The sequence below is a fragment of the Coregonus clupeaformis genome, chromosome 17 (genome assembly GCF_020615455.1).
Source record: "Coregonus clupeaformis isolate EN_2021a chromosome 17, ASM2061545v1, whole genome shotgun sequence".
NCBI lineage: Eukaryota > Metazoa > Chordata > Actinopteri > Salmoniformes > Salmonidae > Coregonus > Coregonus clupeaformis.
The window spans coordinates 23637434-23922532 of NC_059208.1; the positions used below are offsets into that span (position 1 = coordinate 23637434).

Here is a 285099-nt window from a genome sequence, read left to right on the forward strand (position 1 = left end):
ATAATTGAATAAATTATACTCTATTGTACAGTTTGAACAACAGTTCAACTGTTCCAGCATAACATCAACATTAGGGTAGACTAGTTGAACATACATACATGTGCACAGGCACAGAGATTACATTTAGAACATTATCTAGCCTAACATAAATAAATATGGCATAACCCTCAACCTTTGCACAGTGACCAGACCATACAAATTAGGTAGGCAGACAGCCATGTCTATCAGGCAGGCTTAGGCAAATATTTTTATAGTAAAACCAGCTTCAGTTTCTGAGATTTACTACAGTAAATTGTTGCATTATTGTTTCTCCTCACTGTTAGCTAGTACACTTAGCTAGCTAGCTAGCTGGATAGCCAATAATTGTTATTTACATCTGTTTGGAATCCTATCTTGCACCATGCCTATCATTTTGTGAGATTAAAATGCATCCATGGTCATAATCATAACCAATGTCAACCCTAGTCAATTATGTTACATAGCTAGTAAAATTATTTACAGTTGCAGATGTTACACGTTTGCTAACAAGTTACAAATGCGAAGCGTGGTACATAATAAGTTAGCAGGTCCTAGGCTAACTAGCTAACCAACTCCAGTCATGTGCTAACGTTTGCTGGTAAACCTAGCTTTAGGTGGCTGGTTGTAGCATTGTAGCTTGTTGTTTAGTAGCAATATCTACGACTAAAAAGAGAAAAGGTTTTACAATCGAGATACAATAGTACTCCGAGTCCAATTGTAAAACCTATTCTATTTTTTGTCATAGATATGGCTACCGGTAATTGTTTAGCTAACTTAGCTAGCCTATCTAATTATTTGATTTCCCCCCACTGTAACACAGTAGAATGTTAGGCAGCAATACACAATATGGGTTTCAGTAGATAAACTAAAGTTACTTAGATAGCTAGGTGGCTTGCAGGAAAAATAACTTACTTAGCCACCGTATTTGTCATCTGCCCTCTTGATGCTAGCATCGGCTGTAGCTGAGCTTCTAACTAAATCCAACTCTTTGTTTCGAATCCTCTTTGCAATATTCCGGTTGAAACATTTATGGTTGAATGTCACCATGTAGCTAATAGAACATAAAGAAAATGCTCCATCGTCGAATTCGTGTTGATGAGAGGAATCAGTTGAAGCCATTGCGGTCTGGTAAGTTCTTTCAATTTTTCCCAAAGGATTGTGTCGTTAGTGTCCGCCTCCCTTTCAAAAAAGCCCTCCTTAGGGATGGACAGTGCCAGAGCACGAAGCACCAGCCCACACCAGTTGTAGTCTTTCAGAGACTGAAAAAAAGGTGTCAGCTTGTATATTTAGCAATGAATCTGCCATTAGGAACATCGCTGAAAGACATCCAATGGCTTTATCAAACAAGGACAACCATATCTATATGCACAAAAACGTATAGTGCGATCAGTATAACACAGAGCCTTCGCGAAATGCCGCAAAGGAGGACTACATTTTTTTCCAGATTTTGTCCCCTCATCAATACACTGGAAGCCATCAAAGGGAAGCCCAAACCTGCCTTCCACCTGCGAAATTATGTGTGGAACACATCTCACTGACCTAGAAATGCCTCAGACATGATGAAAACAACCCCGGATTCCCCCAGGGTGAAATTGCCCTTTAAGCAACGGTGCCTCCTCAGATCAAATAAAATCTCTAGCTGGCAGGACAGACAGGGCCATACATCTTGACTGTCAGGCGGATCAGTAATTAGCCTCACTTTCTGTTAACTAGTGGTGGTGACTAAAATAATAAAACTCTGGATATGGACACATATGTTGTTGCCAGACCGCCTGTAGTGGGACAGATCAAAGTAGAGTCAGCTTAAGTCACTAGCAGGTGATGGCTCAGAAGCCAACCGCTCAGACAGTTTCAGCGAGCCGTTTTTACATGGGCCTTCAAGACTGATTCTGACCTGCTATAGATGTGATGTTGACGTACCCCGAAGAGGAGTTTGTGTGTCACCACGAGGCCTTACACACTTCTCTCATCTAAGAGACTACTACAAGCCCTGCACCAGGCCTCCTCAGTGGCCACACCCTCTCCAGTTGGGAGCAGCTGAGAGAATATGAGGAGCTGCTCTATGAGAGGGAACAGTTCACAAGGGTGTACTCTAGGCCCTCCTGGCCTGAGTCACCTCCACGGGAGCACCAATACCGCCGCTACTCTCCTGACCCCTCCCCCCCTCCCCCCAGGCCCACATTGTATCTACCAGAGTGTCGGGAGCACCACCTCCCCCCGAGGTGGTACAGCTGCTCTCCCGACCCAGTTCCCTTCCTTCCCGGTAGGGTCAGAGTTCCTTTCCTTCACGGTAGGGTTAGAGTCAGAGTCAGAATGGATTAAATTGATTTTTTTTCTCACCTATCTACACATAATACCCCATAATGACAAAGTGAAAACCTGTTTTTAACAATTTTAGCAAATGTATTGAAATATCTAATTTACATAAGCATACACCCCTGAGTCAATACACGTTAGAATCACCTTTGGCAACGACTAAAGCTGTGAGTCTTTCTGGGTTAGTCTCTAAGACCTTTGCACACCTTGATTTTACAATATTTGCACATTATTCTTTAAATAATTATTCAATTAGACAGCCATTTTCAAGTCTTCAAAACTGTAACTAGGCCACTCAGGAACATTCAATGTAATTTTGGTAAGAAACTCCAGTGTATATTTGGCCTTGTGTTTTAGGTTATTGTCCTGCTGAAAGGTGAATTTGACTTCCAGTGTCTGTTGGAAAGAAGACTGAACCAGGTTTTCCTCTAGGATTCCGTTTCTTTTTATCAACAAAAAAACCTCTGACAAGCATACCCATAACAAGAATGCAGCCACCCCCATGCTTGAAAATATGAAGAGTGGTACTCTGTGTTGTGTTGTGTTGGATTTGCCCCAAACAACGCTTTATATTCAGGACATAAAGTACATTTCTTTGCCACATTTTTTGCAGATTTACTTTAGTGCCTTATTGCAAACAAGACGCATGTTTTGGAATATTTTTATTCTGTACAAGCTTCCGTTTTTTTTACTCTGTCAATTAGGTTGACAGAGTAAAACGTTAACGTTAGGTAGCATGTGGCTACTGTGCTTGAAATATTAGCTAGCTTGTTGCTACCTGGATAGCTACTAGTAAACAATAGCTGGAACGACCGTGTGAACAGACGCGAACTGGCTGAGTCAATTCAGTGGCTAGCTTTGCACTTGGCTAGCTAACAGTAGCTGCTAGGGGTAAGTCATAACTTACATTTGTTTTATTTTTTTACATATTGATAGCCCGAGTCGTTCAAGGAATTTGGGACATGGGTGACTAGTTAACGTTAGTTTGGCTCTCTCTGTGTGTTCGTGCCGTGAAAGGAGGGGTTCTTCTTTGTCTGAAAGCAATGGCTAGCTAGTTTGCTAACTATTCTAGCTAACTAACTGGCTGAATAAGTTGACGACGGACTCGCTCAAGCTGTCGGGACTAACCCACAACGTTAGACACGGACACGAACGATCTGCTTGCGTGTTGATACACTGGTGGTTTGTTGTGGCAGAGTATTGGCGCTAAACCGTGTTGCTGGAGTCCGGCATGCTAGCTGGCTGTGGCGTCATATGACTTGATGCCCGGACGATTTTCACGGAATAATACTGCACCTAGTTAGCTAGCTGAATAAACTGAGTTAGTCTATTCCTAGAAACATTGAACCGCTGTAGTTTACAACAATTATAGTTTCTGAGGTGGAAGTTGGGAGAGTTATATTTGGGAGTTGTGCTGAGGGAGGCCCCGCTCTCTCCTTTCCCAGATGTTTAGTTCATTTCATTCCGATCTCCTCTGCATTATTGTAGCCATTTGCTGCAGCCTGTCAACTATGCCTCTGCCTATCCCTGTTCTCTCCTCTCCGCACAGGCTACACAAACGCCTCACACCGCGTGGCTGCTGCCTCTCTAACCTGGTGGTCCCTGCACGCACCACCCACCTGGAGTTCCAGGTCTCAGACAGCCTCTGGAACTGCCGTTCTGCTGCCAACAAGGCAGACTTCATCCCAGCCTATGCTACCCTCCAGTCCCTCGACTTCTTGGCGCTGACGGAAACATGGATTACCACTGAAAACACTGCTACTCCTACTGCTCTCTCCTCGTCTGACCATGTGTTCTCGCATACCCCGAGAGCATCTGGTCAGCGGGGTGGTGGCACAGGAATCCTCATCTCTCCCAAGTGGACATTCTCAATTTTTCCCCTAACCCATCTGTCTATCTCCTCATTTGAATTCCATGCTGTCACAGTCACTAGCCCATTTAAGCTTAATATCCTTGTCATCTATCGCCCTCCAGGTTCCCTTGGAGAGTTCATCAATGAGCTTGACGCCTTGATAAGTTCCTTTCCTGAGGATGGCTCACCCCTCACAGTTCTGGGGGATTTCAACCTCCCTACGTCTACATTTGACTCATTTCTCTCTGCCTCCTTCTTTCTCTCCTCTCCTCTTTTGACCTCACCCTCTCACCGTCCCCCCCTACTCACAAGGCAGGCAATACGCTTGACCTCATCTTTACTAGATGCTGCTCTTCTACTAATCTCACTGCAACTCCCCTCCATGTCTCCGACCACTACTTTGTATCCTTTTCTCTCTCGCTCTCCTCCAACACTACTCACTCTGCCCCTACACAGATGGTAATGCGCCGTCGCAACCTTCGCTCTCTCTCTCTCCCGCTACTCTCTCCTCTTCCATCCTATCATCTCTTCCCTCTGCTCAATCCTTCTCCCTCCAATCTCCTGATTCTGCCTCCTCAACCCTTCTCTCCTCCCTTTCTGCATCCTTTGACTCTCTATGTCCCCTATCCTCCCGGCCGGCTCGGTCCTCCCCTCCAGCTCCGTGGCTTGATGACTCATTGCGAGCTCACAGAACAGAGCTCCAGGCAGCTGAGCGGAAATGGAAGAAAACTAGACTCCCTGCGGACCTGGCATCTTTTCACTCCCTCCTCTCTACATTTTCTTCATCTGTTTCTGCTGCTAAGGCCACTTTCTACCACGCTAAATTCCAAGCATCTGCCTCTAACCCTAGGAAGCTCTTTGCCACATCCCCCCCTCCCTCTCTGTGGATGACTTCGTCAACCACTTTGAAAAGAAGATTGACGACATCCGATTCTCGTTTGTTAAGTCAAATGACACTGCTGGTCCTGCTCACACTGCCCTACCCTATGCTTTGACTTCTTTCTCCCCTCTCTCTCCAGATAAAATCTTGCGACTTGTGACTGCAGGCCGCCCAACAACCTGCCCGCTTGACCCTATCCCCTCCTCTCTTCTCCAGACCATCTCCGGTGACCTTCTCCCCTACCTCACCTCGCTGATCAACTCATCCTTGACCGCTGGCTATGTCCCTTCCGTCTTCAAGAGAGCGAGAGTTGCACCCCTTCTCAAAAAACCAACACTCGATCCCTCTGATGTCAACAACTACAGACCAGTACCCCTTCTTTATTTTCTCTCCAAAACTATTGAGCGTGCCATCTTTAGCCAACTCTCTTGCTATCTCTCTCAGAATGACCTTCTTGATCCAAACCAGTCAGGTTTCAAGACTGGTCATTCAACTGAGACTGCTCTTCTCTGTGTCACGGAGGCTCTCCGCACTGCTAAAGCTAACTCTCTCTCCTCTGCTCTTGTCCTTCTAGACCTGTCTGCTGCCTTTGATACTGTGAACCATCAGATCCTCCTCTCCACCCTCTCCGAGCTGGGCATCTCCGGCGCGGCTCACTCTTGGATTGCGTCCTACCTGACCGGTCGCTCCTACCAAGTGGCGTGACGAGAAGCTGTCTCCGCACCACGTGCTCTCACCACTGGTGTCCCCCAGGGCTCAGTTCTAGGCCCTCTCCTATTCTCGCTATACACCAAGTCACTTGGCTCTGTCATATCCTCACATGGCCTCTCCTATCATTGCTACGCTGACGACACATAACTAATCTTCTCCTTTCCCCCTTCTGATAACCAGGTGGCGAATCGCATCTCTGCATGTCTGGCAGACATATCAGTATGGATGACGGATCACCACCTCAAGCTGAACCTTGGCAAGACGGAGCTGCTCTTCCTCTCTGGGAAGGACTGCCTGTTCCATGATCTCGCCATCACGGTTGACAACTCCGTTGTGTCCTCCTCCCAGAGTGCGAAGAGCCTTTGCGTGACCCTGGACAACACCCTGTCGTTCTCCGCTAACATCAAGGCGGTGACCCGATCCTGTAGGTTCATGCTCTACAACATTCGGAGAGTACGACCCTGCCTTACACAGGAAGCGGCACAGGTCCTAATCCAGGCACTTGTCATCTCCCGTCTGGATTACTGCAACTCGCTGTTGGCTGGGCTCCCTGCCTGTGCCATTAAACCCCTACAACTCATCCAGAATGCCGCAGCCCGTCTGGTGTTCAGACGGTTCTCTCACGTCACCCCCCTCCTCCGCACACTCCACTGGCTTCCAGTTGAAGCTCGCATCTGTTACAAGACCATGGTGCTTGCCTATGGAGCTGTGAGGGGAACGGCACCTCCGTACCTTCAGGCTCTGATCAGTCCCTACACCCAAACGAGGGCATTGCGTTCATCCACCTCTGGCCTGCTGGCTCCCCTTCCTCTGCGGAAGCATAGTTCCCGCTCAGCCCAGTCAAAACTGTTCACTGCTCTGGCACCCCAATGGTGGAACAAGCTCCCTCACGACGCCAGGACAGCGGAGTCACTCACCACCTTCCGGAGACATTTGAAACCCCACCTCTTTAAGGAATACCTGGGATAGGATAAAGTAATCCTTCTACCCCTCCCTATATAACCAAACCATTTGACATGGAAACACTGGATTTTCTGCACACAAAAAAATAATGTTTATGCATTATTGAATTATGAAAAATATTAATAACATTCCACCCATGAGGCCACTAGGTTATTTGACTGCAGGAAAGTTCTACACTCTGAAGCTGTTTCAAAGTCACCATTTGCCTCATGGTGAAATCCCTGAGAGGTTTCATTCCTCTCCGGCATCTGAGTTAGGAAGGACGCCTGTATCTTTGTAGTGACTGGGTGTAATGATACACCATCCAAAGTGCAAATAATAACTTCACCATGCTCAAAAGGATATGCAATGTCTTTTTTTTTACTCATCTACCAATAGGTGCCCTTCTTTGTGAGCCATTGGAAACATCCCTGGTCTTTGTGGTTGAATCTGTGTTTGAAATTCACTGCACGACTGAGGGACCTTACAGATAATTGAATGTGTTGGGTACAGAGATGTGAGTCCATGCAACTTATTATGTGACTTGTTAAGCACATTTTTACACATTAACTTATTTAGGCTTGCCAAAACAAAGGGCTTGAATACTTATTGACTCTAGATATTTCAGCTTTTCATTTTTAATTAATTTGTAAACATTTCTAAAAACATAATTCCACTTTGACATTATGCGGTATTGTGTGTAAGCCAGTGACATAAATTCTCAATTTAATCTATTTTAAATTCAGGCTGTAACACAACAAAATGTGGAAAAAGTCAAGGGGTATGAATACTTTCTGAAGGCACTGTAGGTCCACTGTATCCTACCCCTGCGGTAGGTCTAGAGTTCCCTGCCTTCCTGGAAAGTATAGTCTATCCTGCGCCCCCGGTAGGCTCTCAGTTTCCAGCCGTTACCCGGCCCTCAGTCTCTGGACCTAGTTGCATGCTCACACTGTTCTGGCTTAGGTCCCTGGACTGCTGCATTAGTCCTAGGGCCCCAGTCCTCTACTGTTCTAAGTCCACAGTCCCCTGTACTAGTAGCGGTTAAGTTTGCTGCTCAGTTTAGGTATCCTACCCAGCTAGGCCCCACTTTTGCTTCGCCGGCAGGTTTCCAGACTTAGAGCCTCCTGCCCTACAAGGCCCTAAGTCATCTGTCCCTTTTGCAGGTCTGCAGTCTCCTGCCCTGCTTAGATCGCAGCCCCCTAGACCATCAGGTTTAGGGCCTCCTGCCTTACTAGGCCCAGAGTTCGTTGCACTAGGCTTGCTGTCTCCAAACATAGTCAGCCCACAGCTCCATAGCCCACCAGGCATAGAGCCTCCTGCCCTGCTAGGCCACAAGTTACCTGTGCTGGGTTCTCAGTCCTCAGACCCAGTCGGCCCTCAGTCCCTAGCACTAGGTCCTCAGTCTGTTTCCCTGTCAGGTCCAGAGTCCGTTTCCCGGTCAGGTCCAGAGTCAGTTTCCCTGTCAGGTCCAGAGTCAGTTTCCATGGCAGGTCCAGAGTCAGTTTCCCTGTCAGACCCAACGTTATCAGCACTAGGCTCCCAGCCATCCGCCGTTATAGTTTTGCAGTCTTCAGCTGTAGTGTGCGCTCAGTCATCTGCTCCGCCAGGCTATAGGTTCTCTGTCCCACTAGGTGTGCAGCCTCTGCCCTTAGTTGGTCCCCAGCCCCCAGCCTCAGTCGGCAAGCAGTTAGCTCCCTCAGTGCTAAACTACCTGCCCTAGTTCTAGGCCCTGGGTCTCCCGTCCCGCTATGCTCTGAGTTATCAGCTTTTCTTGGTGTTCAGACCCTGTCCCTAACCAGTTCGCAGCCCCCAGCCTCAGACGGCGCTCAGTCGCCTATACTAGCACTAGGCTACAATTTCCTTGCTCAGCTAGATTCGCAGCCTCCTGACACACCTGGCCTGCAGTCCTCAGCCATAGCTTTAGGTTATATGTCCCCTGCCCTGTCATGCCCTGAGTTTCCTGCCCTGTTAGGCCTTCAGCCCCTTGACCTAGGGGACACACCGTGCCCTGACATGGGGGGCTTGCTGTCTCCAGTTCTGGGTGGCCACCCGCCTCCTGCACTGGAAGACCCTCTGGCCCTCACACCTAGGTAACCACCTGACCTCATCTCTGGGGCCCAGCTGGCCCCTGCCTTCGGATACTTGATGAGCCTCGCCCATGCAGGGACCCCACCTGCTCCACCCATGGGAGTCATTGTCTTTAGCAGTGGTGAACGAGTCATCAACTGCCAAAGACAGTTGTTGCCGGCGTGCCACATTCCTCCACCGCAGTAGGCTAGCCACCTCCTTCAGCCGTGGCCAGCCTCCGGCATTGTTCTCCCACGGATGGGCCCCACCGGCCCTGCACCAGCTGAGTTGGAAGATCCTCCGCCACCCCGGTGGCATCCCATGGGGTGGCCAGACACTGTTCCCGCAACGTTGTGCACTCTCCTCACGGGGCGGCCCCTAAGCCCCTTAAGTGCACCAGAGCCGGCACCCTCCTGGCCCCCATGGTTCTCTAAAGTGACACCGGCTATCAGCTGGCCCTCTAGTATGGCCAGACGCACACGAGGACTGGACTCGATCCTGTCTGGTCCGTTAGCTGCTCTGCCCCTCTGCCCTGCCGAATAGGACATGGCACTTAAGGACTAAGCCCCCCATGTGTGGATTTCCATAAGAAATCCAGGGGTGCTGAGGGTGCTGAGAGTGCTGCAGCACCCCCTGATGAATCTTTCTTTTTTATATAAAAACTTTTCCCCCACAAAAGTAGTGCACTGGGCCTTTACTAGTCCTGTATGAGCGGACCTAAATATCTGTTAGCAGAGCGGGGAGAAACATTTCTCAATAGCAGTAATTTAGCAACAGTGCCTCCTAAGATCAGACAATATCTCTAGCTGGCAGGAGAGACAGGGCCATAAATCCTAACTGTCAGCCTCATCAGTGATTAGCCTCACTCTCTGTTGAGATGTTTACATCCGTAGGACTAGTCTGTGTGAATATCTCTGATGTGTTATGTTGTAATGCCATGCTATTTATTGGGCTATGTAAAGATCCAATTGTGTAGATTGCAGTACTATTGTTAATATGCGTATTTATTTATATTCTTCTATAGAAACCACAAAAATCCCTTCTGATGCAAATGTTTGTGTGTGTGCAACTGTGTGGTGGTGACTAAGGCTCAACTACTCCGCTGTGAACCGAACCTGTGCACATGTGCAGATACTGTGTGACTGTGTGAGCGAAGTCTTGCATCTCACTCATCTCAATATCTGCAGTGTTGCTCATGGCAGTCATTTTCTCTGTCTACCTTTAATTATACTACAATGATGGCATAGCCTAAACAAAAAACTCAGATAATATTTTATTTCCCTTTTGACCCACATTTGAATCACATAGACAATCAGGGGAAATCCAGAATATTAGAAAGTGTCACTTAAACACAAGCAGGAACCAATGGGACGCTCGAGGGGGTGCGGTCCTGCAGATGCAGGAATGTCCACATGCAGGAACACCCCGAATTGCGGCCTGCAATCACACACTATTGCCTCTACAACACACTATCACAGATTATTGTGAAATAGACTCAAATTACTTATTCGAAATTCATGATAGCACACAAAAAAGTATACTGCCTTCATCTTTGATTGAAATGCACTGAATACAAAATTGTGTGGTGGACACACGTTATTAAAAGAAATCGGTGTATTTCAAAATAATTTGTGATAGTGGGTTGATATTTCCCAAGTACATTCACATTCAAGAAAGCAATCTAATCTAATGAGATTGACCATATGACTGGAAACTGATCACTGAATATAATAATTGACTGTTAAATGTTACCTTTCAGGTATTTTAAATGTTTTTGTAATGTCTCTAATGTGTTTTTCGTATGTGTCGGACCCCTAATGTGGATCCTAATAAAATAAAATAAAATCAACATACTTACATACTGTGCCTCAAGGCATCATAGATCAGGGGTTCCCAAACATTTTCACTCGGGGCCCCCCTTCCAGCATTGGGGAACATCCCGCGTCCCCCCTGCACATCTATTTCTATGGGCACAAGCACTGTTCATGACACAAACTGTTCACACCCCTCTTGTTAGTGTAGAGAATTTTGCAGGTTTAAGCTTATTTCCTGCAATTTTACACATTTTGTCATGAGGTGCAAAGAAAATGAAGCAGTTTCAAAGCTAATTTTCTTGCAATTCTATACATTTTGCTAATGTGTATTCATGTGATATTTGAGTGACTCAAAATTACAACAATATCTATGGGCTAAAAAACATAAATAAATAAAAGTTAGCTGACATGGGCTAGTTGATCTGGACATTTCTGACAAGTTCTAAATAGCTCCTTAAGGGCAGTTGTGAATATACTGTAGGTGATTCTGTTGGAACTTGCAGCCCTATTGACAGAGCTGAGTCATATTTACTCACCTAAGGCATCATTTCATCAGACCTTTCAGTTTTCTGGATCTTTGCATTCTGTGTAGGCCAATGGCACCTTGTGTCCCTAGTAGGCCTTGACCTGGGTAGGGCACAACGGATGTGTGTGTGGGGTTAGACAAGAACAGGGATATACAGTCACAATGTTAGAGATAGGGCCAATTGCAACCACTATTGACCGCCGTATTACAGCTCAGAGGAGACCCCGGAGACGGCCCTGACTGGCCTGCTGTGGGGGCATCTTGGAGGTGGGATGATCATTTTTATTATAATTTTCTATTACAGCATATTGGATGACCGTCATTCATATTCCATTCACCCAGCTCAATGTAACATCGATAGGTTTAGGCTACTACATGATAATCAAATTTTCCCTGTACCCATCATGAGGTTGCTACAACCTAGTCTATGAATGTAAGTTTACAACATAGGTGCACAGGTCAAGAGAAGTTTGAGTGACAGTGCCACATTCAATACCGTCTTGCACACTCTTGCCTGCATCTAGCTGATCTAGGGTGTAATCATTAGTAAAACAGTTGCAAATGAGAGTTTGTATTAGACAAATTCAGGTATATTTATTCCCGTTTTGTTTGCTTCCGTTTAAGAAATGTTTTTCAACAGAATCGGCGGAATGAATACATCCCTGATCACACGCAAACACAGTTCACTTTCATAGCCACAGAAACAGCAGGATCACTTTGCTCGTTGTATATATACTTCCTTCTCGCAACTATGTACATGCTCACCTCCTCTCACCTTTTCCCTTCGCTTGTGGACTTCAGCGCACAACACATCAGCTGTCTGTGACCATGCAAAAAAAACGTTCCAAGCCAAACCTTCATATCATGACCGCTAATCACTACACACAGACTACATCGTTGTCACGTCATAGTCAACATACTTCAACTAAGGCGTTAGTAAACCCACTACAATCATGCAGTACAGTGTACAGTAAGAAAGTAGTTTAGCAGTTACACCGGCGGACCTCAGTGGCAATAAATTAATAAAACCAAAAGCTTACCTTGACTTAGAAGAGTTCCAGTGTTGGATAGCCATAGCCAGCTAGCTAACATAGCGTCACTCTCTGTTTGAGCCGGGTGTTTGAGTAGGCTAAACTAGCTAGCTGCATTCACTAGCTAAGTGAAAGATACAACTATTTTTTTTTAAATACAACCAAATATCTCTCTCTCTCGCTTCTCCTTAATTTTGGAAGAAATTAATTTGTTCAAAACTGTTCAACTATTTTCTTTCTCTCTCTTTGAGTCAACTACTCATGACATTTTATGCACTGCAGTGCTAGCTAGCTGTAGCTTATGCTTTCAGTACTAGATTCATTCTCTGATCCTTTGATTTGGTGAACAACATGTCAGTTCATGCTGCATGAGCTCTGATAGATTGGAGGATGTCCTCTGGAAGTTGTCATAATTACTGTGTAAGTCTAGGGGGTGAGAACCATGAGCCTCTTAGGTTTTGAATTGAAGTCAATGTACCCAGAGGAGGACAGAAGCTAGCTGTCCTCTAGCTACACCATGGTGCTACCCTACAGAGTGCTGCTGAGGCTACCGTAGTCCTTCATTGCAAAACAGTGTGTTTTAATCAATTATTTGGTGACATGAATATAGTTAGTATAGTTTTATCTTAACAGGATAACTTTTTTAATGTTTCATTATTTTTATTTTTATGAAATTCACTGAGGAGTATGGTCTTCCCCTTCCTCCTTTGAGGAGCCTCCACTGGTTGGTGTGTAATTTGACACCTGTGACCTTGTCCTCAGGAACCAATGTCCACGCCACCACCACAACGGAAGAAACAGCGCTGACGATGCTTGTTAGAACGAACACCCAGACGTGGCTGACATGCTGCTGCAGAGGGGGCCTGACCTGGTGAGACCACTCCCTAATCCTCTGGCCTCGCCACAACTTTGGGAAACACAGTTCATGTCAATACACAGCATTTTTGTATTAGTTGTTCACATGTTTGCGTAATTGTTGGTGTGCTTCAATATTCCCTTTATAACAGCACTACTTTTTACCAGGGCCCACAGGGTGCATTTAGGATGCAGCCTGGGTATTGTTTAAACTTTAGATGCTGAATACATGACTACTTGAATAGGCTCTGCTCCTAAGTCTCCCATATTTCTGTTTGTCTGTTTGCAGGAACATGAATCGGAGAGGGCCATTAAAGCAGTCAGAGCAGGACCCTGTGTACTGTACAGTTCCTAATCAGCAAAGGTGTACCTCTGCTCCCTTCCTGTATAACATCACACAAAACCACACAGCAGACAACTGACACATTGCAACTTGAGTCACAGACACATTGCTCATCAGATAAAGCCACAATGAAACAGTAGTCTTAACACAATCCACCGTTGTTACTCTTTTCAGCCCTCTCCTTGCTCTCTCTCTCCCTCACCACTCTCTCATTACTTTCTCTCTCTCTCTCTCTCTCGCTCTCTCTCTCTCTCTCTCTCTCTCTCTCTCTCTCTCTCTCTCTCTCTCTCTCTCTCTCTCTCTCTCTCTCTCTCTCTCTCTCTCTCTCTCTCTCTCTCTCTCAATTCAATTCAATTCAATTCAATTCAATTTCCATTTTTCAATTCAATTTAAGGGATTTACTGGCATGGGAAATGTATGTTAAGATAGTAAACAAAAGTGAAATAAACAATAAATATTAACAGTAAACATTACAATCAGAAGTTCCAAAAGAATGAAGACATTTCAAATGTCATATTATGTATATATACAGTGTTGTAACAATGTGCAAGTAGTTAAAGTACAAATGGGAAAATAAATAAACATAAATATGGGATGTATTTACAATGGTGTTTGTTCTTCACTGGTTGCCCTTTTCTTGTGGCAACAGGTCATAAATATTGCTGCTGTGATGGCACACTGTGGTATTTCACCCAGTAGATAAGGGAGTTTATCAAAATTGAGTTTGTTTTCGAATTCTTTGTGGATCGCTGTAATCTGAGGGAAATATGTGTCTCTAATATGGTCATACATTTGGTAGGAGGTTAGGAAGTGCAGCTCAGTTTCCACCTCATTTTGTGGGCAGTGTGCACATAGCCTGTCTTCTCTTGAGAGCCAGGTCTGCCAACGGCGGCCTTTCTCAATAGCAAGGCTATGCTCACTGAGTCTGTACATAGTCAAAGCTTTCCTTAAGTTTGGGTCAGTCACAGTGGTCAGGTATTCTGCCACTGTGTACTCTCTGTTTAGGGCCAAATAGCATTCTAGTTTGCTCTGTTTTTTTGTTAATTCTTTCCAATGTGTCAAGTAATTATCTTTTTGTTTTCTCATGATTTGGTTGGGTCTAATTGTGTGGTTGTTGTTGTCCTGGGGCTCTGTGGGGTCTGTTTGTGTTTGTGAGCCCCAGGACCAGCTTACTTAGGGGACTCTTCTCCAAGTTCATCTCTCTGTAGGTGATGGCTTTGTTATGGAAGGTTTGGGAATCGCTTCCTTTTAAGTGATTATAGAATTTGACAGCTCTTTTCAGGACTTTGATAATTAGAGGGTATCGGCCTAATTCTGCTCTGCATGCATTATTTTGTGTTTTTTGTTGTACACTGAGGATATTTTTGCAGAATTCTGCATGCAGAGTCTCAATTTGGTGTTTGTCCCATTTTGTGAATTCTTGGTTGCTGAGCGGACCCAAGACCTCACAACCATAAAGGGCAATGGGTTCTATAACTGATTCAAGTATTTTTAGCCAGATCCTAATTGGGATGTCGAATTTTATGTTCCTTTAAATGGCATAGAAGGCCTTTCTTGCCTCTCAGATCGTTCACAGCTTTGTGGAAGTTACCTATGGCGTTGATGTTTAGGCCGAGGTATGTATTGTTTTTTGTGTGCTCTACGGCGACGGTGTCTAGATGGAATTTGTATTTGTGGTCCTAGCAACTGGATAGTTTTTGGAACACCATTATTTTTGTCTTACTGAGATTTACTGTCAGGGCCCAGGTCTGACAGAATTTGTGCTGAAGATCTAGGTGCTGCTGTATGCCCTCCTTGGTTGGTGACAGAAGCACCAGATCATCAGCAAACAGTAGACATTTGACTTCAGATTCTAGTAGGGTGAGGCCGGGTGCTGCAGACTATTCTAGTGCCCTTACCAATTTGTTTATATATATGTTGAAGAGGGTGGGGCTTAAGCTGCATCCCTGTCTCACCCCACGGCCGTGTGGAAAGAAATGTGTGTGTTTTTTGACAATTTTAACCACACACTTGTTGTTTGTGTACATGGATTTTATAATGTCATATGTTTTTCCCCCAACCCCACTTTCCATCAATTTGTATAGCAGACCCTCATGCCAAATTGAGTCAAAAGCTTTTTTGAAATCAACAAAGCATGAGAAGACTTTGCCTTTGTTTTGGTTTGTTTGTTTGTCAATTAGGGTGTGCAGGGTGAATACACGGTCTGTCGTATGGTAATTTGGTAAAAAGACAATTTGACATTTGCTCAGTACATTGTTTTAACTGAGGAAATTAACTAGTCTGCTGTTAATGATAATGCAGAGGATTTTCCCAAGGTTGCTGTTGACGCATATCCCACAGTAGTTATTGGGGTCAAATTTGTCTCCACCTTTGTGGATTGTGGTGATCAGTCCTTGGTTCCAAATATTGGGGAAGATGCCAGAGCTAAGGATGATGTTAAAGAGTTTAAGTATAGCCAATGGAATTTGTGGTCTGTATATTTTATCATTTCATTGAGGATACCATCAACACCACATGCCTTTTTGGGTTGGAGGGTTTGCATTTGTCCTGTAGTTCATTCAATGTAATTGGAGAATCCAGTGGGTTCTGGTAGTCTTTAATAGCTGATTCTAAGATTTGTAATTGATCATGTATATGTTTTTGCTCTTTGTTCTTTGTTATAGAGCGAAAAAGATTGGAGAAGTGGTTTATCCACACATCTCTGTTTTGGATAGATAATGTTGTTTGTTTAGTGTGTTCCAATTTTCCCAGAAGTGGTTAGATTCTATGGATTCTTCAATTACATTGAGCTTATTTCTAATGTGCTGTTCCTTCTTTTTCCGTATTTCTGTATTGTTTTAGTGATTCACCATAGTGAAGGCATAGACTCTGGTTTTCTGGGTCTCTATGTTTTTGGTTGGATAGGTTTCTCAATTTCTTTCTTAGGTTTTTGCATTCTTCATCAAACAATTTGTCATTGTTAATTTTCTTATGCTGTCTGCTTGACATTTTTTTATTTGATAGGGAAGCTGAAAGGTCAAATATACTGTTTAGGCTTTCTACTGCCAAGTTTACACCTTCACTGTTACAGTGAAATATTTTGTCCAGGAAGTTGTCTAAAAGCGATTGAATTTGTTGTTGCCTAATTGTTTTTTTGGTAGGTTTCTACACTACTTTCCTTCCATCTATAGCATTTCTGAATATTTTGCAGTTCCTTTGGCTTTGATACCTCATGATTTAGTATTTCTCTCTCTCTCTCTCTATCTGTCTGTTTCTCTTTCTCTCTCTCACTCTCTGTTTCTCTGTCTGTCTGTTGTGAAACTGAAAGCAAATCAACAATAATCCTTCTTGGCTTTGGGTCCTATGTGATTCTTCTTTGTAACTTTAATTTTTTATTATTCTTTCTGTCTATGTCATATCGCCACCTGCAATGATGACCTGACAGTCAAGAAGGACCAATGTTTCGGGAGGTGATTAGCATACTCCAAATTGTAAGCATTATGCATCCTACTTTTGTGTCATATTGTTACACTACATGACCAAAAGTATGTGGATACCTGCTCGTCGAACATCTCATTCCAAAATCATGTTTATTAATATGGAGTTGGTCCCCCCTTATCTGCTATAACAGCCTCCACTCTTCTGGGAAGGCTTTCCACTAGATTTTGGAACATTGCTGCGGGGACTTGCTTCCATTCAGCCACAACAGCATTAGTGACGTCGGGCACTGATGTTGGGCGATTAGGCCTGGCTCACAGTCGGAGTTCTAATTCATCCTAAAGGTGTTCGATGGGGTTGAGGTCAGGGCTCTGTGCAGGCCAGTCAAGTTCTTCCACACCGATCTCAACAAACAATTTCTGTATGGACCTCGCTTTGTGCACAGGGGCATTGCCATGCTGGAACTGGAAAGGGCCTTCCCCAAACTGTTGCCACAAAGTTGGAAGCAAAGAATCGTCTAGAATGTCATTGTATGCTGTAGCGTTAAGATTTCCCTTCACTGGAACTAAGGGGCCTAGAACGAACCATGAAAAACAGCCCCAGACCATTATTCCTCCTCCACCAAACTTTACAGTTGGAACTTTGTATTGGGCCAGGTAGCATTCTCCTGGCGTCCGCCAAACCCAGATTCGTCTGTCAGACTGCCAGATAGTGAAGCATGATTCATCACTCCAGAGAATGGTGATCTTAGGCCTGTGTGCGGCTGCTCGGCCATGGAAACCCATTTCATGAAGCTCCCGACGAACAGTTCTTGTGCTGACATTGCTTCCAGAGGCAATTTGGAACTCAGTGAGTGTTGCAACCGAGGACAGACGATTTTTTACACGCTAATCGCTTCAGCACTCGGCGGTCCCGTTCTGTGAGCTTGTGTGCCTATATGGATGATTTTCTAGTACATATGTTGTAGAATGAAACGCCTATATGCCTTAAATGTTTATGGATTAAGAACCAATTAAAGGGTTAAAACAGAGCAGAGACATTTCTTTAGTGCAAATGCTGTGCTTCTGATAAAGAATGGTTCCCTCTAACTCCCTGCAGCTGGTTTGGGTATGTCAATGACATGTGATGGAGATAAAACGTCTCGTTGTGGCTGTGTGGAGATTGGAGTAACAATGGAACTAGTGTTATCACTTGTTTGTGCTTATGACCTGACACGCATAGCCACATGCACATAGTCACAAGGAAAAACCATAGTGGCTCAGGGTCCTTGGAGGATGGCTGTTGGGAAAGGCTTAAATGTATGTTATGGACATGACATGTGTAAACCATGTTTAAGTATTAATTGATATGTTTTATAATGTGTTATGAAATGATAAGGGCAAAACAGAATGAACATGATTGATACTTTGTACTCCAGATGCATGCCTGGATAGTGAGTATAGTCAATACAGAGTGTGATTGTTCTTTAATGTACATATGTATATAATTTTTTGAGTCATGCCACCAATATAATGAGATAAGTGACAGAGGCCCCATTTAGAGAAGCACACGTAGCCCTCGTGAGTAAACCACATGTGACACCGAAGGTTGTTAATCATGTACATATAATGGAGTAACTGTTTAGGTTGTATAAGCATGACTATGCATTTGTGTCTGTATAAAAGGAGCTCTCCGGGTCAGGGCAAGCAGTTGCTCCATGGACCAGCTCGGCTATGTTACGCTTTAACAAAGTCTATTCTGAATTCACAAGTGATAGAAGAATTTGGTAATAATAATAATAATAATAATAATATGCCATTTAGCAGACGCTTTTATCCAAAGCGACTTACAGTCATGCGTGCAGCAGGTTTTAAGTTGAACACTGGGGAAATTGAGAGAGCCGTCAGACAGATGGTGGGAAAGGACTGGGCTGCCGTTAGAGGCCAGTGGGTTCCAGGGGATGCCCAAAGGGCACTTTTGCCGTGGGCTGATCACGGAGAGTATGTTGGGAAAATAACTGAATTGTGTAATAGCCTCAGGGAACATTACCATCGTCACGCAGACTTCTCTAAAGTACATGAGTGTAAACAAGAGGATAGTGAGACTGTCAGCCAATACTTAGAGAGGCTTAAGGATGTGTTCAACGCAAACAGTGGCATACCCGAGCCAGACCAGGCACAGGGGAATGATACGCCCTACCATCAGCAATTAAAAATAGCGTTCCTCAGTGGAATGAGACCAGAGATAAGCAGGACCATTAAAAAGATTTTGATGGGGTGGGGAACGGCATCGCTAGCTGAGGTTAAAAGGTATCCAATCCATGATGAGCAGAATAACAAACAGGACCGAGCCAAGAAAGAGCAGAAGGGAGCAGAGTACCTAATTGCCACTCTGGGAGAGAAGGCGGGTAGGAGTAGAAACCTAGGAGAGAGAGGATATAGGGAATAAGTGCTTTAACTGTAGCCAGGAAGGGCATTTTGCCAAAGAGTGAATTGGCTACTATGGACCTAACACTTCAACAGGAACAAAAACCTTATTTGACATTGACAGTAATGGGTAAGAAAAGTAAATTCCTATGTGAAACAGGGGCCTGCAGGACAGCAATCTGTGCAGCAGACAAACCAGAGGGAGTGAGGATTGATGGGGAGAAAATCTGCCTCTGGTCATCAATTTGTTGAAAGGTTATCAGCCCCAATAACCCTAAAACATGACCAATCAGGAGGAGAGGCAACCATACCCATCCTGATATCTAAGATGTGTCCGGTAAAGTTACTAGGACGTAATGACTCAATTGAATGTGGCCGTCACTCCCACTGAGAGGGGAATGAAAGCATACATAGTCAGAGACAATATGGTGGTCTGTGGGGAAGGGGAACCATGTTATTGGTATAGTCAAGACTTGCTAAGGGGGGGATAACTGATATTCCCCGAACCTTAATGGAACTTGCAGATTATGTAGTACCAGGCCCCACTAAAATGTCCCCCGATGACCTACACTGTACTCTCTGGTATAACCAACACCCAGGTCCAGATTTAAACTATGAGGAAGCATTATTTAAAACCACAGAAAGAACTGTAGCATTGAAATGGTTCCACTATGACAACACCCACGCAGCAGTGGAAGTGGAACTAGGGCCCCAAAGTCAGAGACTGTTTAAGGAAAGATGGAGTCCACATGTGTCCCTAGCAAAGGAGCCAGCAGAGGACTGGAAAGACATGGGCCAGTGGGTATCAAAGGGTAAGTGAATCACTGATTGGGTCAACATTGTGGATGGAGATCAGCACAGCCCATCCACGGATAGGTATCGTTGGAAATTCAATTGGAGAGCCAATTCAATTCCCAGGGTACATTTGGATGAGGGTAGCAGATACTGAGGAGAGGTATACCTGTTGACAGAGCAACAGGAGTCAGACTTAAAAGAAGTTCCAGAGCATTTGAAGGTCCAGCAGACATAGGATTAATCAAAGGGGTAATTCCAGTACAGGTAATACCCAAATCTAATCATAGGCCATATCAGAAACAATATCCTATGAAACGAGAAGCAATAAAAGGTATTACTCCAACTTTTGAACGGTTGAGGGAAGGAGGGGTTATCGTTCCGGGAGATGAGGCATTTTGTAATTCTCCCCTGTTCCCAGTTAAAAAGGCAGCTCCATGTACAGATTGGAGAATTGTGATGGATTTGCAAGGGGTAAACAATAGTGTAATGCAAAGGGCACCTTGTGTGCCTGACCCACATACTCTGTTGAACCAATTGAAACCAGAGAATGCTTATTTTACAGTGATAGATTTAGCTAATGCATTTTTTAGCATACCAGTACACCCTGATAGTCAAGGATGGTTTGGCTTTACCTTTCAAGGTCAGAAATTGAAATATTCTAGACTTCCCCACAGATACTCGGAAAGTCCCACGATCTTTAGCCAGGCCATCACCAGGAATTTAGGCCAATTTGACCCTCAGGAAGGCAGCCAAATGTTGGTATATATGGATGACATATTAATTGCGAACCCCACCCAGGAAGGTTGCAGGACAGATACAATAGCACTGCTACTGTTCTTGGCAGAGCAGGGCCACAAAGTCAGTAAGAAAAAGTTACAACTGTGGCAGGCGGAAGTAATTTATCTGGGACATACACTAACTCAGGAGGGAAGAACTTTGAACGCCTCTAGGAAGGTGGCCATCTTAGAAGCTCCAAAACTAATAAACAAGAAACAAATTATGAGCTTTTTGGGAATGATAAACGACTACAGGGCTTGGGTACCACACTTTGCCTTACATACAGGGAAGCTAAGTGAATTAATCTATGGGAGAGCAATGGCTGCTAAAGATAAGATTGAGCGGACAGAGGAGGCCGAGGCACAGTTTACCGACATAAAGAAATTATTAACATCAAATACAGTTCTGGCTTTCCCTAGATATGACCGCCCTTTTACCCAGACTGTGGACTGTAGGCAGGGTTACATGACATCGGTACTCACACAGAAACATGGGGGGAAAAATAAGCTGATTGCTTATTACTCCTCCAGATTGCAAGTAGCTCAGGCAATGCCTTTATGTTTACAGTCTGTAGTGGCAGCAGCTCAAGCAGTGGAGGATTCGGCTTCAGTAGTACTTTATTATTGGAGCATAAAATGGCCTATATGTCACCAGCTAGACATTTATCTTGTATGATAATCCTGTTGAATATGCCCAATTTGACAATAGAACGATGTACAACTCTAAACCCCTCCACTCTGGTTCATATTGCAATAGATGGCAGCCCACATGATTGTGTAACTGAAACTGAGAAGCTTGTGTTGCCAAGACCGGACTTAACAGACCTAGCCTTGCCCGATGGAGAAATAACTATGTTTGTAGATGGCTCATCAAGAAAGAACCCTGATGGCACTAATGCCACAGGATATGCGGTTGTAACAGAGATAGACATTCTAGAAGCTGAATTTTTACCTATAAATTATTCTGCACAACAGGCAGAAATAGTGGCTCTCACTCACGCATGTCATTTAGTTAAAGGAAAACAAGTTACCATTTACACAGATAGTGCTTATGCATTTAATACAGTCCATATATTCGCAGCACAATGGAGAAATAGGGGAATGGTAACCACTTCTGGTAAACCTATAACACATGCTCAGTTGATTTTAAATTTGTTAGACGCTGTCCTTTTGCCAGAAAAGTTAGCTATTTGCAAGTGTGAGGCTCACACTAAAGGGACAGACAGCATTAGCAACGGTTACAGGAAGGCAGATGAGGTAGCAAAGAAGGCGAACCTCAAACCACAGACACATACTCAGCTACATCTGAAAGAGGAAGTGAGCATTGACACAGACTTATTGAGAGAGAGTCAGATGAGAGCACCAATGAAAGAGGTCACCAAATGGGAGAAGCTAGGAGCAGTCAATAAGGGGGGGATTTGGCATCAAGGTAACTTACCCATATTACCAAAGTCTATGTTTAGATATGCAGCAATTTTGATTCATGGGCAAAGCCATGTATCAACAGGGGGGATGGTGGAAATAATTAGAAAACACTTTGTAGCCTATGGGATAACAAATTACTTTTAAAAAAGTGTTGAAGGTGTGTTATATGTTCACAAAGTAATCATCAAGGAAGACAGAGAGCACCAAAAGGGGAATATCCCGAGGCAAGATATCCATTCCAACAGTTGGAAATTGACTTTATAGAACTTACAAGAAGTGAAGGAAAGAAATGGTGTTTGACTATAATAGACAAGTATACCAAATGGGTAGAAGCATTTCCAATCTCCTCCGCAGATGCATTAACAGTAGCTAAAGCCTTGTGTCAATAAATAATCCCTAGATTTGGATTGCCGGAAACAATCTACTCCGACAATGGGTCCCATTTCGCCAATCAAGTAATAGAAAATATTGGACAGAAGTTAAAAATAAACATGAAGAAACATTGTTCGTATCATCCGCAATGATTTAACTCTACGATTAAAGCACATCTGAGAAAGACGCACATGAGTACAGGGAGAAATTGGGTACAATGTCTACCGATAGTATTAATGACAATTAGGATAACTCCAGATAGAGAAGGATTATCCCCCTTTGAAAAGGTATTTGGGAGACCATACAGAATGCCTGAGTTAGGCAGACTGGAACAAGCAGACATAGAGACAGAAGATACATTAGCAGAACACATGAGGAGATTGTTCATTAACCAAACACGTATGTCAAAGATTTTGTGCCCTACAGGAGAACTAAAGAAGGTAACCCACTCTATCCAACCAGGTGACTGGGTGTGGATCCAAACCTTAAAGAAGAAAGACTGGAAGCAGGCCCATTGGGAAGGTCCATATCAGGTCCTGTTGGTGACGGCCTTCGCTGTAAGAATTGCGGAAAGATCCACCTGGGTGCATGTCACACACTGCAAAAAGGTAAACCCAGCCACACCTGACGAACAAACACAGAGTTAGGAGAAAGAACCGATCACCACTAGGGCTCGGGGGTTGGCTCCTTAACGAAGATTCCCTTACCCTGTCTGATCATCCCTGTGTGAGTTCGATAGAAGGTAAAGCAATGGGTTGGCCTCTGGCGTCTGACATGTTCGCAGGACGAGGGTAGGGATTTACATGTTTCCTGATGGTAGGTGGCTGTCTGATTGTGGGAGCCATACTCCTAGCACACCCAAACCCGCCGACCAGCCAGAAGTAGTAGTTAACCTAACTCAAGTCAGTAAGGACATGCCCGGGGAAGACAAAAGCAGGCAGAAAAGACAGCTTGACGTAGGGAAAGGGGAAATACTAGTGACTGTAGGATAGGACATCACCTTTGAGGTCTTCGCGGACCAGTTGGGGACTCTCGAGCCAAGGCTGGCTGGTAGTGTTATAAAGGACGGGAGATATATATGCAGTGGCGGCTCCTGAAAAAATTCTCAGGGGGGGGCAATTTTTCTGATGATTTAGGTGACCTACACACATTTAAAAAAAGATATGTCCAGCAACAACATGAAGACAGGGGCAACATATAAGTCAATGCCAGAAGCATTTATTGACTGATCTCAAAAGTGTTGGCTTACAAAAGCAAAATAAGTTATCACAGTAAAAATAATCAAGGGTGTTCTTTCACATTCCTCAACACTGCATAAACAATATGCATTTCCATAAACAAATGAAATATCAGCTGAAAATACAGCATCTTGGTATTTGTTCAGATTGCAGGATCAACAAGAGCTTTTACCACATTTTTTGCCTCATGGTTGAATTGGAAATATGTGCACCTGAGCATAATTCACAACAAGCAAGCAGGAGCTTTTGATAGAGGCTACTGAAAACATTGATGCAAGTTATTGGTAATAAGAAATTTTTATAGACTTCCATATTCTGCCCTCTTGTATAGATTTGTGAAAATGAACAGTGATAGACATTTTGCCTGAAAACAGAATTTGAAAATAATTTATAGAAAAGGTAAACACAGCTATCTGTATGGCTTTGTAAAAATGAACAACCATGTTCTGGCCAATTGTATAGATTTGTAAATATGAACATGAACAGATTATTTTTTTTTTTTTACTTTTTTAAAAATGAAAAATAACTATTTTAAACAACATCAACTGTTAACTGATTTGGGCGTGTGTGTGTTAAAGAGACAGACAGGGAGGGACAAAGAGAGAGAGAGGCTACATTACTTGTACTGAAACTGTTCTCTTCTCTCTTTCAATGCAGCAAAGCGGTCAATGACTTTCTCATTGAAATCAGGCATGCTGAGGACTAGTTCCCTCTCCATGGAAAGCATGGCCAGTGCATTCAGATGTTCCTGGCCCATTGAATTTCGCAGGAATGTCTTAACTCGTGTCAAAGTTGAGAAACATCTCTCAGCTTCAGCTGTTGTCATGGGAGTAGTTATGAGGATGTTCAACAGAGTCACAGTCTCAGAGAACGTCTCCTGGAGGTTGTAGCTCATGAGAACCTGGTACAGTGCCAGTGCACCACAGTTTGACTTTCTCGTCGCCGGCAAAAGACCGTTCAGTCTCTCCAAAATCACACTGGCGATTGAGACTGAGGTTGATTCCGAGATGGGAAGGAACTCAAAAAAGCGCTCCTGCACTTTGTGGTTGCTATCTATGTACCTCAGCACAAGCACCAGCTGTGTCTGTGTAGAAACGTCCGTGGTCTCGTCAGCTTGGATAGCTACGAAGTTCGCCGACTTCACCTCCTCCACAATATGTTCCCTCATGACCGCTAGCATACACTCCAGTAGCTCGTTTTGAATGGTCTTTGATGTGAACTTCTTTCAAAGAGACAATCGAGTTGCACTGAACGCTAGCCATCTTTTGATAGTAGTACGTGAATTGATTGACGCTGCTACCCGCTCTTTTCTTAGTTACGTTCATGGTTATGTTACGTATGACGAAAGCGCGTAAGTGCAAGCCCTCAGAAACCCATAGAGATTGTATTGAAAGCTCTGATATTTGAAAAAAAATGATTTTACATGAGAGGCTATGACAGACTTCTGGGGTGATTTTCAACCTGACTGAAATCGCCCCAAAAGGGGCGGGGCCATTTGAAGCACGACTTTAGCCTGATTGGACATTTAGTGGCAGATCAGACGCCTAGATTAGAACACTGATAACTACTGTTGCCGTGATATAATTGATTAGAAAAAAAATCCCTTCCTTTTCCCGTTTGGCAGTGCGTCGCCCATATCGCCCTAATGAACACACCGCCCCTGTATATATGTATATCACCATGTACATCCTGGGACCATGTAGTTACTCATACCGAGAGGGGGGGATATGTGAATCTCCATACGCAGGTCAAGGACAGGTGGAGTATCGTGAAAGTAGGGAATTACCAGAAATGGCAGTGCGACCGATATAAGAGAAAGTACTGTCTAAAAGTGAATTACGCTAAAACAGGTAAAAGCTACAGATGTGGGCTTGTGGTATATTGGATTTGACAGCAAATGTTGTGAAAATCCATTAGTGACTTTCTGGGTAGGGATCAACCAAGCGGATGTTACAGTCCCGACAAGTGAAATATCCTCTTCAACTGGGGCACCCTGTAGAATAAACATTTCTGAGGGAGAGAGTGAGACCGGGGCCTTGTGAAGATAGTGCAAACTATAAACCTGAAAGAGGTATTACAGGTGGAGACTGGTTATAAGGACCCAAATCTATGGTTGGAATGGATACAGTATACGGCAAGAACTATGTCCAAGGAGGACTGTTACGCCTGTGGAACAGCTAAACCTAGGTTAACCACTACTCCGTTCCCTTTGACGGGATTTAACTCTCCGTCAGGTTTATCCTGCATGGTTAAATTGTTCAAGCCACTTGGGAATGTGGTGAAAGAGTCTTGTGTTAACTTGCACTATCTGTATCCCCCGGTATCGAAGTCTCCCCGACCTAGATTACCCCTGTTTGAAGTCTCAGGGTAGTCTTATTATTGTTTTTCTAGAACAAACAAAACAGGGTATGAGGTAGGATACCTCAATGTTACATCTAAGTAGTCTATGACTAATCTCTCTTCTGCATTGCAGCCCGAGGATTTTAGGGATCAAAACCAGGCCCGCGCTGACATCTGGTGGTTGTGTGGTGGTAACAGACTGTGGCCCAAGCTCCATGCGAATTGGACTGGAACCAGTGCGTTAGGCAATGCCTTTCACTCTCATCAAACAATCTCACATGTCAAAGACTGGTGGGTTGTCGCGTAGAAAGCGAGACCTCCTCCCGGGATCCTTTGATGAGAGGGTGGATATCGATGGGATAGGAGTACCTCAAGGGGTTCCAGAAGAATTCAAAGCTAGGAATCAGATTGCAGCTGGGTTTGAGTCAAGTATTTTCTGGTGGTCAACAATTAAGAAGAATGTGGATTGGATAAATTACATCTACTACAACCAGCAGAAATGTATTAACCACACTCGTGATGCGATAAAGGGATTGGCTGAGCAGACAGCGGCAACTAGCTTAATGGCATAGCAGAATATGATAGCTTTAGATATGCTCTTGGCTGAGAAGGGTGGGGTTTGTGTGATGTTTGGATCTATGTGCTGTACTTTTTTCTCCAATAATACAGCACCTGATGGGTCAGTGACCAAGGCTCTTCCGGGACTCACCACGCTGGCGAACGAACTGGCTGAGAATTCTGGCATTGACAACTCACTAACTGGTTGGTTTGATAACATGTTTGGAAAATGGAAAACTATTGTAGTGACTGTGTTGGCGGCGGCTCTGGCTGGGATGTTCATGTTGATGTTATGTGGATGTTGCTTAATTCCGTGTGTGAGAGGTCTTGTGTTTAGGTCACTGGAGAAAGCAGTGACCCAACAGATGGTGAGGTATGGACCCGTTCCAGACTCAGACCAATGGAATGATGACCTATATCCTCCCGCTCCGGTGGACGATGCAGAAGATTTCAATCCTGATGAACCGGAATTGGATGAGACAATTATTAATGTTTAGTATACTATCTTTTCAATGAAGATCATAACGAAAATCCTAACAAGAAGTGTTATGATTGGAAGTAAAATTTGGTAGTATGCCAGGCAAATTGTGTTATTATAGTGTGTTTTGTACTAGTGATTCATTTTATATGCAAATCAAGTTATATGCTTCGATGTGTGTGTTTCATTTTATAACAATGTATATTTTGAGTGTATGTGTGTAATTTTTAGTGAAAGGGTGGATTGATAGAAGAATTTGGTAATGACTAATTATTACACCCCAAAACGATGTGAAATGTGTTAGAATCATAACACTATAATCTGATAATGTGTGTAGCTTAGAAGTACAATGAGGCAGTTGTCTTATTTTTGTATCTATGTAAGCAGAGTGCAGTTGTGAAACCAGTAAAGGAGGACTGTGTATGTGTGACCTGATAATCAAGAAAACAGAAGATAACTACATGAGCTAAACCCAGGTGTGAGCTTACAAGATGTGTACAGTGGAAAAATACAGCCCGCCTGAAGCGGGGTGGGATTTTTCCTCTGACGTGTGTGTATAAAAAGACTGTGCGCCCATTTTGGGGCAGAGATCTCATGAATAAAGACTGATCATTGCAGAAAGGGGACTTTGTTTAATTCATTATTTAACTAGAGATTTACAACCTCTGGGAATTATTCAAAGATTTGAGAAGTAGTTGACTTTAACCATTGAGATAACAAAATGCTTGTGACAACAAGCTTGGGACTGGCATTAGGGAGTTCAAAAATACAGGCCATAAACATGAATAAAACGGCGGTAGAAATCCTGAGTGCTAGTGTAGTGTATTAGGATTATGTCTTTGTTAATGGTTTTTAAGTGGAACTGAAAGAATGTTTATTCTAGTTCAAAAGTAGCCATTTGTAGGGTGACGCCCCAGGGGAGACAGGTGATTGGACAGCAGAGGGAGCAACCCATATTTTTGCATTGTTTATAAGTATATGCTGGAGGAAGAAGAGGTTAGAGCAGCCATTGCAATCTGGGACGTTGCTCTCCGGGTGATCTTGACACCTGTAAAACTTATGCTGAAAGCTTGTGATATGAATAAACTTATGATCAAGGTTCAGTATGAGCGGACTCCTTTGTTTATCAGCAATGACTAGCAACTTTTACTCGATACCACACTAGGTATCCCCTACACAAGGGAGAAATAATAGAAACATCTAAAAAATGGGGAAAACGCACCAGGAAGATGGGCACCAAATGGCCAGAAGGAGGAACGTTTGACGTCACAGTGTGTGAGGAAATGGATAAAAAACTATAAAACAAAAGACACAGGAAAGAAGAGAATGGCCAAAAGAGAAAGAGAAAAATAAGTACTCAACATGTTTAAAATAGAGGGAGAAGGACTGCTAAAGAACATACAAGAAGCTAGAAACATGTTGAGAAAGGATGATGAGAAAACAAACAGAAAGAAAGTGGACTGGTCCACGGGACCTCCGCCATACACCGGTGGACAATATCCACAGGTGTCCGGAGTAGTATCAATTAAAGGAGAAATAGAAATAGAAGAAGAAAAAACTCCTTTACATCTTCCCAAAGGAGAGAAAAGGACCCGAAAGAATCAGGAAGAATCAAACAAAGGGCAGAAACAAAGCCAAACAGATTGGACTGCTATGGAGAGCTAAGGGAGGCCTTGGGAAGAATGAAGATGACAAAAGAAGACGATGGGAATCTCCGGATGAAGATATGACAAATATCGAAGCAACAAACGAACTAATAGGAAGAGAAATAGACAAAATGACGAGAAAATTGAGGGAAAAGGAAGAAAGGGAGAGAGAACAGAGCTGGGTTAGACAACAGACTGACAAGGAACTAGAGGAGGAGGAAGAAGGAGCAGCGGCTGAAATATGGGGGGGAGCCTGCGACCAAGAAGTAAGGGAGGAAAGAGTGCGGACTAGGAGAACACTGAAAAAACCTGAAAAATATGAGGGGCAATATCCAATTTTAATAAAAGGTACACAGGCACATTATGTTCCATCGGGGTCGCAGGACCTGGAAGGATTGGTTGCCCGTCTGGCAGATTTGCATGATGGGGCAGGAAAATTAATAAGGACCTTTGAGGAATAAACCATGGGGAAACTGCTGGCTGTGGGGGATCTGAAGGCACTGTTGGCAAGGGTGGTAGGAAAGGCAAAAATTGAGGATATACTGGGGAACAGTGACCTGAGGAGAGAAGTGACAGACCCGCAAGGAGATGGGATGGACTTTGACTCACATCGCCCTGAAGTCTGGCGAGCACTGAGACTGGAATATCCGGCGAGAATTGACCCCTAGAAGTCACTAAAAGGGGGGACACTGGGGAAACTGAGAATCCAGCTGCCTATCTACACGAACAGATGAAACGATTGAGACTGGAAACAGAACGAGACCCAGAAGGGGACCCACTAATGAAACGAAACTCAGTGATAGAGGCCATGCCCCAGCCAGTGAAAAGCAGGCTGGAGGATGTGGTAGGACTAACCTCAAAGTCACACAAATAATTCTGTGACCATGTGATACATGCAGTAGAAAAACACAGAAAAGATTAACAGAGACTCACAGAACAGGGGAGAGACATTCAGAGAAAGCTAACTCAACTCCAACTGGAAGAACTGACAAACAGACGGAAGAAGAAAATCCAGGCTCCAGTAACAGCACCTATGACTGAGACAGGAATGGTGGCTGCAGTCTCCTCCAGAGGGCCACATCTGCTTCCCGTGCCACAGGCTCAAGTGCAACCCACACCACCAGTAGTGAATGTGTATGCACAACAACCCCAGCAATGGAACAATAGACAACAAAAACCTCTGCAAAATAATCAAAAAGGAGGAAACCGGGGCCCATAAGGGCCACCTGGAATCTGCTGGGGATGCCAACAGTCAGGGCATACCAGACAAAACTGCCCCACAAACCGTTGGCAACAACAGGGGAACAGAAACCAAAGTAATTGGAAACAAACTGGCGGCTGGCAACAAAATCAGAAACAATTCCAAGGTCCTGTGAACCCATGGGCGGGGCCCAATCAGGTGTATTAGGGGTGCCCAGAGAATCCTACAGGGGAGGGTCAGTTTCCAGTGTTAACTACGCGAGCTGATCAAGAACCTATGCTGCAGGTTCAAACAGAAAACAGAGGCACACCCATGATGATAGATACTGGAGCCACTTACACTTGTGTAAATCCAAATTATGCCTCTCACCTCCCCATGTCTGGCAAATACGCCAAAACTGTAGGATTCTCGGGACAAACGCAGTTAATTCCAATGACAGCTCCAGTTCGCCTGAAAGCGGATGATAAATCCACAACCCTCCCTATACTCGTATCAGAACACACCCCTGTCAACTTATTAGGAAGAGATGCCCTATGCAAAATGGGTATACAAATTCAGTGTTCCTCTGAAGGGGTAATTATAGATAAAGCAGGGTTAAACTTACAAATGGTAATGACACAGGATACAGAAAATGTATATTGGTTAGGGGGCATTGATACAGAAGTAGATAAGACAGTCAAGAAGTGGGGTAGGTTTATTCAGGCTCAGATACCAGAAGCAGATAGAGGAAAATCAGAATATCATCGCACAATGCAATACGATCCCTATCGTGATGATCTTTTAGAACAGCTATGGTTGTTAAACACAAATGGGAAATCAGTACCAATTATGTCTCAGTACATAGTCATAGGAAAACAGGGAGGAGCAATGGAGGTAACAGACAGGGACGGCTCAGACTTTGTGGCAAAATGGTATAATGTTTATGGTGCTGCCCAACACATTATTTACCAGTAAACAAGGGAATGGAGGCCAAGGATTTGGGCCCCATGATGAAGCGAGCAAAAACAAGTCAATGGAACAAAACAGAAAACCCGCTGATTTATCACTCAAAAGATAAAGCTCTCATTAAGATATTAACTACCACAGTAATGACTGGAGACCCAAGGGAGGTGGAAGTTACAGCCCAACAGCTAATACAGCTAGGGGAAGTAACAGAACCAGAGAACCAGCAAAAACAGGAAATGGAGAGAAACATACCAGATGAGGTATGGTCACAACATACTACAGATGTTGGATTGGTAAAATCAGCAAGTCCTGTATGCGTCAAGACAAAACCAGATGCCAAGCCCCCTTGGAAGGCTCAATACCATATGAAACCTGAGGCAGAAGAGGGTATCAACATGACAATCGAGGGACTAATAAAAGCAGGAGTGCTGATAGAAACACAAAGTTGTTGCAACACAACTCTGTTGTCGGTTCTTAAAGCAGATGGGAAGAAGTGGAGGCTAGTCCATGATTTAAGGGCCATAAATGACAGAGTACAAGACTGGCCTGCTGACGTTCCAAACCCTCACACGCTGCTGACCAACGTTCCCCCAGAAGCCAAGTATTTTACAGTAATTGATCTATGTGGAGCATTTTTTAGTGTGCCCCTGGCGGAAGAATGCAGACATTTGTTTGCATTTACGTACAAAGGTAAACGGTACACATATACCCGCACTCCACAGGGATTTAAGCACTCTCCTCATGTGTTCAATCAAGTGTTAAGAGCAGACCTGGAAGATCTGATACTTGAAGGAACATTGATTCAGTATGTGGATGATCTGTTGATCTGTTCCCCCTCCTTGGAACAATGCCCTGCTGATTCTATGAAGGTTTTAAAGTGATTGGCAGAAGGAGGACACAAGGTGTCAAAAACAAAACTTCAGTACTGCCAATCCCAAGTTGAATACCTAGGATGAACAATTGCGCATGGAACTAAGGCAATAGCGCCAGAACAACTAGAAGGAATTAGCAAAGCGTCGCTTCCTCAAACAGTTGCTCAGATGATGACGTTTTTAGGGATGACTGGATTCAGCTCAGACTGGATTGAGGAGTATGCGGTTAAAACAGCTCCTCTGCGAGAAATCATGAAAGAAGCAGGACAGCTAGACCTTAGAGCAAGTCTTGAATGGAACAGTGATGCCCTAATTGCATTTGAAACAATGAACAAAGAGATGCAATCCGCTCCGGTTCTAGCAGCCCCAGATTATACAAAACCATTCTTGTTGTATGTGGCAAACAGATGTGATAGGTATGCGTCGGCGGTACTTATGCAAGAAACATGCAGTGGAAGACAAAAACAGCCCATTGCATATTATAGTACTAAATTGGACTCTGTTTCCCAGGGATACCCACCCTGCTATCAAGGCTTAGCTGCGTTACAATATGCATATGTGTAACGATCCCGGCAGTCTGAGTCGGGTCCTGTCTGGTGACCAGTGTTTTGGGTTCGTAGTCTCCTGTTTCCGAGGGTTCGGGAACGCTCCGGGGAGCTCTCTGGTTTTCCGCACCTGCATCCCGTCAGCAATCTGCACACCTGGCCCTCATCATCACCCTTTTAGGCTCTGGCCAAACATCCAGTTCCTGCCGGATCGTTAGCCATGAACAGTAGGTGTTCTGTGTATCAGTTTAGAGTTTCTTGCGTGAGTTTTGTTGTTTTGTACTTTGTTGAGTTTTTGTGTCCTTACCTCCGTTTTTGTTCCACCTGCAGTCACACGTCCGGAACCTTCACCCCACCTCTGCCTGATGGTGGCGGCTGCCGAGCCATCACTGGACCTTGTGCTGCACCCCCAACTACTCATCCACGCCGCCCGCTCTGTCCCTGGATTATTCTGCACCTTTGGTTGTATCTAAATAAACCCTCACCTTCGTTCAACTCTCCTTGTCCTGGTCTGCTTCTGGGTTCTGGCTGAGGAACTGTGACAGAACGATCCGGCCAAATATGAACCCAGCGGACCTGGACTCTGTTCGCCATGCCATTACCCAGCAGGAGAAGACGTTGGGCCATCATAGCATGGTACTACAGGAGATCGCGTTGTCAGTTCGGAACCTTTCTACCGCCTGACGGAGGTCCAGAACCAACGCCAGTGTCGGTGGAGGACCCACTACCGGTTTCACCCATCTCGCCTGCCGCTTCTGAAGTTGTGTCCCTCCGTGAGCCCAAGGTTCAGCGCCGGATAAATATGAGGGGAGCTGGGAAGATGCCGTTCCTTCCTTATGCAGTGTGGATTAGTGTTCGACCTACAGCCCTACTCTTATGCCACTGACAAGGCTAGGATAGCCTTTTTGATTGAGTTGCTGCGTGGTCGGCGCTGGAGTGGGCTTCAGCCGTTTGGGAACGACAGGATCCCTGCATGGCTTCATACCAGGGGTTCACGGCCGAGATGAGGAAGCTCTTCGACCATTCCGTCCGAGGGAGGGACGCAGCTAGGCGTCTGTTTTCTCTTCACCAAGGAACTCGCAGCGTGGCCGACTTCGTGATCGAGTTCAAGACGTTGGCTGTGGAGAGTGGATGGAACGAGGAGTCTTTGCAAGCGGCCTTTTACCAGGGCCTGTCGGAGCAGCTCAAGGATGAGTTGATCTCCTATCCGGAGCCCAGTGACCTGGACAGCTTGGTAGCCTTGTCTATTCGGGTGGATAATCGAGTCCGAGAGCGAAGGAGGGAGAAGCAATGGGTTCCGTCCAATCGATCAGCTTCTCAGTTCCCAGTCGGGTCGGGTGGTGGACCAGAACACGTCGATCATTCTCCACCACTAAGGATTAGTGGAGAGGACCCTCTTCCGATTCTGAACCCATGCAAGTGGGGCGGCACGGGTTAACCAAGGAGGAGCGTCAACATAGACGTAAGACCAACTGCTGCCTCTACTGTGGTCGCTCGGGACATTACATCTCCACTTGTTCCCGGCGGTCGTCAAACTGCCCGGCTCGCTAAAGTTGGGAGGACTTTTAGCGAGCCAGTTTCAACCTCTCAGTACCTCTGTCAGACCCCGCTTCCCGGCTACCCTTGTTAACAGGAATCAGAGCTTAGCGCTTAACGCTTTTATCGATTCAGGTGCCGATGGAAGCTTTCTTGATGCCGAGTTGGTGGAACAGCTGGGGCTTTCCAAGGAGCAATTGCCGGAAGCCATTGAAGCGACCCACTCTGAACGGCAGTAGTCTGGCACGTATCACGATGAGGACTGAACCGGTTAAGATGCGGTTGTCGGGGAATCATTCTGAGATGATTTCATTTTTTCATTCTGCCGTCTTCCCATGTTCCTCTGGTCCTTGGATACCCCTGGCTGAAGGAACACAATCCCACGTTCGATTGGGTGACGGGCAAGGTAACGAGTTGGAGCCTTGATTGTCATGCTAACTGTCTCAAGACTGCCTGCCCCTCATTCGGTTCCCAGTCAGGTGATTGAGGCTAAACCCCCAGATTTGTCCCTGGTTCCCGAGACATATCACGATTTGGGGAAGTTTTCAGTAAGCAGAAGGCTCTGTCACTTCCTCCCCACCGACCATATGATTGTGCCATCAACCTGGTTCCTGGAGCTGTCTACCCCAAGGGAAGGTTATACAGTATCTCCCGACCTGAACGTGAGGCGTTGGAGACCTACATCACGGAGTCCCCTAGCTGCTGGTCTCGTCGTCCTCGTCATCACCCCTGGGAGCAGGATTCTTCTTTGTGGGAAAGAAGGATGGCTCTCTCGACCGTGTATTGATTATCGGGGGTTGAATGACATCACGGTCAAGAACAAGTATCCCCTGCCCTTGATGAGTTCTGCCTTCGACTCCTTACAGGGTGCTACGGTGTTCACCAAGCTAGACCTACGCAATGCGTATCACCTGGTCCGGATCAGAGAGGGGGACGAAGTGGTTGACGGGTTTCAATACACCGATGGGTCGCCGGTATCAGGTGATGCCGTTTGGACTGACCAATGCTCCAGCGGTATTCCAGAGTATGGTGAACGACGTCCTGAGAGATATGATCGGTCTCTTCGTGTTTGTTTACCTGGATGACATTCTGATCTTCTCGAAGGAACCTTCCGACCACGTCCAGCATGTCCGGCAGGTTCTGCAGCGATTGTTGGAGAATCGCCTGTTCGTGAAGGCCGAGAAGTGCGAGTTTCACGCCCACACTACATCCTTTCTCGGGTACATCATCTCCAGGGGTGAGATTAGGATGGATCAGGAGAAGGTTAGAGCCGGTTCTGGAATGGGCCCAGCCCGGTACGAGATTGCAACTCCAGAGATTTTTGGGGTTTGCGAATTTCTACCGCAGATTCATCCCGGGATTACAGCCGTGCGTGGCCGCTCCATTAACTGCCTTGACTTCCAGTATCAGGACCTTCAAGTGGAATCCGAGGCGGATCGAGCGTTTCTGGATTTGAAGAGGCGATTCACCAACGCACCGATTCTCTCTCAACCGGACCACGGCCCGTCAGTTCGTCGTTGAAGTGGGCCGCGTCTGATGTGGGAGTTGGCGCCATCCTGTCGCAGCGATGCTCCACGGACAGTGAAACTCCATCCCTGCGCCTACTACTCTCGCCTTCGCCTGCAGAGAGGAATTACGATGTGGGTAACCGGGAGCTTCTCGCGGTGAAACTTGCCTTGGAGGAGTGGCGCCACTGGTTGGAGGGGGCGGAGCAACCGTTATTGTCTGGACTGACCACAAGAATCTTGCTTACGTGCAATCGGCTAAACGCCTCAACTCCCCGTCAGGCCAGGTGGGCGTTGTTTTTGGGCGATTCAAGTTTGCCCTGACGTTCGACCTGGGTCTAAGAACGGCAAGGCGGACGCCTTGTCCCGGATGTTCTCCAAGACGGAGGAGAGTGGGTCCAAGACCGAGACTATTCTCCCCGGAACTGGCGTCGTGGGAGCAGTGATGTGGAAGATTGAGGAGGAGGTGCTGGCGGGCCCTTCGGACTCAGCCCGGTCCCGGTAACGGTCCACCCGGTCGGTTGTTTGTGCCTGAGTCGGTTCGTCCTGCTGTCCTCAAATGGTCCCACGCCAGCAAGATGGCTTGTCACCCCTGGCGTGGCTCGGACAATGGCGTTTCTTCGCAGACGTTTTTGGTGGCCTGCCATGGCCGAGGATACTCGGGGGTTTTGTTGCTGCCTGTCCAGTGTGTGCGCAGAATAAGAGTACCAATCGGCCCAGCTCTGGACTACTTCACCCCCTTCCTATTCCCGGCGTCCATGGTCGCATCTGGCCCTGGACCGTCACAGGGTTGCCCGCTTCTGAGGGGAACACGGTCGTTCTGACTATCGTGGACAGATTCAGCAAGTTCGCCCACTTTGTGCCTATTGCCAAGCTTCCCTCTGCCTCGGAGACGTCCGAGATCCTGGTTAGGGAGGTTTTCAGGGTCCACGGTTTGCCCAGTGATACTCGTTTCCGACCGTGGCCCTCAGTTTACCTCTGCTGTCTGGAAGTCCTTCTGTTTGGCCATTGGAGCTACAGTCAGTCTCACATCTGGTTTTCACCCCAATCCAATGGTCAGGCGGAGAGAGCCAACCAGAAGATGGAATCACGCTACGCTGTCTGGTCTCTTCCAACCCCACCTCCTGGGCCTCTCAGTTGCCGTGGGTTGAGTATGCCCACAATACTCTCCCTACATCTGCCACTGGGATGTCTCCCTTCCAGTGCCTGTATGGCTACCAACCTCCCCTGTTCCCTTCTCAGGAGAGGGAGCTATCAGTGCCTTCTGTTCAGGCTCATATTCGTCGTTGCCACCGGACCTGGCATCGGGCCAGAAAGGCACTCCTTAGAGGTTCGGATCGGTATCAGCTCCAGGCGAATCGTCGCCGGATCCCCGCTCCCACCTATACCATCGGAGATAGGGTTTGGTTGGCCACACGAGATCTTCCGTTACGGACTGAGTCTAGGAAGTTGTCACGAAGTTCATTGGTCCGTTTGTGGTGGAGAAGGTGATCAATCCGGTGGCAGTTCGACTCAAACTACCGAGGGACGCTCAGAGTCCATCCCACCTTTCATGTCTCCTGCCTCAAGCCTGTCTTCCTCAGTCCTCTGTTGCCTCCTCCGCCTCCTCCTCCTCCTCCTCGGATGATCGGAGGTGGTCCTGCCTACACGGTGCGGCGCATCATGGATTCCAGACGGCGGGGCCGGGGTCAGTATCTCGTGGACTGGGAGGGGTATGGTCCTGAAGAGAGGAGTTGGATTCGCGCGACAGGTCCTAGATGCTGACCTCATCAGGGGATTTCTACCGCCTCCATCCTGGCGCTCGGGAGGTCCGCCGGTGGCGTTCGTCGGAGGGGGGTACTGTAACGATCCCGGCAGTCTGAGTCGGGTCCTGTCTGGTGACCAGTGTTTTGGGTTCGTAGTCTCCTGTTTCCCGAGGGTTCGGGAACGCTCCGGGAGCTCTCTGGTTTTCCGCACCTGCATCCCCGTCAGCAATCTGCACACCTGGCCCTCATCATCACCCTTTTAGGCTCTGGCCAAACATCCAGTTCCTGCCGGATCGTTAGCCATGAACAGTAGGTGTTCTGTGTATCAGTTTAGAGTTTCTTGCGTGAGTTTTGTTGTTTTGTACTTTGTTTGAGTTTTTGTGTCCTTACCTCCGTTTTTGTTCCACCTGCAGTCACACGTCCGGAACCTTCACCCCACCTCTGCCTGATGAGTCGGCGGCTGCCGAGCCATCACTGGACCTTTGTGCTGCACCCCCAACTACTCATCCACGCCGCCCGCTCTGTCCCTGGATTATTCTGCACCTTTGGTTGTATCTAAATAAACCCTCACCTTCGTTCAACTCTCCTTGTCCTGGTCTGCTTCTGGGTTCTGGCTGAGGGAACTGTGACATATGACAAGACATCCACCATCACCATGGCATATCCAGTAACAATACACACACACCATAAAATAGTGGAACTGATAGAGAAAGGAACGTTTGTTCTTACCAATGCCAGAACTTTAGAATACATGACTCTACTGACCTATCCAGATGTTTCCATTAAACGGTGCAGTACAGTAAACCCAGCTGAGAGAATTCCTTTGGAATTTGAGGGACAGGCACATGATTGTGTAGCAGACTCCTTGACGTTTACCAGAATTAGACCAGACCTAGAGTCAACCCTGTTGCTTAATGTAGGGGAAGAGTACATAGAATAATATTTTGTGGATGGGTCCTGTTATAAAGATCATATGGGAAATCATGCAGGCTATGCAGTAGTACAAAAACAAGAAAAGGAGTTTAAAGAAGTGATAGCAGAATACTGTCCACAGCCATGCTCAGCCCAATAAGCTGAACTAGGAAAAAGAAAGACAGTTAACATTTATACTGATTCAGCATATGCTCATGGGGTACAACACCACGAGCAGATTGTAAAATTAATGACAGCGTTAATGTACCCCACAAAATTGGCAATAATAAAGTGTCAGGCGCATAAGAAAGGAAATTGACTTATAATCAAAGGAAAAATGTGGCTGATGAACCTGCCAAGAAGGCATCTTAATGCATCATCCCAGTGTTAATGGCACCAATGGTCATTATTGAATCTATACCGCAACCAGATGACATCATTAGGATGCAGGAAAGGGCAGGACTTTATGAACAAACAATGTGGCACCAAAGAGGGGCCACCAAAGATGCGACAGGACTATGGAGGTCTCATGAAGGAACCATAGTAGCACCCACTATGTTGCTCAATCTACTGATAACTGATGCACATGGTTTTGACCACTGCGCAAGGGGGGACGTGAGAAGGAAAATTAAAAAACAGGAAAATTAAAAAACAGGGATACTGGTCACCATACCTACAGGCAATCGTAGATGAAGCACTAACAAAATGTGAGGTGTGTGCACAAAACAATGTACGAAAAGGAATAACCACGCCTGTAGGTCACATACCAGTCCCAGAAGGACCATTTCGACACCTAGTCATGGACTATGTAGATATGATAAAAAAGGTGAATGGCAAAAGATACATGCTAGTGATCATAGATAGATTTAGCAGATGGGTAGAGGTGGTACCATCAGTAGACCTAGGATCAGCGACAGTAATCACATTTCTAACCACATAAGTAATACCCAGATTTGGAATACCGACAGAAATCAGTTCAGACAATGGATCAGCATTTATTCAGAAAACTGTGAAACAAGTACTACAGCAGTTAAAGATTAAGCAAAGACTGGGATGTGTATATCACCCGCAGTCTCAAGGAATGGTTGAGAGAATAAATGGAACCCTCAAGGCTAAACTAAATCAAATCTGTACCAGTGCAAAGCTCAATTGGGTGGATGCACTGCCACTAGCTTTAATGAGCTATCGCATGCAAACTAACAGAAATACGCAGCTAACCCCACATGAAATGCTTACAGGTCAACCCATGCCAGTGCCTGTTCTGAGAGGGCCATACAAAGGACCCTCATTGGAACAGTTATAGATGGAACTTAAAGCATATGTAAGACAACCAACTGCTATACATAAAGTGATCTATCTCCAGGAAAAAAGGCGAGAACCGGAACCCGGACCAGAGGAACCAGGACCGGTGATTCCAGGAGACCAAGTTTACATCCGAGTGTTTCACAGAAAGTGGAACGAGCCCAGGAGAGAAGGACCATACACAGTGATCTGAGCGACGCCCACGGCGATACAGGTGGAAGGAAGTACAACGTGGTACCATCTGAATCCCTCCACCAGGGTCTCGAAGTGAACCGGCCTGCCACCGGCGAGCCATTAGGAAGCTGAGGATGTCGAGGAACCAGGCGGTGTCCAAGAAGAAGAGGAAGCAAGCACGAGCCTTTGCACCAACATCGAAGGCCAGCAAGCACTCCCTACTGAGAATCCGGAGAGTCAGGAGATGGGGCCTGATGAGGTGGGGAATACTGCTGATAGGATACCTGCTATGGCAGATGCCCCAAGCACAAGCAAACGCCCAGGCAATGGAGGGACAACAGGAGATGGAGGGGAGAGTGACTTCCCCGCCATTGAAGAAAGGGACTCCCCTGCCATTGAAGAAGGTGACTTCCCAACAATTGACTTCTCTGCCCTATTATGCACCCCAACAACTGAAGAGCTGTGGAATTGCTCTGACACTAATAGCAGTTAATCTAGGAAAGATGGTAGTGAGTCTGCCCACAACTATACAGTATTCTAGAGCCTTACTGAGCCAGGAAGAGTATCTGTTGTGAACAGAAACCAAATATTGTACACAGGCTGGCCTAGACTAGGTAGATGTCAGATAGAGTATCTGCACTGTTTAAAATAAAATACCTAAAAAATCATTGTGTGGAAGTTAAGCCAGCAATAAATAAAAATGGAAAACGTGTAGGGAATAGGTATGTAAAGATAATGGATATAAAACAAGCCAAACATCTTATGATCTCAACAGTACTTAAGGAAATATAATAAAAATGCAGGTACCATTGGAAACAGCTCGAACTAGTATTTTTATTCCAGCCCAAGAAATTACAGTTACAGAAACTCAAAGAGGATCAAACCTCTGCCAGAACTATCACTTTGTGGGTGGGCTAATCATCAAACAATGGGAGAAGCAATCTGGGATGAATATGGCTGTAAAATAGAAATTGACAAGGGAAACACTACTTGGGAAATTACCTTAGAGGAGTTGACACAAGAGAATGATGCAAAATATTTTTTGGATATAGTCAGCACTAAATGGTCAGAAGGGAACAATATAACAACGATTGATATTACTCCTAATTCCACACGTCAGCCTAGACAGGAAAGAAAAATAGGGACAGATAATGCAACCATGGCAATCACCCAAGGACCGTCAATTATTGTAACAACTAAACCAATAAAGACAGCATTAGAAACAACAGAATCAACTGGGTTCTTTCAAAATGTATGGGAGTCTTTGACTAATTTGTCACGGTTTCGGCCGAGGCTGCTCCTCCTCCTGGTTCGGGCAGGCTTCGGCGTTCGCCGTCCCCGGAATATTAGCTGCCACCGCTCTATGTTTCTGTGTTTGATTGCTTTTGTCTGTCTGTCACACCTGTGTCTGTTTGAGTGTTGATTACGTGTCTTATAAGTTCCTTGTTTTGCTCTATGGTAACTGTGTGTTGTTATTTTCCGTTGCCTATTTTGTATATGATACGTGTTTGTTTTCCGTATCATTTTTCTATGTTTAGTGTTTTACGCGTGTGCGTAATTTTCCCTCGCCTCTTCGTGTTATCGAGGTCGGGGTTTATACCATTGCATTTGAGACTATTAAAAGTCTTGTTGGACTAAACCTCTGCTTCCTGCGCTTGACTCCTCCACCACATCCACAACGGTTTATCACATAATTGGGGAAACCAGGAAAATAAACAATTTTAGCTCAGCCCCAGCAGTAATACTGGAAATAATGAAAGCACCTACAAAACTAAGGAGACTATGGGAGGGAGCATTACAAAATGATTGGTACAGATGGGCACAGTATTCAGCCAAAATAATTAATAAGAACACAGATTGTCTAGTATGCTCCCCCTCCCCATTAAAGGAACTGATGGTAATACCAAGTCCACATAGCCACAGGGACTGTGCTGACTTTAAACGAAAATTCTGTCATCTCAAAAGATCAGAGAGACCCTACTGCCCTGTAGAATGCTTATCCTTCTTAGGAAGTCCTGACCATCACAAATACTATAATCAAACAGGGGGGAGTGGTGCAAGAAATTAGATGTCAGAATAGAACCAAGAAAAATGGAAACACCAGAGAAATATCGAATAGATTATGAGCAGAAGTATGAATGCTACAACAAAACAAACGGGGAACATGATTTGGGGAAATGTATGGGAAAGTGTGAGACCACATGGCATTTAGATAATTATATCTCTTGGAATGCAGACACTCCTCGAAGAGCAATCTATCAGGCGGCAGGGTCAAGCACTGGAGTGATAGTTACTAATGGAGGGCCTGATGACCCTGGGGAATGCGAGAAGCAGACACTATCACTGCCACTGATCTCTCCTTATGAGGAGCAATCGGTGGCAGTGGCAGATTTCTTTTGGGTATGTGGAGAACAAAGAATTAGAGCCACTTTGCCTAGAGGATGGATGGGAATATGTGCTAGAGTACAAATGCTTCAGGAAGTAGTTATATCAGAATGGGAGTTAGTAAAAACAACAAATCGGGACGCACAGAATAATGATAAAAGGGTAAAAAGAGCGAATGAACATGACCCCAATGTATATTTGGATTCAATAGGTCAGCCTAGAGGAATTCCAAATGAATATAAGGCAAGAGATTAAATTAAAGCAGGATTTGAATCAATATTTGTCTGGATATCACCTAACAAAAACCTAGAATGGATCAATTATATTTACTATAATCAACAAATGTTTATTAATTACACAGACTCTGCGTTAACAGCTCTGGGAGAGCAAGTACAGGCTACAAGTAGAATGACATGGCAGAAAAGGCAGGCTTTAAACTGGCTGTTGGCAGAAAAAGGTGGAGTTTGTGTTATGTTTGGGGATGAATGTTGTACCTTCATTCCCAATAATACTGCTCCGGATGGTTCATTCACTGAAGCAATGACTAAGCTCAAAAGACTACGAAAAGAAGTTAAGGACAATGCTGGGCATGATGCTCACACTTGGGATTGGATGGATTTAACTTTGGGAAAGTGGGGAGCAATGTTTACAAAAATGGCAATCATGATAGGAATAGCACTGGTGGTAATGGGAATGGTATTTTGTTGTGTACTGCCTTTGTTGAAATCACTTTTGATCCAAACCACAGTAAAGCAAATGACTGTACAGACAATTGTTAATAAGTCAACCAAAGAAATATACCCTGTTCAGGGAGCTCCAGGACAGTATGTTAATGAATATGGAAAGCCCTGTAATATTAAAGGAGGACCAATGGACTGCCCATTTGGGAATCCTGAATGTCTGTATGGTGTTGTCCCTGGGGGTGGATGGGCCTGTCATGGTTACAAAGCTCAACAGCAACAATTGGAGGTTAGCTTAGAGGGAAACCTTCCGGATTTGTACCCAGTACCTGACTGGGCTCCTCATCCTCATCGTGATGGGTCAGACAATGAGGAAGATACATTGGTCTGAATATATATTCTTATAAAATGAAATCACAAATGGCAAGGCTAAGAATAAGTATATGCACATGCTTACACTCATTTTATGTTAACTTTTGTTTTATTGGTTGAGACTTAGAAAGTCCCAAAGGGGGAATATATGGATGATTTTCTAGTACATATGTTGTAGAATGAAACACCTATATGCCTTAAATGTTTATGGATTAATAACCAATTAAAGGGTTAAAACAGAGCAGATACATTTCTTTAGTGCAAATGCTGTGCTTCTGATAAAGAATGGTTCCCTCTAACTCCCCGCAGCTGGTCTGGGTATGTCAATGACATGTGACAGAGATAAAACTTCTCGTTGTGGCTGTGTGGAGATTGGAGTAACAATGGAACTAGTGTTATCACTTGTTTGTGCTTATGACCTGACACGCATAGCCACATGCACATAATCACAAGGAAAAACCATAGTGGCTCAGGGTCCTTGGAGGATGGCTGTTGGGAAAGGCTTAAATGTATGTTATGGATATGACATGTGTAAACCATGTTTAAGTATTAATTGATATGTTTTATAATGTGTTATGAAATGATAAGGGTAAAACAGAATGAACATGATTGATACTTTGTACTCCAGATGCATGCCTGGATAGTGAATATAGTCAATACAGAGTGTGATTGTTCTTTAACGTATGTACAGTGGGGGAAAAAAGTATTTAGTCAGCCACCAATTGTACAAGTTCTCCCACTTAAAAAGATGAGAGTGGCCTATAATTTTCATCATAGGTACACATCAACTATGACAGACAAATTGAGAAAAAAATTCCAGAAAATCACATTGTAGGATTTTTAATGAATTTATTTGCAAATTATGGTGGAAAATAAGTATTTGGTCACCTACAAACAAGCAAGAGATCTGGCTCTCACAGACCTGTAACTTCTTCTTTAAGAGGCTCGTCTGTCCTCCACTCGTTACCTGTATTAATGGCACCTGTTTGAACTTGTTATCAGTATAAAAGACACCTGTCCACAACCTCAAACAGTCACACTCCAAACTCCACTATGGCCAAGACCAAAGAGCTGTCAAAGGACACCAGAAACAAAATTGTAGACCTGCACCAGGCTGGGAAGACTGAATCTGCAATAGGTAAGCAGCTTGGTTTGAAGAAATCAACTGTGGGAGCAATTATTAGGAAATGGAAGACATACAAGACCACTGATAATCTCCCTCGATCTGGGGCTCCACGCAAGATCTCACCCCGTGTGGTCCCAGAACCACACGGGGGGACCTAGTGAATGACCTGCAGAGAGCTGGGACCAAAGTAACAAAGCCTACCATCAGTAACACACTACGCCGCCAGGGACTCAAATCCTGCAGTGCCAGACGTGTCCCCCTGCTTAAGCCAGTACATGTCCAGGCCCGTCTGAAGTTTGCTAGAGTGCATTTGGATGATCCAGAAGAGGATTGGGAGAATGTCATATGGTCAGATGAAACCAAAATATAACTTTTTGGTAAAAACTCAACTCGTCGTGTTTGGAGGACAAAGAATGCTGAGTTGCATCCAAAGAACACCATACCTACTGTGAAGCATGGGGGTGGAAACATCATGCTTTGGGGCTGTTTTTCTGCAAAGGGACCAGGATGACTGATCCGTGTAAAGGAAAGAATGAATGGGGCCATGTATCGTGAGATTTTGAGTGAAAACCTCCTTCCATCAGCAAGGGCATTGAAGATGAAACGTGGCTGGGTCTTTCAGCATGACAATGATCCCAAACACACCGCCTGGGCAACGAAGGAGTGGCTTCAGTAAGAAGCATTTCAAGGTCCTGGAGTGGCCTAGCCAGTCTCCAGATCTCAACCCCATAGAAAATCTTTGGAGGGAGTTGAAAGTCTGTGTTGCCCAGCGACAGCCCCAAAACATCACTGCTCTAGAGGAGATCTGCATGGAGGAATGGGCCAAAATACCAGCAACAGTGTGTGAAAACCTTGTGAAGACTTACAGAAAACGTTTGACCTGTGTCATTGCCAACAAAGGGTATATAACAAAGTATTGAGAAACTTTTGTTATTGACCAAATACTTATTTTCCACCATAATTTGCAAATAAATTCATTAAAAATCCTACAATGTGATTTTCTGGATTTTTTTTTCTCATTTTGTCTGTCATAGTTGACGTGTACCTATGATGAAAATTACAGGCCTCTCTCATCTTTTTAAGTGGGAGAACTTGCACAACTGGTGGCTGACTAAATACTTTTTTCCCCCACTGTATATAATTTATTTAGTCACGCCACTAATATAATGAGATAAGTGACAGAGGCCCCATTTAGAGAAGCGCACATAGCCCTCGTGAATAAACAACATGTGACACCGAAGGTTGTTAATCATGTACATATAATGGAGTAACTGTGTAGGTTGTATAAGCATGACTATGCATTTGTGTCTGTTTAAAAGGAGTTGCTCCATGGACCAGTTCGGCTTTGTTACGCTTTAATAAATTAAGTATATTCTGAATTCACAAGCTCTGGTTTTTTGAGAGATATTTTTTAGTTAAATATTTCTACCACACCTACCACTTCACGGCTGAGCCGTTGTTGCTCCTAGACATTTCCACTTCACAATAACAGCACTTACAGTTGACCGGGGAAGCTCTACCAGGGCAGAAATTTGACTAACTTACTTGTTGGAAAGGTAGCATCCTATGATGGTGCCACGTTGAAAGTCACTGAGCTCTTTTGTAAGGCCATTCTACTGCCAATGTTTGTCTATGGAGATTGCATGGCTGTGTGCTCGATTTTATACACCTGTCAGCAACGGGTGTGGCTGAAATAGCCGAATCCACTATTTTAAAGGGGTGTCCACATACTTTTGTATATATAGTGTATAAGGATATTCTGGTCCATTTACAAATATTATGTGTAATGGAGGGCTAAAGGACTAAGTATTATTCTTAGGTTTCTGGTTTGGTTTGATTCGCCACTGGGAGTCGTCAAAACACAATGATGGCAAGACACAGCGAACAGTTGGCTAGTAGTTTACTGAAGGAATATGTACAGGGCTATGGCTTGATCACTAGGAAGGCTACTGCCTGTACCACTGATCCATAACTGTGGATGGGGAAAGGTGATAGTGCTTGTGTGTGGTTGTCCTATCAGAAGAAGTAGAATGCAGAGTGCAATTAATATCAGGAATAATATACAGCAATTATACAATGACATTACTTACAATATAAACTATAAAGGGATCACTATAACAGTTTACTACACATAAAGGGTCTAATCTAAAGCACCACTAGGTGGAAGTAGTAACACATTAATGACTTGGGCATTACAACATAACTGAATGGTGGAATCTCACTGAATCCCATATGAAACCGGAAAGGGTGGGGCATAATACTGAAGTAACATGCACTGTCGCCATTTTAGGCTTAACTATCTAATAATCACTTACTCTCATAACAGGCCTAATACACTAAAAAAGCCCACTTCAGTGCTATAATAACCAAAATAGTCTACATAAGCATCCACAAACATAATACGCTGGGTGTACTTTGTTAATTCCCTGACCAAGAAGACAACTAGACACCGGTTCACTGCACAAGGCATCAATGCGTTACAGGTAATGATTACTGTAATATTGTATGGTACAAACTTGTAGCTGACAAACCTGCTGCCCCCCTTCTACCCGTACCAGCCCCTGGAGTGCATCGTGAAAGAGACGGAGGGCAAGCTGAATGAACTGGGCCAGAGGATCTCAGCCATAGAGAAGGCCCAGCAGCAGAATAAGAAGATGATCCTCAATGAGCAGTTCACCAAAGAGTACATTAAGGCCAAAGGCCTGAAGGATGACCCGGGGCAGCACCTGCAGACCAGCTTCATACCTTGGCAACCCAGCAGTCTTTAATATGGCAGACTACCCAGACAGCTCCTGCCCTGACCTGCTGAGGCTGATGGTGAGCCAGCAGGAGATGTTGGGGCAGCAGTTGACAGGCTTGGGACCGGGACATCTCACCCAGGCCCCCGACAAACTCATAGTGGCCTTCTCTGCACAGGACGACATCATGGCATACTCTTAGAAAAAAGGATTCCAAAAGGGTTCTTCGGTTGTCGAGATAGCGCCTTTTTTTTCTAAGAGTGCAGGTATATGAGCAGTTTCGGTAGAAGCTGCTTCTTCACTTTCCTTAATTATTCTAATAACAAAAAATAGGGAAAGTGTTCTGTCCCCCATTCTTTTCCTTAATGCTGAAAATGGTTTCATTACATTTTCAACATAATTCACAAATCTTAAATTCTAATGTAATATGATGTATACTGAACAAAATTATTAACGCAACACATAAAGTGTTGGTCCCATGTTTCATGAGCTGAAATAAAAGATCCCAGAAATTTTCCAAACGCACAAAAAGCATATTTCTCAAAAACTAATTGCACAAATTTGTTTACATCCCTGTTAGAGAGCATTTCTCTTTTGCAAAGATAATCCACCCACCTGATAGGTGTGGCATATCAAGAAGCTGATTCAACAGCATGATCATTACACAGTTGCACCTTGTGCTGGGGACAATAAAAGGCCACTCTAAAATGGGAAGTTTTGTCACACAACACAATGCCACAGACATGCTGACTGCAGAAATGTCCACCAGAGCTGTTGCCAGAGAATTGAATGTTCATTTCTCTACCATAAGCTGCCTCCAACGTTGTTTTAGAGAACTTGTCAGTACGTCCAACCGGCCTCACAACCGCAGATCACTTATGACGACGCTAGCCCAGGACCTCCACATCCGGTTTCTTCACCTACGGGATTGTCTGAGACCAGCCACCCAGACAGCTGATGAAACTGTGGGTTTGCACAACCAAAGAATTCTGCACAAACTGTCAGAAACTGTCTCAGGGAAGCTCATCTGCGTGCTCGTCATCTTCATTTGACCTGGCATCATAACCGACTTCAGTGGGCAAATGCTCACCTTCGATAGCCATTGGCACGCTGGAGAAGTGTGCTCTTCATGGGTAGATGGCAGACAGTGTGTATGGCGTCGTGTGGGCGAGCGGTTTGCTTATGTCAATGTTGTGAACAGAGTGCCCCATGGTAGCAGTGGGGTTATGGTATGGGCAGGCATAAGCAAGGTAATGATTACATTTTCTCGATGGCAATTTGAATGCACAGAGATACCGTGACGAGATCCTGAGGCCCATTGTCATGCCATTCATCCGCCGCCATCACCTCATGTTTCAGCATGATAATGCACAGCCCCATGTCGCAAGGATCTGTATACAATTCCTCGAAGCTGAAAATGTCCCAGTTCTTCCATGGCCTGTATACTCATCAGACACGTCACCCATTGAGCATGTTTGGGATGCTCTAGATAGACGTGTACTACAGCATGTTCCAGCTCCCGCCAATATCCAGCAACTTCGCACAGCCATTGAAGTGGAGAGGGACAACATTCCACAGGCCACAATCAACAGCCTGATCAACTCTATGTGAAGGAGATGTGTCGTGCTGAATGAGGCAAATGGTGGTCACACCAGATACTGACTGTTTTCTACCTCTCTGTGGACATCGATGCATGTATACTGTACGTTACACTGCATAGTTATATTTTTATATGTTCATTTTTCAGGGAACTTCACAATTTATGTGTAGAAGTGAGAGTCTGTATCTGTGTATAATGTAATCTGTCTGTCCCCAGGTTCCATTCCTCTAATCCTGGCTGCTACAGCAGTTCATGTTGAGGTGGAGATCCTGCTGGATAAAGGAGGGGAGTTCGAAGCCCAGTCTGAGAGAACCAAAAACACAATATTGTTGATGCTCTCAGTATCACTGAAGGTCTGTCACGCCCTGGCCTTGAGAGCCCGGGTTTCTTTAGTTGGTTTGGTCAGGGTGTGAATTTCTATGTGTAGATCTAGTTATTGTAGTTCTATGTTGGCCGGGTGTGGTTCCCAATCAGAGGCAACTGTCGATCGTTGTCTCTGATTGGGGATCATACTTAGGCAGCCATGTTGCCTACCTATGTTGTGGGATCTTGTTTCTGTGTGTTTGGCTTGTTTGATGTTTAGCCTGTAGAACTTCACGTTACGTTGCTTTTGTTGTTTTGTCTGTGTTTAATGAATAAACGAACATGTACGCATACCACGCTGCACCTTGGTCCAATCCTGTTCTCAACGAACGTGACAGAAGATCCCACCACCAACGGACCAAGCAGCGTGCCCAGGAGGAGCAAACACCCTGGACACAGCGGGAAGCAACATTGGTAGATGTCCTCCTCGGTTGGGGGAAAATTACCGAGGAGGAATCCGTCCGTTACGGTGAGGTAATGGAGGAGGGCTGGAGTCCGGATCAACGGCGACACCAACGGTGCCGACGACGAATGAAGCCCGAGAGACAGCCCCAAGAAAAAAAAAATCCTCGCACCAGACCAGTGGTGCGTGTTCCCAGCCCGGCGCGGCCCGTGCCTGCTCCTCGCACTAAACCAGTGGTGCGTGTCTCCAGTCCGGCGCGGCCCGTGCCTGCTCCTCGCACCAGACCAGTGGTGCGTGTCCCCAGCCCGGTACGTCTGGTGCCAGAGCAGTCCGCTCCACCGGTGCATGGTCCAGCTCCGGTCAGCTGCTCCACTCCAGTGCCAGAGCAGTCCGCTCCACCGGTGCCTAGTCCAGCTCCGGTCAGCTGCTCCAGTCCAGAGCCAGAGCAGTCCGCTCCACCGAGGTCCAGTTCAGCTCCGGTCAGCGGCTCCACTCCTGTGCCAGAGCAGTCCGCTCCACCGGTGCCCAGTCCAGCTCTGGTCAGCTGCTCCAGTCCAGAGCCAGAGCAGTCCGCTCCACCGAGGTCCAGTTCAGCTCCGGGCAGCGGCTCCACAACAGAACCAGACATCAGTCCCTCTCCAAGGTCGGGGCCTCCCACACCAGCATTACATGTTGACTACATATTTTGTTATCCTTTCCTGATATGATTTAATAAATCCTGACTGCTGTCTCTAGGTTAGTCTCTAGGTTAGTCTCTAGGTTAGTCAACAAAAACACTTGTTGCTGAATACATTGCTAACACTGCCCCTAAAACATCACCATTACCTTGCTATTTCATTATGTGTATCTCATTAATCATTTACATAAACGTCTGGGTGCTGCGTTGTGGTATTTGTTCCTGTGTTGATTGTTGCAAAGGTCAAAATAACAAGCATTACAAATGTACTTATACCTTTTTTTTCCTTTGATTTTGGCTTAGGTGCCAATTCCCACATAAGTTGTGTACTCTGAAGGGTTTTCTCTATATATAATATTACTTTTTGATGAAAAGGAAATCATATGTATATGTAAAATATATCTATGTAGCTGTAGAGGGATACATGTGTTGACCTATGCCACTCCAGGTTTAAACAAGAGCATGGGGAGCTTGCCTATTAATACAGTACAATGCAGGTTCTTAGATCTGGTGGGAGCTCACACTGTTTCACCCAAGGAAGAGGCTGAGACTGGAATAACTTTGTGGAATTTATTTCAGACATTGTCACCTTTAAAAGGTAGAGTCAGCAATATGACATAGATGACATAGATGTGTCCGTTCTGGTCAAAGGCAACTTAACATGAGTTGAGCTAACACAAACAAAGGGGTGGGTTACTAGCATGACATTGTGTATTAATGTTATGTGATTTCCCATTTCAAAATAAGAGTCCCTCGATTTGTCATGCTAAAATAAGTCCTGCAATTTCCTATTTCAAAATAAATCCCTCAGTTTGTCATGCCAAAATAAAAATCCTGCAATTTCCAATTTCAAAATAAGAGTCCCACAATTTGTCATGTATGTTTTTTTATTTCTATTTTATTTCATTTCAAGAGTAATATAAAACCCCAGAGGGGAATGTCATAAAATTAATTGTCAAGGCACAGATATGCCTTGACAATTAATTTTATGACATTCCCCTGCTGCGGCTAGTCTCTGGCTGCATGGAGATTAACCCACGGATACTCTGTGCCACAAAATGAGTGACAAAACGTTACAAAACCTGGCCAGATCATTTCAAGTCATCAGTCTCAAGTCAAAGTTGAGTCCCGAGTCTTGAGGCTCCAAGTCCAAGTCAAGTCATTTTATTTTCTATTAAGTTCAGTCTCAAGTCATCAAATGTGTAACTCCAGTCAGACTTGAGTCCAAGTCATGTGACTCAAGTCCACAACTGTTAATATGCATGTTTATTTATATTATTCTATAGAAACCACAAAAATCATTTCTGATGCAAATGTGTGTGTGTGTGTGTGGAACAGTGTGGTGATGACTAAGTGGATAAAACTCTGGATATGGACACATCTGCCTGGTTCTTGCCAGACCGCCTGTAGTGGGTCAGACCAAAGTAGAATCAGCATTAAGTCACTAGCGGGTGAGGGCTCAGAAGCCAACCAATCAGACGGCTCCAGTTGGCCGTTTTAACACAGGTACACAGCGGGAGCGACACCAGTAGCTAGCTACAGTAGATAGGGCAACAGGAGTGTCCTTCGCCCCAGCCTGCCGAACACTGCTTTCCCGCAGTTCTGTTAACGTTACGGCAAGGGCAGGTGCTCGGCAGGCGGGGGCGAATGACACTGTGAGCTAGCTAGTATTTCGGTAACGTTACACAGGCGTTCTGTTAACGTTATGGGTAGGGCGTCTGTGTCTGTTTATCACAGCTTTTAATCACAGCTGATAAAGAGAGGGGTGGAGTGGCTGGTATATCTGTTACATCTGCTATCCAACGCATCAGCAGATTGCACATTAAAGGTAGACTCAGCAAATAAACAGCATAGTGGGTCAATTTCCGCAACAACTAAGAGCGTTGAAACGCGAGGCTCAATTTCTACGCTGTGAAGCGAACCCGTGCACATGTGCAGATACTGTGTGACTGTGTGAGCGAAGTCTTGCATCTCACTCATCTCAATATCTGCAGTGTTGCTCATGGCAGTCATTTTCTCTGTCTACCTTTAATTATACTACAATGATGGCATAGCCTAAACAAAAAACTCAGATAATATTTTTATTTCCCTTTTGACCCACATTTTAATCACATAGACAATCAGGGGAAATCCAGAATGCAGGAATACCGAAATGCTGGAACACCCCAAATTGCGGGCCGCAATCACACACTATTGACTCTGCAACACACTATCACAGATTATTATGAAATAGACACAAATTACTTATTAAATTGTTTTAACAGTCACACAAAAAAAGTATAGCCTACTGCCTTCATCTGTGATTGAAAGCACTGAATTAAAACATTTAGGTGAACATTGTTTTTTAAAAACTTTTTCCTGTGTATTTCAAAATAATTTGTGATAGTGGGTTGACATTTCCCAAGGGAAAAGTACATTCATATTCAAGAAAACAATATTATCTAATGAGATTGACCATATGACTGGATTCTGATCACTGAATATGATAATTGACTGTTAAATGTTACCTTTCAGATATTTTAAATGTCTGTAATGTCTACTTGTCAATGTTTTTGTAATGTCTGTAAGGTATTTTTCCTTATGTGTCAGACCCCAGGAAGAGTAGCTGTTGTCATGGCGTCAGCTAATGTGGATCCTAATAAAATCAAGTAAAATCAACATACTGACATACTGTGCCTCAAGGCATCACAGACTATGGGAATAACAGCTAAACAGGCTGTACATGCACATCCTCAAACATTTTGTTCAAAAATGCAAGTACTTTCTGTTATGTGTGCCAGCACTATTTAGGGTGGGTACCGCTTTGTGGCACTATGCCACCTAGTGAATAACTGTCAAGACAACCGTTTTGAATAATGAAATACTTATTAAGGGAAGTTGTGAATATACTGTAGGTGATTATGTTGGAACTTGCAACCCTATTGACAGAGCTGAGTCATATTTACTCACCTAAGGCATCATTTCATCAGACCTTTCAGTTTTTTTGATCTTTGCATTCTGTGTAGGCCAATGGCACCTTGTGTCCCTAGTAGGCCCTGACCTGGGTAGGGCACAACGGATGTGTGTGTGGGGTTAGACAAGAACAGGGATATACAGTCACAATGTTAGAGATTGGGCCAATTGCAACCACTATTGACCGGTGTATTACAGTGAGGTGATCCATTAATATGGGCTAAGAGCACCCACACAGCTGATCTCAATGATTCTAAAATGTTCACTGCTCCAAAGCCCCCTTTATAGCTTACCTGATGCTATCATGCGTCCTTTGTCCTGATCTCGTCCATATTCTGATTGTGCCCACATTTTTAGACAGGTGTAAATTATAAAAATACTCATTGTGATCCTAACCACCTCTGGGGGTAGTCAGGCACACATGGTCTGGATATCTTTACAAGTGTAGACCGATCTGGACAGAGAAACCATTTAAATCATAATTATCCCTCCCTCTAAAATCATGGGCAGGTGGCACCATTGACTTATGGCATCAATGTGTGTCTTAAAATAAATAAAAACATTATTATGAAAGAATAGTATTCAAATATTTGGATACAGGGAGGGACCAGGAAAAACTGTGCAGACAGTGGATGGTTGAGACACATTTTAATACCATGCGTAGATACATTTCTGAAAATGTGGACAGGGATAAACCAGGTATAAACAGGGCTCAAAACCTTTTTACCCCCCTTTCTTCCAAATCATTTTCGCTCTAAAACAAACCCTAGTCTAGATGATGGGAATAACAGCTAAACAGGCTGTACATGAACATCCTCAAACTAGAGTAAGAACATCTAGTTCCAAAATCGATCCTTGATACCTCATTGTATGCAAAACTCCCCCTCACATGTCATGACAATGATCTTGGCATGCCAACTCCTTAATCTCCTCCTTGAGGATAATTTCATAGTTTCAATTTAATTAAACATGAACACAAATGAACACAGATCATGATCTGTGATTTTTACTTCCGTGAGGATCATTGTTGAAGACATCATGTGTAGAGAGAGATGTAGGCCGACTGTATGACACATGGCACCAGGACAATGGATATAATGGGGAGTTTTGTTATAAAGCTGATATGACAGCCTATCTTCAACCCTGTAGAATTACCATTACTCTTCAAAAAGGCAAAACAGCATAGCCAATTGAATCAAGAGGAACTACAATGCTACCAGTAACTATGAATGTATGCTGATGTGAAGTGATCCTACTAGATGTTATGAGGAACATAAAAGCCTTACATACAGTGTATGAAAGTTATCTGATAAGAAATCAGACAATGATTAACCATTAACTAATAAAGAATACACTTTCTAAAATGGACTGCTACACACATTCCTAAACTACCCCCTAAAGGAAATAAGGAAGGACATTACTTCTTATTACGGTACCAATAGTATGCTCCATATTGTCACGTAATAAAGCTGAACTAAACCAGAAAACACTATGGACAATAAATAGACTACATTTTGTTTAAAATAACAATTTCTATAGAAAAATATCAGGAACTGGAACAGAATGACTGATGATACATTTATTACAAATTTCTTGGACACATCAATGATGTTCAGCGACAAAAAAACAAAATAATAACAAATCCTCTGATAAACAAACCAAAAACATGTGACAATAACATAGGCCTATAAAACAATTAAAACTGTGGGTCAGCTTGTTTTCTTCATACTGCATTGAGCTGACAGTAGCAACCCATTTTCATTGGTAAAGCAGTCAAACCAAAACCAAAAAGATTGTCTAAAACCGTTCAAACATTACTCAGTTATCAGTGAAAACAGTGACAGTCGGCTTAAATAGCACAATCATTTGTATTGATCATTTAGCGCATCATTCTTACAAACACACAACGCTTTGTCATTACATTAAATTGTATCTAGGCTTACATGGCACCTAAATCATCTGTTTAAAAACACAGATCAGCAAGAGACACTATGCTGGCTGATTCTTGAATTTGATAGGCTTATGGCTGATAATGCACAGCGGAATGTACTGTTGTCCATTGGCATGGCATCCGATGTGTTCCGAGGGTTATAGCTACAGCAAGTGAGCCATTTCAGCATGCTTTGAGAAGCATAATTTTACATTTTAGTCATTTAGCAGACGCTCTTATCCATAGCGGAATCGAACCCACAACCCTGGCATTGCAAATGCCATGCTCTACCAACTGAGCTACACGGGGCCATAATAAATGGACTTATTTACGCTCTTATCCAGAGTGCATACATAATTTTTTATACTGGCCCCCCGTGGGAATCAAACCCACAACCCTGGCGTTGCAAATGCCATGCTCTACCAACTGAGCTACATCCCTGCCGGCCATTCCCTCCCCTACCCTGGACGACGCTGGGCCAATTGTGCGCCGCCCCATGGGTCTCCCGGTCGCGGCCGGCTACGACAGAGCCTGGATTCGAACCAGGATCTCTAGTGGCACAGCTAGCACTATCGCAGTGCCTTAGACCACTGTGCCACTCGGGAGACTTATGCATTATCATAGTAACCATACACCAATGTATTATTGAACCACTGCATATAAAGTTATAGGATATACATTATCTATCTCATTGTCATTTTGGACCACTACAGTTGAAGTAGAAAGACACATAAGCGGCAATATAATCAATTTAATATTAACAATATGACATACCTTTTTTTTCTTAACATTATCAGATCAGCAGGTGCCACTCTGACAGCAGGTAAGTTAAGTGTGATCCTGTAATGATTATGTACACTATACACCAGTGTTGGGTTCGGTTGAATTTCAATTCAGGCAATGCAGGAAGTAAACTGAAATTCCCATTCCAATTAAAAATGTTCTCAATGCTTTTCAATGAGAATAAAATAGTGAATTGGAATCTACTTCCTGAATTGACTGAATTGAAATGGAATTGGCCCCAATCCTGCTACTAAACACCCCGTCTCTTATAATGACCTGTGGTAAGGCAGCAGAATTTGACTTAGGGCTAGTGCTACAGAACAGCGTAAAATAGCTCAGCACAGAGACAATAATCAAAGGATAAATAATATAGAGAAAGATTGTGTAAGAGAGAGCAACAGTTCACATTCCCACCCAGAGAGACACTCAAACACTTAGAAATTGTCATAGGGGACAAGTGGCATTTAAGTCCCCAAAGCCCCATGAGACTTTGGTTCGTTTAAATGCACAGTTCAGTCAAAAACTAGATTTTCCTGTGTTTTATATATATTTCCAGGTTGGAATAATACTGTGAAAATGATGATAATGCTCTTTTAGTGTTTGAAAAGACTGCCTGACATTTCTGCCTGTTTTGGTGGGATGGAGTTTTGGCCTGCCTGGTGACATCACCAGATGGTAAATTAGTTAATAGACGAATAAGAAAGAGTTCCAAACCTCTCTGCCAATAACAGCTAGTTCAGTTTTCCCCACCCCAAAAACCACTCCCAGACAATCCTAGACAATTATTTGCTAAGAAGCTTTTTTTTCTTCTTTTTGACAATTTTGATGAAAACAATCACCCAGAAATGATTTGATATTGAGATTAAAATGGCTGCATTGGTCCTTTAAATCCATGCTTCATTATTAGCCTAGGCCTGGGCCTTCCAGTCTACTGGTCGAAGACAGATCCTACTCACTATAGTATATAGTTTGATGCTCTCTCGCACCTTTTAGTTGTTAGAAACTAATGAGGATTTGTCTTTCCAGCAGTTTCATGAAGCTTTCCATTCCTGGGAAGACTGCCAGACAGACCACACAGACAAACATCCCTCTCGTCATACCTCAGAGGAATCCTCATGTGAAACCCTTTGAGGGTCTGTGCACTCAGAAGTGCAGTGAGCAGGAATATAATGGCCAGTTACAATGGCATTAATGTTGGTGGGACACCATAACTAAAGTTCCCTATTGAGACAGTTCGGCCCATTCTCTCCCCAACTATTGGCCAGTTAGCACATTCTCTCCCCAACCATTGGCCAGCTAGCACATTCTCTCCATGACTATTGGTGAGCTAGTTTTGGGATCTTGGGCTGGGCTGGGCCGTCAGACAGCCACTGGTACCCCATAGGTCAGCTATCACACTAAGACACTAGCATGGTTCAGATCGACCACTCAGGGGCAATGACACTGAAACAATATGGCAACCAACAGAGCGAATATGACATGATGTAGCTAGAAGGCGACAAATTAACAAAAACGACAAAAAGGCAAGAAAAATATAAAAAGTAGTTCCCTTGTCAGGGTTGCTATGGCAACAACACAGCAGGGCCAGTGTCCGTTCATATGCATTCCGTGCAGCGGGGGAACTGTGTTACTGTAGCGGAGTATTGTATCATAAAACCAGACAGTTTACAGCTTATACAGTCAGTCTATGGACAAGGTTAGGGTAGGGATCTTCCCCAGCCCCAGCCCAAACATTGTGCTTAGTGGTGTGGACAGCAGCAGGCCAGTGCAGAGCGAGTGTCTGTGTGCTTCGCAGCACTACATCATACACATGGCCTTTCTCTCACCCCACCCTCACCCTCCTCCTCTTCCTCTTCCTCTTCCTCATGGGTCAGTAATCAGTACAGGCTCCAGGCCCGCTGATGCTGGTTGTACGATGAAGAAGAGAGAGGTGAAGTGGAGGAGGAGAAGTCTGTGGGGCGTAGCTGCTTTCCACACGCACACATTCAGTCCATCTTCTCCTTCTGGACCAGCTTGGGCGCGTCTACGAACTCCCGACCGTTGAAGAGGATGACGCCGGCCGTCACGAAGCTAGCTGTGCCCCAGAACAGCACATAAGCCAGAGTCTCCGTCCAAGTGTCACCTGAGGGGGGACACTGAGGGTCACTATGGGTAATAACTAAGTACCGAAAAAGTACCATTGATATCACATACTTGCCTAGTCAATACCAGTTTAGTACCAGTGGAAACAGTACAAATTAAGTGCTGCAAAATGTCTTTACGGACCAAATCCTAACTTGAGATCGGTGCAGGTGTAACTAGAATTTTCCTACAAATTCGATGCATAATTTACAAGGGAGTCCACTGCTGTCTTACCAGCCATGAGGAGGCAGATGATACACATGGAGAATGCCACAACCATGATAATGGGCAACTAGAGGGGGAGAGGGGAAACAGGAGATTAAATAAGATACAACGGAATCTCAATGTACCGCCTGTGACTGAAACCAACACATAATGTAGCCAATCAATATACATAGCACTGGTCAAGCCTAGCCAATCAGATCTCACCGTGAGGAACTTCCAGTCTTTGGGCTCGTGAAGGGGTGTGGTCATGTCTGCCTCGTCAATGGCATAGTTACCCAGGAACAGATCAATGGAGTCCTGGGGATCAGGAGAGAGGTCTCAATTATCAGTTACCACACACACTTCAAGGATTGTTATTAGTCACATTTACAAAAAACATGACTAATAACTGGCACACATGCACACACCTGTCTGAAGCCGTCTGAGAAGTTGTTCTTGTAGTATCTGATCATGGAGTTCCAGCCGTCCATCACCAGCCCCCATTGTGTCCTCTTCCCTGTTCTGAGACATGAGCACCGCTTCAGTCATCATTGTCATAATCATCTCTCTCTCACACACACTACAAATAATCATCGTCGTCATCCTCCACCCTTTCCTGAGCACGCTCTTGCTCAGAGTTTTCATCCTGGTTATCACAAAGGTCACTAGCAAAACATCCTAATCCTCCATGTTCTAAGATAAGGGCAGCAGTCCATTCAATATGCATCACCAAAACCAGTACAATGTTTTGATGTAGTGCACAGACAATTATGCATGGCCAACTTCACGGTTGTGTGGGGTGTGACTGACAGTGGGATGGGTACCGTGCCAGCAGAAAGACATCTAGTTAATTTCATGGGTGTGTGTGGGGTGTGACTGACAGTGGGATGGGTAATGTGCCAGCAGAAAGACAACTAGTTAACTTCATGGGTGTGTGTGGGGTGTGACTGACAGTGGCATGGGTACTGTGCCAGCAGAAAGACAACTAGTTCTCTGTCATTGTATAATGGACAAGTTCTATTCGAATCCATAATATCCTCCTACAGCCAGATGAACTCAGTGACTTCCTGATGGAATGGAGTGTGTTTCTATGAAGAGAGCCAGTCCTGTGCCCTAGCTGGCTAATCACTAGCAAGAAACACGTGAGCCCCTCTCTCTCACCTTGTGAAGTCTGTCTTCAAGGCCCCTGTGCCGGCGTACTGCTTGGCACACGCATTGGCATTGTCTGCCCACGCTGCAGAGAGCAGGGGTGAGAGAGGGAAAGGGAGAGATGGGGGGGAGGGGGGGGTGGAAGAAAGAGAAAACAGATTTAGTCAGTGGAAAAAGGGGAGGATTTCAATCATGTTAAACCATAGTGTTGGAATAATCTCATAAGGAAGAGAATGATGTGCTCATTCTGGCACAGGGGTAGGAAAGTGTTCAGATTTCAGCTGAGGTTCACCATTTTTGTAGATCTTCTCGAAGTCGGCCTGATCTTCAATCCTCTGGCCCATGTGGAGAACTCCAAGTCGCTGCAGATAAACAAAGAAGTGTGGTGAGATACTGCAGTGGCCTGACCATAGGGGGCAAGGCGGAACCAAGATGGTCGCAATCAGATTCAGGGGAGTGGCTAGGTCTACACCTTTATTGAACAGTAAAACTCCTGATGGTGGGACAGAGAGGTCCACGACATTGCTCATTATGTCAAAGACAGATAGAGTGAGTCTAGATGTGGTGGAAGTGTATAGATCAGGGATGTCAAACTCATTCCATGGAAGGCCTAGTGTTTGCTGGGTTTTGGTTTTTCCTTTCAATTAAGACCTAGACAACCAGATGAGGGGAGTTCATTACTAATTAGTGACCTTAATTCATCAATCAAATACAAGGGAAGAGAAAACCCACTGCCACTTGGCCCTTCATGGAATGAGTTTGACACCAGTGGTCTAGATGGATGTGGTAAGAGTGTCTAGAACTAGTGGGAGTGTCTATATGTAATGGGCGTGTCTAGTCAGTGTGGGCGTGTCTGATTGGTGGTTCCCACCTCCAGCTGTGACTGCAGTGAGCGTCGTGCCAGCAGACTCTGGATGACGTTGGTACGGTCCAGACAGTCCATGCAGTTACTGCGGAACATCCCTTCCTGTTGCACCAGAACGTTCCCATCCACATCAACCAGGAAGTACCTGACCAACCAATCAACTCAACCAATCAAACAATTTGATTCCTAAATATAGCTCTTTTTACAATAACATTTGTCACAAAAACAAAACAAATCAGCAAACCACAGACAGAGATGAACACCCCCCAAAAAACAAAGTACACAAACACAGAATAACATAGACTAAATACTTACCCATACTCATCTTGCATCTCTGTCACCATATCGACTAAGATCTGCAGGCGATGCCACCTCATCCGACTGCATTCCTTGTGGAAGTCAAACGCTATGTACCTAGAGGTGCAAAGTACAGGGAGAAAAGTTATGTAAAATCCAACTAAATAATTTTCTTTAAGGGGTTATATGGAGTTCCATGCCTTTAGACAGAACGTTAACCCCTAAAAAAAGACATGGATGATGTTAGAAGAAGACGTGCATAGTGGGATCAGAATGAACGATGGGGAAAAGCTATAGTCCTTACTTAACCATGCCGTTGCCCAAGCTGGACACCATTTTGTCAAAGGCCTGTTCCAACTGCTTCTCTGAGCCTTTCTGGTCGATCAGATTTAAAATCACTTGCTTTCCATAAATGATGATCTGCGAGTCAAAATGCCTTTGGAAGCCATCCAGCTGTGAAAGCAGGACAGTAAAGGTAAGAAAGAATTTATGACTCAGTATAGTAATACTCAATATCACATACCTCTACTGTAATTAAATTACTACTACTGTGCATTAAAATGTTTTTACATTTGAATATGAAATATCATTTAAAATTATATGAATATTGTAACAGGTAGCTTACATGGTCGATGGTTTTGCTGATCTGAGGTTTTGGTTTGTACTTGAGGTTGGGTCTTTGGGACCAGTAGAAGGGGATGGAGCCTCGGGTCTGTACGAATGAGGCCTTGCCCCCGTTGTACTGGACAATCTGCTCTGTCTCCACAAAGTTAGCTGCATGACCCTCTGAGTCGATGCCTGAGGGACCAAATAGACATTATGTAATCATCCGTCTGAGTGGTCAGAGTGAGGAATGTTTGACAGTAAACATATAAGAAGTGGACAGGCCAATATTATCTGCAAAGGGCTGGTGTGTGTGCAGGGTTTCGTTCCAACCAGCTGTAAAACACCTGATTCCACTAATCAAAATATTGATTGAAGACCCAGCTAGCATATAAGGTTCTGAGAATCATATTTCTTAGAGCTTGATGAGTGTGGTTGTCCTATGGTTATTTTGCAAACAACCTTCCCACAACTTTCTGGGAATGGTGCAGGATAGTCGCTTGGCTTTGGAACATTCTCAGCACATTTAAGGAACTTGACAAAAAAAAAAAACCTTCTTTACTTGGTATTTCATTACTTTAACAGAACATTTCCTAAAAGTTCAAACATGGTTACATTGCATTTTAATGTTTGTAATGTCCTAGGAATGTTCTCCAAGTGGTTTGACATTGCGAATAATATTAATTATAGACTAAAATGAACAGCTCTGTATTTGTAAAAAAATATATGGCACACTAGCTCCATCCTGGTGGCGCAGTGGACTAATTACATGGATCGAGAACGGAACAGCATAGGTTCAAATCTCCCTGACACCATGCCACAATAAAAAAAGAAAAGTGTTTGCATAATTAATGCCTAAGCATATTAATTTCCATGTGTCCTATCTGTGCTAAAAACAGTTAACCCAAACTAAGATCGCAGTGTTAAAAGTCTTATTGAAACATTTGCTCAGAACGTTATTTAATTACCTTCAAATAACCTATAATTTCCATTCTCATCACGTTAATAAAACCTCCCAGGAAAACTTTCAGGGAACCATAGTAAAACGTTTGCAGAACCTCCCTGCAAACAAAAAATGTATCTTCCCATAACAGGCAACATTTTTACTTCCGTTCTCAGAACGTAAAAAAAAAAACGCTCAGTTTTACCGATCAGGAAACGTATGGCTTCGTTCCCAGAACCAATGGGAAACCAAAAACGTATGTTCCCATAACTTCAACAGGAACCAAATGTGCTAGCCGGGGACTGACTAGTTGACTAAGGCTGTGTTTACACAGGCAGCCCAATTCTGATATTTTTTACACTAACTGATCTTTTGACCAATCACATCAGATCTTTTCGCATCAGATCTTTTTCAGAGCTGATGTGATTGGTCAAAAGGCCAATTAGTGACAAAAATAACAGAATTGGGCTGCTTGTGTAAACTGAGCATATTTGACTCAGATGTATGTATTACTGTTTGGCTGGAACAAAAACCTCTGCACCCACACCGGTCCACTGTGGAAAAGATTGTCCATCATCCCTGCTCTAGTCAGAAAGCTCCAGTTAGACATGCTGGTGGATGTGGAGTCAGTCACCTCTGACGTAGTAGCGTACTCCAGCCCTGAAGCAGCTCCGCCTGGAGATGATGTTCCAGTCAAAGATCTTCCCATTGATGCAGCAGGACTTCATAATGATGACTGGACAACACGTGGTTAGGGATAGCACAGTCTTAACCTTTAAAGCCTAACTTTACCTTCTGAATTCAACCTTTCTCTGCCTCCTTTTCAGAAAATGCTTTGGAGTTGGGAGTGTTGTGATGCTTAGAAATGTGGGCTTCATCATATTATGTCAATGGATCCACTTTACATTGTCTGTAAATACAATATCCCTAATTTCCCAATTTTAATACGACCTATATGAATCTCTAGCTCCCCCTTGTGGCTTAAGGAGCAAACCGCAAGTTCACTTCTACTGATATACATGGTCTGTCAAACAGTTTTCCAAGTTTTCCTCAGGGAAAAGAATGACAAGACTAATCCAGTGTAATCAATAGCTGCTTTACATCCAAGCCACTCAGACAGCTAAACCCCAAGGATCAAGGGGAAATATGAATGTGAAAATGACCATGTGATCTAGTGTGTTGTGCACACGTGCAACTGATCACATCAAGGGTAGATTTCCAACCAATTACAGATTACAGGGTTTAAACTGCAATGCTGTTTAACAGTTCAGTCACTCTAAACAACCGCCACGTGAATTACATATCTCACATGGGCAATATTTGTTGTCTTACAAGAAGTGGTAATGAGGTCTTCCTGTTTATGAGAACTGAAGAGCGGGAAAAGTCTTCATCTGGAGTTTGCAACAACAACAAAAACATGAAAGGATACAGCCATGGACAACTGGGTAAGCAAACCTGTGCAGCTGTCAAGAGAAGATCAGAGATAATGCAGTTTAGAAAGATCATAAGACCTGTACTGGAGCGCATTCATTTTATATTTACCAAAAGTGGTTAACATGTGTCATTTTTGTCCTTACCTCTGGCTGTGCCATGAATTCTCTCAACAGGTGACCATTCCACACAAACCGTTGGTCTGCCTAGAAACGAGGGCAAGAAAACAACACATCTTTATAATACCATTCGACATGTTTCCGCATGCCCTGCATAGGAAATGTCTGCATCTGTATAGGACACAAGTACAAACACATTACTCGTGTTTTAATGAGTATCTTCAAATGGAAACAAGTTTTTACACTATTTTCCTCCCTCTATATCTCTCTTTCCATCCACTCATTCTCTCACCCTTTCCAGCAGGCTCATCTCCTGGAACTCAGGGCTGGTGTTGGCCAGTCTCTGCAGAGTGTGGGTCAGGTCGTAGTCTGTGGCAAAGTAGAAGCCGTCTGTGAGCAGAACACTGTTGATCATGGACAAGAAGGCTTTGTTGTCCTGCATCTGATGGGGTCAGAGGTCAAAGATAGGTCAGGAGGCAGATTGAAGAAGGAAAGAAAAGAGGTCGAAGGTGAGTGCTCAGGAGGCAGGTTGAAGAAGGAAAGCAAAACAGAAATTAGGTGGACCCATGGTTAGACAGTATCGGATTACCACTATTTATATAAAATAATATATACAAGGAATCTAAATTGAGAATATATATATATATATATATATATATATATATATATATATAAAATAACATCTCCTCCACCAGTATTGCAACTAGAAGCCAACATAGAGATGCCCACTAATAGAGACACACTTGTCTAGACTTGGGGACAGAACAGAGTGTTCTTGTAACAGCTACATGATGATGACACTGTCTGAAAGCAGTACTTGTTCTGTCTGTGAGAAGGGGTCTCGTTCTCTGACTGACAGACAGCTTTGCCCTTCACATACACTTGACTGTCTACAGACACACTGTCTGTCGTTGACCGGCTCCATAGCCAATTCAACACAGGGCATCTATGTCAGCTCAGATGCCTAGCATTCTCAGTTCATTATGCTTCTTTCGTTTTGGTCACATACAGTAGCGAAGGCAAGTGACTTCAGCAGCTAGCTAATCTTAGAAAAATAACCCAGAGTATCAGGCTAGGGTTTCGACTCGTCAGCATCCACATCAAAACAACCCACTGTCATTAACAAGGAATCATTGTGAAACGCCCTTGGCCTGAAATGCACCCAGGCTCTACATGACTGTGGACTTGTGGGCTGGCACTGGGGCCCCAACTCACACCTCCCTACCTGGTTGTCTGTCAGGTGCAGCACAGTCTTCTTGTAGGAGATAACGTCAAAGTCCATAGCCTTCCACATGGCATGGCCCAACAGGTCACCCACCTTCTTCTTCTTTGTGATAATGATGAGGTACGTGCCTGGGGAGGGTAGGCAGAGGGGCACAGGTGTCACTAAAGTAAACACTCACCCTGTTGAGAACAGTTGTGTGTAACACAGGTAAAGTCTTCTCAATGGACAATTTTACTGGAGAGTCTGAACTGACTCTTGTTGACAGAGTGTAAGACTGAACCTACCTGCCACCAAACGGATAGTTCCCATGATGCCACATATTGGCCTGGTGACCGCATGGGGAGGAATGTCCTTCCTCACTAGAGGGACAAATCATCATCATTTTTTACATTTTAGTCATATAGCAGACACTCTTATCCAGAGCGACTTAGTGAGTGCATACATTTTCATACTGGTCCCCCATGGGAATCAAACCCACAACCCTGCCGTTGCAAGCACCATGCTCTACCAACTGAGCCACATCATTTTTTTATTGCCTTTATGATCACAAACCACCATTGACTTTGGTCAGCATAAGACAGCATCATGCCACGATAACACACACAGTCTAACATAGGCCTACTCAACATACCGGTGAGGATCATTTCTGTGGACACCCTGTCAATGGACAGGACATCATTGGAGCCGTCATCACAAGCCTCAATGTAAAACTTCTCTGGGGTAGTGTGCCTATGGGGGGAGAGTGGGCACAGAGGATGGAGATACAAAATCAGTGACCTTGGTAGACGAACATCTGGCATTGTGAACCGCGCCTTATACATAGGGAAAACATTGGCTTGATTTGGCAAAGCTCAACTTAGTTAGTGGCTAACGTCACCACCAGCTCACACATACTAGCTACTCGCTAGCTGGCTCAGGCTAACTAACGTTAACAGCTAAGCTAACTGTATTTTCTAGCTATTTAGCTGCTTCATCAACCAGATCGATTGCATTCTACCACTCATTCAATCGAAAGGCAGATAGCTCGATAAGTACTGTTACAGACAACACAACTACACATCCTTGACATAACTGTAAGCTAGTTACAGTACTGTAAACTGAAACAAATCCCGCATACGAATGACTGCAGCCAGTAATTGCAGTTGAATGTTAGCTAGCTAGCTTATCATATGCTAGCTAACGCTAGTCTTACACCTACGACAATTTGGCACGACAATATGGCATTTTTTCCAGAAAAGTTGTAGTAGCTAGCTTTTGAAAATAAAAGACTGAAAACGATATATATTTTCAAGACTTACAGGTTGAAGCTCTCGTAGGCGGTCGCCATCTTTAGAGGAGGTCTGACCTAGTGACGTGTCAATGAATGTGCACATCATTGTATATGGCTGGACCGGAGTTCGCGTCCAGGGTTGGACATTTAGATCGTAGTAAATTAGGAAACTATGATAAACTATAGGCAGCAACATATTATGTAGCACACAAAAATACATTATTTGATCAAAGTTACAGTTCATTAATCGTACTATTACTGTACGATTCCTCATATCACAGCATGAAAACTTTATACAACGACAGTCCCCGTGCTGTTTTCAGCGGGCTAGTGGCGCAATGGATAACGCGTCTGACTACGGATCAGAAGATTCTAGGTTCGACTCCTGGCTAGCTCGGCTTGTTTTTCTCTCCGGATCTTCTCGGATTTTTATTTATTTATCCTAAGATTAACACATAGGTTGTTTGTTGTCATGAGAAAGGCATGGTTCTGTTTCGATGGGATCATGAGTTGTTTGATTGAGTTCAACTCTTGGCTGACTCGGTTCCTCTGATTCGGACCTTTTCCTCGTCTAGGGGCTACTGAAAAAAAATCTGCCCTGCCGCGAGTTTGTTGAAAAAACATTGCTGTCTGGCCTAACGTTACTGCACATATTACAGTTGATCAAACTTTTGTATTCTATATGTTTTTGTGTGTCCTAATAGCCTTAAAGGGGCAATCAGCAGTTGCTATATCCATAAACTAATGCTCTGTACCCATTGATTCTTGAATAATATAATTTATAAATGCCTCGTGAACTTAGTTTAACTGTCGGACCCCATCAGAACCCAAAATATAAGCTTGTTTTACTCAATGTTTGTAAACAAAGTAAATGTGAACAAACACTGTATAGCCTCAAAACATGGATAAAACTATCATTTTCCATCCATAGCTATGAATATGAGAGGGATTACATTTCTCCAGCCCAATCCCTCATCTTTTTACTGAAACAGTGGTGAGGAGGCGCTTTGTTATCGTTGTAACTGCTGATTGGCCCTTTAAGGCTACACTTATTTGGATTATCCTAAATACCTATGTAAAGATATACCTACTACAGGTGTGCAAAAGCTTTTGTTGTACATAGGCTACTTGATCATGAAGAAGAGACAGACAATTTGACAATCTATTACAATGAATTTTTTTTGTTTTATATATTTCATTTGGACATCTCTCAAATAATTTTTAAATACAGTAAGCTACTGGAATACTTCACATACTTCATGTACTTTGAACAAGTGATTAATGATCATTGCATTTTTTTTTAAACAAGCATAAATATAATAAAGCATGAAATATGATAGACTAAGCCTACTGAAACTTAATCATTTAGAGTCACTTTTTTTATCACTGCAAACCAAAATGGGTTATCAGGGGTTGTTCATAGATATTTCATTCAGGGGTTTATTGGAATAGAATAAACCTAGCTATCTACCTACTTAGGTGGTAATTGTGTGCAGGGATTTTGGAAACACTGTTGGCTTTGGGTGCAGCACTCAGACATAACATAACTGACATATTTGGGTTAATAATGCAATAGAAAGTATATTCTAGGAGTGGACAGAGGACATTAGGAATATTAACCCAGTATCAGTGTTGGGAACAGAACATCCAGGGTTAATTTAACAATAGAAATGTAATACTAATACAACATGATTCCCACTGACATGGAATGATAAAGGACCCTGTACAGTTTGTGTTTTAAAATGCTAACTTTGACTTTCTAGACACTGCCTGTATATTAACTAAAATGAGGAAGGAAAGTATTTCTAGTATAAAATGTAATGTCATAACCCACACACAGAGACATACAACAAAATTGGGACATTTCTCTATTAAGCTATGCAAACTATTGCTACTGTATCAGTATCTACAAATACATTGATTAAAACTGAGCAACTGAAATTGATGGCACATAAAGGGGAAAATGAAGATCAAGATATTTACACAAGCACATGAAATGTATACTTATTTACACAAAATGCACCTAATTGAGACTATAAATTGTATTGTTATAATTCCATGCTTAATTGTTTTGGTATCAGTCATCAAAATATAACTGTGCTTTGGCATTGGTATTTAAATATATATATTTAGGATAAAAAGTTAGTTATTTCCAGATTATTAACATTCGTGTCAGATGAAAGTTCAACACCTTACAACTAATAAACACTGTCTTCAATAGAGAAATAGATTTTTACATCAAAAATAATAACAGGTCTATCTCAATTACACTCCCACACACGCACACACACAATCAATCAATCAATCAATCAATCAACCAATCGCACAATTAACCCTAACAGAGACCTCACTTACATCAGAGATGTACAGTAAAGGCATACATTATCATTCCAACCATTATAGACAGCTTTTTTTGGCAGATTGGTTGTGGTAGATTATTGGCAGTTAGTTCAGAGGGCCACCTGGTGGCACCATGCACTAGATCCTAGGACTAGAACTGGTGCTGGTAGGAGGCAGCGGTGGGCGAGGCGCAGCCCGGCTCGATGTGCTTCAGGTGGCAGGCGTGGCAGAGGAGGTGGCCGTCTAGCGGGTAGCAGCGGTGCCCCTCCTCGTCATTCAGCTCCATCTGACAGTCCTACAGACCAACACAGGGGGATGAGATGTGAAAAGCCTTTAAATAAATCTAATAACACTTGAACATTACCCCAAAAGGTTTTTGTTTATTTACATAACATTTACATAGAATTACATCTATGTGATTCCATCTACATCTATCCGATTCTATGGGATCTGAACTGCTACATTTGTATTCAAAATGCTGGTTTAAAATACATACAGTACCAGTCAAAAGTTTGGACACACCTACTCATTCCAGGGTTTTTCTTTATTTTTACTATTTTCTACATTGTAGAATAATAGTGAAGACATCAAAACTATGAAATAACATATATGGAATCATGTAGTAACCAAAACTGTGTTAAACAAATCAAAATATATGTTATACAGTGGGGAGAACAAGTATTTGATACACTGCCGATATTGCAGGTTTTCCTACTTACAAAGCATGTAGAGGTCTGTAATTTTTATCATAGGTACACTTCAACTGTTAGAGACGGAATCTAAAACAAAAATCCAGAAAATCACATTGTATGATTTTTTAGTAATTAGTTTGGGGGCTGTCGCTGGGCAATACGGACTTTCAGCTCCCTCCAAAGATTTTCTATTGGGTTCAGGTCTGGAGACTGGCTAGGCCACTCCAGGAACTTGAGATGCTTCTTACGGAGCCGCTCCTTAGTTGCCCTGGCTGTGTGTTTCGCATTGGAGATGGGTCGTGGCTGGGTCTTCCAACATGACAACGACCCATCTCCAATGCTCTTACTGAGGGAAGGAGGTTGCTGGCCAAGATCTCGCGATACATGGCCCCATCCATCCTCCCCTCAATACAGTTTAGTCGTCCTGTCCCCTTTGCAGAAAAGCATCCCCAAAGAATGATGTTTCCACCTCTATGCTTCACGGTTGGGATGGTGTTCTTGGGGTTGTACTCATCCTTCTTCTTCCTCCAAACACGGCGAGTGGAGTTTAGACCAAAAGCTCTATTTTTGTCTCATCAGACCACATGACCTTCTCCCATTCCTCCTCTGGATCATCCAGATGGTCATTGGAAAACTTCAGATGGGCCTGGACATGCGCTGGCTTGAGCAGGGGGACCTTGCGTGCGCTGCAGGATTTTAATCCATGACGGCGTAGTGTGTTACTAATGGTTTTCTTTGAGACTGTGGTCCCAGCTCTCTTCAGGCCATTGACCAGGTCCTACCGTGTAGTTCTGGGCTGATCCCTCACCTTCCTCATGATCATTGATGCCCCACAGGGTGAGATCTTGCTTGGAGCCCCAGACCGAGGGTGATTGAGCGTCATCTTGAACTTCTTCCATTTTCTAATAATTGCGCCAACAGTTGTTGCCTTCTCACCAAGCTGCTTGCCTATTGTCCTGTAGCCCATTCAAGCCTTGTGCAGGTCTACAATTTTATCCCTGATGTCCTTACACAGCTCTCTGGTATTGGACATTGTGGAGAGGTTGGAGTCTGTTTGATTGAGTGTGTGGACAGGTGTCTTTTATACAGGTAACGAGTTCAAACAGGTGCAGTTAATACAGGTAATGAGTGGAGAACAGGAGGGCTTCTTAAAGAAAAACTAACAGGTCTGTGAGAGCCGGAATTCTTACTGGTTGGTAGGTGATCAAATACTTATGTCATGCAATAAAATGTAAATTAATTACTTAAAAATCATACAATGTGATTTTCTGGATTTTTGTTTTAGATTCTGTCTCTCACAGTTGAAGTGTACCTATGATAAAAATTACAGACCTCTACATGCTTTGTAAGTAGGAAAACCTGCAAAATCGGCAGTGTATCAAATACTTGTTCTCCCCACTGTATTTGAGATTCTTCAAATAGCCACCCTTTGCCTTGATGACAGCTTTGCACACTCTTGGCATGCTCTCCACTCTTATTAATTGTTTATCTGGCTTCCACAGTGGAGCTATTCAGAGAGAGAGATCCCTCAAAAGCTCTCGTCTCCACACGGCTCACTGCTGTTTGTTTTCAAGTGCTCTCAGAACTCCATATGCCAATCAAATGCTATTGAGGTGGGAGTCAGGAGAAGAGGCACTTGAGAAGAATCATCAGACAGTATTGAAGAGCGAAGCAAATTAGCATGTGCTTGAGCTCCTCTTTCTAGCTCGCAATTAGTACCAAGACTGTAATTAAGCACTGGGACCACCTTGTCTATGGTCTGTGTGCAGTAAATAGCTTTCCAGAATATGTGACCATGCGAAGTGAGACTATTCTCCCGACACTTTTTCCCTTTTAAATTCTGTTTACTTTATGACAACTAATCTCAGAACCCCGAACCAAATCTCTCTAACATGTATTTTAAAAGACTAAATGATGACTGAAATATGGAGTTCTTGATATGATGAGAAGGCTGACATATGGTATAGGATCTACCCCCTGGTATTTAAGCGCATTCATGTAGAGAAATAATGAGGCGTTTTATAGTGGATATACTTACTAAGATGACAGCTTTAACATTTAGTCTTGTCACCAACAACACAGAACATCCAGTCTCTACAAGGATATAGGAAAACAACAAGCGAATTTGTATCTTAATGTTTACCCACCTCACAGTGATAGCACTCTACGTGGTAGTCTTTATCCATGGATACCACTCGGATGGTTTCATCAGAGCCCTGTGGAGACAAACAGACAGCCTTTTCAGTGTCCACTGAACCCCAGTGTCTATCAGTATAGGCTGGATCGGTTCATTTAAAACAATTAAACATGGCGTGCTTGGCCCGGACAACTCTTAGCAGTCTCTCTTATCCAGAGCCATTTATAGTTAGTGCATCGTAAGATAGCTAGGTGAGACCATAAAGATCCTATTAAATGATTATATGGGTGAGACAAACACATATCACAGTCATAGTAAGTACATTTTTCCTCAGTAGTTGTCAGCAAAGTTTTTTGTATTCTTTTTAATGGACAAAACCGTAAGTCGATTTTGGCAGTAACAGAGTGCATTCAAATCAGTGCACTGTTCATCTTGTGCAGGTGCAGGTGACAGTGGGAAATGTGTCAGACAATCAGAGTCCTGTAACCAAAGAGATCCTATTCAAATGGGATTCTATAGGTTGTTATCAATAAAACGTCACAAGGTGCAGAGCGTTCAATTTGCCTGCTAAAACCATTGACAACTGCATACCGTTTTCAAGGGATTGTTAAATAAATGTTATAACTATTTGGTTTTAATATCACCTCTTGAAGAGCATAGTCAGAACTACACATTTCAGATTATTCCACATGTAGTTCTATCATCAGAGTTATACAGCAAGTAACTGCATGCTTTTCATGATCAGTAAACATCAATTGATCATGTATTTTCAGATACGTAAGGGTAGCCTATCATTTGGCATGTAGCCAGCTGTTGAAGAGGGGATAATGTTAGCTAACTTCACTAGTAGGCCTACATTGGTTGGAGAAAAAATTACATTAATTAATTACCCCTATGTTTCGCCAACTGTACAAAGTTTCTACCGGTAGCTTGCAAAGTAAACATTATCAGTTAACAGTACATCGGCAAATGCACCCTTCTGCTGTTTGACAGGCAGAGCCCACAAAGGACAGAAAATTAACTTAAACCACTCATCCTTGTCAGGTATAATTCACTTTTATTTCAGATCACCCAAATATCCAATTAATGGTGGCCAATATTGAGAGATATCATGAGGCTACCCTCACGTATCTGAAATGACTCCTTGCCCCCCAGCAGACAAATCAAACACTCTACATCTTATTGTGATGTTCTATTGACAACGACCTATATGTAATGCTGTGCCTGTAATAGCATGTATTATGATGTCACAACACCAAAATTATGGAATCCATCAGTGACATAATCATAACAATGACATCAGTCAACACTCAAATGATAGATTGACCACCACTACCTTGAGATCTCCCCCTTCAGAGAGGACTGTTGAGCTCCTTAGATAGCCTACAGTACATTTGTTTTTACATGCTGAGCGTCCATTGATAAAATGATCCCTTTCCGTTATAGGCCTGTCCATTGCTTTGTCATTTAGCCTCATTTTTTTTTGGGGGGGGGGGCTATAGTTAGCTGTGATTGCTAACAGGTACAGTAAGCTAATTACTGCTGATATATCAACCAGCAGGCTAGCTAACTAGGCTTTATCCTGACATCCATTTGTGTCCTTTTACTTCCAACGTTTACAAACTACAGCATTTGAAATAGGCCTACTAATAGGCCAAGATTGGCAAGATGGTAGTTCTGTAGAAACGTGTCCTTTGGCCAACACCAGCATTCTGGACAGTACTGTGAACCTTCACCTGAGAAAACAGCCAGGTGTCAAAGACCAAGGCTAAAGCAACAGTCAGCTTCTGATAGACAGTCTGGGTTCAGCCTGCTACAGCTTCAGAGGGCAGGTACTACAGCTGGAATGTCCAGTATGTATCAGACTTTCACCAATTATTACCATCATCACACAAGCTATTCATCATGGTCATGTGGTTATATATAATTGTTAAGTGATAATAAAGTAAGGCTTGTCAGAATTGACATTATGATAGAATTAACTATTCAGTTAACTGACTTCTTATATTCTATATCAGCCAAAGGATCAGCAGGAGGGTATATGGAAGATGTTCTGCTATCTATCAACTCATTTAAAACTAGTTATACACGTTAAATAAAATATATTCTAAACTCTCCCCCTTGTACTGTACTGTGGTCCCTTCTACAAACCACCAGGAATTTATCTGGCCTTTTTCATGACAACGTACATGCAGGTGTAACACAAACTACCCCCTGCTCTGAATTCTACCCTTCCAGCCTCAGTGAGGAGGGGCAACATTCCTGTAGAGTCAACTCTAATTTTGGAGAAAAACAATTTGAGGGAGGGATAACGTTAAGGGCAAAAGTCATGCACTGAGTGAGGCGTAGGGTGCAGTGCCTGCATCTGAATCACACACCGAAAAATGCAACTAACACCGCTCCCAAAACCACCCCATGTAGGCCTACACACAGAGGTCTCAAATAGAAGCCCAGCCCTGAATCTAGACCTCAGTGGCTGGTGTCATAGTCTGGCCTCTGGTTCAAATAGTGCTCTTTCAGATACGTTGATAGTTTGATTGAGCCTGAATGGAGTGCCAGATCAGCTGAGTTTGCTCTTTTGGGACAATTCCATTGGTTCCATTGCGCCAGCTCAATCAAGCACTAAATAAATAAACATTTTTGGGGGGGGCGGGGGGGGTGTCTGCTGACCTGCGTGTAACTATGGCAGCCATTACAACAAGAGATGTTCCCAGGTCTGCTATCAGGTTGGTTTATTGCTTCAGCCCAGACCTTAGACTGAGTAAATAGCTGTGAAAATTGATGTCTTCCTGAATCGTGACTGCAGCTTGCTTGGCTCAGGAGAGAGCGAGACTTCAGAAATTAGTTCCAAATGTTTAAAGAGGGAAAGCTGATCATCATGCCTGCGATCCCTTTCAAGTCCCTCTACATCCAAACAGTTGCTTAAAGGGATACCTGCTCATGTGCAACATGTTAAAACACAGCACACCCCTTCCCCCTCCTCCTCCTGCACTAGAGCCTGACCTAGGATAGTAGCATACTTGATCGTTTGCTACTGCCTCAGTAGGATACTTGATCGTTTGCTACTGCCTCAGTAGGATACTTGATCGTTTGCTACTGCCTTAGTAGGATACTTGATCGTTTGCTATGCCCGAGAAACTCTCTCCTCACATCTGGCTCCAGTCTCAGTTCAACACTGGGGTTGGTAATCAATCTTTACCCTGAGGGAATCAGGTCAGGGGTTGCAATGTGACTGTCCATATCAGCATTGGACGGGAATGGATGTGTTTGTATCGTAAACCATAATATAGGAAATGCCTGAAGATTTTGATTATCATTCATTACTAGGGACAGGAGTTCTTCCTGTTGAAGTCACTTTGCAGACAGGAACCATTCCAAGCCTTGTTCATTATATTATTAGTCAACCGATCAACTTGGTATTTTTGTCATACATGACATGAAGATGATCAGAAAAACACCTATTTTATGGTTTTAAGTCCTTAGTCTATTACTTGAAGATGCTGTGTTCAAAGAGAGATTACCTCTGAAGGCAGGATGGGCTGGTTACATGCTGCACATTTGGGGGCCAAGACCCTGAGAAAACGAGAGAACAAGATAAATCAATTGATAGAAATAGTAACAGTTTCAGACGGAAAATGTATGTCTGGTTTATATTGGTTCCCCACAGAAAGACTACCATGCTTGATATAGATACAGCACTTGCATCTGTTACTCTTTTCTGGTTAATACTTCTTCCTCTCATTCACCAGCCCCCTTTTCTCTCCTCCTTTCCCCCTCTCTCCCTTCAGTGTGTGTGTGTGTATGACAGCGTTGAGACTGCTAAGGAGAGATGGTGAGTCGCCAGGTCTGCAGATGTGCTGGCTCAGCCTCACACGTGATTCAACCAATCCAGAAAAATACATTCATTCTTTCCCCCCACATACACACAGACCCACACACAGCTGGCAGCTGACTGGCACCTGAATGTCTGAGTCTGTAAAACAAAGGCCCTCTCAGCGTAGTGGGCATGACTAGGTCTGATTAAGAAACCACACACATTTCTTATCCTAGATATATGTTAGCATGTGGAAGCAGTGCCAGGGAAATTAAACCAAAGCATTGATTGATGTCATACCTTGTTCATAGACTGCCTATAGGTTAAGGAAACCAATGTGTCATTTTGTAATTTGGGTGAAGTATCCCTTAACTCAAAGCAACCTACAAATCAAATCCAATTTTATTTGTCACATACACGTGTTTAGCAGATGTTATTGCAGTATGCTAGTGAATGAATGCTAGTGACGATTCACCATGATTAGGTGGGAAAAGACATCTGGTGGCTTCAGTACAGTGAGCTCTGATTGCTCTAACATAAGGCCCATGGCTCATAGTTCCCCCTGGTTCTGTCAGTATACTGGGCTGTTGCCCTGGTCTGGCCTGGCCGGGTGCTGTGGATTCCATTGTGACCAGATTCCTGATTCAGTGTGTTTGTTGTGCTTGGCTGAGGTGACCCCTGCTGCTCCTCCCTTTGCTCTTCCACAGGACACTCATCCCTTCCTACCTAACATCTCCTCTCTCCTCTCTTCCCCTTCCTCTCCAGTGTCAGAAACTCCTCTCCACGTGGCAAAAACCTGATCCTGCTATGTCCAAATGGAACTGCCGCTGACTTCTGTTATAGCAACATGACTTCAATCAGGCCTTATTGCTAGCGCCAGTTAAACTAATATATTTATGTTTTGCAGTGTTCATAATGGTTGTACCCACGTACCTGTGGTAGTCTTTGACACAGTAAATCTTGTTCTCTGTGTCCACAGTGAAGGGCACTCCGTCCAGACTGTCGTTGCAGATGACACAACGGAAACAGCCAGGGTGGTAGGACTTCCCAAGGGCCTGCAGGATCTATAGAGGTGGAAGGAGGGAGAGAGAGAAAGAGAGAGGGGTAGAGAGAGAGAGAGAGAGAGAGAGAGAGAGAGAGAGAGAGAGAGAGAGAGAGAGAGAGAGAGAGAGAGAGAGAGAGAGAGAGAGAGAGAGAGAGAGAGAGAGAGAATTTCAATGCTTTATCATATCTAACAAGTAGTGGATTACTGATCACTCATCCATGGAGCATAGAGTTGAGTTAGTAGCTGAGGGAAGCAGTGTGTTGGAGAGCGAGACAGTGATAATAATAGGAAAACAGATCTGTCCCCCCTGCTACAGCTCTGTATGGTTAACATGTGTAAAGCCATGTCATGGTAAATCCTTCATGTGTTACTACACCTGCTGATGACTACTGGACTTGGGTTTTACATTATCTCTATGTGTCCTGGTTTTACCCTAGTGTGTGTGTGTGAGTGTGTGTGTGTGTCCTGAAACCACCACTTCCTCCTAAGCTTTCTCCAGATGTGCCCACAGGAAGTTCTATGAGGGAGGAGTGACTCCATGTTTCTGCTGCTCAACACACTGATGGAGAGCACACGCACACACACAAACACACACACACACACAGGCAGCAGAAACACTCACCATGTCCATGATCAGATGTCCGCATGCGTTACACTTGTCTGCAGACTGCTGGAATCCAGAATACTGGAACAGACAGAGGAGAGGGGAGAACAGTGAGGTTACTGCTGCTACATCATCTCATAGGAAACTGGTGGCATCTTAGACTGACTCATAGTCTTCTTCTCATATGAGCCCAGTCTACCTCATATGATACATGGGGGAATTCTCCCACATCAATTTAATGTTTAATTAATGATAAATGTCCAGAAATAGCCCTCTAATACCAGGCGAGGTAAGTTAGACTCATTAGCAGCACAGAGACTGTTCGCTGCTCTGGCACCCCAATGGTGGAACAAGCTCCCTCACGACGCCAGGACAGCGGAGTCACTCACCACCTTCCGGAGACATTTGAAACCCCACCTCTTTAAGGAATACCTGGGATAGGATAAAGTAATCCTTCTACCCCCCCCCTTTACTCCACCCCCCAACATTGTAAAGTGGTTATCCCACTGGCTATAAGGTGAATGCACCTATTTGTAAGTCGCTCTGGATAAGAGCGTCTGCTAAATGACGTAAATGTAAAAATGTAAAATGAGACAGTAGGACAACTGATTTAATCGACTAATTACAGACAAACTGTAATGTAATGGAGCGTGTTGTTGTGACAGGGCAGCTGAGGTTAACATGGGGCGTCCTGCTGGTCCTGCTTTATACAAGGTGTCACTGTGCAATGCCCAGGGGCGTATGCCTCTAAAATAAGTACTATCTCCAGTTACCCGACCCCCCCTCCCTAATGCCCCTACGGGAGTAAACTGATCCAGAATCCCTTAGAAACCTGAACTTGGGCCACGAGGTGAAGAAATTAAACTCAAACTATAATCTGGAGTCCAGAGGTCACATATAGTCACGGTAGCACACAGTGGAAGGCACATACATGCTGCCAAACATTTAGAAAAATAGATAATACCCTATTCACATACTGCTAAACTATGTAGGGTTCTAGATACAGTATCCAGATGGACTACTTACCAGAAAGTCCTCTTCACAGAACACCTTCCCACCGACGTAGTAAAATGCTTTCCCCCGTAGCCTTCTGCCTGGGACGAAGAACAGAGAGAAGAGATGGGCTTTTAGAATATTACGTAACTTAACTGAAACAACACTGAACAGGCTGGGCTGGGCCCAACCATGAGACCAAACTGTCTGACCATGATTAGACCAAACATTACTTTTACCAAATTGCAGCAGATCACACGGGAGGCATCTGGGAGTATTCAGAGAGATATGTGAACTCATATGAAAACCTAGTCTAGTGTCAGATCTATTCGACGGCACAAACTGATCTGAACCAGGCTAATGAGCCCTATACATCTCCCCTAAGTCACACCAGAAGAATGCCCAGAAGCACTGTGGTAACTTCTATCAGTTTAAAGGCTCCAGAACGTCAGACAGAATCCATTAGGTCTTGCTAATTCCCAGACACCAACTCAAATAAACACTGAGTCTAATACTGTAGCAGCCTCTTGATTTAATCTGCTTCAGAGAGAGACTGGCCTGGTTGGGCAGCTTTCTGCTGCACTGGGAACTACTGGGAACACATCTGGGGCCTCGCTCAGACAATCACTACCACATGAGGGAAAAATTGTGTGATTGAATACAATGACTAAACAGAGCGTAACTGATTAAAACAGAGTTCTCTAATGGTTTGCTTCACATGGCAAAGAGAGAGAGAGACAGATATAGAGAGAGAGGGAGAGAGACCAAGGCCTCAGACCCAGAGGCAGCACTAGCTCTCCTTCTTTCCCTCTTCTTTCCTGCTTTTTGTCTGTTCTCTCCAAGATCGATCCACACACCGAGAGCACTTCCTGTCTCTGTCTGTCTGTCTGAATCCCCTCTCCTTCATAATATACCCCCTTCTCTCCTCCCCTCCCTCCATTCCTACAGCCCATGTCCCACAGGAAGGGGAAACATTCCACACATTTTCAGGGAGGAGGTGAAGGAGGGAAGAGGGAGAGAGGAGGGAGAGAGAGAGGAGTGGGTTAACACTAGTGAATGGGAGCCTTCTTCATCTCCTGGCTGCAACAGAGCTATTAGCTACACAAGTTAGACTAATCAAAAATGGCGGAAGGTGAGCAGAGCGGTGGTGCTAAAAGAATCACTAACCAATTAGGAACTAATATGTTTTATTCACAGGTCTCATTGTCAGAGAAGCCTGGCTGAGGGAATGGGGTTCTTAATACAACAGGCCTGGGATGGAGAGAAGAGCAGCGCACCGGTTGCAATGATACCAGTGGTGACCTGATCATGGCATTGAGGGGGCAGCAGAGTTCAGACAAACAGCTAGAGCACACTGTAGCAAAACCTTTTGCAATGGAAAACGGACATGTGTGTTCTTATTGGACAGTTCAGGTAGTTTTGTCCAATAAGAACACTGAAGTTCAGGTAGTACCTCCCCGTTTCCCTAAGTTTCAAAATGTTTTCTCCCCTACTGAACATGACCCTAGTGACCCCTCCCCCCAGGGAAAAGAAGGGAAAAATAAGACTTTCCACTGATTCCTCCTCTCTGGTACTTTAACTCTAAATCCGCGATAAACCCAGAACCCACATTATCCTAAAAACATCTAATGCCATGTGGGACCATCTCAGGGGTAACAAAAATAGACATTAAATCACAGTAGAGCTCCTGAAAGCCCACAGCAACCATCTGAAGGGTTTGATCCTCTTATGGACATGAGGAGCCAAACAATGAGACATCCTGTACTGTACTTCTATCAAGGCTTTTAACCTACGCATGCACTAACATTATGAAACTGGCCAAGCTTCCTGACAAAACTCTGAACTAACGGTCTTATCATGTACAACATTTTCCCTTTGTAACATGCCTATCCTGCCGGTACTTCGGTGGGATAACCGACAATATCAAGGTCAGAAAGGCAATGGATACAACAACAAAAAAATACAATAATCTCTGCATCAGGAAAAGGTACAAAACTGGCCCTTAAATAATCATAATTTAATAACCCTATTTTCCCCTTCATTTCCCTCAGGAACTAAGAAAATAATGATGGAGGGAATGGGGGATGAAAGTGAGATATGAACACTTCTTCACATTCCTGTCTTTTTGGAGAGAGAGAGAGAGAGAGAGAGAGAGAGAGAGAGAGAGAGAGAGAGAGAGAGAGAGAGAGAGAGAGAGAGAGAGAGAGAGAGAGAGAGAGAGAGAGAGAGAGAGAGAGAGAGAGAGAGAGAGAGAGAGAGAGAGAGAGAGAGAGAGAGAGAGAGAGAGAGAGAGAGAGAGAGAGAGAGAGAGAGAGAGAGAGAGAGAAGGCAGGGAGCCTTGTGAGAAGATAAGATTAATGAATGTCAGAAGAAGTCTGGGCTGGCAGTAATGAAAGACTTTCAGAAGAATTATGACTATTTCACCCCTCATATAAATAATAAATGCCTAAGAGAAAGAAAGAAAACACAGGTTTGGGCCGTTTTCTAATGAAAATATTATTTAATACCTCAAGGTTGATTCTAAGATCTATCTGTGCACTTCTCCAACACCTTTCATTAATTATTTATGACCCTGTCTATTACTGTACTATAAATACTAGCAATCTAGGAAGAAAATCACAAGAGCTATGTGAGAAAGCACAGATCAGATGCCATCACAGCAAAAGAGAATGGACCACATTTCACATGTGCTGAAAACGTTCATAATACCCATAACCCATTCTTCCTTAGAAAAGCTGTAATGGTTCTCAACAAGTATGTGAATTTAGATTCATTTAGTTTAATCCTATCTAATCCTTATTTCCCCAGCACAATAACATGTGTCCAATAGGGCTTAAGTGTTTATTTGGAAGAAATTGTTACTCACAGCAATGTCCTCCCTTACTCAATCACATTTATCAGATCTAGAGTGTGGACACCGGGACAGGGTAGGGTGTTTTAGCTTCACAAACTATCCACCATCTAAGAGTGCCAGCATTCAAATCACAGCAGTTTTCAGATCACTAACGTCACAGCCAATCCATGTTTGTGTTCTCCAGAGGCAGAAGATTAGTTGGAGAGGCTGATGTTGTAAGGTGGGTTGGGATTGGTTGGGCTGAGGACACAGCAGGGCCTGTTGTATCCTGACCTGATAGGTTCACAACAACAATTACACTTCTGTTCTCACAAAAAACCAACCCACCTCCAGTCTCACCTCAGCCAAATGCTCTAGTCCACACACACTACGCTACTCTCCGCTTGATCAAATCATGCCAAATGAAGTTCCATTGGGAAAAGTTAGGAGATGACTGCCTAACTGTGTGTCGTGAGGGCAGATTTAGACTCTACGTTTGTGAGAACAGGCCCTCTTTATTGAGGGAGACATTGCAAAGACAACACTTTTTTAGACGCAAATATCTCTGCTATTAAAGGTGCTCCATTATCTCTGGTTCAAAGTTCTGAGTATGATGAGCATTTGAATGAGAATGATGGTGCAAAATAAATAAAGGTCTTAAAAGGAAAGTAAAACATTACAATTCATGGTGGCAAAATTATCATAGGCGTCATGGCGACCAAAACCACTTGCTGCCCATGTCATTTCCCGTCCAGGGCGTTTCCCAGCGTCTAGTCTGCTGATCTGCTCTGAGGCTGAGATGTGTAATCCCCCACAATCCTTCCCTCTCATTCCCACCTACTCTAGGCTTTAGCGTCCTGCTGGAGCTTTGCTGTCTCCGCTCACCTTCTGCTTTCGTTGCTCCTTCTAACAGCCCTTTGTCTTGACCAACAGATTATTGTCATAGACTACCTATAAGCCCACTCTATAGCCCACTTGAATAGACCTGTAAGCCCTTCTCCTCTTTTACAAACAAGCCCATATCTCCCCTGGGTGAAGGGGAGTTATAGGGCGTTAAAGGGGGTTGAGTGCTTTGTGGTGGTGTTTTAAAGAGGCATGCTTGTGACCGTTCTAGAAGAGTCAATAATTAGCTGCTCTAACTGGAACCTTCTGTGAGCGATGCGTCTTCTGTCTTCTGTCCTAGACATGCAGCTTGAACTATCCTCCTACCTATCAAAGGATGCACCCACTGCCTCCCCCCTGCCTCCACCCTACCTCCACCCTGCCTGTCTCCCAGGCACCTTGTGGAAGGGGGGAGATATCAAAGGATGCACCCACTGCCTCCCCTCTGCCTCCCCCCTACCTCCACCCTGCCTGTCTCCCAGGCACCTTGTGGAAGGGGGGAGACATTCCCCTTTAAGTATTTTAAGTTCAGGGTCATAAAGATTCTGTCATGCAACAAAAGAACCATGAAGGTGGTAGAGGGGGGTAGAGGGGAGGGAGAATCTGCTTAACAAGACAGTTGCTGTGTGTGTGTATGTTTGTGTGTGTGTTCCGGCGTAGGTGGAACTTGCCAGTGTGTGGCGGGTAGTTCTGAATGGTCCTCCTGTCTTGCCCCGTGCTCCCCTACCTCCCTGTGTCCAGCTGGCATAACACCACTCTGTGTCCTCTCCTCGGACTCCCACCCTGAGGCCCCTTACGCCTGCATTCCTCCCCGGCCCCTCTCCCCGTGGAGCCGGCCGCAGCCTCTGTGCCCTCAGATGGAGAAGGGTATGGGCGGTATGGTGTATCCTCCTAACTCCCCCCAGTTTACACCCCACCAGCTTCCCTAACTCTCTCCATTCCGTGGCTCTTCTTTTTAGTGCCTTCACAGTCACACTCTCTCTCTCTCACACACACGCACAAGCACACACACACAAACGGTTGGGCACATAAACAACAACACAGGGTGTGTTAATCAGCGATGGTAGAGCATGAGCTTTCAGGTCAGGGGTCAGGAGGCCTCACACTGCCCTCTAATTGGCATGGGCAGAGGTCAGAGATCATCTCCACAGGGGGATTTTAATTGGTCGACTCATCTATAGATACTAAAGCAGCAACCATCTAGACAGGATGGCTCTGGAATCCCTCTGAAGTTCTAGTAAGGAGATCACAGTGAAAACACAGGGCCAAGCTCATCTATGGGAGATGCCGAGGTCAGGGGAGGTGAGAAGACAGAGGCCAAGGAAGGGGAAGCAAACTTGTTGCAGCCAGGGAATCATCCCAGCTGAACATCACTAAATCAGTGAGACACTGAACCATAAAGTTGGTGAACTACTGAATCCCTGAGTAACTGAATCACATCGATTGATTTGATGAATCTATGAGCCACTAAACTGCAGCTGAACTATGGTGATCTAGCTTCATGTCCCAGGGTCTGTGTGTTCTGATGTGGCATTCTCTTCTCTTTGTGTGGGCTGTTCATTTAGTAGAACAGGAGCTCAGAAAACAATACAACTCACAGCAACATGATCTGCCATGAGCTGCATGGGGGCCTTCAACACACTGGGTGGAATAAGTCAGGGTTTCCCAAATTCGGTTCTGGGGCCCCTACGCCTGGGTGCACATTGTGGTTTTTGTCCTAGCACTACACAGCTGATTCAAATAACCAACTGATCATCAAGTATTTGAATCAGCTGTGTAGTGCTAGGGCAAAAAACAAAACGTGCACCCAGAGTCACCTAGAACCGAATTTGAGAAATTCTGGAGTAGGTGACTCTGTATGTGTGTGTGTGTGTGTGTGTGTGTGTGTGTGTGTGCGTACATGCGTGTACACAGAGGGTGAGGAAAGAGTGAGTGAGGCAGGTTGGGTTTGTGTATATAGATCAGTAAGTTTGGGGGTGGCTGGCGTGGTAGTGGTCGTGGTAGTGGGCGTGGCCAATGGCGCAGTCTCCTTAAAAATTTTAGAGGCCGAATTTTAGATGCTGTCCTCTTGGCCGCAGAGACAACATGTTGGTGTTTTATAGCTAATTTACTGCAATTATACACATTTTGCCATGGGGCACAGAGAACATTTTTACCGTTTTAAAACTAGTTTCCTGCAATTCTACACATTTTGTCATGGGGCTGAGAGACAAATGTGCAGTTTTAAAGCTAATTTCCTCGCTAAGTTCTTATGCTATCTGAGTAACTAAAACATTATAACAAAATCAATGGGGGCCCCATGCCATGACATTTTTAGAATTTTAGATTCTCCCTGTCTAGTTTATATTTTGGTGATTGTTAGTTCTCAAAAGATGATCTTATTTAAAAATATATAGCTCCATTATATTTTCTACATACTTTATATCTTGTTTAAGTCGTTTAAGTTTACACAGAAATCGCTTCACCATCCATAAAATTTGTTTTTATTATATATATATTAATACAGGGGAAACAGTGGTAGGTTACTTGCTTCAGGTGAAGTAGGTGTCATGTTAGAGGTAAGGAGAGAGTAGGTGAGGTAGACAGGGTTTACTGTATAGAGTGTTTCATTAGTTAGTGTAGTACTTACTGCAGGCGCTGCAGGTGAAGCAGACATCATGATAGAGGCTTCCCATAGCCTGGCAGGCCTGAGTGGCTCCGTACACCGCCTTGTTACACTTCACACAGCTCCCTGGAACACAACACAACAGCCAGGTCAGAGACATGAACACACACACACGCACACACACACACATTGTGCAGAAATAACTATGCTACCGTCATGTACTTGGGCACTACCACTGTCTCAGTCATAAGCAGTTGTCCTGTTAGAATAGAACGTTAGAATTGTACCCATTCCATAACACTAATGAGAACTGGATCCATAACAAGCAGACTGATAAAACCAGACACAAACAATGGAATGAAAAAAGCCTAACAACAGTCAAAGGAAATCAGTTAGCCATGCTGTATCATTGAAGGGGAAATATATTCCAATCTGCTTGTTTGGTTTGGCTCTGGTCTAGAGGAGTCTGTCACATGAACACTGTGATAAAAGACCCAAGTGTTCCTACCAAACACGCACACGCACACACACACACACACACACACACACACACACACACACACACACACACACACACACACACACACACACACACACACAGCTAATCATGCAGTACAGTGTCTTGCAAAAGTATTCATCCCCCTTGGCGTTTTTCCTATTTTGTTGCATTACAACCTGTAATTTAAATTGATTTTTATTTGGAATTCATGTAATGGACATACACAAAATAGTCAAAATTGGTGAAGTGAAATGAAAAGAAATAACTTGTTTCAAAAAATTCTCAAAAATAAATAACGGAAAAGTGGTGCATGCATATGTATTCACCCCCTTTGCTATGAAGCCACTAAATAAGATCTGGTGCAACCAATTACCTTCAGAAGTCACATAATTAGTTAATAAAGTCCACCTGTGTGCAATCTAAGTGTTACATGATCTGTGTCAAATGATCTCAGTATATATACACCTGTTCTGAAAGGCCCCAGAGTCTGCAACACCACTAAGCAAGGGGCACCACCAAGCAAGCGGCACCATGAAGACCAAGGAGCTCTCCGAACAGATCCAAGTTGTGGAGAAATACAGATCAGGGTTGGGTTATAAAAAAATATCCGAAACTTTGAACATCCCACGGAGCACCATTAAATCCATTATTAAAAAATGGAAAGAATATGGCATCACAACAAACCTGCCAAGAGAGGGCCGCCCACCAAAACTCACGGACCAGGCAAGGAGGGCATTAATCAGAGAGGCAACAAAGAGACCAAAGATAACCCTGAAGGAGCTGCAAAGCTCCACAGCAGAGATTGGAGTATCTGTCCATAGGACCACTTTAAGCCATACACTCCACAGAGCTGGGCGTTACGGAATTGAGGGCAGAAAAAAGCCATTGCTTAAAGAAAAAAATAAGCAAAAATGTCAAAAGCCATGTGGGAGACTCCCCAAACATATGGAAGAAGGCACTCTGGTCAGATGAGACTAAAATTGAGCTTTTTGGCCATCAAGGAAAACGCTATGTCTGGCGCTAACCCAACATTTCTCATCACCCCGAGAACACCATCCCCACAGTGAAGCATGGTGGTGGCAGCATCATGCTGTGGGATGTTTTTAATCTGCAGGGACTGGGAAACTGGTCAGAATTGAAGGAATGATGGATGGCGCTTGAGGGAAACCTGTTTCAGTCTTCCAGAGATTTGAGACTGGGCCAGAGGTTCACCTTCCAGCAGGACAATGACCCTAAGCACCCTGCTAAAGCAACACTCGAGTGGTTTAAGGGGAAACATTTAAATGTCTTGGAATGGCATAGTCAAAGCCCAGACCTCAATCCAATTGAGAATCTGTGGTATGACTTAAAGATTGCTGTACACCAGCGGAACCCATTCAACTTGAAGGAGCTGGAGCAGTTTTGCCTAGAAGAATGGGCAAAAATCCCAGTGGCTAGATGTGCCAAGCTTATAGAGACATACCCCAAGAGACTTGCAGCTGTAATTGCTGCAAAAGGTGGCTCTACAAAGTATTGACTTTGGGAAAAATGCCAAGGGGGGTGAATACTTTCGCAAGCCACTGTCTAATCTAGTCAGCTGACAGGCAGTGGAGGTGGAAAGTTCCATGGAGAGAAAGAGAGTGTAAGAGAGCGAGAGAGAAAGAGTGAGAGAAAGCGAAAGAGTGAGAGAAAGAGAAAGAGTGAGAGAAAGAAAGAGAGAGAGAGAGAAAGAGTCCAGTGAAAATAGAAAGAGCTCGTGTCATGTGTCCTGTGAGGTGTTTTGTGTGCTGTGGTCTTCTGACTGAGCTGAGAGGTTAGCAGTGTGCTGAGAGAGATGTGGTAACAGAACAACATGAGCCCACAGCAGCATGGCATGGCACAGTGCTGAAACAACAGTGTGTTACACACACACAACATTCCCCAGGGGGACAAAGACCACGCCAGGGACAGTACCGCCTCGCCTGGCCACTGACAAAGAAGCTTCTGTCTCTGGCCTGCTCTCCTGCAGACAGACATCACAAGGCACTACGTCTGTCTGCGTCTTCCCCTAACACACTGTCAGCGTCCCAAATGCCCCCCTATTTCCTACATTGGGAATAGGGTACCATTTGCAACGCATCCACTGTCAGCCACAGACAAGCGACAACATTAAGTTCACCTCTTCATACTGTAACACAATATAGAAATGAAGGAGCTATACACAGTTTATAAGGTACACCCCCTTGTTCACGAAAATGGTTCACTCCTACAGACAATTAGTCACGTGAACGTGGCTTGCTATATAAAGCAGGCAGACAGGCATCGAGGCATTCAGTTACTGTTCGATTGAACAGGCAAAACGTGTGACCTAAGCGACTTTGAGCGTGGTATGATCGTCGGTGCCAGGCGCGCCGGTTCCAGTATCTCAGAAAGGACCGGCCTCCTGGGCTTTTCACGCATGACGGTGTCTAGGGTTTACCAAGAATGGTGCAACAAACAGTCAGCGACAGTCCTGTGGGAGAAAACAGCTTGTTGATTAGAGGTCGAAGGAGAATGGCAAGAATTGTGCAAGCTAACAGGCGGACCACAAACAGGCAAATAACGGCGCAGTACAACAGTGGTGTGTAGAACGGCATCTCGGAATGCACAACTCGTCTGTCCTTGTCACCGATGGGCTATTGCAGCAGATGACCACACGGGGTTCCACTCCTATCAGCTAAAAACAAGAAAGCCGGCTCCAGTGGGCACACAATCACCAACACTGGACAATTGAGGAGTGGAAAAACTTTGCCTGGTCCGACGAACTCCTGTTGCGTCATACTGGTGGCAGAGTCAGGATTTGGCGTAAGAAGCATGAGTCCATGGCCCCATCCTGTCTGGTGTCAATGGTACAGTGGTGGAATGGTGTGGGGAATGTTTTCCTTGCACACATTAGGTCCCTTGATACCAACTGAGCAATGTTTCCATACCCCCAAGAATTCAGGTTGTTCTGGAGGCAAAGGGTGGTCCACTGAGTATGCAAAACATTAAGAACACCTGCTCTTTCCATGACATAGACTGACCAGGTGAATCCTGGTGAAAGCTATGATCCTTTATTGATGTCACTTTTTAAATCCACTTCAATCAGTGTAGATGAAGGGGAGGAGACAGGTTAAAGAAGGATTTTTAAGCCATGAGACAATTGAGACATGGATTGTGTATGTGTGCCATTCAGAGGGTGAATGGGCAAGACAGAAGATTTAAGTGCCTTTGAACGGGGTATGGTAGTAGGTGCCAGGCGCATCGGTTTGTGTCAATAACTGCAACGCTGCTGGGTTTTTCCACGCTCAAGAATGGTCCACCACCCGAAGGACATCAAGCCAACTTGACACAACTGTGGGAAGCATTTGAGTCAACATTGGTCAGCATCCGTTAGGAATGCTTTCAACACCTTGTAGAGTCCATGCCTCGACGAATTGAGGCTGTTCTGCGGACAAAAAAATGAAGGAGTGGGGGGGGGTTCAACTCATTATTAGGAAGGGGTTCCTAATATTTAGTATACTCAGTGTATATACCGAATTGAATCAACCTCTCCTGTTAACTACAACACAGTCCTCTAGTCTGGCCTTATAACCTGTGACTGGCTTCAAGCCATTTGTCCTGCCTATCATGACTCTACCGCCAATACTGTAACACAATATAGGAATGAGCTATATATACCTGTATGAATCAACCTTTTCTGTTAACTAAACTCAGCAAAAAAAGAAATGTCCCCTTTTCAAAGATAATTCGTAAAAATCAAAATAACTTCACAGATCTTCATTGTAAAGGGTTTAAACACAGTTTCCCATGCTTGTTCAATGAACCATAAACAATTAATGAACATGCACCTGTGGAACGGTCGTTAAGACTAACAGCTTACAGACGGTAGGCGATTAAGGTTACAGTTATGAAAACTTAGGACACTAAAGAGGCCTTTCTACTGACTCTGAAAAACACCAAAAGAAAGAAGCCCAGGGTCCCTGCTCATCTGCGTGAACGTGCCTTAGGCATACTGCAAGGAGGCATGAGGACTGCAGATGTGGCCAGGGCATGTCCGTACTGTAAGATGCCTAAAACAGAGCTACAGGCAGACAGGACGGACAGCTGATCGTCCTCGCAGTGGCAGACCACGTGTAACAACACCTGCACAGGATCGGTACATTCGAACATCACACCTGCGGGACAGGTACAGGATGGCAACAACAACTGCCCGAGTTACACCAGGAACGCACAATCCCTCCATCAGTGCTCAGACTGTCCGCAATAGGCTGAGAGAGGCTGGACTGAGGGCTTGTAGGCCTGTTGTAAGGCAGGTCCTCACCAGACATCACCGGCAACAACGTCGCATATGGGCACAAACCCACCGTCGCTGGACCAGACAGGACTGGCAAAAAGTGCTCTTCACTGACGAGTCGCGGTTTTGTCTCACCAGGGGTGATGGTCGGATTTGCTTTTAACGTCAAAGGAATGAGCGTTACACCGAGGCCTGTACTCTAGAGCGGGATCGATTTGGAGGTGGAGGGTCCGTCATGGTCTGGGGCGGTGTGTCACAGCATCATCGGACTGAGCTTGTTGTCATTGCAGGCAATTTCAACGCAGTGCGTTACAGGGAAGACATCCTCCTCCCTCATGTGGTACCCTTCCTGCAGGCTCATCCTGACATGACCCTCCAGCATGACAATGCCACCAGCCATACTGCTCGTTCTGTGCGTGATTTCCTGCAAGACAGGAATGTCAGTGTTCTGTCATGGCCAACGAAGAGCCCGGATCTCAATCCCATTGAGCACGTCTGGGACCTGTTGGATCGGAGGGTGAGGGCTAGGGCCATTCCCCCCAGAAATGTCCCAGAACTTGCAGGTGCCTTGGTGGAAGAGTGGGGTAACATCTTACAGCAAGAACTGGCAAATCTGGTGCAGTCCATGAGAAGGAGATGCACTGCAGTACTTAATGCAGCTGGTGGCCACACCAGATACTGACTGTTACTTTTGATTTTGACCCCCTTTGTTCAGGGACACATTATTCAATTTCTGTTAGTCACATGTCTGTGGAACTTGTTCAGTTTATGTCTCAGTTGTTGAATCTTGTTATGTTCATACAAATATTTACACGTTAAGTTTGCTGAAAATAAACGCAGTTGACAGTGAGAGGACGTACATTTTTTTGTTGAGTTTACAATAAATGTAGAGCGTCCTCTGGTCTTACAGCACATTAAGTAACGTCTTGTGACTTTCTTCTAACCATTTGTCCTGCCCGTCATGACTTTACCTTACACACTATAACACAATATAGGAATGAGCTATATACACACCTTATTGAATTAACCCTCCGTTCAAAATGACAATAAACCACTGTAGCCTACAGCACAGACACATCTATCTATCCCCTTATATAACAATGTCAGGAGATTAAGGGCCTACTCCTCTCATCATGTGTTCCTCTTCCCCTCCAATCCTCTCCTCCAAACCATCTGGACTCATCACTGGAATTCCAGGTTCAATCCATCTTTAGACAGACAGACAGACAGAGACAGAGACAGAGACAGAGACAGAGACAGAGACAGAGACAGAGACAGAGACAGAGACAGACACACAGACAGACAGTTCTACTGCATGGACTCAACAGGGTTGGGTTTGTTTAGCTCAACTTTAGTTTTCCAAAACTGAGAATGATGAATTTATGATTTTCTACCAGAGTTTAAAGTCACAGTTGTTGTTTGTAATGTACATTCCATTGAAACTGTAAAATACACTGAAAAGTAAGAGGGATACATAAACAACCAAACAAACTGCTTCCTGTTTAGGACAAACATTCTTAGTTAAAGAAGCAACATTTTCCTACCTGATTGAACAGCAGCAAAACTGTGTTCGGCAGAAGTCCCATATTCCAAAACCCCTGTGATTTTATAGAGAGTTCTTTCTTTAACGGTTGCGAGAGCATGGGTGAAGGGGGAAGGGAATCAAAACACAGAGCCAAAACTTCACCCCCCATCCTCCCCCTCACCTCAACCCCCACACACCAGCCCAGCTGTCAAAACTCCCAAAACGTCTGCCTCTACTGCTGCCTAATGGCGCACAACAAGCCTCTTCATATACCTCCACAATCGCTGATAACAATTGACTGACAGGAACTTGATATTATGGCAGTTGACTTGTCATGTTAGAACCCAAACAAGACTATTGCACTTAGTAATAGTTATTATAGTAGTCGTGTAATATTATTTTAAACATTTTTTCTGTGTATCATATGGCAGAATCCAAGGCTAGGACATCATGAAATCACATCAACACTGGTCCCACCCAAAACAGCAGCCTAACATCACAAAAGCATTCTTTCACTACACGAACACACACACATTTACTTAAACAACCAATCAAACACTGAAGCAAGGACCCAGGCCCAGACACAGAGAGAGATAAAGATGGAGGAGAAAGAGGAGAGAGAGAGAAATGCATACACACACACACACACACACACACATACACAAAGGCTTCCTGCAGGACTTGTCAGGGGTCCAGATTGAGTGCCAAAGCAGAAGCCAAGAAACCCTGGGAAGAGTTAAGGTAAACTGTCCAGTCCACAGACAGACTGACAGCCTGATGGGAGAAAGCCATCCTTAATCACAACACAAAACAAAGCACTCAACCTCTACTATCTATGTGTGTGTGTGTGTGTGTGTGTGTGTGTGTGTGTGTGTGTGTGTGTGTGTGTGTGTGTGTGTGTGTGTGTGTGTGTGTGGACAGAGATCCCCTCCACCCTCTGTCCTGTCCCACCACTCGCTCTTCCTCTCTGACCTCCCACCCATAAATCTGCTCTCCGCTCTGCCTCTCTCCCTGCTCTACCTCCCTCCCTCCCTCCCGCTCTCTCTCTCACGGCCAAAGACGTGACAAAACGTTCTATAAATTAACCCTAAGTACCTTCTGCTAATCTAATCATTTATGAAACTAAGTGTGCTCCCCACCCCCTCTTTATATTCCTCAGCCCCGTCCTGTCCTCCAGACATTCCTCTGTGTTCCCCCGGTGCAGCCTTTTGGCACCAAACTCAGTTTCCCAGAACCTCCAGCTATTGCTCTGCCAATCAGAGCAGAGTGTATATGATATGAGAGACCCCAGCCCAAGCTGGCTAGAACTCACTAGGCATGCATCTCAAATGGCACCCTATCCGCTATATAGTGCACTACTATATGGGCCCTGGTCAAAGGTAGTGCACTAAATATGCAATAGGGTATCATTTGGGAGGTGACCATATGAGCCTTTAGTACAGCTACACTAATCTCCCTTTTAAAATAACCTACTAAATCACTAGGTATATGCCCCCAGTGTAAATGTGGCTTACATACTTAATACTCTATAGTCAAATTGGTCAATAATATACTGTATCATACAAATTAGGCAATCCTTTAATAAATGACACCAAATATTGAACTGATAACCCTGGAATAGGTCATCATTCCCATAGTATTATGGTTCTTTACATAGCTATAGAGCTTGGTAGAGAGGAGTAACTCAACACAATCTGGTCTTAACGGCCATGTACTCTTATAATCTTCACCTGACACAGCCACCCCTCGGAGCCTGGTTCCTCTAGGTTTCTTCCTAGGTTCCTGCCTGTCTAGGGAGTTTTTCCAAGCCACTGTGCTTCTGCATCTGCATTGCTTGCTCTTTGAGTAGCCAAGCCTATGGTTCAGGCTAAGAGAATACTCCTCTCCTTTCAGTGGAAAAAGTAGGTCAGGAATGGAGCTTCTCTTTCTGTTCAGTATGTAGAACAGGCCAGGAACTGCACCTGTCCGTCACGCAGGCTATTTTCTGGCATGACAGCATGACGCAGAAAATGAGTGTGTGCTGGGTGTGTGTGCTGTGCGTGTGTCAACATTACAGTATTGTCATACGCAAACTTTATACCATCTTCCACTGCGGCCCCCCACAGCAATCTCTATAACATGTTAACATGTGTGTTTATGAATCTGTGTGTGTGTGTGTTCACCATGACAGTGACATGCCCCAGAACATCTTCCCTTATATACTGAATTAGTGGACTCTGGGGGGCTGGGACGGGGTTTTTGAATTACAATCCTGACTGACGTTCCTTGTTCCTGCAGGAAATTCCTTTTATGAGGCGGCAGAGGGATGCTTTATGAGCGCTCGACAAGTGCACGAGAGATCTCTCCTCTCACGCCATCTCACTCTTCCTTTCTCTCTATCTGTTCCTCTCTCTCGTTGTTCCTCTCTCTCTCTCTCTCGGCTGGACGTTGTTAGGCCTACTGCTGCTAGGTAGCTCTCTCTCTGCTCTCCCCCTCCCCTCTGTCTGTCCTTGATTGCAGGAGTGAAGTCTGGTGTGCGGGAGTCAGGGTTCCAGCTGCAGCTCATTCACCATAATCACCTCAGCCTTTAAGACCCGGTCAAACTTTCCACTCATCGTCAGATCATAGTCAAGACAACCATGTTAGTCTCGCTGCCGACTCAACCTGTCTGTTTTCGCTCTTGTGTTTTTTGGACTGTTTATTTACTTTTTCTCCTGTGCCACAGATATTTGGAACCTGACTCCTGCCTCCGCTTCACTCCTGCCACCACCATCCTGCTCTCCACTATCGGGCCTCTCCTTTGGACTCACCACGGACACTAGGACATTACGGTACCACACCTGCCCTGACCTGGATCTGTACCCTCCCTGTAACCTGGACTTGCTCTTCCCCATTTATTGGAAACCTGGACTATTGAACATTATAATAAACCTGTTAAAACTTCTCTGGCTTGGTGTACTTGTCTGCATTTGGGTTCTATCCAGTTAAATCATAACAGTATGATCTGACCAACATGAACCCAGCAGACAGTAGCTCGGATACCACCCCAGAGTGCACTCAAATTTGGACTGCCATAGCCAATCAGGGCATTCTACTTGGCCAACATGATACCCTGTTTAAGACGATTGCTGAGGACAGTCAGGTGCTGCTTAATCAGGTTCAATTACTCACCAATCAAGTGTCTGCTCTTACTACCCCTTCAGCCCAGATCAGAGAGCCTTTTGTTCCTGCTCCAGAGCGCTATGACGGGAACATGGGAACCTGTGGCGATTTTTTGACACAATGCTCGTTAGTGTTTGAACAACAGCCCCTCACCTACGCCTCAGAAAGAGCCCGTATTGCCTACCTTATCAACTCTACTAGCGGTTCCGCTCGTGCCTGGGGATCCGCGGTCTGGGAGAGTCAGTCGGACATTTGCAACGCTTACGTGGCCTTCACCACGGAGATGAGGAAGGTTTTGACCACCCCGTACGAGGCAAGGAGGCTGCGAAACGGTTGTTTTCTCTTCGGCAGGGGGCTCGTAGTGTGGCGGAGATGGCAGTGGAGTTTCGGACTTTAGCAGCAGTGAGTGGTTGGAATGACGAGGCATTACAAGGAGTGTTCATCAATGCTTTGTCTGAGACTTTAAAAGATGAATTGGTGTCATATGATGAATCGCCTACGCTGGATAATCTTATTTCACTCACTATCAGGTTGGATAATCGGATTCGGGAGCGCCGCCGGGAGAGGAGTGTTAGTTCCAAGCAACCTGTCTGTCATCAACAAACTCCTCCCCTGCATCGTCCCTACGGAGAGAGCCGTGTCTTCCCGAGTCGATACGAGGAGCACTGAACCCGAAGCCATGGAGGTGGGTCGCACGGTTGTCCTCAGAGGAGCGTGCACGTCGTATTCAGGCTCGGGTCTGCCTGTATTGTGGAGAGGCTGGTCATTTCGTTCCTTCCTGCCCAGTTCGTCCGGGAAAAGGGCCGGCTCATCATTTATGGGAGAAGTTTTGGTGAGCCGAGCAGCGGATTCTTCCTCTTCTCCCCGCATTCTGCTCCAGGCATCCCTCCAGTGGCAGTCCCAGAATTTCTCTGTTAGTGCGCTGATTGACTCTGGTGCCGACGAAAGCTTTTTGGATAGAGAGTGGGCTCAACAAATGGATTTGGAGACTGTTCCTATGGACTGTCCGCTGCAGGCTAAGGGTCTAAATGGACAATTGTTGACCCGCATTACCCATCAGACTGTTCCTGTTTGTCTTAGAGTGTCGGGAAATCATCAGGAGAACATTCAATTCCATATTATCGACTGCCCACAGACTCCCCTGGTCCTTGGTATCCCCTGGCTCATAAAACACAATCCACACATTGATTGGGTGACAGGTAGCATTGTTTCATGGAGCACATTTTGTCATGTGAATTGTTTGTGTTCTGCTCAGACTCCTGCCAGTACTGTGCCTCAACCTCCACTGGAGTCCATGGATCTTTCTGCTGTTCCTGACGTGTATCATGACCTGGCATCCGTTTTCTGCAAACACAGAGCTACTTCTCTTCCTCCTCACCGGCCTTACGACTGCGCCATTGACCTCCAGCCAGGAGCCCCGCTCCCCAGCAGTCGCCTGTACAATCTCTCCCGGCCGGAGACGGAGGCTATGGAGAACTACATTCGGGACTCCTTGGCGGCAGGTATTATGCGTCCTTCCTCGTCACCTGTAGGAGCGGGATTCTTTTTTGTTGCTAAGAAGGATAAGACCCTCAGACCCTGTATTGATTACCGTGGACTTAACAACATCACCATTAAGAACAAGTATTCTCTGCCTTTGATTAATTCTGCTTTTCCCCTCCTTCATGGTGCTACCATCTTTACGGAAACTGGATCTACGAAATGCGTATCACCTGGTGCGCATTCGTAAGGGTGATGAATGGAAGACTGCCTTCAACACACCCTTGGGACATTTTGAGTATCGGGTTATGCCTTTTGGGTTGTCTAATGCCCCTGCTGTTTTTCAGGCACTAGTCAATGATGTCCTTCGGGACATGTTGAATCGGTTTGTTTTTGTCTATCTGGATGATATCTTGATTTTCTCAGAGTCCTCCCAGGAACATGAACTGCATGTGCGCCAGGTGTTGCAAAGGTTGTTGGAGAACAAACTGTTTGTGAAGATGGAGAAATGTGAATTTCATGTGTCTGAGACCTCTTTTTTGGGTTACATCATAGCTCAGGGGGAGCTGCGGATGGACCCAGCTAAGATCTCTGCTGTCACGGACTGGCCAGCTCCCTCTACCCGCAAACAACTTCAACGATTCCTGGGGTTTGCGAACTTCTATAGGAGGTTCATCAAGGACTACAGCCGCATTGCGGCGCCACTCACCGCTCTCACCTCCATCTCACGACCGTTCGCTTGGAATGAAGGGGCCGAATCAGCGTTCGAAGAACTGAAACATCGCTTCGCCTCGGCTCCCATTCTGATGCAGCCGGACCCCGACCGCCAGTTTGTCGTGGAGGTGGATGCATCCGACACTGGGGTAGGTGCAGTGTTGTCACAACGTTCTCCTGAAGATAACAAACTGCATCCCTGTGCTTTTCTCTCAAGGAAACTTTCTCAGGCAGAGAGGAATTATGATGTTGGAAATCGTGAACTGCTCGCCGTTAAGCTGGCTCTCGAGGAGTGGCGACATTGGTTGGAGGGGGCGGAACAACCCTTCATCGTTTGGACGGATCATAAGAATCTGGCTTACCTCCAGTCAGCGAAGCAGCTCAACCCCCGTCAAGCCAGGTGGGCACTATTTTTTGGGAGATTCAATTTTTCTCTGTCTTACCGTCCTGGGTCACGCAACGTCAAGCCTGACGCCCTGTCTCGTGTTCATTCGGCTGTTGATACTGGTAGTAACCCTGAACCCATTTTGCCTCCTACCTGCAGTATTGCAGTCATCACATGTGACATCGAGGGGATTGTTAGACAGGCTCAACATCATCAAGCTGACCCTGGGAGGGGTCCTCCTAACCGGATGTTTGTCCCTGAGTCTGCTCGCTCCCAGGTACTTCAGTGGGCTCACTCGTCTCCCCTTACCTGTCACCCTGGAGTTTCGCGGACCCTTGACTTTGTGCGACGGAAGTTCTGGTGGGCCACGATGGAGGCGGACACTCGAGCCTTCATTGCTGCTTGTACGGTATGTGCACGAAGTAAAAACTCCACCCAGGCCAGCGCTGGTCATCTACGACCTCTACCTATACCCAGCCGGCCCTGGTCGCATATCGCTATGGATTTTGTCACTGGACTTCCCCCTCATCTGGTAAGACTGTCATTCTTACGGTGATTGATCGTTTTTCTAAGTTCGCTCATTTTTTGGCCCTACCTAAACTGCCCACTGCCAGAGAGACGGCTGATATTTTGGTTGAACATGTGTTCCGCTCTCATGGTCTACCCACGGATATTGTCTCTGACAGGGGTCCCCAGTTTGTCTCCCAGGTGTGGAAAGCTTTCTGTAAAGCTTTGGGCATTACATCCAGCCTGTCCTCTGGATATCACCCCCAGACCAACGGGCAAGCCGAGAGAGCGAACCAGGAGATGGAGACCGCACTTCGCTGTGTCACTGGGTCTAACCCTGGGTCATGGAGCTCCATGCTCCCCTGGGTGGAATATGCTCATAACACCTTGACTAACGCTTCCTCTGGTTTGTCTCCTTTTCTGTGTGCTCTGGGTTATCAACCTCCCCTGTTCCCTTCCCAAGAGAGGGAACTTGCGGTACCCTCGGTGCAGTCCCACATGCGCCGCTGCTGCAAGGTCTGGAGGAAGGCCAGGGTAGCTCTGTCCCGAGCTTCGGCGTACATGCAGAGGCAAGCCAACCGTCACCGGTCCCAGGCTCCCGGTTACTCTCCTGGTCAAGAGGTATGGCTGAAGTCACGGGACCTTCCATTGAAGGTGGAGTCGAAGAAGATGGCGCCTCGTTTTATAGGACCGTTCAAGATACTGTCTATTGTTAACCCCTGCGCGGTTAAGCTACAGCTTCCTGCCTCCCTACGGGTTCATTCCACCTTTCATGTTTCCCAGATTAAGCCTGTGTCGGTTAGCCCTTTGTGCCCGCCCTCTCGTCCCCTCCTCCGCCCAAGATCGTGGGTGGGGGTCCGGTCTACACTGTCCGGCGACTTCTGGATGTTCGCCGCCGGGGTCGTGGTTTCCAGTACCTGGTGGATTGGGAGGGTTATGGTCCTGAGGAACGTTCCTGGGTGCCCAGGAGCTTCATTGTGGATCCTGCTCTGGTTCGTGAGTTTCATAGGTTACATCCTGATAAACCCTGTCGGCCGCCAGGTGGCGTCCGTAGAGGGGGGTACTGTTAGGCCTACTGCTGCTAGGTAGCTCTCTCTCTGCTCTCCCCTCCCCTCTGTCTGTCCTTGATTGCAGGAGTGAAGTCTGGTGTGCGGGAGTCAGGGTTCCAGCTGCAGCTCATTCACCATAATCACCTCAGCCTTTAAGACCCGGTCAAACTTTCCACTCATCGTCAGATCATAGTCAAGACAACCATGTTAGTCTCGCTGCCGACTCAACCTGTCTGTTTTCGCTCTTGTGTTTTTTGGACTGTTTATTTACTTTTTCTCCTGTGCCACAGATATTTGGAACCTGACTCCTGCCTCCGCTTCACTCCTGCCACCACCATCCTGCTCTCCACTATCGGGCCTCTCCTTTGGACTCACCACGGACACTAGGACATTACGGTACCACACCTGCCCTGACCTGGATCTGTACCCTCCCTGTAACCTGGACTTGCTCTTCCCCATTTATTGGAAACCTGGACTATTGAACATTATAATAAACCTGTTAAAACTTCTCTGGCTTGGTGTACTTGTCTGCATTTGGGTTCTATCCAGTTAAATCATAACAGACGTCCCGTTTTGACGACTGGCCTTGCCTCAACATGCCTAACCCAAGCATGCATGTGAACTAAACTTTCTCCCAAATCAACATTGTCAGTCACACCCAAGTCTTAATAATGACTGTACATAAATGGTAGTGTACATACTTAGGACAAGGAGTTATAACCTTGTCATAACCTATGACTACTACCGTATGTAGTTTTTCCTGAAAGGGTCATCTGGTGAGGAGGAAAAACTCCTGGCCCTACCTATAGGACATATTTTCCATGGGTACCGTGTCAGTGTGAGTAACAGAACTAGACTGGCACTGGGCTCTCAGAGCAGGGTAATAAACACCTTGTCAACTGGTCTATCTGCAGCACACAGAGTACAGGTCTGGTACAGTACAACAGTACAGCAGTATAGCTGGGGGAAAGACAGCCAAGCACTTATTTCCCCCCCTTACCTCCACATAACAATTTCCAGAGAGCGCGCAAACTGGGTGCTGCGTGGCACTAGCTTAATAAAAGGAACAGAAAGCAATGCTCTTGGGCCCTTTACGAATCTGTTTCTGCTGACCAGTTAAATTCCTCCTCCTGCCCTACCTCTTTCTCTCTCACTCTCTCCTTTTCTATTTTTCTCTTCCTTTCTTCCTCTATGGTTGTCTCATCTGTAGATCAGCCCCACCAAACATGTGCTCTTTCACTTCCATGTCTCCTGTTGCACACATTGGGCACAAATGTTGTATTCAATAGTTATTTCTGCATTAATAGAGAGGAAAGTGTCAATTTACTCGTAACCAGTTATATATTCATCTGTACTTAAATTAAACTATACTAGAGACTGATGTCATGTATCCCAGGGCAGCAACAGGCTACATGAAAAAACACTAGCAGGTGTTGTTATTCAGTTGTCATTGTCTGTATTCCCCAGACTGTGGCTGCGTACAAAAGGTGTGTGTGTGCATGCCTATGTGTGTGTGTGCGTGCACATGCACATGGCGGTTTAGAGCAAGAATGTGCAAGCCCAGGTCTGTGCTCTGCAATGTGATGATGTTATTTGGAAAGACTGAGTCAAACAGCCAAACACATGACAAGAGAATGGATGTGATCGGAGAGAGAATGGATGTTTTACAGAAGATGATGAAAGCGCAGTGCTGATCTAAAAGAAAGCAGCCAATATCCTGTTACTAATTAATGATGTTATTGATGTGACCTCCACTTAATCCACCAGCCGTATTACAGCTGAAGGGAGGGGAAAGGAGAAGACAACCTTCTCCTGGTTGGTCCTGGGCCGAGCCTCAGCCGGAACTATTAAAACGTTTGTTAATTATTACTGAGAGGTAGGCGGGCAGGCAGGCAGGCAGTGACATACACAGATGGGAGGATTTAAGGAGAGCGAGAAGAAACAAATTAGACAATTATTCATTCTAGACTAAAAGACGGAGAAGAGAACAGAAGAGAGGACTCTGGCTAAACGCTGTCTGTCTGTCTGTCTGTCTGTAGAGTTCAACACTGAACAACAGCATCAGCCATGATGATCAGAAACATACACAAAGACAGAATGACCGCTAGGACCCCCTCACAACTATGCCACTTGATCTGGCATGAGTGAACCAACACACACACACACACACACACACACACACACACACACAAAGACAAGGTTAAATTAACGTGGTGAAAAGTTTTGAACAGCGGGCCATTTTCGCACTCAGTGACCCACACAGAGAAATAGTACATTTAAATAAAGAGAGATCTGGTCGATCAAAATGTAAAACTAAGCTTACCGAAGTAGTCTGCCTTTGGCTGGGCGTCCATTTCCTTCTCTAGACGCTTGGTCAGGGCTTCTAATTTGATCTCAGCGGCAGACGGCCCCTGCTCCGGTTGGACATGGAGAGTCTGGCAGGGCAGTTTGAGAGCTCTGGGGGGGCTGGGGGCTTCATACTGGGACTGGGGCTGGAGCTGGCAGGCCTCACCACCAGAGGACAGCTGGCTGTCTAGGGCAGAGGGCACATCCACCCCCATGGCCACTTGCCTGCCCTGGGCCTGGCCTACACCTTGACCCTGGCCAAAGCTTCTAGAGACACTGGTTCCAGAGGGAGAGGCAGAGGCAGGAAGGTAAGCCCCAGCGGTGGCTTTGGGCTGGGCTGGGGATGGGACAGCCACAGGACTCTGAGAGAGCCCGTTCTGGCATAGATTTCCCTGGTTGGTGGTTGGTCTTGGGGCCATGGAGTGTGCTGCAGAGTAAGGGCCTGTTGGCGGTGTAACATGGGCAGGTTGGGGAGACAGCTGCTGGTACAGGTCAGCTCCGCCAGTGAAGGCACTCAGAGGGAGCGGTGCTATCAGGTCTGGGTTCCCCAAGCTCCGCATCCAGTCTGCTGCAGCCCCAGCATCAGCCACCGTGGGGGGACTCTGCCGCACTAGTGGGGTGGCAGCCTTGCTCTGGTGCAGTCTAGTGGGGCTTGGAGATGGTAGGCTGTCGGAGAAGGAGGGAGATGGTGAGCGGTGTTGGGGCTGCTGAGATGAGCTGCACATAAGGCCTGATGATCCACCAGGGCTGGAGGATCCTGGGGAGGCCTGGCCACCCCTGGAGGAGTAGGAGGCCCAAGTGCCCGAGGGACTGGCAGGGTGACCAGAGCCATGTGTGTGTGCGTTCCCAGGGCTCAAGGCGTGGTGGTAAGAATGCGGCTCAAAACGCTCCTTGTTATCATAATTGTTTCCGTAGCCGTATGCCTGTTGACTGGGTGAATGGTGTTTCAGAGCGTCACAGGGCGCGTACTGACTCGCGCCACTGACGGTGCCTGGCATAGGGCCAGAGAGTATGGGAGGCTTGGCAGCAGCTTCTCCTGCCTGTCTGTAGCTATTGATAGGCGGCCTGTCTTTGGTGTAAAACGTGCTGTCTGTCGCTCTGTTGTGACCCCCGTTCATTCTCACTGCCAAATTGTTTTTGGCAATTTCCTCTTGCTGTTTCTGTATGTGGATTTTTGTCATTTTGGAGGCAAAAACTCTCCTGGTTTCTTCAAAGTCGGAGTTGTTCCCTGCATCCCTCTTCATTCGGAACAACCCGTCCCTAGATGCCTCATACATATTGAGGTCTTCTAAAAACTTACTTGCCTCAAGATCCAAATCGTCGTATTTATCCATGTTGAAGTGAATTACAAAATGTGTATAAACTATGATCTGATTCAAGGTTCAAGCCACAACTTTCACAAAAAAACGATGTGTCAAAAATAAAAAAAACGTAGGCTAGCCAATTAAAACAACGTTAAACACAATAAACAACTGAAACGAAAGGATTAAAATCCAAACCCTCCTCACTCCCAAAGTAAAAGATTACCACAGATTTTACTGTCCAGTCCAGGCAGCGGAGAGAGAACACTGTCACGGGGTATTCTGACGTGGAGATCCCGAACCGAAGTTGAAGTACAGTTTCTCCCGTAATGTGTCAGCTATCCCGCGGAAGCAATTATGCCTAGGCCTACTCCAGAATGGATAAAGATCCGAATAATAGCGAGAAGAAGCTCCGTCCTCTCCTCGGTGGGCCAGTTGACTCTGCTCGCAACAGGATGCTGTCTGGTTATAAAGTCAGATCAGACAGCCTACGACCCCAGCCTGCGCCCCCTTTCCGAACCTCACTATGGCTCTCAGCGCCGAAGCCTCCATTCAAAAACGTTGTTTGCAACTTTGTAGCATGAGTTCCAAACTTTTGCCGCAAGTTGCTGAACAAATTCCAGCGTGGTCCTCTCACAACGCTAACTTAGTTCGACTATAATTAAACGGTTATTACAAGTGCGTAGGCAAAACATACTGAACGAAAGCAAACCTCTTGATCCGAGTATGGATAGTGTGGAGTCGACCGTGGGACTGGGTAGCGCTGTTTGTTTTTAAAGGCGCAGTGTTCACTTCATTCTGGGGTAGATTTTAAGTCATGATATATGGACCCCCAGATAACTCAAGGCACATAGCATAACAAACATTTACCTTTAGGCTATGTTCTTTTTATCACACATTGTTTATTGATATACTTACTTTATGCCCACAAACTATTTGGCTACTTTGTTGGTGCTGGACAAACTGAATTAAAGTTAATTATGAATCAACAGTGTAATTACTAAGGAATCACGTACATTTACATGTACATTTTCGTCATTTAGCAGACGCTCTTATCCAGAGCGACTTACAAATTGGTGCATTCACCTTATGATAGGATGAAGGATTACTTTATCCTATCCCAGGTATTCCTTAAAAAGGTGGGGTTTCAAGTGTCTCCGGAAGGTGGTGAGTGACTCCGCTGTCCTGGCGTGGTGAGGGAGCTTGTTCCACCATTGGGGTGCCAGAGCAGCGAACAGTTTTGACTGGGCTGAGCGGGAACTGTGCTTCCGCAGAGGTAGGGGGGTCAGCAGGCCAGAGGTGGATGAACGCAATGCCCTCGTTTGGGTGTAGGGACTGATCAGAGCCTGAAGGTACGGAGGTGCTGTTCCCCTCACAGCTCCGTAGGCAAGCACCATGGTCTTGTAGCAGATGCGGGCTTCAACTGGAAGCCAGTGGAGTGTGCAGAGGAGCGGGGTGACGTGAGAGAACTTGGGATGGTTGAACACCAGACGGGCTGCAGCGTTCTGGATGAGTTGTAGGGGTTTAATGGCACAGGCAGGGAGCCCAGCCAACAGCGAGTTGCAGTAATCCAGACGGGAGATGACAAGTGCCTGGATTAGGACCTGTGCCGCTTCCTGTGTAAGGTAGGGTCGTACTCTGCGAATGTTGTAGAGCATGAACCTACAGGATCGGGTCACCGCTTTGATGTTAGCGGAGAACGACAGGGTGTTGTCCAGGGTCACGCCAAGGTTATTTGCACTCTGGGAGGAGGACACAACGGAGTTGTCAACCATGATGGCGAGATCATGGAGCGGGCAGTCCTTCCCCGGGAGGAAGAGCAGCTCCGTCTTGCCGAGGTTCAGCTTGAGGTGGTGATCCGTCACCCACACTGATATGTCTGCCAGACATGCAGAGATGTGATTCGCCACCTGGTTATCAGAAGGGGGAAAGGAGAAGATTAATTGTGTGTCGTCTGCGTAGCAATGATAGGAGAGACCATGTGAGGATATGACAGAACCAAGTGACTTGGTGTATAGAGAGAATAGGAGAGGGCCTAGAATTGAGCCCTGGGGGACACCAGTGGTGAGAGCACGTGGTGCGAAGACAGATTCTCGCCACGCCACCTGGTAGGAGCGACCTGTGAGGTAGGACACAATCCAAGAGTGAGCCGCGCCGGAGATGCCCAACTCGGAGAGGGTGGAGAGGAGGATCTGATGGTTCACAATATCAAAGGCAGCAGATAGGTCTAGAAGGATGAGAGCAGAGGATAGAGAGTTAGCTTTAGCAGTGCGGAAAGCCTCCGTGACACAGAGAAGAGCAGTCTCAGTTGAATGACCAGTCTTGAAACCTGACTGGTTTGGATCAAGAAGGTCATTCTGAGAGAGATAGCAAGAGAGTTGGCTAAAGACGGCACGCTCAAGAGTTTTGGAGAGAAAAGAAAGAAGGGATACTGGTCTGTAGTTGTTGACATCGGCGGGATCGAGCGTAGGGCTACAAAGTGGGATTTGCAGTCTAAATTGTTCCCTATAAAAAAAAATGGGGGAGGAGAGGGAGGGCAGGGGTCGTGCTAAGATCATAGACTGTATGAACCTGATCTATAACCTGGCCTATCAATGGATTCCCATAAGAAATGCACAGTGGTGCTTTGTGGCTGGGAAGTACTGTTGTACTAACTGTGTGTGGAAAAGGAGGGGGGAGGGGGTCTTTCTCAAACTGACAAGTTGGGACACATCTGTATTTTTCTGTGTCCTTGGTGGGGACTTTAAGTACTGTGTATAAATCCCATTGTCTGTGGAGCCGAGCTGTATACATAGAAGCATGGAGACTGTGAGAGGCCCTATAGACTGGTGGCTGGCTATAAACATAATGTTTATAAGGCACAGTCAGTAACCATCTGCACATTAAGGAAACGGACACCACAAACAGCCATCCTCAAAAAGGAGCTTAGTACACTTGTTTATAACATTCTCACGCAAATACCCTCCAACAACAGGCAGGCACTACTTTGAGCTAATTAAGATTGTGATGGAAATCTTGTTGGAGAAAATCATGTGGTTTTACTACTCAGATTAATGAGCTCTAACAATTAGAATATGGATATTTATTAAGGCAGAGCTCTCCCTTCCCAGCAAATGGTACAGTTTCTGGCAATAACCAGCAGCGGTGTGTGGGTAAAATCACTGGGAAGCCAAGCCAGAAGAAAAAGCCATATTACAACCTATGTGTTGTGATAATTGGTTGTTTGATCTATAACCTGTTAGTTCATATGCCTTGACACCGTGATATATATGCCTAAGGCCGAGACAATAAGAAGACACAATGGCAGAATAAATTCAACAATGCATTTGTTTCATCACAGAACTGGAGAGCAACCTCTGTCCGGTGAAGTCCACAAAGCATATTGCGTGTAACAAACAGTTACATGACCTACAGCATGGCTGCCCAACCCTCTTCCTGGAGATCTACTGTCCTGTAGGTTTTCAGTCCAACCCTAATTTAGCATATCTGATTCAGCTAGTTAAGGTCTTGTTGAGCAGCTAATAAGTAGAATCAGGTGTGTTAAATTAGGGTTGGACTGAAAACCCACCGGACGGTAGATCTCCAGGAAGAGGGTTGGGCAGCCCTGACCTACAGCATGGTCAAGCAAATCAATGTTTCCAACATTTTCGGACTACTAAACAACTATTGATTTAGAACCACAGAGAGTTACCGCAAGTCCCAAAGAAAACAGGAGCTGCCGCCATTATTCCAGCACCATTTCAACATTTCAACAACATCAAATCACCTATGCTTAGTCTAATACAGTGACATGTAAAAGATACCAAAAACAATTTAGTCCAATCAATGTAAGCTATATATGATTTGGCTGTCCATGGTTCTGATTTATTTGTGTGTGTGTGTGTGTGTGTGTGTGTGTGTGTGTGTGTGTGTGCGTGCATTCTTGCAAGTAGAAAAAACATGTTGTCTCACCCTACTTGTAGAGAAACGCCAATGCCATCCTCCTCTCTTTCATGTTGACAAAACGGTCTATGACTCTGTCATACAGTACACAGTTTTAGTTTTTGTTGTCCTTGGCTACCTGGCTAAAATGCTTGCTCGCTAGCCTAACTTCCTTTCATGGAGAATGATGAGCCAGCTAGCTAACATTAGCCTACTACATCTAGCTACATATTCAACTTCCATCCTCTCAGGCCAGGGGTACAATGTATGAATTTATGGTTGAATCAGAATCACCGTTACAATCATTGGCCAGTACGGAGAAATAAGTAAAACCTCAAGTCCAAATCCCTATCTCCATCCATGGCTAATTTAGGAAAGGGACAATTTAATCTATAGTAGCTAGCTAGCCATCGGAGGACAACAACACAACGAGATGCAACAATTCAAGTTTTTTCTGTCAATTACATTTTGCTCTCGATGTGATGTGATTGGTGAGAAGCCAAATCCAAACTGGCTTCCCTTGAAACTTTTTTTTGGTGTGCCAGGACCATTCACAGTTGAGCTCACTCAGTTTAGCTCAACTCTGATTGGCTATTATTTTATACTTCTTTATCAAGGGAGGCCAAATGCTCGCTGGCTTCCCTTTCATTCAATGCTACGGGTGGCAACAATGTCATACTCTTTTTGACCAGACAGCATCAGATAGAGGGGCACTGTTTCGCTCGCTCGGATGCTTTCTCCGGTTAGATACAGTCAGCCTCTTGCGAATTTAAGGAAAATAATGAAACACAGAGAGATGAAAGATCAATTATTTTATATGTTTTTTTTCTTGGTCAATGTTTTGGGGAAGCCTGGCTTCCCTTGGCTTCCATGAATAAGAGCCACTGGCAACAACATTGCTGTTAGGTTTTCATTAGGAAAAGGTGAAATTAGCAATAGAACTGAGAGCTTTTTTTCATAATGTATGTACATTTAAAGAATATGAAATACCAATGTACAGTTAAAAACATTACATTGGAATGTAAAAGAACTTGAGCCAACCTCCTCAAAGTGATGTGTTGCTATGGAGAGGTAAACAACAGAATAACTGGCTTAATGTGGTCCTTTACCAGACATACCAGACATATCCCCAAAACAATTAAATATAACAGACAAACCTCATTGTGCAATGGAGGCATAGATAATATATCATGGAATGACCAAATTACCAGATTTAGTACAGTCTCTGAGAAAATTAGCCAGCTCCTGTGTGTTTTTAGCCTTGTACAACCACACTGATTTTGCGAGCTTACATATAAAGCTTGTAAGATCAGTCTGGTTGTACCAGGCTAGTATGTTTTATCTCCTTCGAACAATTAAGCAGGCTGTGAACAGCCTAGTGAAATGGAGAATGCTTGTGTGATTAGCCCTCATACTCCACCCTTGCTCACACATACTCCACCCTTTAGTTTCCACCAAGTCAAGCTCAGGGCGGAGGGAAACTTTCAAACCCATCAAAGACTATGTTAATGTAGGCCTTCTGTAAGTCTTTGGAGAGGCCCTGCTGTGGTCTTGGTCTGGTAGTTGAGTCACAGAGGAATATTGTTGCCTATTTAATGACTTACAGTAGCCATGGAAACAGCCGCGTTTATGAAGGTGTCAAATGTCTCTGGGGCTATTGCTGACACAATTAAAATGTGTGTTCAGGGGAATTTGGGTGTGAACTGTGTCAATACACTGTATGATAACTGGCCAATGAAATGTATTTATGTGAGCATAAAGTAATACCAGTTTTTTTTTATCACTATTGACTGTCACAAGCCTTCCTCTGAGACACTAGCTATGTTTCCATTCAATTGTCCCGTGATTTTTTGTCGACATTTACAAAGTTTGCATAGAAAATAGATGCGACAATTGCCAGCTAGGGTGCTTTCTCATTTAAATATCTTGTGTCGATAAAACCGCTGGACGTAATGACGTCATACCTAAAAAATTAAAACTATCTAGCAAAAACCTATATTGTCGAATAAAATGTAGTGGTTGAAGTGTTTCCATTTCCAATTTAGGCAAATTGCGCATTAATAAATTGGCAACAGCCCATATGTCCTGACACCTGTTTCATGTCTAGGTAGCCCGCGAAAGCCAGCATGAATAGAATGCAATATGTGACTATATTTGCCATATTCTAATTTCTCATGTGCCCACGTATCGCCATGGTCCGTGCCATTGTGAAACGTGCACTCCTGTATATCTGAAATAATTGGATGGTGAAACTTCCCAGCCAACCAGATAAGCAAAGCGTAGCAATTCAGGCAGTCTTGAAACTCAGGACAATCATTGTCCTACAAAGCAAATGTATTTAGCAAGCAGTAGGCTAAGCATTTATAATGAAATGTGGAGTGGAGTTTATAGTTAGGCTACGTGAGGACATCACGTGCCCCGCGTACCTTCAGAAGTATTCGGCAATCATCATTTATTCAAAAAAAACTGCGTTTCCATCATAATTTGTAAAAAAAGAAAAAGAAAAAAAGTTTGACAAAATAAATCCACACCTGTCGAACGGATAAAAATGTTGTCGATCTTTAGAACATTTCTATATCTGCCGTTTCCATGACAGATGTCGCAAAGAGTTATTTTTTTTGACAATGCTTTTGTCGAATAAACCTGGGTCAATGGAAACCTGCTTAGTGTCGCTCTCCTGCACGAAAGCAGTGGGCAGGGAGCTCAAAACACCATGAGAAAACTGCTGAAGTTGGCTAGCAAGTGTGTTCATTTCACTACATTTGTGTGATATTCAGTGTGGATTCCAGGCTAGAACACCTGTGGATCCAGAGAGAGAATGTAACGGTGAAGGAGCAATAACAACACTGTGAGAGAGAAGGGGAGGGAATCAGGTGGCTGATAACGATTCACAACCATCGCCCTCATATCTCCCACACAGCCCTGAGTCATGTCTCAGCAGTGTGAAACAAAACACACCACATGTGCCAAAAGAGAAACACTGATAGGACTGAAGGAGAGTACAGTAGCCATAATGTCTCTTTGTCTCCTTCCCTCTCTCAATGGTGACGGGTCATTCAGGGCAGGTGGGGAAGAGGCCCACATTCTTAGCTTGCCTGTTTTGCATGTTATTTTTGGATTAATACGTGTCAAATATCAGTTTGCAAACAATGTAAAAAAAAAAAAATACAAAAAATAATTGAGTTAATAAAGCCGCATACAAACATGGTCTTTTTTATTTTATTTATTGAGTAAGGCAGCTCCAAAATGCAGGTGTTTCAGCCTAGCTCAGTGCTTTCTGTGGTGGTGGGGCAGCCAACGGAAAAATACAGAGCGTAGGTGTTGGTAATGTTCTCAAGTTGCGCCGTGATTGGCTCAGTGTTCTGTCACTCATGGGCACACTACTTCAGCCAAGTCTAAGGTTAGAGCTCGAAAATTCAAGCCCCTTGGGTGCTGCCATAGAGTTACATTAGAAGTGCCCATCCAAGAAGGCTCAAGGTCATTGACCACAGATAAAATGACGTCAAATCACGTTATATCTACAGTAGCTTTGATTGGACTGATCATGTCAACATCATACTTTCAAAATCTTAGCTAGCAGTCATCATCATGAATCAAGTCGATAATCTACTGGCAAATCATTTTGAATCCTTATATGTAGAGAAATAATGAAGAGAAATGATCGATAAAACGTATCGCTGCTCATCGGCCATTGGACATAAACATTACACAACAAGTTGGAAATCGCAAATTCAACAATGAGTGGTTTGGAAGGAATCAGTGGCTAACTGCAAGCATTGCAAAGCAATCACTAGCCTGCTATTCAGTGGAGTGGCTGTGTGGTCCCAAATCTGGGATTAAGGGTCTCTTTTCCAAGTTTAAAATGATAAACATTCAACATTGGCCATGCTGTCAATGAAGAATGATTTGTGCCGCGCACAAAACAACTATTAACTCGGAACTGCGAAATCTGACTTCAGTGAGTTCAAGACAACTGGGAACTCGGAAAAAACGAGCTCCGACTGGGATAATACATTTGGAACGGTCATCCAACTCGGAATTGTAAATCCGGAACTCTGGCCTCTTTCTAGAGCTACGACCTGAAGAACACTGATGTCATCATGATTCAACCTTGTTTTTTTCCCCCAGAGTTCCCAGTTGTCTTGAAAGCACCATAAATCCAGAGAATGCCAGACTTTGATGACAAAGTTTGATGACAAAATTTGCCCATGAAGGACCGCCGCACCACCATCCTGTTCAAGTGAGCACAGCACAACAAGATGAGTCCAAAAATGTCTTGTATGCTGCTGCATAAATTATGTAATATGCCAGGGAGATACAGTGGGGAAAAAAAGTATTTAGTCAGCCACCAATTGTGCAAGTTCTCCCACTTAAAAAGATGAAAGAGGCCTGTAATTTTCATCATAGGTACACATCAACTATGACAGACAAAATGAGATTTTTTTTCTCCAGAAAATCACATTGTAGGATTTTTTATGAATTTATTTGCAAATTATGGTGGAAAATAAGTATTTGGTCAATAACAAAAGTTTCTCAATACTTTGTTATATACCCTTTGTTGGCAATGACACAGGTCAAACGTTTTCTGTAAGTCTTCACAAGGTTTTCACACACTGTTGCTGGTATTTTGGCCCATTCTGTCACGATCGTTGAACGGAGTAGACCAAGGCGCAGCGTGATGAGCGAACATACTTTATTTTCCAAAGTGAATACACAAACAAAACAATAAACGATGACGTGACGTCCTAGGTTAAACAACCAACACGGAACAAACCAAACGGAACAAGATCCCACAACTACCAGGGGAAAACAGCCTGTATAAATATGGCTCCCAATCAGAGACAACCAGCAACAGCTGACACTCGTTGCCTCTGATTGGGAACCACTCTGGCCAACATAGAAATACAATACATAGAATATACAACACAGAACAAGAACACATAGAATCTACACACCCTGGCTCAACATATAGAGTCCCCAGAGCCAGGGTGTGACAGTACCCCCCCCCAAAGGCGCGGACTGCGACCGCGCCTCAACATAAACCAAACAGGGGAGGGCTGGGTGGGCATTCCTCCTCGGAGGCGGTTCCGGCTCCGGGCTTGCCCACCACCCTCCAATAGTCCCCCCGTAGCGCCCCTGGTCCGATCTGGCCCCGCTGGCTGGAGCTGGACTGGACATCGTAGGAGCGGATTGCTTCAGCTCCGGTATGGAGAAGCTGACCGGTACCTGACCAGGCACCGGTGACCCAGGCACGGGTTGTGCCGGACTGACGACGCACACCCCTGGCTTGGTGCGTGGAGCAGGAACGGGCCGGACCGGGCTGACGATGCGCACCCCTGGCTTGGTGCGTGGAGCAGCAACGGGCCGGACCGGGCTGACGATGCGCACCCCTGGCTTGGTGCGTGGAGCAGGAACGGGCCGGACCGGGATGACGATGCGCACCCCTGGCTTGGTGCGTGGAGCAGCTACGGGCCGGACCGGGCTGACGATGCGCACCCCTGGCTTGGTGCGTGGAGCCGGAACGGGCCGTACCGGGCTGACGATGCGCACCCCTGGCTTGGTGCGTGGAGCAGCTACGGGCCGGACCGGGCTGACGAGCGCACCCTCGGCTTGGTGCGTGGAGCCGGAACGGGCCGTACCGGGCTGACGATGCGCACCCCTGGCTTGGTGCGTGGAGCAGGAACGGGCCGGACCGGGCTGACGACTCGCACCCCTGGCTTGGTGCGTGGAGCAGCTACGGGCGGACCGGGCTGACGATGCGCACCCCTGGCTTGGTGCGTGGAGCAGGAACGGGCCTTACCGGGCTGACGACGCGCACCCCTGGCTTGGTGCGTGGAGCAGGAACGGGCCGGACCGGGCTGACGATGCGCACCCCTGGCTTGGTGCGTGGAGCAGCAACGGGCCGGACCGGGCTGACGATGCGCACCCCTGGCTTGGTGCGTGGAGCAGCAACGGGCCGGACCGGGCTGACGATGCGCACCCCTGGCTTGGTGCGTGGAGCAGGAACGGGCCTTACCGGGCTGACGACGCGCACCGTAGGCTTGGTGCGAGTGGCAGGAACAGGCCGGGCCGGGCTGGCGACGCGCACCGTAGGCTTGGTGCGAGTGGCAGGAACAGGCCGGGCCGGGCTGGCGACGTGCACCGTAGGCTTGGTGCGAGGGGCCGGAACAGGCCGGGCTGGCGACGCGCACCCTTAGCTTGGTGCGGGGAGCAGGAACAGGCCGGGCCGGGCTGGCGACGTGCACCGTAGGCTTGGTGCGAGGGGCCGGAACAGGCCGGGCCGGGCTGGCGACGCGCACCCTTAGCTTGGTGCGGGGAGCAGGAACAGGCCGGGCCGGGCTGGCGACGCGCACCATTAGCTTGGTGCGGGGAGCAGGAACAGGCCGGGACGGGCTGGCGACGCGCACCGTAGGCTTGGTGCGAGGGGCAGGAACAGGCCGGGCCGGGCTGGCGACGCGCACCGTAGGCTTGGTGCGAGGGGCAGGAACAGGCCTCTCTCATCTTTTTAAGTGGGAGAACTTGCATAATTGGTGGCTGACTAAATACTTTTTTCCCCCACTGTATGTATACTGTAGCTAAGAAAGTAATTATAAGTGTTTGTTGTGTAGTAAGCTGTTAGTAGCCCATGTGCCTCAACCTAATAATTTGGTCTATTTTCCCCTCTTAATTTTGCCTACTGTTCTGACTTGGTGGTGCACATGTAGCCTATAACCTATTTTAGAGAAATGTAATTATCGAATATTGTAAAAGCTTTCATTGTCTGCTTATATGCCCCCTTTATTTATCCTACGGTTCTGACTTGGTGTTCAGGGAGAACACTAAGAACGGCCCATGTTCTGAATTCTGTCGCTGTACATTTCAAAAGTGCTGAACAAATAGCTATATTCACTACGTCCGTCCTAGCTCGCTCATTAATGTCTTAATCGAAATTACGGATTGCCTTTTATATGCTTGTCATCCACCAAGATTTACATGCTAAAATCGCCACTGCTCTCTCTCTTTACTTTGTGTTTCTCACTCAAACACCCACATGGGCAGCTACACACAGCCCCCGAGCGCCGCCCCCATTCCAATACAACTGTTGGATTTTCAAATCCAAACAATGAGAGGTTTCAACCCACCAGGTTTGAGAGAACCAATCAAAGCTCAAGCCACCTTCTGTGCGAAAACTGCACTAACGGGCTCCTGTCCTGTCCAGACCAGTGTGTCACAGCTCTCCCTCGCATCAGCCAGACTACATTACTGCAACATTAGGATAACACCTGCTTATTGTTTTCTAAAAGGCCATTGGTCCTTAGCTCCTCCCCTAATTCCTGGTAAATTCCTGGACATTTTTCTAACTTCCTGTTATTCTGTCTCTCCTGTGAGTAATTTCCTGTCCACCTGATGGTCAGAGATACACGATGGAATGTCCAGGGGGTCTGGGTCAAAGGTCAGGGGCTCACTGAGGCAGAAAGGCATCCTTTAGTACACCGCTCAGCCTCTGTTATTCTTTAAAAGCAACCATCTCCCCCTTACCCTATATTAATCTGTCTCCCTTATTCCCTGTAATTTAAATGTTCCACCTGATCACATTTCACACTGTCCAACCGTGTCAAATCTAACACAACAACATCATAATAGAATGACAGACAGGGTTCTCCTCCGAGCTGACCCAGAGTTTCAGGCCATACATTATAAGGTCTGTATATCAATTACATACATACAATGAACATTCACACACTAGGAACCGAAGTCACAAAAAGAGTAACAGCAAAACAGACATAAGGCTATACAATTCATATGAAAGGACCATAGAAGGTCAGGATGGATCAAGAGATGGGCACTGACAGACTGATCTTGAGACTGGCACATCACATAGAGTGCGGAATCAAATGACCACTTCCTGATTACTCAGAATGCATGTCTAATCCTGGTGAAGGGAGGTGTCCATTTGGTGGTGGACCCTTTTAAATGCTACTGGAATAAAACATCCTGCCTGCCAGCAACATGATCTGAGTGACTCACTTAGAACCAGTAATGGGTCTAGCCAGTAGATATTAGACAGAGGACTCTGTGCTCAGTCACTGGGGTATAAATGACAGGGAAGGGAAGAGGAGTTATAAATGTTGTGAAGGAGAGTCCCATTTACAAGCCATGAGGTGGCTCACTGATAGATGATGTTAATGACCGGCAATGAATGGGCTGTGGTAAGGGGTGACTGGATTCAAATATCTCGTGTCCCCTTCACTTCAAGTACCGCTGTCCCATTCCTATGACCTCATCAATCCAACCCAGCCCCAACCTGTGTCCATTGGCCAATACACTGATGACATCATCAGTCAGACCAGAATACCAGCTGTGATTCCAGACACCAGTCAAATTCCTCTATGTTCTCGTAGCGAGTTACAGACTGGACTTCAACACCTTTCAGTCTGTTCTCTGGTCTGGCTGACTCACCCTGTCCTGAATCCTGCTTATCTGTCCTGTCCCTGCTGCTGCTGCAGTCTGTCTCAACAACATACATGAAGTTCTGTGTGGTTATGGAATTGGTGTTCTGAATGGAATGTGATTGTGTTCCCACTGAGGCCGCAGGTCCTGGTTCTGGAATGTTCTGGAATGTTCATCGTCACTTCTGTTGGAACTGGAAGCCACTGATGGAGAGGCCAACATGAGTGGGACCTAATCACATCCCAATATCAGTATTTATCAGTGAACTCCATGTGGCTTAACCCTCACTCACAGGTTGAATAGCTGGGGAGAGATGTTAGAGACACACTGGAGCCATGTCACCTCGTAACCATACATGACAGTATGTTGACATGGTGACTTCAGATTGCAAAACAACCTCTGCACTGGAGTAGGGTCTGGTGTCACCATGGTGACAAGGGGTAAGTGATACACATGTCATCCACTCTGAACACACTTCCAGTCTGTGTATGACTCTTGGTATCACAACTGGCAGACGAATGCCCCATTTCACTCATCAGCTTTTTTAATGATGCTAGTTTCAACACTATGTTCTGTAGGTTCTATAGCCTACACAGTGTGAGCACAAACACCACACTTTCCTCTTCAGCTTTATACTTTTCACACAAGATCAGATCAAATGTAAAATATTTATTTGATTTGTTTTACAAAAATGTCTGTTCATACTAGTTCTTGTTTTCATGTTCAAATAAATAGTCTTAAATAGTCCTTCCGTACATATGATGTCCCCGCCTTCAAGTCTGTGAGTGGCTGCGGTCTTCTGATTGACATGACAGTCCAATCAGCATCCAGGACTGAGTGGTCACTCCTCTATGAGGAAGTTGATGAGGGCGGTCCTAGGGGACAGAATGGCCTTCTTGATGGTCCTGTCTCCTAGGAGACGCTGTCCCAGCTCGCTCCCCAGAACCAGAGCCCGTACCTGCTCCGTATCCTGGGCCACCTGTCGAGGCACCAACACCGTCCCACACACCTTGTTGTTGATCTGAGAGGAAAGGAGAAAGGGAGAGATGGAGCGAGAAATTGAGAAATGGAAGGGAGGAGGAGAGAAGAAAACCCAAAAGGTTAAGAGTAAAAACCTGAATACTTTGACCTCCATCCCATGGCTAAAATACTCTACATTGCTAGTTAGCATTGAGTGACAGCAAACTTAGGTCCAGACATATTAAATAATGTACACTGACTGAGACAACTCTCAGTGGAGGCTGTGGCTGCATCCAAAAGCTCTCTAATTACATCAGGGGCTACAGAACATGCATATGCCATTCCTCCGCTCCTTTCAGTAAACTGTGTGTGTAAACTGAGCTGTCTAAAAACAGCCAGCTTGTGGTGAAAATGGGCTGGGCAGTCAGATCCTCTACAGCTGAGAAGGAGGAACCTTTATTCCTCATTTCCAGTCTTTGTATGTTTGTGTATCAGTGTGTGTGTCTGTGGGTCAAGTCTAAGCTTTCTCCCAATTATAAGTTTGTGTATTATGTGTGTGTGTGTGTATGTATGTACTGTATCTATTTGTGTGTGTTAAGATACGCTCATATTAGTTAGTGCATGTGTGCACGTGTGTGTGTGTGTGCGTGTGTGTGTGTGTTGGCCTGCTCTGTGGGACTAACCCAGGACTCAGTCTGTCATTAGAGTCCCAGTGAGAGTGAGGTTAGCACCGCTAGGCTGTGGAAACACACATCAAGGCCTCAGACCAGAGCCCAACCAACACCAGCATCATCATCATACATCATACAGGTGCCAAAGGGTCAATGGGAGAAATGGTTTATGTGTGTGTTACTGTGTCTGTGTGTGGGGGATGATCGTGTACCGTGGAAAGGCAAACGGTTGTGTTTCCTTAATGTGTGTTAATGTGTTTCCTTAATGTATGGTTGAAAGGATTACAGGTCCCTCATAGGACAGGCCACGAGAGGAGGAAAACATCTACTTCAGATGAGCGCAGTCTTTAGCTGGCTATGATCCATTATCGTAGTCAATGTTTGGAGGTGTGTGTGTGTGGACTCTGATTCCCCCCAGCAGGGATCTCTCAGAGATATTGATATTTGAGCAGCTGACTCTGTGACCCCACCCACCACAGCTGGACTGCCTGCTGAATGCCTAGGCACCCTTGGCTGCGTGCACACACGAGCTAACGCATGCACACACGTGTACACACTTTCCCTCTCAAGCCATATAATCATAGGTTCTGTGTAAAGAGAGTGAGTGCATGAATGGGGCTACAGCTGTTTTGGTTCAAGGGAGTGTGAGTGTGAGTGCAATTTTGAGTATATACAAGAGTATGCCTGTGTGTGTGTGGGAGTGTAATTTTCTTTCAGTCTGTATAATTTTCTGTAGGGGCGTGTGTGCCTTGGCATGTGTATGGGCATGTGTGTGAGTGACAGGGTAGTGAGTGTGTGAGAGGTGTGTGTGTCAAATCAAATCAACGTTTATTTGTTGTGTACACAGATCAGCAGATGTTAAAGCAGGTGCAGTGAAATGCTTGTGTTTCTAGCTCCAGCAGTGCAGTAAGTGTCTAACAGTACAACACTAACACACAAACCCTCCAAAAAGAAGAAAGGAGCAATATCACAACGAGCAATGTCAGAGTCCGGAATATAAATATGTGGTGTGTATAGACAGTTTGAACAATATACAATGTATAAGTAGGAAGGTATGTACAGCAGTAGTTATATAGGATGAGCTATGTGGAGAATACAGTATGTCCCTATAAAGTAAGTAATCAATTAGCTTAATTTCTCAGCGATCAAAATAAATGATTTCAGAACAATAAACATTATATGAACATTATTAAAGTGACCAGTGTTCAATGACTATGCACTGTACATAGGGCAGCAGTCTCTAAGGTGTAGAGTACCGTGAGGTAGTGTGTGTGTGTGACAGCCTCACCCGTACAGCCAGCTCCAGGGTATCAGGGGTCTCCAGGTACTGGGGGTCTGGGGTGGGCCAGGGCTGCTGTAGCACGTCGCCTCCGCGGGAGAGGAGAGGGCTCAGGGGGTTCCTAACTTGGCTCAGCCCTGAATGGAGGAGAAGACAACAAGTCACAAACTAGAAATCAACCAATCACATTTGATTTATATAGCCCTTTATAGTACTTTACAGACACCCAGCCTAGACGATCCAAGCGTCAGCATCAGCCACTACACAACTTCACCACTGCAATCTCTATGGTCATGCCTCATGTGATGGGTGACATTCACACGTTTGAAAACTCTATGGAGCATTACAGGAAAGCTGTCAAGAGCTCAGCACAGATCGAGGATTAACAACAGTCCTTCTGTTTGTCCACCCACCGCCTCCTGATGCTAATGTGGGGGTGACCCACAGGGGGCTTCCAGGAAGGATATTAATTTACTCTAGTCCTTTCTGTCTATGAGGGAGAGATAAAGAGAGAGAAAGCGAGCGAGCGAGAACCACACACACACAGTTTATCCTGTCCATGCTCATCTCTCAGATTCCCTGACTGTGGCTATCAGCTGGAGGATGTTGCCTTTTCCTGCCTGTTTCCAAAAAGCCTCACTCCTCCCTGCCCCTACTCCCGGTCCCAGCCCCCCACTCCTCCCAGCCCCCAGTCCTCCCAACCCCCTAGCCCCTACTCCCAGCCCCTACTCCCAGCCCCCTAGCCCCTACTCCCAGCCCCCAGTCCACTAGCCCCTACTCCCAGCCCCCCAGTCCTCCCAGCCCCCTAGCCCCTACTCCCAGCCCCCAGTCTACTAGCCCCTACTCCCAGCCCCCCAGTCCTCCCAGCCCCCTAGCCCCTACTCCAAGCCCCCAGTCCACTAGCCCCTACTCCCAGCCCACTAGCCCCTACTCCCAGCCCCCAGTCCACTAGCCCCTATTCCCGTCTCCCAGTCCACTAGCCCCTGCTCCTAGCCCCCTAGCCCCTACTCCCAGCCCCCCAGTCCTCCCAGCTCCAGATCACCAGTCCTACTCCCAGCCCCTATTTCCAGCCCCAGCCCCCAGTCCCTCAGGAGAGGCCTTGTTTCTGTGTATTTGACAATAGGGGGATGTTCTACTGGACAGTGCGGGGGCACACTTCCTCTTCTGGCCATTTTTATACCATCAGGTCACATGGTCAACCTTTGTCCTGACTCAGCATCAGTTACATTGTTCATGTGATAGGGCTGGGGATAGGGCTGGGGATTCTCAGTTTGGGTCAGGGGATATTTAGTCACAATCACATTCTGGAGGAGATTTGTGTGAAACTATTGTATACTGAACTCCTAGACCTTGACTCTGCATAGGTTTTCATGTCAATTTTGGTTAATCAACTCAGATTCTTGAAGTATCCACATGGGTACACCACACACAAACAAATGATCTCAATGGACTGTGATGACATCACCAGGGCGTTGCAGAGCGTTTTGTGTGTTAGATAAGAGGCACCATCAACATGACACCGTGAGGTAACTTCCTGTTGGGTTCTTTCCAAACCCACATCATCATTCCAGACAGTCCTCTCATCTCCTCTCCAGTCGGTCTCTGTCTCACTAGGAGTGTAGTAGACTATTCGTTTTCCCACTCTGGGATGGGATCATCATAGCAACACTCACATGACAAAATATCATGTGACACATTAATCTTTTGATAAAAACTAATATCATTCATATTATTGTCCATTATTTATTTATTTATTCATTCATTCCCTTCCTCAATGTGTGTGTGAAGCCCACCTGCCCACAGTTCGGAGGCCAGGTGTGGGGCCATGGGAGCGGTCATCACACACAGAGTGGCCAGAGCTTCCTCAAACTCCACACTGTGCTGCAGCACGCGAGGCGACACGTTCTGAGAGGGACAGAGAAAGATGTCAGAGGTCAGATCGAACGCGCACACGCACACACACACACACACACACACACACACACAAACACAAACACACACACACACACACACACACTGTCCACTCACAGAGAGTGTGTTGGTGAGTCCCATGAGTCGAGAAATTGCTGCATTCAGGAGGAAGTCCTCTGTGAAGTGACCTGTGACCTGGAAACACAAGACAGGTTGGTCACAGTGGCATCATATCCAGCCATACTGTCTCTCTCTGTGTGTGTGTGTCTCTCTCTCTCTCACTGACTGACTGATCAACCGCCTGAATGAACAACCCACTCTTCTACAACGCCTTAACTATCACACACTCTGCTCTCACTCTCCCCCCCCCTCCCTCTCTCCCTCCAATGCTTCAGTAAAACAATGTTTCCCTATGGTAAGGGATAGTATCAGGAAGGACCTCCCAGCTGCCTGTGATGGTTCATGGTGATGAATGAAAACAACAATAGGACCAGAGGATAAAAGCTTGTTCTCCATGTCATCACTATAAATGGTTCTGATAACTGGTTGGCTCACAATGTGTTTAAAAACAAGAAGGCTGTGCATGTGAACATTCCACAGCTAAGTCTTCTGGGAAGGAGAACCCTTTTGGGACGGGCTTTTGGGAGGAGGTCAAAGACAGAGGGCAGATCAAAGGATGGCCGTGGCTTTGGGGGGGGGCTTAGGGTGGGCCGGGCCATACACACGTGAACATGCACAGAGCCCTTTAACAGCACGGACTCTGAAGGGTGAGAAGAGAATCAAACCCCACCGACCGCACTGAGGGAGTCGGAACAGATGCCGGCTATTTATAAAGTGTGAAAACGTCTCTATTGGATTTCAAATCAATTTCCATTCTCCTTATACCCGCTAGGCTGCTCTGGGCTACCAGACCTGACTGTGGTCTCAGGTTACCATATAGATCCCAGGATGAAATGACAACAGCAGCGTCTCCTGTTATGCAACGCTGAGGCTAAAATGCATAGTATGGGTGAAGCCTAGAATTCCTCATGGAATCGTGCTATAGTTAACACAGTGTCATATTCACACTTCAAGTGAAACCTGCAGCACTAATTGAACATTTGATGACAAGCTCTGCAGTGGGAACATAAGAGAGAGACTAATACTGGTATTACAAATACCCATTTCAGATGTCACACGTAAGAAGACTTGGATGATACAAATATTCAATGCATTTACATATTCAGGTATAAGGTCTGAGTATGACAAGGCAGTTTCAGTCATTTACAGTGACTGCAGTTAGTGACACCTACTGGTAAAGGTGGGTAGTACAACCCTAACAAGAGAATAATGAAACCACGACTTCTCTGTGTTTAGGAATGTTCAGTAACATTCTGAGGGTGTTGATATGTAGTATGGACATTCTACCTGTTCCACAGCATAGTTCTTGTTCTCCCAGATTTTCCTGGCCTCTGCCTGCTCCTTCCTCTTCAGCAACAAGGTGTTGGGGACGTCCCCATCCTGCCGAGCCCCCCTCAGCTTGGTCACCAGCCCCCACAGACGAGACTGCCACCGCAGCACCCCGGGCAGAGCGTCCGCTGAGGGAACAACACACATACACTTTACACCACAGACAAGACTGGCAAAACACATGATAAACATCAGTGCTGGACCAATAAAACCTTTTAATTAAACTCCCCCACAACACACAGTAATTTGATTGCAAAATAAATAATGCTACGCCACACAGTCTATTGTTGGTTGGGTAGAGGTGGGGGTTGGGGGTCACAGGGTGTGTGTAACTCACTCTTGACGTCCCAGAGGATGTCCTGTTCAGGGGGAGCAGAGTAGAGGATGTAAAGGCGGACAGTGTCGATGCCATACTGTTGCACCACCTCCTGAGGGTCCAGGCCGTTGTGTTTCGACTTGGACATCTTCTCCCACGTCACCTGCAGCCCGGCCTTGCTACCCACCAGCACCGGCTCCTCACCTGACACAGGGGACAAGGCAATGGTTAGCACAGGACACCTCTATATATCTTGTGACGTCACGAGAGGCTACACAGCTTTCAGCGGGATTGCTCAAGTAGTGCAAGGAGACAAGGTTCAAACAAAACAAGGATTTTATTATAGGTCTTGGGAAATTAACGAAAATATAACAAAATTCTGTTCTCTTGTGGCTCTTTAAGGGTTAACAGTTCAGGGATGTCTCTTCCACATCCAAAATCATAATTCTCACTCGCTCAGATAACTTTTCCCCAGCCTTACTGTAGTCCACGTTGCAGCTAGTGGCCAACCCAGCAAAAAGTCCTTCCAAATGTCTCTCACGTATTTCCACAGGTGCATATATCCAAAGGTGAGTATTTCCCAAAGGTAAGTATCTCCAAATCCTTATATTCCTCATGGAAGTGGACGTGCAGCACTCTTGTCCTCCAGAGAGCCCAGGTTGGAGACTGTGTCTCTTCCCTTCCCAAACCTTCAGCTCATCCGCTCCTCATTTGTTTCAGCTGCGTGGGAAGATTGGCCATAGAGGGGTGGAGTTCCCGACCATACCAGCAGATGGAGCCATAGCTGTCTGGGTTTGCAGCCACCTCAGGGGGATGTAACGTCCCTCCAGGACACAGCCTCTCGTGACATCACACATCCCCTCCTCGGGACCGACGTCCTCGCGGGGTAAAGGCAGCGAAGAAGGCATCACGCCGGGAGAGGGCGTCCGCATTGCCGTGGTGCTTGCCAGACTGCTCTCTCTTCAACTCCTCCAACTCTAGGACCAGGGACTCAGCCTCCTGTTGTCTCTCCTTGAGTTTCTTACTGAACGCATCAGCCTTGGTTTTAGCAGAGTTTAGCTTCTGTTGAGCAGCTTTCAGTTCCTTCTCTCTCTCTGCCTCCACATTCTTCATCTTGTTCTCCAACACCTTGTACTTCTCCTCTGCCTTCTTCTGGACCTCCTTACTACTGCGCAGGGTCTCCTCACACTCCTCGATGGTCCTGCGCCGCCTCTCCAGCTCCTCCTGTTGCTTAGGGAAGGAGCTCTGTTGGAGTTTAGCCTGGAGGATATCTAACTCTTCTGTCTTCATGTCTAACTGTTGCTTTAACAAACGATACCTCTCAGCGGTCCCCTTCAGACCAGACAGTTCTTTGTCCAGATTCTGTAGCTCCGTCTCTGTGTCGGTCTGGGCACCTGCCATCCCTATCAGAGCCCGGGCGGGAGTGAGTAACTCGGAGGATTGCACCGGAGCCTTCCCAGGATGAGTCTTGCCTCTCCGTTTCCGAGGTACTCGGGTTATCCTCTCCTGAGACTCTCTCCAGAGTGGGTAAAAGGCTGGGCAGTCTCGTCCAATTAGGACAGGGACGGGGAGGGAATCAACCACCCCCGCCGTCGTGTGTATGGTTCCCCGTGTGCTGGTCATTGTAAGTTCAGTAATGGGGTATTCTCTGGTGTCCCCATGGACACAGGAAACTGGGAGGACTTTCCCCGGGGTCAGACACGTTGGGCCCACCAAATCCTTACGCACCAGGGTGGCCCGGCTACCAGAATCCAGTAAGGCCTCCACATCATGGTGATTCACAGTTACCGGGCAGGTGGGGGGTCGATCTGGGCCGCCATCTACGACTCCCAAGAGCGAGGCAAAACGGTGTGTGGGTGCTGAGCTGGAGGACTCCGCAGTGGGCATAGGTTCATCGGCTGGTTTCCCACACTGCCAGGAGATATGTCCCATCTCCCCACACCGGTAACACTGTCGAAGTTTCCCCCTCCTGGTGTACTCTTCTTGGACCCGCCTGGTTTCTGGCTCCCCCTGGAGCCGGGATAAGTCCTGACGTGGCTGGGTTCGAGACCTTGGGGTCCTTTGGACGGGTTCTTCCCATTTGTGGTGGGGCCGCACTCCTGGGGTCTTTTCGGGAAGCATTCAGCATCTCCGCTGTGGCCTGGTACTTTTCCACAGCTTCCACGGTCAGATCAGCCGTGGTCAAGGCCTGTTGACTGATGAACCGCTTTTGCCTCATAAGGCAGGGCGCGTAGGTAACGATCCACCACAACGGCCTCCACCACCGCCGCTGCTGTATTCCTCTGCGGATCCAGCCATTTCCTTGCGATTCGGACAAGTTCATGCATCTGCGCCCGAGGAGGTTGGTCTGGTTGGAAGGTCCAGCTGTGAAAGCGCTGGGCCATACCAAACTTTGTGAGTCCATATCTGCTGAGGATCTCAGACTTCAGGGCATCATAGTCAGTAACCTGGTCAGGGCCCAGGTCCCGGACAGCATTCAGTGATTCCCCGGTTAGAAAGGGGGCTAACAGACCAACCCACTGTTGCTTGGGCCAGGCTTCCCTAGTGGCCGTGGCCTCAAATGCATGCAGGTATGCCTCAATGTCATCGGTAGCTCCCATCTTAGATATAAAGTCACTTGCCTTTATTGGGCGGGTATTTTGGACCACCCTCTGTCTCTGCAACTGCAATTCCTCTGCCTTCAGAAGGTTGGCTTTCTTTTGCTCCTCCAAGAGAGCCACGTTTGCTTGCATCTGGGCTTGCTGGCCAGCAACAAGGGCTTTCAATATGTCCTCCATTTCAGTCGGGCGGGGAGCCTACGGCCAACTTGGAAAACTGGGTGATCAAACCTTCGGTATCCTCCTCTGACATGCACTATTAACGCTTGAGCGTGCCCGTATTCTCCACCACCTGTGACGTCACGAGAGGCTACACAGCTTTCAGCGGGATTGCTCAAGTAGTGCAAGGAGACAAGGTTCAAACAAAACAAGGATTTTATTATAGGTCTTGGGAAATTAACGAAAATATAACAAAATTCTGTTCTCTTGTGGCTCTTTAAGGGTTAACAGTTCAGGGATGTCTCTTCCACATCCAAAATCATAATTCTCACTCGCTCAGATAACTTTTCCCCAGCCTTACTGTAGTCCACGTTGCAGCTAGTGGCCAACCCAGCAAAAAGTCCTTCCAAATGTCTCTCACGTATTTCCACAGGTGCATATATCCAAAGGTGAGTATTTCCCAAAGGTAAGTATCTCCAAATCCTTATATTCCTCATGGAAGTGGACGTGCAGCACTCTTGTCCTCCAGAGAGCCCAGGTTGGAGACTGTGTCTCTTCCCTTCCCAAACCTTCAGCTCATCCGCTCCTCATTTGTTTCAGCTGCGTGGGAAGATTGGCCATAGAGGGGTGGAGTTCCCGACCATACCAGCAGATGGAGCCATAGCTGTCTGGGTTTGCAGCCACCTCAGGGGGATGTAACGTCCCTCCAGGACACAGCCTCTCGTGACATCACAATCTCCAGCAGCCTGGTCCTGTCTGAAATGGCACTCTATTACTACTTTTGTAGTGCACAATACAGGGTGCCATTGCAGATTTGCCTGCAGGTATATGTAAAAAGCAAATACTGACAGTAGAAGAAAAATAGTAAAAATAAAAAAACAAAGCCACTTTTAAAAAATAAGGCCTCCTGACAAACAGACAGATAGACAGGAACGATCTTTCAGTAAATTCCTTGATCAGTCTGTTTACTGAGGGCTAGAACTCATTGGTGTGTGTGTGTCCAGTGTGGAAGCCCTCAGACAGAGTGATATAAAGCCTCACCTCTATGAACGGAGCCAGTGTCCGTGTTTACCCAGTTGCCAAGCAACAGGAAGAGAAAAGGCACAGAAAAATCCAGAAAAACAGTCAGAGAAAAATATGGCTTTTAACCCTCTAGAGTTTAAGCCCTGTCTAAGCTTAGACTTTGAATTTTAAGACCCCTTAAGGTATAAAAAATAAAATAATAATAATTTTGATGAAACATTGAATTTGGCATTACTGCTATTAGCCAATAGAAACGCATTGAATAACAGATTCACTACATGGAACAAGAGATAGTCCAAAAAAACAACAAAAGGAAGTTGTTTTGAAGTGTCTGTCCTATATCTGTGACATATAAGAAAGATCAGGAAAGGAAATTATTTTGTTATAATTTTTACATGTATTTATCCCCTTATTTTAGGCACTAAAATATTTCCATATACTGTATACTTCCATACATTTGAGCTGGTACCGGGGACCTTCAGACAAGTCTTGTGAGGCTTGTGAGCGTCTTAGAGCAAAATGAAGAACACCACCGTGTTCCTGAGAGTCTCATCATATAGTGGTCATAATAGTTCTAGCTCTCTACCACCTTCCACTGCAGATGCGGAAGGGCAATTTCAGCAGATGCGGTGGATTGCTATGCAAAAAAACAGAAATCTCTAGCTTAAACAGATGGATTTTGATGGGGATTTGTTTATTATGTTCATTCGATTTCCGCGGGGACGCAGAAACTGTAGGCTAAGGGTTAAGGTGGTCCTCCTCAATTCTTTCTTATAGGACCTGACCAGGAAAAACTTCTGAGCAAACCTCAGGAAGCCATCTGGGAGGGATGTCTACTAACTCTAACCTGTGAATGCTGGCTGTGAAGTCCCCACCCTGCTGTGCCCACCTGTGAAGTCGATATCGTCTCTCTTCAGGTACTGTCCGCTGTCCGCAGCTCTAAACGTCTGGCCCTTGATGAGGCCCTGCACCAGCAGCTTCTTGAAAGGCTCCCTGGAGTGGACATTCAAAGAGCTTACTTCATTTTGCCATTTTTGCCATTTTTCTTTCTGCAGGGGATAATTATACAAACGTTACAAAGACGTTTTGGCAATGGTGCCTTCTTCAGTTTTCAATGTCAATGAGAGACTAAGTGAAAATTCGACTTCATTGGAAGTTAGGATTCACCCCTAAGTGGGTAAAACATTTTGGGACAATAGTTCAATTGATATAGACTAGTGAACAATAGTTGCTGTACCTGTGTTCCACTAAGCCCTGATCCCTACAGAAATGACTGAGGAAGCGTGCGTAGTACAGGTGCATAACAGCATGCTCCTTCCCCCCAATGTACACGTCCACAGGAAGCCAGTGGTCTGCCAGGGAGCGCTCAAAAGGCCTGGGGTGGAGAGAGGGGGGCACAAGTTAGTTTGAGTGAAGTAAACTGTTATCACTCCAATTTATATTTGGTGTTTTCTGTCTACGAACAATTAGTTCTTAAAAAATTAATAAATACAGTATCGTGAGAGAATAATAATCATGGGAAGGAATGCACCAATATAACAAGTAGCTCAACTATTGAAGCTGTTATAGTAAATGTGTGTAAGGTGTCTGGTCTTTGATATTATGTGTAGATATATCCTCTAGGTGGCAGCCTGGGCCTTATGCAGGCTAGCATAGGTAGCTACTATAATAGCATCTATCCCACCAATCAGACCAGGGGCATCCTCCTGAAGGCACACACACACGCATGCATACACACACACGCATGCATACACACACACGCATGCATACACACACACGCATGCATACACACACACGCATGCATACACACACACACACGCATGCATACACACACATGCATACACACACACACGCATGCATGCATACACACACACACACGCATGCATACACACACGTATGCATACACACACACACGCATGCACACACACACACGCATGCATACACACACACGTATGCATACACACACACACGCATGCATACACACACACATGCATACATACATACACAAACAAAAATGTATATGCTGATGATGAGTAATCAGAGCTCAGAGAGGAGAGGAAAGGTGAGGTGAGGTAACCCTCCCTCTCAGATAGATCGTTCAGATAGGAATGGTCTGGTTGTAGATCTGACCAAGTCACCAGACAACAATGAGGAAGAGGATGGAAGACGTTCATTTGGCTGGCTGGGAAAACACTGTACCTCGGCTCAAAACTCCCAATGCTCCTTACATAGTGTTATATCACTGTGTGTGTGTGTCTGTGTGTGTGTGTGTGTGTCACCTTACACAGTACACACAGTCCTCTCTGCCAGTGGATGATGTCTCAGGATAATTGAACTGGCTAAACGAGTTAGACTCACTGGGCAGAAAATGACTTACCCTCTCCCTTTGTGCTGGCGTCAGGCCAAAAACACATGCACACGCACACCCGTGCACACACAAACACAAACACACTAACCTCTCGTTGGCCCCCACCCAACCAAAACCCCAGCCCAGGCCACAGCAAGCCAACAGGATGCTCAAACAGTTTAATTGCTTTTTCAGTTACGGCATAATCTGTCCAGCTAAGAAATAAAAGAGGGAGAGGCCAGCACCCTCTTAAAGCAGCTTTACAGCAGGGTAAATCCATTTGAATTCAATCCCTTTTTGACAGCATCCATTTTGATTTAAACAAATCTTTCCATACCTGTTTGCCCGGCACAGAAGTGGTCAGAAAGTGACTTTTTGGACCTGAATGCCAAAACAGGTGCTCAAAGTTTACCCATTCTGCATACCCCACCATACCATGAGTCATCCATGTCTTCATCACTGGAAAAGATAAATGGTTGAGTTTGATATAATGTAAAAGCTTACAAACTGTTGTCAAACTATTTTATTATTTCTTGAAAAAAATCTGTTTTTTAATTATGTCATTTTTAAACCTTTAAGTAAATTATCTAAAAACATGTAAACTCAGATGTTTTTTCATATTCACATATGTTGTAGCTCAGAGCATATTTCAAATCATCTGAGATTTTTGTGTTGTGCCCACCATCGGTTGAGACACAACATACTCTTGAATACAGGGTGGATTTCATTTCAATCATAGAAATAGAATTCCTAGAATGGACCAATTTCTTCATACCACTGCAATGTAACTGGTACACCATTGAAAATTAAATTGAATTGACATTTTAACTTTAATTACTACCACAAAGATGACCGCCCATTTTAGTACATTTATCAGCCAAAACATGACACCCACCCTGTATTCAAGAGCATGTTGTGTCTCAACCGATGGAGGGCACAACACAACAATTTTAGATGATGTCAAATAAGCTACAACATATGCGAATTTTCCATAAATTATAAAATAGTTTGACAACCCTGTTTCTAAGCTTTTAAATTATATCAATCTCAACCGTTTATCTTACATTTACGTCATTTAGCAGACGCTCTTATCCAGAGCGACTTACAAATTGGTGCATTCACCTTATAGCCAGTGGGATAACCACTTGACAATATATCAATTTTTTTTGTTGGGGGGTAGGGGGTGTAAGGGGGGGGATAGAAGGATTACTTTATCCTATCCCAGGTGTTCCTTAAAGAGGTGGGGTTTCAAATGTCTCCGGAAGGTGGTGAGTGACTCCGCTGTCCTGGCGTCGTGAGGGAGCTTGTTCCACCATTGGGGTGCCAGAGCAGCGAACAGTTTTGACTGGGCTGAGCGGGAACTGTGCTTCAGCAGAGGTAGGGGAGCCAGCAGGCCAGAGGTGGATGAACGCAATGCCCTCGTTTGGGTGTAGGGACTGATCAGAGCCTGAAGGTACGGGGGTGCCGTTCCGCTCACAGCTCCGTAGGCAAGCCAGTGATGAAGACTTGGATGTCTCATGGTATGGTGGGGTATGCAAAACCAGTCAACTTTGAACACAACTTTAATCTCTTGAATGTTTTGGCATTCAGGTCCAAAAAGTCACTGGCTGAGCACTTCTACAAATGGGCAAATATGTACGGAAGGTTTGGTTCGAATCAAAACGTGTGCTGTCAAAAAGTGATTGAATTGAAATGGATTTACCCAGCAAGGTCAGTGGAGGAGGGACAAGTCCTGCCGTTGGGAAATGAATATATTTTGTTAAAGCTCTGGGTATTGCCAGAGCCCCAGCAGGTAACGGCCAGGAGTTTATAATCTCCATCAGCAGGGAATACAAGTTAACGGTGTGTGTGCGTGTTTGCGTGTGTATGAAATGTACTGTTTGAGAGGAAGTGTAAAATGGTGTGCTGATGTGTGAGAGGAAAAAACATTTGTCAGTGATTAAATAGACAATGCATATTACATTTGTAATGTTTGTCTAGATTCTCTTTGTCTACAAAACAGTTGGAACATCACTGGTGGAGAGTAGATTACCTAAGATGACTTTTGTCTCTACTGCTGTTTCATTTTGGAACAGTCCCCCAAAATATAGTCTCTAATCTTTCCTTTTAAATCAATCAGTACAAGGTCCTACAACACTCCCTCTCCCACTCGCTACCCCTCTTTCATGCTGTAGGACCTGGTGCTGACTGATTTAAAAGGAGACATTATATTTTTGGGGGGGATAGGAACATAGATAAGACAAACAGAGAGAGATACTACAGACAGACGAAGAGAAAATCGGTTTTGGCAGTCAGTGAATCTCACCTGTCTTGGTTGTGGGGGTCAGTGTATCTGAAATAGTACCAGGATGAGTCCACGAACGTGTCCATGGTGTCGGTCTCCCTTCTGGCCGGCCCTTTACACCTGACAAGACAACAGGAGAGAGAGGCCAAATAGAATCAGAACAAACTTTATTTAAAGTGCATTTAAACACTGCAACAAATGTAACAGTTAGCGCTTGAACCTAATTTCCACAGGAGGGAGATAGCGCTGGCAGGAGATATGACTCCAAATGTCAATAACAGTATAATGATTGAATATGACACGGCTCAAGTCTTGGTGGATATTTGTCATGTAGCTAGCTATCTGGTTTGAATCACCGTTTCTTATTCATAGTGGCACATGAAATAGGTAAGTGCGCAGTTATTTTAGAAATGAAATGTCTCCCCCATTGTCCTATTGTGAAATGACTTTGTTAGTTTAGTTTTCTTAGTTTAGTTTGTAGGCATAAAGTGTCCAGAGGACTGGCCTGTGTAGTGTGTATCTAATGTGAGCTGGAACCATCTGTCTGTGGAGGTCATGTCCCCTGGAGATGCCACAGTCAGGCTGGAACCACTACACTACACAGCCATCAGAGCCCTGCTCCTGTGCTCTGACTAAATAGCACTGCCAGAGGGACACAAAACCGGCCAGCACCATGTCAGCTTGGTGGGTGAGTGTGTGTGTATGCGCCAGCTTGGTGTGTGTGTGTGTGTGTGTGTGTGCGCGTCTGTTGGAAGTGCCATCCCAGGCCCTTTTCATCCAATCCAAACAGAGCTCTCTGTACACACTGCTCATCTGTCAGCCTCACTGAGAGAGCAACACAGGACACTGGCAAAGGCGAGTGACAAAAAAACAAAACTTTTTTGTACCTGCTTTCAACATGCACACTGGAACTGTTTAATGAGTCTCCATAGAATACAACCACCCAGTCAGAATCACCGTGTCAGGAAGATAAACAGCAACACTAGAGAACAACACTACAGCACCATACCTGGTCCCCTGTAGCATGACGTTTTTATTGTCACACACAAGCATATCCACGCACGTTCACACTTTTATTCTGAAGGTGAAATTACTCCTCTTCACAAACAATCACTCACACACACACACACCCCCTGCCAGTCTATAATAAGGCAGAGGGGTTGCTTAGCAACAAGGCTAAGGTGTAGCAGGTTAATACCCAGGTGCCATTTCATGAGATCAAAACGCACCATCGTACCTTTCATGACAAAATAGCTAAATAAATGGAAAAACCACACAGAACAGAGGAATTATAGTATTCCAAGAATTCCATGCGGCTGTACACCACTCCCCTGTGGTTTTCCCTCTGATCGACCATTCAGGGTCCAGATTGTCATTTCGACAGACGGACAGTTTCAGACACCTGGGGGGCTGTGATTGCCTGGACACGTGCTATCTATGACTATGGTTCTGTCCTGTCCTGCTGTATATAGGCTGATTTTAGAGCTACAATTTCAACCAGATAGCAAAATGAAACTGAAAGTGCATTGCGGGTGTGTGCGTGCCAGAATGGGGCAGAAGCCTCTCAAACAGATGTGGCATCAGAAGCAAGAACAATGAAGTACCTTACTGTAATAGTTTTGCATTCAAATGGTAAAAAATAAACAAAAATGGCTTTTTTAGCAACAAATTATTTCTCAAGCAAGAATCTAGCTACGACTGTTTGGGAGTGAGGGACCGAATTGGAGGGGGCCTAATGGGAGAGATATGTAACCTGATAACTAGCTGTTATTGGCAGAGAGGTTTGGAACTCTCTTTGTTATTGGTCTATTAATTTATATCGCCTGGTGATGTCACCAGGCAAGCCAAAACAGGAATCAAAACCACTATCCTGGCGTTGCAAGCTAGCTGGACTAATCACACACAGGGTTCAACTGAGGGGCCAATTCACAGCAGTAGGCAGACAGGGAGCAGGCCAATTCACAGCAGTAGGCAGACAGGGAGCAGAGACAATATCAGCGGTGGAGGAAATTACTTCTCAAGGACGAGACAGACAGTTAAAACTCCATCTCCCCCACCATCTCCCATCAAACACTTTCTGTACACGGTTAATTGGACATGATCGTTAAGTTAAGAGAGCGAATTTCCTCTGACGCCGTCAACAAGAGATGGAGAGACACGGAAGAGGAGGAGGAGGAGACCGTCTCTGGATCTAGCCGTCAGACCAGACGACCCCATCTCTCTCTCTGTATGACGGTCTGGCTGAGCTGTTGAAACAGCATTTCCTAGTTACTGTACCACAATTCCACTTCCAATCATGGAACTATTATTCTTTTCAAGGAGGAATCTCCCCATGAAGCAATCCTGTGTTGGTAAGGGTCTTCATCATGAGAAGCTGGGTTTGCCCTGTGGCCTTGGTCAAAGTAGTGCACCATATAGGAAATAGGGTGCCATCTGGGATGCAGCCGCCGTTTAACGAGCAGTGTGTGTGTGTGTGTGTGTGTGTGTGTGGTGGAAGCGCAGACATGCCCTGCATGTAGCCCCAGCTGGTTTATATAACCACTGACACTCACTATTACATAACCCTGGCCGCGGCCTCAGTGGTTTATATAACCACTGTGACATCTGTCACTCATTACATAACCCTGGTCCTGGTGTGTGTGTGTGTGGTGGGGGCACAGACATGCCCGGCATGTAGGCCTCAGCTGGTTTATATAACCACTGCGACATCTGTCACTGATTACATAACCCTGGTCCCTGTGTATTAAAACATTTGCCGGTATTCATATCCTCAATACATAGTGGTTGAATGTACTAAAAATCTGGATAAATGAGTCCAAGGCTAGATCAGCTTTGAGTACTGACACCCTCTCTGTGAGTTCAGAGAGTACACAGGATGCATCCGTAATGGCACCCTATTCACTTTATAGTGCACTTCTTTTGACCATGACCCATAGGGCTCTGGTGAAAAGTAGTGCACTATTTAGGGAATAGGGTTGCATTTGGGATTCATCCTGTGTACTCTCCGAACTCACAGAGAGGGTGTCAGTACTCAAAGCTGATCTGGCCTTGGACTCATTTATCCTGACTTTTAGTACAGGCAGAAAGGGAGAACTGATAGAGTAGAAAACTGAAAGCACCAGAAATAATTGCTTGAACCTAAGAGCAAGAGAGAGAGTCGCTGACTAACCATTGAGAAAGATATGCGACCTTGAAAAAAATGATTTGATTTTAATATAAGTGGAATAAAGTGAACTCCATCACTTATGTTTGTGAACTAGCTATGAACTTGCAGTCCAACTTTCAGTACCAGTGTTCACATCCAAACTGGACATTTGATCAGATGGCATTCAATTCTGACCCAGGCCGATGGGCCCTGGTCAAGAGCAGTGCGCTACATAGGGAATAGAGTGCCATTTGGGATGCAACTAAAGTGTTCTCACACCTCACTCAGTATCAGTGTTCTCACCTGGGACAGGTACAGCTGATCCAGTCATCAGCGTGCTCCAGAGGGGATGCCCCCTTCCCCGTAAGAGACAGTAGTTTGGGCAGGGTGACTGGAAGTTGATCCTCAGGGACCGCCACAGGACCACAAGACCCACAATGCACCATGGGGATGGGCGTTCCCCAGTACCGCTGCCGGGAAATAAGCCAATCCCTGAGCTTGGAGCTGGTCAGGTGGCCACCCACTTTTCTCTCTCTGGCCTTCTGGGTAATGGAGTCAAAAGCCTCCTCCCTGCTGAGGCCTGTGAACTACACAGAAGAGGTGGATAGATGGAGAGAGAACAGGACGACAGTTTAGAAGCTCAAACACACATGAATTCAACAAAACTCAGCTACTTGCCAATACTTAATTCAACCATAAATAGGGGTCTTCCATTAATAACCATAAAATCAAATCAAATCACATTTTATTGGTCACATACACATATTTAGCAGATGTTATTGCGGGTGTAGCGAAATGCTTGTGTTCCTAGCTCCAACAGTGCAGCAGTCTCTAACCATTCACAACAATACATACAAATCTAAAAGTAAAAGAATGGAATTAAGAAATATATAAATATTAGGACGAGCAATGTCTGAGTGGCATACAATCTGTATAATGACTGAAAAGCTGGTTTACTGGTAACGTTGTGTAGAGTGACAGTGTGTGTTGCTGTGTGTCCAAACAGACCTCAGCAGAGTTGAGCAGTGTGTGCGTTCCATCCTCCTGGCTCTTCAGGACTGGGCTCCAGCTCAGACCCAGAGCCCTGGCCACAGAAGCATCCTCCACACTGCTGTCAGGGATACCTGCCAGGGACACACACGTGGTACATTTGTCACACACACGTGCACACCAGCATGCACACACACAGTAAACAACTCCACTTTAGGGAGCCTATCTGTTGAGAATTAGGTGTCTCAGGGGCCGTCTTTACCTAGAACAGGGATTGGCAACTTGATTGGGGTGGGGGCCACAAAAACGGAACTCATTATGAAATTGCACCTTGTGTATTGTATAATTCTAACTCTCAACAGTAAGTTGAGACCCCGACTGAGTTGAAATTGGTCCACGGGCCTACAAATGGGGGGCTGCGGGTTGCTGGGATATGGCTAGTTCTTCATGGGTATTGCCTCCTCGTGGACAAACACCCAAAGCACCAAGCAGGGAACTCCTTCTAGAGAGTTAAGGTTACATCATTGTACAACATCAGCCGAACGCCCAGAGTATGACAGAGACACACTGCAGGCTCAAGGACACACTGGCACAGTGACATCTACAAACATGTACAGGACACAGGGACAGGCTGAACGTGATTCATGAAATAGAGAGACGAATAAAAGCTTCAAAGGTCAATAATACACAGTGAGTACATACTGTATGTGCAAGCCATGTGGACGTTCAAACCCACACACACATCCACGTACCTATGACCGTGTCTAGATGACCCTCAAACTCCTGCTTGCTGGAGATGATCAGGGGAAGTTCCTGACCGGTAAATAGGTTGTGGGCGGTGACCTCTGTCAGGCAGTCTGGGGGTTAAAGGTCAGAGTTCAGGAGTCAGCGAGGGAGAGCTTCTCCCCTGGTGCCTCATTATCAACAATCAGAGAGAGAAGAGATAAAGAGAGAGAGGGATAGATAAAGACAGACAGCGTGACAGTGAGAGAGACAGCAAAAAAGAGAGAGAGGATAGAGAGAAAGAGAGAGCATAGATTGAGCGAGACAGAGAGGGAGAGAGGTGGGGGAGTGAGAGAAAGAGAGGGAGAAAGAGAGAGCGAGAAAGTTTGATAAAGATAAAGAGAGAGATTCAGGGGAATCCCAAGTAAAACACACAGAGGCACCGGGAGAAGAGCAGCAGAGAAACACATAACATATCCTGGAGGGTATACCCATGCACAACTGTCTCTCTACACACACACACACACGATAAGTGCTGCTCACACACATATACACCAATACACAGATATCTATTTGACAGAAACATGTATTACATATCTCTGGACATAACCTCCAGAAAAACCAAATGTATGTACCTGTGTTGCACTGTGTTTCATTTTAGCGTGAGCAAGCACTAAACTCAACATCAACATCCAAAATCAACTACTAACAGCCAGTAATTCTCTATAATACACTGAACAAAAATCTAAACGCAACATGTAAAGTGTTGGTCCCATGTTTCATGAGCTGAAATAAAAGATCCCAGAAATGTTCCATCCACACAAAAAGCTTAATTCTCTCAAATGCTGTGCATAAATTTGTTTACATCCCTGTTAGTGAGCATTTCTCCTTTGCCAAGATAATCCATCCACTTGACAGGTGTGGCATATCAAGAAGCTGATTAAACGTCATGATCATTACATAGGTACACCTTTTGCTGGGGACAATAAAAGGCCACTCTAAAATGTGCAGTTTTGTCACACAACACAATGCCACAGATGTCTCAAGTTTTGAGGGTGTGCAATTGGCATGCTGACTGCAGGAATGTCCACCAGAGCTGTTGCCAGAGAATTTAATGATCATTTCTCTACCATAAGCCACCTCAAACGTTGTTTTAGAGAATTTGGCAGTACGTCCAACTGGCCTCACAACCGCAGACCACGTGTATGGCATCCTGTGGGCGAGCGATTTGCTGATGTCATCATTGACCATACGTAAAAATGTATGCACACATGACTATAAGTCGCTTTGGATAAAAGCGTCTGCTAAATGGCATATTATTATATTATTATTGTGAACAGAGTGCCCCATGGTACTGGTGGGGTTTTGGTATGGGCAGGCATAAGCTATGGACAACGAACACAATTGCATTTTATCGATGGCAATTTGAATGCACAGAAATACAGTGACGAGATCCTGAGGCCCATTGTGAGGCCCATTTCTTTTAAGGCATCTGTGACCAACAGATGCATATCTGTATTCCCAGTCATGTGAAATCCATAGATTAGGGCTTAATGAATTGACTGATTTCCTTATATGAACTGTAACTCAGTAAAATCTTTGAAATTGTTGCATTTTGATTTAATATTTTTGTTCAGTATACTTGATCAAAAACGTGGCATTGCTCTGACAGAGTTACAATGGGCCACATATAATACATATTTACTGTAAGCCACTTTGGATAAAAGCACCACTTAAAAAATGACCACAGACTACCAGGTCTGGACAGTGTCTGCAGGGCTCTCTCCAGGGCTGAGCGGACTGGGCTGGTACCATGGAGCAATCTGTGGGAGGGGAGGATGGACAGGTAGGCAGCCCCAAACACTGCCTCTGGGCTGGAGGTGTAGCCTGCTAGAGTCTCCCCCGTCTCCTCCCCATTCACCTGCATGGAGGGAAGGATAGACAGACACACACACGGTTTATGGATAAATACATGACAGGACAGTAACTTTGTTACATTTGTTGTTGAGCAGGGTAAAGCAGGACACAGTTAAAAAACAAAACATAACACTAGTTGGTAAGAAAAAAAGAAAAAAACGTAGTGAGGTGTGTGTGCAATATTTAGCAATTGATCATGTTTTTAACGTTAATGCGTTAACATGCTATCGCCTGACAGAAATCCCATTAAATTGTCACCAAAAATACAGAATCATAATACAGATCTTAAGTAGCTACTCTGGGAGTCATTTAGTACAGAACACCCTTGACAATGTTAAAGATGTAATGGGACTGGTTCCTGCTTCCCATCTACAAAACGACCGCTGGCACTACTTTTAATTACCCACTCTGCCAGGTTCTGACTGATTTATGAGAACCCCCCCTCCTACACACACACACGCGCGCGCACATGCACACACGCACACTCAGAAAGTCATAACCACCCCCTTTCCAGAAATGTGATAACGATTTTAATAAGGAAGGAAGGCATCAACTAGCTGGCCTAATACATTTCCTCCATCTGTTGCAAGGAGAGTTCGATGACTGGGGTGACTGGAGTTCACAGTAGGCTTTAAGCAAAACCATTTTAGAATGTCAATACTCTTTCAACATTCTAAAAGTGCATTTAGATAGTTCAATGCAAATAAACACACAGCCACACAGTCACTATGTTTGAGTAAATTGCTGCTTGCAGAGGGACGACGCGTGCTGCTTGCTGAATGAGAATGATGTAGCCTATCAGCAGGTGAGAATCTCAGTGATAATCCTAGTGATAATCCTAGAATACATTCAAATGTTTATACCTGGAAGACTAAGTAGTCTAAACTAAAGCAGGATGACTGACAAGAGGGAACGGATGAGAGATGTGAGTCTAACCTTGAGGTGGAAGTCGAAGTAGCAGCCGGTGCAGTCTCCAATCCAGTTGGCCTGCATGGCCTTGACCCCGTACCATTCTGGCAGCTCTGCTAGGGCGTCCAGCAGGGGCTGGGAGAGAGAGAAATACATAATAAATAAAAAATCCTGACATAAGATGTTAAATCATATTGTAATGTCAGATGAAGATACTGTATACGTTTGGAGAACACTCACTGGGTTCAAGTCCCAGATCAGCACATCATTGACTCTTCCTCTGTATCCTGAGAGGCTCTTCCAAAGCTCAGCCAATCTCCTGGCACAATAACACAGTCTGCCTCGTGTCACATTATGCAGTCAGAGGGATTTTAGAAATCCTGACCTCCACCCGGCCTACTTTTCCGTTTATCACAAAGCAATCGCTCATGACTCCCTCACTCATTCTCAACAACAGTTTCATAACGAGAGAGAGAGAGACAGATGTAGAGAGAGAGAGAGAGAGAGAGAGAGAGAGAGAGAGAGAGAGAGAGAGAGACAGACAGACAGATGAGAGAGACAGAGAGACAGATGAAGAGAGAGAGACAGATGAAGAGAGAGTGAGAGAGAGACAGATGAAGAGAGAGCGAAGAGAGAGAGAGAGAGAGACAGATGTGAGAGAGAGAGAGAGAGACAGATGTAGAGAGAGAAAGAGAGAGAGAGAGAGAGAGACAGATGTAGAGAGAGAGAGAGACAGATGTAGAGAGAGAGAGAGAGAGAGAGAGAGAGAGAGAGAGAACAGATGTGAGAGAGAGAGAGAGAGACAGATGTAGAGAGAGAGAGAGAGAGAGAGAGAGAGAGAGAGAGAGAGAGAGACAGATGTAGAGAGAAAGAGAGAGAGAAAGACACACACATACTTCTAAAAGGAAGCTATGCATAACAACAAGGGGCAGGCCAGAAAGCCCCAGCTGGGTTCCTCTTCTGTCTGAATGGAGAATATAAAAAGGCAACAGCACCAATTTGATATCCCTCTCCCCCACTGTCACAACCCATTACCTAGCCACCCTCTGAGATCTCTATCCAACACACTGTAATAACACTAATAACATAAATACAACCAATACTAACAACGGAGATAAGGATGATTGTAATTGCAGTGTGTATCACTGTTATTTCACTGTTTCTAAAGCATGGATGGAGAGAGAGAGAGAGAGAGAGGGAGAGAGAGAGACAGAATCTGAGAGAGTGAGAAAGAGATGTCTTGCCATAAATGCTGGTGTCTTTGTGTCAGTCAAGCAGCCTAGCAACAATGCCAGTGTGAGCGTACAGCCTGGCTGCCAGCAGGCTGTGGTGTCTGAGACACCCCGCCTCGAGGTGTCACGGCATTGACACCAAAAACAAACCTGCTGAGGGGAACTGAGGTGAGGTGGTACTCTGCTCAAATCATGAGATGAAGAGAAAAAAATAAAAAATAAAAATAGTGTCTGTCTCCAGAAAAGAAGCGACATCAATGGAGCCACATAAACCTGAGGGTTTAACCAGAGATGTAGGCCTATGGCTGGGCCAATTCCAAGGGTATCCATGGCAACCTAGCAAAGCTATAAAATGCTATATCAATAAAGTGAGGGTGGCTAAGGTTTTTTAGTGTGTGTGTCAATGTCTGTGTGTGTGAGTGTGTGTGTGGGTTTCCCTGCATCTTTTGGAGCATCTCTCCTACATGCGTTCATACATGAAATATTTTATCACCCTAACACATGCATGTGAATATATCTCAGGCTGCCTACGGAACAATCTAGCAAAGCTTAATAGAGTGTGTATGTTTGTATGCCTGTGTAAAATGATGAATGTACTGTATGTGTAAAGTCTGTGTGAGGCTGGTAATTGAAGTGAATGCCACTGTGTTGATTTACATGACACTACAGTGTGATGTGTTCAAATGAGTGAGTCCATGAGTGTGTGATTATGCATGAAATAGAAAACATCTATTGTCAATGTAATTATTAATTGTGTTCATCGTGTGTGTGTGTGTGTGTGTGTGTGTATGTGTGTGGTGTGTGTGTGTGTGAGTGAATCTCAGAGATAAAGTGCAGTTACTGGGTCATACAGTTGAAGCCTGCTGGTTAATGTGTGAGCGACAAGTGTATGTCTTTACCAGGGGCCAGGGGAAGTGGGGGAACTGGAAATGGTACCAGCAGCACGCACACATCAATCAACCCTTATCAATCAAGGCTCTAGCAGCATGAATCTATCAGCATAGGGAACCTGACCTTCTGGCCCACCAATCAGACAGGTTTGGAAGGCTTCCACTCAGAGCCTCTCAGTACCAACCATTCCTCATCTGGAGAGGTTTGAATCAGCGCACCTCCAGTTACTCTCGCTCCATGTGCCCAGGTTCAAGCTGCCTGCCTGTGTGTGTGTGTGTGTGTGTGTGTATGTGTGTGATTGCGTGCGTGCACGCTCTTCAGCCTGTGAGTGCGCTGCCCAACCCATGAGTGGAATAAATCTCCAGAGAGGGTAATTTCAACCCAGAGTGTAGCTGGTAGTGGCTGGTAGTGATTATGAGACCCTGCTGCTGGAGACGTGGAGGTTTCTCATCAGTCTGACTGGCCAGGACCGGCGAGGCCAGCCTGGGAATGACATTCTCAGCAGGCTGCTGATTACACAGCCAGGGCTGGGTTCAGGTAGTAATTTTTTTTTTTTCAAATACTCTGAGCATTTGATTGACCCAGTCTGAAGTTCCAGATGGGTGGGCTTTGCAGTTTGGAACTAGTCCATTGGTTCCATTGTGCCAGGTAAGATCACTCAATCACAGCTAAAGTATTTGAAAGAAAACAAATCCTACTTGAGCCCAGGTTTGTTCCATAGCCAGGGCTAAAGCTGCTGCCATGGTGTCTGCAGTGATTGACATCAGAGGGGTCTCCCCCCCCTTCCATTCTCACACAGCCTCTAATGTAGCCAGCCAATCAGATTATGCCAAATGGCGCAGGTGGCGAGATTGATGTGATAGGAATCCCTTTGACCCTTATTGCTGCTGACGGGCTTATTACCAACACACCCGCAATGTGCACGAGACACACACACACACACACACTTACCTTGGCGTAGTTGGTTGTCTTAATGAACCACTGCCTGAGTAGTTTCTGCTCCACCAGAGCTCCAGACCTCCAGGAGCGCCCGCTCTCATCCACCTGCTCATCAGCCAACACCGTCTGGTCCACGGGGTCCCAGTTCACCACCGCCTGGAACAAACACACACACACATGCCAATTACTACAAATACACACAGACACAAAGACAGACATAAGCCAACATCACAGAAGCTGATCCAATCAAAGAAAGAGACAGATGTTTCCTGATATGAGTGCCAAAATAGCTTGTATCTGATTAAATTACATGACCCCTCCACTACAGCACAGATTTTCCGATGGTCTGTAATCTACTAGACAAAATATGTTTTCCTCACAAAGCCACAGGAGGCTCCATAGTTACTGAAGACTGTTCCCCAGGCCTCTGTGAGCCTCTGTGGCCTGCCTGAGTCATCCTCCTGGGGTGTGTCTCCCTCATCCTGCCTCCCTGGAGCTCTACACAGGCCCATGACAATACCAGGGGCATGACTGCATCACATTAGTCTAAAGTATTGTCATCTCCTCGTCAGCAGAGATGGAAAGGAGATGAAGAGAGGAAACCCACTTTAGACTATTGAGACACAGCCAATGACAAGGATTGGACAGATTCAAGGCCACTGAACCTACCTCTTTCTGATAGGCCAGTCCTGCCTTGAAGAGCTTGACGAACAGCCACTGGGTCCACCTGTAGTAGTCTGGCAGGCAGGTGGTCACCTCCTGGTCAGAGGAGAGGGATCCACAAGATGATTCATACACACGCACAAGAGAAAAGAGAGTAATCCACCCACACAGAGCCTCCCACTAGAAGGTTGGAGGTGGTGCTCAGCTCCTCTCATTACTCACCTTGTCCCAATTAAAGCAGAGCCCTAGGCTGTCGAGCTGCTCCCGCATGGACTGGATATTACTGGGGACGGAGACAGACAAGGGAGAGGAGGACGTTAGGGGGAATGAGAAAGAGAGAGAGAGAGAGAGAGAGAGAGAGAGAGAGAGAGAGAGAGAGAGAGAGAGAGAGAGAGAGAGAGAGAGAGAGAGAGAGAGAGAGAGAGAGAGAGAGAGAGAGAGAGAGAGAGAGAGACTACCAATTAGGATCTGGCTAAAAATACTTGAATCAGTTATAGAACCCATTGCCCTTTATGGTTATAAGGTCTGGGGTCCGCTCACCAACCAAGAATTCACAAAATGGGACAAACACCAAATTGAGACTCTGCATGCAGAATTCTGCAAAAACATCCTCCGTGTACAACGTAAAACACCAAATAATGCATGCAGAGCAGAATTAGGCCAATACCCGCTAATTATCAAAATCCAGAAAAGAGCCGTTAAATTCTATAACCACTTAAAAGGAAGCGATTCCCAAACCTTCCATAACAAAGCCATCACCTACAGAGAGATGGACTTGGAGAAGAGTCCCCTAAGTAAGCTGGTCCTGGGGCTCTGTTCACAAACACAAACAGACCCCACACAGCCCCAGGACAACAACAACAACACAATTAGACCCAACCAAATCATGAGAAAACAAAAAGAGAATTACTTGACACATCGGAAAGAACAAACAAAAAAACTGAGCAAACTAGAATGCTATTTGGCCCTAAACAGAGAGTACAGAGTGGCAGAATACCTGACCACTGTGACTGACCCAAACTTAAGGAAAGCTTTGACTATGTACAGACTCAGTGAGCATAGCCTTGCTATTGAGAAAGGCCGCCGTAGGCAGACCTGGCTCTCAAGAGAAGACAGGCTATGTGCACACTGCCCACAAAATGAGGTGGAAACTGAGCTGCACTTCCTAACCTCCTGCCAAATGTATGACCATATTAGAGACACATATTTCCCTCAGATTACAGCGATCCACAAAGAATTCGAAAACAAACCCAATTTTGATAAACTCCCTTATCTACTGGGTGAAAAACCACAGTGTGCCATCACAGCTGCAAGATTTGTGACCTGTTGCCACAAGAAAAGGGCAACCAGTGAAGAACAAACACCATTGTAAATACAACCCATATTTATGTTTATTTATTTTCCCATTTGTACTTTAACTCTTTGCACATTGTTACAACACTGTATATATACATAATATGACATTTGAAATGTCTTTATTCTTTTGAAACTTCTGAGTGTAATGTTTACTGTTAATATTTTATTTCACTTTTGTTTACTATCTCCTTCACTTGCTTTGGCAATGTTAACATACGTTTCCCATGCCAATAAAGCCCTTAATTTGAGAATTAATTGAGAGAGAGAGAGAGAGAGAGAGAGAGAGAGAAGGGGGGGAGAGGAGAGAGAGAGAGAGAGAGAGAGAGAGAGAGAGAGAGAGAGAGAGAGAGAGAGAGAGAGAGAGAGAGAGAGAGAGAGAGAGAGAGAGAGAGAGAGAGAGAGAGAGAGAGGGAAGTGTTTGTGTCATATCTTGTATTGTACCTCTTAGTCCATTCCTCTGGGTCAAGGCCTCTCTCGATGGCAGCATTCTCTGCTGGGAGTCCAAAAGCATCCCAGCCCATTGGGTTTAGCACCTAAAAACACAGTTATACAGAAATCAGTTACATATCACACCTGGCTGTTACACACAGCCCCCAAGATAACAGTTCAATTCAATGTAAAAATCATTTATTTGTCCCCTTTTAGTCAAGGCAATTACTAATACAGCTATAGCTGTGCTTCAGACACAACAAACCGGCACAGAGACCATACGTGAACATATCACACCTGACTTTTCAGTATATCCCTTTAACACAGGCCTGTTTGAGAGTGCTCAAGCACTCCTCTGTAGCTCAATTGGTAGGGCATGGCGCTTGTAACGCCAGGGTAGTGGGTTCGATCCCCGGGACCACCCATACGTAAAAATGTATGCACACATGACTATAAGTGGCTTTGGATAAAAGCGTCTGCTAAATGCCATATTATTATTATATTATTATCCCTAGTAAAGAACATCAACTACAAGGCCCGAAGGCTGTACAAGAGCATTTGACTGTAATACAGTCTTGCATGCATCTTTAAACATGCACAACAGTGTTTACCTATCCCATCTCATTATCCATAATCTCTGTTCTATGCCAGAAGGCCTGTACTGTACGTACAAGCTGTTAAACACAACCAGAGTGTAAGGCAGAGAGGTGAGGGAACATTTAAACATCTAATGCATGTGTGGCTGTGCACAGGCCCATAAAGGCCTAATGTGAGTTAAACATTAGAATGGGAGGGAACATACTGGCGTTGGTCTGATTGGATGTGTTAAGTGGAGGATGGTAATAGGAATCAAGGCCTCTCTGTTTGGATCATCATCATCTATATTTCATTCACATTCAGTATGGGGATGTTGTGTTGTAAGGCATTGTACTTTTCAGCACTGACCGATGTGATCAGACGTTTACACAGGCTCCCAGCTTTTGCTTGCTTGCAGTCAGTCTCCCCCCCCCAACCCTCTTTTCTATTCAACCCTTACTTGTTTTCACCCCTCTCCTCCTCATAATGTGTTTTCTCACTTATTTCCCTCCTTCCCTCCACTTCTCACAATACTATTAAGAATTGATAACCCCTTCTCCACCCTTCTCTATTCCTTCTTGATCCTTCGCTTTTCTTCCACCCATACACTTACTGAAGAGAAAGAAAACAGAGGAGAGGCAATAAAGGGACAGGAGTGGAGAAGAGAGGAGAATGGAAGAGAAGCAGAGAGAGAGAGAGAGAGAGAGAAAGAGAGAGAGGGGGACAGGAGAGGAGAGGAGTGTGCATCGACTAACGAGTCAGACGAATCGGTATCCTTGGTAACTGCCTGGGTCTAATTTGTAAAGCTGAGTGCTAGATGTTATTAGTCTAAGTGAGCACCTGGTGCCAAGGTAAAATATACAGACATTGACCAGAGAAATTAGTACCTGTAGATCTATAAATATAAATACGTCCCTACGATCATTAAAATAGATGTGCTTGCCGTGTTAATACACCGTTTTTTCGGTTTAAATGTGCCCATTATCTAATGTAGTGAGGAGGACCTTTAGCAGACCTGTTGTAGAGAAGAGAGGAACTCCTGACGGACAGGACAGGCTGTCTGCCTCGGTTCATTTCTCAAAGTTACATCAGCCCAAAGAGACTATGTCAGAGACAAACCATCATCCCTTTTTAACAGTCGATGCTCCACAACAACCCCAGGCCCAAAGTCAAATCTCTAACTCCCCCACTACGACTGTATTGCCTACATTTAACCTATGGATAACCAATGGTTCACCTATGGATAGAGGAGGAGCTAAGAGAGCAACCTGTCTACAGAGTGGAGGACTTAGATGTATTTTAGGGAGTGACTTGTCCATCCAGACCAGCAGGACAGCCTGAAAGACAGGAGTCCCAGGGGAGGTGGCTGATTTTGGGCATGCAACATATTGGCACGGCTATGCTAAAGTGTATGTGTCCACCCACACACAAATCCCAAAAGCTCTGGTTCCATCTGTGAAGAGACGAGTTGTAGGCTGAAAGCAGAACAGAGCCACAGACAGTCTAACCACTAAACATCACACCACAACTAGGCAACAGGGAAGGGATTTTACTAAACATCACACCACAACTAGGCTACAGGGAAGGGATTTTACTAAACATCACACCACAACTAGGCTACAGGGAAGGGATTTTACTAAACATCACACCACAACTAGGCTACAGGGAAGGGATTTTACTAAACATCACACCACAACTAGGCTACAGGGAAGGGATTTTACTAAACATCACACCACAACTTTGAAAAATGTATGCACTCACTAACTGTAAGTCGCTCTGGATAAGAGCGTCTGCTAAATGACTAAAATGTAAAAATGTAAATAACTAGGCACCAGGGAAGGGATTTTACTAAACATCTCACCACAACTAGGCTACAGGGAAGGGATTTGACTAAACATCACACCACAACTATGTCAAGATCGTCAGAGTGAGTGGACCAAGGCGCAGCGTGATGAACGAACATACTTCTTTATTTAATGAATGCACGAACAACAAAACAAACGATACCGTGACGTCCTATGTAAACCAAAAGGAACACACCGAAAGGAACAAGATCCCACAACTAATGTGGGAAAACAGCCTCTATAAGTATGGCTCCCAATCAGAGACAACCAGCAACAGCTGACACTCGTTGCCTCTGATTGGGAACCACTCTGGCCAACACAGAAATACAACACATAGAATCCACACACCCTGGCTCAACATATAGAGTCCCAGAGCCAGGGTGTGACAGTACCCCCCCCCTAAAGGCGCGGACTGCGACTGCGCCTAAACATAAACAAACCAGGGGAGGGCTGGGTGGGCATTCCTCCTCGGTGGTGGTTCCGGCTCCGGGCTTGCCCACCACCCTCCAATAATCCCCCCGTAGCGCCCCTGGTCCGGTCTGGCCCCGCTGGCTGGAGCTGGACTGGACATCGTAGGAGCGGATTGCTTAAGCTCCGGTGTGGAGCAGCTGACCGGTACCTGACCAGGCACCGGTGACCCAGGCACGGTTGTGCCCGGACTGACGACGCGCACCCCCTGGCTTGGTGCATGGAGCAGGAGCGGGCCGGACCGGGCTGACGATGCGCACCCCTGGCTTGGTGCGTGGAGCAGCCACGGGCCGGACGGGGCTGACGATCGCACCCCTGGCTTGGTGCGTGGAGCAGGAACGGACCGGACCGGGCTGACGATGCGCACCCCTGGCCTGGTGCGTGGAGCAGGAACGGGCCGGACCGGGCTGGTGACGCACACCGTAGGCTTGGTGCGAGGAGCAGGAACAGGCCGGGCCGGGCTGGCGACGCACACCGTAGGCTTGGTGCGAGGAGCAGGAACAGGCCGGACCGGCCTGGCGACGCACACCGTAGGCTTGGTGCGAGGAGCAGGAACAGGCCGGGCCGGGCTGGCGACGCACACCGTAGGCTTGGTGCGAGGAGCAGGCACAGGCTGGGCCGGGCTGGCGACGCGCACCGTAGGCTTGGTGCGAGGAGCAGGCACAGGCCGGGCCGGGCTGGCGACGCGCACCGTAGGCTTGGTGCGAGGAGCAGGAACAGGCCGGGCCGGGCTGTGGAGACGGATAGGAGACCTGGAGTGAAGAGCTGCCACAACCCGTCCTGGCTGAATGCCTACCTTCACACACTCTGTGTGAGGCATCAGCACAGGACGTGCAGGGCTGTGTACCCGTACTGGCATAACAGCACGTGACACTGGCGCAGGATATCCGGGACCGAGGAGAGGCACTGGAGGCCACGAGCGCTGAGCCGGCACACTCCGTCCTGGCTGCATGCCCACCTTCGCACGACACGTGCGAGGTGCTTGCACAGGACGTACCGGACTATGCCGGACCACTCGTGGCACAGTGCGCAGCTCCGCATACCCCGGAACCTGCCCAGCCTCATGCTGCCATGCCTGAGTACGGGAGTTGGCTTTGCTCTCCATCCAGGCTCCGCCAACCTGCCTTCTGGCCCCCCAAACCCCGGTGGCCTCCTCTCCTAATCTCCCAAACGCCCTGTGGCAGCCTCCTGCTGCCCCGTCGCCCATGCCGTGTGCCCCCCCCTAAACATGTTCTGGGGTTGCCTCTCGTCCGTCCGACGACGACACTGTTGACGCCGTTGCTCCTCTCTCGCCAGGGCCTTAATCTTTGCCCATGGCCCTTTGCCCCCGAGCATGTCCTCCCAGGACCACAATTTGCCCACCTGGGCCATCGCCAACCTCTCCAGCTCCTTTCCCGGCGCTTCCTCCCATGTCCAGGCCGCCTGCTCCTGGACACGCTGCTTGGTCCTGGAGTGGTGGGATCTTCTGTCATGATCGTCAGAGTGAGTGGACCAAGGCGCAGCGTGATGAACGAACATACTTCTTTATTTAATGAATGCACGAACAACAAAACAATAAACGATACCGTGACGTCCTATGTAAACCAAAAGGAACACACCGAAAGGAACAAGATCCCACAACTAATGTGGGAAAACAGCCTCTATAAGTATGGCTCCCAATCAGAGACAACCAGCAACAGCTGACACTCGTTGCCTCTGATTGGGAACCACTCTGGCCAACACAGAAATACAACACATAGAATATACACACCCTGGCTCAACATATAGAGTCCCAGAGCCAGGGTGTGACAAACTAGGCACAAGGGAAGGGATTTTACTAAACATCACACCACAACTAGGCACAAGGGAAGGGATTTGACTAAACATCACACCACAACTAGGCACAAGGGAAGGGATTTGACTAAACATCTCACCACAACTAGGCTACAGGGAAGGGATTTTACTAAACATCACACCACAACTAGGCACAAGGGAAGGGATTTTACTAAACATCACACCACAACTAGACTACAGGGAAGGGATTTTCCTAAACATCACACCACAACTAGGCTACAGGGAAGGGTTTTTACTAAACATCACACCACAACTAGGCACAAGGGAAGGGATTTTACTAAACATCACACCACAACTAGGCTACAGGGAAGGGATTTTACTAAACATCACACCACAACTAGGCTACAGGGAAGGGATTTTACTAAACATCACACCACAACTAGGCACAAGGGAAGGGATGTTTACTATGTGGTCCTCTGTAGCTCAGCTGGTAGAGCACGGCGCTTGTAACGCCAAGGTAGTGGGTTCGATCCCCGGGACCACCCATACACAAAAATGTATGCACGCATGACTGTAAGTCGCTTTGGATAAAAGCGTCTGCTAAATGGCATATTATATTATTATTATTACTAAACATCACAACTAGGCACCAGGGAAGGGATTTCACTAAACATCTCACCACAACTAGGCTACAGGGAAGGGATTTGACTAAACATCACAACACAACTAGGCACAAGGGAAGGGATTTTATGAAACATCACACCACAACTAGGCTACAGGGAAGGGATTTTACTAAACCTCACACCACAACTAGGCACCAGGGAAGGGATTTTACTAAACATCACACCACAACTAGGCACAAGGAAAGGGATTTTACTAAACATCACACCACAACTAGGCTACAGGGAAGGGATTTTACTAAACATCACACCACAACTAGGCTACAGGGAAGGGATTTGACTAAACATCACACCACAACTAGGCACAAGGGAAGGGATTTTACTAAACATCTCACCACAACTAGGCACCAGGGAAGGGATTTTACTAAACATCACACCACAACTAGGATACAGGGAAAGGGCTTTACTAAACATCACACCACAACTAGGCACCAGGGAAGGGATTTTACTAAACATCTCACCACAACTAGGCTACAGGGAAGGGATTCTACTAAACATCACACCACAACTAGGCACCAGGGAAGGGATTTTACTAAACATCACACCAGAACTAGGATACAGGGAAGGGGCTTTACTAAACATCACACCACAACTAGGCACCAGGGAAGGGATTTTACTAAACATCTCACCACAACTAGGCTACAGGGAAGGGATTCTACTAAACATCACACCACAACTAGGCACCAGGGAAGGGTTTTTACTAAACATCACACCACAACTAGGCACCAGGGAAGGGATTTTACTAAACATCACACCACAACTAGGCTACAGGGAAGGGATTTTACTAAACATCACACCAAAACTAGGCTACAGGGAAGGGATTTTACTAAATATCACACCACAACTAGGCTACATGGAAGGGATTTGTCTAAACATCACACCACAACTAGGCTACAGGGAAGGGATTCTACTAAACATCACACCACAACTAGGCTACAGGGAAGGGATTTTACTAAACATCACACCACACTAGGCTATAGGGAAGGGATTTTACTAAACATCACACCACAACTAGGCACCAGGGAAGGGATTTTACTAAACATCACACCACAACTAGGCACCAGGGAAGGGATTTTACTAAACATCTCACCACAACTAGGCACCAGGGAAGGGATTTTACTAAACATCACACCAAAACTAGGCTACAGGGAAGGGATTTTACTAAACATCTCACCACAACTAGGCACCAGGGAAGGGATTTTACTAAACATCACACCAAAACTAGGCTACAGGGAAGGGATTTTACTAAACATCACACCACAACTAGGCTACAGGGAAGGGATTTTACTAAACATCACACCACAACTAGGCACCAGGGAAGGGATTTTACTAAACATCACACCACAACTAGGCTACAGGGGAGGGATTTTACTAAACATCACACCACAACTAGGCACAAGGGAAGGGATTTTACTAAACATCACACCACAACTAGGCTACAGGGAAGGGAATTGTGTAATCTCCTTGAACGAATGAACTAGTTGAAGACAACTTGTTCTCTCTCTGGTGTGTGTGTGTGCACACGTGTGTGTGGACACAGTAAATGGATTATCTTTCTCTCTAACAGATGCTGACAGAAAAATATCCCCTTGGGCAGTACCGGGTAGCTGTCAATCCACTGAAACAGTGGCTGGTCCATACAACAACTAAAATAATAGTGGTTAGGAAGACAGCATTACAGCCTTACTGCTAGTAGCCCAGATGCAGCCTACTTGCTAAGAAAAAGAAAGAAATGTAGCCAACACTGTGACCCTGTGAGTGGATGAGTGTATTTGCTGAGTAAACAACCAGCAGGGAAAAGCTTTGAGCAGCAAACACACAACAAACACACCTGCAGATATATTCAGTCACAGTCACAGCTGCATGGCATACAGCAGGTTGTTTAGGGATTGCTAAACACTGAGGGCTTATTGACTCAAGTGTGATGGATGAAACATCTGGGTTGTGTTCATTAGGGCACGCAACGGAATACGCTTTACAACGGAAAATGAACATTTCTTATTGGACCAGTCCCTCCCTGCTTCAATCTGTTTTCTTCCGTTAGGTGCCTAATAAAATGAACACGACCCAAGCAATAGTGGTCATAATTACTCAACTCCTCCTCTGTCCCCACTCTGCTTGTCCTGAACCTGTCTCTCTCCAACCTCTATCCATCTCTCTCGGAGTGGGAGGGAACGAAACCCTGCTGCTTACAAAACAATGACAGGCCCGTTTTGCCACACTCATACAACACTGACAGCACTTTGTCAGGCTATATTAAATCATCCCCTGAGGATTCATCCAAAATGTCACCCTATTCCCTATATAGTGCACTTCTTTGGACCAGAGCCCTGGTAAAAAAGCCCTGGTAAAAAAGAATGCACTATAAAGGGAATCTGGTGCTATTTGGGACATAGCCTGAGAGAGGAGGGCCTACAACACAACACACACCAAACGAGGCGCTGCCTGTCTCGCCAAGGGGGGGTGGGGGGGGGTTGTTTTCATGACAAAGAGAAGAATGGATGGAGTAATGGTTTAGAACAGTATACAGAGGGAGGGAGGGAGGGAGAGTAAGAGAGGGGGAACAGAGAGAGGGGGGAGGGGGAGATAGAGAGAGAGTGAAGAAGATAGCCAAAGAGTGACAAAAATAGGTGAGGGTCACAGTGAATGAATTAGTAACCATGTCAAGCTATGGGTGACTGGCTGCATTATGGGACACATAGTGACAGACAGTCCCTGGTCCTGAATGGTGTCTCTGGGGAGTCATTTGTCACCACTGGTTTATAGGACACCAACGGTCTGATCATCATATATCTCCTAAACACATCTCTCACACTTTTCTATGAGGAGGAGAGTCGTCAACACATTAGAATGGATAGGGGGAGCTTGCTTCCCTCCCTGTCTTACCCCTGCAGAAACACTTAAAGGCAGATGTCTTAGAGGGGCTCACCAACTTAAAGAGTAATTGTTTTGACATGAATCCTTTTTATGCCGTAATCATGTCTGGTAATGTGCCATGCGTAGGTAGTCCCATTGAAAAGTGGTCTTGTGGCTAAGAGCACTTAGGTAAGTGCAGTGTAGCGTTGGGCCAGGGACAATGGGAGCACTCTTAAAGCTACAATATGCGATTCCTTTTTCAGCAAAATGGCAGCCCCACCACTTGTTTTTGTATACAACTGAAAGTTGAGGCTGGGGAAATGTCCTTTGAAATGACAATTGAACTCATTCCCAGATCCCAGATTGCACCTTTAAGAGCTGAGTGAGAAGGCAAAGGAAGAGCCGCATCTCTCTTAGTTTAAACAACCTCCACACAAGCCTCCTGCAGAACAGATGCCAACTGTGATTCAGACTAGACAGAAAATCAAGGCCGCAATGACGATGATCAGGGCTTCCACTCCAGAGAAGATGTAAAGAGAGTGAGAACGGACGGTGGCCTTGAGGACTGCACACAAAGTGCTGCACAGCTGTGTGCTTCTACGTGACTAACCTGGAGTCGTGACAGTACAGTTTGTGTGCATGTAGAGAGAGAGAGAGACAAAGCCATAGAGACAGACATGCATAGAGGAGTGGAAAGGAGATGAAGAAATTATAAAAGTTACCAGTATGGGCAGCTTAGCTTTTCACAATGAAAATGTTCACAGTTGAACCTCCAGCTACTATCATGGCCAGTCGCTTTGGATAAAACCGTCTGTTAAATGGTATATGTTATTATTACCTGGTGGCCCCTCATCCTCTGGAAGTGTCCGATGGTATCACTGATGGTGTAGACCCGTACATGGCCCATGTGGAGACGGCCAGAGGGGTACGGGAACATAGACAGGACATAAAACGTATTCCTACGGGAACTCTGGGGAAGACAACAAACAAATGCTCAGGGAAATAGACTTCATGAGGCTGCGAGAGCCTTGCAATCAATAATAATACAAAATGTTTGACAGGAACTAGCCCTACAAATCTGTGTCTGGCAACATGTGATTAGCGCAACTAACATTGTAGGAATACCAGTTTTATAGCTTACTGTACGTTCATGCCAGTGTTATAACAGTGCTATAGTCCTAATAGTTATATAGCCTAGGTCAGTGCTAGACTACACTCCTAGCTCCTGGATTCTTCTGTCTGTATGTCGAAGTGCAGCTGTAGCAGGTTTCCAGAGTGTGTGAGGCAGCAGTTCTTTAATGATTCCCAGTGTCTTTGAGAAAGGCAAGCCAGGCCAGATAGATGGCAGAGTGAGGGGCTCTCTGGACTGCGTCCCAAATGGCACCATATTTCCTACGGGCCCTAGTTAAAAGTAGTGCAATAAATGCAGGTTAACGTTTTTCATCATGAAACTTGTTCTGGAGGCAGCTCTGCAGAGTGGTCCCTAGCTGGCACAGCCACAAAGTCATAGAATCAGATGTTAAACCTAATCCTAACCTTAACCCTAACCCACACTGCTAATGCCTAACCCTAAATTAAGACCAAAAAGCACATTTTTGGTTTTCATAAATTTTTACAAAACAGCCAATTTTGACTTTGCAGCTGGCTTATCTAAGGGGCAATCGCTCAGTTCTGCCTCCATGACAAGACTCATGACAATAAACATCAACCTGCGCAATAAATAGGAAATAGGGTGCCATTTGGGACTTCACTCTGTATGAATCACCCAAGGTCAAGAGATAGCTGAATAACTCAATGAGCTCAGACTGACTAAACAACCTTTATATAGGCAAGAACAACGGCTCAAATTATCTTGGAGCTCATTGATGGACTGAAGACTTTTGTGTGGAAAGCCTGGGCTGAATCATGATGCATTGTGGGTTTGTAACAATGTCGTGACACAAGGTTGGATGTCAGGGCCATCTACAGTGCTATTTGCCTTGGAGGAATGTTGATGGTTGTGACAACAGTAATCAAAAACAGAGACGGACAAACAGGAGACTGTGAATAGGTTACTTCATTACTAAGCATATTACGCCTATGAGTCAAGAATATTAGACAGTAAGTGAATGATTTAGTGAATGTTTTAGAGTTTACGCAAACCAGAAGGCCTCCCAAAGGGAACACTAAACAGGGTTCAACCAGACAGACGCACACATATAAACATAGCAATAGGCCCAGGTACTAATGCCACATGATGAATATGGTTATTCTGAAGGATGCTTAATTACCAGAGTATGGTTTAATATTAGGCTAGATTATAATTGGAAATAAAGCCAGGGGTGTTTTAAAATATTCATCTGACAATCTTTCCCAGAAGTCTCTACTAAGGGCCAACAGAAAGCAAAGAGAGAATTTAAGAATTTCTGCCATCTCACCTCCTCCAGCGTATCCCTCTGCCACTGCTCCATGATACGGGGGTGCCACCACTGCTCCACCCTGCGTCTGGTGTCTGCTTTATAGTCCCTGTCCCAGACCCCTGTCTCGCTGAACAGGGTCCGAGCCCCGGCTCTGGGGCAGGGGGAGAGGAGGTGGGGCAGGGGGGCCATGAGGGCACGGTCAGCCCTGGACCTGGGTCTGCCCAACCCCAACCTGGCAGAGAGCCACTCTGTACGCTGCCATCTGCATGGCTCTGTCACCTAGGCAACACAAGGACACAGTTCTATTAGTCAGGGCTCTGCTCACAAGAAAAGACAGCAGCCAAAGCCTCAGTCAGCTCATCCCCATTCTTAAGGAAAATAGGCTGCTAGGAACAGGATGAAAATATCAGTCTGGAGTTTGATTCTGGTTAACAATAGTTGGTGAGTAATACCTGTTCATTAACACAGTAATAGATGTTCAATAACACCTGAAGACATCAGATCACATAAGGCAAAACTGAAAAAAGGCACACACATACACATCGTACGCACACACACACACAAACACAGTCACCAAGATAACCAAAGACATTATAGGGTAAATCCATTTGAATTCAATCACTTTTTAACAGCACTCCTTTTGATTTACACGAAATCTTCCATACATATTTGCCCATTGTAAAAGTACTCAGAAAGTGACTTTTTGTAACTGAATGCAAAAACATTCCTGAGATAAAGGTGCTCAAAGTTGACCAATTTTGCATACCCCACCATACCATGAGAAATCTATGTCTACATCACTGTAAAAGATCAACGAGATTGATATCATTTAAAAGCTTACAAACAGGGTTGTCAAACTATTTTATAATGTCTGGGATTTATTTAATTTATTTTATTATTTTATATTCGCATATGTTGTAGCTTAGACCCTATTTTACATCATCTTAGGTTTTTTGTTGTGCCCGCCCTCGGTTGAGACAACACTCTCTTGAATACAGGGGTGGGTGTCATGTTTTGGCTGATACATGTGCTAAAATGGGTATAAATCTATTTTAAACGTTCAAATGGTACCACAAAGATGGTTGAAGGTCCACACATCAGAGACCGTTGACTTGAATGGGAATATCAGTTGTTTTATATTATACTGTCAATCCTCCATAGGATTGGGGCCCCGTGTAGCTCAGTTGGTAGAGCATGGCGCTTGCAACGCCAGGGTTGTGGGTTCGTTTCCCACGGGGGGCCAGTATGAAAAAAACAAACATGTATGCACTCACTAACTGTAAGTCGCTCTGGATAAGAGCGTCTGCTAAATGACAAAAAAAACAACAACAACAAAAAACCTATTGAAATCATAGAAATATAGATAACAGAATAGCCATGACCATTTAAGTTGACATTTGACGGTGGGTGGACTGGCAGTCATCTTTGTGGTAGTAATTAGATGTTAACATTTTTATTCTATTTAAAATGTTAATGGTGTACCAGCCAGATTGCAGTGGTCTGAAGGGATAGGTCCATTCTATGAATACTATTTATATGATTGAAATCACACCCACCCTGTATTCTAGAACATGTTGTATCTCAACCGATGGCAAGAAGAACACAAAAATATATATATATTTATTTGCGAGAAAAAAAGAATATATGGGAGATTGGAAGTGATGCAGACAATTACATTGATGGAAGTTACAATCTGCAATATTAAAGCTGATCTACCCCCCAAAAAATATACAAATTAAATTCAAAAGAAGAACACAAAAACCTCAGATGGTGTGAAATAGGGTCTAAGCTTCAACATATGCAATTCAATTTTTTTTACATCTGAGTTTAGGTGTTTTTTTTTATAATTGACGTTAAAAGTTTAAAAAATGACCATTTTTATTCAAACATTATTTTCAAATAATTAATCAAATAGTTTGACAACACAGTCTGTAAGCTTTTACATTATATTAAACCCAACCGTTTATCTTTTCCAGTGATGAAAACACAGATGTCTCATGGTATGGCGGGGTAGGCAAAATGGGTCATTTTGAGCACCTTTATCTCCTGAATGTTTTGGCATTCACATCCTAAAAGTCAAAAGTTTGGACACACCTACTCATTCAAGGGTTTTTCTATATTTTTTATATTTTCTACATTGTAGAATAATAGTGAAGACATCAAAACTATGAAATAACACATATGGAATCATGTAGTAAATAAAAAAGTGTTAAACAAATCAAAATATATTTTATATTTGAGATTCTTCAAATAGCCACCCTTTGCCTTAATGACAGCTTTGCACACTCTTGGCATTCTCTCAACCAGCTTAACCTGGAATGCTTTTCCAACAGTCTTGAAGGAGTTCCCACATATGCTGAGCACTTGTTGGCTGCTTTTCCTTCACTCTGCGGTCCGACTCATCCCAAATCATCCCAATTGGGTTGAGGTCGGGGGATTGTGGAGGCCAGGTCATCTGATGCAGCACTCCATCACTCTCCTTCTTGGTAAAATATCCCTTACACAGCCTGGAGGTGTGTTGGGTCATTGTCCTGTTGAAAAACAAATGATAGTCCCACTAAGCCCAAACCAGATGGGATGACATATCGCTGCAGAATGCTGTGGTAGCCATGCTGGTTAAGTGTGCCTTGAATTCTAAATAAATCCCAGACAGTGTCACCAGCAAAGCAACCCCCACACCATAACACCACCTCCTCCATGCTTTACGGTGGGAACTACACATGCGGAGATCATCTCACAAAGACACGGCGGTTGGAACCAAAAATCTCAAATTTGGACTCCAGACCAAAGGACAACTTTCCACCGGTCTAATGTCCATTGCTCGTGTTTCTTGGCACAGGCAGGTTTCTTCTTATTATTGGTGTCCTTTAGTAATGGTTTCTTTGCAGCAATTCAACCATTAAGGACTGATTCACACAGTCCCCTCTGAACAGTTGATGTTGAGATTTATCTGTGACTTGAACTCTGTGAAGCATTTATTTGGGCTGCAATGTCTGAGGCTGGTAACTCTAATGAACTTATCCTCTGCAGCAGAGGTAACTCTGGGTCTTCCTTTCCTGTGGCGGTCCTCATGAGAGCCAGTTTCATCACAGCGCTTGATGGTTTTTGCGACTGCACTTTAAGAAACTTTCAAAGTGCTTTTTTTCCCCATATTGACTGACCTTCATGTCTTAAAAAGTAATGATGGACTGCTGTTTCTCTTTGCTTATTTGAGCTGTTCTTGCCATAATATGGACTTGGTCTTTTACCAAATAGGGATAGCTTCTGTATACCCCGCCTACCTTGTCACAACACAACTGATTGGCTCAAACGCATTAAGAAGGAAAGAAATTCCACAAATTAACTTTTAAGAAGACACACCTGTTAATTGAAATGCATTCCATTTTTTTGGTTACTATATGATTCCATGTGTTATTTAATAGTTTTGATGTGTTCACTATTATTCTACAATGTAGTAAATTGTAAAAAATAAAGAAAAACCCTGGAATGAGTAGGTGTGTCCAAACTTTTGACTGGTACTGTAAGCAAATGGATATCCCGGGGTGAGAGAAGGACGATATGACAATCTTGATACCGCCCAACCCTACTTTCTATCCACTTCTTCCATGCCGGGCAAACAAGTATAGATAGTTTTGTTTAAATCAAAAGGGAAGCTGTCAAAAAGGGATTGAATTCAAATGGATTTACCCTATATTATTATAATAACATAGCAACCTTGGCAACAGAGGACACACTCACACATAGACACTTGAGTGACACAGATGCTGCTGACATGACACATCATGAAAATATTTCCCAAGAAGTGTTCCATCCCACACAGCATATAAGTCAAGGCCCTTGGTAACACAAGTGGGTCAGACGTGTCAACCTACAATTGCCCCTTGCAATTGTCTCTAGTAAAAAAAAAGGGGTATTTTCCTGGTCACTAAATCATCATTGCAAGACTGCCATCGGTTTTCACTCTATACAGTAGGCTAGGTTGTATCCCTGAGCTGATGAGGTGTGCCTATGGAGGGACTGCCTGGGAACCTCTCTAAAGAGCCTATAGCCTAGTGGTTGTTAGCACGTCCATATCCATACAGAAGGTGACACATTGACACACTCAATGAATTTGTAAGCCTACTGACATGGATAACTTGAAGGAGTTGGTTTTACATAAGCTATCAATCTTTGAGAAATTCAGCTAAATGTTAAGTACCTCCAAATATGACAAACAACTCACAAAAAATCACTACATGCATGAACACTATATGTTAGTATCTTTCATGCACGACCAAGTTAATAATATTGAAACATTTGACATGATGATTGTGTGCAGACTGTAGAGCAAGTGTCACTCGCTCATCAGCCAGCAGCATTTATTCTCCTCAAACACCCACTCAAACCATAGATGGAGACATCTGCTCTGCTGTAGCCTAGCTACTCTATAGTCTCTATGGGACATCAGTGCAATGCCACAAATACACTATCCTCCAGCTAGAGCAGAGAGAGAGATATATAGAGAGAAAGAGAGATAAAGAGACATACACAAGGTTGTGTCTGTGCATATGCGAGTGCGTGTAGGAGAGAGAGATAGAGGATAAGATGTTTATATGGTTACACTGACCCTTGTGAATGCCATATCTTTACCATGGAGAGCCTTGCATGCACCTTGAAAGATTCAGGCGATGCAAATCACGTTGTTCCAAGTTCACAGGGTAAATACATTTACATTTAAGTCATTTAGCAGACGCTCTTATCCAAATACATGAGAATTTGTGTAATATACTAGTTTTATGTGCTTGTTAGTTATTCAACAAATGAATCACGAATACCGTTAATAAGAAAAATAGCTAGCTAGTTAGAACGCGACTCGAGCTATCAATTCTTGAAATGACAGCCACATTAGCTAGCTAGTGACATTTGTAAGCTAGATGTTGCATGTTGAACGTCAGTGAAAAAGTAGCTTTGATCACAGGGTTTGAAGTTACTCACTGTGTTCAATTTCCAAATCCTTACGTTAAGCGATATGGCTTTTATCATGATCCATTATCTATATCCGATTCAAAATGTTATTGTGCACGTAAAGTCGTTGTATTCACCCTGTTGTCATGGCTCACACCTCCTCAATGTGCGCCGCCATGTTTGTTTTTAAAAGCTTTATTGACAGCTTCCTCTTAGAACAGCGTAACAGAGCGTGTGTGTAGCATGTTACATGTCATCTGTGTGGCACACTTTTGCGGGACCCTAGACTTGATTTTATACCCAACAGTCATCCAAAACTGGTCGGGTCTGTTCCACAACTCAGCTGTATAGGCAACCAGGTGAGTTAGGGGATCTATCTTACAGTGTGTGGCTAACTCTCTCTGCAGCTATGCTCATATATTTATTTTGTGTGTGACTGTGTATGTGTGTGTGTGTGTGTGTGTGTGTGTGTGTGTGCATGCAGGCAGGCATGTGAGTTCATCTGAGTTCCTTTGTGTGCCTACCTGACAAGACATCTTGTCATTATCCCCAAAATGAAAACAATTTGTTAACTGAAACCAATCAAACATGACGGATGAATGTAAATGCAAATGTAAGCATTTTGTATACTAAGAAATAGAAAAGTATATTTCAAGCTTCGGATGAAGTTGAATGGGATAGGAGTGAGACTATTTTCTCAAGGTCAGCCTGTCCTAGTTGCACAGTCAGCTCTACTTCTCGTTTGTTCATTGTTGTCACAATGTGCTGTGAATGTCTTTCAAACAGCAAAACTTTTCTCTGTTTCAACGTCATAACAGATACCATACCCACTGATACAAATTCAGTCTAGGCATTCTCAGTGTTGCCTTGATGCAATCTTTCCCATAGTTGTGATCTCAAATGGAAAAGCTTGCAGTTGCATTCTCAAATGACATGGTTTCTGCCCACATTGTCAACCTGTGTTGTTGCATGATGATATCCTCAGGCACTTACTGAAAGAAATACATAATCACATTGACAGTACCAGTCAGCAATGACCAAGATATACTGTGTAGTCAACCCCAACTTCTGTCTTCTAATTCAGTGAGTCTGTATTACATTCAGTGAGTCTGTATTACATAGGTTATGGAGTATTTGGTGTCAATAAATGGAAATTGTTGACTTTAGGCTACACATAAGTTATTGTTCTCATAAATTACTTGGATCTAATAGCTAAATATTGAGCTGTACATGTTAAAAGTTCAAACTTTAGACTACCAGCGTTTGCTTTATTTTATTAATTGCAATGGCTGGCAGGCATGAGACGGTTCTGCTGGTTACCTTAGCAACCCTTTAATCTCCACACCAGATTGTTTTCAGTTAAAGGATTTCGATTTGTGGAACGGGGAGTTAGGCGAACCAACAAACACACACGCACTCACACACACACACACACACACACACACACAAAGGCTCTCCTTAAACTTGTTACAGAGGGAAATATACAAAATCACTAACTACTAAACAAAAACTGAAAGACCTTCTGTTATGTCTTGCAGTAGCACGTGCCTCTTTGATGTCGACTTCCATGGTAATATGATGACTGGACAGAGTACAGACTAGAGTGTTTCCATGCACTCCATCTCCATTACAGAGGAGATAGATCCAATGTGGAGGAGGATGCCTCATCTAATCAGAGGCATTTCTCTATGAGAGATCCCCTGAGCATGCACCTTTGATCTGACTGACTCGCAGACAGAGGGAAGGAACACAGAAAAAGGGAAAAATAAGTAAAAGATGGAGACGGGTGGGTGGGTGGTGGAGGTGTGGTGTGGTGGGGTTGGGGGGATAGTGAACGGCAGAGAAACAACACAGAACCGAAAGGCTCTGTACTATCCATAATCTGACGTCAGTGTGCTAAATTAAACCAGGGGTGCCGTGGCCGCTCTCCTTTCACGTTGTATATCAGAATCAAGCGGACCACGTCCCTTGAAATGGATGGAAGAAGGAAATGGGTTTTTGACAGTATTTAGACAGAGTTTCCTCCTACTGCCCTTTTAAAGAATAATCTTCATTCAGCTGATCACTGATGAATGAATGAACGAACAGGACAGTGGGCACATACGCACAGTACTTACAGTACCTTGCAAAAGTATTCATCCCGCTTGCCATTTTTCCTATTTCGTTGCATTACAACCTGCAATTTTAATAGATTTTTATTTGGATTTCATGAAATTGGACATACACAAAATAGTCCAAATTGGTGAAGTGAAATGAAAAAAAATAACTTGTTTCAAAACAATTCTAAAAAATAAATTACTGAAAAGTGGTGCGTGCATATGTATTCACCCCCTTTGCTATGAAGCCCCTAAATAAGATCTGGTGCAACCAATTACCTTCAGAAGTCACATAATTAGTTAATAAAGTCCACCTGTGTGCAATCTAAGTGTTACATGATCTGTGTCAAATGATCTCAGTATATATACACCTGTTCTGAAAGGCCCCAGAGTCTGCAACACCACTAAGCAAGGGGCACCACCAAGCATGCCGCATCATGAAGACCAAGGAGCTCTCCAAACAGGTCAGGGTCAAAGTTGTGGAGAAGTACAGATCAGGGTTGGGTTATAAAAAAATATCCGAAACTTTGAACATTTACATTTTAGTCATTTAGCAGATTTTTTTTATACTGGCCCCCCGTTGGAAATGAACCCACAACCCTGGTGTTGCAAACACCATGCTCTATCAACTGAGCTGCATCCCTGCCGGCCATTCCCTCCCCTACCCTGGACGACGCTGGGCCAATTGTGTGCCGCCCATGAGTCTCCCGGTCACGGCCGGCTGCGACAGAGCCTGGATTCGAACCAGGATCTCTAGTGGCACAGTTAGCACTGCGATGCAGTGCCTTAGACCACTGCGCCACTCAGGAGCACCATTAAATCCATTATTAAAAAATTGAAAGAATATGGCACCACAACAAACCTGCCAAGAGAGGGCCGCCCACCAAAACTCACAGACCAGGCAAGGAGGGCATTAATCAGAGAGGCAACAAAGAGACTAAAGATAACCCTGAAGGAGCTGCAAATCTCCACAGCGGAGATTGGAGTATCTGTCCATAGGCCCACTTTAAGCCGTACACTCCACAGAGCTGGGCTTTACGGAAGAGTGGCCAGAAAAAAGCCATTGCTTGAAGAAAAAAATAAGCAAACACGTTTGGTGTTCACCAAAAGGCATGTGGGAGACTCCGCAAACATATGGAAGAAGGTACTCTGGTCAGATGAGACTAAAATTGAGCTTTTTGGCCATCAAGGAAAACGCTAGGTCTGGCGCAAACCCAACACCTCTCATCACCCCGAGAACACCATCCCCACAGTGAAGCACGGGCGGCAGGTAGCTTAGTGGGTAAGAGCGTTGTGCCAGTAACCGAAAGGTCGCTGGTTCTAATCCCCGAGCCGACTAGATGAAAAATCTGTCGATGTAAGTTGCTCTGGATAAGAGCGTCTGCTAAATGACTAAAATATAAAATGTAGCATGGTGGTGGCAGCATCATGCTGTGGGGATGTTTTTCATTGGCAGGGACTGGGAAACTGGTCAGAATTGAAGGAATGATGGAAGGCGCTAAATACAGGGAAATTCTTGAGGGAAACCTGTTTCAGTCTTCCAGAGATTTGAGACTGGGATGGAGGTTCACCTTCCAGCAGGACAATGACCCTACGCATACTGCTAAAGCAACACTTGAGTGGTTTAAGGGGAAACAATTAAATCTCTTGGAATGGCATTGTCAAAGCCCAGACCTCAATCCAATTGAGAATCTGTGGTATGACTTAAAGATTGCTGTATACCAGCGGAACAGCTGGAGCAGTTTTGCCTTGAAGATTGGGCAAAAATCCCAGTGGCTAGATGTGCCAAGCTTATGCAGGCTCAAGTTTTCTGTTTTTTTGTATTATTTCTTGTTTGTTTCACAAAAAAAATATTTTGCATATTCAAAGTGGTAGGCATGTTATGTAAATCAAATGATACAAACCCCCCAAAAATCCATTTTAATTCCAGGTTGTAAGGCAACAAAATAGGAAAAATGCCAAGGGGGGTGAATACTTTCGCAAGCCACTGTATGTACTTGATACATTCATGAAGGTCAAAAGTCTCCTGAGGGCTCTTCGATTCAAGGTGGATTGAAAATTATTCTATCATGGGATCTGAAAATAAAATAAACAAGGCCTATTGGAGGATTGTGATGAAACTATAACAGGATTGCCTATGAGTTGTGTAAATAGACAATGGATTGTATTTAGAATATTGAGAATAGGATGGGTTTGTCTGAGGGTCACTAATCCTAAAGTCAATCTCCATTGATGTGCTTTGATGTTTTGGTTCAATACAGCCCCTTAGCTAAAGACACAAGGTGAAACAGCCTGGGAGTTCACATCACAATGTGAAGGAGTTCTCTGTGTGGGCAAGGGATTTATCTTCCTGGACTCTGTACTGTTAAAATAGAAAGACTCAAAACACCATCATTGTGTAGTAAAATCATAAGGAGTAGTGCACTGAGATCTGGTGTTTGGAGGGTGTTTGAATGTAAACCCAATGTAAGTGTTATGATACACTGAATGTATTTCAAAACAGAATGGAAGTACCCTGAAACACCCAAAGTGGTTCTTCAATCTGAATAATTGTGTTTCTAAGAGAATGTTGTGAAAACACTTTTTGGTGTTTCAGTGCATGTAAAAGGCAGCATCAAAACACAACAATAATGTTTTGTTAGACTGTCTCTCATTCAATCAAATGGTTTTACATTTCTAATTGGTTTATAGCATAAATATTGATTGCTAATTTTCAGTCAATATTTTGATTTAACATTTTAAAGACTGGGAAATGAATATTTTTCCTAGGGTAGACTTTGGGACTTATTATAGGCTACAGTTGCCAGGCCCATTGTGAGATTATAAATAATGTTACAATCAAAATGTTTAGGGCTATGTAAATTATAGCAGAGGTAACATGTGTAAAGTGGGCCTTCATCACTGGTATTCATGTGAGAAGGTGGATGTGAAACATCGCCTTAGTTCATTTTAACAGTGTGGGAGGTTATATGAGATCAAAACAGGAGGACTGTGGGTTATTTCAATGGCTGCAATGAACCAGGAATGTCCTTTTATTGTGGTTGTTGGAAGGTTGTTTTTGGTTTGGAGGAGGCACACAGGGTAAGTGACTCAGTGGTTGGGATAAGACTCTCTTTTACCCTTAATTAATTTTTCTCTCATTCTCTCCATCTTAGTTTCACAATTATTACATGATTCCACTTCTTTAATTTGCAATTTAGTAATAGCTCACAAATCAATATTGTAAAATAACACAGCCATCTATTCACCCATAATTACTCTGGGATGAGCTAATGACTGACAGCTTTGATCAGCTCCCTCTTTGCCTTTGAATGTCAGTTCAAACACTTTCTCTGGTGCCTGTTTTCAAACTAATGTAATCTATTCTGCAAGCAGAAGTAAAGTCCACGACCGAAAGGAGGGAGATTACAGTTCACACACATTCACACACATGCACAGAACCAGATGACAAACGATCACACCGCATCGGAGAGAGAACGTTCCTCCTCTGTGTGACTGGGTAGAGGAGAGGATGCGGTGGTGTGGTGGGTGAAAGGTGGTGGTGGGGGGCTGGTCTGTCCCCATCTGTCAAAGGTGACCTTTTGGGGGACGGTCGTGTGATTCACGTCCATGTCAGCCACGGTGAGAAGCAATCTCACACCATCTTGGCTCCCAGGGTCCAATGAGGAAGGGCCTGATCAGCCTCTGCCTGTGATCATTGTTCAGAGGGTCTGATAAGTGTGATGTTATTTCCAGGGCCTATTTCACATTGACGGCCCCTCAGCAGGTGCTGGCCGTGCACTGTCTGTGTCCTTCATTGATATTTTCACAGAGGAGACAAAAAGAGGAACACGGTGGTATGGTGAAGACGAAGGGTTCTGAAAGGCAGAAAGAGTAGAATTGTTAGTTAGAGACCATAGAAACGTCAGGGACACCGACATCCAAACTCATTACCGTGTCAACTGTAACATTTCCCTTGGTTTTCAAGCAAGTGTGACCCTGGTAACTATGACCCTGGTGTTCTTATTCGTCAGGTGGAACAGCAAGATCAGTTCTATTTTGAGAACGATTACTTCTCAGAAGCGTTGTTATACAGTTTCTTACTTTTCACTAACAGTGGTATGCATTCTGACAAGCCATCATAGTACTGTAGGAAGAAACTGCATAACAATAAACTCAGATACAAAACTGAACGAAAAAGTAGTTTGGTACTAGTGCCTATACATCACGTGCCAATACATGAGAAGTTTCTAATCAAATCCATAATTTACCACAAACTATATTGCCCCATAGTAATCCATCTAGCCTTCAACAACCACTGAATCTCCTGAGAGGCCTTATTAAGAAACACACAGACATTATAGTTCGTATCATTCCTCTGATCTTACTCAGTGCCATTATAACAGGTCGACATGGGAGTTCAGATTCACATCGTCTTGTTTTAAATCAGTGTTTTGATGGTGTGTGTCTAATACACTGTGTTGCTTTGCCTCATCAAGGCTGATAGTTCTCCTTCCTGTGAGAGAGATGAGCACTTCCACATACAGTACATAACAACACAACGCTTCCTTCCTTCCTCCGCCCACCATCCCGCCCGGCTCCAAACGGGACTCCTCGGTAATTAACGCTACTAATTAGTGCTCCTCTCTCCTATGGATCCCTCTGCAGTCTCACAGACACTGGGGGTAGGGGGAGGGAAAAATGTGTGTACCCCGAAACATTTTGTTACTCACCACAATCAAGGTATATGTTGGGGGCATTTAAGTCCACCTGTCCAACACTCACTCTATATTGTAATCCATTTGATTTGATTTGTTTATTTGAATCCCCATTAGTTTTCGCAGGGGCAGCAGCTATTGTTCCTGGGGTCCACAAAAAACACAAAAAGTAACAAAACAGTCACACAAATGTAAAATACATTGATATACAAACAATACAACAACAACAACAACAAAATAATGTATGTCTTAGAGTGTCTGTGTGTGTGTGTGTGTTTGTGTGTCCGTCCCTCATTTATATTGTTGTTGTCGTTTTTTAAGGCATGTACAAATGTAGTCATATCAAACCTCTCATTCACTGTATGAGTACACACACAACCACACCAGCCACATTGTCTCACGTCAAATGGCATCACTCCTCCACGACGCTCGTCCCTCAATCGGTGCAGATGGAATCGACATGCTATCTGATGTAAGACAATGCACCAGCCATGCAAGTAGCTATAGAAACTAACATAAACCCTAACCTGAACACACATCCTACCCAGAGGCACTTTTCAAGTTTCTCCTAAAGATGGAATCAGATGGACATTAATAATATTATTCCTCTCTAAATCTCTCCACTTCTAAATTGTCCCTCATCTCAACCAATAAGTAAAGGTCAGCTGGTTACCATGGTGATGGGTCAGGGGACTTGCCATTGTTGGAATGAAAAGGAACAGCGGAAGTAAGAAGAATCAAGGGACTCAGTCACAAGGCTCAGATCCACAAAAGGAGTGAGAGCATGGAGGATGTGGAGACAAATTTGTCCAATAGCCAATATCTAATTAAACAGGTTGTCTGTGTGAACCTATATTACAGAGTAATAGTGCCTGTCTGCTCCTGCACAGTGAGAGTGGATGGAGGACAGACCAGAAGCCACGATCAGGTCTCTTTTTTAGCAAGGTGCCCGGTAAAAAAAGAGATACATTTTGAGAAAATGAATCTTTTATACATTCTCCTTTGGCACAAGAGAGACTTTTATCTCTGTCTATTAGCATTTTTGGCGCTGAAGCAATTTACATTTTTATAGCATAATTAATGAACAAGAAAGTAATTTACATTTTCGCTCCATTCGACGGGCACATTGTCTGTCTGGAGCATATTTGATATTTGGAGGGGGCCAGTACTAGGGAATGTGTGGGCGAGTTTGTGTGTCAGTGTCTCTGTATTTGTTTGTGTCGATCAGTGTGTCAAGCAGTGTGTGTGTGTGTATTGGGGGAGGAGTGTGTGTGTATTGGGGGAGGAGTGTGTGTGGGAGTTTTCGAGGAAAAGACAGAACAGAATAGGCCTTAATAAACAACAGGGGAGGAATAGAGGAGGAGAGGTGTTTTCAGGTGCAAATTGAGTCCAGAGGCGACCTGTCTTTTATTTCAGCTGGTGCTCACATCAAAAGGGTGGAGGCAGTCCTTCACAGCAAATTAAACCATTCTAGCAGCTCAAAGGGAAATATAATTCATACAAGTATCATACATATTCCAGAACAAACATAAAAGAAACTGTGTCATTATTGTTCACCCTTTTTCCCTCTCCAAGTTGATGACCCTTGTGACGGTTAACCCTGTAAGGCCTGGCTCTTATCTTTTAAAAATGGCTCTCACGTTGATAGGGGTTTTCTGGCTTAAACATGAAAGGAAAGTTAGAATAAGGAATATCCCATATGACATTAGTGTATATCACTGAAAGAAAGCGACCTGGCTCTACGTACTTTACTGGTTTGTGACTCACTGACATCGCCCCCGGTTAGAGGGGAATAAAGCAGCCCAAGAGTTAACACACAGGAACTTTATTTAAACACACTGAGGCAGATTAATATGGGGATGCACATGGGAATGTACATGGGGATATAAAGTGGGAAAGATAGTGGAATGGTACACTCTTAGAAAAAAGGGTTCCAAAAGGGTTCTTCGGCTATCCCCATAGGATAACCTTTTTGATTCCAGGTAGAACCCTTTTTGGTTCTAGGTAGAACTGTTTTGGGTTCCATGTAGAACCAAAAATGGTTCTTCAAAGGGTTATCTTGTGGGGATAAGGTTCTAGATAGCAGCTTTTTTTTCAAAGAGTGTAGTAGTTCTGTAATGGACAGAAACAGTGGTAATGAATACACACATACCGAATGAATACACCAGGGCACAAATGCATACACTCTAACAATTAGGGGTTCAACAGGGGTTCTTCTAAGATCCTGAAAGTTCCTTGAAGAATATTAGGGTTCTTGGCACTGAAAATTGCCCCCAAAAGGTTATTCCAAGAACCCCATAGGAGGTGGGGTTAATCGAGGAACCTCCTTAGTTGGTGGGGGTTCTTGCAGGAACTTAACTGCCCAATTGAAACATTTGGATTTGAATTTGAAAGGACAGCAGGTGCAGGCACTTAACTGAAACATTTCAAGATCTCCTCAATTTAAGGAAAGGTTTGTCCCTTGTATGATCTAAATTGATATTGTTTTATGATGATACCATCTATCTTTTCATATTTGTGCAAATCTTGAGGGAGACTGCAAGTATTGTGTGACCTGCAGAGTCAAGAGGATGGGCAGATATCTGGCCCCCTAGTAACCTCCCTAGAAATCTATCAGGGCACAGGTCACACAGGTCGGAGAGAGTTTGAAAGGCAGGTTTATGTTACCCCCTAGACCAGGCCTGGGCAATTCCAGTCCTCGGGGGCCTGATTAGTGTCACACTTTTGCCCCAGCCCCAGCTAACACACCTGACTCCAATAATCAACTAATCATGATCTTCAGTTAAAAATGCAATTAGTTTAAATCAGCTGTGTTTGATAGGGATGGGGCAAAAGTGTTACACCAATCAAGCCCCCGAGGACTGGAGTTGCCCAGGCCTGCCCTAGACTCTCAGGCTCCGGTCGTGGGGGATGGGGGGTGGAGTGTGGAGCTTAGAGTTGTGAGGTGCTGATAACAGTCACCGGCAGGGAATTCGTAACAATCATTTTTAGTTTATTTGACCCTGCAATGAATGTGATTTATGCATACCTGTGGTCTAAATTATAAAGTGTTTTGTGGGGTAAATTATCTCTGTTTTGAAACTGTCATCTGCAACAAGACAAGCCGTCAGGATGTGTTTTCTTCTCTTCAGCCAGGCTTCAAGCCAGACATGGGATATAGACGTCCAGGGGACATTTTCCATTGAACTCTGTGACACAGCTGTGTGTGTGAGCGTAATCTAATCAGGTCTGTACAAAACCAGGAGACACAGAACAGAACAATAGCCTACATCGTGGCAGAGGGGAGGTTTCGGACATTGTCACATGCCAAAATAGAACAGGTGTGCTAGTAAAATAAAAGCCCTGCCAATACTGCAGCCAGCTGTCCCCCCTTAATGTGGCTGTAATTCAATCAGGTTTCCCCACTCACAAAATGGAGGTGTTCCTAACACATTGAGGTTCGGTGTACTTTCCAACATCAAATACACTCAGGGAGCAATCCTATGTGTCACAGAACAGCTGAGTCACACTCACAAGGTGCCCTACCTATGCTTATAGAGAGAGACAGATGTTTACTGATGTGCCTGGCTACCCATAGCTACATGTCCCAGTAGAATGTGCCAGTAATGTGCCTCCATAACAGCTGTCTGTCACAAACTGATCCCAACACTTGGCATTATTGAGTCTGTTGGTGGTGGTGGTGGTAACACATCTAAACATGCACTCTAAGCAGTCTGACTGGGGCTGAAATATAAATAATTAAGACTAAATCTATTATCATAAAGAGAGAGCATCTAACTTGATTAATTCCCATTAAGGCAATTCATTTCCGGCACCTGCTTCGATTTGATACGTCTTGCTCCTGGCATCTTAAGGGAGATTTCACTGCCATCTTATGCTTGTGTAATTACCATCAATTGGTCTGCACACAGACTCACCCTGAAGAGGCATTTGAGGATAATCAATGGATTGACTGATTCTATTGAATGAGCCTACCTTCTCATAGAAAGGAAGAGGTAGCGACAAGCCAGGAATCACTGATGGTGTGGCTGGGATTTAAAACAAACAATGGAGAGGTCTATTTTTGTTTATTTGCAGATGTATTCTCTATTATTTACTATAATATAGGTTTATTGTTTTAAATATGGCTGAACAGTCTAGCATGGGGAGCCTTCCACCTTCAGGCCTTCTTCTTAGTAAGGCCTTCCGATTTGTAGGGCTTCTTGGAGTAGGGCGAAGACAAGTTGGCTCTTGACGCTGATCCTGGGTCAGTTTAGCATTTTTCCCACCAACTGGGTTGGGGAGGGGAAGCTGATCCTAGGTCTGTACCTAGGGGAAACGTCACCCTGGGGTGGAATTCTCCCAGTCCATTGTCCAGCGGTGCTGAACTGTGGAATTCATGGGTTGCTGTCCGCTTCAATGGTGCTGAATCTCGAATCCGAATAGCAAAATTGAACTCTTTTGACAAAGTCAACATTTGAGTCATAAGGAGCCTTTGTGAATTGTATTTTCCCCCATCACAATTCATATTACAGGCCTAGGGACTCAGTTGGCCAAATAGAAAGCAATAAGGGTAATATGTTTTGACACAATCAAACATTACGCAATAACTTATCCATCCCAGGGTTGGAGATTTTCTTCAGGGAGGGAGGAAGAGGAGGGGGAATGCCTTGTATTTGCGCACAGCATCTTCCACCCACCCTGATCCTGAAGCCGCGCACGCATTACGTGAAGAGAGGCGCGAAGGTTGCAGTGCATGTTCCCAGATAGGGCTACTCCTCCTTTCCTTCTTCACACACCTGAGAGAGAGGGAGCATCAGGGTCCTCGCAGCACACCACCGCCAATCTCTTGCAAAGTAGCGCCCAGTAGCAGTTTGGCAAAAAGCCAGATACTTTGGGAACCAACTCGAGGGAGGGGGCGAGCACAGCGCGTGTGACGGGCATCTGACGTTTCCAACTGTCCTCTGGGGCAACGGAAGATGCACACTATGGATGATTGTGTAAGCGCTGGAGACGGCCGTTTTCTGTATTTTATTAACGACGGACACGCCTCATCAGTTTACTTGCATCCCCACTGAACATCATGCGAGTAGGAGCGACGCACCCAATGCCATGCTGAGCAACTCCCCGAGTTTTCTGCTGGCCCTGACCACCGTAGCCGGACTACTCCAGCGGTGCCACGGCTGGAGCGACGAGGACCTCCTGTTACCCCCCATCAACTCCACCAACAGATTCTTGGCCAACTTGGAGGTGGACGTGCGCTACTCGAAGAGATCGGTGGAGGAGAGCGAAGCCTCGTCGTCAGACACTTCGTTACAGCCGTTGCCACAGTGCAACGTCAGCGTGCAGAGACTTTTCCCCACCTCGCTGGTGGCTCGTTGGGACAGCAACTTCGGTTTCCAGTGCGATGTGTTTATATATACCGCCAATAACCATGGAAGGGCTTTTTTCTCTGCTGCTATCAACAGAGCCATCTCACCTGTTCTCATCGAACACCTCGGAGTCACCGGCGGCCAGCAGGAGTTTAGATTGTGTGTTGGATGTGGCATGTCACGATACCGGCGATTCGGCAAGTCAAAGGTTCAGCAGACGGGGGATCCAATCAATTTCTGCTGTGTTGACTTCAGCCTTGACGAACTAAATGGGGACAAAAGTTGGAGATTGAACCGTAAACCCATCGAGTCAACTCTAGTGGCTTGTTTCATGACTCTAGTGATAATAGTGTGGAGTGTTGCTGCCCTCATATGGCCGGTGCCTATCATTGCAGGATTTTTGCCCAACGGAATGGAACAGAGACGGCCGAGATAAAGAATTATCAAATTCTGGAGATAAGCCCCCAAGCCAATAGGCTAAAAATATTGTAGAAGACATATTTCAACTTTTTTTTCACATTCTACCCATATCAAAGAATGTCCGTTTCCAATTTTACTGTTTAGAATGAAAGAGTGTATTTATGGTTTTGGGCTATTTCCTATTTATAAGAAGACCAATAGTTTTAAAGGTAGGCTGTGTTATTGTAAATCTAGCCTATGTATTACATTGGCTATAGAATAGGTGCATATGTAGAGTGTGTTAACAACATTTCACTGTAAACAGTGTTTGTATGGTTTTAAATCTTTGTAGGATTATTGCCTATAGGCCTGTCAGTGGTGTAGTGGTGCCTGAAGAAGTGGGTATACTCTAATTTTGCAAAAAAATTCCCAAACAGCCCACCCGGCGAAGGAAAGGTGCCCTGTGTGAAAAAATATACGAGAAACAGTGACATACACTACCTTTCAAAAGTTTGGGGTCACTTAGAAAAGTCCTTGTTTTACATTTACATTTTAGTCATTTAGCAGACGCTCTTATCCAGAGCGACTTTTTTCATGAAAACATACATGAAATGAGTTTGAATAGGAAATATAGCAACTGCATACGAAATGTGGTCATGACAAGGTTAGAAAGAATGATTTTTAATTGAAATAATAATTGTGTCCTTCAAACTTTGCTTTTGTCAAATAATCCTCAATTTGAAGCAATTACAGCCTTGCAGACCTTTGGCATTCTAGCTGTCAATTTGTTGAGGTAATCTGAAGAGATTTCACCCCATGCTTCCTGAAGCACTTCCCACAAGTTGGATTGGCTTGATGGGCACTTCTAACGTACCATACGGTCAAGCTGCTCCCACAACAGCTCAATAGGGTTGAGATCCGGTGACTGTGCTGGCCATTCCATTATAGACAGAATACCAGCTGACTGCTTCTTCCCTAAATAGTTATTGCATAGTTTGGAGCTGTGCTTTGGGTCATTGTCCTGTTAGAGGAAATTGGCTCCAATCATGCGCTGTCCACAGGGTATGGCATGGTGTTGCAAAATGGAGTGATAGCCTTCCTTCTTCAAGATCCCTTTTACCCTGTACAAATCTCCCACTTTACCACCACCAAAGCACCCCCAGACCGTCACATTGCCTCCACCATGCTTGACAGATGGCATCAAGCACTCCTCCAGCATCTTTTTCATTTGGTCTGCGTCTCACAAATGTTCTTTGTGATCCGAACACCTCAAACTTCGATTCGTCTGTCCATAACACTTTTTTCCAATCTTTCTCTGTCCAGTGTCTGTGTTCTTTTGCCCATTTTAATATTTTATTTTTATTGGCCAGTCTGAGATATGGCTTTTTCTTTGCAACTCTGCCTAGAAGGTCAGCATCCCGGAGTCGCCTCTTCACTGTTGACGTTGAGACTGGTGTTTTGCGGGTAATATTTAATGAAGCTGCCAATTGAGGACCTGTGAGGCGTCTGTTTCTCAAACTAGACACTCTAATGTATTTGTCCTCTTGCTCAGTTGTGCACCAGGGCCTCCCACTCCTCTTTCTATTCTGGTTAGAGCCAGTTTGCGCTGTTCTGTGAAGGGAGTAGTACACAGTGTTGTTCGAGATCTTCAGTTTCTTGGCAATTTCTCGCATGGAATAGCTTTTTTTTCTCAGAACAAGAATAGACTGACGAGTTTCAGAAGAAAGTTATTTGTTTCTGGCCATTTTGAGCCTGTAATCGAACCCACAATTGCTGATGCTCCAGATACTCAACTAGTCTCAAGAAGGGCAGTTTTATTGCTTCTTTAATCAGCACAACAGTTTTCAGCTGTGCTAACATAATTGCAAAAGGGTTTTCTAATGATCAATTAGCTTTTTAAAACGATAAACTTGGATTAGCAAACACAACGTGCCATTGGAACGCAGGACTGATGGTTGCTGATAATGGGCCTCTGTATGCCTACGTAGATATTCCATTAAAAAATCAGCCGTTTCCAGCTACAATAGCCATTTACAACATTAACAATGTCTACCCTGTATTTCTGATCAATTTGATGTTATTTTAATGGACAAAAAAACATTTTAAGTGACCCAAACTTTTGAACGGTAGTGTACATTCTGTATTACCTAAAATTATCAATCCTATATTGGTCTTTCACAGTCAGGCCAACCCAAGCTGTACTGTGCAAGTAGGCTAATAGTAGGTATACTATTGAAACAGATACATTAGGCTGTCAACTGAGTCAGAAAATAAAGGTTATATTTAGTTTTTCTTCAGATTTTCACTCTCAAAGTCACACTTTGTTTTATAGAAAAACAAAAAAATTGGATGTTCTAAGTCCATAACAATGCTTAAACCACATCAGGAGACCACTTTTGAGGTCTGGGAAATATCTAAGATAAAACCATGTTTGTGTATTTACCCTTTAATTTAAGTGTGCAGGCACCTAGCACTGTTGTTTCGTTAGTGGTGTTTCTGTAGCACATGAGATGGAGTTTGCAAGACAAATGGCCACTGGATTAATGCAAATAATCATGATATCATTATGCCATGTAGGCACAGGCTACTTTGTAGCTAGTTAACATTAAATTGAGAAGGTTTCTGGGAAAGCCAGAAGACAGTTAGGCCTATCATTAGCATCGCTATATTTGTCCTGTTCCTTAATTGTTTGAAACCTGGACGGTTTACTTCATATTATGAGGCATGTCTTACCATTGCTTCAAAGTAGCCTATAGCCAATATCCCACCATAGAAACATGGAGGCAATTATTTTATAAAGACTTCCTCATTTGCGTTCTCCTGTTCTACTGGTTTTCTTTAAACTTTGTTTAATTGTCTAGCAGCCAAAGGCATTATCCTACTCATATTAGCAACCAATGATGGTTGTTGCATCTTTAGATCTCCCCGCTATCTACATTTCTAATGGATATTTCAAGTTCTGTCAATGAAACCGCTCACGTGCGGTGTGCATTTTAGAATGGTGTTTTCCTGCTAATTGCATTTTGGAACATTCCTGTGTTGGCCTACCGCCGTGTGCCCATTGCTGCATCTAAAATGTGAACAAATAATAGTTTATCAACATTTTAAGCTAAACATTCTGATCTGTTCCATCAGCCTTATTAATTGATACAGCGTATACCTCCACTACACTACTTTTATAGCCTATGCATTGTGGGGATTAAGAAGTATACGCAATGCCCACAAAAAAATAAGTGGGTATACAGTGTAAACCTGCACATACCCTCCACTACACTCACCACTGAGGCCCGCTATTTGTAGTGTTTATGTAGAGAAATTATAGTTTTTCTCATGAACTTGAATTAAAAAGTGTGCTGTAATAAGTGGTGGGTAGATCTTGTCAATAATAAATGCATAAATGTCATAGGCCTACCTGAATTTATTTTGACGTATAGGCAACCCCTCTGTGATATTGTTTAATATTGTTTATAATGTTAGATTTAACTATATAACACAATTAAAACTAAGCTGATAACCTATTTGTATTCATTTGTATGAGATTACATGAATGAATAAATAAATAAATAAATACATAAATAAAATGTATTTGTTTTACATAATACAGAGGTGAGGAGACCTATTTATTTTGAACTAACTGCTAAGTGATATGGGCCACTGATAGATCAAATAGGATGTTGATAAATATATTAGACTTTCAGCATCCGCAGGGTTTTTCAGCATTTTCATCAGTGAGTTGCCTATACATGCCATAGGACTTAAAGCCTTGGTTGTGAGTCATTTTACCTCCTTGTTTATGTTGTCAGTAATCCAAGTTGGCCCACAACAATGATTAAGGTTGAACCCTAATAGTCAAGAAGAAAATCTACCATAGATAGACTGATTAGTCAAGAAGCTAATTTACTGTAGACAGACAGTCAAGAAGCAAATCTACCATTAAGGTCTACAGACCGATTACGCGAATAGACTAGGTCGGTTAAATGTGCTATGGCCTGTAACTGAAAGAGAAACCACAATGCTCCATTCTCTGTTTGAGAGAGCTTCTGGGAATAGCAGCTGGGAATTTGCATTCATCTTTCAAATGTGAATAGGTGATGAGAATATTTAGGTAAGCAAGTTGATGTGCTTATGTGTTTCTGAGTAACACACAAACCACTGGGCACAAACTGGATGAATCAACGTTGTTTCAACGTAATTTGTCAACATATGGTGACATGGAATCTACAGCTATTGTTTCAATTCAACCCAGGGTTAAACAAAAAATAGACCATACATACAGTATAGGCATAGGGTTTCAAGCTTTGGTTTAGTTCAAATTGAATCTTCAAGTTAATCATTAAAATGTTGGACTCATGTCTCCATCTCAACCAAACATCATGGATAAAGAATAGGACTAAATCAAATTAAACTTTATTTAAAGTGCATTTAAACTTTGATTAGATTATATTTAGTCCTATTCTTTAATTTAGATTTTTGTTTGAGATGGAGACATGAATCCAACATGTAAATTATTAATTTGTATACAAACTGGACATTGAATTGTGTTTGGTTGTCAACGCAACCAAATATCAACATTTGAAGGACATATATATTCTGCTTGGATAGTTCCATCTGTGCTACTGAATTAGTCTGCCTTTAATTCCAGTTTGTCTGCAAATTAATAATTGATATGTTGGATTCAAATCTCCATCTCAACCAAGAATCAAAGGTAAATAATAGGACTAAATCAAATCAAACTTTAAATGCACTTTAAATAAAGTTTTATTTGATTTAGTCCTATTCTTTAACTTTGATTCTTGGTTGAGATAGAGATGGGAATCCAACATATCAATTATTAATTTGTAGACATTTACATTTACATTTACGTCATTTAGCAGACGCTCTTATCCAGAGCGACTTACAAATAGGTGCATTCACCTTATAGCCAGTGGGATAACCACTTTACAATGTTTATTTTTTTTTTTTAATTTTTGGGGGGTTGGGGTAAGGGGGGGTAGAAGGATTACTTTATCCTATCCCAGGTATTCCTTAAAGAGGTGGGGTTTCAAATGTCTCCGGAAGGTGGTGAGTGACTCCGCTGTCCTGGCGTCGTGAGGGAGCTTGTTCCACCATTGGGGTGCCAGAGCAGCGAACAGTTTTGACTGGGCTGAGCGGGAACTATGCTTCCGCAGAGGTAGGGGAGCCAGCAGGCCAGAGGTGGATGAACGCAATGCCCTCGTTTGGGTGTAGGGACTGATCAGAGCCTGAAGGTACGGAGGTGCCGTTCCCCTCACAGCTCCGTAGGCAAGCACCATGGTCTTGTAGCAGATGCGAGCTTCAACCGGAAGCCAGTGGAGTGTGCGGAGGAGCGGGGTGATGTGAGAGAACTTGGGAAGGTTGAACACCAGACGGGCTGCGGCATTCTGGATGAGTTGTAGGGGTTTAATGGCACAGGCAGGGAGCCCAGCCAACAGCGAGTTGCAGTAATCCAGATGGGAGATGACAAGTGCCTGGATTAGGACCTGTGCCGCTTCCTGTGTAAGGCAGGGTCGTACTCTCCGAATGTTGTAGAGCATGAACCTACAGGATCGGGTCACCGCCTTGATGTTAGCGGAGAACGACAGGGTGCTGTCCAGGGTCACGCCAAGGCTCTTCGCACTCTGGGAGGAGGACACAACGGAGTTGTCAACCGTGATGGCGAGATCATGGAACAGGCAGTCCTTCCCCGGGGAGGAAGAGCAGCTCCGTCTTGCCAAGGTTCAGCTTGAGGTGGTGATCCGTCATCCATACTGATATGTCTGCCAGACATGCAGAGATGCGATTCGCCACCTGGTTATCAGAAGGGGGAAAGGAGAAGATTAGTTGTGTGTCGTCAGCGTAGCAATGATAGGAGAGGCCATGTGAGGATATGACAGAGCCAAGTGACTTGGTGTATAGCGAGAATAGGAGAGGGCCTAGAACTGAGCCCTGGGGGACACCAGTGGTGAGAGCACGTGGTGCGGAGACAGCTTCTCGCCACGCCACTTGGTAGGAGCGACCGGTCAGGTAGGACGCAATCCAAGAGTGATTCAGCAGGGAGGAGAATGTGGCAAAGAGCTTCCTAGGGTTAGAGGCAGATGCTTGGAATTTAGAGTGGTAGAAAGTGGCCTTAGCAGCAGAAACAGATGAAGAAAATGTAGAGAGGAGGGAGTGAAAAGATGCCAGGTCCGCAGGGAGTCTAGTTTTCTTCCATTTCCGCTCAGCTGCCCGGAGCTCTGTTCTGTGAGCTCGCAATGAGTCATCAAGCCACGGAGCTGGAGGGGAGGACCGAGCCGGCCGGGAGGGTAGGGGACATAGAGAGTCAAAGGATGCAGAAAGGGTGGAGAGGAGGGTTGAGGAGGCAGAATCAGGAGATTGGAGGGAGAAGGATTGAGCAGAGGGAAGAGATGATAGGATGGAAGAGGAGAGAGTAGCGGGAGAGAGAGAGAGCGAAGGTTGCGACGGCGCATTACCATCTGTGTAGGGGCAGAGTGAGTAGTGTTGGAGGAGAGGGAGAGAGAAAAGGATACAAAGTAGTGGTCGGAGACATGGAGGGGAGTTGCAGTGAGATTAGTAGAAGAACAGCATCTAGTAAAGATGAGGTCAAGCGTATTGCCTGCCTTGTGAGTAGGGGGGACGGTGAGAGGGTGAGGTCAAAAGAGGAGAGGAGTGGAAAGAAGGAGGCAGAGAGAAATGAGTCAAATGTAGACGTAGGGAGGTTGAAATCCCCCAGAACTGTGAGGGGTGAGCCATCCTCAGGAAAGGAACTTATCAAGGCGTCAAGCTCATTGATGAACTCTCCAAGGGAACCTGGAGGGCGATAGATGACAAGGATATTAAGCTTAAATGGGCTAGTGACTGTGACAGCATGGAATTCAAATGAGGAGATAGACAGATGGGTCAGGGGAAACATTGAGAATGTCCACTTGGGAGAGATGAGGATTCATGTGCCACCACCCCGCTGACCAGATGCTCTCGGGGTATGCGAGAACACATGGTCAGACGAGGAGAGAGCAGTAGGAGTAGCAGTGTTTTCAGTGGTAATCCATGTTTCCGTCAGCGCCAAGAAGTCGAGGGACTGGAGGGTAGCATAGGCTGAGATGAACTCTGCCTTGTTGGCAGCAGAACGGCAGTTCCAGAGGCTGCCTGAGACCTGGAACTCCACGTGGGTGGTGCGTGCAGGGACCACCAGGTTAGAGAGGCAGCAGCCACGCGGTGAGGCGTTTGTGTAGCCTGTGCGGAGAGGAGAGAACAGGGATAGGCAGAGGCATAGTTGACAGGCTGCAGCAGATGGCTACAATAATGCAGAGGACAAAATGGAATTAACACCAGACTAAGTCAGTGGCACAAAATATAAATCTCCTTCAAATAGTGATATGTGGTTGCGTTGACAACAAAATACAATTCAATATCACTTTTGCGATACAGTAAATAGCCTATTAACTTGTCTCCAAGTTAACAAATCGTATGTTGGATTCACGTCTCCAATCTCACAATTGCTATAATAGTTTGCTATAATAATCTGTGCAGACTCTCGAACAGCATTGATCACTTGCACTATGTACTTTTCATGTAATCTCAACTGCAATCCAGGTCATTTTGGCTGTGCTATGAGATGAAGCACAATGATAACACATTAAATGTTGTATAAATACAAAATATCTGACATTGTATTCCCATTTGAACTTTGTTGTGCTTTTAAATGGTTGAAAGTGCAGTGATAACACATTTAAATGACAACTAAATCAAAAATCAGACATCGTTTTTTCATTGGAATTTGGTTGTGCTTTTAAGATGGTTGAAAGCACAGTAATACGTTGGGAATTCAAACAAATTCTGGCTGTCTTTTTGAGTGGGTGAATAAAGATTGAAATCTCATTGATCAACATCTCAACCAAATATTACCCACATTTCCACGTTGAAATGACATGGTGTGCCCAGTGGGAAGCATCCTTGTGTTATGTTATGTTTGTGAAAGAAGAGAAGAATCCCTCTCAACAAGCTCATTGCACCCCCTTTTGTTGATCCTCCTTACTGCTCCTGTTCACAGTCATTATCCCCTTCTTCATAGCTTCTCCTTGCATGGAACACTCCTGCATCTCGGGCCCTCACCACCATCTCTCTGGTGAATTCACAGGTGGTCAATCACATTGCCTGTTCAATCTTGTTTCTTTCACTGTCAGTCACAATCCCCTGAACTTTAGCTATTGTAGTGTCGAGATAACGATGCTAATTATGCTGTGATGACAAGGAATCCGCTGACACTGTCCTTGATTATAATGGTTTATTACATCAAAGATTTCAGCGTCAATTTACAGACTCCTGCAGACATCTGGAGAACAACTGACCCAATCTCTAATATGTTATATTCTCCCCGTCCTTTGTTTCAACCATGGTATTTATAATATGTAACATGATATGGGTGGTTCTCCTACAGACCAATCCCAGGCCTTCACATAACAGACTCTCCTCTGTTTTAGGGGGCCCCTATAGTAATGCTTTCCAGATGCTTCCGCAAGCTGAGTCAACTTCCTCTAACACACCATTTGCAAAAGTCAGCAAAGTCATGAACTGTTTAGACACTACACTATTGCATTGTCTAGGTGTGTCAGGTGAATTCAGCACATGGCTCTAATGTAGAGATGTAATGTGTGCTATATTTTCCATGTGTGCTTGGGTGTTAAAGAAAAATGGCTTCTGCTCTGCTGGACAATCTAAGATGGCATTATTATTGAGTTATTACATAATAACAAGTAATTGATTTTGACTTTTGAGCACCAAGTAGTCTAATGATGATCACCCTATTTTCAATCAAGTTTAACTTGTTTGGTAAGAAAACCAACAGTTGATGGTATGGTAAAGTATAAGTGTCATTGGTCCAGTGAAGCTTGTTACCAAGGTCTAAAAAGCCTAGATTTGACTAAATACCTATCAGACCCCAGTCTGTTCATTTTGTATTACAGTAAAGTTTATTTTCCTAGAAACGTATAAAAACGCCACCGAGTTCAAATATGTCGCAATTCTTCAAGCAACAACTCACCTGCAAGGGGAACGCCTTACCTGATAACTGACGTCACACAGCAGGACAGCAAATGTAGGTGTAACCCATTTTACGCAAAGCGAAAGAACTACACATAGGTCCAACGCCATAAAGTCGCGATTTGTGCCAATTTTAGGTCAGTTAGATAGTTTATCGTTTGAGACAGTTTACCGATGCTGAAAATAATCCAGTAAAGGCATGACTTTATCAACGGTCGGCTGTGCTCTGCAGTTTTTGGGGATCGCGTCCGCCGTTTTCGTTCTATTAGGTAAGTCACTACTTAGCCCTTGATCATGACTCTCAGTTCCATTACATTACACATAAAATGGGAGTTTTGTTAAGAGCCGCGATGCTCGGTCTGAACCTTAACAAGCGTCGCTTGCGGTAAGGTTTTGGAAGCATAAGGACCTCATCTTTCATTTCGGCGATTTATTTTATTTTATTTTATATATATATTTTTTAAAAAGGTTAAATTGATACACATCTTTATAGGGTTAGGGTTCCCACACAGTCATACTTCCATGTTATAGATTCAAGACAGAGTGGACTACCTGTGCTAATTAACTATCTGCTTCTCCTAACACCTGTGTGTAGGTGGAAGACAGACGCCACAAACATGTTGTCACTGAAAAATACTGTCTGCTGCAACTGTGTTAAAAACAATTAAAACAGTGAACAGTACAGTCAATTTGTACATTTCACATTCGTGAAATGATTTTAACGTGACATGAAATTAGAGGGATTTATGGTTCTAGAACCGTAACGTAATTGAGATTCGATTCACGTTTAGATGGAGTATTTGGCTGTTTTGGCTTACAGCGCCAACCCATTAAACAGAACATGTAAGGTTCTTGAACTAAGGAGTAACGTTAGGCTCCTTTAGACCAATGTAGGGCTATTTGGTAATAGTTTTAAACATTTAGAAGTAAACCGTAATACATTTGTGATTATTATGATTCTGTAAAAAAAAAAAAAAAAGCTGAAGAATAGGGAAATTATAAATAGTTTATTTTTATTTTATGACTAGGCCATTGCAATTGTCCCTTTACTACAAAGATTGATATGTAGATATGTATACAATTATATGTTCTTTGAAATGTTGCCCGTGATAACACTTACTGATGGACACTAACAGTATTATGAAGTTGCAGGGATATTCTTGAATTGGATGAGGATGTATTCTATAGGTAGACTATACATTAAATCATTGTTGTTGACAGTGGCACAACCACACACAGACCTTTGAAAGGCCAGTCAGTTTCCTAAAACAAAAGTGTGTAGATGGGATGCAGATGACAGACAGACAACATAGATGTTGGAGATAATCAAATGACTGGCCCTTGTTGTGCTTTATGAATAAACATAGGAAAACATAATTCATGCATGAGTCTGTTTCAGTGGATAAATAGGAATGATGGGAGGACTGTTGAATGCATTGGTTCTATCCAAAGGCCAACTAACTAAGGAAATAACTTCCAACTCATCTAATATTTTATTAGGAGTCAGGTGGAAAAATGGCTTATCAGTGTCTTTACATAGACCAGGGCAACTGAGTTTGCATTGAAGATTACAGGGGGGGAGGCAGTATTTGCATAGGTCAGACAATAGGATCAGCATCAGAAAAACAAGGAGGATGAGGACCAGGCACTCTTCATATAATTAAAATGCCTTAGAGTGCCTTGGTCCTCCTTGTTTTTCTGATGACCAAATAACCGCTTTATCAAGAGCACCTTCAATTTACAAATATCTACTATTGTATTCTAGCAGCACTTCCCTTTGTTCTTTTTTCTACAATCTGTAGGAGCAGTTTGGTTTGTAATAATATAGCTAGGTTGGCGGAATAATGTTTAGTCAAGCCCCAGTAAGTTGTGGCTTACACATCTTATCCCAGTGTCAACAGTGACAGCTGGACTGTAATAGCTGTACCTGTAACAGCGAGGGACAAACAGGGCTTCCCAGTAACATCTCCATTGTCAAATAGTAACACAATCAGATTATATCTCGGCTATGTTACTAGGTAAGGTTTCGGGAAAAGCATAAGCAGCTATAAGCATAAGTCAGACATATAGAGGGAGAGAGCGCTTGTGTATGTGTGTGTGCTTCAGAGAGAGAGGGAGGGGCAGAGGAAGAGAGTGATTGTCTAAAGATAAGGACATTTATGGATACAGCATCACAGATATATGGCAGTTTGAATTGTTGAACAGCCAGGCCTATGTTTGTTCAGTAGGCCCTAGCTCACAGATGTGGGGCTGGTTAGCCATACAGGAAGTGGAGCCAAGCTGTTGACATCGATCATCTCCCTACACACTTTCTCAGTCATTTGAGTCTTTTCTAACACGCAGTGGCACATCTCCAAATGCACATCAGGTCAGGCTGAGAAAAACATCAGTTGTGTTTTCTGTCTGCTGAATAGTAGTCCTACATGACAGTCAGAGAAAAAAATGACATTGTTTTGTAGTCTACGACTCTGTTTATGTTTTGTACAAATTTATATAGTTTTGATAGAGGTATGGTTATGTAAAATACCCATGTGGTATAGAACAACCCTGCCTGCCCCAACTGATGCCACTCTTCTACGTAATTAATCAATCCCTTCCCTGGTTGTTGTTCATTCAGAGGGTGTGACACTGACCCTCACCCCTGACCAGGGATCTACTCTCAACATCAGCCAGAGTTCAGAGCGCAGCAGGGGGTCAAAGTGTACGGTATGCACCGGTACAGGCTTGAAAAGGTCATGCTCCAGGGCTGGAAGCGATTATGTGGTGCTGCTGACAGACCCCAAAGCTGCTGTGAACATGGAGTTCACCTGCCCCAAACCAGAGGAAGTCTTCACTGTGGAGGTGGTCAGGGAAATAGGTAAGAACTCTCTATGAAATCTATAATGGTGGTGGTCCCATGGTATTTAGAGTGTCCTTAGAGTGTCTATAGCTTGTCCACATGGTACAGAAATACAGTGTCATTACAGTATAGGCACATTGTACACTGTAGTTATATTGCTATTACATAGTGCTTGCAAGTGGGATACATGTGTGCATTTTCGTAATAAACAGTCCATATGTGACTTTGTGTGAGCATACCTGTGTGTGCGTCTCTGTATTGACTTCCTCTAACTCCTACCCCCGTTCCACCAGATTGTACCACAAAGACCTGTAATGGAGACATCACCCCCATTGAGTCTAGAACCGGAACGCTTCCACTGCAGAACTTCAACCGTACCTTTATCTGGAACCTGAAGGCCCCGGTTCCACGGGCGTTCCATTTGGACTTCACCCAGATGGGGCTGAGACAGATCCTGCCCTCTGAGAGATGTCCAGACCAGCACACATATACCCTGCTATCCCTCCAGAGGACAGGGGAGGCTGCCATCGGGACGTACTGCAGGAACGGCAGCGTCTCTGGGGCTCAGGTCCTGAACCAGGGCAGGCTCTCTCTGGAGGTCACTGGAGGACGGAAACTGAACCCCACCGTGTTCAACGTGTCTGTTGGAGAGGAAATCAAATGTGAGTTGGTCAGACATTGGTTTCAGATAACTGATGTAAAATCACACTGTTTTCATTTCGTTAATATAAATGGATTAGTTATGTTTGTATGTTTTTAGTCATGGCCACAGACATGATTTAATGAACTGGTTAACCTTGTATTTTCTGACACTTCATCAACATATCATTGTCCTTCAGCACTTGCCGTCCTCAAAGTGACTTTACCGGAAGGGACGTCGTCTTCGAAGTTGCTCTCTCCAAACTACCCGAACAGTTTCCCTGATGATGACCTGATGGAGTGGAAGTTTGTGGTCCCTCCCAAACACAACGCTACGGTTGTATTCCTGGCTCAGACCCAGCCGCAGTGCCTGAAGAAGGAGCCGGCCGTGGAGTATCACCACGATAATGGGCGGTTCGCGGTGGTGAAGAAGCTGTCAGACCCCCAGCCGGCCCAACGGCGGGACTCCTTCTCCCTGATCCTAAGGAACTGTGAGATGAACAGGATCGGAGACGGCTCCACTGGTCTCTCCCTCCGCTTCCAGGTTTCAGCCAAGAGGAGAAGTCTTCCAGGTCGGTACAGGACACTGAGTACAAAACACTAGATGGCTTTCGAAAAGCTTTTCCAAAACCCTCCTTGAGAACCCCCAGCAATTTGACTGACTTTATCTTTTCCATTACCAGCATGCCTTTTTCATCTGGTCAACTACATCAAGCTCTTGATTAGTTGAATCAGGTGTGCTAGTACTGGAATAGGGAAGTGGAATGGCTAGGTGTGCTCCAGGAAAGGTTTGGAAAACACAGCTTTAGTAAAAAAGGTAAGAGGATGAATCATGTGTGAGTTTGTGGAAAGCCCTGCTCTTTCCCTCTCAGTTCCTAACATGTATGAACACAGAAGGTAATCACGCAGCTGACGCAAGATTTTACTTCTGGGTTAGGAGAATAGACAAGGTATGACCACAATCCATGATTTGGTTTAGTTTCCCTTGCTCTGTTTTCAAATGCTAACGTTTTAGCATGTGTCACAAATCCCATGCAAGTCATGTAGAGGAGACTGGTGGGAGGAGCGATAGGAGAATGGGCTCATTGTAATGGCTGGAATGGAATAAATGGAACGGTCTAAAACATAAACATATGGAAACCACGTTTGACTTGTTCCATTTTTCTATTCCAGCCATTACATTGAGCCAATCCTCCTATAGCTCCTCCCACTGAGCCTCAACTGAAGTCATGGTATCTACAGTGCATTCGGAAAGTATTCAGACCCCTTCATTTTCCCTACATTTTGTTACAGCCTTATTCTAAAATTGATTAAATAGTTTTTTCTCCTCGTCAATCTATACACAATACCCCATAATGACAAAGCAAAAACAGGTTTTTAGAAATGTTTGCAAATTTATAAAAAACAACAACTGAAATATCACATTTACATAAGTATTTAGACCCTTTACTCAGTACTTTGATGAAGCACCTTTGGCAGCGATTACAGCCTTGAGTATGATGCTACAAGCTTGGCACATCTGTATTTAGGGAGTTTCTCCCATTCTTCTCTGCCGATCCTCTCAAGCTCTGTCAGGTTGGATGGGGAGCCTCGCTGCACAGCTATTTTCAGGACTCTCCAGAGATCTTCGATCGGGTTCAAGTCCGGGCTCTGGCTAGGCCACTCAAGGACATTCAGAGACTTGTCCCGAAGCCAAGGATCTCTCTGTACTTTGCTCCGTTCATCTTTCCCTCGATCCTTACTAGTCTCCCAGTCCCTGCCGCTGAAAAACATCCCCACAGCATGATGCTGCCACCACCATGCTTCACCGTAGGGATGGTATTGGCCAGGTGATGAGCGGTGCCTGGTTTCCTCTAGACGTGACGCTTGGCATTCAGGCCAAAGAGTTCAATCTTGGTTTCATCAGACCAGAGAATCTTGTTTCTCATGGTCTGAGAGTCCTTTAGGTGCCTTTTGGCAAACTCCAAGTGGGCTGTCATGTGCCTTTTACTGAGGAGTGGCTTCCGTCAGGCTACTTTACCATAAAGGCCTGATTGGTGGAGTGCTGCAGAGATGGTTGTCCTTCTGGAAGGTTCTCCCATCTCCACAGAGGAACTCTGAAGGTCTGTCAGAGTGACCATCGGGTTCTTGGTCACCTCCCTGACCAAGGCCCTTCTGCCCCGATTGCCCCGCCAGCTCTAGGAAGAGTCTTGGTAGTTCCAAACTTCTTCCATTTAAGAATGATGAAGATCACTGTGTTCTTGGGGACCTTCAATGCTGCAGACATTTTTTGGTACCCTTCCCCAGATCTGTGCCTCGACACAATCCTGTCTCGGAGCTCTACAGACAATTCCTTCGACCTCATGGCTTGGTTTTTGCTCTGACATGCACTTTCAACTTTGGGACCTTATATAGACAGGTGTGTGCCTTTCCAAATCATGTCCAATCAATTGAATTTAACACAGGTGGACTCCAATCAAGTTGTAGAAACATCTCAAGGATGATCAATGGAAACAGGATGCACCTGAGCTCAATTTCAAGTCTCATCGCAAAGGGTCAAAATACTTATGTAAATAAGGTATTTCTGTTTTGCTTTGTCATTATGGGGTATTGTGTGTAGATTGATGCGGAAAAAATTCATTGTATCCATTTTAGAATAAGGCTGTAACTTAACAAAATGTGGAAAAGGTGAAGGGGTCTGAATACTTTCCGAATGCACTGTATATTAGCATTTTTTGCTCATCATGTCTAAATAATCATAAAGTATCAAAGGGGTGACCATCCCTTTAAGGCCAATTGTTGGGTTGTGTCGCAGGTATTTAGATGATGTAGTAGTAGTGGTAGTAGCTACTGTAGTTGTACAGATCCAACATATTACAATTCAATATAATAACATGGAGCTTTTAGATCTGTGGTAATTTGATTATCCACTCTGTCTTGTGGTTAATGTGTATAACCATAAAAGGGGATTACTGTAGATCACATATACAGCTTTTAACAATGCCGATTGCCACCGGGGCAGACTCTTGGTATTCTTCTTCCTAAATGTGAAATCCTTGTCTTAATTTTGCTGTGGGCCTGCGTGAGTTATAGTCAGTGGAAGTGGATGTGCAGCTACAGTGAGGGAAAAAAGTATTTGATCCCCTGCTGATTTTGTACGTTTGCCCACTGGCAAAGACATGATCAGTCTATAATTTTAATGGTAGGTTTATTTGAACAGTGAGAGACAGAATAACAACTACAAAAATCCATAAAAACGCATGTCAAAAATGTTATAAATTGATTTGCATTTTAATGAGGGAAATAAGTATTTGACCCCTCTGCAAAACATGACTTAGTACTTGGTGGCAAAACCCTTGTTGGCAATCACAGAGGTCAGACGTTTCTTGTAGTTGGCCACCAGGTTTGCACACATCTCAGGAATGATTTTGTTCCACTCCTCTTTGCAGATCTTCTCCAAGTCATTAAGGTTTCGAGCCTGACGTTTGGCAACTCGAACCTTCAGCTCCCTCCACAGATTTTCTGTGGGATTAAGGTCTGGAGACTGGCTAGGCCACTCCAGGACCTTAATGTGCTTCTTCTTGAGCCACTCCTTTGTTGCCTTGGCCGTGTGTTTTGGTTCATTGTCATGCTGGAATACCCATCCACGACCCATTTTCAATGCCCTGGCTGAGGGAAGGAGGTTCATCGTCCCTTTGATGCGGTGAAGTTGTCCTGTCCCCTTAGCAGAAAAACACCCCCAAAGCATAATGTTTCCACCTCCATGTTTGACGGTGGGGATGGTGTTCTTGGGGTCATAGGCAGCATTCCTCCTCCTCCAAACACGGCGAGTTGAGTTGATGCCAAATAGCTCGATTTTGGTCTCATCTGACCACAACACTTTCACCCAGTTCTCCTCTGAATCATTCAGATGCACCTTGCGGGTGCTGCAGGATTTCAGTCCTTCACGGCGTAGTGTGTTACCAATTGTTTTCCTGGTGACTATGGTCCCAGCTGCCTTGAAATCATTGACAAGATCTTCCTGTGTAGTTCTGGGCTGATTCCTCACGTTCTCATGATCATTGCAACTCCACGAGGTGAGATCTTGCATGGAGCCCCAGGCCGAGGGAGATTTATTTTGTGTTTCTTCCATTTGCGAATAATCGCACCAACTGTTGTCACCTTCTCACCAAGCTGCTTGGCGATGGTCTTGTAGCCCATTCCAGCCTTGTGTAGGTCTACAATCTTGTCCCTGACATCCTTGGAGAGCTCTTTGGTCTTGGCCAGAGTTTGGAATCTGATTGATTGATTGCTTCTGTGGACAGGTGTATTTTATAGAGGTAACAAACTGAGATTAGGAGCACTCCCTTTAAGAGTGTGCTCCTAATCCCAGCTCGTTACCAGTATAAAAGACACCTGGGAGCCAGAAATCTTTCTGATTGAGAGGGGGTCAAATACTTATTTCCCTCATTAAAATGCAAATCAATTTATAACATTTTTGACATGCGTTTTTCTGGATTTTTGTTGTTGTTATTCTGTCTCTCAATGTTCAAATAAACCTACCATTAAAATTATAGACTGATCATTTCTTTGTCAGTGGGAAAACATACAAAATCAGCAGGGGATCAAATACTTTTTTCCCTCACTGTACATGTATATGATTTGTTACTGTGACATACTTTGCAGTGTTGTGCAACGTGGACCTGAGGAAAGAGCGGTGGCTTTCCCTCCATATTGAGAAGACCAACCCCATGTCTGACTGTGAGCTGAAGCTGAACTCTGTCATCCAGGAGAAAATCACTGTGCCCTCAGGGAAGATCTCTCAGCTGTCCTTCCAGGACTGCCCATGTCAGGAGCTGCTACTGACTGCCATCAGAATCATAGGTAACTAAGGCCTAACTAGCAACATTGCTCTGCTCTGAGTCATATAACCATAGGAATTATTATTAACACTATGATGCGCGCCCAGTCACTAACCTCTCATTGTGTTTGTCTGGCTTGACGTTGTAGAAGAATAACATGATATACCATTCACCGTGTGTGAGTGTGGCCTTAAGCCCTAACTAAACAATCACTGCAATTCAATGCTAAATTTTTGGCTTCCCTTACACTTTAAACAATATCTGGAGTGTGGTAATTAGGATGAACAAATACTTTGTCCTCCTTGAGATCCTAAGGCACCACAAACTCATGGTATATATTCAACTTTCTTTTGGATTGTATCCTTTACCTCCTCTCCATTTCTCAGAGTGCCATCAGTGGAGGGGCTGCCCAGCAGCAGCAGCCCCTGTCCCTCTGACGGTGCCCGTCCTGGAGAGGTGTCTTCCCGCCCCCCTGGGCAGTGTCACCTGGATCCTCCGTCCCCCTCAGCATGGCACAGTAGAGCTCCTGCCCACTACTGGCGGCCTCAGGCAGTCCCTGCCAGAACACCCCTGCAATGGCTCTGTCACTCTCACCGTGGCCGAGGCCGATGACGGCACCACCGTGGGTCAGTTCTGCCCTCAGGGAGCCATACATAAAGTCCAGGTTCACACCAACGTGTCCTTTACAGCCTCAGCTTCGACCATGGGAGGGAAAGAGAGGTGGCCATTATCTCATCCTTTACTCAACATCTCCTTCACCAGGGAGATTGCAGGTAATATTTTTAATTAAAAGATGTAACTGTGCTGTTATTGTGAAGTAGAAACATCTAGGAGCAACAACAGCTCAGCCGCGAAGTGGTAGGCCAACACAAGCTTACAGAATGGAACCTCTGAGTGCTGAAGCGCGTAGGGCGTAAGAATTGTCTATCCTCGGTTGCAACACTCACTACCGAGTTCCAAACTGCCTCTGGAAACAATGTCAGAGCAATAACTGTTTGTCGGGAGCTTCATGAAATGGGTTTCCATGGCCGAGCAGCCGCACACAAGCCACAGATCACCATGCGCAATGCCAAGCGCCGGCTGGAGTGGTGTAAAGCTCGCCGCCATTGGACTGCGTTCTCTGGAGTGACGAATCACGCTTCACCATCGAAGTCCGACGGAGGAATCTGGGTTTGGCAGATGCCAGGAGAACGCTACCTGCCCGAATGCATAGTGCCAACTGTAAAGTTTGATGGAGGAGGAATAATGGTCTGGGGCTGTTTTTCATGGTTCGGGCCAGGCTCCTTAGTTCCAGTGAAGGGAAATCTTAATGCTACAGCATACAATTACATTCTAGATGATTCTGTGCTTCCAACTTTGTGGCAACAGTTTGGGGAAGGCCCTTTCCTGTTCCAGCATGACAATGCCCCCGTGCACAAAGCGAGGTCCATATAGAAATGGTTTGTCGAGATCGGTGTTGAAGAACTTTATCTGGCCTGCACAGAGCCCTGACCTCAACCCCAACGAACACCTTTGGGATGAATTGGAACACCGACATCAAGCCAGGCCTAATCGCCCAACATCATTGCCTGACCTCACTAAGGCTCTTGTGGCTGAATGGATGCAAGTCCCTGCAGAAATGTTCCAACATCTAGTGGAAAGCCTTCCCATAAGAGTGGAGGCTGTTATAGCAGCAAAGGGGGGACTAACTCCATATTAATGCCCATGATTTTGGAATGAGATGTTCGACGAGCGGGTGTCCACATACTTTTGGTCATGTAGTGTATATAAAGTTACATCTTTTAATAAATTGTTTTATATAAAAGTAGTACTGTAACTGCAAATATGTTATTTTCCCCCTGATGTACACACAGAGAGATACATCTTCACGGTATGCCCAAAGAAAGGAGTCCCGACTCTCCTGGCCACCCCTAGTTGGCCTGTGGGAATGAAGTCCTACTCCACTGTGTCCTGGATCGTCGATGTCCCCTCCAAGCTGGAAGCCCACCTCATGTTCGCCAACATCAGCCAGCCCAAGTGCAGCAACCGCCACACGGGCATCAGGTACAATCAGAAAAGGATGGGCTACCCCTCTGAGACGTCCTCTCTAGGTTTCTTCATTCTAGGGAGTTTTTCCTGGCCACTGTGGTCTTGCTTCTGCCTTGCTTGGTCTTGGGGTCCAGGCCAGGTTACTGTAAAGCACTTTATGATAAGTGCTGTGAATAAATTGTGATTTGATCAGGGTGCAGATCCTGGACTCCCTAGAGGAGATGTACAGCCGGCGGGAGGACGAGGAGGCAGACAGGAAGATCACTGTCTCAAAGAGCTTCTACCTCAACATGTCCAACTGTATGCCTGAGAGAGGAGACTTCAGCGTGCTCACACAGATCACACTGCACAAGGACAAGAGTGAGTCACCGACCGTGTGGAGCAGTCATCATGATAAGCAGTGTTTTTCCATCTCCTCTCACTCCCTTCTTCCTCTGGCGCTCTCCATAAGTTGATGTTTGTTTAAAGTTAATTTGAAATTGCAGTGAAAATCTAACGTTCCATGTTTCTCAGCATTTCTCTATACCATTCTGATATTTTGTTCATTCTGGTCTTACTTCACTGAGTATATCAAACATTAGGAACACCTTCCTAATATTGAGTTGCACCCCCCTCCCCCCCATTTTGCCCTCAGAACAAACTCAATTATTTGGGCATGGACTCGCTCATTAGGTAGGATTAGGCAGCTGCCTATGGCGGCAGATTGACGAGGGTGGCATTTTTTGAGCTACAGTTGAAGTCGGAAGTTTACATACATTTAGGTTGGAGTCATTAAAACTTGTTTTTCAACCACTCCACACATTTCTTGTTAACAAACTATCGTTTTGGCAAGTCGGTTAGGACATCTACTTTGTGCATGACACAAGTAATTTTTCCAACAATTGTTTACAGACAGATTATTTCACTTATAATTCACCCTAATCACAATTCCAGTGGGTCAGAAGTTTACATACACTAACTATGCCTTTAAACAGCTTGGAAAATCCCAGAAAATGATGTCATGGCTTTAGAAGCTTCTGATAGGCTAATTGACATCATTTGAGTCAATTGGAGGTGTACCTGTGGATATATTTCAAGGCCTACCTTCAAACTCACTGCCTCTTTGCTTGACATCATGGGAAAATCAAAAGAAATCAGCCAAGCCCTCAGAAAATAATTGTAGACCTCCACAAGTCTGGTTCATCCTTGGGAGCAATTTCTGTCTCCTAGAGATGAACGTACTTTGGTGCGAAAAGTGCAAATCAATCCCAGAACAACAGCAAAGGACCTTGTGAAGATGCTGGAGGAAACAGGTACAAAAGTATCTATATCCACAGTAAAACGAGTCCTATATCGACATAACCTGAAAGGCCGCTCAGCAAGGAAGAAGCCACTGCTCCAAAACCGCCATAAAAAAGCCAGACTACGGTTTGCAACTGCACAAAGATCGTACTTTTTGGAGAAATGTCCTCTGGTCAGATGAAACAAAAATAGAACTGTTTGGCCATAATGACCATTGTTATGTTTGGAGGAAAAAAGGGGTAACTTGCAAGCCAAAGAACACCATCCCAACCGTGAAACACGGGGGTGGCAGCATCATGCTGTGGGGGTGCTTTGCAGCAGGAGGGACTGGTGCACTTCACAAAATAGATGGCATCATTATTATGTGGATATATTGAAGCAACATCTCAAGACATCAGTCAGGAAGTTAAAGCTTGGTCGCAAATGGGTCTTCCAAATGAACAATGACCCCAAGCATAATTCCAAAGTTGTGGCAAAATGGCTTAAGGACAACAAAGTCAAGGTATTGGAGTGGCTATCACAAAGCCCTGACCTATAGAACATTTGTGGGCAGAAATGAAAAAGCGTGTGCGAGCAAGGAGGCCTACAAACCTGACTCAGTTACACCAGCTCTGTCAGGAGGAATGGGCCATAATTCACCCAACTTATTGTGGGAAGCTTGCGGAAGGCTACCCGACACGTTTGACCCAAGTTAAACAATTTAAAGGCAATGCTACCAAATACTAATTGAGTGTATGTAAACTTCTGACCCACTGGGAATATGATGAAAGAAATAAAAGCTGAAATAAATCATTCTGTGGTCCTCTGTAGCTCAATTGGTAGAGCATGGCACTTGTAACGCCAGGGTAGTGGGTTCGATCCCCGGGACCACCCATACGTAAAAATGTATGCGCACATGACTGTAAGTCGCTTTGGATAAAAGCGTCTGCTAAATGGCATATTATTTATTATTATTCTCTCTACTATTATTCTGATTTTTCACATTCTTAAAATAAAGTGGTGATCCTAACTGACCTAAGACAGGGAATTTTTACTAGGATTAAATGTCAGGAATTGTGAAAAACTGAGTTTAAATGTATTTGGCTAAGCTGTATGTAAACTTCTGACTTCAACTGTAAACTGACACATTTGTGAGCTAAACTGACTAAACAATGACAATTTTTCTCAACCAGTGGCATATGGGCTTTTTAGGTGAGTGCTGATGCCGCCCTGTGATAAGCAGTGGCCACTTTGTCAAAGGCAGGGGTGCAAAATGTTTTGCTTGTCCATTCCCAGCGTGCCTCTCCAGGGTGCTGTTGGAGAGCCGCATCGCTGCGGCGCTCCACCAACGTTCCATCAAAAAATGTATCTAACATAAATCATGTAGCAGATATTCAGTGGGGGAAAAAAGTATTTAGTCAGCCACCAATTTAAAAAGATGAGAGAGGCCTGTAATTTTCATCATGGGTACACGTCAACTATGACAGACAAATTGAGAAAAAAAATCCAGAAAATCACATTGTAGGATTTTTTATGAATTTATTTGCAAATTATGGTGGGAAATAAGTATTTGGTCACCTACAACAAAACAAGCATATTTCTGGCTCTCACAGACCTGTAACTTCTTCTTTAAGAGGCTCCTCTGTCCTCCACTCGTTACCTGTATTAATGGCACCTGTTTGAACTTGTTATCAGTATAAAAGACACCTGTCCACAACCTCAAACAGTCACACTCCAAACTCCACTATGGCCAAGACCAAAGAGCTGTCAAAGGACACCAGAAACAAAATTGTAGACCTGCACCAGGCTGGGAAGACTGAATCTGCAATAGCTTGGTTTGAAGAAATCAACGGTGGGAGCAATTATTAGGAAATGGAAGACATACAAGACCACTGATAATCTCCCTCGATCTGGGGCTCCACGCAAGATCTCACCCCGTGGGGTCAAAATGATCACAAGAACGGTGAGCAAAAATCCCAGAACCACACGGGGGGACCTAGTGAATGACCTGCAGAGAGCTGGGACCAAAGTAACAAAGCATACCATCAGTAACACACTATGCCGCCAGGGACTCAAATCCTGCAGTGCCAGACGTGTCCCCCTGCTTAAGCCAGTACATGTCCAGGCCCGTCTGAAGTTTGCTAGAGTGCATTTGGATGATCCAGAAGAGGATTGGGAGAATGTCATATGGTCAGATTAAACCAAAATAGAACTTTTTGGTAAAAACTCAACTCGTCGTGTTTGGAGGACAAAGAATGCTGAGTTGCATCCAAAGAACACCATACCTACTGTGAAGCATGGGGGTGGAAACATCATGCTTTGGGGCTGTTTTTCTGCAAAGGGACCAGGACGACTGATCCGTGTAAAGGAAAGAAAGAATGGGGCCATGTATCGTGAGATTTTGAGTGAAAACCTCCTTCCATCAGCAAGGGCATTGAAGATGAAACGTGGCAGGGTCTTTCAGCATGACAATGATCCCAAACACACCGCCCGGGCAACGAAGGAGTGGCTTCGTAAGAAGCATTTCAAGGTCCTGGAGTGGCCTAGCCAGTCTCCAGATCTCAACCCCATAGAAAATCTTTGGAGGGAGCTGAAAGTCCGTGTTGCCCAGCGACAGCCCCCGAAAACATGAAGGATCTGGAGGAGGTCTGCATGGAGGAGTGGGCCAAAATCCCAGCTGCAGTGTGTGCAAACCTGGTGAAGACCTACAGAAAACGTATGATCTCTGTAATTGCAAACAAAGGTTTCTGTAACAAAGTAATAGAAAGTTCTGCTTATCTGATGCCAAATACTTATTCATGCAATAAAATGCAAATTAATTACTAAAAATCATACAATGTGATTTTCTGGATTTTTGTTTTAGATTCCGTTCTCCAGTTGAAGTGTACCTATGATGAAAATGACAGACCTCTCTCATGCTTTGCAAGTGGGAGAACTTGCAAAATCGGTGGTGTATCAAATACTTGTTTTCCCCCACTGTGGATATGGAAGAAAGAGTATGTAGCCTTTTCTGTAGCCTACAGGCTGGAGGATAAAATATGAAAAAGTAATGATGATGGACAGTTTTTACATCATGCAGGTTTCTCTGATCAAATAGCCTAACCTGTGTGTGTGTATATATATATATATATACACACACATACAGTGGGGAGAACAAGTATTTGATACACTGCCGATTTTGCAGGTTTTCCTACTTAAAGCATGTAAAGGTCTGTAATTTTTATCATAGGTACACTTCAACTGTGAGAGACGGAATCTAAAACGAAAATCCAGAAAATCACATTGTATGATTTTTAAGTAATTCATTTGCATTTTATTGCATGACATAAGTATTTGATCACCTACCAACCAGTAAGAATTCGGCTCTCACAGACCTGTTAGTTTTTTCTTTAAGAAGCCCTCCTGTTCTCCACTCATTACCTGTATTAACTGCACCTGTTTGAACTCGTTACCTGTATAAAAGACACCTGTCCACACACTCAATCAAACAGACTCCAACCTCTCCACAATGGCCAAGACCAGAGAGCTGTGTAAGGACATCAGGGATAAAATTGTAGACCTGCACAAGGCTGGGATGGGCTACAGGACAATAGGCAAGCAGCTTGGTGAGAAGGCAACAACTGTTGGCGCAATTATTAGAAAATGGAAGAAGTTCAAGATGACGGTCAATCACCCTCGGTCTGGGGCTCCATGCAAGATCTCACCTCGTGGGGCATCAATGATCATGAGGAAGGTGAGGGATCAGCCCAGAACTACACAGCAGGACCTGGTCAATGACCTGAAGAGAGCTGGGACCACAGTCTCAAAGAAAACCATTAGTAACACACTACGCCGTCATGGATTAAAATCCTGCAGCACACGCAAGGTCCCCCTGCTCAAGCCAGCGCATGTCCAAGCCCGTCCTGAAGTTTGCCAATGACCATCTGGATGATCCAGAGGAGGAATGGGAGAAGGTCATGTGGTCTGATGAGACAAAAATAGAGCTTTTTGGTCTAAACTCCACTCGCCGTGTTTGGAGGAAGAAGAAGGATGAGTACAACCCCAAGAACACCATCCCAACCGTGAAGCATGGAGGTGGAAACATCATTCTTTGGGGATGCTTTTCTGCAAAGGGGACAGGACGACTGCACCGTATTGAGGGGGAGGATGAATGGGGCCATGTATCGCGAGATCTTGGCCAACAACCTCCTTCCCTCAGTAAGAGCATTGAAGATGGGTCGTGGCTGGGTCTTCCAGCATGACAACGACCGAAACACACAGCCAGGGCAACTAAGGAGTGGCTCCGTAAGAAGCATCTCAAGGTCCTGGAGTGGCCCAGTCTCCAGACCTGAACCCAATAGAAAATCTTTGGAGGTAGCTGAAAGTCCGTATTGCCCAGCGACAGCCCCCGAAACCTGAAGGATCTGGAGAAGGTCTGTATGGAGAGTGGGCCAAAATCCCTGCTGCAGTGTGTGCAAACCTGGTCAAGACCTACAGGAAACGTATGAGCTCTGTAATTGCAAACAAAGGTTTCTGTACCAAATATTAAGTTCTGCTTTTCTGATGTATCAAATACTTATGTCATGCAATAAAATGTAAATTAATTACTTAAAAATCATACAATGTGATTTTCTGGATTTTTGTTTTAGATTCCGTCTCTCACAGTTGAAGTGTACCTATGATAAAAATGACAGACCTCTACATGCTTTGCAAGTAGGAAAACCTACAAAATCGGCAGTGTATCAAATACTTGTTCTCCCCACTGTATATATATATATATATTATTTTTTTGTCTCGCCTAGGGCAGCAGAATGGCAAGGAACGGCCTTGGTTGGTTGTGTCAAGTTGGCTGGATGTCCTTTGGGTGGTGGACCATTCTTGATACACAGGGGAAACTGTTGTGCGTGAAAAACCCAGCAGCGTTGAAGTTCTTGACACAAACCGGTGCACCTGGCACCTACTACCATACCCTGTTCAAAGGCACTTAAATATTTTGTCTTGCTCATTCAACCTCTGAAAGGTACACATTCACAATCCATGTCTAAATTGTCTCAAGGCTTAAAAATCCTTCTTTAACCTGTCTTGTCCCCTTCATCTACACTGATTTAAGTGGATTTAACAAGTGACATCAATAAGGGATCATAGCTGTCACCTGGATTCACCTGGTCAGTCTGTCATGGAAAGAGTGTTCCTAATGTTTTGTATATTTAGTGTATATTAAGTATTATTATCAGCCTCCGGATTTGAAACATTATTATGTTAGTGAGTGGGTTGATAATGGGATATCAGTGAATACTAACCTGTGTGTGTATTCCTGTTCCTCAGACCTGCTTCTGACCAGCATTCTGAGTACGGTGGCAGCTCTGCTGGTTCTCATGGTGGTTGTGTTGGCTGTGGTCTGTGTGGTGATCAAGTAAGTGAGCTACTTTTTTGCTAACCCTTCATGAAAAATGTTGGGATGTTTTCTCTGATACAGATTCATCTCCAAGAAAAAGAAGTAGCAGGAGCGTATTCCAAAACAACCACAAGTGCTCTTGCAGGGGAATGGTAATTGAAAAGCAAAAATTATAACCACAACTAGGTGCTAAGGACACCCTGATGAAGGCCTAAGCCAATACGCGTTGGTGTATTTTAATGTCTTAGCCCACATTGAAGGCTTTTTAACTTTCAAACCCATACGAGTGTCTGGACTATTTTTGTGGTTATAATTTTTCCTTTTCAATTAGAGATTAATATCCATTGAAAGTGCTTTTTAGGCCAGGATTAGGCTTAATCTGTGTCTGAGAAACTGGCGTTTTGAGTACATATGGTAACTATGCATTAGAAAGTGAGGCGCGACACACTCTCCATACAATAGTATTTTATTTGATATAAAAAAACATGACATTTCGGTATACACCGACCTTCAGCAGACCCGCATCGGGCCCGACTCAGGCTTCCTTTACTAGGATATGGAACTGGAACATTTTATCAGAGTGATTTCTTCAGTAAGAACTGCTGTAGTTGTGTTTAATTAAGTTTGATTACGACAATATAGGCTACTCCTCCCTCACATTCTTTTTACAATTTCAAAATAAAAAAGACTGCTTGTAAAGTCATAATATGGACAGGCTCGGGCTGCAAGTCATAGGCCCAGGTCGGGGCGGTCTTGAATTTTCAGTACTGATCAAGAGTCCTGGTGTGAGTCCTCATATGCAATGTCAGACCCTGGCGAGTATCGAAACTTTCATTACACCCAAGACAGCGATACAGTTTCAGTTTGTGATTGCTCATATGCTCTTCCAGCAAAACCTCCTCATCCTCTGTGAAACATATACCACATATTTAACAAGAAAGCGATCCTGTACTTCCAACATGAAAATGTAGATGATCTTTCAAACTTTCTACAGACTCAAAGGATCTTCCGCAGATACCACACCGAGACAGCTTTGTATGTCTATGTGCATGAATCACTAGAGACTCCTTGGTGATGAAAGGCTTTGCACATATTCTACAACGACGAACAGTATTATTGAGGATAGGGGATTTCAGATGGGACAACTCTGTGGATTCTCTGACTTTAGTACAGACATGGAAGCTTGGTCCAGCTTTTGTCTGTGTTCTCTTTGACTTGAGTGGAGGTCCTTTACTCTCCAGCCGATCGACACTTTCATCACTCTCACTCTGAGTTGCAGACCAGTCTGAATTGACTGCAGAGGGGGGCTGAGAGTCACTGTTACTGTAGTACTCTGTTTTAATCTGTTCAATTTGCGTTGTGGTGCTGGGTAGCTCATCCCTCTCTGTGTTTTCTTCACGTTGGGTTAAAATTCGGTAAAGATGTGAGGACTGACTTGGGTTCTGATTATAGTCACCTTTTACTCTGGCAGTAGATATGAAGGCTTTGGTATCAGCAGAATCATCAGTATCATCAGTATCATAATCCATCCCTTGAAGCTGCTCTCCTCCCTGACTGATGACCCATAGTTCCTCCTGTTCCTCTTTAATCTGGGAAGGGTCCTCCTGCCTGCAGTGCTGCTGCACAGGGGCAACCTCCTCTTCAGAGATGGAGAGAGTGAGCTGCTGGAGGTCTGTGGGAAAAAGAGCATGACATACTTAGCTAGTATCTTCAAATGCTGAGATGCTGGCTTACAATAAATGGATTCTAGCCAGATACATGTAACTTTTGAACTACTGTGATGGAAACACGAAGATTCGGTACAGTTGTATAAATGCCTACAGAGAATTTGTTCGTTCGACATGGTGTGATCTTTTTGTGTCGGTAAAATGTATTGTGCGAGAAATGGCGGTGCAATCGCCTTTATGCGTAAATATTGATAAAATAAACGTATCGAAATAAAATTGGAGTCACGAGATGATATGGTGTGTGGTCGTCTATGACTCGTGAAACCATGCAGTTTATTAGGCTACAGATTAAATAAATTATGAAATTCACAGGGTGGTGAAAGTGCACGGTGATTAACTTGACGCTCCTTTCCAATAATATCGAGAGTCTGATGACATGAGAATCGATGCTTGACAAATAAAAATAATCTCGCTCTATTCCATAATAATCTCATCATGTAGACTAGCCTTCCCGCACAGCCTGTAGGCTACATGCGAGTTAGAGCACACGTGCCAAAACCAGAGTAGGCACATTTGTTATTTAACGCAACCGTTTTTGTAAAAAAAAACTATCGGTAGGGTTGAAAATGTGATGGAAACACATTGAACTTTAGATTTTTATTTGGTACAAAAGTACATTGTGTGCACTACGTCGTAATGCACTCGGTTTGGTGGAGACACTACTGGTGGGAAAATTCGCATTGTCTTCACGCGGATTTGAGAATATTCGCATGAAAATCTGTCGCCAATTGGATGAAAATGTAACTAGTGATGACTGAAATGTAAATGACCAACATGCATTAGCAATGTGTATAAAAAAGGATGGTTGTTACGGGCTTAGCTAATAAGTAACATACCTTCTAGTCTCTGTAACTTTATTTCTGGTTTAAGAACGACATCCAGCAGCCTCTGTAGGCGGGCGTTCTCTTCTTTAGCACGGGATACTTGTTCCTGGTACTCTGCTATCGTTCGGTCTTTCTCCTTTTTTGAACGGCAGGATTCTTGCTGGTACTCTGCTATCGTTATTTCAACTGCCCCGAATAGCTCATCGACAGCCGCTGTTAATCGCCTGTTGAGAAACATTCTCAATGATTTTATGTTAGGCAACATTTTTGCAAGTTAGCTAGCTGAGTAGGTGCCAGCTAGTGTTGTTTTTCCTGTTCCACCGTTCCACGCGCCCTTTTTCGAAACACATTTTTACACTATCACCACCTGTTGGAGTGGAGTGCAACTGCGATGGTGGAGTGTTGTGGCGGAAAATGTAGTAGTTGTATTTTACTTGTACTGTAGTTTATCTATATTCTATATAGCTATATAGGTATTTTTTCATGGTAATAAAGGATTACATGTATTCAATTGTTGTCATGATAAGTGGACACATACATAGGGACTTTCTATCATTATGTGACTATTTAATACAACAATTTTCTCTCATTACAGTAGCCTACCTTGCGTGTGATAATGTGTTTTGATCTCCCTCCTGTTGAGTAGGAAGAAGAAGAGGCAGCTGTCTCACCAAGTGTCCATCTACAACCCCAACGGGACCAGCTTCCTGCCAGGTCACAACGGGAGGTTCCCCAAATCACGAAAAGACAACGAGTCCCACATCTACGCCTCGATCGATGACACACTTGTATACGGCCAACTCCTGCGAGACGGGGCAGAGTTGGGTGTCTATGGAGACCCGGCTGTGGATGTGTACCAGAGTTATACTGGACCCACAGAGGCTAAGCCCCTCTCTCTGGGGACAGTCACTGAACGTCCAGAGGTGGGCATCTACCAGCCTTTTGTGCCCCCATCCCACATTGCCCCACCCACCGCCAATAGACCCTTAAGTCAAGACCAGCAGACTAGGGTGGACAACGAGTTGTACAGCTCCAGAAGCAATGGTGACACCCCTACGCAATCTCAACCTAACAACATGAACACAGAGCAGACTACAACGGTGGAGCCAGAGGCTCATGACTGAAAGGGAGAGGACTGTAGGTTGAGGGTATATGCCAAGCACAGTACCATAGCCCTTCTCTTCATATTTTATCAGATTCCCTGGCATGTATGTGATTCACTGGAATTTCTGAGAATCCATTGTCTGTCAAAGAAGCCCACATTATTTTAATACAGTTGATAATGTCATGTGTTTTGGCTGAGGGCACCTTTGCACTGCATAGTAAAAGTGTAATTAGTTTCATGGACGTAGAAAAACCTATTCTTGGACTAAATAGCACTTAGTTTCAATTGATTGCTCCATTGAGCATCATTTTTTTAAAGGAATAGGTTTAACCTGGGTCCTGGAAACCGACCCTCAACCTTTAAATAATCTTACTTTTGAATTAATGATAATGGAGATGAACATACTATGTGTATTTGTATATTCAATTAAGTTTACAGTGAATGTGTAGGAGGATAAAATGTAAAGGTAAAAATGTATTGTGTCATAAATCCTATTTTTTACATAAACACACTCAAATCATCATTTATTTGTCATATGCACAGGATACAGCGTAAACTGTGCAATTAAATGCTTACTTGTGAGCTTCCTCAACATTGCAGAAATAATAAAACGAGCGGTAAAACTAAAGCAGTCCAAAATACTATGTCAGTAATAAAAAAGTTTAAAAAATAAGGTAATAAAAACAATATACTGTGAATATACTACTGTATGTCAGTGTACTGTTATATACAAGTACCGCATGCCAGATGGTAAGGGAGTAAACAGTCCATGTCTGGGGTGGCTGAAGTCTCTGGCAATCTTCTGGGCTTTCCTCAGACACCGCCTGGTGTAAATGTCCTGTAGGGCTTGGAGCTCGCCCCCAGTGATGGACTGGGCAGTTTTCATCACTCTCTGTAGAGCCACGGTCGAGGGCGTTGCAGCTGCCATACCAGTCGGTGATGCAGTCAGTCATGATGCTCTCGATGCAGCCCCAAGGTCCGCTAGAGGGCGCTATTATTATCCTTACGTCAAATAATAGCGCCCTCTAGCGGACCTTGGGGCTGCTCTCGATGGTGCATCACACACACACAGACACACACTTTCACAATGGCCTTTTCTCATTTTGGTAAAAGTCCGTCCTCTTTCCTCCATTCTCTCTCCTCTGTGACCCAGAAACCGATAAGTGGTCGAGTGGTCGAGGAGAGTGCCAATTCGTTAGTAAGCAAATGAAAGAGTGTTATCCCCTTCTCGATAACAATCTTCTGTCGAGGTTAGTCATGTGTATCCTATCTCAAATCAAATGTTATTTGTCACATGCGCCGAATAAACAGGTGTAGACCTTACATTGAAATGCTTACTTACAAGCCCTTAACCAACAATGCAGTTTTAAGAAAAAATAAGTGGTAATTGAGGTAATATGTACATGTAGGTAGAGGTAAAGTGACTATGCATAGAAAATAAACAGAGAGTAGCAGCAGCGTAAAAATGGGGAGGGGGGGGGGGTCAATGCAAATAGTCTGGGTAGGCATTTTAGCTAGCTGTTCAGGAGTCTTATGGCTTGGGGGTAGAAGCTGTTAAGAAGCCTTTTGGACCTAGACTTGGCGCTCCGGTACCGCTTGCTGTGCAGTAGCAGAGAGAACAGTCTATGACTAGGGTGGCTGGAGTATTTGGCAATTTTTAGGGCCTTCCTCTGACACCGCCTGGTATAGAGGTCCTGGATGGCAGGAAGCTTGGCCCCAGTGATGTACTGGGCCGTAAAGCTTGGCCCCAGTGATGTACTACCCTCTGCAGTGCCTTGCGGTCGGAGGCCGAGCAGTTGCCATACCAGGCGGTGATGCAACCAGTCAGGATGCTCTCGATGGTGCAGCTGTATAACTTTTTGAGGATCTGAGGACCCATGCCAAATCTTTTCAGTCTCCTGAGGGGGAATAGGCGTTGTCATGCCCTCTTCACGACTGTCTTGGTGTGTTTGGACCATGACAGTTCGTTGGTGATGTGGACACCAAGGAAATTGAAGCTCTCAACCTGCTCCACTACAGCTCCGTCGATGAGAATGGAGGCGTGCTCGGCCCTCCTTTTCCTGTAGTCCACGATCATCTCCTTTGTCTTGATCACGTTGAGGGAGAGGTTGTTATTCTGGCACCACACTGCCAGGTCTCTGACCTCCTCCCTATAGGCTGCCTCATCGTTGCCGGTGATCAGGCCTACTACTGTTGTGTCGTCTGCAAACTTAATGATGGTGTTGGAGTCATGCTTGGCCATGCAGTCATGGGTGAACAGAGAGTACAGGAGGGGACTGAGCAAGCACCCCTGAGGGGCCCCCGTGTTGAGGGTCAGCGTGGCAGATGTATTGTTACCTACCCTTACCACCTGGGGGCGGCCCGTCAGGAAGTCCAGGATCCACTTGCAAAGGGAGGTGTTTAGTCCCAGGGTCCTTAGCTTACTGATGAGGGCACTATGCTGTTGAACGCTGATCTGTAGTCAATGAATAGCATTCTCACATAGGTTTTCCTTTTGTCCAGGTTGGGAAAGGGCAGTGTGGAGTGCAATAGAAATTGCATCATCTGTGGATCTGTTGGGGCGGTATGCAAATTGGAGTGGGTCTAGGGTTTCTGGGATAATGGTGTTGATGTGAGCCATGACCAGCCTTTCAAAGCACTTCATGGCTACAGACGAAGTGCTACGGGTCGGTAGTCATTTAGGCAGGTTACCTTGGTGTTCCTGGGCACAGGAACTATGGTGGTCTGCTTGAAACATGTTGGTATTACAGACTTGGTCAGGGACAGGTTGAAAATGTCAGTGAAGACACTTTCCAGTTGGCGTCATCGATGCACTTATTGATGAAGCCAGTGGCTGATGTGGTGTACTCCTCAATAATAATAATAATAATAATATGCCATTTAGCAGACGCTTTTATCCAAAGCGACTTACAGTCATGCGTGCATACATTTTTGTGTATGGGTGGTCCCGGGGATCGAACCCACTACCTTGGCGTTACAAGCGCCGTGCTCTACCAGCTGAGCTACAGATGCCATATGAAGAATCCCAGAACATATTCCAGTCTGTGCTAGCAAAGAAATCTGTAGTCCTTCGCGGAAGAGTTTTGAAATCTGCCACATCCCCTTTCAATCAGCTATTGTTTCCTCGAAGGAGAAAGGCATGCAAACATTTAAAAAACGATATGCTACTTATCATTTTATCTTTAAAATGGCTTGCACAGCTAGCTAAGGTAGGTTACTTTGTAGCTAGTTAACATTAAATTGACAAGGTTTTTGGGAAAGCCTTTCCATCTACCAGAAGACAGTTAGGTCTATCATTAGCATCTCTATATTTTTCCTGTTCCTTAATTGTTTGAAACCTGGACGTTTTACTTCATATTATGAGGCATGTCTTACCTTGCTTCAAAGTAGCCTATAGCCAATATCCCACCATAGAAACATGGAGGCAATTATTTTATAAAGACTTCCTCATTATGCGTTCTGCTGTTCTGTTGGTTTTCTTTCAACTAGTATGAAAAAATTTATGCACTCACTAACTGTAAGTCGCTCTGGATAAGAGCGTCTGCTAAATGACTATGTAAAATGTAACTATCTTTCATTGTCTAGCAGCCAAAGGCATTATCCTAGTCATATTAGCAACCCATCCCATGATAGTTGCTGCATCTTTAGATCTCCCCTCTTTCTACATTTCTAATGGGTATTTCCATCTCTGTCCATGAGCACATTTTAGAAAGGTGTTTTCCTGCTAATTGCATTTTGGAACATTTGAATGTAGGCTTACCGCTGTGTGCACATTGCTGCGCCTAAAATATGAAGAAATAATAGTTTATCAACATTATAAGCTAAACATTCTGATCTGTTCCATCAGCTTTATTAATTGATACGGCGTATCCCTCCGTTACTTTGATACGCATGGTGGGGATTAAGAAGTGAGTATACCCAATGCCCACTGAAAAATAATTTTGTATATGGTAATACAGCGTATACCCTCCAACACCACTGCAGAGGATGGAGGAGAGAGGATGCAGGACTTGAGCAAACCAATTGAGAAAAGGCCAATGACTGTACAGGATAAAGGAAAAGCCCAATGTCGATGGCCCTTTAAGAATTTACTAGACTAAAATAATCTATTGAAGAAAAGTATAAAACATTTCATAACCGATTCTGAACGAATAATACTGATGAGTAGATAACAACCTAAGATGTTTGACTGGAAAATGTATCCGTATCTAATACATATAATTGCATAATTAGTCATTCGATGAGTAAACTTTGTCACACCAACCTTCTGCGATTCAGAGTGAGAACTAAAAAGGATTGCCGATGTAGTCGATCAACAGTGTGCCCTTCTGCTTCGAGCACGCACACGTCTGCTCCCGGTTGGATAACTTTGCTAGCTCATTGATGGACCATAGTAGAAGAAAATGACAGATTACGCCGAAGAGCAGCGAAACGAGCTGGAAGCTATAGAGTCAATTTACCCGGACTCGTTTACAGGTGAGCTTTCTGCGAGTCTGTCTCGGTTGGTTTGCAAGCTGGAGAACGCTAGCTAGCCAGCTGGCTAACTCAGGTTAGCAGTGTGGTGCCAATTTAGCTAGCTAGCTAGCTAGCTAGCATGCCAAAACCCTCGAAACATCTAGGAGAAATTGTCTTAGCCAACTCCTTAGCTATCATGTTTATAGTTATAGCTAGAAACGATCACATAATGAAACGCCCTCAATCACCACACACTCAAAGTTAGTTAGTGCCAATGCACTGTTTAGCTAGCTAAACAAACTCAACTGCACTGACAGTGCCACACAGTTGGGCCATTCAGGCTCTTCAGCAGGTGAGTTGATCATAATTAACATCTTCCACTTTTCAACAGCGCAAGTCTTTTAGAGCAACAGGAACCACTTTTTGTTCTAACTTTTGCTTTTCATTCATTTGCATAACAATGATGTGACTGCTATGCTGACTTTCATATTTGTTTTGGCCCTCCTGTAGTGCTATCAGAGGTGCCCACCAGCTTCACCATCACTGTGACATCGGACGCAGGAGAAAACGATGAAAGTAAGCAGTAACCTAACCTATCACTCTCTGGCCTGAGTCTTGTGTCTGTTGGGCTACACTAGCCTGGTCCCATATGACATGACTCGTCAGTCGAGTTGGCTAATTAACCACTTACGGATCTGGGACCAGGCTAGGGTTTTACTACATTATTCTTTGTTTATTTGTTAACCTAATGCCTCTGTGTTCTGTTATTGTAGCAGTTGAAGTGACACTACAGTTCACCTATGTGGAGAAGTATCCAGACGAGGTGCCGCTGTGGGAGATCTATTCCCAGGAGAACCTGGAGGATTCAGACGCAGAGGGCATCCTCACCTTACTGCGGCAGCAGGTGTGTTACACGCATGTGCACACACTCACTCGGCTGTTACAGTGACCGTATTACTGCCACACCGGCGGTCACGAGGAATGATGGCAGTCAAATTCCAAGTGACCGCTTAGTCACGGTAATTAGGCTTCTCCAAGCTCTGCTGCTGATGGTCATTAGTAGCCTACCAAACTTGCTGCCTGGTACTCCGCACTCTATTGTCCCTCTAATCACTCTGACATCAATGCAAATGTATTGAAAAAATCGAATCAAACACTTCATGAGAGCCCATGTGCTCATGTTGCGCAACATTTCTATAGGCTATGCAATTGCGTGAGAAAACAGAGTGATGGCCTCTATTAAAAAGAGGAGCATCCCATCAGCTTTCTATAGGCTAGGCCTACTATATTTATTTCTCAACCTTCCTAATATTAAGCACATTGCTTCTCTTTAAAACAGGAGTATAGCCTAGCTGGCTGGCATGAAAATGATCCACGGGAAAAGCGTCCTCCGTTCGCTTTTTAAGTGCATAGATGACATGTATTTTTTTCTGCTGCCCCTGTTTCAAGACAGGTTCATGATAATGGTCCATTCCAAATCCAAACAAATTTCACACATATTATTAAGTATATGTAAAGACAAGATTAAATCAAGAATAGTGTGATGGGTGACAATATTAGCCTATCACTTGTGAATGATGCCCAGCTTAAGGCAAACGGCGCATGCTTTTTTTGCGACTTTTTCAAATCATCGTCGCACACCTCATGTAGCCTAGCCCATAGGCCTATATGTTTTAATAAGGTTTGTATCACAACTAAAGTGGCCAAATAACTTCTTAAAATGAAGCACATTAATCCGCTTTACAATGGGTGTAGAGCCTAACTGGCATACATACGCAACGTGTGAGTTTCAAGTTTGGGGAAGATAATTTTCACCATAAAAATGCACATTTATAATAAAAGCAATACATGCATAATCGTATTTGTGGTCACTTTTGAGAGTGGTGTTTTCCTGCTAATAGAACATTCGCTCTTATAGCCTACTGCCTGCCGTGTGCGCATTGCTGCGCTTATAATGTAAAGAAATAGCTTAATAGTTTATCAACATTTTAAGCTAAACGTTCTCATCTGTTGTGTCAGGCTCATTACTTAAAACAGGTTTTTTGATGCTAGTGGTTGTATTAATTTGGGATCTATTGCATCCCACAACTGTCCTGGACTATGTTTGGAATATTTATTTCTTGCACAGAATAGAATAGGTCAACTTTTGTACTATGGGGGATAGTAGATTGACATAGGCTAGAGCTGTTGCTGTTCATTAGGCCTACTCATTTTGTTGGCTGACGAAAAATAAATATGGACAGTTCTTCCAATATCTTCAATATGCGCCTCGGAATTGGATAAGGATGCACGCAGTTGCGTCCCAGATGTGTCTGTCTTCACTTGTAGCCTGTGAGAAAGCCCTGATCACTTGACTGAGAGCCATGTGAGTGAGAGGTGCTGCGGCACGCAGTGGGGAGAAGGGAATAATTATTATATGCAGCCCAAGGGCATAACGGCCACTGTCCGCAAAAGGCATGGATTTTTTTAGGGGGATTATATCCACACAAAGGGGATGCAGCCAGGAAATTCGAGGCATTATCAAGTGCTTGTCAAATTGTGAAAGAGACTGATGAAGTGTGTACAGCCTGCGCAAAAAACTAAGCAGAGCTCATGCCATTCATGCGACTTTTCAACATCATTAGTCGCATCAGAATGTATTAAAAATCTAAACATATAGCCCAACATTTGTATCACAACAAAAGTTACATAAATAACTCTAAATTAAGCATATAGGAGTACCTGTTTCTTTGTTAACCGCTCAACACAGAATAGCCGCAGAATAGTGCACTCCCTCAAATCGTTTGGAGAAAATATCCTTTATTTTTTATTCAGCTATGTTCAATTGTATTCTTCATACTATAAAATAATGCCACGGAATTCTAAACAAATCTTGTCTGCTAAATGAACTAGTGTAGCCCACAGCCATATGGCATAGCCAGATCAGGGCCTAACATAAGGACAATGCAGAGTATGCTATTCTGTTCTTCTGAAATAGACTACATTTTCTTCATGTCATGTCATGTTTCTTTAGACATGTAGATGTTCCAAAGGTCTGCATCAGTGGCTTGTAGGCTATGTGTGGAAGACAGGAGATGCTAAATGTGTTTGTTAATTAACAGTCAATTACCGTGCAAATAATTACAGTCACCGGCTGACAGCCCTACTCACTCACTCACTGTCACGCACAGTCTGTCTGTTCCACCATCCTCGCCTTACTGCAGCTCTGTCTGTTTGTTTGTCCGTCTGTCTCTCTCGGCCTGTCTATTCAGCCTTACTCGGCAATGAGAGAGCTTACATCTGTGTTTTTATTTTTCTAGGCTGAGGAAAACCTTGGAATGGTGATGATATTCACCCTAGTTACAGCAGTTCAGGACAAACTGAACGAATTAGTCGACGAGATCAAAAACAGAAGAGAGGAAGAGAAGAGGCGAAAAGAGGAGGCAGCGGAGGAGGCTGAGAAGGTGCTCTTCCAAGGAACAGTGGTCACCATCGAGAACTTCCTGTCATGGAAAGCCAAGTTTGAGCTGGAGATGGCTGAGTTGAGGAGGAAACGGCAGAAAGAGGAGGAGCAGCAGCAGGCTGGAAAGATTAAACTCACAGGTATGTGTCTACCCCCCAAACCCCTCTACATCCCCAGCCTAGAGCTATCTGGATTAGGGTTGAATGGCGGGAACCCGGTTACTGAGATTTACCGCCCAAAGCCACTCCCTTTTCCCGGGATAAATAACTGCGAGAAACTGGTAAATTATAATAAATTATTTATATGAACAGCTTGGCGTGAAATGGAACTGTTAAAATTATATGCAATGTCTAAATCTGGCTTCTCTACGGCCTCTGCATGATGGGTGGGGACAGACAGCCCATCTCAGTATGGAGCGCAGTTCACAATGCATGTAGACCCATCATCTCATCATGGTAACTTTTTTTTCTTGTGACAGGTAGGCCTGCAATTGCTGCAGCATAGTCTATGCTACAGTAATATAAAGACCGAATGCGCGTCTACTTTACCCATCTCCATCTGGCTTTCGGGGGTCACCCTATTTTTTTTATTTAAAGATTATTTTTTATTTCAGCTGCAGGTTTAAAACAGCTTATCACTCCAATATCATTGCTTTAAATCAGTGCACGCTCGAGCACTCTCTCGCAGTCTTTCTCTCTCTCCATCAACTCCATTCAAATTGCATCCAAAATAGATCATCCTGTTCTAGATGTCCTAGCCTACCTCTTTCAGGTAATACATTCAATGCAGTATTAGCCTTATATTGAACTAATTAATGATGATTTATGCATAATAAGCTTCTAATTTATAGCCTCTGTCTCTTGCACAATAAGCACGCACCGGTTTTCCGCTGGCCTCTCTCCTTAAAAAAACACTCCTTAGCTCTTGGGAGTCCCATGCAGGAAAAGCTAGACTAGAATAGCTTGCTGGACATGATTTGTTTAGCATTTCTTATACCAATAGACTATTCGAAGAGGGACGCAAGCTCTTGTTTGCTGAAAGTTGAATACAGCAGCCAATCGAACTCACGGGTAGTTTGAAAGAAGAGCGAATGTGCGATGGCAGTAGGCTATAGCAGTTATTTATTCAGACCCATAACCATTCAATCTTCGTGAAGAGAAGTGAAAGCCTTCGTGAAGAGAAGTGAAAGCATCTAATTCTAGTCCTATATTATTCAAAGATATCATTAGAATGATGACGATGAGGACAATGAAACTTATTTCATTTAACTGTTGAAAGCGAGGAACGAATGAAGCAACAATAGAAAGAGGAGGTGGGCTAACATTTGTGGAAATATTTTGAAAGGTATATATTTCATCAGCCTACTAATTATACAAACAGATCCTATTATATTTTAAAATTAAAATCAAATTCGCTAGCCTATGCTTGTAACTTTGTAGGCTGCATGTGCTGCACCAGAATTACATATTCTCTCCCTACTTTATCATGGTTTGAATGATGTGCGTAATTCCAGTCCATATATTACAGGTAAATACAATACAGTACAGTAATACAGTTCAGACTCAAAAAGATTAGCCTACTGGAGCTCATTTCATTTATTAACCTAAGAGAGCATATAGCTAGCTACATCTATGGGCTTTTATGTTTTTCTGTCGTGCATAATGTGCAGTAGCCTATATCATATACACTACCAGTCAAAAGTTTGGACACCTACTCATCCAAGGGTTTTTCTTTATTTTTAGTATTTTTTACATTGTAGAATAATAGTGAAGACATCAAAACTATGAATAACACATGTGGAATCATGTAGTAACCCAAAAAGTGTTAAACAAATCAAAATATATTTGAGATTCTTCAAATAGCCACCTTTTGCCTTGATGACAGCTTTGCACACTCTTGGAATTCTCTCACCCAGCTTCATGAGGTAGTCACCTGGAATGCATTTCAACTAACTGTAAGTCGCTCTGGATAAGAGCGTCTGCTAAATGACTAAAATGTAAATGTCTTCTTTAAAAGTTAATTTGTGGAATTTCTGTCCTTCTTAATGCGTTTGAGCCAATCAGTTGTGTTGTGACAAGGTAGGGGGGTATACAGAAGATAGCCATATTTGGTAAAAGACCAAGTCCATATTATGGCAAGAACAGCTCAAATAAGCAAAGAGAAACGACAGTCCATCATTACTTTAAGACATGAAGGTCAGTCAATCCGGAAAATTTCAAGAACTTTGAACGTTTCTTCAAGTGCAGTCGCAAAAACCATCAAGTGCTATGATGAAACTGGCTCTCATGAGGACCACCACAGGAATGGAAGACCCAGAGTTACCTCTGCTGCAGAGGATAAGTTCATTAGAGCTACCAGCCTCAGAAATTGCAGCCCAAATAAATGCTTCACAGAGTTCAAGTCACAGACACATCTCAACATCAACTATTCAGAGGGGACTGTGTGAATCAGGCCTTCATGGTCAAATTGCTGCAAAGAAACCACTACTAAAGGACACCAATAATAAGAAGAGACCTGCTTGGGCCAAGAAACACGAGCAATGGACATTAGACCGGTGGAAATTTGTCCCTTGGTCTGGAGTCCAAATTTGAGATTTTTGGTTCCAACCCTGAGTCTTTGTGAGATGCGGTGTGGGTGAGCGGATGATCTCAGCATGTGTAGTTCCCACTGTAAAGCATGGAGGAGGTGGTGTTATGGTGCTTTGCTGGTGACACTGTCTGTGATTTATTTAGAATTCAAGGCACACTTAACCAGCATGGCTACCACAGCATTCTGCAGCGATACGCCATCCCATCTGGTTTGGGCTTAGTGGGACTATCAATTGTTTTTCAACAGGACAATGACCCAACACACCTCCAGGCTGTATAAGGGCTATTTTACCAAGAAGGAGAGTGATGGAGTGCTGCATCAGATGACCTGGCCTCCACAATCCCCCGACCTCAACCCAATTGAGTTGGTTTGGGATGAGTCGGACGGCAGAGTGAAGGAAAAGCTGCCAACAAGTGCTCAGCATATGTGGGAACTCCTTCAAGACAGTTGGAAAAGAATTCCAGGTGAAGCTGGTTGAGAGAATGCCAAGTGTGCAAAGCTGTCAAGGCAAAGAGTGGCTATTTGAAGAATTTGTTTAACACTGTTTTGGTTACTACATAATTCCATATGTGTTATTTCATAGTTTTGATATCTTCACTATTATTCTACAGTGAGTAGGTGTTCTAAAACTTTTGACTGGTACTCTGTGTTGGATAACAGCACAATCACGTGGGTGTTTTTGGGCTTTGGCTCATCAGGCTCAGGTAGCATCAGGCTTGAATTTTCAATCAAAGCTCTAATCAAATCCAGACATAGGCCTATTTATATGCTTTATGATGCTATTGAATGGCACCTCTGGTTTTGGCTGGAAATACTGGGTTACCGGGAGAAAAGTGATTTTTTTCTCGGGATGGAACATTTGTAAAATACCTGGAAAATATTCAACCCTAATCTGGATGCTACATCTCTGCCATCATGTAGTCAAAACATAAACCCAAGTGCTTCAAGTTTTACATTTTATTTTATTTAACCAGGAGAAGTCCATTGAGTCTCTTTTGCCAGGGAGACCTGGCCAAGAAAGCGGCAGCAGTCAATACAACATTACAAAATGTAAAACAATCAACACGATCCGGCCTACAGGAAACATTTACACTCCTCCTGAACATAGTTAGAAAGTTACATGCCTCTAGTGCACAATAGGAAAAAGTAGTCTTTCCTAACTTGGTAACGGCCCTGGGGACTTTAAGTAGCAACCACCTTGAAGACCGTGTCTGGTAACTGCTAGTGGTGAAGGAGACCAGGGTTCCAAGGTAGAGGGGGAGTTTACCCAGAAGGGCTTTATATGAACACATACCAATGTAGCTGTCAGCGAATGTAAAGTGAGGTCCAGCCCACCATTTGATACAAGGTTCAATGGTTGGTGAGCGTCTTGGCATTTGTACATGATTAACACTTTTTGTTTTCTCTACCAGGAAAAAAGCTATTTGAGACCGATCACAATCTTGACACATCAGATATACAGTTCCTGGAAGATTGTAAGTATAGCGGAGTGATACAACTGTAGTATCTCTTTGTATGTGTGCCTGAGTATGTCTGAGGTAAGAGAAGTATGGTGATTAGTAAGGGGATCTGTAAAAGGTTGTACAATGTAACTTTGCTCTTTCCTCCCGTTCAGCTGGAAACAGTGTTGAAGTGGACGAGTCCCTCTTCCAGGACCTCGAGGAACTCGACCTGGATGAAGACGACCCAGACTTTGACCCTCTGGCACTGGGCAGTGATGAGGACTGAACTAGGAAGAAGAGGAGAGAGATGCCATGGGCATGTTCCAGGCAGACCTGTTCAAATACTATTTGAAATCTTTAAAATATTTTGAACTAGGAAGAAGAGAGAGATGCGATGCCCTGGGCATGTTCCAGGCAGACCTGTGTTCAAATACTATTTGAAATCTTTAAAATACTTTGAGCATTTGCTCTAGCCTGCCTGGAGTGCCAGATGGGTGGGGATTGCAGTTTTGTGACTATTTTATTGGTTCCATTGTGCCTGGAAAGCTCAGTCAAGCCCAGAAAAAGCATTTTAAAATAGTGTTTGAAACCAGGTCCAGTCCCATGTCATCTTTATTGCAGTCACGTTGTGCCGCACAGATTCAGATCCCTCAACGCCTGAAGAAGTATTTAGCATCTCAGGAACAAATTCTTCGGAGATGCGCAGCGCGACTGTAATATTTACGACTTGAACGCAACCGATTCTAACAGGAGGGGATCATCACAGTATGACCAAGCTCAGAGAAGAAAGACAACCAATAACACCCACATTTATGTTCTGAACATGAACTCTAACTGAAGTTGGCTGTAAACACAGAATCACCTCTAAGGGCATTCATACACCCTTGTCAATTAATTGATTTATACCCTGATGCCATTAAAAATGCACTATGCAGAAATCTCTCCCATTTCCTGTTTGCAAAAATTATATTTTGCTTAATTTCAGTTTGTGACAAAACAAGCAAGTATAGTGTAGAGAATCATTGTAACATCTAAACTGCTGTGAAATGTATTTTCCATAAACAAAAATATTGTATTTTCAGCTGTTTGAAGCTGGTGTACAAAACCGAAAGTAAAAGATGCAAAAACTCAACTTAAAAACAGGAAGCATAGAAATAGTGCACATAGAACAGATCTACTGCTTCTTAGACTTACTTTAAATGAAAATGACAGATCTATAACTCACATTTCTATGTGAATGTTGTCGGGTCGCCCAAAAAGTGATATGGCAATCCAATAGATATATGCTCACAATTCTGTGTGGAATTGACATGTGTTGAGTACTTTTCTTGGATGTGGGGGACTAAGGACTTTACATTATCTAGATGAGGTGATGGCGATCTGAATGTGAAAAATAGGGAATAAGTGCTTGCCGGCTTGGAATTCACAAGGCAGTTGTAGGAACCCTGACTGGCCCACAGAGGGCAGCAGCACATTTGTTATGGAACATAACCTTCAAAAGACACTTGGTTGAATTCACTGTTTAATTATTCAATCACATACAGCTAAAATGAGTCAAGACAATTGCTTTTTTATATATTTAAACTTTATGAATACAACATTATTTTTTATATACATTAAAAACCGAATGAAACCATGTGGGTACAGCGCATGAGAAATTACTGTACACTTGTAAAAATGTTTTTCCCTCCTTCAAATAGAAAACGTGTAATTTACATAGTTTTATAGATACATTTTGGATTGATAGCTACTACACTGAACTAAAATATAAACGTGACATGGAACAATTTCAAAGACTTTACTGAGTTACAGTTCATATAAGGAAATCAGTCAATTGAAATAAATTTATTAGGCCTAATCTATGGATTTCACATGACTGGGAATAGAGAGATGCATCTGTTGGTCACAGATACCTTTTTTTTTTTAAAGGGTAGGGGCGTGGGTCAGAAAACCAGTCAGTATCTGGTATGGCCACCATTTGCCTCATGCAGAGCGACATCTCCTTCGCATAGAGTTGATCAGGCTGTTGATTGTGGCCTTTGGAATGTTGTCCCACTCCTTTTCAATGACTGTGCGAAGTTGCTGGATATTGGCAGGAACTGGAACATGCTGTCATACACGTTGATCCAGAGCATCCCAAACATGCTCAGTGGGTGACATGTCTGGAAGAACTGGGACATTTTCAGCTTCCAGGAATTGTGAACAGATCCTTGCAACATGGGGATGTGCATTATCATGCTGAAACATGAGGTGATGGCGGTGGATGAATGGCAAAAAGGCCTCAGGATCTCGTCATGGTATCTCTGCATTCAAATTGCCATCGATAAAATGCAATTGTGTTGTCCGTAGCTTATGCCGGCCCATACCATAACCCCACCGCCACCATGGGGCACTCTGTTCACAATGTTGACATCAGCAAATGCTCGCCCACACAACGCCATACACGCTGTCTGCCCGGTACAGTTGAAACCGGGATTAATCCGTGAAGAGCACACTTCTTCAGCGTGCCAGTGGCCATCGAAGGTGAGCATTTGCCCAAAACGCTGGTGGGGACGACGAGCACACAGATGAGCTTCCCTGAGATGGTTTGTGACAGTTTGTGCAGAAATTCTTCAGTTGTGCAAACCCACAGTTTTATCAGCTGTCCGGGTGGCTGGTCTCACATGATCCCGCAGGTGAAGAAGCCGGATGTGGATGTCCTGGGCTGGTGTGGTTACACGTGGTCTGCGGTTGTGAGGTCAGTTGGACGTACTGCCAAATTCTCTAAAATGACGGAGGTGGTTTATGGTAGAGAAACTAACATTCAATTCTCTGGCAACAGCTCTGTTGGACATTCCTGCGGTCAGCATGCCAATTGCACGCTCCCTCAACTTGAGACAGGCGGATGGATTATCTTGGCAAAGGATAAATGCTCGCTAACAGGTATGTAAACACATTTGTGCACAACATTTGAGAGAAATAAGCTTTTTGTACATATGGAACATTTCTGGGATCTTTTATTTCAGCTCATGAAACAGTTTTGTTTAGTATTGCTTATAACTAGCTAATTAAGTACTCTAGGGTAACTTGTTACTCTAAGGTAGGTTTTTTTCTGGATCAATAAGGGGCTTAGGTGGTGGGCGTGGCAGGGGGCTGAATTTTAGAGAACATTTCAGAGGCCCTCATCTTTGCAGTTTTAAAGCACATTTCCTGCGATTCTACATATTCTGCCATGGAGCCGAGAGAAACATTTTCAGTTTTAAAGCACATTTTCTGCAATTCTATGTATTTTGCCATGGCTTATGCTGTGTTCTTTTGCTCAAACATAAAATCTGTACTGCTAAATTAATTGTTTTGGGGATTTTTCAATTCTCCCTGACTGTCTAGCTTTTATTTTGGTGATTGTTAGTTCTCAAAGAATATATTATGTAAGGGATAAACGCCCACGTTCTGTACATTATAAACAAGTATTCAACAATAATGTGGTATAATAAAAAATATGCAGCTCCATTATATTTTCTACATACTTTAGTCATTTAAGTTTACACTGAAAGCGTTTTTCCATCCCGAAAAAAAGTTATTTCTACACAGTTTGGACTTAGGTCACCCAAAAAAATGCTTAGGGGGCCCGCCGAAGGATTTCAAAAATCCCTGCAAGACGTGACTATGATGTCATCACGTGGCGCTATTGACGTCATTGATGTCCCACGCAAAGGAGAGAGGTAGGTCCCGCATCTTCTCCTGGAAGACACTGTCAAATCTCTCGCTCTGTGCAACGGTGAAATGGTTCTTCCAGTCCCCAATGGTCCCTGTCAGAGTGTGGATGGAAATCAGTCAATAATGTAAAAGAGTATTAAAGGGAAATTACACCACTTTTCAACGTCTTTTTCATCATCTCCTGCACAATACCAGTGTACATACAGTAAGTGAAAACGGCACATTTCTATGTTTAATCTAAAAACCTCTAAAGTTAAGGTTCTACCCGATAACATAATCAAACACTGAGATTTGCGTGACGTGGGGAGTAAGAAAACACCCTCCCTCTGGCTAGAAACTTGTTTTAAATCACAGTTTTTCTTACTTTTAATCCTACCCTGTGATGTCACATTATTTTTTTTAGGACCTTATCTTTTTAACCACATCATAGAAATGCGCTGTTTTCACATATGTAGACACTGGTATGGTGCTAGAGATAATGAATATGAGGTTGAAAAGTGGCGGAATTGCCCTTTAAGATAAAACAATCAATTTAATTGTCCTTTAGATTTGCACAAATTATAATCCAGATGGCTGTATATCCATCTGAACATTGGTTCCGTGTAAATGTTCCTGGGACAGTCAGGGGCTGTATATGGGCCTGGTGTTACAAGTACAGTGCTATAAGCCCTTTGTGATTGCCCTTGGCTTGATTGTGGCTGAAATAAGACGCAGCTTGTGCCATGGTCTCGCTGAATCACACACACAAAAATCCTCATACCAGAGTGTATTGATAAGGAGACAGGCGACCATTCTGTTATCAGGTTATATTATGTTGACTTACAAGGTGTGACGTGCATACCTTTCCTCATAAACGTGCCCTTGTTGTGGTCAAGCAGGGAGTCTGGCACCGTCTTGTAGTTAGCCTGCAGGTTCTGTTTCATGGTTCTAAAGGTGCTGTGTTCCACCACACTGGCCATCTGCTCCTCTGTCAAATCCTTCCCTAGAAACCTGCACATCCTCTCCACGATGGAGCGCAGGTCCTGCAACACACACACCGTTCATGCTTCGAGACTCATGCAAACTCACAAGCCAACTCAAAGAGTACAGCACAGGATGGACAAGTAGATGGACAGGTAGGTTTTGCCACTGTTGGTACCTTGATCATGTCTTCATATGTGATGTACAGGAAGTTCATGTTGTGTCTTTTAGCGTACCACGTCTTGATGTGCTCAAACCAACAGTTCCCATAAACTGCAACACACACAGCAAAGACTCAAATGGATACTCACACACAGCCTACCACCATGATAGCACAGTTGAGCCTAAGGATACTACAGACAAAAGTGTTTAGAAGGCTTTCGACATCATTCATTTCAAAATAATCACAATTAACTGACTTAACTTATCATAGACCTGGTGTATACTGTAAGCGTAAAGCATTGTTGGCTAGTGCTAACTCCCCATAGAAAAAATACTCAGCCTTGCACATCATGTATGAAATGCATAGTCCTAAACAGGGCCAACGGCACACATTGTACTTACCTTTCCCTTCCATGAATTTCTCAAAGAAATCATTGAAGTCCTTCGGCGTCTCCAGCATGGCTGCATATTTGTGGAAGTGGTAATAGGACACGAGAACATCCTTAGGGTTTCTGGCCACATAGATCACCTTAGGGAAGCAAGGTCATACTGCATATCAATAGATTGATTATTTTTGATAGTCAATCAATATCAGTAGTAATACTTTAATGAAAGTAATGATGAATGGTGATAATAGACTTTGGGTAACACTTAAAGCCTGCAGGTATTATGCATTCTAATGCAGTTATAATGCATTGTAAGACTTAAAATAAGCATGTATACGACCATTTAGAGTATTTTGGTACATAGAGAGATATAACATATTAAAAGCCTTATTATAAGGCATTATAGAGGCTCATAAATAAGTAATAAAGCATTATGCCTGCAGGCTAACACCAATACCAAAGTACTAATTATGCTAAGTGCTAATACCACAGAATAATACCAAAGTGTTACCAAAATGATTAATGCATTCCACTGACCTTTCCCTTCTTTTGTCTGACGGCGAGCGGCATGAACTTGTACTGCAGGTGGGTGACCCGTAGCCTGGGGGATGGAGTGGCATTAAACTCCTTCTCACCGCCAATCAGCTCGATCCATGGGACGCGCTGCGCGTTGAGATGCTCTGTGGTTGGAGTGACGTCACCTTTGGCTTCTATCAGAGTCAGAATCTGCTGCATCCAGATCGTCCCTGTCAATCATAGCAGAGCAGACACTACAGGTCACCCAGAGGTCATTTCAATTCAATTTAAACTTTACTGTCCATGCAGGGACAATGTGGCATGTCGGTCCTACCATACAATGTACAATACCGTATAGCTTGGCCCTTTCACCTCACTGCACTACCTTTGATTTGATAACACCAACACATTGTTTAACTGACAATTCAGGGTTTTTGATGGGGGGAAATGTAGTGAACTTTTGTTTCTCAGGGATTCTACACTACATGACCAAAAATATGTGGACATCTCATTCCAAAATCATGGGCATTAATATGGAGTTGGTCCCCCCTTTGCTGCTATAACAGCCTCCACTCTTCTGGGAAGGCTTTCCACTAGATGTTGGAACAATGCTGCAGGGACTTGCATCCATTCAGTCACAAGAGCCTTAGTGAGGTCGGGCACTGATGTTGGGCGATTACGCCTGGCTTGCAGTCGGCGTTCCAATTCATCCCAAAGGTGTTCGTTGGGGTTGAGGTCAGGACTCTGTGCAGGCCAGTCAAGTTCTTCAACACCGATCTCGCCAAACCATTTCTGTATGGACCTCACTTTGTGCACGTGGGCATTGTCATGCTGAAACAGGAAAGGGCCTTCCCCAAACTGTTGCCACAAAGTTGGAAGCACAGAATCGTCTAAAATGTCATTGTATGCTGTAGCATTAAGATTTTCCTTCACTGGAACTAAGGAGCCTGGCCCGAACCATGAAAAACAGCCCCAGAACATTATTCCTCCTCCACCAAACTTTACAGTTGGCACTATGCATTGGGGCAGGTAGCATTCTCCTGGCATCCGCCAAACCCAGATTCGTCCGTCGGACTGCCAGATGGTGAAGCGTGATTCATAACTCCAGAGAACGTGTTTCCACTAATCGAGAGTTCAATGGCGGCGAGCTTTACACCACTCCAGCCGACACTTGGCATTGCGCATGGTGATCTTAGGCTTGTGTGCAACTGCTTGGCCATGGAAACCCATTTCATGAAGCTCCCGACAAACAGTTATTGTGCTGACATTGCTCCAGAGGCAGTTTGGGACTCGGTAGTGAGTGTTGCAACCGAGGACAGAAGATTTTTATGCGCTTCGCGCTTCACCACTCGGCGGTCCCGTTCTGTGAGCTTGTGTGGCCTACTACTTCACGGCTGAGCTGTTGTTGCTCCTAGACATTTCCACTTCACAATAACAGCTCTTACAATTGACCGGGGCAGCTCTACCAGGGCAGAAATTGTACTAACTTACTTGTTGGAAAGGTGGCATCCTATGACGGTGCCACGTTGAAAGTCACTGAGCTCTTCAGTAAGGCCATTCTACTGCCAATGTTTGTCTATGAAGGTTGCATGGCTGTGTGCTCGATTTTATACACCTGTCAGCAACGGGTGTGGCTGAAATAGCCGAATCCACTAATTTGAAGGGGTGTCCACATACAAATATACTATATATACAAAGGTATGTGGACATTGTCCTGCCTACCCTCACTGTGCTACTCCTGCCCTGATACGGTGCTTATGGGACATGGTGTCTGTTACACTTTAATCTAGCCTGGTTTAAACCATTGTTTTCAGCCAATGGGAGAATAACAGGGTATGCAGCATTCCACCTAATGTAAGGATGCGCAGGGAGATTACCGAAGATACCAGTTTTGTTGGCTTAAAACAACTAGGACATTTCTTTCACTTATCTGGGCTGCTGGACCGATACAGGTTGAGAACAGAGCCCACTAACAGATAAGCAAAGTAAACTCCCTAAACGAGATCTACTCAGTTGAGCTGATAAACTGTGTAAGAGGACCTTATAGGAAGAGATGAAAAGAGGTAAGTAGGGCATGCAGGCATGTTTTAAAAGCGGTGAACAAGTGGGTATTCTAGGTAAGTATATCCATGCTGTCTCCATTGCTCACCTGACTTGGGATAAGTGACTGCGAATATGTCTGAGTCTCGGATCTCCCAGTTCTGGATCTGGTCGACCTCGTCGGGAGAGTGGACCCCATTGATAAGGTTGAAGTTCCGGTGAGGAACCAGGATATAGTCCAGAACCTGGGGATCAGTGGAATCCAGAGGATCTGAGAAGAGAAGACAAAGTCAAAGGCCCACTCATTCAAACAATCTGGATCTATGTATGTAAGCATTAACACACAACAGGGAATAACCACACACCTCCAGCGGTGTGAGAAGGCACGAGGCCGAAGTCCCACTCATCTAGAGTTGACACTCTATATGTGCTTGATTAGACTAAAATCTGAAATAAACACCCAAAAAGCCCAGTAAATAAGGTTGCTATTCCAAACAAATGTTTATATAGCTATCAGATCACAGGGAGCCTGGAGGAAGCCAAGCAGAAATGTTTAAAGGGGCAATCTGGGTAAACAGCTATGGGTTGGGGCTGGAGAAATGTAAACATAAACAGAGCCATGGATGCAAGGACTGACCATGAGTTCAAAATGATAGTTTTGAAACTATACACGGTTTGTTTAAAATAACATTATTTACAAACAAGCTTATATTTTGGGTTCTGATGGGGTAAGACAGTTGACCTAAGCTCATGAGGCATTTATAAGTTATATTCTTCATGAGGCAATGGCTACATGCCATTAAGGCAAAAGTCCTAAAATGTATGTACCAATCCCAGATTGCCCCTTTAACAAAATGAGCCATTGACTAACATTCAAGCACCTATAAACAAAGCCTGGGCACAAAAAAGTCTTCCTATGAAGGAAAGCAAATATTGCAGTAAAGATAAATGGTGGGTTTGCTGTGCAACAATGAATTTCTATCTGTAAATCTTAGAGGGGCAAAGAGAATGTTGTTCTGTTCACAGGCTGGTCTGAATCACAGGTGAAAAAAGTCGCCTAGTTTGTGCTCAAGCATTGTCCACCATTCATGGTCCTCTGTAATACTTTCAATCACTTAAAAGGGTGAGACAGATCTTGCATGCAACAGTGCATAATATGTATGCCTGTGTACTGTAATGTACACTTCAGACATGCAAACATGTCTCACTGAGGTTCCAAATATGACGACAAAAAACAAATTGCGCACGAATGTATCACACAGAGAAAACAACGTAATTACTTGTTTCTAACTATGCCACTCAGATTCTGGTGTAACATTCAATTAACATGATAAAATAGCAATACACGCGTAGGCACGGTATTCTGCAATAAGCAATATAGCAATCTCTTTGAATTCCAACTATAACTCCACGCACTGCACAGAGCGCGCAGTATTCCCTACCTGTCATTCCACGGGTGGAAGTTGTCATCGTCTGCCAATGTCAAAGTCCAAAGTCGGTGTAGGCAACTTTAAAATCCCTTGGTCCTCTGGCTTCAGGGAGTTTCTTGCAGTCAATTCACAACTATCCTAAAAAATAAGGGTTTATGATGGATAGCGGGCAGAGCGCAGTCAAATTCGCTCTGTGTGCAATGCGCACCCGAATATCACCTACTGTCCCAATAGAATATGCGCGGAAGACAAACACACATTTCCGCGGGGGTTTTTATTCATGTCGTGCCCGAGGAATACTGATGCCCTATACAATTTAAGCGCGTTCGCGCACGCAGTAGTAGGGACGGAATTTTTGTAACGTAGTCCCCAGGACCAGGCTAATGCGCGGGTGGAGTTCAGATTGATTTGCGCTTTTTAAACACAGCGTTACATACTCCATGCAATGTGCCATATTTTACATCCCCTATGACCGACGAGAAACGGGAAAACGATTTTGATTAGGCTACAGAGGAAATCCGGTATTCTTAACTGGTTTGTTTGCTGAGAAAATTAATTGAGAAACCTTTTTGTGAGGCCACATTTATTTTTGTTTTGTCAACATGTTGCGCACTCACTCACGCACACACACACACACACAAACAAACACACGCTTTCCACCCCGTCCCAGAGTGGTGTGGCGAAAAATAATTCTGGGGCAGTAGTCTTTCCTGTTCTGGTAACCTAACAAGGTAAAACTCAGGACCTTATACGGTATGACGTGATTCATCTGTTGTAAAAAGGTTTAATATGGGCTATGATGGGACCAGAGTTTTTCTAATCAGGTCACATGGTTTAAAAAAAACTCCTGTCCTTGGGGAGGTTGAAAACACTGTCAAACCGCAGCAACCTTGTACTTTACATATTAATTATATTTTAAAGAAGGACTAGGGGTTTTCCTATACACATACAGAGAACGCAACATGATTGGACAAAGTTTTCTGTATGCGGGTTTGTTGCATCATGTAGTCCAGCCCTATGCAACTCTAGGCCTAAAAAAAAATGTACTCAGTCTGTTAGCTAGTGTTTATTGATTAATTCCAGTTAATAATTTTGGATTGAAAAAGTCTAGGTAGCCTAGTCAGTCCAAGTTTGAAAATAGTCCCCTGTAGCTCAGTTGGTAGAGCATGGCGCTTGCAACGCCAGGGCTGTGGGTTCGTTTCCCACGGGGGGCCAGTATGAAAATGTATGCACTCACTAACTGTAAGTCGCTCTGGATAAGCGCGTCTGCTAAATGACTAAAATGTTAACCAAATTTGATCCAATTCACATTGCCTCACAAACAAATGGACTATAAATACACAACGTTACCCCTTCGTTTACCCTGGCCAGAGGGACAGGGCGCATAGTAGGCTAGATTATGCAGCTGCTGTTGTTAGTAGCCTACAGTTGATTAGACTGAAAAATAGTCTCGTTTCCATGCAGTACAGCACGTCAGATCGCTAATGTTTAGGCTGCTACATTTATGTAATTGTTTTTGCTTGTGTCTGTCTGGAGTGATGTGTTATCAGGCTTGCTAAATAAATACCAGAGGAACTTGGCGACCGGTTAAAAATTTTGTGCGTTGTGCCCAGCCCGCGTGACCTGCGATTTCCGTGAATCTGATTGGTTAAGACATGCAAAGAGCCTGTAGCAGCACTCAGGTGTGAAGGACAGATAAATTGTCTTCGAGTTGACAAATCATGAGGCAAATTGTTCTAAAATACAGCACTTTTCCCCTCATTTTGTTTTGCGTCGATAACTTTTATTAAACTAAATCAAAAGTGGTGATTGAAAAGTGTCGTGCATGGACCCTTATACTGCTGATGGATTAATGTTTTGTTAGCAATAAACCATAAAAATAACCTTTCACCAGTTTGTGCAATTTATCTAATATGACAGTACTATATGTCCCTATACAATATATATTTATTCTCTGTTGAACTGATAAGGACATGCATAGTCGCAATCCACACTCAAACTGTTAGTTATCAGTGAGCTGTCACATTGCTGAGAGGGCATGGACAGCAGTCAGGACAGAGGCTTGGAGGAAAGAATGTACCAGAGAAGAGTTTCTCCAAACAACCCACAGACCGCAGTCCTACCAGTTCAATAGTAATTAGAACATTCCAGTCAGTGGCCTGGGAATAATCTGTATTACAGAATGTCCTTTTCACCCGCGAAAAAAAGTATCTGTCCTGTTCTCATAGCAGTGATCGTGTTGCCAGGTTGCTTGCCAGGAGGGTGTGAGTAAGGGTGTGTGTCATGTGTGTTTGTATATATATCTATATATATATATATATACACACACAGCTGTGGGAAAAATTAAGAGACCACTGCAAATTTTTCTTAAATCAGCATCTCTACATGTATGACAGCCATTCCATTCCAGTGTCTGTTGAATTCCAACACAGGCACACCTCATTCTACTGAATTAGGTACTGATTAGGTGATCACATGAACCAAATCTTATTTAACAAGCAAAAGTATAAAAACCACTGCTGTGGTCATCACTATCTGCTTGCAATAGGACCAGCTGGATGGCAAAAACAGTGCTAATAGTACCTCAAAAGTAATATTAATAAAAAAATAACTATTGACCATGCCAAAAGAGTTGAAAAGGAAAGTTTTGAGTGAGGAAAAGAAGGGTTCAATTCTGGCTTTACTGGCAGAGTGATACAGTGAGCGTCAGGTTGCTTCCATCCTTAAAATGTCAAAGATGGCGGTTCATAAGAACAAGGTCAAGCAGCAGACATTGGGGACAACAAAGCTACAGACCGGCAGAGGGCGAAAACGACTCTCTACTGACCGGGATGACCGCCAACTCATTCGAATGTCACTCAACAACCGTAGGATGACATCAAGTGACCTACAAAAAGAATGGCAAACGGCAGCTGGGGTGAAGTGCACGGCGAGGACAGTTCAAAACAGGCTCCTAGGGGCAGGGCTGAAGTTGTGCAAAGCTAGAAAAAACCCTTAAATCAATGAGAAGCAAAGAAGAGCCAGGCTGAGGTTTGCAAAATACCATAAGGATTGGACCGTAGAGGACTGGAGTAAGGTAATCTTCTCTGATGAGTCCAATTTTCAGCTTTGCCCAACACCTGGTCGTCTAATAGTTAGATGGAGACCTGGAGAGGCCTACAAGCCACAGTGTCTCGCACCCACTGTGAAATTTGGTGGAGGATCAGTGATGATCTGGGGGTGCTTCAGCAAGGCTGGAATCGGGCAGATTTGTCTTTGTGAAGGACGCATGAATCAAGCCACGTACAAGGTTGTCCTGGAAGAAAACTTGCTTCCTTTTGCTCTGCTTGTTCCAACTCTGAGGATTGGTTTTTCCAGCAGGACAATGCGCCATGCCACACAGCCAAGTCAATCAAGGTGTGGATGGAGGACCACCAGATCAAGACCCTGTCATGGCCAGCCCAATCTCCAGACCTGAATCCCATTGAAAACTTCTGGAATGTGATCAAGAGGAAGATAGATGGTCACAAGCCATCAAACACATTTTTGCGCCAGGAGTGGCATAAAGTCACCCAACATCAATGTGAAAAACTGGTGGAGAGCATGCTAAGACGCATGAAAGCTGTGATTGAAAAATCTGGGTTATTCCACCAAATATTGATTTCTGAACTCTTCCTAAGTTAAAACATTACTATTGTGTTGTTTAAAAATGAACATTAACTTATTTTCTTTGCATTATTCGAGGTCTGACAACACTGCATATTTTTTGTTATTTTGACCAGTTGTCATTTTCTGCAAATAAATGCTCTAAATGACAATATATTTATTTGGAATTTGGAATTTTTAAAAATGTTTACCCAAACACATACCTATAAATAGTAAAACCAGAGAAACTGATAGTTTTGCAGTAGTCTCTTAATTTTTTCCGCAGCTGTATATGTGTGTGTGCGTGCATGCGTATCTGTTCACTGAAGCCGCACGTACCCAAAGGGCCCCGGCCCCCAGATACTGTAAGAAGACAAAAGCTGCGCCTGCGGTATGTTCCTCCTCAGTTGGAACAGGACAGAGGGTTAAAGTGTCTGACTCAACACTAAATCATCAGTGGTCTCTATGTCTCCCCATGTAACCTATGACTCATGTTTGAGAAAGGGGAGAACTACTTGGTCTTGTTTTCTGATTTGACAGTACATGAGGGGCTGGCCTATTCCTACTTCTAGTGAAAGACAGTGTGGGGCGAAGATGCACCAGGTGCGTCTCTCCATGGATGCACTCCGTTTTTTGTGTGTTTTTTTTTTTACAGTAATTTCTGGTAGTTCAATAAATATATTAATACATTTTCCACTCTCATTCTCAGAGTGGACATGTTGTTTGCAGAGCTCAACAACGCTACACTTGTGTGCCCTTACGACTGCTACAAGGTCCCAATTCTACACTCAGGAATAGGTTGAGAATTTGAACAGAACAGAGAAAAGGGCAGCGTTAAAATACATAATTTATTCCCTTAATAAAATGTCAAAGAAAATTCAACAAAATGTTTTTGGCAGTTAGAAATGAAATTTACATTCACAGTAAAATGAAGGCGACAACTGCATTCCAGCATCAAGGGATCCTCTCGGCTTGCAGTGTTCTTGAGTTGAGAATGCGGGTCTGACAAACAAAAAACTAATCAATATCGAAATCGAATAGTTGATTCCCAGTTCAGTTCATGATTGTGTTCAGTAGGGCACATTGTAGCAAAACGCTTTACAACTGAAAGGCAAAACCTGTGCTCTTATTTGAGAATTTCAGGTACAATCTCTCTGTTTCACTTAGTTTCAAATGGTTTTACCCATACGGAACACCATCCAGATGATCAAATACTGTACCTATGTGCAGTTTAGAGCCATTCACTCACCCGTTTCTCCTCGGGGGAGAGCACGCCCTCTACAGCCACCACCTGGTACTGCCTATGTTTCAGGTTGCCAGGAAACTTCCTCATGCGGCGGACAGCTGTGGTAACAGTGGAGCCATCTTGGCTCAGCAGTTTCCTCACATCTCCAGGTGAACAGCCAGGGTCCAGGAGCAACAGGCACAGGCTGCCATTCTTCTTCTGTTCCACTCCTACTATAGAGCGGCTATGGCCTGAGGATGTCGATAGAAGACATGGAGGAAACACACTAAAGCCTTGTTCACACTAAAGCTCTTAATGCTGAAATCAGTTTTGTTTTTCAAATCCATTTTGGACTACTGACTGTCCATACAGTAAGTTACAAGTTACCAAATCAGATGTGTGTGATCAGACAGCAGTCATTTGCTGACATGTCTACGCTGGTTGTCATAGTAACGACGGGTGTGTGCACAGTGGTGTAGGGTGATTGATTGGTGGTGGTGCTCGTGCTTCCTATCACTCAGAAGTTATGTAGCAAGCTAAGGTGACAACAATTCCTGCCATGGACATTTCTCCAGTTGCTTTGAATGTTCAAAATCATAGTGTAAGAACACTTTTAAAGCCTCAAAAAGATAAGATGATCCAACTTTCAAAATGAATATTTTGGCTAGCCACAGCAGTCAACTAGCTGGTTAGGTAGCTGTTTAGCTTTCTAGCACATTCACTACTTTGTTTGTGAATGTGCTAGAATTAACTCACTTGCTTGTTAAACAATTAACAAGCAAGTTAGCTACCACGTGTTCTTGTCAAACTGTCAACAGAGTAGCTAGCAAGCAACAAGATATGCCAAATAACACTCTAAAAACCACTTGAGTGCAAATAAATCTGTCACATGGCCGGGAATCAGATTTGTATCCAACTTCAAAACACCTATGAAGGTGGTTTGAAATATGGCTTGAAATATCAGATTCCATGTGCTTTTTGGCAGTTCAGACTGCAGGAAAAATAATAGATTCGATTTGGATATGCAAATAAATAGGATTTGAGTCACTTCAAACTGTCAATGTGAATGCGGCTTTAGAGATAACACAGACACCAGATGTACACACTCAGACAAAATAAACAAACAAATCTCCCTCAAACACACTAGTACTGAGCGATTAACCAAAATGTCAGTTATTTTTCTGTTTTTAATCAACTAATTGACCGAAATAGATTCAATTATTTTAATTCCATTTCATTCGTTTTTGTTCTGTGAGCTCGATGTGCAGTTTCTCTAGAGATAAATCAGATCAAGCCCAAACTGTGCGATGTAGTAGGGAGTTGAAGTTTCCAACAGGCCAATATTCTACATAGTTTAGTGCAGAAAACGTGGTAATTAACTACAATTACTATAATCCATTGCGCACCCACCTACTTGTCTGGTCTGTGTGGAGCAGACATGGTAATTAACTACAATGACTATGTAGTAGGGACTTGACGTTTCCAACAGGCCAATATTCTACATAGTTAAGTGCAGAAAACATGGTAATTAACTACAATGACTATAATCCATTGCGCACCCCCCTATTTGTCCAGTCTGTGTGGAGCACGTGCATCGAGAGGGATGGAAAGCAGTTGCTTCGAAAGGTATCTCTACCTGAAAATACACGATCTAAGTGATTGATAGTTGGTATTCAGCAGTCATAGTAGTTGAAGAACTACTAAAATAGTGATTTTGTCAGACAGCATAGTTAGCAGCTCTATAGAGATGAGATGATGACTTGGAATGAAATAATAAAGTCATCAAATAAAACAAATGTAATTTACACAACTGAAATATTTTATTAAAGTAAAGTAACTGTGAATAAATGATGGTTAATAAGTGATAAGCAGTAATGGACAGTCACTACCATCATGGGACTTTTATTGTTGTATTGTTGTTACGGCATACAACCCACATAATGTATAGTGAATTTAATGTAAAATAATAATATTGAAACCGAAATTGAAAACCGTGATTATTTTTTAAATAATCAAACCAAAACAGAACCGACCTCAAAAAGCACTAATCACTCAGCACTAAAAGACAAACAAGCAAACATAAAATAGACACAAGCCATAAACAAATTCTACATTGGATATCAGTAACCCATCATCACCTATTCCATCCAACCCACTAAACCCATGTTAAGACTACCTTGGTGCTGGAGGTAGAGGGGCGGCTGTGTGGTCTGCACCACCCGGGGCGGTAGTCTGGCGCCTCTGGTGGCAGTCTGAGAGAAGTACTGCTTCACCCAGTCAAAGATGCGGGGGTGAGTGTCCCCTGGGCCTGTGGGCTGGTGGAAGTCTAGAACACGGGCACTGTGGGGACACAGGTTAGAGGTAACTGACTGAGAACAGACTCCATTTTCAACCATGTACATTCTATAGTGACTCGGTGCGTGTACACTGAGTATACCAAACATATTAGGAACACCTTCCTAATATTGAGTACCCCCCCCCCCTTTTGCCCTCAGAACAGCCTCAATTCATCAGGGCATGGACTCTACAAGGTGTCGAAAAGCGTTCCACAGGGATGCTGGCCCATGTTAACTCCAATGCTTCCCACAGTTGTGTCAAGTTGGCTAGATGTCTGGGTAGTGGACCATTCTTAATACATACGGGAAACTGTTGAGTGTGAAAAACCCAGCAGCGTTGCAATTCTTGACACACACCGGTGCGCCTGGCACCTTCTACCATACCCCATTCAAAGGCACTTCAATATTTTGTCTTGCCCATTCACTCCCAGAATGGCACACACACAATCCATGTCTCAATTGTCTCATGGCTGAAAAATCCTTCTTTAACCTGCCTCCTCCCCTTCATCTAAACTGATTGAAGTGGATTTAACAAGTGACATCAATAATGGATCATAGCTTTCACCTGGATTCACCTGGTCAGTCTATGTCACGGAAAGAGCAGGTGTTACTTTTTATTTTGTAAACTCCCTGTGTGTGTGTCCATTCAGGTGTATCTAATTCAAATGTAGCTGGCTACACAAATGTGTTATGTTCTAATACGTGTAGTATGTGACTCTCTGAGCTCTAACCTGACTCTGAGGGAGGTGCAGAGAGCGTAGATCTCCGTAGCTCCTATCCAGGCCCGTGTGCCCTGTAGTCGCTGGTTAAAGTGGGTTGCGCCCTGTGGGTCTAACCCCTCCCGCCACGCCCCCTCTATCAACACCTGCACCTGGGGGATGCTGGGTACTGACCCCTCTGGGAGAGGAGGGAGAAAGAGAGAGAGGGGAGGGGAGGGGGGTGGGGAGGGGTGGAGGGCAAGGAAAAGATGCCATGATAGAAGATTTAAGAGAGACAGTTAGTTTAGGAGATTACATGGTGGAAAGGCTTTTTGAGAGGGCTACATTAAACCGTTTCATTAAGCGATCCAGACAGCTACTGGGTTTGAGAGAATGGTAAACAATTGTAGAATGTGATGTTTTGGAATATGTGTTTCTGTCTGTGTGTACCTGAGAGACAGGTAGTGTAGGGCTCCATTCTTTGCAGAGAGGACAGGAGCATCTGGAAGTTTCTGTAGCCACATCCCCAGCCCTTATCCCCCTCTGACGAGCAGTAGTGGTCTGTTTCAGCACTCAGCCACACGTGGACACAGTCTCTGGCCTCCCTCTGGTAGTAAACATACAGAGCACCCAGCACGCCTGACAGAATGAGAGGAATACAATAAACTAAGAGAATGACAAAGAGAAAAGGGGGGGGGGGGGGTCATTTCCTGTGTGTGTCTCTGAGTAATGCCAGAGATGTAGGTGGTAGCTAGACAGCTGTATAAACAGATAACATGATGTGATCTGAACAACTCAGTTTGAGAACAGAGTGAATAATGAGGGAGCTATGTTAGTCAAGATCCGGATAAGAAACTGAATCTCACACACACACCCTGCGTTCTGGTCTTGCCATCGTCGACTCCTGAGGCCAGAGCCTCCATCATCTCTGCTCTCTTGTTGTGGAAGTCAGCAGGCACCATGACACCTCGAGACACGGCTTTCTCCATGGTCCTCTCCATCTGTCTGCGGTAGCCCCCCCTCCCGTCCACACCAAACTGCCTCTAAACACACACACACACACACACACACACACACAGCAAGGGGTCAGGGTGAGGTCACCACCACACTCAGCATACATGAGCAGACACACGTATACTTTCAATTATGCTGACGTGCAGAGACACAAATAAACCACATACACTCCCTACATAAGCCATGTGACAAAGCACAGACACACGTCATATTGTGCATCATGCAGCAAGGTCAAATCCACTACTCCAGGGTTATTATGGTTGTGCTTTATAAGAACCTGCAGCTTCTTGAACTCCTCTGCCTCCCGCTTGGCCTCCTGCTCCTTCCTCCTCTCCTTCTCCTCCTCCTGCAGTCCTCTGGCCAGCCTCAGGTCTGAGCCAGGGCTCACTGCAACACACACAGCAACACAGCGTCAGTCACAATTCCCTCTCTCTAATACACCATGGGAATCAACCCTGTACACACAAAACAGATGTGAGGACAGCTGCATGTATGAGCTCAGCGGCATATGTTAGCAGGTTGTAGAAGTTCGGTTTGGTTCAGTTCAAACTTCATAGTCCCCAGAGGGAAATTCATCGTTCAAAACCGGACACACAAAGGACAAATTACACATAATGATTTTGCAACTTTAGGAGCTGGCTGGCAAATAAAGTGCATCTGCAAATCAAATACGGGATACTACACCATTCTCTATCTCTACCGAGACCCTGTGTTTACATGTTTATGGTATAATAACAGTCATAACATTGTCATAACATGGCTACATGATAAAACGTGTTGGAAGCATAAAGTGGGAACTAAATAGATTTATCATTAACCCTTTACACTCGTACCAATATACAGGTTGAAAATAGCAGATTTGGGCACTAATAAGTGCCTAAATTGGAATGCAGTGGCTGTACAGTAACATGTTATACATGATGTCAGAGCTCTGGCTCTGCGCTTCACAGAGCCGTATGGGTTTTGCCTGACAGCCGTTCTGAACATGAGCATCTCGCGTGACAAGAAGTTGTGCCCATACCTCCCGCTAATTGGGCAACTTTTGCAAATATTTTGTTGTCTGAGTGAGGGAAATGCTGTAAATTAAGAGGACTCAATGTATTTTGAAAGATGAGATGTTGAGGATTATAATAAATATCGCTTTGATGTCATACAAGCAAGCCAAACACCCGATTCCAAATGTGCACTTCACATATCCAAATCATAAAACTTGTGTCATATACAGTGTCAACATTTATGATCACTATGTTTGATGTGCAGTTACAAGATGTCATGGCGTAATACCCTGGGTTGTTCTGAACAGAATGAGCCCATGTTTGTTTATTGTGAAGAAAATTTGCCGTGGCACACGCACCTGAATGCACTCATCATGACTTATTTCTATACGCATCAAAATGATGATCCGTTTCTCTGAATTGCATTGTGAAAACCTATCACTGTAATATTGTATTTTATAACTTAGCTAGTCAAGTTGGCAATAGAACAGGCTTTCAAATGATGCCCATCTGACCCAGATTGCGAATTATAACGGACAATTTTGGGATTGTGTAAACAACAACAGTAATTGTGTGATGGCGGGACGCAGGGCTGTGTTCCAAACATAACTACTAGTGTGCTTGCTCTAGTTCCTCAACAGCACAGCTAGGAGAGCTCAAAAAATAACCTTATAGTTGAAGACTTTTCTTTGAGTCATATAAGTGCATTGAAATGACTTAGGAACTGTGCACACTTTGGAGAGGTGTGTGGCCACTTGGAGACACCAGTTAGTCCGCTCACTCAAACTCTTGTATTTATTTTTTCTTATGTTGCACCTACCCCACATTTTCCAGGAATATTCTTATAATGTATTTTCAGATTTCGTTATCAACAAATGCAGCGAAAAGTACAGTAAATGTAAAATGCACATACAAACAGTGTAATGTTTTGATTCAGTCTTGTGAACTGTTGTGTTCTCACCTTTGGTCTAATAATTTCCCCATAATCTCCAAATGATCCCTTTCAATTGCTACCATGGTTATTCATATGCTTTTCATATTTATTCCTTAAGAAACATTTCAATTTAGCCCTATCCATATAGGACAATTCACACAAGTGTAAAGGGTTAAGAAACACATTTTTGGTATATTTTTCCCCAGGCATCAGTTACAAAATCCCAATGAAACCTCTGTTCCCATCACATATGATTGTTTAAATCAAGCCATACCTGCACTAGTGGCTGTGCCATAGTCCAGATGCACCTCCACATGTTCCTGTAGGGAGTAGCAGTCGCCACACACCACAGAACACATGGGACACTCATAACTCTTCCCACCTGAGGACGAGGTCATCGACACACACAGTGGTTAACGGGGATAGCTACGGGGGATTTTTATTTAATCATTATTTATCCAGGTTATTCTTGTTGAGATAAAACCTCTCTTGCAAGGTCATTTAGCTTTTTGGGGGAATACTAGAACTGAGCAGAGAGAGAGCAGACCGAGAGCCTTAACCTCTGTGGATCAGACATAGGCAGGCTTCTCCTTCCTTTGTTTGGTTGAACTATATTTGTTCCTATGATGAAAAACATGAGACGAACCTGAGCTGTTGCTGGATGAGGGTGATGCTGCCTCGGTTGATGATGTGGCCCCCAGGACAGCCTCTGAAAAGACAGATACAGATACAGATGTCAGAGACTTTACACAATGGATTGGGCACCATGTTCTGTCTGTGCTGAACTGTGTAGACTCAGCCTGTCATGAGTGCTGGTTTGTACAGTAACAGTATGGTCTGTGTAGTCTATATGTTCTGAACTGTAGATACTATACCTTCAGCTGTGCTCTCTTCTAGCAGGTGCAATTCAACATGTTCCTGTAGGATGAAGGCATCGGTGCAGACCAGAGCACACATAGGACAGGGAAACTGCTTCTCTACAACAGACACACAGTACATAACAATGAGACACAGGATGTTGACAAGACTAATGCAATCCTTAGCGAGGAGTTTTTCAACCCACTCCACACAGCACTCGAATGCAGCACAGGAGAAGCTTCGGTAGCAGGTTCATCCTGCCCAGAAGCTCCACAGAGCAGTTCAGAAGGCCATTTTTACCCACAGCCATGAGGCATTTTAATGAGTGTAAATGACTAATGTATGATGCCTTCTTAATAGGAATGTTGTTATTGTTTGTTTCCCAGGAGTAGGATAGATCTTAAACAGTATTTATCTTAAACTGGTCTCCATCTTTTATGGCTATTAACGTGCAGGTGCCTTCTTAGGTGTCTTATGCGTTTTTTTTATCATGTGTTTGTCTTTCATTCGGGTCTTGTCTTTGTAATTTATTAGGCAGGTTGTCTAGCTCCTGCCTATCTTTTCTTTGGATTGGTGGATTATTGTAATCCTTTTTTGAATATTTGATGAGGGTTGTTGAAGTCAACCGCCTGTATCCACTGGAGTGAGATGCTACTAGCCTCATCCCATGAATATGCATAGCCATCTCCAGACAGTGTGTTTTTTCTCAAGTGACAAAGATGTGTCCTACTTATATCAGTACACTCCTAACAACTTAAGCATTACAAAACTTATATTAGATCAAATAAACCTCACGTAGCAAATAAGCCATTCATTTTTTTGTTGACCAACTTCGACACTCATTGACCTTGCTTGGTGGGCGAAACAACGAAAAAACGCCACCTGCTGGAGGGAGACAGATTTTCCGCCTAGTTGGGCCTCCCTCTTAGGTACAACAAACCAACTAGGCCTAATATCAGTCAGTACAAAAAACAAACTGATGAGGTTTACAAAAACGTGTCGCAATCAACGATTGATTTAAGTGAGGCAGAGCGTACCGGCGTTTACACATTGCCCGCAAGCGCCAGATAGCATGGACTGTTAATTGGATGCAATGACAGTTCATCAATGGGCTATCAGTACAAAAAAACAACTAATATCACTCAGTATGACAAACCAAATCATATTAGTCAGTACAACAAACCAACGTATATTAGTCAGTACAGATGTAACAACATGTTGAATAAACAAACATTTCGAACACACTTAAATCAACCTTTAAGTGGGGAGGAGAAACGCTTCTGTTTGACTTTGGTGTGCTCTGCGGATCCCACTCCCAAAGACTCCTCAGCATGACAGTGTCTGCTAGTAGGCCTACTGGAGTCCTGAGCGGATCTCAGAAAGCCTGTAGACACTGATGAGGTGGGTCCAACAATGGCCACTGCTCGCCCTCCACTGGACTCCCCCCCACTAAAAGCTGTGTACCCTGGAGGCGTGGGGGTTACAGTCATAAGCTCCTTAGACACCAGTGTGCTATTGGATGTCCTGAGTGAGACCCCGCCTCCAATGGTGTCAAACCTGTTCCCATTGGCTACTCCTCCTTCAGAACCCTCAGACCTAGACAAACCAATGGCTTGTTTGCAGTGACTGTCCACTATGGTGGTTGTGGTGGTGGGAGTAGGCCTTGAGCTGGGCCTGACAAGACTGTGACCACCTCTACCCTCTGCTCCGTCATGGTCTTTGTGTGCGGTATTGATGTGGAAGTGGAGTTCGTCGTAGGAGACTCTGGAAAGGGAACAGAGGGGGCAGCCCATGTCATTCTCCAGGTGGCTCAGGAGGAGATGGGTCTTCATGTCCTCCTCCAACACCAATTCCTCGCCACAGATCTCACACGTCAGCATGGCTTGTTGTTTCTGGTACTCAGCTGTCACACTAACACTGAAATGAAGATACATTAAGATAACATTGTCAGTAAATAAAGAGGATTTAACTGGAAGGATATCAATCCACTGTACACCAAATGTACCCAATAACGAAACAACGCAATTCCCATCTTGTCAGCCAAGATAGCTAGCCAAATTCGAACTCAACTAGCATTGTTAATTCAGAATTTGTCTACTAGTCAACATGTCAGGCTATGGGCTAAAACGTGACTTCACGAACGCTGAAAGCTAGCTAGCTAACCATCATGTTACTCACCGATTTCAAGAATATGGACGATGTGCCGTACTATTGCTTGACTTATGTGACTACTTTCAAAAGAAATGTGTTTCTGTTTCACTTTTCCTTCAAATGTCAGCTTAGCAATGCTAGCTAACAACGTTTGACTCTACTGGCCCAGTTGAAAAAGAGTCGGCGCAAGGCTGCGGTTTGAACTGATGGATTTGACGTCACTGGTTGTTGATCCAAGGAGGGTTACTGGGAAATTTTTAAGCGATACAAGACGCCATATTGCTCTCAGCTGGACTCGGGAGGTTGCGTAAAGGAAATAATAATACCTAGCTACACCTAGGCGTTTCTGACATTATTCATCTTAAATGGGTAAGAGCAATACAATCATCACAACCTTTTTATTGTCTTTTTCTTATCACGAATTATCGGATAACTTGGCATGATGATGGTTGCTAAACAAGAGGGGACAGGGGTGTGAAGGAGCTAGCTATCTAGCTCGCGAACGCTAGCTGTGTTATTAGCAAGATCAATCTCTTAAAAAGCTGTGATTTGGGTCTAATAATGGCAGTTTTAGCTACCATTGCCTATTATAATTGGTTTTACAGCTGATTTGAAGTATTATTTTGCTAACGATACGAATACTTTAGAAGGTTTTTGAACACCATGTAATTTAATTTAATTAGCACCTATAATTTATTAGCCAGCATGCTACTACTAGTTGCTGTGTGCTAGGCCAGTGGTTCCCAACCTTTTTTGGTTACTGTACCACCAACTGGATTTTGCTCTGCCCGGAGTACCCTTGAAGTACCCCATCATGTGCATTTTACCAGTAAGCCTATGGTCTCAGGTACCTCCTGTGGATAGGCAAAGGACCCCCCCAGGTAGTACCGCTGGTTTGGAACCACTGTGCTAGGCCGTACTTTACTAACGTTACTAGTTAGAGAGGAAACCGGTTTCTTGCGATTGGAGATATCCAGCCTTGAAGACAACTGATTCCCCCAGAAAATACAACAAACAATGTCAATGTGAAGCTGTCAACAAGACAGTGGCTAATGTTAGCTAACATTCATTAGCTAGCTGATGCGCTTGTCATCTTTATCTAGCTAGCTAACTTGCTAGCTAGGAATGGCATTCTTTGATTCTAGTTAGCTAACACAGAGATTACTAACAGCTGAGATCATCAAACGCTATCTTAGTTTTAGCCTTCCTAATCTAACGTTGATGATATTATGATGACAGTGAGCTAGAAACATTTGGTATTGTGTTGCTTTGATCACCAGTCTTCTTCATCATCTGTCAAACTGTCACCCCAACTGCTGTTTTCGTGTGAAGATGCCCATGGCAGGGTTTGTCTCAAACCACCTTTTGGCCAACAAATCCAAATTCACATCGAGAGTGATTTAATTTATTTGAATTTCCATTAGCGCCTATGTGAACAACAACATTAGCTAGCTAGTCGTGAAGAGGGCACGACAAAGCCTATTCCCCCTCAGGAGACTAAAAAGATTTGGCATGGGTCCTCAGATCCTCAAAAAATTCTACAGCTGCACCATCGAGAGCATCCTGACTGGTTGCATCACCGCCTGGTATGGCAACTGCTTGGCCTCTGACCGCAAGGCACTACAGAGGGTAGTGCGTACGGCCCAGTACATCACTGAGGCAAAGCTCCCTGCCATCCAGGACCTCTATACCAGGCGGTGTCAGAGGAAGGCCCTCAAAATTGTCAAAGACTCCAGTCACCCTAGTCATAGACTGTTCTCTCTGCTACCGCACGGCAAGCGGTACCGGAGTGCCAAGTCTAGGTCCAAAAGACTTCTCAACAGCTTCTACCCCCAAGCCATAAGACTCCTGAACAGCTAATCATGGCTACCCGGACTATTTGGCACTGCCCCCCCACCCCATCCTTTTTACGCTGCTGCTACTCTGTTAAGTATTTATGCATAGTCACTTTAACTCTACCCACATGTACATATTACCTCAACTACCTCAACTAGCCGGTGCCCCCGCACATTGACTATGCAACGGTACCCCCCTGTATATATAGTCTCCCTACTGTCACTTTATTTTATTGTATATATAGCCTCCCTACTGTCACTTTATTTTACTTCTGCTCTTTTTTTCTCAACACTTTTTTGTTGTTGTTTTATTCTTACTTTTTTGTTTAAAATAAATGCACTGTTGGTTAAGGGCTGTAAGTAAGCATTTCACTGTAATGTCTGCACCTGTTGTATTCGGCGCATGTGACCAATAAAATTTGATTTGATTTGATTTAGTCAGTCAAGTTTGGCTGGTTGTGGCTTCTGTAAATTCACAAGTTTGTATATTTGATCTTTTAGGCTAACATAATGTTAACCCTTATTTCCCCAGACGAGATGGCAAGCCCAGGGAATGACCGAATGAAGAGTTACAAGAACAAAGCGCTGAACCCACAGGAGATGCGCCGGAGGAGAGAGGAGGAGGGGATCCAACTCCGCAAACAGAAGAGAGAAGAGCAGGTAGGGTGCTTCTAGTTCTTACACCTGGACCACTGAATCAGCTACTCTCAATTCTGTGGAGACAAATCTAATCTCATCCAATTTGACCATGTAAATTCCTTTGAATGGTAAATCTTCTCCAGATATGAGTAATTTTTGTATTACCTGTTATAGTTGTGTTTGGTTTGTTTGTGTTGTAGTGAGTCAGTGACCTGCTAACACTTATCGCTCCCTCTTCCCCCAGCTGTTCAAGAGGAGGAATGTGTGTGTGCCCTCGGGCGATGAGTCCATGTTGGAATGCCCTATCCAGGACCCTGACATCAGCTCCACTGCACCAGTCTCAGGTGTAAGTGACCATTACTCCTATTGTCCCATTGTCTTACTCTCATGGTCTACACTCTGCACAGAGGGACTAGCTACCTGTTGAAAGACAATGCCACTACTCCATAAAAGAAGTAGAAAGAATGTTGGGGGAAACAGAAGTTTTTGGTTTTCAAATCAATCTGTGATTAAAACTAGATGAAGGTCATTAGACCCAGGTGCACTTTACGTGATAAACCTGTCAGGTGTAGTTCTACATCGCTTGCCCTGCAATATGTGTGTGTATAGTGTCAGAGTACATGGTTTTGTAAGACATTCACGTCTTTTTGTATGTTGACTTGTGTGTGTTTGTAGGAAGGTGTCATAACTCCAGACATGATCCAGATGATCTTCTCTGAGGATCCAGACCAGCAGCTGATCGCCACACAGAAATTCAGGAAATTACTCTCCAAAGGTCTGTGTGAATCATGCAATTCATAACAATCCCAATGCAGGGCTCATGCCATCTGTATGATCTTGGATGCATCCCCGATGGGAACCAATTCCCTATTTAGTGCACTACTTTTGACCAGGGCCCACTATATAGGGAATAGGGTGCCATTTGGGACGGACACATAGTTTGGTCTTGTATAGTATATTTTCTCAACAACAAATGTGGATTGTTTGTGCCTTTGTTAGACGTGATGCTATTCCATCCACACCGTATTGGAATGTTTCGGCATCACACGTTTTCAGCCATGAACCAGGATGTGTTTAAGCTAGTAGGGTGATGTCATTGTCATGCTCTCTTCTCTCTCATCAGAGCCCAACCCTCCCATCGATGAGGTCATCCTCACCCCAGGGGTCGTCAATAAGTTTGTGGAGTTCCTCAAGAGGAGTGAGAACTGCACTCTTCAGGTGAGTCAGGTGGCTGGGTCTGTTAGTTCGATGTGCTGGGAATTATTGGTTTGGTCTGTTAGAAATCGTAAAATGTATTCACTACACACAATGACAGATTCTGTAATATCATAGCACATCCTGTTGGCATTAGTCAGTCTGCATGACATCTGCATTGTATTGCTCCCTGCCAAAAGACCTAGCTAGTGAACTTTCCTCTGACTCTTTATGGCACTCAGTCAGTCATAACTCTTCAGCCTGTGTATCTGTCTGTTAGGGCTTATACTATGCTCCACATGTGTCCGTGGTGTGAAATGCTTGTGTGTGTGACACAGTTTGAGGCAGCCTGGGCCCTGACCAACATTGCCTCAGGGACCTTCCTGCACACCAAGGTGGTTATCGAGACAGGAGCAGTGCCCATCTTCATCGAGCTGCTCAACTCGGACTACGAGGATGTCCAGGAGCAGGTGACTGAACAGCCTGGGTAGGGGGGCGGCTGAGGCCCCGGGGGCAGAGTTGCAGCAGGATGGGACACTAACACATGGGTCACATGGATAGCTAGCTGGAATGGGAATGAGATGTCATGGGATTTGTCCCACCAAGAAGATCCTATCTGAATAGTAAACCAGCTATGTTTGCATTCCCTAAATATAAACTCTATGGCTTCATTCCGATTCTCTACTCCTCTCCCTGAAGTGTTCTCTTGTTCACTCCCCCTCATGGGTTTAACGTTTATCCCTACATACAGTGAGGGAAAAAAGTATTTGATCCCCTGCTGATTTTGTATGTTTATCAATTGATTTGCATTTTAATGAGGGAAATAAGTATTTGACCCCTCTGCCAAACATGACTTAGTACTTGGTGGCAAAACCCTTTTTGGCAATCAGAGGTCAGATGTTTCTTGTAGTTGACCACCAGGTTTGCACACATCTCAGGAGGGATTTTGTCCCACTCCTCTTTGCAGATCTTCTCCAAGTCATTAAGGTTTCGAGGCTGACGTTTGGCAACTCGAACCTTCAGCTCCATCCACAGATTTCCTATGGGATTAAGATCTGGAGACTGGCTAGGCCACTCCAGGACCTTAATGTGCTTCTTTTTGAGCCACTCCTTTGTTGCCTTGACTGTGTGTTTTGGGTCATTGTCATGCTGGAATACCCATCCATGACCCATTTTCAATGCCCTGGCTGAGGGAAGGAGGTTCTCACCCAAGATTTGACGGTACATGGCCCCGTCCATCGTCCCTTTGATGAGGTGAAGTTGTCCTGCCCCCTTAGCAGAAAAACACCCCCAAAGCATAATGTTTCCACCTCCATGTTTGACGGTGGGGATGGTGTTCTTGGGGTCATAGGCAGCATTCCTCCTTCTCCAAACACGGCGAGTTGAGTTGATGCCAAAGAGCTCGATTTTGGTCTCATCTGACCACAACACTTTCACCCAGTTCTCCTCTGAATCATTCAGATGTTCATTGGCAAACTTCAGACGGGCCTGTATATGTGCTTTCTTGAGCAGGGGGACCTTGCGGGCGCTGCAGGATTTCAGTCCTTCACAGCGTAGTGTGTTACCAATTGTTTTCTTGGTGGCTATGGTCCCAGCTGCCTTGAGATCATTGACAATATCCTCCCGTGTAGTTCTGGGCTGATTCCTCACCATTCTCATGATCATTGCAACTCCACGAGGTGAGATCTTGCATGGAGCCCCAGGCCGAGGGAGATTGACAGTTATTTTGTGTTTCTTTCATTTGCGAATAATCGCACCAACTGTTGTCACCTTCTCACCAAGCTGTTGGCGATGGTCTTGTAGCCCATTTCAGCCTTATGTAGGTCTACAATCTTGTCCCTGACATCCTTGAAAAGCTCTTTGGTCTTGGTCATGGTGGAGAGTTTGGAATCTGATTGATTGATTGCTTCTGTGGATAGGTGTCTTTTATACAGGTAACAAGCTGAGATTAGGAGCACTCCCTTTAAGAGTGTGCTCCTAATCTCAGCTCGTTACCTGTATAAAAGACACCTGGGAGCCAGAAATCTTTCTGATTGAGAGGGGGTCAAATACTTATTTCCCTCATTAAAATGCAAATCAATTTATAACATTTTTGACATGTGTTTTTCTGGATTTTGTTGTTGATATTCTGTCTCTCACTGTTCAAATAAACCTACCATTAAAATTATAGACTGATTATTTCTTTGTCAGTGGGAAAACGTACAAAATCAGCAGGGGATCAAATACTTTTTTCCCTCACTGTAGCTAAATACTAAGCAATCCCAGCTCTATATGGTCCTAGCTGTGTGGATATATAGCTGTAGCAGTATATGTTATGACCCCCCAAGCCCAGTTCTATATGGTGCTGCTGTTTGTTGGAAATATAGCCTAGCTGCAGCACTGTATAGTATGGCTCCTAGCTGCATGCAAATATAGCTGCAATGTTATGGTATGGCAATATGCATGGCTGCTGCGTTAGAGGTGACGAGGGATTGGTGTATTTCAGGCCGTGTGGGCCCTGGGGAACATCGCCGGGGATAACGCAGAGTGCAGAGACTACGTTCTCAACTGTGGCATCCTGCCCTCCCTACAACAGTACGTGTGTGTGTGGAGGGTTTTGTCAGTCTGTAGGCCCATGTCGTTTTAACAAGGAGAAGTTGAGTTTAATACCATTACCTAATACATTGTATAATCAGATTAGTCAGGTTTAACAGTTTAATTGCAGTCAGAGAAACAAGGCGTACTGAAAACTGTTCTCTGCCCCCGCAGGCTGCTGGCTAAATCCAACCGTCTCACCACAACTAGGAATGCTGTATGGGCTCTGTCTAACCTGTGTAGAGGGAAGAACCCCCCTCCAGACTTCGCCAAGGTAATAGGGTGGATTCCCACACTGCCCAATCAGACGACAGTTCTAACAGTCCAACAGATCTCAGCTGTCAAATGCACAAACCGCTCTTGGATTTTGACCAATTTCTCCCAAAGCCATTCTCTTAGCAAAACGTAATGCTCTCCTTTCACCATTATCCCTCTTTCTGTCTTTCTCCCTCTCTCTTCTTCCCCCTCGCTCTTCTCTTATTATCTTCTCCCTCGCTGCTCTCTCTCTCCCTCCCTCTTCTCCTCCCCCAGGTGTCTCCCTGTCTGAGTGTGCTGTCCAGGCTGCTGTTCAGTAGTGACCCAGACGTGTTGGCTGATGCCTGCTGGGCCCTCTCCTACCTGTCTGACGGACCCAATGACAAGATACAGACTGTCATCGACTCTGGGGTCTGCCGCAGACTGGTGGAGCTACTCATGTAAGGACTACTAGAGACACACACACAAACAAACAAGCAAGCAATTGAGATGTTGGTGTACACTGACTGTGGTGTTGTTGGTCTTCCCCAGGCACAGTGACTATAAGGTGGTCTCTCCTGCACTACGTGCTGTGGGCAACATAGTGACAGGAGATGACATTCAGACTCAGGTAGAACTAGTTTTTATTTTCTTGCTACCTCCCCATAGCTTTGTCTCTCTCTTCACCCTGATGTGTGTGGAGTTTTGATCCTTCACATGGTCCTAGCTGTGTGTGTGGACTGGTGTGTAATCTTCACTGTGTGTGTGTTGATTGTTCCAGGTGATTCTGAACTGCTCGGCGCTGCCCTGCCTATTACACCTGCTCAGCAGTCCCAAGGAGTCCATCAAGAAGGAGGCCTGCTGGACTGTGTCTAACATTACAGCTGGAAACCGAGCACAGATCCAGGTGTGTGTGCGTACCCGTGCTTGATGGTAGCACAGTGTTTTAAGTAGTTGTCTACTTAAAACGCGATAAAACATTACAATAAGGTGCAGAGCGTTTGATTTGGCTGCTGGGGGGCAAGGTGCCATTTTCAAGGGATTGTTAAAATGTTTTAACTCTTTGGTTGTAATATCATCCTCTTAATGGTGGCCAATATTGAGGGATATCGTGAGGCTACCCTCACGTATCTGGAATTACATGATCAATTGATGTTTACTGATCATGAAAAGCATGCAGTTACTTGCTGTATAACTCTGATAGAGATAATTTGGAACAATTGTTTTGCATGGAATAATTGGAACTGCGTAGTTCTGACTATGCTCTTCAAGAGGTGATATTAAAACCAAATAGTTATAACATGTATTTATCAATCCCTTTAAAACTGCACATAGTTGTCAATGGTTTTAGAGCAGCTGGAGGTCTCCTTGCCCCCCAGCAGCCAATCGAACGCTCTGCACCTTATTGTAATGTTTTATTGATAACGACCTATTGATGTGTGTGTATAATATGTTCTCTCGCTGTGTTCCTCAGACGGTGATAGATGCCAACATCTTCCCAGTCCTGATAGAGATTCTTCAGAAGGCAGAGTTCCGCACCAGGAAGGAAGCAGCGTGGGCTATAACCAACGCTACCTCTGGGGGCACTCCTGAGCAGATCAGGTAATAACGCTCATTGAATTCTTGAAAATAGAACCAGAGCATAATTTTGGAGATGTGCTTACACAAAGAGTTCATGAAATGAGTGGGAGTAGTCTCATGCTCGGCAGAAGTTATTCTAGTGTAGCAGGCCTGTATGACCGTATCTCTGCTAAACCAATAGAACAAATGTGACTATAATGTAAATCTAACACTGTCTGTCTTGCTGTCCCTGTAGGTACCTGGTTAGTCTGAACACCATCAAGCCCATGTGTGACCTGCTGACAGTGATGGACAGTAAGATAGTGCAGGTGTCTCTGAACGGCCTGGAGAACATCCTGAGACTGGGAGAGCAGGAGGCCAAGCAGAACGGCACCGGCATCAACCCTTACTGTGCCCTTATAGAGGAAGCCTATGGTATGATACGTGCACACACACACACACACCATAAAATAATGGGACAGGCATCAACCCTTGGATGTACGCTCAATTCTGTATCGCCACCTTCTCCCTGAAATGGGCAGTCATACACTCCCCCTCGTGGATTTATAAGGAATGCACTGATGTAAGGAGGGAGAGAGAACGATTGCACTCTTCAGGGAGAAGGAGAAATGTCATTAGGCTATGCATAAACACTTTAGCCAGTGGTATGCACACACTGTTCCACTAGATGGCAGTAGATATGTTGCTGTGAAGTGAAAAGTCTACTCTTGTAGTTCTTATCTCAAGAGATGTGAGGACACATGCTGCCAAATTTAAACACCATTAGTTAGTGGTTATGACTCAGTATTGTCATGTGAGTCACTAATTCCTAGGCCTGATTTATTTATTTGTGTGCATATGTGTGTCCACTGGCTTTTCTTACTAGCACTGATTTTGCTGATGGCTGCTTTATTGAGGAAAGTTTTATTTGCAATGATTGTGATCTGTGGATGTCGTACCACCTTAGTTGAATGCACTGACTGTAAGTTGCTCTGGATAATAGCATCTGCTAAATTACCTAAATGTAAAAATGTCCACTGCAGGTCTGGACAAGATAGAGTTCCTGCAGAGCCATGAGAACCAGGAGATCTACCAGAAGGCTTTTGACCTGATCGAGCACTACTTTGGTGTGGAGGAGGAGGACGCTAGCATCGCCCCTCAGGTGGACCAGAACCAGGGCCAGTTCATCTTCCAGCAGCAGGACGGGCCCATGGAGGGCTTCCAGCTCTAACCACACCCTGACCTTTGACCTTCGCCCCTCTGAGTATCTACTACCCCCCCAGAGATTCCAGCCTCCGTAGGGCTGTTTAGAACTGAACTGATGACACTACCCCCATCTCTCCTCTCTCACTGGACCCACCAGCTCCACCTCTCTCCCCTAGGCTAGCCTTGCCCTGCCACACCACCCTATCTGGATAGAGAGTGAGCACGAGACGGAGAGCCTGACTGACTGAAAGACTGACTGACTGAGGACAGCTCATTCTCAGTGTTTGAGACTTGTCCCCAGCTTCCTGGAGCTGTATGGAGCATTTGGGTTGTTTCTTTCTGTTGTAGACAATACAGTCTGTGCAGTGGCAAGCCTCCTAACATGGTAGGCATATGAAAGAAAGAGTTGGCTGATATTTTCTTACTCCCTAAATGTCTTTTTATTTTATTATAATTATTTTCTGTGATATTATTATAATAATACATTATTATTATTACAACGACACTGGTGTCTCAATCACCCTCCATATCTCCTTTTTAAATGTGAAACTACCTCTTCAGTCTTCAAAAAGAAAACAAAAGATATGAACCTATGAAGCATTTGACTGAGGATTCTCTGGATTTCACCAGATAGTCCAAGTAAAACTATCCCTACTAGTGTCCTGAAGAGGTTTAGTGACTGTATCAGCTCATTTCCTAACTTGTTGTACCTTTTGACCAGAGCTGAGAGAACGCTAGGCTACAGACAGCCTACTGTTTTCGGTAGAAGATGTACATTGTGTCATGATGGTAATGATGATGTGTGTATTTCAGTGACATATAATTTTTTAAGTTGGAAAGCAGCTGCACATCTCTTTCTCTGCACATCTCTTTCTCTGGGGTCTCTCCTATGTTGAAAATGGACTATGGTTGACCTGGAGATTCCTAATCTTATTTATTATGTTGAAATATCTTTCTGCTAATTTGAGAGAGAGATGGTCAAAAACTGTAATAATTATTATCTGCTCCTCTCCACTGCTTAGCCCTGGCTGCAATATTAACGTTAGAATAACATTCAGGACACCAGTTGCATCAAACTGACTGCAGTAATGTAGATACATAGTGTAGAACAGCACTGCATGTAACTTGCTGCATTAGTCAGCATAGCGTTCAGCCAGGCTTATGCTTTTCTGTAACAACTTTCCGGTAGGATTGGGACTACGTTAGGGTAACGTTGAGGAGTGTTCTGCTTGTGTGAGTGCTCCTTATTGAAGCGCTGCCAGCCAGCCACAGTACAGGGCCAGACGGGTTAGGTTCAGTGACTAGCGTCTCTTATGTGATGCAGTGTCTGTCTGTAACAATCTCCAGGTGAATAAAAACCCAGGCTCTCAGAGTTCTTTTGTAGTTGTTGTTTTTCCTTCATCTCACCATGAGTTATTATGATATCATGACTTATTTGTTTTTCCTGCAGTCTTTTTGTTTTATCAGTGGTGGTTAATCTTGCATTGGACTTACTTAACGCTATTGGACGTTGATAGAAAATGCTCAGTTGAACTCGAGTGCTCTGTATATTATATATACATGTAATAAATGATATGGGGGGGAAAAATACCTACTAATTGGAAGGGGTGATTAATTAAATGCAGTATAATGTGTTTTCTGACTGAGATATGCAGTGGTGTTGTACTTATGGTTGAGTCTTTGCACACTTATCTGTTGCTGCTTTATTCTGATATTCTGTTGGTCATGTTTGTCTCCTCTGGTTCCTCTCACCTTTAGAACTGCTTCTAGAATGTTTTGTTTAGAACAGCTTCTAGAAAACTTTTTGATAACTGCTTTAATTGTTTATTAAAAATGATATGAACTCTTGATTGGTGGAGGAAACCCAACCTGGCTATACTGAACTGTTGAGCCTTTAATAGTGTGTGTGACCACAAGCACAGTATTTCAGCATTCTACTTTTCTTTTAGTTTTAATCTCATCACTCCTGAAACCTGGCTCTTTACTTTTGGCATGTTATGTTTTTGAAAATTGTAGATGCTATATACATTTTGAGTACCATATTAATTGATCCAAGGACTTAAATTATATATATATATATTTACGTGAGATGGAAACTGTTTGTAATGCTACATTTTGTCATGCACATAAAAAATGGTGTATAGTTTTCTAATATTTCTCATGTTTGTACGATTGGATGATATGTTTTATGTTGATTTATTTCTCCCCCATTTGGGAATTGTTTTGTTTTCGTTTTGGCTTTGATACAGAGGCTATAAGGACTGCTGTGGTATTCTGTCCAGAATCCTCTAGTGTAGGTGATTACCGGATGGTGCCGCCATTGTGGTTCTCTTTACTTTAACCCAATGGACCACAGAGGGCTGTGTGTGAAGCTGGACTAAACAGCTCCTCTCTGTGTTACTCATGGAGCTGTTGTCTGGCTCTCCTTTGAGGAATTAATGTCGACTTGACTAAAATAATGAAATAAAATGATCTGTTACACAAGGCCTCTTGTCGGCTGGAATATAGGGGATTTTTTATCACTACCTTATCTCTGTACCCCACACATACAATTATTTACATTTACATTTTAGTCATTTAGCAGACGCTCTTATCCAGAGCAACTTACATGAGCAATTAGGGTTAAGTGCCTTGCTTAAGGGCACATCGACAGATTTTTCACCTAGTCGGCTTGGGGATTAGAACCAACATCTTTTCGGTTACTGGAACAACGCTCTTACCCACTAAGCTACCTGCCGCCCCAGAATTATTTGAAGGTCCCTCAGTCGAGCAGTGAATTTCAAACATAGATTCAACCTCAAAGACCAGGGAGGTTTTCCAATGCCCTGCAAAGAACAGCACCTATTGGTAGATGAGTAAAAAATGCAGACATTGAATATCCCTTTGAGCATGGTGAAGTTATTAATTACACTTTGGATGGTGTATCAATACACCCAGTCACTACAAAGATACAGGCGTCATTCCTAACTCAGTTGCCGGAGAGGAAGGAACCGCTCAGGCCAATGGTGACTTTAAAATAGTTTGAGTTGAATGGCTGTGATAGGAGAAAACTGAGGATGGATCAACAACATTGTAGTTACTCAACAGTACTAACCTAAATGACAGAGTGAGAAAAAGGAAGCTTGTACAGGATAAAAAATATTCCAAAACATGCATCCTGTTTGCAATTAGGCACTAAAGTAAACTACAAAAAATGTGGCAAAGAAATTGTCCTTCATACAAAGCATTATGTTCGGGGCAAATCCAACACAACACATCACTAAGTACCACTCTTCATATTTTCAAGGTGGTTGTGGTTGCATCATGTTATGGGTATGCTTGTCATTGGCAATGACTAGGGAGTTTTTTTTGGGATCAAAATAAACAGAATAGAGCTAAGCACAGGCAAATTCCTAGAGGAAAAACTGGTTCAGTGGTAAAATCATGGTATATATAACTTAAAAACAACAACTTCAGATTGTTTTCTTTGTTTTAATACTATCAACATAAAACATAAAGCTGGAGCCTGAGGACAGTGTGTCCAAAATAGTACAAGCACAACATCACTATTAATCATAAAACACCTGAAGTTTATTTGAAAATTCTAAAGAAAAAGAACACACAAACACACAATGCCTCAGTGATTCACATAACTGTTTCACAGATCACAGAACTATATCAGGGTGTCATTTCTCAGGCAGAAATGTAGATACAAATAATGAAATCCTGTTCCCCAAACAAGTGCAAGATCCACAGAGTCAAGAATAGGTTAAATATACAAATAAAATAAAATCAATTAAAAACAATAGCACATCAACATAAAAACATATAAACATAAAGCTGGAGCCTGAGGACAGTGTGTCCAAAAGCACAACATCACTATTAATCATAAAACACCTCAAGTTATTTGAAATTCTGAGGACAAACAACACACAAACACACAATGCCTCAGTGATTCACAGAAATATATCACAGATCACAGAACTATATCAGGGTGTCTCATGCAGCACTTTAAGTGGGGTTGCATAGTTTATTTGACTCCTGATACCTGGCATCTTTTAGCTTTCACCAGCGCATCAATATCAGGCGTCACATCCTGAGTGGCAGCCAACTTCAGGATGTGATTCAAGTGCTTGTGCGTGAGCCTTGAGCGCAGCTTTGTTTTATTTATGCTCATTACAGAGAACTTGCTCACAAAGATATGTGGTTCCAAACATGCACAACAGTTTTGCAGCGAGGGCTGTCAAGTTGGGGTAACCTGGCAAGAGATTCTGATAAAATGTGTCCAAGCCAGCTGCGGCAAATTTGCCCTTCAAATCCGAGTCACACTGCAAGTCTATTATTTCAAGTTGGATGCTGACGGGCAGATCAGAGGGATTCACGGTGAATGGCGAACAAAAAAACGTTGAAGTCTTTCTCCAGTTCACCAAAAATCTGAAAGCGTTGCTCAAACTCCCTTAACAGTCCCGTTATTTTATCTTTGAACCGCTTCATGTCTGCCACATGTTGGGTCGCGCACACATTTTTCAGACAGGGGAAGTGAGCTGCATCACCACCGGCGAGTTGCGTCTCCCACAATGACAGCTTCAACTTGAAAGAACGTATGCTGTCATAATACTGCGTGGCAACTTTGTTGCGCCCTTGCAGCTGTTTGTTCAAGTTATTCAGGTGCTCTGTAACATCCACTATAAATGCAAGGTCCTGCATCCATTCTGCGGAATTAAATTCTAACACTGGTTTGCCCTTTTCTTCCATGAACTGTTCAATTTCTTCTCGTAAATCAAAGAAACGCCTCAGCACAGCACCTCGGCTTAACCATCTTACCTCAGTGTGGTATGGCAGGCCATAGATGTGGTCTTTCTCTCTGAGAAGGCTGTCAAACTGACGGTGATTCAGGCTTCTGGATCGGATGAAATTAACAGTTTGGATGACCACCTTCATGACGTTATCCATCTTTAATGACTTGCAACACAAAGCCTCCTGGTGCAAAATACAGTGAAAAGTCCAAAAATCACGTCCTCCATTTGCAGATTGCACTTTCTCTCTGAACTTTGTCACAACGCCTGCTTTTTTCCCGATAATTGAGGGCGCACCATCTGTAGCCAGGCTGACAGCGCGGGACCAGTCCACTCCGACCCTGTCCAGCGCGCCGACGAGTGCAGTGAAAATATCAGCTGCTGTCGTTGTATCTGTCATCGGCACCAACTCCACGAACTCCTCGGTGACGGTCAATGTGTCATCAACTCCGCGGATGAAAATGGCACATAATGTAATGTCCGTGCTTTCATCAATTGCAACCGAAAACGCAATAAATGACTTTACTTTTTGCTTCAACTGGCTGTCCAAATCCACTGAAAGATCGGAAATCCTGTCTGCAACTGTGTTTCTTGTCAGGCTGATATTTGCAAAAGCCTCGTGCTTTTCAGGGCACACAATCTCTGCTGCCTTCATCATGCATGTTTTTACAAATTCACCCTCACTAAATGGTTTTGAAGCCACTGCGATTTCATTAGCAATGAGGTAGCTAGCTTTCACTGCAGCGTCACTGATGTCTCGGCTGTGAGTAAACACAGACTGCTGTTTCTTCAGACCCACCAACAGTTCATTCACCTTCTCTCTTCTCCGCTGTCCTTGAAAGTTGTCATATTTGTCGGCATGAAGACTCACATAGTGGCGACGAAGGTTATATTCTTTCAGCAACATGCTGTGAACACACCAAACATACAGCTTTCCCATTCAATTCCGTGAATAAATAGAAGGATGACAATTTTTCTTGGAACACTCTGCACTCTGCGTCCACTTTTCTCTTTTTTGACAGAGACATATTGGGGCAATGAGGGTGCCAAAGCACATAATGTTAAAAGTAGAAGCCGTAATAAATATCGCGGGCAAAACAAAGTAGCTCATCCGGACTGGCTGCACTTGCTTGACCTATTTGCTCTGCCCCGGTATAAACAGTTTGCTTGCTTAACACAATTGCTATTGCGCCATCTAGTGGACACAATTGGAACAGCAGTTTATTTTATTGAAAAATTGCAGCTAATTTTTATACTTTACAAAATCATCTCGCGGGCCGGATTAAACCCGTTTGCGGGCCTGATCCGGCCCGCGGGCCGGACGTTTGACACCCCTGCTCTACGTTTTTCTGAATCTCTCCACATTGCTTCACAGGCTAAATGTTCTTTTGAAGCTGCATGCTTATTTAAGCCCTTGCCTGAAATCTCTTTTCCTGTCTCTCTACGTTTTTCTGAATCTCTCCACATTGCTTCACAGGCTAAATGTTCTTTTGAAGCTGCATGCTTATTTAAGCCCTTGCCTGTTCCAATTGCATGCTTCCAATCATTAAATCCCTTAATGGAGAAGTTAGCGTCCGATGATACAGATTTGAATTTCCTGCACGCATAACAAAATGCGGAGTCCTTTTCCACCGAGTACTCAAGCCAGTCCCTGTTCAAATACCAGCTAGAGGAAAATGATCGTTTTTTTTAACCAAACATTTTGACTGAATATTTCCTCAACACAACCTGTTTGGGTTTGTCCATGCCGAGGTCACTCATACCCACTGATTCAACAGGCAGTTGTGGCCCAAATGATGCCCCGGACTCCACGGAGCTACTAGCATCAGGCTCAGACTGTCGTCCAGGGTCTCCTTCTCCAACTACAACATCAGGAGGCGTCGGTGTCGTATCCAATTTGGCAGAGGAGACTGTTGGTGGGCTTTTCAACCACTTACGGATATATATGACGAACTGAAGCGAGTAAGCCGGCGAAAACTCATCCAGCTTTCAAAAATGCGCGGTAACTGTTGAGCGGCTACACTGACGTAGGATACGTCACGTACGTAGCCTAACTTTCTTTTTATTAAGGCCGTGATAGGCTGTTGCAGTGTAGATTCCCATCAATCAAACAAAATCACACCATTGTTTCTTTATATTTTTAATGTTTTAATGATAAAGAATGCAACATTAATGCAACACAAAATTAGCAACTATTATAATATATATATATATATATATTTTTTGGGGGGGACATTTACATTTACATTTACGTCATTTAGCAGACGCTCTTATCCAGAGCGACTTACAAAATTGGTGCATTCACCTACAGCCAGTGGGATAACCACTTTACAACACATTTTTTATTTTTTATTTTTTTTGTGGGGTGAGGTAAGGGGGGGTAGAAGGATTACTTTATCCTATCCCAGGTATTCCTTAAAGAGGTGGGGTTTCAAGTGTCTCCGGAAGGTGGTGAGTGACTCCGCCTTACTGGCGTCGTGAGGGAGCTTGTTCCACCATTGGGGTGCCAGAGCAGCGGACAGTTTTGACTGGGCTGAGCGGGAACTATGCTTCCGCAGAGGTAGGGGAGCCAGCAGGCCAGAGGTGGATGAACGCAATGCCCTCGTTTGGGTGTAGGGACTGATCAGAGCCTGAAGGTACAGAGTTGCCGTTCCCCTCACAGCTCTGTAGGCAAGCACCATGGTCTTGTAGCAGATGCGAGCTTCAACTGGAAGCCAGTGGAGTGTGCGGAGGAGCGGGGTGACGTGAGAGAACTTGGGAAGGTTGAACACCAGATGGGCTGCGGCATTCTGGATGAGTTGTAGGGGTTTAATGGCACAGGCAGGGAGCCCAGCCAACAGCGAGTTGCAGTAATCCAAACGAGAGATGACAAGTGCCTGGATTAGGACCTGTGCCGCTTCCTGTGTAAGGCAGGGTCGTACTCTCCGAATGTAGTAGAGCATGAACCTACAGGATCTGGTCACCGCCTTGATGTTAGCGGAGAACGACAGGGTGTTGTCCAGGGTCACGCCAAGGCTTTTTGCACTCTGGGAGGAGGACACAACGGAGTTGTCAACCGTGATGGCGAGATCATGGAACAGGCAGTCCTTCCCCGGGAGGTTCAGCTTGAGGTGGTGATCCCTCATCCACACTGATATGTCTGCCAGACATGCAGAGATGCGATTCGCAACCTGGTTATCAGAAGGGGAAAAGGAGAAGATTAGTTTTGTGTCGTCTGCGTAGCAATGATAGGAGAGGCCATGTGAGGATATGACAGAGCCAAGTGACTTGGTGTATAGCGAGAATAGAAGAGGGCCTAGAACTGAGCCCTGGGGGACACCAGTGGTGAGAGCACGTGGTGCGGAGACAGATTCTCGCCACGCCACTTGGTAGGAGCGACCTGTCAGGTAGGACGCAATCCAAGAGTGAGCCGCGCCGGAGATTTCCAACTCGGAGAGGGTGGAGAGGAGGATCTGATGGTTCACAGTATCAAAGGCAGCAGACAGGTCTAGAAGGACAAGAGCAGAGGAGAGAGAGTTAGCTTTGGCAGTGCGGAGACCCTCCGTGACACAGAGAAGAGCAGTCTCAGTTGAATGACCAGTCTTGAAACCTGACTGGTTTGGATCAAGAAGGTCATTCTGAGAGAGATAGCAAGAGAGTTGGCTAAAGACGGCACGCTCAAGAGTTTTGGAGAGAAAAGAAAGAAGGGATACTGGTCTGTAGTTGTTGACATCGGAGGGATCGAGTGTAGGTTTTTTGAGAAGGGGTGCAACTCTCGCTCTCTTGAAGACGGAAGGGACATAGCCAGCGGTCAAGAATGAGTTGATGAGCGAGGTGAGGTAAGGGAGAAGGTCTCCGGAAATGGTCTGGAGAAGAGAGGAGGGGATAGGGTCAAGCGGGCAGGTTGTTGGGCGGCCGGACGTCACAAGTCGCAAGATTTCATCTGGAGAGAGAGGTAGAGAAAGAAGTCAAAGCATAGGGTAGGGCAGTGTGAGCAGGACCAGCAGTGTCATTTGACTTAACAAACGAGGATCGGATGTCGTCAACCTTCTTTTCAAAATGGTTGACAAAGTCATCCACAGAGAGGGAGGAGGGGGGAGGATTCAGCAGGGAGGAGAATGTGGCAAAGAGCTTCCTAGGGTTAGAGGCAGATGCTTGGAATTTAGAGTGGTAGAAAGTGGCCTTAGCAGCAGAAGAAAATGTAGAGAAGAGGGAGTGAAAAGATGCCAGGTCCGCAGGGAGTCTAGTTTTCCTCCATTTCCGCTCAGCTGCCCGGAGCTCTGTTCTGTGAGCTCGCAATGAGTCATCAAGCCACGGAGCTGGAGGGGAGGACCGAGCCGGCCGGGAGGATAGGGGACATAGAGAGTCAAAGGATGCAGAAAGGGAGGAGAGAAGGGTTGAGGAGGCAGAATCAGGAGATTGGAGGGAGAAGGATTGAGCAGAGGGAAGAGATGATAGGATGGAGGAGGAGAGAGTAGTGGAAGAGAGAGAGCGAAGGTTGCGACGGCGCATTACCATCTGAGTAGGGGCAGAGTGAGTAGTGTTGGAGGAGAGCGAGAGAGAAAAGGATACAAAGTAGTGGTCGGAGACATGGAGGGGAGTTGCAGTGAGATTAGTAGAAGAACAGCATCTAGTAAAGATGAGGTCAAGCGTATTGCCTGCCTTGTGAGTAGGGGGGGACGGTGAGAGGGTGAGGTCAAAAGAAGAGAGGAGTGGAAAGAAGGAGGCAGAGAGAAATGCGTCAAAGGTTGACGTAGGGAGGTTAAAGTCACCCAGAACTGTGAGGGGTGAGCCATCCTCAGGAAAGGAACTTATCAAGGCGTCAAGCTCATTGATGAACTCTCAAGGGAACCTGGAAGGCGATAAATGATAAGGATGTTAAGCTTGAATGGGCTAGTGACTGTGACAGCATGGAATTCAAATGAGGAGATAGACAGATGGGTCAGGGGAAAAAGAGAGAATGTCCACTTGGCAGAGATGAGGATTCCTGTGCCACCACCCCGCTGACCAGATGCTCTCGGGGTATGCAAGAACACATGGTCAGACGAGGAGAGAGCAGTAGGAGTAGCAGTGTTTTCAGTGGTAATCCATGTTTCCGTCAGCGCCAAGAAGTCGAGGGACTGGAGGGTAGCATAGGCTGAGATGAACTCTGCCTTGTTGGCCGCAGAACGGCAGTTCCAGATGCTGCCGGAGACCTGGAACTCCACGTGGGTTGTGCGCGCAGGGACCACCAGGTTAGAGTGGCAGCAGCCACGCGGTGAGAGGCGTTTGTATAGCCTGTGCAGAGAGGAGAGAACAGGGATAGACAGACGCATAGTTGACAGGCTACAGAAAATGGCTACAATAATGCAAAGGAGATCGGAATGAAATGAACTAAACATCTGGGAAAGCGAGAGAGCAGGGCCTCCTTCACTTACGTTTCACTGAAATATAACTCTCCCAACTTCCACCTCAGAATGTTCCACCTCACTTTTTAAGAGATCTGTGCCTCAAGTGGGGGGTGCCAAGCATTTTTGGGGGCGGGCCCGGCCCCCTATGGCCCGCCCATAGCGACGGGTGTGGTCCTCTTAAGCACGTTATTTCAATATTTCCTAGCTCTGAATTGACGCAGGTTACACTTTTGCAAAGCTACTCGGTTAAAAATAAGAGCATGAATGACAATAAAGGTATGACTTGAATTTTATGCATAATGATGTAGAAACAATATCGCTCAGCGTGGGAACTTTTGGTGGGGGGGAAGTAGCCTTTATAAGTCTCCATGGCGGGTAAAGACCATCACTTCGTTGTCTTGTTGGGAATAGTAATAATTCATGACAGTACGCATTGTAATAGTCTAACAGTTGTTTTTCATTTTATTTCTCACATTAAACAGACATTTGAGAAGGATTTAAGAAGCGAATTGCTTGCAGTTGTACCTATGACGCACAGACACACTAAAGCTGTACAGTGTAGTTAGAAAAGTCAGTTTACATTATTTGCAGATGTATTCCCTTTTATTTACAAATCGAAAAATTTAACATTTGAAATGAATGTGGCAGAACAGTTAAGCCAAGAGTTCCTGTGGGAGTCTTCTCCTTCAGTCTTTTTGCCTCCAATGCCTCGTTTCCCATTAGATGGGATTTTCCTAATGCCAACTTCACCTGAGACAGCCACTATCCAGTGTCATGTGTTGCTGAATTACAGATCTCGCTATCCCAATGTCGCTGCTGTCCATGGTGCAGAAATATCCAATCTCGGCTATTTGCATACATAGGACCATCCACACTTGACACCACACACACAAGTTAATGCTTTTTCTCTCACACACTTTTGAACATTGCACAACCTGCAACAAGACACTGAAACAACACTTAATTTCAAGTTTGTTTCTTTCTGAATAAAGATTAAATCAATGTGTGGAAGGAGATTGGACAATGTATAGGCATTCCCTATAGCTGTTTTTGACTGGAGCATGATCAGATTGCTTTGTTTGAGCCAGAATGGAAATTTGGTCTGAGAAACGACGCCCATTATAGCATGACTATTTCAGACAGAATTAACTTTATGTTATATGTAAAAATATAAATAAGGCAATGTTTATATGACCCCTTTCAAACAGTCACTTATTTATCACTTTCTTGCAGATATACAGTGCATTCAGAAAGTATTCATACCCCTTAACTTATTCCACATGTTGTTTTCTTACAGCCTGAATTCAAAATGGATTCAATTATAATATTTTCTCTCACGCAGCTACACACAATACCCCATAATGACAAAGTGAAAACACGCTTTTGAAATTTTTGCAAATGTATTGGAAATGAAATACAGAAATATCTCATTTACATAAGTATTCCCACCCCTGAGTCGATTAAAGCTGTGTCTTTCTGGGTAAATCTCCAAGAGCTTTGCACAACTGGATTGTAAAATATATGCAATATACATTATATAGACAGCCATTTTTTTTTGCCATAGGTTTTCAAGCCGAATTAAGTCAAAACTGTAACTAAGCCACACAGAAACATTCAATGTCGTCTTGGTAAGCAACTCCAGTGAATATTTGTCCTTGTGTTTTAGGTTATTGTCCTGCTGACGAGGGAATTTGTCTCCCAGTGTCTGTTGGAAAGCAGACTGAACCAGGTTTTCCTCTAGGAATCTGCCTGTACTTAGCTCTATGCCGTTTATTTTTATCCTAAAAAAGTCTCTAGTCCTTGCCAATGACATGAATTCCCATAACATGATGCAGCCACCACCATGCTTGGAAATATGAAGAGTGGTACTCAGTGATGTGTTGTGTTGGATTTGCCCAAAACATTACGCTTTGTATTCAGGGCATAAAGTTCATTTCTTTGCCACATTATTTGCAGTTTTACTTTAGTGCCTGATTGCAAACACAATGCATGTACAGGTTTCCTTCTTTTACATTTACATTTTAGTCATTTAGCAGACGCTCTTATCCAGAGCGACTTACAGTTAGTGAGTGCATACTCTGTCAATTAGGTTAGTATTGTGGAGTAACTACAATGTTGATGATTCATCCTCAGTTTTCTCCTATCAAAGCAGCTGTTTTAAAGTCACCATTGGCCTCATGGTGAAATCCCTGAGCGTTTTCCTTCCTCTCTGGCAGCTGAGTTAGGATGGACACCTGTATTTTTGTGGTGACTGGGTGTATTGATACACCATCCAAAGCGTAATAAATACCTTCACCATGCTCAAAGGAATATTCAATGTCTGCTTTTTTTGTACCCATCTACCAAAAGGTGCCCTTCTTTGCGAGGCATTGGAAAACCTCCTGGTCTTCATGGTTGAATCTATGTTTGAAATTCACTGCTCGACTGAGGGACCTGATAGATAATTGCATGTGTGGGGTACAGAGATTATGTTGTCGTTCAAAAATCACTATTATTGCACACATAGTGAGTCCATCTAACTGATTATGTGACTTGTTGCACATTTTTACTCCTGAGCTTATTTAGGCTTGCCATAACAAAGGGGTTGAAAACGAATTGATTAGATTACTAGATACTAGACTCTGTCAATATGTTTTTGGAAGTGGCTCTGCATTTCTTGCATACATATCATATTTATTTAAGGATTATGACGACTTTCTAAAAGGACAAAGCTGTTTCTGTGTGCTCCCTTGTCTCCACTGTCACTCACCACATCCTCGATGCGTGCAAACAGATCATCTATATTAGGGATGGGCAACTCCAGTCCTCGGGACCTGATTGGTGTTACACTTTTTTCCCCAGCCCCAGCTAACACGTTTGACTCTAATAATCAAGTACTCATGGGTTTCAGTTTAGAATGCAATAAGTTTAATCATCTGTGTTTGCTAGGGATGGGGAAAAAGTGTGACACCCCTCCGACTCCCCAAGGACTGGAATTGTCCATCCCTGATCTATATGGTAGGACCAGTACCAGACCTGAATGAATGTGTCTGTTTTGAATATTCACGGAGACAGAATGATGTGGTTGATAGCAGAGATGTCATGCCCAAAGGGGGCACAGGGTCACTTGACCCCTCAGATTTGTGATGTTTAAATTTGTCTTGTTATATTTTCTCTGTCATACTACTAACCATGAAGATGGCTTTAGCTAGCCCAGATAGGATCCCAATCTCCCAACCTAATAACTACACTGAACAAAAATATAAACGCAACATGTAAAGTGTTGGTCCCATGTTTCATGAGCTGAAATAAAATCCCAGAAATGTTCCATTCGCACAAAAAGCTTATTTCTCTCAAATTGTGTACACAAATTTGTTTACATCCCTGTGAGCGAGCATTTCTCCTTTGCCAAGATAATCCATCCACCTGACAAATATGGCATATCAAGAAGCTGATTAAACAGCATGATAATTACACAGGTGCACCTTGTGCTGAGGACAATAAAATGCCACTATAAAATGTGCAGTTTTGTCACACAACACAATGCACAGATGTTTCAAGTTTTGAGGCAGCGTGCAATTGGCTTACGGACTGCAGGAATGTCCACCAGAGCTGTTAACAGATACGTTTATGTTAATTTCTCAACCATAAGCCAAGGCGGCTTTAGAGAATTTGGCAGTACTTCTAACTGGCCTCACGACTTCAGACCACTTGTAAAGCAGCGTATGGGCGAGCTGTTGGCTGATGTCAACGTTGTGAATGCTCCATGGTGGCAGTGGGGTTATGGTATGGGCAGGCATAAGTTACGGACAATGAACACAATTGCATTTTATCGATGACTGTCATGAGCCCTCTCACTCCACCGGGTTACCACCTTATGTGTTTCCACTATCTTCCACTCTGCTCATCTCTCTCTCTCTACTCAGCCTAACGAGCTCCACCTGTCCCTGCTCTGCTCGGCTCTAATTACTCTGCCAGCTGCGCTGCGTTACCCACTAACCTCTCCCAGTATTTAAAGTCCCGTCTTTCAGCTCTCCTTTGTCAGATCGTCTGCAAAGCTCACACCCGGAACCTGTGTGCTCGCGCTTCTGGCTCACCCCTGTTTTGTGACCCCGGACCTGCCTGATTCTTGGATACTCTTCTGCCCCAGGAGAACCAGACCTGCTTTCTGCCATTACGACTCCTGACTACTCTTCGACCCCGGTAACTCTGACCAGCCTTCTGCCTTGCTACTACGTATTTGGATTTCCCTTGAACTGTACTTCTGCCTGGTTTCATCCGCCCCGTTGTGTCTGTGTCCTCCCCCCAGGACTTCTGGACCACCAACCACCGGGCGTCATCGGACGCATCGCTGCCACTGGGGGGGGCACAGACCCAGCACATTGGACGGGATAACCCCTGGAGCCTTCACTCACTCCCTACTTCCCTTTCCCCTTAAGTTTTAATAAACTTTCTGGTGTGACGCAATTGTGGTCCTCTTGTCGTCTGTCTGAACCGTGACAGTACGATCTGACCATCATGGACTCAGCGCACACTTCCCCCGACATGGAAGCCGAAGAACCTGAGCAACCCACCGCCATGCTACGCCTGGAACACACTGAGAGAGAGCTAGGCCGCATGAGCGGCGAGTCACCTCTCTGCTTCGGTCGGCCACCAACAGCATCAGCAGTTCCAGCAGCACCAGCAGCAGTCCCAGCAGCAGCAACAACAACTCGCCAGGATCATCCAACTCCTCACCAACCTTACCCCAGCCAGTCTGCCCACCAGCCCTGCCTCCGAGTTACCTGCCCCGGTCATTGCAGCCGCTGCCCCGGAACCCAAGATTGGAAACCCCGAGCGGTTCAACGGCGATTCTACCCAGGTCCGGCCATTCCTGACTAGCTGCCGACTTCAGTTCTCCTTGCAGCCAAGGACCTTCGCCACGGAGGGGGCTAGGGTCGGGTATGCCATCACTCACCTGACGGGCCGAGCTCGACTCTGGGGAACAGCAGAGTTCGAACGTCAAACCCCCGCATGTGCAACCTTCGACCTGTTTGCTGAGGAGATGCTGAAGGTGTTTGACCTGGATTCACCAACCGCAGAGGCGTCTCGTGAACTGTTCAGTATTCGACAAGGCAGACGTACAGTCGCAGACCATTCCATCGACTTCCGAACCCTGGCAAGACGAAGTTCTTGGAACACACCATCGTTGGTGGACGCGTTCTTCCATAGCTTGGCTGACTATATCAAGGACGAGTTGGTCTCCCATGAACTGCCTTCCACTCTTGATGAAGCCATCGCACTGACTGTCCGGATCGACAGAAGGATACAGACCCGTCGTCGTGAGAGGGGGCGCCAAGGTCCACCAACTACCGGCATTCGGAGAGATCCGACTGGGCTCCTGTCAGCTACTGCCACTCACCCAAGTCAGCTTGATCAGTCTGAGCCTATGGAGATTGGGCGAGCCTCTCTCACTCCTGCAGAGCGCCAGCGCCGCTTCACCTCAAACCTCTGCCTCTATTGTGGAGGTGATGGACATCGTGTGGTAACCTGCCCTTTAAAGGCCGAAGCTCACCGGGCATAGGGGGAGTCCGGTTGAGCTCAATGACCACCCAGTCCTCCGACCGCAAACCCTTGCTGCAAGTTCACCTCCGCCTCTCTGACTCAACTCACACCCTGGCTGCTCTGGTGGATTCTGGCGCCGAAGCCAACATAATGGACATCAAGCTGGCACGCCAACTGGGACTGGAGAACCTCCGTTTGACACCTCCTATTCCTGCCCGGGCACTGGACGGACACTTACTCGGATCGGTCACTCATGTCACGGCCCCGGTCTTGATGGGTCTGTCCGGAAACCATCAAGAAACTATCCAGTTTCACCTGCTCCCCTCTCCAGGCCAACCCCTCATCCTGGGTTACCCATGGCTCCGCCCGGCACAACCCTCAGCTCGACTGGGTGACCGGGGTGATCAGGGAGTGGGGAGAGGACTGCCACCGAACCTGCCTGCTTGCTGCCGCACTACCCCCTCGGCCAGTACCTACTAACTCCGCTCCTGACCTCTCCCATGTCCCAGAATGCTACCATGGTCTCAGAGAAGTGTTTAACAAAGCAAGAGCCACATCTCTGCCCCCTCACCGACCGTGCGACTGTGCCATCGACCTCCTCCCTGGAACAGCCCCTCCAAGGGGCCGTCTTTATTCGTTGTCTGCTCCTGAAAGAAGGTCCATGGAGGACTACATCAATGGCTCTCTGTCCACAGGATTGATCCGTTCATCTTCATCTCCGGCTGGTGCTGGCTTCTTCTTTGTGGGGAAGAGGGACGGATCTCTTCGCCCCTGCATCGACTACAGGGGACTCAACGACATCACAGTGAAAAACCGTTACCCTCTCCCTCTGCTCACCTCTGCTTTTGAGTTGCTCCAGGGAGCCACTGTTTTTACCAAGTTGGATCTCAGAAACGCTTACCACCTAGTGCGGATCCGGGAGGGAGATGAATGGAAGACCGCATTCAATACACCAACAGGCCACTACGAGTATCTGGTTATGCCTTTTGGCCTCACCAATGCTCCTGCTGTGTTCCAGGCTCTAGTGAATGATGTACTGCGGGACATGTTAAACAAGTTTGTCTTCGTTTACCTGGATGACATCTTAATCTACTCCAGAAACCTGTCTGAACACACCCGCCATGTCCAGCAAGTCCTTCATCGTCTTCTGGAGAATTCCCTCTACGCCAAGGCAGAGAAATGTGAGTTTCACGTCAAGACAGTGGCCTTCCTGGGGTACATAGTGGCAGAGGGAAGTATCCAAATGGATCCTGCCAAAGTATCAGCAGTCACTTCATGGCCAGTTCCGGAGAACAGAAAGAAGCTGCAACAGTTTCTGGGGTTTGCTAACTTCTATAGAAAGTTTATCCGGAACTACAGTACCGTTGCTGCCCCTCTCACTGCTCTAACCAGCACCAAGCAACCCTTCACCTGGACCCCAGCAGCCGACAAGGCCTTCAGTACCCTCAAGGTAAGGTTCACCTCCGCTCCCATCCTCCAGATGCCTGACGTGGACCGGCAATTCATTGTGGAGGTGGACGCCTCGGATGTGGGAGTTGGTGCTGTGATTTCTCAGTGGGCTGCGGAGGATAGGAAGCTCCATCCCTGTGCCTTTTTCTCACGTCGGTTGTCCCCCTCTGAGTGCAATTACGACATAGGGAACCGAGAGCTGCTGGCTGTGAAGCTTGCCTTGGAGGAGTGGCGTCACTGGCTGGAGGGGTCCACCATTCCATTTCTCGTTTGGACCGATCATAAGAACTTGGAGTACATCCGCACGGCCAAACGGTTGAACTCCAGGCAGTCCCGCTGGGCCTGTTCTTCACCAGGTTTAATTTCACTCTGTCATACCGGCCTGGGTCACGCAACACCAAGCCAGACGCCCTCTCCCGTCAATTCCAGAAGGATGACAACCCCTCCAAGGATCCTGTGTCGATTCTGCCAAGTCCCTGCATCGTAGCAGCTCTGACCTGGGCTGTTGAGGAACAGGTGCTGGAAGCTCTCCGTAACCAGCCCGGTCCCAGCACTTGCCCAGCTGACCGCCTTTTGTCCCCGAAAACCTAAGGTCCCAGGTCGTTCAGTGGGGACATGACTCCCGCCTAGCTTGTCACCCTGGCTCCACCCGCACTTACAACCTGCTCGCCCAGAGGTTCTGGTGGCCCGCTCTGAGAAAGGATGTACGGGAATTCGTCCAAGCCTGCCCCATCTGCAACCAACACAAGTCGTCCTGCCAGCCCCCAGCCGGATTGCTGCAGCCCCTGCCTGTGCCCAGACGTCCCTGGTCTCACATCGCCCTTGACTTTGTCACGGGGCTGCCCCCTTCAAGGGGCAAGACCGTCATTCTCACCATAGTTGACCGATTCAGCAAGATGGCACACTTCATTCCCCTCCCCAAGCTCCCAACCGCCAAGGAGACCGCCCAGGTGGTCCTGGAACACGTCTTCCGGATCCACGGACTGCCAAAGGATGTAGTTTCTGACCGTGGTCCACAATTCTCCTCCGCTTTTTGGAAGGAGTTCTGTCACCTGCTGGGAGCCACAGTCAGTCTGACTTCCGGATTCCATCCCCAATCCAATGGGCAGTCAGAGCGGGCAAATCAGGAGCTCGAGAAGGCACTGCGATGCATGACTTCACGCAACCCCCACTCCTGGTCGCAGCAATTGACATGGGTGGAGTACGCACACAATTCTCTGACCTGCTCTGCCATCGGTATGTCCCCTTTCCAGTGTGTTTATGGATACCAGCCTCCTCTATTTGCCAGTCAGGAAGGGGAGGTTACTTGCCCATCTGCACTTGCGTTTGCCCGTCGATGTCGCCGCACCTGGTCACAGGCCCGAGCCACACTTCTCAGATCCGTTGCCAGCTACACTACCGGGGCCAACCGTCGGAGAATCCCTGCTCCCACCTACCATGTTGGTCAAAGGGTGTGGTTGTCGTCAAGGAACCTGCCACTCAGGGTGGAGTCGCAGAAGTTGGCACCTCGGTTCATTGGCCCATTCCCTATCATAAGAGTGATTAGCCCAACTGCTGTCCGGCTCCAACTGCCTAATTCCATGAGGGTGCACCCCACTTTCCATGTGTCTAAGATTAAGCCCATTCATGAGAGTCCGCTGGTCCCTGCTGCGCCTTGTCCTCCTCCTCCACGGCTCGTCGATGGTGGTCTGGTTTACACCGTCCGCCGCCTGCTTCGGTCCAGACGGAGGGGTAGGGGTCTCCAGTACCTCATTGACTGGGAGGGCTATGGACCTGAGGAAAGGACCTGGGTGCCAGCTAGTCGGATTGTGGATAGGACTCTCATCACCGCCTTCCACCAACGGCATCCTGATCAACCTGCAATCCGTAGGGGCCGCCCCAGAGGGATCCCTAACCGTCCTGCCCGCTCGGCTTCCTGTCCTGTGCCTGATCCTGTCTCGGGACCTGTCCCATCTCCCGACCACGGCCCTCCGGCTTCCTCCGAGGATGAGGGCGTTCGCTCGGACCGTTCGGAGGAGTTCTAGCCCTCCTCCGGCTCCCCTCCTCCCGCCCGGCGTGGTGTTGCTCTTGGGACTTCTGGGGCCGTCCCTTGGGGGGGTTCTGTCATGAGCCCTCTCACTCCACCGGGTTACCACCTTAATGTGTTTCCACTATCTTCCACTCTGCTCATCTCTCTCTCTCTACTCAGCCTAACTAGCGCCACCTGTCCCTGCTCTGCTCGGCTCTAATTACTCTGCCAGCTGCGCTGCATTACCCACTAACCTCTCCCAGTATTTAAGCCCGTCTTTCAGCCTCCTTTGTCAGATCGTCTGCAAAGCTCACACCCCGGAACCTGTGTGCTCGCGCTTCTGGCTCACCCCTTGTTTTGTGACCCCGGACCTGCCTGATTCTTGGATACTCTTCTGCCCCAGGAGAACCAGAACTGCTTTCGTGCCATTACGACTCCTGACTACTCTTCGACCCCGGTAACTCTGACCAGCCTTCTGCCTTGCTACTACGTATTTGGATTTCCCTTGAACTGTACTTCTGCCTGTTTCATCCGCCCCGTTGTGTCTGTGTTTCCTCCCCAGGACTTCTGGACCACCAACCACCGGCGTCATCGGACGAAACGCTGCCTACTGGGGGGCACAGACCCAGCACTGAGCGATAAACCCATGATTTTGGACCCTGTTTTCATGCGAAAAGGCTAAAAGAATTGTTTCACGTTTGTTACACTCAAACAGTCTCTCCAGTCATATGCTGATCTGGTCGCAATGTGGATTTGGCCTAAAACATGATTTTGGACAATGTTCATGGAACTCAGCTTAAAACGTACTTGCAGACTTGAAAACCCTTGCCTATTGTAGAGCGCGCCTCCTACTTCCACTGCTGAACGAAAACCCATGATTTTGGACCCTGTTTTCATGCGAAAAGGCTAAAAGAAATGTTTCACGTTTGTTACACTCAAACAGTGTCTCCTCTCATATGCTGAACTGGTCGCATTGTGGATTTTGGTTAAAACATGATTTTGGACAATGTTCATGGAACTCAGCTTAAAACGTACTTGCAGACTTGAAAACCCTTGCCTATTGTGGAGCGCGCCTCCTACTTCTACTGCTGAACGAAAACCCATGATTTTGGACCCTGTTTTCATGCGAAAAGGCTAAAAGAAATGTTTCACGTTTGTTACACTCAAACAGTGTCTCCTCTCATATGCTGAACTGGTCGCATTGTGGATTTTGATTAAAACATGATTTTGGACAATGTTCATGGAACTCAGCTGAAAACGTACTTGCAGACTTGAAAACCCTTGCCTATTGTAGAGCGCGCCTCCTACTTCCACTGCTGAACGAAAACCCATGATTTTGGACCCTGTTTTCATGCGAAATGGCTAAAAGAATTGTTTCACGTTTGTTACACTCAAACAGTGTCTCCTGTCATATGCTGAACTGGTCGCAATGTGGATTTGGCCTAAAACATGATTTTGGACAATGTTCATGGAACTCAGCTTAAAACGTACTTGCAGACTTGAAAACCCTTGCCTATTGTAGAGCGCGCCTCCTACTTCCACTGCTGAACGAAAACCCATGATTTTGGACCCTGTTTTCATGCGAAAAGGCTAAAAGAAATGTTTCACGTTTGTTACACTCAAACAGTGTCTCCTCTCATATGCTGAACTGGTCGCATTGTGGATTTTGGTTAAAACATGATTTTGGACACTGTTCATGGAACTCAGCTTAAAACGTACTTGCAGACTTGAAAACCCTTGCCTATTGTAGAGCGCGCCTCCTACTTCCACTGCTGAACGAAAACCCATGATTTTGGACCCTGTTTTCATGCGAAAAGGCTAAAATAAATGTTTTACGTTTGTTACACTCAAACAGTGTCTCCTCTCATATGCTGAACTGGTCGCATTGTGGATTTTGGTTAAAACATGATTTTGGACAATGTTCATGGAACTCAGCTTAAAACGTACTTGCAGACTTGAAAACCCTTGCCTATTGTGGAGCGCGCCTCCTACTTCCACTGCTGAACGAAAACCCATGATTTTGGACCCTGTTTTCATGCGAAAAGGCTAAAAGAATTGTTTCACGTTTGTTACACTCAAACAGTCTCTCCAGTCATATGCTGATCTGGTCGCAATGTGGATTTGGCCTAAAACATGATTTTGGACAATGTTCATGGAACTCAGCTTAAAACGTACTTGCAGACTTGAAAACCCTTGCCTATTGTAGAGCGCGCCTCCTACTTCCACTGCTGAACGAAAACCCATGATTTTGGACCCTGTTTTCAATGCGAAAAGGCTAAAAGAAATGTTTCACGTTTGTTACACTCAAACAGTGTCTCCTCTCATATGCTGAACTGGTCGCATTGTGGATTTTGGTTAAAACATGATTTTGGACAATGTTCATGGAACTCAGCTTAAAAACGTACTTGCAGACTTGAAAACCCTTGCCTATTGTGGAGCGCGCCTCCTACTTCCACTGCTGAACGAAAACCCATGATTTTGGACCCTGTTTTCATGCGAAAAGGCTAAAAGAATTGTTTCACGTTTGTTACACTCAAACAGTCTCTCCAGTCATATGCTGATCTGGTCGCAATGTGGATTTGGCCTAAAACATGATTTTGGACAATGTTCATGGAACTCAGCTTAAAACGTACTTGCAGACTTGAAAACCCTTGCCTATTGTAGAGCGCGCCTCCTACTTCTACTGCTGAACGAAAACCCATGATTTTGGACCCTGTTTTCATGCGAAAAGGCTAAAAGAAATGTTTCACGTTTGTTACACTCAAACAGTGTCTCCTCTCATATGCTGAACTGGTCGCATTGTGGATTTTGGTTAAAACATGATTTTGGACAATGTTCATGGAACTCAGCTTAAAACGTACTTGCAGACTTGAAAACCCTTGCCTATTGTAGAGCGCGCCTCCTACTTCCACTGCTGAACGAAAACCCATGATTTTGGACCCTGTTTTCATGCGAAAAGGCTAAAAGAATTGTTTCACGTTTGTTACACTCAAACAGTGTCTCCTGTCATATGCTGAACTGGTCGCATTGTGGATTTGGCCTAAAACATGATTTTGGACAATGTTCATGGAACTCAGCTCAAAACGTACTTGCAGACTTGAAAACCCTTGCCTATTGTAGAGCGCGCCTCCTACTTCCACTGCTGAACGAAAACCCATGATTTTGGACCCTGTTTTCATGCGAAAAGGCTAAAAGAATTGTTTCACGTTTGTTACACTCAAACAGTGTCTCCTGTCATATGCTGAACTGGTCGCAATGTGGATTTGGCCTAAAACATGATTTTGGACAATGTTCATGGAACTCAGCTTAAAACGTACTTGCAGACTTGAAAACCCTTGCCTATTGTAGAGCGCGCCTCCTACTTCCACTGCTGAACGAAAACCCATGATTTTGGACCCTGTTTTCATGCGAAAAGGCTAAAAGAAATGTTTCACGTTTGTTACACTCAAACAGTGTCTCCTCTCATATGCTGAACTGGTCGCATTGTGGATTTTGGTTTAAAACATGATTTTGGACAATGTTCATGGAACTCAGCTTAAAACGTACTTGCAGACTTGAAAACCCTTGCCTATTGTGGAGCGCGCCTCCTACTTCCACTGCTGAACGAAAACCCATGATTTTGGACCCTGTTTTCATGCGAAAAGGCTAAAAGAATTGTTTCACGTTTGTTACACTCAAACAGTGTCTCCAGTCATATGCTGATCTGGTCGCAATGTGGATTTGGCCTAAAACATGATTTTGGACAATGTTCATGGAACTCAGCTTAAAACGTACTTGCAGACTTGAAAACCCTTGCCTATTGTAGAGCGCGCCTCCTACTTCCACTGCTGAACGAAAACCCATGATTTTGGACCCTGTTTTCATGCGAAAAGGCTAAAAGAAATGTTTCACGTTTGTTACACTCAAACAGTGTCTCCTCTCATATGCTGAACTGGTCGCATTGTGGATTTTGGTTAAAACATGATTTTGGACAATGTTCATGGAACTCAGCTTAAAACGTACTTGCAGACTTGAAAACCCTTGCCTATTGTGGAGCGCGCCTCCTACTTCCACTGCTGAACGAAAACCCATGATTTTGGACCCTGTTTTCATGCGAAAAGGCTAAAAGAATTGTTTCACGTTTGTTACACTCAAACAGTCTCTCCAGTCATATGCTGATCTGGTCGCAATGTGGATTTGGCCTAAAACATGATTTTGGACAATGTTCATGGAACTCAGCTTAAAACGTACTTGCAGACTTGAAAACCCTTGCCTATTGTAGAGCGCGCCTCCTACTTCCACTGCTGAACGAAAACCCATGATTTTGGACCCTGTTTTCATGCGAAAAGGCTAAAAGAAATGTTTCACGTTTGTTACACTCAAACAGTGTCTCCTCTCATATGCTGAACTGGTCGCATTGTGGATTTTGGTTAAAACATGATTTTGGACAATGTTCATGGAACTCAGCATAAAAACGTACTTGCAGACTTGAAAACCCTTGCCTATTGTGGAGCGCGCCTCCTACTTCTACTGCTGAACGAAAACCCATGATTTTGGACCCTGTTTTCATGCGAAAAGGCTAAAAGAAATGTTTCACGTTTGTTACACTCAAACAGTGTCTCCTCTCATATGCTGAACTGGTCGCATTGTGGATTTTGGTTAAAACATGATTTTGGACAATGTTCATGGAACTCAGCTGAAAACGTACTTGCAGACTTGAAAACCCTTGCCTATTGTAGAGCGCGCCTCCTACTTCCACTGCTGAACGAAAACCCATGATTTTGGACCCTGTTTTCATGCGAAATGGCTAAAAGAATTGTTTCACGTTTGTTACACTCAAACAGTGTCTCCTGTCATATGCTGAACTGGTCGCAATGTGGATTTGGCCTAAAACATGATTTTGGACAATGTTCATGGAACTCAGCTTAAAACGTACTTGCAGACTTGAAAACCCTTGCCTATTGTAGAGCGCGCCTCCTACTTCCACTGCTGAACGAAAACCCATGATTTTGGACCCTGTTTTCATGCGAAAAGGCTAAAAGAAATGTTTCACGTTTGTTACACTCAAACAGTGTCTCCTCTCATATGCTGAACTGGTCGCATTGTGGATTTTGGTTAAAACATGATTTTGGACAATGTTCATGGAACTCAGCTTAAAACGTACTTGCAGACTTGAAAACCCTTGCCTATTGTAGAGCGCGCCTCCTACTTCCACTGCTGAACGAAAACCCATGATTTTGGACCCTGTTTTCATGCGAAAAGGCTAAAAGAATTGTTTCACGTTTGTTACACTCAAACAGTCTCTCCAGTCATATGCTGATCTGGTCGCAATGTGGATTTGGCCTAAAACATGATTTTGGACAATGTTCATGGAACTCAGCTTAAAAACGTACTTGCAGACTTGAAAACCCTTGCCTATTGTAGAGCGCGCCTCCTACTTCCACTGCTGAACGAAAACCCATGATTTTGGACCCTGTTTTCATGCGAAAAGGCTAAAAGAAATGTTTCACGTTTGTTACACTCAAACAGTGTCTCCTCTCATATGCTGAACTGGTCGCATTGTGGATTTTGGTTAAAACATGATTTTGGACAATGTTCATGGAACTCAGCTTAAAACGTACTTGCAGACTTGAAAACCCTTGCCTATTGTAGAGCGCGCCTCCTACTTCCACTGCTGAACGAAAACCCATGATTTTGGACCCTGTTTTCATGCGAAAAGGCTAAAAGAATTGTTTCACGTTTGTTACATTCAAACAGTGTCTCCTGTCATATGCTGAACTGGTCGCAATGTGGATTTGGCCTAAAACATGATTTTGGACAATGTTCATGGAACTCAGCTCAAAACGTACTTGCAGACTTGAAAACCCTTGCCTATTGTAGAGCGCGCCTCCTACTTCCACTGCTGAACGAAAACCCATGATTTTGGACCCTGTTTTCATGCGAAAAGGCTAAAAGAATTGTTTCACGTTTGTTACACTCAAACAGTGTCTCCTGTCATATGCTGAACTGGTCGCAATGTGGATTTGGCCTAAAACATGATTTTGGACAATGTTCATGGAACTCAGCTTAAAACGTACTTGCAGACTTGAAAACCCTTGCCTATTGTGGAGCGCGCCTCCTACTTCTACTGCTGAACGAAAACCCATGATTTTGGACCCTGTTTTCATGCGAAAAGGCTAAAAGAAATGTTTCACGTTTGTTACACTCAAACAGTGTCTCCTCTCATATGCTGAACTGGTCGCATTGTGGATTTTGATTAAAACATGATTTTGGACAATGTTCATGGAACTCAGCTGAAAACGTACTTGCAGACTTGAAAACCCTTGCCTATTGTAGAGCGCGCCTCCTACTTCCACTGCTGAACGAAAACCCATGATTTTGGACCCTGTTTTCATGCGACATGGCTAAAAGAATTGTTTCACGTTTGTTACACTCAAACAGTGTCTCCTGTCATATGCTGAACTGGTCGCAATGTGGATTTGGCCTAAAACATGATTTTGGACAATGTTCATGGAACTCAGCTTAAAAACGTACTTGCAGACTTGAAAACCCTTGCCTATTGTAGAGCGCGCCTCCTACTTCCACTGCTGAACGAAAACCCATGATTTTGGACCCTGTTTTCATGCGAAAAGGCTAAAAGAAATGTTTCACGTTTGTTACACTCAAACAGTGTCTCCTCTCATATGCTGAACTGGTCGCATTGTGGATTTTGGTTAAAACATGATTTTGGACAATGTTCATGGAACTCAGCTTAAAACGTACTTGCAGACTTGAAAACCCTTGCCTATTGTGGAGCGCGCCTCCTACTTCCACTGCTGAACGAAAACCCATGATTTTGGACCCTGTTTTCATGCGAAAAGGCTAAAAGAATTGTTTCACGTTTGTTACACTCAAACAGTGTCTCCAGTCATATGCTGATCTGGTCGCAATGTGGATTTGGCCTAAAACATGATTTTGGACAATGTTCATGGAACTCAGCTTAAAACGTACTTGCAGACTTGAAAACCCTTGCCTATTGTAGAGCGCGCCTCCTACTTCTACTGCTGAACGAAAACCCATGATTTTGGACCCTGTTTTCATGCGAAAAGGCTAAAAGAAATGTTTCACGTTTGTTACACTCAAACAGTGTCTCCTCTCATATGCTGAACTGGTCGCATTGTGGATTTTGGTTAAAACATGATTTTGGACAATGTTCATGGAACTCAGCTTAAAACGTACTTGCAGACTTGAAAACCCTTGCCTATTGTAGAGCGCGCCTCCTACTTCCACTGCTGAACGAAAACCCATGATTTTGGACCCTGTTTTCATGCGAAAAGGCTAAAAGAATTGTTTCACGTTTGTTACACTCAAACAGTGTCTCCTGTCATATGCTGAACTGGTCGCAATGTGGATTTGGCCTAAAACATGATTTTGGACAATGTTCATGGAACTCAGCTTAAAACGTACTTGCAGACTTGAAAACCCTTGCCTATTGTAGAGCGCGCCTCCTACTTCCACTGCTGAACGAAAACCCATGATTTTGGACCCTGTTTTCATGCGAAAAGGCTAAAAGAAATGTTTCACGTTTGTTACACTCAAACAGTGTCTCCTCTCATATGCTGAACTGGTCGCATTGTGGATTTTGGTCTAAAACATGATTTTGGACAATGTTCATGGAACTCAGCTTAAAACGTACTTGCAGACTTGAAAACCCTTGCCTATTGTGGAGCGCGCCTCCTACTTCCACTGCTGAACGAAAACCCATGATTTTGGACCCTGTTTTCATGCGAAAAGGCTAAAAGAATTGTTTCACGTTTGTTACACTCAAACAGTGTCTCCTCTCATATGCTGATCTGGTCGCATTGTGGATTTTGGCCTAAAACATGATTTTTGGACAATGTTCATGGAACTCAGCTTAAAACGTACTTGCAGACTTGAAAACCCTTGCCTATTGTAGAGCGCGCCTCCTACTTCCACTGCTGAACGAAAACCCATGATTTTGGACCCTGTTTTCATGCGAAAAGGCTAAAAGAAATGTTTCACGTTTGTTACACTCAAACAGTGTCTCCTCTCATATGCTGAACTGGTCGCATTGTGGATTTTGGCTTAAAACATGATTTTGGACAATGTTCATGGAACTCAGCTTAAAACGTACTTGCAGACTTGAAAACCCTTGCCTATTGTAAGAGCGCGCCTCCTACTTCCACTGCTGAACGAAAACCCATGATTTTGGACCCTGTTTTCATGCGAAAAGGCTAAAAGAAATGTTTCACGTTTGTTACACTCAAACAGTGTCTCCTCTCATATGCTGAACTGGTCGCATTAGTGGATTTTGGCCTAAAACATGATTTTGGACAATGTTCATGGAACTCAGCTTAAAACGTACTTGCAGACTTGAAAACCCTTGCCTATTGTGGAGCGCGCCTCCTACTTCCACTGCTGAACGAAAACCCATGATTTTGGACCCTGTTTTCATGCGAAAAGGCTAAAAGAAATGTTTCACGTTTGTTACACTCAAACAGTGTCTCCTCTCATATGCTGATCTGGTCGCATTGTGGATTTAGGTTAAAACATGATTTTGGACAATGTTCATGGAACTCAGCTTAAAACGTACTTGCAGACTTGAAAACCCTTGCCTATTGTAGAGCGCGCCTCCTACTTCTACTGCTGAACGAAAACCCATGATTTTGGACCCTGTTTTCATGCGAAAAGGCTAAAAGAAATGTTTCACGTTTGTTACACTCAAACAGTGTCTCCTCTCATATGCTGAACTGGTCGCATTGTGGATTTTGGTTAAAACATGATTTTGGACAATGTTCATGGAACTCAGCTGAAAACGTACTTGCAGACTTGAAAACCCTTGCCTATTGTAGAGCGCGCCTCCTACTTCCACTGCTGAACGAAAACCCATGATTTTGGACCCTGTTTTCATGCGAAAAGGCTAAAAGAATTGTTTCACGTTTGTTACACTCAAACAGTGTCTCCTGTCATATGCTGAACTGGTCGCAATGTGGATTTGGCCTAAAACATGATTTTGGACAATGTTCATGGAACTCAGCTTAAAACGTACTTGCAGACTTGAAAACCCTTGCCTATTGTAGAGCGCGCCTCCTACTTCCACTGCTGAACGAAAACCCATGATTTTGGACCCTGTTTTCATGCGAAAAGGCTAAAAGAAATGTTTCACGTTTGTTACACTCAAACAGTGTCTCCTGTCATATGCTGAACTGGTCGCATTGTGGATTTTGGCTAAAACATGATTTTGGACAATGTTCATGGAACTCAGCTTAAAACGTACTTGCAGACTTGAAAACCCTTGCCTATTGTAGGCGCGCCTCCTACTTCTACTGCTGAACGAAAACCCATGATTTTGGACCCTGTTTTCATGCGAAAAGGCTAAAGAAATGTTTCACGTTTGTTACACTCAAACAGTGTCTCCTCTCATATGCTGAACTGGTCGCATTGTGGATTTTGGTTAAAACATGATTTTGGACAATGTTCATGGAACTCAGCTTAAAAACGTACTTGCAGACTTGAAAACCCTTGCCTATTGTAGAGCGCGCCTCCTACTTCCACTGCTGAACGAAAACCCATGATTTTGGACCCTGTTTTCATGCGAAAAGGCTAAAAGAATTGTTTCACGTTTGTTACACTCAAACAGTGTCTCCTGTCATATGCTGAACTGGTCGCATTGTGGATTTGGCCTAAAACATGATTTTGGACAATGTTCATGGAACTCAGCTTAAAACGTACTTGCAGACTTGAAAACCCTTGCCTATTGTAGAGCGCGCCTCCTACTTCCACTGCTGAACGAAAACCCATGATTTTGGACCCTGTTTTCATGCGAAAAGGCTAAAAGAAATGTTTCACGTTTGTTACACTCAAACAGTGTCTCCTCTCATATGCTGAACTGGTCGCATTGTGGATTTTGGGTTAAAACATGATTTTGGACAATGTTCATGGAACTCAGCTTAAAACGTACTTGCAGACTTGAAAACCCTTGCCTATTGTAGAGCGCCTCCTACTTCCACTGCTGAACGAAAACCCATGATTTTGGACCCTGTTTTCATGCGAAAAGGCTAAAGAAATGTTTCACGTTTGTTACACTCAAACAGTGTCTCCTCTCATATGCTGAACTGGTCGCATTGTGGATTTTGGTTAAAACATGATTTTGGACAATGTTCATGGAACTCAGCTTAAAACGTACTTGCAGACTTGAAAACCCTTGCCTATTGTAGAGCGCGCCTCCTACTTCCACTGCTGAACGAAAACCCATGATTTTGGACCCTGTTTTCATGCGAAAAGGCTAAAAGAAATGTTTCACGTTTGTTACACTCAAACAGTGTCTCCTGTCATATGCTGATCTGGTCGCATTGTGGATTTTGGCCTAAAACATGATTTTGGACAATGTTCATGGAACTCAGCTTAAAACGTACTTGCAGACTTGAAAACCCTTGCCTATTGTAGAGCGCGCCTCCTACTTCTACTGCTGAACGAAAACCCATGATTTTGGACCCTGTTTTCATGCGAAAAGGCTAAAAGAATTGTTTCACGTTTGTTACACTCAAACAGTGTCTCCTGTCATATGCTGAACTGGTCGCATTGTGGATTTGGCCTAAAACATGATTTTGGACAATGTTCATGGAACTCAGCTTAAAACGTACTTGCAGACTTGAAAACCCTTGCCTATTGTAGAGCGCGCCTCCTACTTCCAGTGCTGAACGAAAACCCATGATTTTGGACCCTGTTTTCATGCGAAAAGGCTAAAAGAAATGTTTCACGTTTGTTACACTCAAACAGTGTCTCCTGTCATATGCTGAACTGGTCGCAATGTGGATTTTGGCTAAAACATGATTTTGGACAATGTTCATGGAACTCAGCTTAAAACGTACTTGCAGACTTGAAAACCCTTGCCTATTGTAGAGCGCGCCTCCTACTTCCACTGCTGAACGAAAACCCATGATTTTGGACCCTGTTTTCATGCGAAAAGGCTAAAAGAATTGTTTCACGTTTGTTACACTCAAACAGTCTCTCCAGTCATATGCTGATCTGGTCGCAATGTGGATTTGGCCTAAAACATGATTTTGGACAATGTTCATGGAACTCAGCTTAAAACGTACTTGCAGACTTGAAAACCCTTGCCTATTGTAGAGCGCGCCTCCTACTTCCACTGCTGAGACGAAAACCCATGATTTTGGACCCTGTTTTCATGCGAAAAGGCTAAAAGAAATGTTTCACGTTTGTTACACTCAAACAGTGTCTCCTCTCATATGCTGAACTGGTCGCATTGTGGATTTTGGTTAAAACATGATTTTGGACAATGTTCATGGAACTCAGCTTAAAACGTACTTGCAGACTTGAAAACCCTTGCCTATTGTAGAGCGCGCCTCCTACTTCCACTGCTGAACGAAAACCCATGATTTTGGACCCTGTTTTCATGCGAAAAGGCTAAAAGAATTGTTTCACGTTTGTTACACTCAAACAGTGTCTCCTGTCATATGCTGAACTGGTCGCAATGTGGATTTGGCCTAAAACATGATTTTGGACAATGTTCATGGAACTCAGCTTAAAACGTACTTGCAGACTTGAAAACCCTTGCCTATTGTAGAGCGCGCCTCCTACTTCCACTGCTGAACGAAAACCCATGATTTTGGACCCTGTTTTCATGCGAAAGGCTAAAAGAATTGTTTCACGTTTGTTACACTCAAACAGTGTCTCCTCTCATATGCTGAACTGGTCGCATTGTGGATTTGGCCTAAAACATGATTTTGGACAATGTTCATGGAACTCAGCTTAAAGCGTACTTGCAGACTTGAAAACCCTTGCCTATTGTAGAGCGCGCCTCCTACTTCTACTGCTGAACGAAAACCCATGATTTTGGACCCTGTTTTCATGCGAAAAGGCTAAAAGAAATGTTTCACGTTTGTTACACTCAAACAGTGTCTCCTCTCATATGCTGAACTGGTCGCATTGTGGATTTTGGTTAAAACATGATTTTGGACAATGTTCATGGAACTCAGCTTAAACGTACTTGCAGACTTGAAAACCCTTGCCTATTGTAGAGCGCGCCTCCTACTTCCACTGCTGAACGAAAACCCATGATTTTGGACCCTGTTTTCATGCGACATGGCTAAAAGAATTGTTTCACGTTTGTTACACTCAAACAGTGTCTCCTGTCATATGCTGAACTGGTCGCAATGTGGATTTGGCCTAAAACATGATTTTGGACAATGTTCATGGAACTCAGCTTAAAACGTACTTGCAGACTTGAAAACCCTTGCCTATTGTAGAGCGCGCCTCCGTACTTCCACTGCTGAACGAAAACCCATGATTTTGGACCCTGTTTTCATGCGAAAAGGCTAAAAGAATTGTTTCACGTTTGTTACACTCAAACAGTGTCTCCTGTCATATGCTGAACTGGTCGCATTGTGGATTTTGGCCTAAAACATGATTTTGGACAATGTTCATGGAACTCAGCTTAAAACGTACTTGCAGACTTGAAAACCCTTGCCTATTGTAGAGCGCGCCTCCTACTTCCACTGCTGAACGAAAACCCATGATTTTGGACCCTGTTTTCATGCGAAAAGGCTAAAAGAAATGTTTCACGTTTGTTACACTCAAACAGTGTCTCCTGTCATATGCTGAACTGGTCGCATTGTGGATTTTGGTTAAAACATGATTTTGGACAATGTTCATGGAACTCAGCTTAAAACGTACTTGCAGACTTGAAAACCCTTGCCTATTGTAGAGCGCGCCTCCTACTTCCACTGCTGAACGAAAACCCATGATTTTGGACCCTGTTTTCATGCGAAAAGGCTAAAAGAATTGTTTCACGTTTGTTACACTCAAACAGTGTCTCCTGTCATATGCTGAACTGGTCGCAATGTGGATTTGGCCTAAAACATGATTTTGGACAATGTTCATGGAACTCAGCTTAAAAACGTACTTGCAGACTTGAAAACCCTTGCCTATTGTAGAGGCGCCTCCTACTTCCACTGCTGAACGAAAACCCATGATTTTGGACCCTGTTTTCATGCGAAAAGGCTAAAAGAAATGTTTCACGTTTGTTACACTCAAACAGTGTCTCCTGTCATATGCTGAACTGGTCGCATTGTGGATTTTGGTTTAAACATGATTTTGGACAATGTTCATGGAACTCAGCTTAAAACGTACTTGCAGACTTGAAAACCCTTGCCTATTGTAGAGCGCGCCTCCTACTTCCACTGCTGAACGAAAACCCATGATTTTGGACCCTGTTTTCATGCGAAAAGGCTAAAAGAATTGTTTCACGTTTGTTACACTCAAACAGTGTCTCCAGTCATATGCTGATCTGGTCGCATTGTGGATTTGGCCTAAAACATGATTTTGGACAATGTTCATGGAACTCAGCTTAAAACGTACTTGCAGACTTGAAAACCCTTGCCTATTGTAGAGCGCGCCTCCTACTTCTACTGCTGAACGAAAACCCATGATTTTGGACCCTGTTTTCATGCGAAAAGGCTAAAAGAAATGTTTCACGTTTGTTACACTCAAACAGTGTCTCCTCTCATATGCTGAACTGGTCGCATTGTGGATTTTGGTTAAAACATGATTTTGGACAATGTTCATGGAACTCAGCTTAAAACGTACTTGCAGACTTGAAAACCCTTGCCTATTGTAGAGCGCGCCTCCTACTTCCACTGCTGAACGAAAACCCATGATTTTGGACCCTGTTTTCATGCGAAAAGGCTAAAAGAATTGTTTCACGTTTGTTACATTCAAACAGTGTCTCCTGTCATATGCTGAACTGGTCGCAATGTGGATTTGGCCTAAAACATGATTTTGGACAATGTTCATGGAACTCAGCTTAAAACGTACTTGCAGACTTGAAAACCCTTGCCTATTGTAGAGCGCGTGTGGTATCGTGTCGAATGCTGGTGGGTATTGCTGTCGATCAAAGAATCCCTTAGGCTGTATCGTTTTCAAAGGCCTTTATTAAAACCACGAGGTTACAGCGTGAGTACAGATCATGAAGATCTGGAGAAGCAGTCCCAACTGAATCTTAATGCTTTCTACCTCTTCACCGTAATTTCCCCCTTTATATAGCCTTCCAAGAGTTGAATGGCTCCCTCTACTGTTCAATCCCCGTATCTTACAACCCCCTTCCTGTTTGTCATATGTGGAGTCACACTAAAACCTTCCCTCTTGATACCACAACTCAACATTCTTCAGTTCCATTTAAAACATTTAACACCATCGTATTGTCAATACACTACATTTCCCCCCCTTTCGAGACAACCTGAACGTCTCAACCAAACAGAATAGGATTATGACTAGTAACAACTTATCTTATTAAGTATCTTTAACCTTAAACCAAAACATTCTCCTCTAGAGTGTAAATACCTTCTATGACATATGAAGAAATCTCTATGGCCGAGTGTGGCGATAAAACTGTCCGGCAGCCATCTTTTTCAGATATCCATCCATCAATCAAGACAGTAAATTCTCTCACGGTCCCTCTGCCCCAGGCAACCACCGTCCAGTACTCCAGATAACCTCCATTAACCATGTAAATGCAACCTGGCCCAGTGTGGATGGATATAGATCTCATTCCGCAGTAGGATGCCTGTGGTTGTTCTCAAAGTAATTTCCTCTCAATCTTAAATAAACATGCCCCACATTCAAAAAAATACAGAACTAGAACCGATGCAGCCCCTGGTTCTCCCTCAGACTTGTTTACCCTTGACCAGCACAAAAACATCTGTGGCGTACAGCATTAGCATCAAATAGCCCCTGCGATATCGCAACTTTTCAGAAGTTAGGAACCAATATACACAAGCAGTCAGAAAAGGAAAGTAAAGCTAACTTTTTCAAACAGAAATTTGCATTCTGTAGCACCTAACTCCAAAAAAGTTTTGGGACACTGTAAAAGTCCATGGAGAATAAGAGCTTGCTTCCTCCCAGCTGCCCACTGCACTGAGGCTAGTGTAGAGTATATGATGAATGGTGGCAATTATTGCTGCACTTAAATCCGCTATGCTGCACATCGTGTTAGAGGCTTTTATTAAAATCACGAGTTTACAGCATAGATACAGATCGTCGCGTTGTCCAGGAGAAACTGACTCCTCAAGATTGCTATGGCCGTTCTAACGTCTCACCGTTTAACCCCTATTCTCTAAACACTGCTGCCCCCTCTTCTGGCCAATCACCAGTCTCCCCTGTCTACAACCCACCCCCTGTCCTGTGGTATGGCGGTATTAACCTAAAACATTCCCCTCTTGATACTACCATAAACAACATTCTATTTTCTTCACTGAAAAACATTTAGAAAGACATAAATCTTCAGATACTATATTCCCCCTTTAGAGGGGCGGAACTAAGTCTCGAAACCAAAGCAGAATAGGTTTATGACTAGTAACAACACTTATCTTATTAAAGTATCTTTAACCTTAAACCAAAACATTCTCCTCTAGAGTGTAATAATACCTTTCTTATGAAATATGAATAACTGTTGATGAAGTGTGAACACATTACTATGAATTATGAACAAACTGTTTATGAAGTGCTGAAACACATTACTATGAATTATGAACAAACTGTTTGATGAAGTGTGAACACACATTACTATGACCTTATGAAGAAAATCTCTATGAGTGTAATTACATTACTATGACAACGCAAATCTCTATGAAGTGTAAGCCACATTACTATGACATATGAAGAAATCTCTATGGAGTGTAAGAGCTGAAAAACTATCCGGCAGCCATTTTTCATATCCATCCATCAATCAAGACAGTAAAATTCTCTCACGGTCCCTCTGCCCCACAACCACCGCGGTACTCCAGATAACCTCATAAACCATGTTAAATGCATTTGAAACTATGATGTAATTAAATACCCATGTAAACAAAATCCTATCCATAAATATCCATTGTCGGCTGGTCAACCCATCCCGAATCGTTACAATGAATCTCTCCTTCCTAGACCTCTCTGTCCCCTAAACACCCAGAAATAAACAAAAAGCATCTAAGATCCTCATCTGCATTCAATAACATCAAACATCATTCTACTAAAATCAATACCTAAGAATATGACACAATTATGTATTACACATCAAATATGTCCTATATTTCATTGCAGACACTGGAATGTAGTCCACTACACTTCATCTCCTCGTATTCTCCTCCTCCAATCTAGAGCTTCCACTGCATCGTTGATGATGGAATCAGCCCACACCCTCCTTGTTTCATCTCCTCCAGTCATATTGTCCCTTCATATTGTCTTTGTTTGAGTCACATGTTCCCCCAAATGCTTCTGGAATGAAAAGAAAACAAGCGACCAAACAGTATCCTTTGCAAAACAACCACTTTCAAATTAAACCTATTTAAAACAAGAATTTAAAAAATGATCATATCAATGATGCATGAATCACATTATCCATCCCCCCTTTATTCATAAATCATACTAAAAATCATACTAAAATCAGCCTACAAAATGTTTTCTTTGAAACAATAAACATAAAATGATCAAATAATCAAAAAAGGATATTTATCCATCAGTTCCACTTGTCAAATCTTTATCCAGATCAGGAACAGTCCCAACACCGGCATCTGAGTGTTGTCTCCAGGCACCACTTCTCCAACCTATCTCAATCTCATAACTTTATCAAAAGTCAGTACAAACATCACCACAGTGTTATCAAAGCTGAAACTAAAATCTGACCCATCACTGCCCCTACTGGCCTAACTGATCTTGCAACCAAATCCTCTCAGATTCTCCCAAATGTTACACCATATCATGGAAGAGGTCCCCCCTTCTCCCTTAACTCATTCTTCAATGGTAGGCTTGAAGACTATGACTATGTTTGGCCATGTTCTTTTCAATTTTCAACCCTAGATTTAGCTGTGTTCGGTGCTAACTCTCTTTTAATAGTAAAAGCCTCATATGGAGCTTCAACGTTGACATGTAACCAAATCCTGTCCACCCTAATGTAAGAATATAGATGCTTTATCATCCACCCTAAATATCTCTAAGATTCCCCATAGTCACATTGTCAGTCAAAAGCTAATCATTTAACCATCAAAGTCCTGCTTTCTACACGTACATAACATTATATTTGTCATCTCTAACCTTATGTTCATGCTTATCCTAAGTTATCATATAACATCCCAATATGATATTCCATAAACATACCCTTTTACCTCATATGTTTTATTAGAACAACAACAACTTTTAGCCCTCAATGTTTCACCTGAATACTTCAGGTTTCCACTGTTACCTGACCTTACTTTCCATCTAACAATTCCCATAGGGTAATTCCTTTACCCAAGAACACTTAACCCTACTGTTCTGACAACTACATTATTTTATCTGTCAATGACTGTTGCCGATACACAGTCATGACAAAGCATAACCCAACCCAGACCCGCTAGAGGCTGCATGCAACCGCCAACACGTCTTGGGCTGGCATCCCCAACAGACATCAACCCTCAAGATTCCTCACTGATTCTTACAGAATGAGTTAATCTATCTCCCCTAATTTTCACAACAGAGGAACGAGCAGCACTGATCAGATGTCCCCCCTCTGTCATCAAAATCAAAAGACCTCATCCCGCAGCTTCCATGATGAATCTCTCTTCTCCGTTTCAGATTAATCTATATTGCTCTCTACTACTATCTGCTCTGCTTTTTTAACCCTATTCGTCGTAACCTAAACCCCTGAGTCTCTCTTGCTGCCTCCTTTAATTTCAGAAAGGTTGTTGTCATCCTTCCTACATTTGCTATTACCATCGTATCATTAATCCCTTCCCAAAGTTATCATTAACATTGTTGATTACTAGTTGATAAATTAAAACCCTTAATTCCCTCTAGTTGGAAACCACCAACATCCTATTCGATTATTCCCTATTGGAGTGACTACTGTAATAAACTTATCCTTAACTCCCTCTGTGACTGTGGAAAGTTTTCAGACCTCAACTCTTCCATTATAAGCATCACTTTTATAAATTACATAGCCCTTTACCCCATAATTCTAACCACAACAAATTCTAATGCTTGCACTAGATAAGTACACATATTCTCCCTACCTTTATCTGTAACCTTACGCAAAATAAGTGAACAGTCACTCCTAACCCTCTTCTAAACTATACCTCCTTTTACTCCTGGTCCTGATAACAACACTTATTCTCCATAATTATCTCTCCATATGGGAGAAACGTCCCCATCCTAAACCCTAATAAGTGTTTTCCCCCTAAAATTGGTGCTGTATTGGTTCCCTTATAATCCAAATGCGATATATTTATGACTTTAATACCTATCAATGTTGAAAGAGTTAAATTGCTTCTCTCTGTTGTTCTAATAGACTGAAGTGTTAATGTCCTTATTTACTCCTAGTTTCCCCCAGTTTTCCCCTAAAACTTTGAACTCTTTCCTTGTACTTCCATCCATCACCACTAGTGTCACTTTTTCCCCAAATCTCAGTCCTATCTCTAAATCCCTGACTTTCAAACTTTTGTACACAAAGTACACCTATAATGACCTTGATCTCCCTGCTGGAAACTGTAAATATAGATACTCAATCACCCTCAAATCATTCGGCAACACATACTTTCTCAATGCATCTGCTCCCAATCGATTTAAACTCCTACCATATCTTCCCACTAAACTTTAAAATGTCCTTCCTCACTGTTCTCTCTCTGTCTTACTACTAACTTTGAAACTTAGCTTACTGTCTCAGAGAGTTCCTTCACCCCTAGTTCTCCTAACTTATTTGAATCTAATCTTTTCTCTCATAACATTTAAAACCTTTTCCCACTGATTTATTGACAAAATCTCTTACCACCAAATTTTTAGAATACGTGATTGGGAATTCCCCCACCTGCTCCTGACTCATTACACACAGACTTGGCAAAACGACTAACCCCCTTTTAGCCTAGAGCCTGAAATCTCTTAGTGTAAGAATGTAACCCAGAATAATAATCACCCTTTTAACTTTTCAGACAGATTGTTTAGACAGTTAGTGTGCATCTTATTGTACAATTCAATTCTCTTCCCAACACTGCAATAACAGTATCTTCTAATATTAGTACTATTTTGATTAACTGTTTACTACCTCAAATCCCTATCCTAATTGTTTATCAATTAGTGAGATGTTTAACCTCTTTAGGCCTAAACCCAGATAAGTTTTCCCCTATTCACTATCACTTCTAATGGTCAGTTGTTTTTTACTTCCCAATTGTTGAATATCTTTGTCTTCTTCTCTCAATCGATGCTCTCAGCGATACCCCTTCCGGATATTCTCGGCACTCTAGAATATTTGAAGTGTTCACCTGAAGAACAGGTGATCTTGAATTGCCCCTGTATCTTCCTTAAAAATGTTCTCTGTTCTTCCTCCACTTGTTGGGCAGGCAGTCTTCTGACGAAAGTGTAGGAAATTTTTGTCTCTTCATCTGTGTTATAGGAACATCCCCCCTTGGCTGGTACAATTGCATTTGATATTGTTCAGTTGAAGCTGTGACAGTGATTGTTGATTTGGTTCACCTGATTCTTCATACTTTTCTTCTTCTCCACCACCAGTTATAAGTTGTATTTGATTGGGTTTTCTTGCCCAGTTCTTCTCGTTGTGGACCTATCAGTATTCTTCAAAAGGTTATTCTTCTAATTTCTGTTCTTGAAATATCATCTTCCATCATCTTCTGTGCCAGTCCTTGTAGGACAAACTCCTCTTGAAAATAAAGCACCTTTAATCTCCAAATCTTCATCGCTTTCTTCATCTTCAACTTCATCAGAGATCAAATCTCTAGTATCCATTTCTTCTTTCCTCTCTTGCCACTTCCCTCTGATCACAGAGTCACCTCCAACATAACCTCTTCAGAATCACTCTCTTCTCCATCATCCTCTTCTCCTTCATCTTTCTAAACCTCCTTCTCTTCGTTTCCAGACATGTCGGTTCTTCTTACTTCTGGAGTTTTGAACATTCATCTTCATCGTCGTTTCTGGTTCTCGTATGTCTTATCTCTGAATACTCTGCTGGATGATGTCTTTCTGCTGAATCCATTGTGAGAGGTGTTACTAACTTCTGCCATTAGTCTCTCCTAACACTACTCTAACCCTACTTTGATCAAAAATGACTATTTAATCAATTTTCCCCTAGTATCAAGCCCTTTTATATTCCTTTATTGTAAACTATCCTATTTAGACTATATAAGTTTTATAAGCTTCCCCCTGTAATTTTAATATAACTAAACAAATCCATTAACCATCCTGAATAATCCAATTCCTATTCTTGTCACCAGGTTATCAATTAAGGTGTTGGTATATTACCAGAACCCATCAAATGCAAGTAAATGCAAGTTAGTCATCTTCAGACTAAAATACCCAGTAAACAAAGCCTTCTAACCTTACAACCCTTCCATACTCCAATTCCCATAACCCCTTGTTTCTTCCTATGATATAAACCCCAGTATCATAAATTTGCAAAATAATCGTAATACTGATTTCCATTCAACTGTAATCCAGCCCCAGTGATGCATAGCCTCCAAATTGTAACTTTTATTGAAATGAATTTGCCAAGCCCATGTAAACTCGTCATAACATCACATATTCTGTTAGGGAAAGATTTTGCAACCATAATCAGTACCAAAACCTTTTTAACTTGATCCTCTGCCACGTGTCGTGACGTAATTCCTCTCTCTCTCTCCTCTGTCTCGTCCTGTCGCCTATCCTGCTCTCTCAATGACAAAAGAACATACACAGAAAAAGACTTTAGTGTTAATGCAATCACTGAGTACAACCATTCAATATTCATTCGTTCTACCTTATTCCCTCTAAGACTAAACTCAAAACTAACTATAGATCGCCCAAAAACCTTGATTTTAATCCGTCATTTAATTTAATTAATTATACTCCGTCAACATATATTTGATTTATAACTTTACTACATCTTGCCAAATAGTTTCAACGTTCAAACAGGGTTACTATAACGATTTTAAAAGATTCATGTCCAACGTTTCCCTCCCGATAGCTATTAAACCCCTGCAAGAAACCCCAAAGATAGGACCTTACGCCCCATTTTGTTTTGTAAGCTCAACGCGACCTCATGTCGTAGTTTTTAGCCCCGTAAATCCGCCTTGACCGATGCGCACAACCCCCTTACGCCCATGCTTCCCACACAATAGACCGATAGCACTACAGCGTCACCATTATATACCCTTATAATCACACAATTACACATATAAGAGCTCACAAAACATATAACCTGACTTACAAACACATAAACAAGTTTAGGAGACTTTCACCCGTCGCAATGGGAATCTCTAAGGATACGTTAGCCTGTAGCACACAACACAACTAGCCCTTAGCCTTAGCCACTAGCTACCTGCAGCCTACCACACAGAAACATACCCTGCACTGGCCTATTTATTTTTGACCTATTTCTCCTACCGTTTTTGTTGCCGAGACTAATGACCATTACACCGAGAAATCAGATCCAATCAAACATCCCGTCGGACGGAGTCAAATCATAATCACAATCAGATAAACCTCACTAATCCGAGCTCTCTTTAAAAAAAGAAACCCACCCGAATATACATTCTATCAGATACACGGATTTGCCAGCCCATTATCTAAAATGGCCCCCTCGGGGTCTTGAAGCGGTCCAGTGCCCTGAAGAATCGCTATATCTGCCCTTAATCGTCATTGTCACCCGTTACCTGAAATCTATCTTAATGCTTCTAAATCTCATTGTCACCCGTTACTCAATGAAAATCTATCTTATCATTGCCTATCGTTACCAAAGTGAAATATAAACTTATTGCTCTAAATTATCATTGTACTATCGTTACCAATGAAATAACATTTTAGCAGACTCCAGTCGACCAGCAAAACAACGCCACCTGAGGCCAGGTTGTAATGGAACATCACCTCCAGTGTACACAAGTCATATCATCTAACAAACTCCGAAGCAGCAAGAACACTACCCTTTCCATGCCTCAGAGAGTTAGCTCGGCGATTGACTGAAACACAGAAGAGACAGCAAACCAGCCCACACGTATTGGCCATTAGTGTCGTATATGATGAATGGTGGCAATTATTGCTGTCAACAAAAAAGTCCGCTATGCTGCATCGTGTTAGAGGCTTTTATTTAAAATCACGAGTTTACAGCATAGATACAGACACGCGTTGTCCGGGAGACCGGCTCCTCAAGATTGCTATGGCCGTTCTAACGTCTCACCGCTTTCCCCTATTTATAAACACTAGCTCCCCTCTTCTGGCCAATCATTAGTCTCCCCTGTCTACAACGCACCCCCTGTCTGTGGTATGGTATTACACCTAAAAACATTCCCTCTTGATACTACCAGTTAAACAATATTCTATTTCTTCATGAAAAACATTTAACAAAGGCATAATCTTCAGATACTATACTAGGAAACACTATCACCACCGATAAATCTACAATAATCGAGAATTTTCAAACAAGCATTTTGCTCACGGATGGCCAATACTTTTCATCTGGCTACCACTAACCCGGCCACCAACTCTGCACCCTCTGCTGCAACTTGCCCATGCCCCGCCCCTTCTCCTTCACACAAATTCAGAGCAGCTGATGTTTTGAAAGCGCTGCAAAATCTG

General features: G+C 44.4%; 10 protein-coding genes and 1 non-coding gene across 14 annotated transcripts; 5 read left to right on the plus strand and 6 right to left on the minus strand.

Moving 5' to 3' along the window:
- Window positions 1-55503: 55503 nt before the first annotated feature.
- Window positions 55504-65861, minus strand: LOC121586022 (phosphatidylinositol-3-phosphatase SAC1-B). Its single transcript, XM_041902440.2, has 18 exons — window positions 65806-65861; window positions 65139-65236; window positions 64792-64866; window positions 64508-64635; window positions 63575-63724; window positions 63310-63369; window positions 63162-63195; window positions 62367-62468; window positions 60812-60984; window positions 60491-60639; window positions 60205-60303; window positions 59896-60034; window positions 59317-59386; window positions 59037-59109; window positions 58304-58397; window positions 58101-58193; window positions 57906-57963; window positions 55504-57672 (listed from the first exon to the last, which is right to left on the minus strand). Exons 1-18 carry the CDS (start codon window positions 65832-65834, stop codon window positions 57536-57538), a joined length of 1761 nt encoding a protein of 586 aa, XP_041758374.1. The 5' UTR covers window positions 65835-65861; the 3' UTR covers window positions 55504-57535.
- A 240-nt stretch (window positions 65862-66101) lies between these two features.
- trnar-acg lies at window positions 66102-66174 on the plus strand. Its single transcript has one exon. It is a non-coding gene; the product is annotated as a tRNA-Arg (tRNA).
- Window positions 66175-66942: 768 nt separating this feature from the next.
- LOC121586023 (LIM domain-containing protein 1-like) lies at window positions 66943-101689 on the minus strand. The gene is made up of 8 exons (XM_041902441.1): window positions 99618-101689; window positions 83747-83848; window positions 77436-77503; window positions 76428-76490; window positions 75694-75824; window positions 74468-74519; window positions 70957-71025; window positions 66943-68412 (listed from the first exon to the last, which is right to left on the minus strand). Exons 1-8 carry the CDS (start codon window positions 100972-100974, stop codon window positions 68269-68271), a joined length of 1986 nt encoding a protein of 661 aa, XP_041758375.1. The 5' UTR covers window positions 100975-101689; the 3' UTR covers window positions 66943-68268.
- Window positions 101690-113946: 12257 nt separating this feature from the next.
- Window positions 113947-157190, minus strand: LOC121586024 (probable leucine--tRNA ligase, mitochondrial). Of its 2 annotated transcripts, XM_041902443.1 has the most exons (22): window positions 157053-157190; window positions 156685-156728; window positions 152097-152357; window positions 150518-150649; window positions 141495-141586; window positions 139920-139980; window positions 139704-139793; window positions 139047-139190; window positions 136000-136107; window positions 134902-135067; window positions 133176-133280; window positions 132442-132557; window positions 131737-132020; window positions 128310-128408; window positions 124895-125032; window positions 124547-124650; window positions 119900-120082; window positions 119521-119690; window positions 118231-118308; window positions 117996-118107; window positions 116212-116339; window positions 113947-114313 (listed from the first exon to the last, which is right to left on the minus strand). In XM_041902443.1, exons 2-22 carry the CDS (start codon window positions 156697-156699, stop codon window positions 114134-114136), a joined length of 2766 nt encoding a protein of 921 aa, XP_041758377.1. In that variant the 5' UTR covers window positions 156700-156728; window positions 157053-157190; the 3' UTR covers window positions 113947-114133. The 2 variants fall into 2 exon arrangements, with proteins under 2 accessions (XP_041758377.1, XP_041758376.1); XM_041902442.1 differs by lacking the exon at window positions 156685-156728.
- Window positions 157191-168496: 11306 nt separating this feature from the next.
- On the plus strand, window positions 168497-170122 carry LOC121585465 (transmembrane protein 158-like). The gene has a single exon (XM_041901810.2). The coding sequence runs from the start codon at window positions 168907-168909 to the stop codon at window positions 169600-169602; it is 696 nt and encodes a 231-aa protein (XP_041757744.1). The 5' UTR covers window positions 168497-168906; the 3' UTR covers window positions 169603-170122.
- An 8531-nt stretch (window positions 170123-178653) lies between these two features.
- Window positions 178654-199826, plus strand: LOC121586025 (CUB domain-containing protein 1). Its single transcript, XM_041902444.2, has 10 exons — window positions 178654-178867; window positions 181216-181455; window positions 181731-182099; window positions 182277-182648; window positions 186721-186918; window positions 187283-187669; window positions 188750-188939; window positions 189118-189284; window positions 195489-195576; window positions 198756-199826. Exons 1-10 carry the CDS (start codon window positions 178798-178800, stop codon window positions 199231-199233), a joined length of 2559 nt encoding a protein of 852 aa, XP_041758378.2. The 5' UTR covers window positions 178654-178797; the 3' UTR covers window positions 199234-199826.
- Window positions 196009-198429, minus strand: LOC121586027. Its single transcript, XM_041902445.1, has 2 exons — window positions 198122-198429; window positions 196009-197230 (listed from the first exon to the last, which is right to left on the minus strand). Exons 1-2 carry the CDS (start codon window positions 198372-198374, stop codon window positions 196488-196490), a joined length of 996 nt encoding a protein of 331 aa, XP_041758379.1. The 5' UTR covers window positions 198375-198429; the 3' UTR covers window positions 196009-196487.
- Window positions 199827-203520: 3694 nt separating the features above from the next.
- LOC121586028 (RWD domain-containing protein 1) lies at window positions 203521-212084 on the plus strand. Its single transcript, XM_041902446.2, has 6 exons — window positions 203521-203690; window positions 204180-204245; window positions 204443-204573; window positions 206969-207251; window positions 211113-211175; window positions 211316-212084. Exons 1-6 carry the CDS (start codon window positions 203618-203620, stop codon window positions 211426-211428), a joined length of 729 nt encoding a protein of 242 aa, XP_041758380.1. The 5' UTR covers window positions 203521-203617; the 3' UTR covers window positions 211429-212084.
- A 2004-nt stretch (window positions 212085-214088) lies between these two features.
- On the minus strand, window positions 214089-220819 carry LOC121585330 (amine sulfotransferase-like). The gene is made up of 7 exons (XM_045226633.1): window positions 220345-220819; window positions 219012-219173; window positions 216884-217092; window positions 216363-216489; window positions 215977-216071; window positions 215680-215860; window positions 214089-214930 (listed from the first exon to the last, which is right to left on the minus strand). The coding sequence occupies exons 1-7, from the start codon at window positions 220370-220372 to the stop codon at window positions 214797-214799; spliced, it is 936 nt and encodes a 311-aa protein (XP_045082568.1). The 5' UTR covers window positions 220373-220819; the 3' UTR covers window positions 214089-214796.
- A 3971-nt stretch (window positions 220820-224790) lies between these two features.
- LOC123492850 (zinc finger-containing ubiquitin peptidase 1-like) lies at window positions 224791-234341 on the minus strand. 3 transcript variants are annotated; one of them, XM_045226163.1, is made up of 12 exons: window positions 234195-234341; window positions 233272-233933; window positions 232034-232135; window positions 231805-231867; window positions 231433-231540; window positions 229507-229616; window positions 229090-229258; window positions 228666-228854; window positions 228249-228414; window positions 227358-227521; window positions 225206-225432; window positions 224791-224958 (listed from the first exon to the last, which is right to left on the minus strand). In XM_045226163.1, exons 2-12 carry the CDS (start codon window positions 233894-233896, stop codon window positions 224911-224913), a joined length of 1971 nt encoding a protein of 656 aa, XP_045082098.1. In that variant the 5' UTR covers window positions 233897-233933; window positions 234195-234341; the 3' UTR covers window positions 224791-224910. The 3 variants fall into 3 exon arrangements, with proteins under 3 accessions (XP_045082098.1, XP_045082099.1, XP_045082101.1); XM_045226164.1 differs by lacking the exon at window positions 231433-231540; XM_045226166.1 differs by lacking the exon at window positions 234195-234341 and having other exon boundaries at window positions 233262-233440.
- Window positions 234342-234433: 92 nt separating this feature from the next.
- Window positions 234434-243478, plus strand: LOC121586029 (importin subunit alpha-6). Its single transcript, XM_041902447.2, has 14 exons — window positions 234434-234536; window positions 236535-236662; window positions 236886-236987; window positions 237317-237416; window positions 237765-237859; window positions 238174-238305; window positions 240321-240409; window positions 240584-240683; window positions 240941-241104; window positions 241196-241274; window positions 241425-241550; window positions 242118-242245; window positions 242460-242638; window positions 243247-243478. The coding sequence occupies exons 1-14, from the start codon at window positions 234533-234535 to the stop codon at window positions 243432-243434; spliced, it is 1614 nt and encodes a 537-aa protein (XP_041758381.2). The 5' UTR covers window positions 234434-234532; the 3' UTR covers window positions 243435-243478.
- The last annotated feature ends 41621 nt before the right edge of the window (window positions 243479-285099 follow it).

What these genes read in the sequence shown, in the direction of transcription:
- LOC121586027 (XM_041902445.1), bottom strand. Translation starts at nt 198,374, where the DNA reads ATGTTGCCTAACATAAAATCATTGAGAATGTTTCTCAACAGGCGATTA. An exon ending in AAAGTTACAGAGACTAGAAG is followed by an intron (nt 197,231 to 198,121) that starts GTATGTTACTTA and finishes TTTTTCCCACAG; the next exon opens with ACCTCCAGCAGCTCACTCTC.
- LOC121586029 (XM_041902447.2), top strand. An exon ending in GTGAGAACTGCACTCTTCAG is followed by an intron (nt 237,860 to 238,173) that starts GTGAGTCAGGTG and finishes TGTGTGACACAG; the next exon opens with TTTGAGGCAGCCTGGGCCCT. An exon ending in GAGATGACATTCAGACTCAG is followed by an intron (nt 241,275 to 241,424) that starts GTAGAACTAGTT and finishes TGATTGTTCCAG; the next exon opens with GTGATTCTGAACTGCTCGGC.
- LOC121586024 (XM_041902442.1), bottom strand. Translation starts at nt 157,100, where the DNA reads ATGATAAAAGCCATATCGCTTAACGTAAGGATTTGGAAATTGAACACA. An exon ending in ACTTCGACTTCCACCTCAAG is followed by an intron (nt 135,068 to 135,999) that starts GTTAGACTCACA and finishes CCCTCCATGCAG; the next exon opens with GTGAATGGGGAGGAGACGGG. An exon ending in CCCTGGAGCTGGCTGTACGG is followed by an intron (nt 114,314 to 116,211) that starts GTGAGGCTGTCA and finishes CTTTCCTCTCAG; the next exon opens with ATCAACAACAAGGTGTGTGG.
- LOC121585330 (XM_045226633.1), bottom strand. Translation starts at nt 220,372, where the DNA reads ATGACAACTTCCACCCGTGGAATGACAG. An exon ending in GAAATTCATGGAAGGGAAAG is followed by an intron (nt 216,072 to 216,362) that starts GTAAGTACAATG and finishes TGTGTGTTGCAG; the next exon opens with TTTATGGGAACTGTTGGTTT. An exon ending in CATATGAAGACATGATCAAG is followed by an intron (nt 215,861 to 215,976) that starts GTACCAACAGTG and finishes TGTGTGTTGCAG; the next exon opens with GACCTGCGCTCCATCGTGGA.
- LOC121585465 (XM_041901810.2), top strand. Translation starts at nt 168,907, where the DNA reads ATGCTGAGCAACTCCCCGAGTTTTCTGCTGGCCCTGACCACCGTAGCC.
- LOC121586023 (XM_041902441.1), bottom strand. Translation starts at nt 100,974, where the DNA reads ATGGATAAATACGACGATTTGGATCTTGAGGCAAGTAAGTTTTTAGAA. An exon ending in CTTCACCTGCAGCGCCTGCA is followed by an intron (nt 77,504 to 83,746) that starts GTAAGTACTACA and finishes TCTTCGTCCCAG; the next exon opens with GCAGAAGGCTACGGGGGAAA. An exon ending in TGTGTCAAAGACTACCACAG is followed by an intron (nt 74,520 to 75,693) that starts GTACGTGGGTAC and finishes TCGTTTTCTCAG; the next exon opens with GGTCTTGGCCCCCAAATGTG.
- LOC121586025 (XM_041902444.2), top strand. Translation starts at nt 178,798, where the DNA reads ATGACTTTATCAACGGTCGGCTGTGCTCTGCAGTTTTTGGGGATCGCG. An exon ending in CTTCACCAGGGAGATTGCAG is followed by an intron (nt 187,670 to 188,749) that starts GTAATATTTTTA and finishes ATGTACACACAG; the next exon opens with AGAGATACATCTTCACGGTA. An exon ending in AACCGCCACACGGGCATCAG is followed by an intron (nt 188,940 to 189,117) that starts GTACAATCAGAA and finishes TGATTTGATCAG; the next exon opens with GGTGCAGATCCTGGACTCCC.
- LOC123492850 (XM_045226163.1), bottom strand. Translation starts at nt 233,896, where the DNA reads ATGCTGACGTGTGAGATCTGTGGCGAGGAATTGGTGTTGGAGGAGGAC. An exon ending in CTCATCCAGCAACAGCTCAG is followed by an intron (nt 231,541 to 231,804) that starts GTTCGTCTCATG and finishes CCTCGTCCTCAG; the next exon opens with GTGGGAAGAGTTATGAGTGT. An exon ending in TGCACCTCCCTCAGAGTCAG is followed by an intron (nt 227,522 to 228,248) that starts GTTAGAGCTCAG and finishes GTGTCCCCACAG; the next exon opens with TGCCCGTGTTCTAGACTTCC.
- LOC121586022 (XM_041902440.2), bottom strand. Translation starts at nt 65,834, where the DNA reads ATGGCGACCGCCTACGAGAGCTTCAACCT. An exon ending in TTGGGCAACGGCATGGTTAA is followed by an intron (nt 60,304 to 60,490) that starts GTAAGGACTATA and finishes TTGCACCTCTAG; the next exon opens with GTACATAGCGTTTGACTTCC. An exon ending in CGAGAAGATCTACAAAAATG is followed by an intron (nt 59,110 to 59,316) that starts GTGAACCTCAGC and finishes TGCTCTCTGCAG; the next exon opens with CGTGGGCAGACAATGCCAAT.
- LOC121586028 (XM_041902446.2), top strand. Translation starts at nt 203,618, where the DNA reads ATGACAGATTACGCCGAAGAGCAGCGAAACGAGCTGGAAGCTATAGAG. An exon ending in TTACCCGGACTCGTTTACAG is followed by an intron (nt 203,691 to 204,179) that starts GTGAGCTTTCTG and finishes GCCCTCCTGTAG; the next exon opens with TGCTATCAGAGGTGCCCACC. An exon ending in TCACCTTACTGCGGCAGCAG is followed by an intron (nt 204,574 to 206,968) that starts GTGTGTTACACG and finishes TTATTTTTCTAG; the next exon opens with GCTGAGGAAAACCTTGGAAT.